Raw genomic sequence first — 218,211 nt, 5'->3', positions numbered from 1 at the left:
ATACCCACATCATAATTCCCAGAGCCTGTGAATGTTGCCTTATATCGGAAATGGGATATGTGATTAAGTTAAGGATCCTGAGATGTGGGCACTCATGGATTGTCTGAGTGGGCCTGATGACACCACAGAATTCCTTATAAAAAGGAGGCAAAAGGGGGTGCCTGGGTGGCTCAGAGGGTTAAAGCCTCTGCCTTCGGCTCAGGTCTTGATCCCAGGGTCCTGGGTTAGAGCCCCACATCAGGCTCTCTGCTCAGCTGAGTCTGCTTCCCCCACTCTCTCTCTGCCTACTTGTGATCTCTGTCTGTCAAATAAATAAATCAAATCTTTAAAAAAAAAAAAGCTGTCTGTTCTAATAGAAATTATGGTAATAGAGTTGATTATATTAAGAGACACTTTCAGCCAATAGTGAATTTGGTAAGAAATTTCCTCGTGCTCTTCCTCTCAGCGGCCTGGGGTGACCTCTGAAAATCATTTGCTATCCGCTTGACCCGGAAAACCCTACGAAATCATGCAAGTCAAGAGGTTCAAATCTCCGTGTTCACTTTAAGAACACACATGAAACTGCTCAGGCCATCAAGGGTATGCATATCCGAAAAGTCACCAAGTATCTGAAAGACGTCACTTTGCAGAAGCAGTGTGTGCCATTCCGTCACTACAGTGGTGGAGTTGGTAGGTGTGCCCAGGCCAAACAGTGGGGCGGGACACGAGGTCGGTGGCCCAAGAAGAGTGCTGAATTTTTACTGCACATGCTTACAAATGCAGAGAGTAATGTTGAACTTAAGGGTTTAGATGTCGATTCCCTGGTCATTGAGCACATTCAGGTGAACAAAGCCCCCAAGATGTGGCGTAGGACTTACAGGGCTCATGGTCGCATTAACCCATACATGAGCTCTCCCTGCCACACTGAGATGATCCTTACTGAAAAAGAGCAGATTGTTCCTAAACCAGAAGAGGAGGTTGCACAGAAGAAAAAGATATCCCAGAGGAAACTGAAGAAACAAAAACTTACGGCCCAAGAGTAAATTTGCACAGAATAAATGCAAATAAAAATTTTAAAAAATAATAAAATTTCTTCATGAGGAGCCTGAGTGGCACAGTCGGCTAAGCATCTGACTCTTGGTTTCAGCTGTGGTCATCATCTCAGGGTTGTGAGATCAAACCCCATGCTGGGTGTGAAGGCCACCTTAAAAAAAAATAAAAGTAAAAGTAAAATAGCCAGAGATGAATTTATGTTGAAATTTTGACTTTTTGGGAGCAGCTGGGTGGCTCAGTTGGTTAAACATCTGTCTTCAGCTCAGGTTGTGATCCCAGGGTCCTGGGATTGGTATTGAGCCCCGTGTCTGGGCTCCTTGCTCAATGGGAAGCCTGCTTCTCCCTTTCCCTCTGTCTACTGCTCACACTGCTTGTGCGCTCTCCCTCTCTGTCAAATGAATATATAAAATCATAAAAAAAAGAAAAAGAAATTAGAACATTTTGAAATACAAGTCAATAATAATTATTTTAATCATTATATATTTATATATGCTCGATGCGTATATAGAGAGATATATAGATTTATAGATGTAAATTTTTAATTCCAGGAGAGTTAACATGCAGTGTTAATATTAGTTTCAAATGTATGATATAGTGATTGGACAATTCTATACATTATTCACTGCTAGTTATGATAAGGATTTTACACATATTTCTAACATTGAATCAGTTTGTATACTAATCAGATCAATAGCTTCTTACCACATAACAAAATCTATGTTATTTTGCTCTGCTAACTATACTACATCTGGTGCAATGGTTAAAAATTGGGGCTCCTATGGGCGCCTGGGTGGCTCAGTGGGTTAAAGCCTCTACCTTCAGCTCAGGTCGTGATCTCAGTGTCCTGGGATGGAGCCCCACATCGGGCTCTCTGCTCCGCGGGGAACCTGCTTCCTCCTCTTTTTCTGTCTGCCTCTCTGCCTACTTGTGATCTCCGTCTATCAAATAAATAAAATAAAATCTTTTTTAAAAAATTGGGGCTCTTACTGGGTTAATTTTTCAGTGGTCCACCGCTGTCTGTTATTATCCATTCTATTATCCATTATTGAGGGCCCAGACTAATGAATTCAGTGGGAATACAATGGAGACCACTCCCATGCATTTCGTAATTATTTGTAGATGCCCCTGATTTCTGCTATTTCTCCTACGATGTAATATTGTTTTCCATTTACTATCTTGGCCGAGTGTGAATTTGTGGGGAGAAGGGTTCATTTAGCCTTTGCGACCCACATTTGACTCTTGAACGGTGCATGGGTTAGGGACACTGACCCCTGTGCCTTTGAAAACCCATGTATAACTTTTGACTCTCCAAAAACTCAACCAGTAATAGAACTGCAAGAGATCATTTTTATTGCAATACGCCATTTCCTGGAGAGAGGAACTGCTCTCTGGGAGATGATTAGCATCTGATGTTTTATTTTTTTTTTAAGATTTTATTTATTTATTTGACAGAGAGAAAGATCACAGGTAGGCAGAGAGGCAGGCAGAGAGAGAGGAAGAAGCAGGCTCCCTGCTGAGCAGAGCCCAACGTGGGGCTCCATCCCAGGACCCTGGAATCATGACCCGAGCCGAAGGCAGAGGCTTTAACCCACTGAGCCACCCAGGCGCCCCAGCATCTGATGTTTTAAATGGGTACTCACACTTGAGTTCACCTCAGTAGCAACAGGAAGTGGTTATGAAATCATGACGGTAAAATATGTACTGCAGCTAATTTTGTGCAGTTAGGATTTAAGACCACATCTTTACATGTGTTTACATTTCTCTTGATTGCAAATAGCACCGTGTATAGTCTGCAAGTGTGTGTGTAAGTTTTGATAAATTTTAACTTTTTAAAATAAGATTTGTGGGGGCACCTAACTGGCTCACTCAGTGGAGCATATGACTCTTAATCTCCGGGTTGTGAGTTCAAGCCCCATATTGGGTGTAGAGATTACTTCTTTAAAAATCTTAAAAAAATAAAATAAAATAGACCCATGATTTTTCATGGTAGTAAATGATAAAACAGATTGTATCTACATATATGATATACCTTTTACTTAATATTTTCAATATTTCTAGGCTATATGGTTCATCTGTGACTCAAAAGTTTTCAAATTGTTTCAAATCTACCCCAAAATGTTTCCAATATGTTTATTGAAATTATCTTCAAATAAGGCTAAAGACATCCTACTGAAGAGTGAATGGGTCCATCAGGAAATTAAAGAATAATTTTAAAAATTCATGGAAACAAATGAAAATGAAAACTCAACTGTTCAGAGCACTTGGGATTCAACAAAGGCAGACCTAAGAGGGAAGTATATAGCAATACAAGCCTTTCTCAAGAAATAGGAAAAGTCTGGGGCGCCTGGATGGCTCAGTGGGTTAAAGCCTCTGCCTTCAGCTCAGGTCATGATCCCAGGGTCCTGGGATCAAGCCCCGCATCGGGCTCTCTGTGCAGCAGGGAGCCTGCTTCCTCCTCTTTCTCTGCCTGCTTCTCTGTGATCTCCGTCTGTCAAATAAATAAATAAAATTTAAAAAAAAAAAAAGAAATAGGAAAGGTCTCAAATATACAACCTAACCCTACACCTAAAGGAGCTGGAGAGAGAAAAGCAAATAAAGCCTAAACTCAGCAGGGGAAGAGAAAAAATAAAGATTAGAGCAGAAGTCAATGAAATAGAAACTGAAACAACAGTAGAACAGAACAACGAAACTAGGAACTGGTTTGCTAAAAGAATTAATAAGATTGCTAACCTTACCCCAGCCAGACTTATCAAAAAGAAAATAGAAAGGACCCAATTTAATAAAATTATCAGTGAAAGAGGAGAGATCACAACCAATACCAAAGAAATACAATTATAAGAACATATTATGAGCAACTATATGCCAACAAATCAGGCAATCTGGAAGAAATGGATGCATTCCTAGAAAAGTATAAACTACCAAAACTGAAACAGGAAGAAATGGAAAACCTGAACAGACCCATAACCAGTAAGGAAATTGAAGCAGTCATCAAACACTCCCAACAAACCAGAGTCCAGGACTGGATGGCTTCCCAGGGAAATTCTACCAAACATTTACAGAAGAATTAATATTTATTCTTCTGAAGCTTTTTCAGAAAGTAGAAATGGAAGGGAAACTTCTAAGCTCTTTCTATGGTTTTGATCCCAAAACCAGACAAACATCTCACCAGAAAGGAGAACTACAGACCAATATCCCCAATGAATACAGATGCAAAAATCCTCACCAAAATGCTAACCAGTAGGATCCAACAGTACATTAACAGGATTATTCACCACAACCAAGTGAGATTTATTCCTGGGCTGGAAGGTGGTTCAACATCTGCAAATCAATCAAGGTAGTATACTACATTAATGAAAGGGATAAGAACCATATGATCCTCTCAATAGTTGCAGAAAAAGCATTTGATAAAGTATAGCGTCCTTTTTTGATTAAAACTCTCCACAGTGTAGGGATAGAAGGCACGTACCTCAATATCATAAAAGCCATCTATGAAAAAACCATAGCAAATATCATTCTCACTGGAAAAAAGACTGAGAGCTTTCCCCCTAAGGTCAGGAACACAGCAGGGATGCCCACTCTCACCACTGCTGTTCAACATAGTACTAGAAGTCCTAGCCCTAGCAATCAGACAACAAAAAGAAAAAAAAAGGGCATCCGAATTGGCAAAGAAGATGTCAAACTCCCACTCTTCACAGATGACATGATACTCTATGTGGAAAACCCAAAAGACTCCACCCTCAAATTGGTAGAACTCATACAGGAGTTCAGGAACGTGGCAGGATATAAAAATCAATGTACAGAAATCAGTTGCATTTCTATACACTAACAATGAAACAGAAGAAAGGGAAATTAAGGACTTGATCCCATTTACGATTGCACCAAAACCCATAAGATACTTAGTAATAAACCCAACCAAAGAGGCAAAGGATCTGTACTCAGAAAACTATGGTACACTCATGAAATAAATTGAGGAAGACCCAAAGAAATGAAAAAACGTTCCATGCTCATGGATTGGAAGAACAAATATTGTAAAAATGTCTATGCTACCTAGAACAGTCTACACATTTAATGCAATCCCTATCAAAATACCATCAACTTCTTTCAAAGAAATGGAACAAGTAATCCTAAAATTTGTATGGAACCAGAAAAGATGCCAAAAAGCCAAAAGGATGTTGGAAAAGAAAACCAAAGCTGGTGGCATCACAATGCCAGACTTCAAACTCTATTACAAAGCTGTAATCATCAATACAGTATGGTGCTGGTACAAAAACAGACACATAGATCCATAGAATAGAATAGACAGACCCTCAACTCTGTGGTCAGCTAATTGTCGACAAAGCAGGAAAGAATATCCAATGGAAAAATGACAGTCTCTTCAATTGGTGTTGGGAAAATTGGACAGCCACAAGCAGAAGAATGAAACTGGACCATTTTCTTACACCATGCACAAAGATAAATGGATGAAAGACCTAAATGTGAGACAAGAATCCATCAAAATTGTAGAGGAGAACACAGGGAGAAACCGCTTTGACCTCGGCCAGAGCATCTACTTGTTAGACACATCTCCAAAGGCAAGGGAAACAAAGGCCAAAATAAACTATTGGGACTTCATCAAGAAAAAAAGCTTTGGCACAGCAAAGGAAACAGTCGACAAGACCAAAAGAAAAACAACCGAATCGGAGTAGATATTTGCAAATGTCTTATCAGATAAAGGGCTAATACCCAAAATCTATAAAGAACTTATCAAACTCAACACCCAAAGAACAAATAATCCAATCAAAAAATGGGCAGAAGACATGAGCAGACATTTCTCCAAAGAAGACATCCAAATAGCCAACAGACACATGATAAAATGCTCAACATCCCTCAACATCAGGGAAATACAAATCAAAACCACAATGAGATACCACCTTACACCAGCCTGATGGCTAAAATTAGTAAGTCAGGCAATGGCAGATGTTGGCAAGGATGCGGATAAAGGGGAACACCCTTACACTATTGGTGGGAATGCAAGCTGGTGCTGCCACTCTGGAAAACAGTATGGAGGTTCCTCAAAAAGTTGAAAAGTGCTACCTTATGACCCATCAACACACTACTGGGTATTTATCCTAAACATACAAATGTAGTGGTCCAAAGAGGTACCTGTACCCCAATGTTTATAGCAGCAGTGTCCACAATAGCCAGACTGTGGAAAGAGCCCAATGTCCATTGACAGATGAATGAATAAAGAAGATGTGGTATATATACACAATGGAATACTACTCAGCCACCAAAAAAAATGAAATCTTGCCATTTGCAGCAACATGGATGGTACTAGAGAATATTACGCTAAGCAAAATAAGTCCATCAGAGAAAGACAATTATCATATGCTTTCACTCATGTGGAATTTAAGCAACAAAACAGAGGTTAATGAGGGGAACAGAGAAAAAAATAAAACAAGATGAAATCAGAGAGGGAGACAAACCATAAAATTTATGCCTAATCATAGAGGCAAAAAAAAAAAAGAAGAAAAGAAAATGTTCCAGTTCTGTGGGAGGATAGGGTAACTGGGTGATGACACTAAGGAGGGCATGTGAAGTAATGAGCCCTGTGTATTATATAAGACTGATGAATCACCGACTTCTACCTCTGAAACTAATAATACATTTTTGTTAATTAATTGAATTTAAATTTTAAAAAATATATATATTGCAATTTAAAAAAAAAGAAAAGAAAAAAATCTTCATATAAGTGGACCCACACAGTTCAAACCCAAACAACGTAGGTTTGAAGGGTCAATTGTAATAGTATTACTCCATTGGTCAAGGAACCTATGTTGGATTTAGCCACACACTAAGCTTATCCATCCTAATTTTACATTCTGGAGCATGGAAAGTGGCTACCATATGGGACTACCATATGGGTAGAGCCAGTGACTATAAGATGTACTAGGAGAGAGAACTGGACCAGGTCTCCATTTATTGCCAGACCTCCATATGCATTATGGTGGAGTGTCCTCAGGCTTGTCAGTGTCAAGTCAAATCATGTATCCAACTGTCCTCAGAAGATTTCAGGATTCCCCTTCCCTGTTGCATGGCTTCTTTGAGTAAATGGCCGTAGGTTACCATGGGGAAACACTCAGGGAATCACTACTACATACACCTGACATGACTCTGTCCACATGGAGCTCCAACTGCATCTTCAATCAATAGGCTCTCCGTCTAACTTACTTAAAATTAACAGTGCTCAGAACTAACTTGGCTCGGAAACCTGTCAAGAGCTTAGGATTTGCATGAAGGTGGCTTTTCTTGATCTCTCTTTTTTTTTAAGATTTTATTTATTTTTTTTAAAGGTTTAATTTATTTATTTGATAAAGATCACAAGTAGGCAGAGAGGCAGGCAGAGAGAGAGGAGGAAGCAGGCTCCCCGCTGAGCAGAGAGCCTGATGCAGGACTCTATCCCAGGACCCTGAGATCATGACCTGAGTGGCATGACCTGAAGGCAGTGGCTTAACCCACTGAGCCACCCAGGCGCCCAAGACTTCACTCCTTTTTATTGCTAAATAATATTCTATTGCATGGATATACCATTTTTATTTATTCATTCATCAGTTAATGGGCATTTTGGTTGTGCCCCTTTTCAGATAATGCCACTGTGAATATTTGTGTACAAGCTTTTGTGTGGACCTGGGTTTTCATTTATAGAAAATTGATATTTAACTTTTTGAAGAACTGACAGATTGTTTTCCAAAGTGGCAGCAACATTTTACATTCCCAGTGGCAATGTAGATTTTTCATTTTCTCCATATACTTTCCAGCACTTTTTTCCCAACTATTAGGGTATAATTGACATATAATAGCATGCGATGTAAAGTATACTACGCGATGATTTAATATACATATACATTACAGAATGTTTACCCCAATAAGGTTAGTTAACTCATCCTTTACCTCACAATTGATAATTACCATTTTTTTGTTATTGTTGTTGATGTTATGGCAGGAACGTTATAGTTCTCCTCACAGCAACTTCCAAGTAGACAATACAGTATTTAACTATAGTCACTTACTCCTGTTATAACGGACAGTACCCTTTGACCAACATCTCCCCATGTCCCTCACCCCTCAGGCCCTGGCAGCCGCCATTCTACTCTCTGTTTCTATGAGTTCAGTGTTTTTAAATTCTGCATATATGTGAGAGCATGCAGTATTTCTCTTTTCTTATCTGGTTCATTTCACTTAGCATAATGCCCTCCAAGCCCATCCATGTCATCACAAACAGCAGGCTGTCCTTCATTTTCATGGCTGAATAATATTTCAGTGTGTCCACATGCGTGCACACACACGGAGTGTGTGTGTGTGTGTGTGTGTGTGTGTGTGTGCCATTTTGCTTATTCGTTCATCCACAGATGGACATTTAAGTTGTCTCCACACTGTGGCTATTGTAAATAATGCTGCAGTGAACATGGGAGTTCAGAGATCTCTTTGAGGTCCTGATTTCATTTTCTTTGGATATATTCCCAGATGTGGAATTGCTAAAGAACAATGCACTTTGTTTTTCTTTGTCTTGTTTTGTTGTTTAGTTTTGAAAAACCATCATACTCTTTTCCATAGTGTTTAAATTCCCACCAGTGGTGCCCCAGGGTTCTCTTTCTCCACATCCAAACCAAGATTTATTGCCTCTTGTCTTTTTCATAACAGCCATTCCAACAGGTGTGAGATGATACCCCACTGTGGTTTTTACCAGCATTTCCCTGATGATTGGTAATGTTGAGCACCTTTTGATATATTTGTTGGCCATTTGTGTATCTTCTCTGTGGGAAAAAAAAAAAAAAGGCTATTCAAGTCCTCACACATTGTAGTTTATTTATTTATTTTAGTAATCTCTACACTCAGCATGGGACTTGAACTCATAACTCTGAGATCAAGAGTCACACGCTCTTCTGATGGAGCCATCCAGGCGCCTCCCTCTGCACATTTTTAATTTGGATTGTTTGGGAGGTGTTTTTGCTAGCAAGTTATACGAGTTGCTTATATATATTGGATATTAACCCACTATTAGAGTTTGCAAGTATTTTCTCCCATTCCAAAGGTTATGTTTCCATTTTCCTAATTGTTTCTTTTGCTCTACAGAAACATTTTACTTTGATGTTGAATGATGCTTGTCCTTTTAGTGTCATATCCAAAAAATCATTGCCAAGATAAATCTCAAGGAGATTTTTCCCTATATTTTCTCCTGGGAGTTCTACAGTTTCAGGTCTTATGTTTAGGTCATCAATTCATTTTCAGCTAATTTTTGTGAGCAGTGTAGTAAGACAGAGGTCCAGTTTCGTTCTTTTACAAGTGAATATTCAATTTTTGCAACACCATTTATTAACGAGATTATCCTTCCCTCATTGAGTATGCTTGGTTTTCTTGTCAAATATTAGTTGGCTATATATGCATGGGTTTATTTCTGGGTTCTTGATTCTGTTCCATTGGTCGCTGTGTCTGTTTTTAATGCCAGTTCTATACCCTCTGATTACTATAAGCTTTATAATGCGGCTTGAAATCAGGAAGTGTGAGGCCGCAAGCTTTGTTCTTCTCAAGATTGCTTTGGCTGTTTGGGGTCTTTTGTGGTTCCGTACAAATCAAAGCTTTGCTTTTTCTATTTCTATGAAAAATGCTGTTAGAATTTTGATAGAGATTGCATTGAATCTATAGACGGATTTGGGTAGTATGGGCATTTTAACAAAATTAACTTTCCCAATCCATGAACATGGAGTATATTTCCAATTATTCATCTCTTCAGTTTCATTTATCAAGACTTATTATAGTATTTTGTATAAAGATCCTTCAGGGGCACCTGGGTGGCTCAGTCGTTAAGCGTCTGCCTTCAGCTCGGGTCATGATCCCAGGGTCCTGGGATCGAGCCCCACATCGGGCTCCCTGCTTGGAGGGAAGCTTGCTTCTCCCTCTCCCTCTCCCACTCCCCCAGCTTGTGTTCCCTCTCTCACTGCATCTCCCTGTCAAATAAATAAAATCTTTAAAAATAATAATAAGTTAAAAAATAAAGAACCTTCAGTCCCTTGGTTAAATTTATTTACAAGTATCTTATTGTTTCTTATGCTATTATAAGTGGAATTGTTTATTTCTTTTTCATCCAGTTCATTGTTGGTATATAGAAACACAGCTCATTTTTGTATGTTGATTTTGTATTCTGCAACTTTACTGAACTCGTTGATCAGTTCTAACATGTTTTGGGTAGGGTCTCTAGGCTTTTCTATACACTAGATCTTGTCATCAGCAAATAGAAACAGTTTGACTTCTACCTTTCCACTTGGATACATTTTATTTCTCTTTCTTGCCTAATTGCTCTGGCTCCCACTACTATTTCCACTACTATGCTGAATAGGAGTGGTGATAAGATCATTTTTTCTTGTTTCCAATCTTAGAGGGAAAGCATTCAACCCTATCACTGTTGAGTATGATGTTAGCCAAGGGTTTATCATACATCGCTTTTATTATGTTGAGATGTGTACCTTCTGTACCCAACTTTTTGAGAGTTTTTGTCATGAAAGGGCACTGAATTTTGTCAAACGCTTTTTCTGTATCAATTAGGTGATCATATGATGTTTGTCTTTCATTCTATTAATATAATTTCATCACACTTATTGCTTTGTATATATTGCAGCAACCTTGCATCCCAGGGATAAATTCCACTTTGTCATGGTGTCCAATGCTTTTAATTTGCTGTTGAATTTAGTTTGCTAGTATTTTGTTGAGAATTTTTGCATTTATATGCATTAGGGTTATTGGTCTATAGTTTCTTTTCTTGTAATATCCTTGTCTGGTTTTGCTATCAAAGTAATGCTAACCTTGTAAAATTATTTTGGAGGTATTTCCTCCTTTTCTATATTTTGGAAGAGTTTGAGAAGGACTGGCATTAATTTTTTTCATTTTTGGTAAAATTCACCTGCAAAGCCATCTGGTCTTAGACTTTAATATTGGGGGATTTTTTGGTCACTAATTCAATTTCCTTACTTACCATTGATCTGCTGTTCAGATTTTCTATTCATGATTCAGATTTGGTAGCTCATATGTTTCTAGGAATTTATCCATTTCTCCTAGGTTGTCCAATTTGTTGTTATATAATTGTTCATAATAGTGTCCTATGCTCCTTTGTATTTTGGGTATCCATTGTAATATGTCCTTTCTTGTTTGTAATTTTGTGGAGTCCTCTCTTTTTTTCTTGGAAGCCTAGCTAAAGTTTTGTTCTTTTGATTTATCTTTTCAAAAAAAGCAGCTCTTAGTTTCACTGCCCTTTTCTCTTGTGTTTCTGATCTCTATTTCATTTCCTTCTGCTCTGGAAGAGGCAGGATGGGAGCTAAAGGTGACTCTAGGGTCAGACTCTTCCCTCTCTGCCAAATAGCTTCTCAAGGAAGAGCACTGAGTTAGGTGGCTTTAGCACCTAACTTAGCACTGAGCTAGGTGCCTTTAGCACATCTTTGCTTACAGCATGTGATTGTCTCCTTGGAAACCAAGAGCTATGACCCTGCATTCAGGGCTATGCAGATGGTCCAGCCAGAGTGACCAAAGTCCTTGTCTAAATGTCTGAAGTGGGGGTGGGAAGTGGGGAGGTGCACAGAGCCCAAGGAATAGGGGCACTTTTCAAAGTTGGATGAATTTCTCCAGATTCCTCAATGGCTCCATTTATAAATGTCCTCAGTGCCCGGGTCAGTGTGGGTATCAGGGGAGGAGGCTAAGTTTGGTGCCGGGGGGGTTGGGGAGAGAGGGTTTTTGCCTAGTTGTTTCTAAGCCTCTGATAAGACGCTAAAGCACCCAGACAAACTTCTCTTTCACAATAAGTTTCTGAGGATTGGTGCCAGGAAAGAAGCCCCTGAGGGTAAAGAGAACTCGCATCCCACTCCTTTATTCCGCCAAACAGTGCGCTCTTTGAGACCAGCCTCCTCCCCCAGCCATATGGTGATGGCCTGTGCCCTGACCTGGAGCAGCAGCGTGCAGGGATCGCCCAAGGGTGAGGGGTAGAAAGAAGTGTGGAGGCCTGGCGTCTCTGTATCCACTAGGACCGGCAAAATCTTTCCTCCCTCCTTCCTTCCTTTTCCACAGCTGGATGTCTCTATCTGGTTTTGAGTGAGAAACAACTACGGGCAAGGGCTGAGGAGGGGCCAGCAGATGGAAAGCGGCAGAACAAGAAGGAAGACACCTGCTCAGAGAACGGAATGCAGCAGCACTGCCCCTGGGATCCTGCCCGACCGGGAGCGCTCAGCCAGTCCTACACCCATCATCACATGAACATCTGGAAGAAACAAAAATATAAACTAATAATTTCTTAAGATTAAAAATCTGTGATATTATCAAATATTCAACAAATGCATTTCTCTCCAGTATGGCAAGAATTCAACTTAGCAGCAAGTTTACTCAAAAGAACTGGTGATACAGAGGCAGCACCCTGGTCTTTTTTTTCCATGCTGAATCCCATCTGGCTCATTACCAGCATTTCTAGAAAATTCTCCTTCCTGAACTTTGTACCATATAAAGCTTTGCAAGCTCTTGCCCCATTCAAACATGCAATGCTAGGAGGCTCACAGGAAGAAAGGCCTGGAGACCAGAGGCCATGAATAGCTGTTGATCCCAAAGACCAAGATTTTCCTCCTTGACCTTCTGCTGCCCCACAGTGGGACTCACACTTGACCCATACGTCAAAGTGTTCTCCACTTCGGCAGGTCCTTAACCTGTGACTTCCATTATACAAGATTTTCCAGATCTAGTGAAGTCTTCCCCAGGTCTTAGGTCCTGCCCCACTCCCAACAATCAGACCTTCTTTCTCCATGATTATAAAGGCAGGAAGCCCTGGGGTCCTAGAACCAAGTGGTGGGGATGGAGGACAAGAAGAAAGCCAAGTTCATTCGACTAGGTTCATAAGACCATGATGTCTTTAGATATCATGGACTAATCCAAGGAGAGACGATGGCAGCAGACTGAGTACTATGCTATTTCCACAAGCTCAAGGAGCAATCCCTAGTAGGCATGAAAACAGGAGTTAGGAAAGAAATATCAGAACCCCAATGATCAACAAAAAACACAGGTAAAAATATGCAGAGACTCTGCACCCCACCCCACCCCACAATGCATCTCCGCCTTCCCTGTCATATTCCCTTCCTCACTTCCAGACTCTCAGCTCTCACATGGGAAGTGGTGTCAGAATCAGCACTCATCCAGGTAGATCTGACCAAACCCCCGACCCATCTGAGGCTGACCCCACTTTAGAAAGCATCAGACTCACCCCTGCGCAGGGTTGGTGGGTAGAAAATGAGCGACTTTGGGGTCATTCTGACCCCATTCTGGGGTCATTCATGTGGTGGCTCTGCTAGTCACTAGATACTTCACAGTGGCTTAATCAAGCGACTTAATCATCTGGACTACTTTGCATTAACAATTCCTCTTAACAGTTATTGTGAGAATTCCAATTTTTAAAAACTGGCCTGTGTAAGGTCCATGTGAACAAGGGATGGCATTTCTCTCGGCCCATCCTGTTTCCCCCATTGCCAAGGAAATTGCTCAGCATTTACAGTCTTCTCATTAAACACGGTCCAGAGTTCACAGTCCATTCAGAGTTTTCCCTGAATGAATTCCTTTCCGTCGACTGTTACAGCCACATGGAACCCGAAGGATCCTCCAGGCTATTTTACATAAGAGGAAGTGGACTCAGAATGCATCATGTCTGTGGGTCATACAAACTGTAAGATGCCAAGCAAGACAAGGGGCCAGTTCCTCAGACCCCATAAGTTGTTGATACCAAGGCACAAAATTAAGAGCAAAGAGTGGGATTCAAGAACAAAACATCCCCATAGCTGCAAAGAATCTCCAGGAGGATGAATCAGGGAAAGAGCCTGGACTATGTCTCCTACGCAGGCATGATTAAGGCACAGAGGACTGGAAAGGACTTTGCCTGGGACAGAAAAGTTGAGTTCAGAAGTCATTAGTGACAGAGGTGACAGATAAAGAGAGAAAGAGGAAAACACTAGGTGATTATAATAGATGGCATTTATCAAGGAAGGACTATGTCCCGGGTACCTGTGATCATATTTAATTCACACCCCGAAACACCTCTGTGACAAAGCTATTACTATAATTAGCAATGAGGAAGCTGAAACACAGAGGAATTACCTAATTTGCTGAAGGTCGCAAATTTAGTAGGTGGTGGTGAGCTGGGATCAAACGCAGACAGGCTGTCCATGAAACCAGGATCACTAAGCAAAACTTCCACCGTGTTAAACGTTACTGTTTTGAATAATCAGAAAGAGTGAAGAGGCAGCCTTGTTAGGGATCATATTGATCCCAGAGAGTGTCTGTTCAGAGAGGATAAAATAACGGAGTGTTATTGAAAATGGGTGGGGTTGATGAGGAGGTCTGGAAATTGGGAATGGGGGAGAATAGTAAAAGAATAAAGGAGCTCACATAATCACTCTACCACCCCACAACTGGACAGTTGAACTCTTCAGTCGAATGCAAAGACAAATTGCAAGTAATATAAAGATTAAGAATAGGTTTTTATTTGGTTTTGGAACACCTACGAATATTGTTGTGTCGGGTTCCGTCAATATTCACAAGATATCCAAGGAAATAAATTCTGTTCAACTGACAGAGGAGCGTCCGCAGGTCTGATGTCTCTCTCCCAGCCACGCGTAAGCGCCCTCTTGTGGCAAATGGGATATCACCTCTAAGGCTCAAGAAACACCCATCTGAGTGGCAATGTCTGGCTTGGACCAGAAGTAAGGACACTAGGTGTGCAGGTCGGCCACAGCTCCAGGGGGCCAGCAGTGAGGGCTTGATCACCCTGTTCGCCCTGCGGTGGTAGACCAGCTTTCCCAAAGTTGCACCAGCATATCAGCGCTGCTCACTTCCTTCCCTGCTCAACCCCCCTCTACCAAGACTGGAGCACACAGGCGGGTTGGTCACCTCGGCACACAGAAGCCCCCCTGCCAGCAGGGATCCAAATGCAGACGGGAGGGACATGGGACCATCCCCTCTGGCAAGGGCTTGTCAGAGTTTGGGATTTAACCCTACTGGAGCCCATATATTAACCTGTTACTGTTTCATGGATGCTGGCAGAAGACAGGAGAACTCTGGGACATAGACAAAGGACTGTGGGTCATGGCAAGGCAAGCAGTATGAGCATCATGTTGACCAGGGTTGCCCTGCACCCCTAAATCCCAGACAGTAACTCTAAAGGAATGCAAGCGGATGCTCCACAGGCAGTAGGCTTGGGGTACAGTCAAGGAACACTGACCTTGAGGAATGCATGCTTTTCCAGTGAGTTATCATGAATCCCATCTTTCTCCAAAAGTCATCTCTTAAGGTCGCTCACTGCAAACACTGCCCTGAGATATGGCCCAGATAAAGATCACACAAGGCTTGGCGTTGTAAGAACATGCAGGAAACTCAAGGCCCATGGCAGATTGCCCTGCCCCAATGCACCCTTGACCGTGCCACCCCCACCTCTGTGCTGGGTTAACCAGTTGTCGGTGCGAGCTCTGCCGCTCACAAAATGATTGCTCCTACTGGTGAGGCAGGGTCACATCCAAAAGGCGCTCCCACAGTTCTCTTTGGTGACTCTCTGCATGTGTTGAGACAAGATTAATATGATTGGTGAGGAGGTTGCTGTTGAATAGAACATAGAAAGGTGGGGCGCCTGAGCCTGGGTGACTCAGTGGGTTAAGCCTCAGCCTTTGGCTCAGGTCATTATCCCAGGGTCTTGGGATCGAGTCCTGCATCAGGCTCTCTGCTCAGCAGGGAGCCTGCTTCCTCCATTCTCTCTGCCTCTCTGTGATCTCCATCTGTCAAATAAATAAATAAAATCTTAAAAAAAAATTAGAGCCCTGAGATCAAGAGTCACGTGCTCCACTGACTGAGCCACCCAGGCACCCACTGAACATTTATTTTATTATTTTTTAAAAGATTTTATTTGTTTATTTATTTATTTAAGAGAGAGAGAGAGTTAGGAAGAGGGAGAGAGAATCTGAAGCAGACTCCACACTGAGCGCAGAGCCTGACTTGGGACTAAATCTCACAACCCTGAGATCATGACCCTCCACGAGTTGGATGTTCAACTGACTAAAGCATCCAGGCACCCCCGGAAATTTATTTTAAACAAAAAACTAACTCAACCGTCAACTGCTTTTATAGCTTTATAGGCTAAAATCACTAATAAAAAAATGTTAAGAAACACAACAGAGATGGAAATGAGGCCAGACTAGCTGGCGGCGGAGCAGGGGCTACATTCAGGGTCTTGCTCCTTCTGCAGAATTTGAACTGAGAGCTCTAGAGTAAAAAATTTAAAAAGCAGGGTAGTGTTCTGGAGATACACCTACCCCAATGAATGGATTCATCAAATTCAACAAAGAAATCCTAGCCTGCATGGCCTTGGACCCTGTAGACCTGGACGCCAATCAGAAGTGGGAATCTGAGAACATCCCAGTCAAGTGGCTAAGGCCTGCCTGGAGGAGGAAAGCCCTGATATGCTCGGAGGGATCACCTGCTCCCGGGACTAAGTGTTCAGTGCTCCCTGTGTTCTACTCACCAGCAATGAGCAAGAGGAGGGTCAAGAAACCTTGACAAGAGGGGACATAGCATGTCAAAGACCCAGTGGAAGAGAAAGAGGGCTTCAAAGTATGGAATGATGTTCCTCAGAATCCTACTTAACCCACTAAAAATAATTCCTTTTTTTTTTTTTAAGATTTTATTTATTTATTTGACAGAGAGAGAGAGAGAGATCACAAGTAGGCAGAGGGTGGGGCAGGGGGGAAGCAGGCTCCCTGACGAGCAGAGACCCCTATGTGGGGCTCGATCCCAAGACCCTGAGCCAAAGGCAGAGGCTTAATCCACTGAGCCACCCAGGCGCCCCTAACCCACTAAAACTAATTCTTAAAAGCTCTGCATTCAGGACAAGAATGAGAACAGGGAAGGACATTGCCGGCTCACTCCTGACCCTCAAGGAAGGTACCTAAGTTCAGATTCTGTCCTTATCTTGAGCTCCCCAGGGAGAAACTTGCCTGGTTAAGCCCCATGGAACTTTTGCTTCTCTCTCTCATTCGTAGTTTTTCTCATGCCTAATTGGGTGCACAACATGTGAAAATACTGTCTTTGATACTTGGTCATGGAAGAGAAACCAAATAACTCAGAAGGAAACAATTCAGCCAGTGGTATTTCAAAACAACTTCTGGCCCCTTGAACAAATTTGAAAAAACCACATGACAGGAGAAAAATTTCAGATCAATAACGAAACCCAAAGTCCACAGGAACAGGCCAAGCTAAGGCAGACTGGAATGCGAGTTCCCACCCACCCCCCCACAGCAGGAGAGATGGGTTGGGGTAGGCAGGGTGTGGGAACCTCTAGAGACCCCAGTCCTGGCCAGCTCTGGGGGAAGGGGAGAGGGACCCAGAGCCACTCAGACACCCAGAGAAGTTTCCTGGAGGGATTCAGATTTCAGAGAAGGAAGTGAAGGCTAAGACAGCTGCCAAAAAGAGAGAAAAGATTGTTCTTCACCAGTGGGGCGTGAGTGGCGGAGGGGAGGGCCTGACAAGGGACATGAGTGATGGTGGGGATGGGCGGTGGGCATCACCAGCCACACCAGGAAGGATGAGGGGCCTAGAGGAGCAAATGCGGATCCTTCCACGAGCACCTCCTGCCCGCCCAACAGAGAACCAGCAACAGATTCTCCTGCAGGCAGGACCAAGTTCAAGTGGGCTCTGAGAACACCCCACCCCAAGAGGACCTCATTGCCACAAACTGTCTTCTTCTTGGCAATTCCTCAGCCACTTTGGAATTGCATATCGCTCTATATTGGCGGACCACTCTGCAAACAGCCCGTCAGCCCCAAGTGTACGTGGGAAGACCTGTGTTTCCATGTAATTGACTCCCTTCATATCCTCCGTATTTTATTTTATGCATTTAAAATTATCTTGGGGGTCGCCTGGATGGCTTGGTCAGTTAAGCATCTGACTCTTGATTTCCGCTCAGGTCTTAATCCCAGGGTCTTGAGTTCAAGCCCTGCGCTGGGCTCCATGCTGGGTGTAATGGAGACTACTTTAAAAAAGAGAAAACTATCTTGAAAGAAAATAAAGTTTTGAATTAAAAAAAAAATTTAATTATCTTGAGGTTAACTGGCAAGGGAGGAGATGACAGAAAAGGCCAAGAACCACTGAGTAGAGGGTGGGGTACGCAGAGCCCACAGGATGTTAGGGGCAAGACGCAGGAGTGGGATGTGGCTCATTCATTGGATGGTATTGGATATTCGTTGGATTGGGGCCCTCCAGAACCTGATTCCAACCTCCCTTTTGAATTTGTCACCCCACCTGTCCAACCCCTCAATCTTCATGAGCCCAGTTTGCACCAAATTGGCCTTAGTGACCCTCACATAGGTCTGGCACCATCTCTTTTTGCCTTTGCTCATGTATCCGTTGGTCTATTTTTGTAAGTGTTATTTGATTGTCTTTCTCTCTGTCAAGCAATGGGCCAAGCACTAGAGACAGAAAAACGAACACGACAGACACCATCCCTGTCCTTACACAATTTGTCCTTTATCTGCCAACAGAATTTGGCATTTCTGAGGCACCTCGCTGACTCAGTCGATGGAGCATGCAACTCGGGATTCTGGGGCTGTGAGTTCGAGCCCTGGACTGGGTGTAGAGGCTACTTTAAAATAAGATTTTTTAAGTAGTCTCCATGCCTAGCGTGGAGCCCAACCTGGACCTTGAACTCAAAACCCTGAGATCAAGACCTGAGCTGAGACCGAGAATTGGACATTTAATTGAACACAACTGACTGAGCCACCCAGGTGCCCCTAAAAATGAAATTTAAATAATATTTAAAATATTTAAATAAATAATTTAAATAAAAATTTAAAAATATAAGTGTATGTGTGTGTGTGTGTGTATATATATATATATATATATATATATATATATCCTGTTCCATGCCCTGTTCAACCACAACATCTCCCATGCTGCCTTTTTCCTGACTTCCAGATTTGAGTTCCTTCTCTAATAATGTCTTATTGGCATGATCATAGGAGAGTGGCAGGAAAGTCCTGACCCCTCTTGGTTATTAGATTTATTAGGTTTTCGGGGTGCCTCAGTGGCTCAGTCAGTTAAGCGTCTGCCTTCAGCTCAGGTCATGATCCCAGGGTCTGGGGATCGAGTCCCCCATCTGATTCCCTGCTCAGCGGGGGGCCCGCTTCTCCCTCTCTCTCTCTGCCTGCTGCTCTGCCTACTTGTGCACTCTCTCTTTCTCTCTCTCTCTGATAAATAAATAAATAAATCTTTTTTAAAAGATTTATTAGGTTTTTGTAATTAGGTTATGCAACCTGATTTTCTGTTGTTCAGTTCTAATCATTAATCAGTGTTGGGTTTTCGTGTTTCATCGTTGCAATTGCAAAAGACAAAAGATTCTTTCCACACTGTCATAGAAAACTGCCTGATTTTCAGGCTGTGCTTGAAGTCAGTAATTCTTGCTTCTGAATCTACATTCTTTTTCTTCAGGCTCTCCAACGCTTCTGGACTCTACCCTCCCAGGCTTTGGTCCCTGATTTCCTTAAGCCTTTCACACTGTCCTATGGTAGCAGCTGCTTAGGACCTAAAATCTTGCCTTCATTGAGCACTTCCCTCTGGCCGACCACCAGAGATAACTCAGGTGTTTAGCCCTCCGCAGAGTAAAACCACAGCCTGCAAGAAAGTTCCCGAAACATCTGGATCGTGTCTTCATTCAGCCACAGTCCGGCCCCATGGTCAAGTCCAGTTACCCTTCCTCCATCTCCCTGTCCCAGTTTCATTATCAGTCAGGATCCTCAGTTGCTGAAACGGAATCTATTTCTGACTTGTAGCAGAAAATAAACAGATTTATCGGTTAGCCCTCAGAATCAACGGAGAGACGGGAAAACCCCGGCTCAGAGTTAGGCCGGAGAAGCACAGGGGAAAATCACGCCACAGAGCAAGTCCTGTGAACACACACCGCTGCCAGCTGTATGGACAAATGACACCCCCTCACCGGACGTGGGAACCCCTACAGCTTGTAGCCCCGCGGCTTCCAGGACCCGGCAGTGACAGCCGCTGCTGAGCTCCCCAGAAAGGGGAGCTTTGCCTTCTTCTTTGCTTCACTGATACCAGCCTCAGCATCCGGGGCACCAGCGTCTGCTGGACCGAGCCCAAAGGGGAATCAGGCTTCTTCTGCCTCCATGATGGAAAGCCCTGGATTCCCCAAGCATAGAAAGGGGTTGGGGGGGGGCGGGCAGGGGTGCCTGGCTGGCTCTGTCGGTTGAGGATCCCACTCTTGCTTTCGTGATCTCAGGGTTGTACGATCAAGCCCCATGTCCGGCTCTTGGTGCTCAGCTAGGAGTCTGCTAGGGGTTCTCTTCCTCTTCCTCTCCCTGCGCCCCTCCCCCGCACGTGCAAATATACACACTCTCTCTCTCAAATAAATAAATAAATCTTTTTTTTTTTTTGTAAAGAAAACAGAAGGAAAAGGAAGGAAGAGAGGGAGCCAGAGATGTGGATGTGCTCTGTGCAGAACGCCAGTGTGCAGGGTGGGACCCCCTCTCTGGCCATGTGCAGAGCTTTTCCAGAGGGCGTCTGACAACACCCCAGTCCCCCCACTGAAAGGAACACACACCCCAGGCATCTGCCACTTAACAGCCCCCCTCCCCTCCTCCCTCACCCACTTGCATTCTGTCACCCGGGGGACGCACAAAGTCCCAGCCTGCAGCCAGCTGTTGTGGCTCTCAGTCTACACCCTGTCCATGAACTGGCTGAGGGCCACCTCTGCCCCGGGTGGCTTGTGCACCCTTCTCCGTCACTGTCAGAGGAGGAGCCTGTCCTGCAGGCTCATTGGCTGTGAAGTCACCTTTCCCAGGCTGGGCTCACAGCCCAACCATTCCCATAACTACACCTGGCTTTATTTCCAAGTAGTCTGCTCGGAGCTCTACCACCACGGCAGTCCAGAACCTTCCGGTCAGGCAGCATGGACACAATAGTGTCCGTCCTGCTGTCCCTGCTACTTCTTCTGGGGCCTGCAGTCCCTCAGGAAACCCAAGCTGGTGAGTAAGGAAGCCAGGGTGGCTCTGAGGGACAGATGGGCTGGAGAAGGACCTCTAGTGCAGCGGAGATTCCCAAGGATACTGTGGGAAGAGGTGTCCCAGGCTGTCACCTAACTCAGCTCCCAAACTTCAAAAAGGATTGAGGGAGCCTCTGGAGTCATGCTAAATGAGGCTTTAGAGAATCAGAAGCTAAAACCCTTAGCTTACAAAGGAGCAAAACCAAGACCAGAGAGGTGAAGTGACCTGGCCAGGGTCACACAGCCAGGACAGTGCAGGAGCCACACGAGTAGAACATCCTGTTCCTTCCTTTCTTCCAGTGGCTGGATGAGTCTGTCTGGCTCACAGAGAAAAAGGGAACAACCCTAAGCAGCAGATGTGAAGGCAGGTTAACTGCAGGGTTGTAGAAGGAAGTCTGTCCCCTCCCCCTTGCCATCAGACCACAGTGCTGCCCATTAGCCCTGAAGGCAAGTTAGGGGGAAAGAAGCCAGCTGGAATCTGGGAAGCACCAGAGTCCACACTAGAATAGGAAAACAGGCTGTTTCATGACCACCAATTTCAGGATGAAGAAATGAAAAGTAAACTGTGCATGTTTGAAATTTGTGACACTTAAAAACTATGAGAATATATGTTTTATTTTAAAATGCTAATCAGTGGGGCGCCTGGGTAGCTCAGTGGGTTAAAGCCTCTGCCTTTGGCTCAGGTCACCATCCCAGGTCCTGTAATTGAATCCCGTATCAGGCTCTCTGCTCAGCAGGGAGCCTGCTTCCCCCACTCTCTCTCTGCCTGCCTCTCTGCCTACTTGTGATCTCTCTGTGAGTCTAATAAATAAATAAAATCTTTTTTAAAAATTTAAAATAAAATAAAATGTTAATCGCATCCTACACCAAAATCTGTATTAGTCAGGGTTCTCCAGAGAAACAGAACAAAGACATATAGATATATATAGAGAGAAAGAGATTGATTTTAAGGAACTGGCTAGCACAATTGAAATCTGCAGGCTGGAGATGTGGAGAAGAGTCAGTGTTGTTGCCTTGAGTCCAAAGGCAATCTGAAGGCAGAAAGGCAGAATTCTTCTTTGGGGAACTGGGCTTCTTTCTTGTGGCCTTCAACTGATTAGATGAGGTCCACCCACTGCTAAGGGTAATTTGCTTTACACAAGGTCTAAAGTTAATCACATTTAGAAACTAGTCACCAAGAATAATTTCAGCACTTGATCTAGGAATCTGCCATATGACCTCCAATGTTATTAAAATCAATATGAATTGTATCACAAATTAATTATTGGAAATGCTCCCTGCTCTCCAAGTCCCTGCCAAAATGCAAGGTGCAACCCTGGGAATTCTGAGATCCAGATCCTGCTCTTACCTGTGCCAATCCATTCTAAGTCATCTCCTGAGTTTTCTGGTAAATTCTTCCTATGCATTCGAATTCTATGTCTTAGACTAGGTTATGCTTCAGTAACAAAGTTTTTAGTGGCTTACCCTAACAAATGTTTAATTCTTGCTCGTGTAAAGTGAAAACAGACAAGGCAACCTTCCTGTCTTCCCTGAGGTGACTCAGGAATCTGGCCTATTTGCATGTTGGGACTCCTGTTTTCATCCTGAAGTCTCCACAGTCATCACATTAAAAAAAGAAAGAGGTACCTGGGTGGTTCAGTTAAGCATCTGCCTTCAGTTCAGATCATAATCTCAGGGTCCTGGGATCGAGCCCCATGCCAGGCTCTCTGCTCAGTGGGTAGTCTGCTTCTCCTTCTCCACCTGCCTGCCTCTCTGCCTACTTGTGCGCTATATAAATAAAATCCTTAAAAATAAATAAATGAATAAGCAAATGAGTTCATAGGGCCTCAGACCAGAAAAAAGACATCATTCCCTCTCACATCCCCAGAACTCAATAGCATGATCCCAACATACGTACAAGGAGGCTGAGAAATATGATCTTGTGTGTCAAGAAGAAACAGTGCAGTGAAAACACAGATGGTGTCTAAAGTACCATTCCCAGGATAGACATAGGACCCTTTTCACTTGAATGAGCTTCCAGAGGGGCCCAGAGGCCACGGCCCCCTCCCTGGCCTTCCGCTGCCCCACGTTGGGCCTCCCCTGCATGGACCCCACACCTCCAAGTGCTCTCCTCTTTTTCAGGGCCTTACTCTCTGAGCTTCTTCTACACCGGGCTCTCCAGGCCCAGGGACGGCTTCCCCAGCTTCCAGGCCACAGCCTACCTCAATGACCAGGATTTCTTTCACTATGACAGTGAAGACAGGAAGGCCATCCCTCAGTACCCCTGGAGCCAGATGGAAGGACTAGAGGACTGGGAGAAGGAGAGTGAACTCCAGAAGGCCAGGGAGAAGATCTTCATGGCGACCCTGACGGACATCATGGACTACTACAAGGACAAAGAAGGTCAGTGAACAGTAGACTGTGGGGGGAGGGGGGCGGGGGTGTCTTAGCTCAACGGGCAGCCCTGCAGGGGTAAGTGGAAAGGGGTCAGCAGGATGGAAATAACAGAGATGAGAGTAGAAATTCGCAGGCACTCTGCATCCCCCCCACCCCACAGCGCACCTGCACCCCCCCACCCCACAGCGCACCTGCATCCCCCCCACCCCCACAGCGCACCTGCACCCCCCCACCCCACAGCGCACCTGCATCCCCCCCACCCCACAGCGCACCTGCATCCCCCCCACCCCCACAGCGCACCTGCACCCCCCCCCCCCAGCACAGCGCACCTGCATCCCCCCCACCCCCACAGCACACCTGCGTCCCCCCCACCCCACAGCGCACCTGCACCCCCCACCCCCACAGCGCACCTGCATCCCCCCCACCCCACAGCGCACCTGCACCCCCCCCACCCCCACAGCGCACCTGCATTCCCCCCACCCCCACAGCGCACCTGCGTCCCCCCCACCCCACAGCGCACCTGCATCCCCCCACCCCCACAGCGCACCCTGCATCCCCCCCACCCCACAGCGCACCTGCATCCCCCCACCCCCACAGCGCACCTGCTCTCCTCCTGCCTCATCTTATCCCCATCCTCACTCCCAGGCCTCGGGTCTCCCAGGAAGTGACGTCAGAGTCAGCGCCCATCCAGGCACCCGTCACCTCCCCACCCCACACTCCGACCTGCCTGAGGCTGATCCTACTGTGGAAGGCATCAGGCTCCCCTGCCGAGGGATGTCAGGGAGGGAGGGAGCTAACCCCAGAGTCAATCAGATCTGGTTCGCATCGTGTCGCGGCCAGTCATTAGCTGTTTGACAGTGAGCATGTTCTTAATAACCTGGTCTGAACCCACGAACCAGAACCTCCAAGAGATTCCATAAAACTTACCTCTGCCAATTGCATGAAGGCTAGAACCTCGTCGGTCTTGGTCTCCCTGATCGTCCCATCACCTGGGACGGCCACGAATAACCTGCTCCGGTGAAATATATTGAATGATTGAGAGAAAATGCCTCACACAAACCGTGGCCCATACTGGGAGCTCAGCAGGGACTGACTTCAAAGCCACACACTGATAGAGTTACATGAAGTCCTGAAGACCTTCCTGACTGTAAGGAACAGACTCGGGAGGCCTCATGGACTTATGGTAGGAGGAAGATGGGGAGCCGGGACACCCCCATCCCCACCTACTGTGTGCCGGGCACGGGTGCTGACGCCGGCTGGTAGCGCTCCCAGCAACCCTCTGAACCCGTACATGGCCGCTGCTGTTGGCAAGCGGAGAAGACCAAAGCAGGGGGAGGTTAAATGCTCACGTTCAAGCCAGGTCGGCGCTCAGAGAGATCTGCAGTTTGAGCCCAGGGAGCTGGAGATCAGAGCCTGAGCCCACAGCGCTAATCGGTATCAGGTCCCCACCGGTCGTGTCCCCCCTCCCAGAGGAGGCCAGGTTCCAAGACTTGTGGCTCCCTGGGCAGAGAGGGGGCTCGGAGATTCCTGATGAGGATAGCAAACCCCAGGAAAGAGTTTACCCAATTGGTGACATCCGCTCCACTTAGAACAGAGGAAAAAAAGGAGAGATTAGGGAATCTGTGTTAAACTCCAAATAATTTGTTTAACTTGGAGATGGCACTTCAGTGTGGTTCTGTGGGGTTCCTAAGAACCCCCAGGGTATTCGCAGTTCACTAACCGCGGGAACAGGGGAGCTGGGAACAGGGTATGTGGTCTGGTCTCCCTGACCCTCCCCGCCAGGAAGGATGCATTTTAGCCCAGAGGGGCCTGAAACACCAAACCAAAGCACCTTTCCGTCTTCTGCTCTATGACTGGCTCATAACTCATTCGCCAAAACATAGGGACCACGTGCTTAGATCTCCAAAACCTTGCTTCCTGTTGTTTCTGCAAACTGAGTAGCACTGAAAGTTATTAAAACACAGTGCAGTGTGTGCCAAGCTGACTAACTTCCCCGGGGGTGGCCGGGGAGGGTGCAGGGTCTCACACCTTTCAGGGAATGTTTGGCTGTGAGCTGCGGAATGACAAAAACAGCGGAGCATTCTGGAGGTACGCCTATGACGGAAGGAACTTCATCGAGTTCAACAAAGAAATCCCCGCCTGGGTCCCCCAGGACCCCGCCGCTCTGATCACCAAGCAGAAGTGGGAGGCGGAAGAAGTGTACGTGCTGCGGGCCAAGGCTTACCTGGAAGAGGAGTGCCCCGCGATGCTGAGGAGGTTCCTGCAACACGGCAAGACCTACCTGGACCGACAAGGTACCCCGCTTCCTCTGTCCTGCTCCCCCGAGCTGAGCTGAGAAAGACCAAGGTGATCTCAGGCTGGGAGTGGGGTTGGGGGGTTTGGGGGGGTCATCTCTGCCCAATCCCACGGTGGTGTCTCTAGGACGATGCCTCCAGGCAGAGCCGAGCATGAAGGCAGGTGTGGGAAATGCCTGCCTGTCACAGCCTGGTTGTCGCAAGCCTTGGGTTTGGGAAGCAGTGAGAACGAGGGCCCTGCAGAGCAGGAAGGGGTCTGATGGATAGAGCCACGGGAGGAGGCAGCCCCAAAACTCACCCAGAAGTCTGGGAACGGGACGGGGAGCCCAAGGCCAGCGGCGGTCATTCCACGATCCAACGGGAGGCTCCTGGGAACCCTCGGCCTTCCCTGATCTTCGCCAAGTTTCCCTGGGGAGACAGACACAGAGCTTGGAGTTCTGCTCATCACTGACGCCCAGAAAGGGGAGGGAGCAGGGAGCCATCGAGAGCAGGCTCTCGCTATCCACGCTCTGTCCCTCCACAGATCCCCCCTCCGTGTCCATCACCAGCCACGGGACCCCAGGAGAAACTCAGACACTCAAGTGCCGGGCTGATGGCTTCTACCCACGAGAAATTGAGCTGCACTGGATTCATGGGGGCGATACACAGGAGACTGAGTCGGGGGGAGACGTGCTTCCCAGCGGAAACAGCACTTACCAGTCCTGGGTGGTGATGTCAGCTTCCCGGCAGGACGGAGCCCTGGACTCCTACTCCTGCCGCGTGAAGCACAGCAGCCTGGCCCAGCCCCTCACTGTGCTGTGGCCTGGAGCGAGGGCTGATGGCTCCGAGGGCTCCCAGGGACAGGAGCCACCCCACCTCCTGGCAGGAGAGACGAGCTAGGGGTCCGAGCTAGGGGTCCGGTGGTGAGTTCAGACACTCAGAGGAGGGAAGACTCAATACCAGCCCCTGAGCTGACTCTGGGCTGAACTGACTTGCAAAGCCCCATGATCTGATCTGTCTGATCTAATCGAATCAAATCAACAGTAATCCCCTTGCCTAGCACCCAGTGTAGAAAAGCATTTTTAAAAGGACATGATATAAAAATGGGAGTAGATATGACCCTTCATCCTGTTTTCCTAAGCCTTCATTCATCTGAAATTCTTGCTATCAACTCAAAGCATCCTGCCCTGGGGGACGGGGGGTGGTCCCTCTGTGCGTGGCGTAGACCCTCGGACCTTGTTCAAGAGCCCACTGGGGACATCTCCTCTGTTGTGAAGTTATAGACCCTCTTTAACACAAACCCATGTCTCTTCTGTGCCTCAGTGGTCCAGACACACCTCCTCCCTGAGACGGAGCCCTCCTCCATTCCAGGGGCTTGACCTTCCGCACACCTTTGGGTCTTGGAAACTCCCCAGACCATAGCTAATTGGTTTCCTTTCAAATTCACTTGAATGTGTTTTTGTTTTGTTTTGTTTTTTAACCCAGTTACCCACCACCCTCCACGGGTTTAAAACCCCAAAAGACACAGCAGGGCTCCCACACCTGACCTTTCTATGGAGCCCATTTGTGGGCTTTCCCTCCCCAGCCTGGCCTCCAAGCTGAGCTCCTTAAGGAAATCACCCCGAGCATCCAGAACTCTGAGCCAACCCTTACTCTTTCTTGAGAGCCTGAATGTGAAGGTTCGACTTGTTATTTTTGATACTTTGACCCGGTAGAGAAATCAAAGCCAAGGAAATACCTCCTCAGTCTGTGCGAAATCCACATTCCTCTCCTCTGGAACCGGATGAGAAGAAACAAAAAACAAAAAACAAAACTCCTGTTTGAACAGTAGAGGCTGCAGAGGGAAACAATCCACATGGTCAAGAAGGGAAAATATAGCCATGAACAGATAAAGAAAACCACATGACGGGAGAAGAATTTCAGATTGATAAAGAAACCCAAAGTCCACAGGAGCGGGCCAAGCTAAGGCAGACTGGAATGCGAGATCCCACCCCCTCCCACAGCAGGAGAGATGGGTTGGGGTGGGCAGGGGGAGGGAACCTCTGGAGACCCCAGTCCTGGCCAGCTCTGGGGGAAGGGGAGAGGGACCCAGAGCCACTCAGACACCCAGAGAAGTTTCCTGGAGGGATTCAGATTTCAGAGAAGGAAGTGAAGGCCAAGACAGCTGCCAAGAAGAGAGAAAAGATTGTTCCTGATCAGTGGGGCGTGAGTGGCGGAGGGGAGGGCCACAGGGGCCTGACAAGGGACATGAGTGATGGTGGGGATGGGCTGTGGGCATCACTGGGCACACCAGGGAGGATGAAGGGCCTAGAGGAGCAAATGCAGATCCTTCCACGAGAACCACCAGTGAGGGCATCTGGGTGGCTCAGTGGGTTAAGCCTCTGCCTTCGGCTCAGGTCATGATCTCAGGGTCTTGAGATCAAGCCCTACTGGGGCTCTCTGCTCAGCGGGGAGCCTGCTTCCCCCTCCCCCTCTGCCTTCCTCTCTGCCTACTTGTGATCTCTCTCGGTCTGTCAAATAAATAAATAAAATCTTAAAAATAAAAAGAGAGAGAGAGAGAGAGAACCAGCAACAGATTCTCCTGCAGGCAGGACCAAGTTCAAGTGCTCTTTGAGGATGTCCCACCCCAGGAGGACCTCATTGCCACAAACTCTCTCCTTGGCCATTCCTCAGTCACTTAGTACTACCTTGTTTCTCTCGAAGATTCCTCTGGAGACAATTCACCAGCTAGACATTAAGGATGGAGGGCTTGGGTTTACGCGGGAGATGTCACCAGGGTACAGAACTTAACTGTAATCGCTGTTAAGGTCCTCTCCCAATTTGGCTGAACGCTGCCTTTCAACCCGGCTTGTCATAGAACTTGACAAACAGATACATTTAGAGTTCTCCATTTCCTTTGCTCATGTATTGGTGCATTCACTCAAGAATTCTATGTTGAGTATTTATTTTCTGCTTTGGTACTCTAATAAAGACCAAGCAGAACAAGTGGGTGCCTCCCCTCCCTGCATGGAGTTTACCCCACTTCTGCTTATTAAAACAATACCCTCCGTCAAGGCTCAACCCACATCTTACCTCCTCCTGGGACCACCACCATGATCACTAGTTCCAACATAGACTCGTCCATGCTGTGATGTCTCTCAGAAATCTCAGGGAAGATTTCCAGAAAGACAGTGAGTAAAGCCAATGACCACACCATCTCAGCATCCCAGACCATTCTCCTTTTTGTTCCTTTTCCAAGCGAAAGGAAAAGAATCAAAGATGGGTGTATCTGGGGAAAGAGCATTTGGGGCAGAGGGCACAGCAAATGTCCAGTCCCTAGGGCAGGAACAATCATGGTGTTTGAAAGGCAGAATAAGGACCAGTGGGTGGGACCATCATGAACACGAGGAGAGTCAGAAGATGTTGAAAAGGCTGGTAATGGTCAGATCCTGTAAGGAAGGCATGGTTAGCCTTGGGAAGGAGTTTCTACTGCCAATGGCCTCACCTGGTAGGTTCTAACCAAGATGGCAATAGGATTTACTTTAGTTTTTTGGTTTTTTGTTTTGTTTTCTTTTTTTAAGATCTTATTTATTTGAGAGCGAGAGAGAGGAGGAGCAGGGAGAGGGCCAGAGGGACAGGGAGAAGTATCCTCCCCGCTGAGCAGGGACTCAATTCTTGGATGCTGAGATCATGACCTGAGCCACCCAAGCGCCCCTGCTTTAGGGTGTTAAAACATCGCTTTGGCTGCTGTGTGAGGAAGAGACAATGGTGACACAGGATGGAAACAGGGAGACCAGAAACAAATCCGGGGGAAGGACTAGCACTGGAATAGACTGGGATGGGCGCAGCTGTGCCGGTAGCAAGCAGCCAGAGTTCAGGATACATTCTGGACATCAAGCCTGAAGGATTCGCAGATGGACCCAACGAGCCCTGAGTTTGCCGAGGGGTTAGCCATGAGCTGCGCGGAGAAGACCGGAGCGGTGACTCAAATTCGAGTCCCAGGTCTTGGATCTGAGTCATTTCCGGAGGTCCCCTGCTGGCAGGCTGTGTCTCACGCAGCCTCCAGCCTGAGCCCCCCCCCCCGGGATGGCTCTCACGCCACCTGATCCCTACTGCCCCTGGAAGCTTCCTGCTTCTCACCTGAGGACACATTTTCAAGATGACCCACCCGGAATAGAATACTCCCAGTCCCCGCCCGGGTTCCCAGTGTAACTCCCGCCCAGAGCCAGCCTCCAAACCAGTCCGTGCTAGTCCTTTCTGCTGCGTCCTTCCTCGCTCTTACAGCTGAGATCTCTGTCTTCTCTCCTACCGGCCCTAGCTGCAAGCTAAGGTCCCAGTTTCGCCCCCACGTTGGCATCCTCCCCCTACCGGACCCCACCCTCCCTGCACACTCTCAGACGAGCAGCTCCTTCCAGACGCTTCTCCTCCCCGGCCCTCCAGACGCGGCTTCGGCGTGGTCCACGCGCCCCCTCGTGGTGGAAAGACAGAGGTGCAGGCTGGTCGCGCTCCCCTGGGCGGGGTCTCCCCCACGCCTGAGCGCGAGGAAACGTACAAGCACGCCTGGAACCCAGGAAGCCAAGGTGGCTGGGTTTATATTCCTGACAACAGCAGAGCTCCGAGAAGCAGAAATGCTTTCAACATGGTTGGTGAATTACTGCTTTCGATCATTCCTAAACTAAGAGCCAGCAGAGAGAGGAAAAGATCTACTGAACGCTTCCGTGAAGCCCCCTTCGCCCTGCTCCTGCCGGTAGCTGCCCCAGAGTTTGTTTCCTTCTGCAGACCTGATCCGTTGCTCTCAGGCCTGCTCTGGTTCAAGGGCTTGCGTTTGGCTTTGAACTTCAAACCCCAGTGCCAACTTCAGGGAGTTACCTTACTTAATGAAACATTAGCACATTCCCATTAATGTCAAGAATAAAACAGAATCCCTATTTCCACAACTATTCAGGATTTTTCTGGAACTTCTAAGTTAATTCCTTAACACAAAAGGAAATGAGTACAAATATTAACCACCATGAAATGAACTGACGCTTATTAGCAGACGCTCTGCCTTCCTACCCACAACACTCAAGAAAATCAATGTCAGGGGCGCCTGGGTGGTTCAGTGGGTTAAGCCTCTGCCTTCGGCTCAGGTCATGATCTCAGGGTCCTAGGATCAAGCCCCACATCAGGCTCTATGCTCAGCAGGGAGCCTGCTTCATCCTCTCTCTCTGCCTGCCTCTCTGCCTACATGTAATCTGTCAAATAAATAAACAAAATCTTTTTAAAAAGGTAAAAAAAATAAAGAAAATCAATGGCCAATTCCCTGAAGTAAGTCAAAGACTTCAGAAATGTGGGTGACAAGCAAATACACAAGATCAATAGATTGCATATATACCAACAACACATCGTTGGGAAATATTAAAGAAAAAAGGAAACCCAACCACAATCTCTTGAAAAGGAGTACAAATAAAGTGCCCAGGAATGACTAGATGTTTTCCTCCAGGTTGATGGGTCAGTGGAGCATGGCAGCTCTTGATGTCAGGGTTTTGAGTTCGAGCCACGCAATGGGTGTGGAGCCTACTTTAATTAAATAAATAGGGTTTTTTTTTTAAGATTTTATTTATTTGTTTGGCAGACAGAGATGAGAAGCAGGCAGAGGGGGGTGGGGAAGCAGGCTTCCTGCTGAGCAGAGAGCCATACGCGGGGCTTGATCCCAGGATCCTGGAATCATGACCTGAGCCGAAGGCAGAGGCTTTAACCCACTGAGCCACCCAGGTGCCCCTAAATAGGGTTTTTTTTTTAAAGAAGAAGAAAGAAGCCCAAAGCAAAAGCAAAATGTTTCCCAGGTAGTAATGTTGCTTAGGGACCATCCAGGTAGACAATTTCCTTAAACTAAAGCTGCCTGGCTGGAAAATTAAATATTAATAGCTGTACGTTAATAGTTGAAAGGAAATGTGGGAGCCTGAGGGTGACCCCAAAATAGTTTCCGTATACATGGTGTTCTCACTTCTCTATGGACCATTGACTGCCTTGCCTTATCTCAGTCATGCTGTCCCACAGGTGCCTCCTAGGCTCACAACACCTGCCGAGGAAGCAGTCCGCTTCCCTGGACCCTTGAGCACCCAGGCCTCACTTGGGCGAGTCAGTGTCAGTGTCAGATTTCCTTCTCAGGCTAAGCGGCAGAACTGTCCCCTATCAAGATTCAAAAAGATACTTTCTATCTAGGCGGTAGGCTCCGCTGCAGTTGCACCGTATTGCCACGAGAGGGCACTATGTGCCATGCTAACGGATTGGGAGAGGTTCTCCCAGGAGCTTTAAGGACGCGTAGGGCTCATGAGAAGCCTGGTTGGCGCGGCTCCTCAACTATGTTTCCAGATCCCTTTTATAATTAGGAGGTCATCTCACTTCGTTTTCACAGCTGCCCCCCAAACATTTCCACCTGAATATCCTGAAGCCCCCTCAGAATCGCGAATTCAAATACCAGCGTGATCTTCCCCCTCCAACCCTTCCCTAGAGGAAACCAGAACAATTTCCCCTCTTCCCCTACCCCCTCCCTCCTCCGTCTCCCCGCTTCTCCTCTTCCCTCTTCTCCCGCTCCTCCCTTTCCCCCTCCTCTTGATTTCTCCATCTCCATTGAGGGCATCCTTACCCTCCTAACCATCCAAACTAAGACCTTTCGTTCCTGTCCCCTCCCTTTCGTCCCAGACAGCCTAGATGTCACCAAAACCAAAATACGCTCTCACTCCCGTCCTTTTCTCCACCCAGATTGCTCCTGTCTGACTGTGCCTCCCTGGGGTAGTGTGCAGTTCTCCCCACTCTCTGGCCTTTCCCATCATCCTTGCTGCCCTGACAAAACAGGTGAGATCATGTCATTTCCTTCTTTAAAGGTCAAGAAAGGTGGAAAAACCCAAGTGTCCATAGAAGAGTGACTAGGTAAACAAAATGGGGTCTAGCTGTACAGTGGAGTATTACTCAACCTTTAACAAGTAGGAAATTTCAGAGGCACCTGGGTGGCTCAGTCAGTTAAGTGGCTGCCTTGTGCGGAAGTCGTGATCTCAGGGTCCTGGGATGGAGCCCCACATCGGGCTCCCTGCTCAGAGGGGCATCTGATTTACCCTTTCCCTCTGCCTCCGCTGCTGTTTGTGCTCTCTCGAATTCTCTCTCTCATATAAATAAATAAAATCTTTTTTTTAGATTTTATTCATTTATTTATTTGACAGAGAAACAGAGATCACAAGTAGGCAGAGAGGCAGAGAGAGAGGAGGAAGCAGGCTCCCTGCTGAGCAGAAAGCCCAATGCGGGGCTCGATCCCAGAACCCTGAGATCATGACCTGAGCTGAAGGCAGAGGCTTAACCCACTGAGCCACCCAGGTGCCCCAAATAAATAAAATCTTAAAAAAAAAAAGGGTAGGAAATTCTAACACATGCTACAACACGGATGAACCTTGAGGACATCATGCTAAGGGACAGCAGGATTGTCCCTTGGATTCTTCCAGAATGAACTGTTGGACCCAGATAGTTTTATCAATAGGCCAGGCTTTTGAGACAGCTGTCCCAGCACATGGCCAAGGATATGACAGAGGGATCTACTTCTAACATATGCTGGTTTGAGCTAAACCTTTACGTCACAGTTCCCTGGTCTCTAATGTCCACTTTTTTTTTTTTTAAACTTTACTCTCACATCATTTTTCAAGTATACAATGTAATATTTTTTTTAAGATTTTATTTATTTATTTGATAGAGAGAGTTCACAGTAGACAGATAGGCAGGCAGAGAGAGAGAGGGGGAAGCAGGCTCCCTGCTGAGCAGAGATCCCGATGCGGGACTCGATCCCAGGATCCTGAGATCATGACCTGAGCCAAAGGCAGCGGCTTAACCCACTGAGCCACCTAAGCGCCCCTAATGTCCACTTTTTTAAAGATTTTATTTATTTATTTATTTGACAGACAGAGATCACAAGTAGGCAGAGAGGCAGTCAGAGAGAGGGGGTAGCAGACTCCCCGCTGAGCAGAGAGCTGGATGCGGGGCTCCATCCCAGGACTCTGTGATCATGATCCAAGCTGAAGGCAGAGGCTTTAACCCACTGAGCCACCCAGGCGCCCCTCTAATGTCCATTTTTAATGAAGGGAAATTTCTGGGTTGAGTTTACTTTTCTGAGTAGATCTTTCTCCTGAAAGCAAGGGAAGTTCTCCATCTTCATTCTCTACTTGGGAATAGCTTTGCCTAAAAAGTAAAAGGCTGGCATTCAGGTTTCGAAACAAGGCTTTTTGGCTTTGGTTACTGCAAATTTGTGGAAGTTGCTTCGTGCCGCTAAGGGGACACACCAGTGGGGAGTTAGTCAGCTCCGGCGCCGCTGCTGGATCTTACAGATCCTATGTGAGCACTCTAGGCAAATTATTTGTGCTCTTGGGTTTGTTTTTGTTTTTTAAAGACTTTATTTATTTATTTATTTATTTATTTGAGAGAGCACAAGCAGGGTTTTGATCAGCTCAAGTCATGATCTCAGGATCCTAGGAATCAAGCCCTTCTGCGCGGGGGGGTTTGGGGGGGGTTGCTTGCGATTCTCTCTGTCTCTCTCTCTCTCTGCCCCTCTCCTGCTTGCATGCATTCAAGCTCTCTCTCTCAAATAAATAAATCTTTAAAATAAAATAAAATGTCAGCCATCAACAAGCTTGCGGTTCTGCTGCTGCTGTCGCCAGTCTGATTAGCCCATCAGGACCCAAAGAATTAAAATAGTGCTTCCTGATGTAAATATAATGCAAGCACGTATGAAACATTAAATTTTCTGGTAGCCACATTTTGACAAGCGGGAAGACACAGGTGGAATGAACCTTAATGCTATATTTTATTTAACGTGGTATGTCCTAAATATCACTTCCACATACACATTTTAAAATTATTTTAAAGCTATTCAGTGATACACTTTGCACTTAAAATTAAAATATTTAAATTATTCATTTTAAGTGTTATTGATGTATCTTAGGTTTACCTCCCTTTTTTACATATGAAGTCTTTGAAATCCAGTGTGTGTTTTACGTCAGAGGACACCTTGATTGCAATTAGACTCATGTCACGCATTCAGTAGTCACATGTGGGGACCAATGCCTATGCTGTTGGTAAAAGTCGGATTAGAATCTTAAGCCAAAGAAGATATTAACGAAGAACATTGCCAAATCCAAACCCCCACTGATCAAACAGAATGCAATGACTTTTCACAAAGCTGCATTTCTAGTCCTACTGTGGCAAGAGCTGAGGAAAGAGGGAAGGAATTCTCACATATTTGGGTGACCGTTTTCCTCTGCTGTGAATTGTTTAAAGCCAAATGAAGTCTTTTTTTTTTTTTTTGACAGATAGAGATCACAAGTAGGCAGAGAGGCAGGCAGAGAGAGAGGAGGAAGCAGGCTCCCCGCTGAGCAGACAGTCCCACTCAGGGCTCGATCCCAGGGCTCGATCCCAGGGCTCCATCCCAGGACCCTGGGATCATGACCTGAGCTGAATGCAGAGGCTTTAACCAACTGAGCCACCCAGGCGCCCCAGTCCTTTTTTTTTTTTTTTTAAGGTTTATTTATTTGGGGGGTGGCGGAGAGAGAGAAAGCACACGTGCATGAGCCTGAGTGGGAGAGGCAGATGGAGAAGGAGAGAGAATCCCAAGACCGCTCCACACTGAGTACAGAGCCCAACAAGGGGCTCCATCCCAGCACCCTGAGACAGCTGAAACCAACAATCCTACGCTTAGCCATCTGAGCCACCCAGGTGCTTCCCATTGCTCCAATGAAGTCTTGAACCTTCTTTAAATGTATTTTTCCCCAGGGTAGCTTTGCTAATGTTTCTTTAGGCTTGAGTTACAACTGGAAGCATCCCCCCATATGCTAGGATTTCTGACCAATGTAAAATTTTCAGATGTGTAAGAGGTCCTGATAACTGCCTGTGTGCCTTTAGCCACATTTACTATTTTCAGGCGGGTCCTGAAAATAGTAAATGTATTTTACTATGTAAAATGGCTAATTGGGTTTTCCTCCAATGTAATTTTTTTTTTCTAAGTGATCTCTACACCCAACATGGGGCTTGAACTCACAACTCTGAGATCAAGAGTTGCTTGCTCTACTGACTGAGCCAGTCAGACATTGTTTAATTTTTTCTTTTAAGAGAATACATAGATCCCCCTACCTCCATTGAGGTATAATTGACATATAACATCATGTAAGTTCAGGATGTACAGTGTGATAGTTTGATACACTTATATATCGCAAAATGATGACCACCATAGGATCAGTGTCAGACTTTCCTTCCTTTTTCGGGCCAAGTAATACTCCATTGTATGCATAGGCCACATTTTGTTTATATCCATTGGTCAGTAGACACTGGGTTGCTTCTGCTTTGCGGCTGCTGTAAATCATGTTGCTATGAACACGGGTATACAGTATCTCTTCATGCCCTTGGTTTAAATTCTCTGGGGCATACACCCAGCAGCGGAATTGCCGGATCCCATGTTTTGGATCTTTTGAGGAGCTGTCCACTGTTTTCCACAGCGGCTGTGCAGTTCTTTACCTCCCCACCAGCCGTGCACAAGGGTTCCAATTTCTCCATTTGCTATTTGGAGTTTTTTGGGTTTTGGTTTTTGGCTAGTAGCCATCCTCATGGGTAGGAGATGGACTTCTCTGAATTCTTGCACACTCCATTTGGTCGATCTTGGTGTTTTGTTTTGTTTTGTTTTATTTATTTATTTGACAGACAGAGATCACAAGTAGGCAGAGAAGCAGTCAGAGAGGAGGAAGCAGGCTCCCTGCAGAGCAGAGGGCCCGATGCGGGGCTCGATCCCAGGACCCTGGGATCATGACCTGAGCCGAAGGCAGAGGCTTTAACCCACTGAGCCACCCAGGCGCCCCTGTTTTGTTTTGTTTTTAATCTTTTTTAAATTTTTGTGGGGTTTTTTTTTTCCATTTGGTCGGTTTTTGAAACTGTTCGATATTTCCTGCTATTTGAACACGTCGGTTTTACATTTCCAGGGCGTTCATTTCGGATGAGAGGCAGCCCCAGGCAGGGGCAAGGGCCCCAGGCCGCGGTGGCACAAGTCCTGGGTTCTGACTCAGCTGTCGCCGGGAGACCCTGCGCAGCGGAGAAGTTTCTCCAGGGCTCGTTTGCTCCTCCTCTGCGGGAAGCCGGCAAGATCAGTAACTACATCGCGCTCCAGCCCCGCAGCGGAAACGCAGGCCCGGATACAGGTGAAGTGGACACTCTCCCCCACAGGTGAGTTCCTGGATTCGAGCTCCATTTTTTTCCTTTCGACTCATTTTGCTGCCCCAGGCTGGGGTACACGCCCCCACCCCGGGAGTACTGTCCGGGGTCTGGCGTGGTCCGGTCCCGGACGCCCAGCGAGCCTGGGGAACCACCGAGAGACGAGACCTCCCGGGTCCTAGAGAGGGCGCCGCTACAGGCCGACGGGGCCGCACTTCCGGCCTTTGTGTGTTTGCGGGTGACGGCGGCCCGGGGGGGTCAGTTCTCTGAGCTTCGGCCGCCGGGGTCCCTGATGTCGCGTGGCTCGGCGCTCCTCCCCTCCCCCCGCCCCCGGGCCGAGGCAGACGCGCGGCGCGGGGCTCGGCGTCACCTGGGGGACCCCTGAGGAGGCCCGACTGTCCTCCGCGGGGGCCGCGTCTCTACCTGTCCCCGCGTACCAGCCTCGCCATTCAGTTGTGCCCTCGGCCGGCGAGGAACCTTCCAAGACTAGGGGTGCGGTGGGGGCGGGGCCCGCGGTTTGACCCCTCGTTCCGCCCCAGAATGCGGGCCAAACCCGCTCTCTGCCTGATCCGTGTTGCTGCGCAGGGCGGGTCGTTTTTGAAAAGAAACGGTTGTTGAACTGCGGGACGGGCTCTGGATCCCTCGACTCTGCGTTTTCATGGTTCCAGGCACACTTAGCACCCCGCGCTCTGGGCGAGGACGGGGAGGAGGAGTGAGGACTCACTAGGCTCTCGTCTGTCCCAGCCGGGGGGACCCTAGCAAGGGAACGGACGGGTATATACGGACGGGTGTGTTCCGGGTATCTACGGACACGGTGTGAGATGCACCCGAGAGCGGGCGCGGAGCTCTCCGGGCATCCGGGCGGGGCGACTCGGTGAGGCGGCTGCTAGCGCGAAGGGGGGCTGGGGGCGCCGCTGTGGAACCGCCTACCGGCCTGGAACATTCCAGGTGGGGCTGGAGCAAAAGCCCAAAGGTGGAAAGGTGGGGGGTGGGGGCGGGGCGGGCTGCCGGGAGAGGGGTGAATATTTCAACACCATCCGGATCAATGTTAATTCTGTGCTGGGTTGTGGAGATTGCAGAATGTGTACGACCACAAGGCCCCACCCCGGAGATTGTTAAAACGCGTCTGCTGGAAATAGCCGAGACTCTTAAAAAATAAATAAATAAAAGTAAATAAAAACACCTGGTTTTGTTTTCTAGCGGTAGTGTGGATTCCGCTTAACAGGCTGTGTGACCTCGGGCAATTTTCTTAATCTTTCGGATCCTCAGGTCCTTGTTTCTAAAGGGGGATAATAATAGTATTTAATAGGGACCAGTGAATGCGGTAATAACTATAAGCACCTGCCTGAAATGTGTGGCAGGTACTCAAGGTTCTCCTAGGATAGGATGAAATAGGATAGCATAGGATCGTCCTATATCTTTCCGCACTTGAGTTGAAGTGATGGCCCTCCTTATTTTTTTCTTGTATAGCTCAGACATCTGGCACTTTTCTTGGTGTCTTTCTTTTTTTATTATTATTACTAATGTATAATGTATTATTTGTTTCAAGGGTACAGGTCTGTGTCTTGGTGCCTTTGTTTCTGTTCTGCTTTTTCAAGACTTGTTTCTTTGACTAGACTTTCTCCTTTCATTTCTTTTTCGGGTTTGAACTCAAGTGTATTCTTCTTCTTCTTTGGGCTTATATACAGACCTTTCTGCTGAATTGTGATCTATGCGTTCCTAAGAACTTGATATTCTGCAAATCTTCATCCCCCCCTCCAAATCACTCAAAATAGGTCCAAGGCTAATAGAGTTGGGGAGACTCCTCAAAACTATATATTTTGGGGGGTGCCTTAGGTTACACAGTTATCTGACTCTTTGCTTTGGCTCAGGTGGTGATCTCAGGGTCCTGAGATTGAGTCCCATGTTGGACTCTACGCTCAGCAAGGCATCTGCTTGAGATTCTCCCTCTCCTTCTGCCCCCTCCCACTCACATTCTCTCTATCTATCTATATATAGATAAGTTTTTGTTTTTGTTTTTTGTAACCAGAACTTAAGGGAAAACAGTAACAAGCCTAATTTAGAGTGTTGGCACAGAGGCACCTGCTGGCTCAGTCAGTAGAGTATGGGACTCTCGATCTCAGGGTGGTGAGTTCAAGCCCCATGTTGGGTGTGGAGCCTACTTCAAAATAAAATGTTGGCACACTTTAAAAAGTCATAAGTAAAGGGATACTGTAAGGTACAGGAATATATGTTTTAAAGATTTTTATTTATGTATTTGATAGAGATCACAAGTAGGGAGAGAAGCAGGCAGAGAGAGGGGGAAGCAGGCCCCTGGCTGAGCAGAGAGCCCAACACGCGGCTTGACCCCAGGACTCTGGGATCACAACCTGAGCCGAAGGCAGAGGCTTAACCCACTGAGCCACCCAGGTGCCCCAGGAATATATATTTTAGAAATAAAGGGAGAGGTACCTAGATTGCTCATTTGCTTAACTGTCCAAGTCCTGGTTTGGGCTAAGTCATGATCTCATGAGTTGTGGGATCAACCCACACATCCAGCTCCTCACTGTGGGGCCGGGGCAGGGGAATCCACTTGAAAGTTTCTCTCACTCTGACCTTCCCTGGGGCTTGAGCTCGCTCCCTCTCTCAAAATAAATCTTTTTTTTTTCCCAAGATTTTATTTACTTGACAGAGACACAGTGAGAGAGGGAACACAAGCAGGGGGAGTGGAAGAGGGAGAAGCAGGCTTCCTGCCAAGCAGGGAGCCCAACGCGGTCCGATCCCAGGACCCTGGGATCATGACCTCAGCCAAAGGAAGACGCTTAATGACTGAGCCATCCAGGCACCCTCAAAATCTTTTTAAAAAATTATAAATAGGGGGCACCTGGGTGGCTCCATGGGTTAAGCCTCTGCCTTCAGCTCAGGTCATGATCTCAGGGTCTTGGGATCGAGCCCGACATCAGGCTCAGCAGGGAACCTGCTTCTTCCTTTTTCTCTCTCTGCCTGCCTCTCTGCCTCTCTCTCTCTCTCTCTCTGTCAGATAAATAAACAAAATCTTTTCTTAAAAAATGATAAATAAAGGACGGGCCTGGCTGGCTCCGTCGGTAGAGCATGTGACTGTTGATCTGAGGGTCAAGTGTTCAAACCCCATATGGGGTGTAAAGATTACTTTTAAAAAATACATAAGTAAATAAAAGAGTAAACCCCCTACAAATGGCCAACAGGCACATGAAAAGATGCTCAACAGCCCTAATCATTAGGAAATGCAAATCAAAACCACAATGAGGCATCACACCACACCTGTTAGAATGGCTGTCCACAAGAAGATAAGACCTAACAAGCTGGTGAGGATGTGGAGAAGAGAAGCCTCATGCACTGTTGGTGGAGCATAAATCGGTGCAGCCACTATGAAGAATAGAGAAGTATGGCAGTTTCTCAAAAAATTTAAAATAGCTACCTATTTTTTTAATTTTTAATTTAAATACAATTAGCCAATATATAGAACATCATTAGTTTCAGATGTAGAGTTCAATAATTCATAAGTTGCATATAACACCCACTGCTCATGGTCTCTTTAATGCCCATCACCCAGTTACCCCATTCCCGCCAACAACCTCATGTCTAGCAACCCTGTTTCTTTCCTGTAGTTAAGAGTCTCTCACGGTTTGTCTCCCTCTGGTTTCCTCCCATTCCGTTTTTCCCTCCCTTCCCCATGATGCTCTGCACTGTTTCTTATATTCCTCATATGAGTGAAACCATATGATAATTGTCTTCCTCTGATTGACTTATTTCTTTTTTTAAAAGATTATTTATTTATTTCTTTGACAGAGATCACAAGTAGGCAGAGAGGCAGGCAGAGAGAGAGAGAGAGAGAGAAGCAGACTCTCCACCAAGAAGAGAGCCCAATGCAGGGCTTGATCCCAGGACCCTGAGATCACGACCTGAGCTGAAGGCAGAGGCTTTAACCCACTGAGCCACTCAGGCGCCCCTGACTTATTTCTTTTAAAGATTTTTATTTATTTATTTGACAGAGAGATAAAGAGCACAAGTAGGCAGAAGAGCAAACAGAGAGAGAGGGGGAGGCAGGGTCCCCACTGAGCAGAGAGCCTGATGTGGGGCTGGATCCCAGGACCCTGGGATCATGACCTGAGCTGAAGGCAATCACCTAACCCACTGAGCCACCCAGTCACTCCTGAATGATTTATTTTGCCCAGGTTCATACCCTCCAGTTCCATCCATCTTGATGTAAATGATGAGTGTCCATCCTTCTGATGTCTGAATAATATTCCCTTGTGTGTGTGTGTGTGTGTGTACATACATATATGTATGTGTGTTGTACATACACACACACACACCACAACTTCCTTCTCCATTCATTCATCAGTGGACATCTCGGATCTTTCTGTAGTTTGGCTATTGTGGACATTGCTGAACAGCTACCTATTTTTACTATATGATCTAGCAATTCCATTTCTGGGTGTTTATCTAAAGGAAATGAAATCACTGTCTCCAAAAGCTATCTATACCCATGTGTTGTTCATCATGGCATTATTTACAATAACCAACACATGGAAGCAAACTAGTGTCCTTCTGTAGATAAATGGATGAAGAAAATGTCAGATACAGACACACACACACACACACACACACACGTATATATGATGGAGTATTATTCAGCCATAGAAAAGAAGGAAATCGGGGCGCCTGGGTGGCTCAGTGGGTTAAAGCCTCTGCTTTCGGCTCAGGTCATGATCCTAGGGTCCTGGGATGGAGCCCCGCAGCGCAGCGGGCTCTCTGCTCAGCAGGGTGCCTGCTTCCTCCTCTCTCTCTGTCTGCCTCTCTGCCTACTTGTGATCTCTGTCTGTCATATAAATAAATAAGTCTTAAAAAAAAAAAAAAGAAAAGAAAAGAAGGAAATCCTGTTTGCAACAATACAACTGGACATTGAGCCATTATGTTAAGTGAAACAAGTCACACGCAGAAAGACATATTTATGATCTTACTTACATGTAAAATCTAAAAAAAAGAACAGAAACAAATCTAGAAACAAATCTAGAAACAGAAAAGATTGGTGATCGCCAGAGGCTTAGAGATTGAGGAAAATGAGTAAAGGTGGTCAAAAGGTACAAACTTCCAATTATGAGGCAATTTCTGGCAGTGTAATGTTCAGTATGGTGCCTCTAGTTAGCAATACTGTATTGTATATTTGAAAGTTGCTGAGAGAGTCAATCTTAAAAGTTCTTATCACAAGAAAAAAATTTTTGTAACTATATATGGTGGTGAATGTTAACTTATTGCAGTGACTATTTTGCAATATATACATTTATCAAATCATTACATCCTACACCTTAAACTAATACAATGTGTCCGTTATATACCAGTAGAACTGGGAAGATCGTTTAAAAGAAAAGGAGCTGGGGGGCCTGGGTGGTTCAGTCGGTTAAGCATCCGACTCTTGATTTCGGCTCAGGTCGTGATCTCAGTAGCAGGGTAGAGCCTCGAGCTGGGCTTCATGTGCTCAGTGAGGAGTTGGCTTGGGATTCTTTCTCTCTCTCCCTCTGCCCCTTCCCCAACTAAAATAAATAAATAAAATCTTAAAAAAAAAAAAAGGCAGGTGTGGAGTGCCTGCTTGGCTTAGTCAGTGGCAACTCTCAATCTTGGGGTGATGAGATCAAGCATCACGTTGGGCACGGAGCCTACCTAAAATTAACAAGAAAAAGGGGGTATAATTGAAAAGGAGCAGATAGCTGAGAGGTGAGCTTGAGGCCTTTGAGTTAGGGAGACACGAGCACATACATGGAGATCGGAGCCAACCGTGCAATAAGTCTTTCCAAAATAAAGCAGGTAGCTACCTGAGCTGCCAGGAGGGAAGAAGGGTGTGTGCTGTCCTCAAGTGGCCCACCGCTTGCCGAATTCAGCTTTCCTCCTGTGCTTTGCTTCCGGGTGCTGTTGCCTAGCAGCACAAGACGTTAACATGCTGAGAAAACTTGCCCAGAATCAACAGGACTTGCCCTTTCGCTCACACCTTTCTCCCCCTTTACCAAGCGTCTGTGTGTTAATCACACCCCCCAGGAACATATTCTAGCGAAGCAGACTATCCCGCTTTCTTCTGCTCCTTTCGTAACCTCTCAAACTACTTTTTTTCTTAAATGCTCTTTTTTTTTTTCTTAAATGCTCAGGAGGGGGTATGATGGATAATCAATTTTGCTTCTAGAGCGGAGATGCGCAGTGATCAGAAACTGGGAAAACGCGTGGGAGACAAGGGTGGGCGGATGAGATTGAAGTATACACTGTACGAGTTACCAGCGCCTCAATGACAGGTTCAGAGGACAGCAGCCCGACCCACCTGCCTCCTCCTCTCTCACCCTCCCCCTGCCGAGCCCCACCCCCACCTCCCCATCCCCTACCCCTGAAGGCTTTGGCCCAAAAGCAGGAGCTAAGCAGGATACAGCTAATCTGGCACCTCTTTGTCACCACCTCAGGGAAACACCCCCACACCCCCGACAGCTACCCCTCCCCCCACCCCTGTCCTCAGCGCCACCCTTTCCTGCCCGTCACTGCTCACCATCAGGCAGCCACGCGCACAGGCACACAAGTCCCTTCCTTATGTCCCTGCCACAGGGACATTTTCCATCACCCGCCTTTACCTTAGGAAAGGTGCTGCCCTCTACCATCTCACGCTCTTTCCCTGTTTGTGAATTTCAATATAACACTAATCATGCACCACTTGACCAAGGATTTATCCAGAGATACAAAGGCATTGGGAAGAGAGAAGGCCACAAACACCCACGTGAAATGACAGGGCGGGGGGGTGCGGCTACGAACACCTCAATCATTTATTTTATTTTTTTTTAAGATTTTATTTATTTATTTGACAGGCAGAGATCACAAGTAGACAGAGAGGCAGGCAGAGAGAGAGAGAGGGAAGCAGGCTCCCTGCTGAGCAGAGATCCCGATGCGGGACTCGATCCCAGGACCCTGAGATCATGACCTGAGCTGAAGGCAGCGGCTTAACCCACTGAGCCACCCAGGTGCCCTCAATCATTTATTTTAAATAACCATTTATATGTTAGTATTTTACTCTTGTGATACTTTGTTGTGGATGTAATTTTTTTCTGCACGCAACCCACATTTATTGGCTTCTTGCTAATGTTTTGAGAAATAACACTTTTAATCACTCTGCATGGAAATCTGGCTAAAATTTATGACGCTTTCCTGTGGGGATGTGATTTAACTCATTTTTCCTGCCTCAGTCAACATGACACACAACCTTTACACAGTGACGTCCTCGGGGACATTGTGGGTTCTTTGCCCAACGTGAAGTGATCCTACCTACATAACTTTCTTAGATTCTCTGTACATTTCTTTTCAAAGAAAATGCAAGCTGAAACCTCATATACTCAGAAAATGTGCTCAATTAAACATGAATCCTGCTTTCATGTCACTTACTACAATAGTCTCTCATGTTTTTTTAAAAGTTATTTCTAGTGACTCAAGAAGTCTGAATTTGTTTAAAATTCAACCCTTGGCACAACCCTTTCCATACGCCCACCATTTTAAAAACATGGTTCGACACAAATATTTACCTTGTAATGTTCAAAGAGGAACCCCGAGCCTCTCTAAAAATAAAACAAATAAACTCTGTCCTTTGCTTGGAACTTAGTGCTTATTCCTCAAACCTTATTGCAAACTTCCCTGGTATTTCTGACCCTATTTATGTAGTCAGTGTATTTACAAGACTGAAGTGACACATGCACACTTGTTTTCCAATTTCCTTTTGGGCAGTGGTTATAAAAACATTATTCGGTGAATCCACTCTGTCCCCTGTCATGGCTTATCCCACTGGTCCCACCTGGAACATTTAAACGCCCTCTTTGTGGGAGCAGGTCTGTAATCGCAGTCTGATCTCCACCACAGGTTTCTGCTGCTGTAAAGGGACTGGAGGTAAAAAAAAAAAAACCACTGGCAGATGACTGCTCTTTGAAGGAAGTTCCTTTCCCAAGGGCTCTGTCTGTGTTATAACATTGCCCAGTCATACTATGCCCCAAAGGAGCAGTCCTATACTACTAGCCTATTGCGGAGCCTGGGTTTGTCTGTTTTTAATTAGGACATAATACTTGAGGGATCAGGGGCACCTGGGTGGCTCAGTGGGTTAAAGCCTCTGCCTTCGGCTCAGGTCATGATTCTAGGATCCTGGGATTGAGCCCCACATCGGGCTCTCTGCTCGGCTGGGAGCCTGCTTCCCCCTCTCTCTCTCTGCCTGCCTCTCTGCCTACTTGTGATCTCTCTCCCTCTGTCAAATGAATAAATAAAATCTTTAAAAACAATACTTGAGGGATCAGTGAGATAGGACAGAGGAAACCCCTGTGGACACTGTGTAGCAGTAACACACATTAACAAACACAAAGTGTTAAGCACCTGCTGAGAACGAGGAAAGCTACTCCATACTTTGTATCCATGACACGATCACTTTTAAAACCCAGAACAACCCTGGGAGGTTGGCATCATCATGCCCAGAACCTTAATGAGGAAACAGAGGGGCAGACAGCTCGGCCAGTGAGTCAAGCCAGCTCAGGTTCAAGGCTCAGGCTCTTTTTGCTAAAAGCCTTCTCCAGATAGAGGCTCTTCTTTTCCTCTCTACCCAGAATGAAGACAAGAGCTGTCTTTCAGATGCTTAACCACCAGCGGAGGGCACGGCAGGAATTCATCAGGGCTCCGGAGGCTGGCTGAGAGGCACGGCATGTCTGCGTGCATTTTAGAACAAGCTCCAGCCTGTCCGGAAAGCCCCTGAGCTGTGTGCATTTGGGGAAGTTTTGCTACGTAATGTAGAAGAGGAAAATTAAGGTGTTGGAGATAAAGGGTAGTATGACCTCACATTCGGAAACAGCCAGAGATGACAGAATATTCCTTCCAAGAAGCTCTGTCTTCTTCCTCTTCCAAATGATAGATGACGTGGAAAACCTGAAGGACTTAATTGCTTTTTGAAAATTGCCGAATGATGCCGCCTCTTAAAATGAGTTTAACTAAACTGACCTGTCGTCGGGACTAAGACTGGCTCAGTGAGACCAGCTATCTACCTGCTCAACTTGTAACATGTGGGACTTCCAGGGCAGTAGGGGTGCAGGGGGAGATGCCCAAAATGTGCCACTTGGGCATAAAGATTATTTCAAGTTAAGGGGCACCTGGGTGGTTCAGTCAGTTAAGCGTCTGCTTCGGCTTGGGTCATGATCCCAGGGTCTTGGGATTGAGCCCCACATCAGGCTCCCTGCTCAGCAAGAGCCTGCTTTTCCCTCTCCCTCTGCCTACCACTCCCCCTGCTTGTGCTCCCGCTCTCTCTCTGTCAAATAAATAAATAAAATCTTTTTTTTTAAGGTTTTATTTATTTATTTGACACAGAGAGAGAGATCACAAGTAGGCAGAGAGGCAGGCAGAGAGAGAGGGGAAGCAGGCTCCCTACTGAGCAGAGAGCCCTATGCGGGGCTCGATCCCAGGACCCTGAGATCATGACCTGAGCTGAAGGCAGACGTTTAACCTACTGAGCCACCCAGGTGGCCCAAATAAAATCTTTTTTTTTTTTTTTAATTGCCAAACAACAGCGACAAAACAAAAAAATGGGGGAGGGAGGCTTAAAAAAATGGGGAGGAAAAAAGTCATTTTCCATAGGGGTACAATGTCTTTTTTAGTTTTGTTTTTAAGATTTTTTTTATTTTTTTATGTATTTGACAGAGAGAGAGGCAATACAAGGCAGGGAGAGTGGGAGAGGGAGAAGCAGGCTTGCTGCTGAGCAGAGAGCCTGACACAGGGCTCAATCCCAGGACCCTGGGATCATGACCTGAGTGAGCCAAAGGCAGACACTTAACAGCTGAGCCACCCAGGCACCCCTCTTTTTTAGGTTTTGAGAACAATTTGATCTATATCCTGAGCACAGCTATGTATTTTACTCTTTAGAAAAATCCTGGCATTCTTTTGGAGTGCCCGGCTGGCTTGGTGGGTAGAGCATGTGACTTTTGATCTCAGGGTTGTAAGTTCGAGCCCCATGTTAGGTGTAGAGATTACTCGAAAATAAAGTCTTTTCAGGGCACCTGGGTGGCTCAGTCAGTTGAGTGTCCAACTCTTGATGTTGGCTCAGGTCGTGATCTCAGAGTCACGAGATCAAGTCCTATGTTGGGCTCATGCTGGCCTTGGAGTCTGCTTAAGATTCTCTCTCTTCCTCTCCCCTTGCCCCCTCCCTGCCTCAAATAAATAAATAAATCTTTTTTTTTAAATGAAATATTTAAAGAAAAAAAAAGGAATGAAGAGGGGGTGGCAGGGAGGAGAAGGAGGAAGGAGAAGGGGAAAAAGAAAAATCCTAGGGGCGCCTGGGTGGCTCAGTGGGTTAAGCCGCTGCCTTCGGCTCAGGTCATGATCTCAGGGTCCTGGGATCGAGTCCCGCATCGGGCTCTCTGCTCGGCAGAGAGCCTGCTTCCTCCCCTCTCTCTCTGCCTGCCTCTCTGCCTATTTGTGATCTCTCTCTGTCAAGTAAATAAATAAAAAAAAAGAAAAATCCTAGAGCTCTTTCTTCCTGCTCCAAAATGCCCAGGCTGCTATCCCAGCTCCGTCACACCTGTCACCTGAGGACATCTGTCTCCCATCAGCAGCACTCAGGGAGCCCTAGACCCAATGTCAGCCCCAGCTCCACCCCATGTCGGGTCTCCTGCTGCTGGAGCCCATCTCTCTCCCAAGTACACTTTCTTTGGGTGTCCCATATCCTTCCATAAGCCTCCCGAGACAGAGTGCCCACCGAGTAAAGAAACATTTTGAGATCTTGCATATCTTCTGCTCTCATCACCCTTTTTCCGGTGTGGGTATAAAATTCGAGATTGGACACTATTTTTCCTTGGGATTTTGTCTTCTAACTTTCAGTGTTGCCGTTAAGAAATCCGGGAGCATTCTGATTCTTAGTTCTCCAAAGGAGACTGCTTTTTTTTGTTTTTTTTTAAAGATTTTATTTATTTATTTGACAGAGAGAAATCACAAGCAGACGGAGAGGCAGGCAGAGAGGGAGATAGAGGGAAGCAGGCTCCCCGCTGAGCAGAGAGCCCGATGCGGGACTCGATTCCAGGACCCCGAGATCATGACCTGAGCCGAAGGCAGCGGCTTAATCCACTGAGCCACCCAGGCACCCCCTCCACCAAATTCACTTTCACCGAGCATGCAGCAGGCTGTGCGTGTTTGGGATTTCTTTGACATTTTCCTAAATTCTTCTATTGCGGATTCCGCGCCCGCGCCCCCGCCCTCGCCGACTTGGCCTCCTCCATTCTCTTTCCGAAATTTCGGAAACTCAGCTGTGGGAGCTCCTGGGTTGACTTCTTCAATTTTCATATGTTTTTCACTCAGACTTCCAAACTCTTGGCCTTTTCATTTTTCTTTTTTTTTTTTTAAGATTTTATTTATTTATTTGACAGACAGAGATCACAAGTAGGCAGAGAGGCAGCAGAGAGAGAGAGGAGGAAGCAGGCTCCCTGCTGAGCAGAGAACCCGATGCGGGACTCGATCCCAGGACCCTGAGATCATGACCTGAGCTGAAGGCAGAGGCTTTAACCCACTGAGCCACCCAGGAGCCCCAAGTCCTTTTCATTCTAATTGCTGGCATATTTCCTTCACCTCTCCTAAGCGTTCATCTTTGCCTAATATTATTTCCCAAGATACTCCTTCTGTTTTCTGAATGTTCCTTTTATAGAGCATCCTGCAATTTCTTCTCCTATCTCTGCAGACAGAAGTGCAGAGGTTTGGTTAAATGTTCCCTTCTGCTCCCGCGTCTGTCACAGTTTCTTGGTCTTTCTCTTCTGTGGCCTGCTGATACAGAAACAGGCTAAAGATGGCCCCTGGGTTGTTTACCTCGAGGCAGGCTCAAAGCCCACCAGCGCTAAACTCAAATTCTTACACATCCTACTGGTTTGAACACAGACACCCAAACGTATTTGTAGTCATGGAGAGCCTGCCTGCTTTGCAAAATTGCACCCAACATCCATTAGCTCTAGATAAGACCAACCCCAGGGCAATAAAAGCCCCCAAGCCAATCCTGCTTTTAGGATTTCCTGACCCAGAAGACCCCCCCACTGTGCTGGTGGGTGACCTCTCCTAGACAGGAAAGTCCTCTGTCCTAGTCCTCTCTCTCCTGAGTGCTCTTTTGCCCTACTCCCCACTCCCCACCCCCACCCCCACCCCGTGCTGCCGCTGAGTCTGCAAGGTCCCTTTCATGCAATCCTGTGCACGGTCCACCCAGTAAAACACGTTGGAAGGCACTGTCACGTGGTGTCCTGTCTTCTGGATCAGCCCCAATCGGGGGCTCTCACCGCACCCAGCCTTAAAATAAGGGCTTTCCTCAAACGTCTTGGCTGTCCATTCACACATGTTGGCGTGGGACTCGGGGAAGCTCCCTTGCAAAGCTCTGCGTGTGGGCAGGCTTTGTCCCCTTGAGCTTCCCTTAGATGATCTGGTGGGACCTTGACTCCCAACTGTCAGTGTCTTCATCCTGTCTCTTGGTCTGTCTGGGGGGGCGGGAGGGGAGCGGGTACCATCCAGTCTCCCTCCCCAGGAGCCCAAGGCTGGCTGGATGCCTTCACTCTAGATTGGGGGATGGGGGCTTGACCTTTGAAGGGTGGGACCAGGGAAAGCAGGACCAATGGAGGGATGGTGGGTCTGAGAGGCCACGCCCATCAGGCTACCCACCAGACCCTGCTGGCCCTGGGGACACCAGGCCCAGAAGAGGGGTGGGTGCTACATCAAACACTAGGGAGTCAATGAATATCTACCTCCAGGACGGTGGCACCCTCCCCCTAAGCGCATGCCTCTTCCTAGAACAGGAGACGGCAAACTTTTTTTTTTTGGAAAGGGCCAGATGGTGAATATTTTAGGCTTTTCAGTCCACATGGTTGATGTCACAACTACCCAACTCAGCCACCGCAGGGCGGAAGCAACCGCAGCCGCTCTGTGAATGACCGATCGTGGCTGCATTCCAGAATCACTTTATTTATGGACACTGAAATTTGAATTTAATCTAATTTTCACATGTCGCAAGAGTGCCTGACGACACAGGGCTCGTTCCCAGGACCCCCGAATCATGACCTGTGCCGATGGCAGACCCTTCCTCGACTGAGCCCCCAGGTGCCCCTTTTTTCAACAATTAAAACATGGAATTCTTAGCTCTCTGACTACAGAAACAAGTGGTGAGCTGATTTTGGCCCAGGGGCAGAAGTTTAAGGACCCCTCCCCCTTCCTAGAATATCATCATTAAGAGACTATTGTCAAAATCCTCTGACCCTAGGGGCGCCAGGGGGGTTCAGTCAGTTAGGCATCTGACTCTTGGTTTTGGCTCGGGTCATCATCCCCTGGTCGTGAGATCGAGACCCCATCGGACTCCGTATTAGGCACGAGTATGCTTGATAATTCTCTCTCCCTCTCACTCATTTTCTCTCTCTCTCTCTCAAATACATGAATCAGTCTTTTTTTTAAAAAGATTTTACTTATTTACTTATTTATATGACAGACAGAGATCACACGTAGACAGAGAGGCAGGCAAAGCTGGGGGAGGAAGCAGACTCCCCGCTGAGCAGAGAGCTGGATGCAGGGCTCGATCTCAGGACCCTGAGATCATAACCGGAGGGGAAGGCCGAGGCTTTAACCCACTGAGCCACCCATGGGCCCTCAAATACATAAATAAGTTTTTAAAAAAATCCTCTTTCCCTGTCTTACTCTTCCCCTTAGCAAAGCCTCCCAGTGCTCATTTTTGTCTGTAGGTATAAGGGTTACAGGTTTCCTCCCTCCCCCACGCATGGAAATTTAGACATTTATGAAATGCCTCGGAGTGGAAGCCGTGGTAACAGGAACTCCAAGACCCGCTGCCAAGTTCTCCCCGGGGTGGAACAAGTTGTTGATTGTTCTCTTTCCCTGGATTTTAACCAAGGTGATAAATGAGGATCCGGGGGAGGAGAGCTCTGGGAAAGGTGGAGGCTCGGAGCGAGAGCCCTGACTCCCAGGCCACGGGCTCATCTGAGTCAGAGCCTCTGTTTCCAGCAATAAAGCCTGTTCTAGGTAAGCCAGTACCTGTCTAGTCTCGACTTCCACATCAAGGAAAGATGTCCTACCTTTCTGAGTCGCAGGGGCAGGATGGAGTTCGGCACAGAGAAGAGGTCCTTCTGCCACTTGGTGTGTTTTTCTGTGCAAGTCCCTTCTGCTTGCCGAGTCTCACTTGCTTTATCTGGAAAGTGGGAGTAACCACTCCGACCTTGCTGGGTCGCAGTGTGCATTAATAGACTAACATACCTGAAGTCCCTGTCCCATGGAGGGAGCTCAACGAATGGCAGAGAGTATGATTCTAATTTATCCAGACAAGGAATCTCAGAGAGGTTAAGGCACCATCCAAAGGGCACACAGCTCATTGCAGGGTGGAGGCAGGAATATAATCTGTTTTCTCAACCTCCCAAGTAATATTCTTTCTTCTATCCTGAGCTGTAGGGTTTAGTCCCACCCAGGGACCCCAGGCTTAGTCCTTTTTTTGAAAAAAGTGCCGGAACTGCAGGATATCAGCCTTCATTCCCTGGTTTCTGCTGCAGGGGACAGACCCTTTCCTCTGGTGGTTAGACACAGCAACGCTGATGCCCCCACATCATACAGTATGGGGAGTTGCTGGGTACCGTCCCTCGGCCACCTCCGCTTGCCACCCTCCAGCACGTCTCTCTCCCCTCACCCCCTCCCGGATGTAGGCTCCCTTCCTCTGGGCTGGGCCACTCTGCTGGACAGTTACAAAGATTCTTTGTAATGTGTTTGCGTGGGGAGGAGGGAGAGCAGGGCCTGGCCGTCCTCAAACCACTTGGGCTGCCAGCCCTGTTTACACAGAGAAGGAGCCAAAACAGATGACCCTGTTGCTTGGGGGCCCAGATTGAAGACAGAGCCCCCGTGCAGAGCCCCTGGCTGAGGCTCCTTGTTTCTGGGCTACACCACACAGAAGCAGCATGGGGGCTCCTCTTACCCAGGGAGGCCTGTTTACTCTGCTGGGTGACAGATGTTTGCACAGGGAGGGAGGTGGTGTTGGCCATCTGGCTCTTCTCTAGCAGAGCCTTTTGGCAGGGGGAGCATTTGCAGGTCAGGCACCGGCTGTGTTCTAGGGCCTCTAGGGAGGCAACCCCCTGACAACAGGCTTTCTGAAGAGATGGGTGTCTCTTCTTTGAGCCTGAACGTGGACAATTTGGGGGAAAAATGTAAAAAACAGTACTGGGTTTGGTTTTTTTGTTTTTTGGGTTTTTTTTTTTCCTTTTAATTGAGACGTACACCAGACAAATTGTTCAGGATCTTTCCCTCAGTTGCATTTTGCAAGTTTGGGAGAAAGGCAGTTTTCAGCACGTAAAGAATGGTGATGTTTGCCACCTGTAAGGTGACTTGTGGTTTAAAAAGCATGGTCACGGGTGCCTGGCTGAGCTCAGTCAGTAGAGTCGTAATCACGAGTTTGAGCCCCACGTTGGGTGTAGAGATTACTTTAAAAAATGAATTTAAAAAACAATTTATAAAGCAATGTCATATCCACCATGATCCTCAAGACAGCAGAGTGGGTAGCTGTGGGCAAAATCACCCTGATTCTACAGAGAAGGAATGCACACTTTGAGAGGTCAAGTTGCTTGCGCAAAACCACACACCGAGCAAGAGGTGGAGGCCAAGTGACTACAGTTTGCATGCTCTTTTTTCATGGAGCGCACCCCCCTACCTCCCCACTTGGCTATAAATTGAGATGTACAGAAATCTTGTTCCAACCTGTAACCACGTCATGGCAGGTGACTCCTGGGAGAGAGCATTGCATTTTGGGGACACGGTGGAAGTCTTAGCAATGAGCCTCAAGGGCACTGTGCAAGGACCATGGGTCTGTCCCGGGGTGTCCTGATGGGGCGTTCCGTGGGTGCCAGATGGATGGAGAGCCTCGGGACCAACCGCGTGAAACTGTGTGTAACATACACACCGTACTCGTCCACCAGCAGAGTCATGGAGGCGAGCATGCGAAGTACAGTATCCCTGAAATTTGCCTCCACGTCCCCCCCCAACCCCCGCACCCCCCGTCTCCTCTTGGGCTGTGGCTCCCTCTGTTCAAACCCCAGTGTGTCTCCCTGAAGCCACTAGCTGGGCTCCACCTACCATCCTGGCTACTTCTTCCCGGCCCTTTCCTCCCTTTGACAAGCCCAGACACCAAACTAGGGTTAGGTTAGCCCAGCCTCCTCCCTTTCTCTCTTCATCTCTGTCCCTTACGTCCAGCTCAAGCCCAATTGCTGTGCCGTGTGTGACTGATTGATACTCCTCAGCTCTGTCCCCGCCACCCTCAGCCCAGCCCCTGCACCTGACTCAGCCACCGGCCCCGCCCCCTGGGCTCCCCTTTCCCACTGTCCCACCCTGGCCCTCCTCTCTTCTTGCCAGTTTATCCTTCAGTGACCACTTTTCTAGAACGACTAGTGCGTCCCTGAGTTTTGCAGCTTGTAGAGCACATCTGCATGCGTACCCGCGGACATCCACTCGCACGGAGGAGTCCTGTTCGGAAGTTAGCTCCTCCTCCCCACCGGATCTCCGCTCATCTCTGCCCAAGCCACCGAACCTGTGGGTTTTCTTTTTGTCTTTGCGTTCAGTGCCTCTCCCTCGGCCTGCCGTCCTCCCGCCAACCAACCTGCCTGTCATTACTTTCCCGATAAAATGCTATTTATAAGCGTTCAAGTATTCTTCCTAATGCAAATTCCTAATGCTTCGCTTCCTCCAAAAATTCCAACCCGCCCTCTCCTGGGTGCTTCCTTATTCTTTGCTGACATTCAGTGCCTGTCGTAGATTGTTAAAATTGGGCTGTGACTGCCTGGAACCGGAAGCTTTAGGGATTACCTGGCTGGGAATGGCAGGTCCCCGAAGTCTGTTCCTCCAGTGGGCTTCCTCACCCTGCAAGGTCCCTGCAAGGGTGAGGATCCCCTCCCTTGACAGACTGCTCTGAAGTTTAGAGGAAGCTCTGGGCTCTGGGGTTGGTTCAGCGGCTCTCCAGGCTCTGGCCTGACTCCGAGATGCATCTCTATGCGTGTATCTTTCTCCTCTGCCATTTGCCCTATACCAAAGGCAATTTGGGGGAGACCCTGTAAAGATTTTTTATTTCTTTTTTTCTTTTTCGAGAAAGAGAGCAGAGAGAGATACAGGAGTGGGGGTGGGCAGAAGGAGAGGGAGAAGCAGACTCCCCACATTGCTTGGAGGCCAATGCGGGGCTTGATCCCAGAACCCTGGGATCATGACCTGAGCCAAAGGCAGATGCTTAACCCACTGAGCCACCCAGAGGCCCCCTGGGAGGAGGCACTGTTATAAATGACTCTCAGTCTCCCTGTGATTGATGCTCCGATGATGATCGGAGAAGCCTTAGTATTATGAGGACATAATTTCAGAGAGGGTCGTGCAAAATTTGCATACGCCTTGGGGAAATGAAAGGCCAGATCTGGGAACACGGCCCAGTGGTATCAGTGTCTTCTTTACTTTGGCTCTTAAAGGGTGAGGAAGGCCACCCTGTTGCGGCTGGCTGCTGGCCAGAGCCACTGGAGTTGTAGTGAGCTCTCTTACAACCCTGCCCCCTCTGTGTGCGGTAGACAGGGGCTGCCTGTCGCTGACATACAGGCAGGAAGGGCTGGCGGTTGGGCCTACACGTGCAGCCTAAGCCCATGGGTCATTCAACAGTCCAGAGCCCTCAACCCATCTTGCGTTCTGTGTGAGTCCAAAAATATAATCATGATAACAGAGGCGCTGCTAGCCACCTGGTTCACAGTGTCGCACGGACTCTGCCTGTGGTTTGACGTGGATCAGTTCATCTAGAGCCTCACTGCATCCTGATGCTGGTATAATCCCAGTTCTGCAGAAAAACTGAGGCTCCAAGAGGTCACATAACTAGCCTGAGAGAACACAGTACAGATAAGATTAGAACCAGCGCCATCTGAACCCTACTGTGACCTTCTAGAGTGACCTTCTGCTGGGACCCACTGGTCAGCTGGGTTCCCTTACATCCTTCCCTGATATGAATGGGCCTTTCAAGACGGGGAGCTCCCCTGCAGGAGAATCACCAGTGGTCCCAACTGAGCAAAACCGAGCTGGCCTGGACTTCCTCCTCCCTCTGGGTCACCTTGTTGCAGTCCAACCACTGTTCTAAGCATAAGGATCAGAATCCCTACATTTAAAATGTAAACACAGACTTGTACCCCCTGGGGCTAATAATACATTATATGTTAATAAAAAATTAATTAATTAATTAATTAAAAAAATTTTACACTAACTCCAAAACATATCTGCTCTCCCATGTTCATTGCAGCATTATTTATAATAACCAAGACATGGAAATAACCCAATTTATTGATGTATACATATCATGTGCATTTATGTGTATATATTACATTTATGTATGTATATGTATATGTATTATTTATGTATACATAAATGTAACATATATAGTGTACATATATGTATATATGTATATATGTATATGTTTATATGTATATAAATATATGTATGTATATATGTATATGTTTATATATGTATATAAATATATACACAGATAGATAAATATGCTCCTACAATGGAATACTATTCAGCCATAAAAAATGAAATCTTTCCATTTGGTACAACAAGGGTGAACCTCAAGGACATTATGCTCAGTGAAATAAGTCTGACAGAGAAAGACAAATGACATATGTATGAGCCCACTTATGTGTGGAATCGAGGGTTAAAAAAGGTTCATAAATACAGAGAACAGATTGGTGGTTGCCAGAGGGGGCTAAGGTAGGGGATTAAGCAAAATGGGTAAAAGAGGTCAAAGGTACAAACTTCAAGTTATAAAATAAATAAGGGGCACCTGGATGGTTCAGTTGGTTGAGTGACTGACCAACTCTTGATGTTAGCTCAGGTCATGATCTCAGAGTCATGGGAATGAGCCCATGTCAGGATCTACACTAAGCGTAGATCTTTCTCTGCCCCTCCCCCCCAATTGTACATGCACACACTCTCTCTCTCAAATAGATAAATTAATAAAAAAATAAATAAGTTATGAGGACATGATGTGCAGCATGGCAACTAATGTTAATTGCATGTATTACATATGTGAAATTTGCCAAGAGAGTAGATCCTAAAAGATCTCATCAAAAGAAAAACATGTAACTATGGTGGGGTGCCTGGGTGGCTCAGTGGGTTAAAGCCTCTGCCTTCAGCTCAGGTCATGATCCCAGAGTCCTAGGATCAAGCCCCACATCTGGCTCTCTGCTCAACAGGGAGCCTGTTCCCTTCTCTCTCTCTGCCTGCCTCTCTGCCTACTTGTGATCTCTGTCTGTCAAATGAATAAATAAAATCTTAAAATAAAAAAAAAAAAAGGATACAGAGACACAGCAGGAAGGCCACGTGAAGGTACATGGACGGGACAGAGAAGACAGCCATCTACAAACCAAGGAAAGAGGCCTCAGAACGAACCAGGCCTGCTGATACCCTCTCTCCCGGGCTCCTACTTCAATCTAAGCCAACCTCGCTCTTGCAGAACCTAGAGGACAAGCTTCCAAGGCTCCTTCCCTGTGTTGTTAATCTCCTTCTCCCTGCACTCTGGCTTGTCCAGGTGCCTGGAAGGCAAAGCCCTGTGCCCAGGTGTCCTAGTCTTTGCAGAGGAAGCCATGCCTCTTGCTTCATGTTTGGACTGTGTGCTGCTGTCCATGGCCAAGACTTGCTCAACTGCTATTGAACTACACTCTTGGATCATTCGGAGTTCACAGCCCATGAGGAGCCCTGGGCCTTGCTCACCACTATTGCTGTCAAAAGCTCCATCTTCCACATCCAGTCCTTTCCTACTTATTTTTTCCAGATGTTCCATCATGGATGGTGGCTACAGAATGTGTTGTAGACTTTTCCATCTGCATGCAGAACATTTAGCCCTATTACATTTTAACTCACCCATTCCTTGTTTGGAGCATGGGTGTTGGGACAAGGGTTGCTTTTCCTCCTTCAACGTCCAAGTTAACGCTGTTGGCTTAGGGTCATGTACAAATCCAACTTTCTGTTCCCAACATTCCCATATATAACGTTGATAAAACAGGAAACAGTTTGCATAAAGTACCTATAAAAGGATCCTGTTGAACAGGAAATGGGAGAGAACCCAGTAACAGCTGGCTCTGGAGAGTACATTCAAAGTTGCTGGGAGTTTGTTAATATGATTTGGGTCTGTTAATTTAACCAACTAAAAATTCCGTCCAACTCTGCCCTTCCCTGGCTTCCATCCAATCGGCAAGCACTCATGGAGGGCTTGTCCCACCAGAATAAGATCCATAAACACATTATCTTCTCTATAAAGTAGTATCTCTAGGTATTTGTCCTTTGTTTTTTGTTTTGTTTTGTTTTTCGTTTAAGTCAGTGAATTAATATATAATGTATTACTGGTTTCAGAGGTAGAGGTCAGTGATTCATCAGTCTTATAAAACACCCAGTGATCATGGCCTCACGTGCTCTCCTTAATGTCCATCACCCACTTACCCCGTCCCTCCACCCTTCTCCCCTCCAGCAACTCTCAGTTTGTTTCCCGTGTTTAAGAGTCTATTATGGAGGGACACATGCACCCGAATGTTTATAGCAGCAATGTCCACAATAGCCAAACTATGGAAAGAACCTAGATGTCCATCAACAGATGAATGGATCAAGAAGATGTGGTATATATACACAATGGAATACTATGCAGCCATCAAAAGAAATGAAATCTTGCCATTTGCAACAACATGGATGGAACTAGAGCGTATCATGCTTAGCGAAATAAGTCAAGCAGAGAAAGACAACTATCATATGATCTCCCTGATATGAGGAAGTGGTGATGCAACATGGAGGCTTAAGTGGGTAGAAGAATAAATGAAACAAGATGGGATTGGGAGGGAGACAAACCATAAGTGACTCTTAATCTCACAACAAACTGAGGGTTGCCGGGGGGAGGGGGTTTGGGAGAAGGGGGTGGGATTATGGACATTGGGGAGGGTATGTGATTTGGTGAGTGCTGTGAAGTGTGTAAACCTGGTGATTCACAGACCTGTACCCCTGGGGATAAAAATATATGTTTATAAAAAATAAAAAATTAAAAAAAAAAAAAAAGAGTCTATTATGGTTGGTCTCCTGGTATTTGTCCTTTGTACTCTGCTTGAGCTTTTTCATTCTAGTGTTCTAAGATCATGATCAAGCCTCTTTTAATCCAGCCACGCCATCTGTAATTTTTCAGACTCGCAAGTCTTAAATATATATCCTCCTAGACTTCCACTTCTGGCCATATGGCAGCCAAGATGAGCAGAGAAACCCTCCCCATATAGCGCACTGAGAAATGATGGGTTTCATGCAAAAACCATCTTCTACTTACTCATGAATGAGCTGATGGGAAAGTAAGGGAATTCCTTGGAGACCAGAAATGACAAGAAAGCCGTCATCCAGCGGGATAAGCACATCCTCAGAGAGACTTTTCCCTGGACTGTCTGCTCTTCTCTGGCACCCAGAATATGGGTTTTAATAGGCCACATGTAAGGGGGAATGGGAGACAAAGCCAGGGATTGAGTCTTCTGCCTAAAGCTAGGAATCTCAAAGGACAACACCACAAAAGGTGAATAAAAGTAAAACCCACACCAGAGAAGACCATGGGAATATGTTGCTATTTTGGGTCTTGGAAAATTCCTAAGCACAAGGCCACCCTGACAAAGGTTTGGTACCTGAAATCACACTGAGTGACCAAAAGGATCTCCAAGTACATTTTTTAAAAGATTTTATTTTTAAGGGCATCTAAAATCTGTTAAGCATCTGACTTCAGCTCTGGTCATGATCTCAGGGTTCTGGGATCAAGCCCCATGTCGGGCTTCACGCTCATCGGGAAATCAAGTCATACCACTCCCTCTCCCTCTGCCTCTCTCCAGCTTGTACTCTCTCTCAAATAAATAAAATACATTTTTAAAAGATTTTATTTATTCATTTTGACAGAGAGAGGAAAGAGAAGCAGGAGGAGTGGGAGAGGGAGAAGCAGACTGCCTGCCGAGCAGGGAGCCCAATGTGGGGCTTGATCCCAGGACCCTGAGATCATGACCTGAGCCGAAGGCAGAGACTTTAACCCACTGAACCACTCAGGCACCCCCCAATAAAATATTTTTTAAAAGAGTTTATTTTTAAGTAATCTACACACCCAGCATGGGACCCGAACTCACAACCCTGAGATCAAGAGCTTCGTGCTCCACCAGTGAGCCAGCCCTCTAGCTACATTTAGCTAATAGTGACCCCAATGTATTCATGTTTCTGGGTACAAGAGTGAATCAAACAGATTCTCACTCTAGACCCAGCACCCACCTGGCTCCCACAGGGAGAACCCTGAGTAGCTCACAACAGGAAATCACTAGATACTTGAGAAAACACCCCAAGAGCCCTAGTGCCTGATGTCAGCAGCGCACTTGGAGATGTGTCCCCTTCAGAATTAACCCCACCAGTTTTCCCAAGCAAGAGCCCACAGTTTCTGGAGTGCCCTTCCGAAACTTTTACTTGTTCTGGGCAACCTGCCAGGCCTAAAGTACATTGTTTCTTTGTAATAGTAAATCATTACATTTAATGGTACTTCGAGTTCTTTTGAAACTCTTATGCGGATGTCACCTGATCTCACTACCAGGGCTATTCTCCAGTAGGTGTAGAACCTTGGGGTCACCAGCACGATTTCATGTAGACCCTCTGACTACGTGTGGGACCAACAATCTTATTTCTTGGATTCTGTCCTTAGGAAATAATCCGAGATGTCTTTAATGATCATGGGCACAGATGTTTTGCTTTTCCTGTAATGCCACCACCACAGTGTCTTCTTTGGTTCTTGTCTCTTTCCCCCCATCCTGATGTCATTGCTGTGATTTCCTCTTCTGATCTAGATTATGATATAAATAACAATAATCGTGGTAAGTAACATTGAGTGTTCACCATGTGCCAAGTGCTTTGCTGTGAACTTTATACACATTCAGTCATTTAACTCACACAGAGACATTGTGAGATTGGCGTCACCATGATCAGCTACCAGTTATTATCAATAATTATCAAATATTGTAATTATTAGTAATTAACTATCATCATTTTACAGATTAAAAAACTGAAAGCTTAGAAAGAGGTTATTAAAAAGCCCCAAACATGGGGCAGCTGCGTGGCTCAATCAGTTATGTGTCTGCCTTCAGCTCCGGTCCTGATCCCAGGGTTCTAGGATCCAAGCCGGCATTAGGCACCTCGGTTGGCAGGAAGCCTGCCTGTCTCTCTCCCTCTGCTTTCCCCCCTGCTTGTTCTCTCTCTCATGTCAAATAAATAAATAAAATCTTTAAAAAATAATAATATAAATAAAAAAGATATGACATATATCTGAAAGCGGAGGGAAAAGGGGTAAGTGGTGATAGGTAGATATTTAAAATCTTTAAATAAAGATTTTATTTATTTATTTGACAGATCGCAAGTAGGCAGAGAGGCAGGGGGGGGGGTAGCGGGAAGCAGGCTTCCTGCTGAGCAGAGAGCCTGATGTGGGGCTCCATCCTAGGACCCTGAGACCACGACCCACCCGACAGGAGCTGAAGGCAGAGGCTTTAACCCACTGAGCCACCCAGGCGCCCCCTGTAATTGCTTTTCAGTTTTCAAGTTTTGGGGGGTTTCCCCCCCCCAAGTGATCCCTCCCAAGGGATAGGAGTCATGGATCCACTGCTAAGTTCAGTCCTTCTCCTGAACTTGACTTGGAACACAGAGCAAATCTGCAGCCGTTAAAGCCCAGCGAGCCTTGCAGCACAGAAAGTGGAGCAAGGTTGAATTTCTCAGGTAAAAGTGAAAGCCAGGGTTGTTGTAGGTTGTGAAAGCACCCGGAGGGCGAAAGTTTTCAGAGTAAGCTCCTTTCAAACTGCTGTAGTAGCATATGATGCCACATGGACAAAACACGTGCTATATATATAGATATAATCAATCAATCTATCTATCTATCTATCATCTATCTATCTATATCTACGTTGATTGTGGAAATACATCCTATGTCCACAGGCCAAAATATTTGAAAACACCACGCACTCCATTGGACGACGTCTCGGAGCCAGAGAGAAGCTGGCAGCGCAGGTTTGTGAAACCAGACACCCCGGCTTCATTTTGCTCGCCTTCTGTTGACACACCCTTGCTTCAGCGGCTCTGCCACAGGCATGCAATTACCAAGAATTATTATTGCTTGATAATAGCTATAATTACTGGATGGAAAGCACAGGAGAAATCGAATTATCATATGGACTGCTGTGGGAGCCGGGCAGCCTGGTTGTCTGTGGGACTTCGGAACCCCGCCTCGCGTCGGTCCCCCGCGTTAACTCCCGGCGCACAAGCCGGGCGGGGGGAGCCTCGCGGCTGGGAGCTTGAGCCGAGCACCGAGGCCCGGAGCCGGGTCCAGCGATTCGGCAACCGAGATGCAAAATCCTCCCGCGCTCCTAGAGAGAACCCGGAAGTGCAGCGCAGTCCCGGAAGGCGAGGTGCTGACACACTTCCGGCCTTTGTGACTCATTGTGTCTGTGTCGAGGCGTCGGGAGGGCCTAGGTCCGTGTGCAGCGCCCTTCGGCCGGCCTGAGCCCCAGAGTCAGCTCCCCTTTCTCGCCCAGCGCCCCCAGGCCGCTCCCGGGGCTCACGGTGAGACTTGGGGCCGGCCTCTGGGGAGGGCGGGCGGCGCCGCAGGGTGTGTGCGTGAGGGTGGGCTCTGCAGCTGCGGCCCCGGGGTCCCCTCCAGGAGGCGTGGACGGAATGTGGAGAGAGCCCAAGCCCCTGTCCGTCCCCAGACCCGGCGGTTGGAAGCGCCGTCCCCCGGGAGACGTCCCAATGCGCCCCAACCCGCTCCCCGGGCCCAGGCTTGGAGGGGGCGAGGGTCTAGGGGCCGGGGGTGCACGGAGACCTGGGGAGAAGCGGTCTGCGGACCCCTTCCGGGCCCCTCGCCCGCAGTGTCATCATTGTCACTTGACGTTTCTGAGAACCGGGTTCGCGATCGAGCCGACCCCTGTCTGATATTACTGCCATCCCTTCGTCGCTTTGCTTTGATTCCAGTGAAAGGCTTTGGGGACTTTGTTGTTGTTGTTGTTTCTTTTTTCGGGGTCCTTCAGGACCTCAAGGTGAAAAATGCGGAAGGCTGAGCAATGGACACGTTCCGAGGTGCCGCTTACGTGTTTCCAAATCACCTGCTTCTCACCCCACCCCCACCCCCCAAGCGGTTATTAAAAGAGTATTTGAAGCTTAGAGTGGATAAAGATGTGATTTGGATTTTATACATCCCACGCGCTTTCTGTCCTGCGGAATATTTTGAAGACCTTTAAAAATGATCTGTCCGGAAGATTAGGTGGATTTTTCTTTTCCCCGGTTCTGGATTACTCACTGCTTATCTTGGAGCGGGTGAAGAGTGAAGGGAGTTTGTGGAAATTGCACCAGGCCACTAGGAGACTGATGGCCTGAGTGACCTTGGATAGTACTCTTCTCCAGCTCTCAGTTTTGTCATCTTTGAATAAAATGAACTTGGTTTTCTCAAAGGCCCTTCCAACTTTGAAAGTATTTGGTCCGTGTAACTGAAAAATTCAGCCACAGTTCAGCCTGACACAGCGCCCCTCCCCTCCCTTTCCTGCAGTGCCTCTGGCACACAATAAGATACTTTCATTATAGAGAGTGGCTGTTACATGGCCTGGGACCAAAGAAAGCATTTATTGTACAGGCCAGTGCAGGGCGGATTGGAGGTGGTCAGTAAATACTTGTTGAATGGAATTGTGGAGCATTCATTGTAACCAGATCAACGAAGTACTGTTGGTATATATGCTGGCCAAATGTGGAGAAATGGCTTACATTACATAGGGAACCAGAATGATAATTTGCCCCAGAATAGATCTCCGAGTTTGTGTTGTCTCTGAATTATCATGCAAGATGCCTGTTAGTTATTTCAGGCCGTTTTCACCAGTGTTAATGTATAAACAAGGAAACTAGCTACTTAATATACATAGTCTTTTACTGATTCTCTGCTTGATCTAAACATTTAATTTTTTTCTGACTTTATATTGCATCTAAATACAATTAGGTGAGTGGTTATGTTAAATTTTACCTTGTCATTCTGAGGTACTCGGTATTCTTTGGGTAGGTGGCTGTCTTTTAAAGGGAGCCTTTTCATATTTAAAAAAAATATTGGGGGACGCCTAGGTGGCTCAGTCAGTTGTGTCTGCCTTTGGCCCTTCAGCTCAGGTCATGATCCCAGGGTCCTGGCATCGAGACCCGGGTTGGGCTCCCTCCCTACTCTGTGGGGAGCCTGCTTCTCCCTCTGCTGCTCCCCCTGCTTGTGTTCTCTTGCATTCTCTCTCTCTCAAATACATAAAATCTTAGATTTTTTTTTTTTTTTTAAAAGCTCTGTTCAGAAATCGGGATGGGGTGGGATGCAGTTTGTTTAAACTTTCAAGACTGTGCCCTAGAAAAGACTGGCTTGTTTAGAAGACAGCCTTTGAAATAAACTGAGCTTGTAACTCCAAGCCCTTTTTGTAAGAAAATTGTTGATATTCATCCTCGGTGAAAACCAGTTGCTGGGGGTAATCTTATCTAAATCGGATAGGGTGTCAGAATGTTTTTCAGCTCGGAGGGATCCCAGAGGTAGTTTTCTGCTCCCCCCCCCCCCATGTGACAGATAAGGATACTAAGTGCCAGAGAGGTTAAATAACTCACTTGGGGTGTGTAACTTATTTTGGGAGACTAGAATGTAGGTATTCCAACCTTCGCTGCTTTCAGTATTATAGGACTTCTCCTGTTGCTTAGTCTTTTAAGCGGGCTGAGAATTGTAAAGCACAGTTATCTCTCTTACTATTTACTGAAAAAATTAAAGCACCTCTCTCTTGCCTACCAAATGCTGGACCCTGTTTTAAGTGCTTTATATCAGAGCGCATGGAAGCCTCTGCCTTCAGCTCAGATCATGATCTCAGAGTCCATTTGACATGATTCCTACTCGCATCTCCTGCTGTGTCTCCTTAGCCACACTGCTCTCTGGTAAAAACAGCGGGTGACAGATGAGGCCCATTCTGGGTCATCATCCTTCCTCAGCCCCCCTCTTGAAAAGAATGTGTGTGTACCCAGTAGCTCTTGCTTACCGCACGTGTTGGGACAGAATGAGCTCGGTATGGTGGTTAGAGCTTGAACTGAGGGGTCCCACAGACGGAATTTCAAATCCTGGCTCTACCCTTTAATTGCTGTATGACCTTGGGTGTGTTCTTTAACTTCAGTAAACTTGAGTTTTGGCAGTGTAAAGGGAGGTGATAATAGTAGCTGCTCTCTGCTGAGACTGTTCCGTGCAAAACTTTATATCTGGTCCACGGAGAGCACTCAGTGAACACCCGCCCTTACTGTTAGGCCTCTGAGCGAATGTTCTTGAATTGAACAACGATGGGGGGGGGGGAGTGGCATTTCAGCTAAGCTCTGAAGAATGAGGAGGATTTCAAAAGGCAGAGGAGACTGGGAGAGGAAATGCCAGACGCTGCTGCACCGGGAGACATGGATGGCGATCAGAATCCAAGGCCTCATTAGAAGATGCTCGTTTTGTGGTTAGAAAAGGCTCACACGGGAGAGGGGAAGAAGTCGATGATGGACCGTGAACTGTGAGGGGAAGCTAGGACCAGGTACTGGGGGGTTGATGCCTGGAAGGCATCGGGTTTTGGTAAAAATAATCTGAGAGTAAGGTAGGGCATGTAGTAGTGGGAAGGGGGACCTGATGGATCTCGATCATTCTCCCCGGTGCTTGGGAGACCAAGCAAGGAATTCAGTTCTCCTTGAATCCATGTAAGGAGAGGAATCGAGGCAGGTGAGATCCTGGGTTTTAGTGACTAAGGTATTAGTAGAATATCTGATCACTAATTGCCACTAACGGGAAATAAGTGGCAGGGGGAGAGGTGCTATTTTGAGTACTTCTTGTTTTTGGAATTAAACTGCCAGGTCCTCTAACGGGTAAGTACAAAGACGACTTTTCCGTCTTCGAGGGGCATAGAATTTAGTTGGGAAGTGATAGAAACTGCAGCCCAGATAATATGAGGAGAATATACGTGACATAAATAAGAAGAAAGATCGAGGGTGTTCAGAAGAGGAACGTATCTTATTTAATTTGGAATATCAAGAGAGATTCTGTATTTTGAAGAGTAAGTACAAATTGGACCAACAAAGTTGTTATGGTGGGAAATTGTGCACAGCAGAGGCTTGAAGAGGGAACATCACACCTTGTGCGAAGGGAACATAAATGGCCAGATGGGCTGAAATGTGTGTGTCTGTGTCTGTGTGTGTCTGTGTGTGCGCGCATGTGCATGCAGAGTGGGGGAGTCACTACTAACAAAAGTAGTGGGAGATCAGACTGGAAAAGTAGACTAAGGTGTATTCTTTGAACATGAACTTGGTAGATTCACTGACTCTAATTGAGGGGAAGGAGGGAATGACCAGAAGCATTCTTTGACAATACTGCACCAACCTCGGTTAACAAATCGTGTTGGACTGGGGAGAAATTGCAGCTGGGAAACCAGGGGACCCTGTCACCAGTCTAGACAGGAGATGGGGAGCCTGAATTAGGGTGGTAGAAAGTAATCATGGGAGGCGTAGCAGGAAAAGGTAGTCTTTCTTTTGACTTTGCAGAATGAAATTAGAGAAACTAAGGCTCATAGGAATTATTTAGCCTCTAGTTGAGAAGAAGCTAGGAGTGATCTCTCGGCCTGCCCACTCACTGCCTCTTCCGGTGGAGGAAGCGTTCCCAGGGAGGTCTTGGCCATTCTGATGCCCCAGCTCCAGGGTGCCTCTTGCTAGAAGCTGCCTTGTTGACACATGAGTTACTTCGCTAGCTCCTCTAGCGCTGGTGTTGAAACCTCCTTAGAACGGTTGGCACGTTCTGCTTTGTACTATAATTATTTATGTAAAAATGGGAGTCATCTCTGTGTTCCCCGCAGTCTAGGAGGACACTCTGCCTACTGTAGATCTGGAGATGTTTAGGAATTTGAATGATTGTAGCTGGAAGGACTTTACAAAAGCCGCTCTGAAGTTGAGAAACATCTGTTTTACTGCAGCAAGGACAGTGGGTGCAGAACTGGTCTGAAGGAAATCAGCGGGCAGGGCTGGAGGATGGTTTGCCCTGGGCTTCACCAGCTTAAAAATCATGGGGAAAAAAAGGACTGAATCCTCACATTCTCTCAGTTTATATAGAAAGCCTTTTTGGAGGTAGTGTTTTCTTTTTTTTTTAAATCATCCTCATAGTCTGCTACTTTAATAAGGACTTTAATTTTTTTTCTTTTTATTATTTATTTATTTATTTAAAAGATTTTATTAGAGATCACAAGTAGATGGAGAGGCAGGCAGAGAGAGAGAGAGAGGAGATGGAAGCAGGCTCCCTGTTGAGCAGAGAGCCCGACGCGGGACTCGATCCCAGGACCCTGAGATCATGACCTGAGCCGAAGGCAGCGGCCTAACCCACTGAGCCACCCACGCGCCTGAGGACTTTAATTTTTTTTTAAGGGCAAAAAAGTTAAGATAGAAAAACTAATCTGTGTGGTAAATCTCAGATTAAAGTCATAGTTTTTGCCACTGAAACAGTCCTCACTTTGGTGTCACGTATGCTAGAGCTAGAATGATACGGAGAAGATGAACGTGGCCTCCGCACAGGGATGCTCTGCAAATTCATGAAGTGTACTGCTAAAGACAAAACGAAACAAAAAACAGTCCTCTCCCAACCTGTTTTTGGACACACACTCCTATCTGTAAAAATTACTTTAAAAATTGTATACATGCACTCTTATCCCAGCATTTTGTATAATAAAACCAAAAAAATACATTAAATTGTGCTATTGAAAAATAATTTTTGTGCTTTAAATGCACGAGATTCCTTTTCCATCAAAATTATTTATAATCTTTTTCATGAGAGCCATGTAATTAAAACTTCCTTGCTAGTTTAAAATTCCTGACTTGAGGGGCGCCTGGGTGGCTCCCTTGGTTAAGTGTCTGCCTTTGGCTCAGGTCATGATCTCAGGGTCCTGGGATGGAGCCCTGTGTCTGGCTCCCTGCTCAGCAGGGAGTCTGCTTCTCCCTCTGCCCCTCCTCACCACTTCTGTCGTCTCTCTCGAATAAATAAAATCTCAAAAATATAAACAAATAAAATTTCTGGCTTTGGATGGTACAGCAGTTGGATGCTCTGTTTCTAAATCTTGAATTTGGTGCTGTTGAATTGAAAAAGAAAACCTCACAAAGATTTGTCAATTCAGGTGGAAGAAAACACATTGTCAGCTCCGCTTAGTAACTCATGACTGGTCCTGTCCACCGTGCTAAATTTTGGTTGTTGAAATTCAGCTAGTGCATCTCCATTTCCCATACCTTTAAATCACCTGTTCTTAAAAACTCATCAAAAGGTGGGATGCCTGGCTGGCTCAGTCAGTAGGGCATGATCAATGGTTCAAGCCCCACATTGGGCATAGAGCCTACTTTAAAAAAAAAAAAAAAAATCAAAAGGTGTTTCATGTTTTAAAAACCAGATTTTTAAGATTCATAAAATTCTTCATTTGGAGGATTTTAAACAGTAGAAATTATTTACTTGTTTTTCAAATGTATAGATGATGAAGTTTTTCTGGGATACTGAGTATCATTTTTGGCAGTAAAAATTACATAACAGTGGAACTGTTTCCCAGCATAGGACTGTTACCATAATAGTCTTTTTTTTAATTTATTTATTTATTTATTTATTTATTTGACAGAGAGAACACAAGCAGGCAGAGTAGTAGGTAGAGAGAGAGAGGAAGAAGCAGGGTTCCCACTGAGCAAGGAGCCGGATGTGGGACTCGATTCCAGGACCCTTGGGATCATGACCTGACCCAAAGGCAGTTGCTTAACCAACTGAGCCACTCAAGTGCCCCATAATAGTCTTTTGTAACATTTTTTCCAGCTACTTTGTTACTTATTGGTTGACATCTTGTTTGATTTTAGATTGACATTGGTTTTTACTTCCTAATCTGGGTGAGTAAGACCTTTCTGTAGATAGAAGCTTCATCTGTACAATTTGTTTCTTCACAGGTATCTGCACCATTAGCATCTCCTCAAATTGTAGTTTCTCTGCCAAAGTCTTTAGGCTGCTTGTCTTTTTTCTTTTCTTTTGAGCTGTAATCGACATATAACGATATGGGAGTTGCAGGTATACGAAGTAATGATTTGATATTTGGGCAGAATGATCATAGTTAATCTAGTTAACATCTAGAAAAAAATATCAGATTTTTTTTTTTTGCTTTTTTTTAACATAAAGATTTTCCTTATTTATTTGAGAGAGAGAGCACAAGCAGAGGGTCAGCAGAGGGAGAGGGAAAAGCAGACTCCCTGCAGAGCAGGCAGCTCGATGTGGGACTCAATCCTGGAACTCTACGATCATGACCTGAGCCAAAGGCAAACACTAAACCAGCTGAGCCACCCAGGCACCCAGAATGTTTTTTCTTGTGATGAGAATTTTTAAGATCACTTGGCAACTTTCAGATAACACGACACAGTATTACTAACTCTGGTCACCACTGTGTGTATTATATCCTGTGGCTCATTTATTTGAGACCCGGAAGTCTCTCATTTGACCCCCTTCGCCCAGCCCCCGTTCTTCTCTCTTATGAAAGCAGGATTCATTCAATGTAGATAAAATAATCTGTTATTCCACATAACCGGTCTCAGATAAACTGGGAAATGCCACAGTACCTAAGAGTGAGCATGCGAAACAAGAGCACTTTGGCAGCTCTCTATGGGGGAGGGAGGCTCCCACTTTTTCCTTGGGATGCACTCAGTGACATGGGACCGGTCAGCATTGAACCAAGGGAGGGTGTTGGTGGCAGTCACAACACGCCATCTGTAAAATGGCACTAGTGGTTGTGCCTCCTTGCTGGGGCTGCTGGGGGAGGAAAGAAGATGATGCGAGGACTGCTTGAAGCCTGATGCCTGGCGCCCGCTAAGGCTCTTCTCTCACCGGGCTGAGTGCTTAAGTGTCTGGTGTCCTAACCTGCCATCCCCCAGAAGGTTAGGTGTTCAGACTCACGCAGAGTCCCGAGGCTCGAATTGGCCTAGTGGAGGTTTTTCTCTGCAAACCATTTTTTTTTTTTTTTAAGAATTTCTTTACCCGAGGGACACCTGAGTGGCTCAGTTGGTTAAGCAGCTGCCTTCGGCTCAGGTCATGATCCCAGGGTCCTGGGATCAAGTCCCACATCAGGCTCCTTGCTCTGCCTCTGCCTGCCTCTCTGTCTGCCTGTGCTCACTCTCTCTCTCTCCCTCTGTCTCTGACAAATAAATAAAATCTTTAAAAAAAACAAACAAAAAAAAGAATTTCTTTACCCGAGGGGCACCTGGGTGGCTCATTGGGGTAAGCCTCTGCCTTCAGCTTGGGTCATGATCTCAGGGTCCTGGGATCGAGCCCCACATTGGGCTCTCTGCTTAGCAGGACCCTGCTTCCCCCTGTCTCTCTGCCTGCTGCTCTGCCTACTTGCGATCTCTCTGTGTATCAAATAAATAAATACAATCTTTTAAAATCATTTTCTTTACCTGAGAGAAATGGAGACAGCACAGGCAGGGGGAGGGGTAGAGGGAGAGGGCCTAGCAGACTCCCTGCTGAGCTGGGAGCCCAACACGGGGCTCGATCCCAAGACCCTGAGACCATGACCTAAGCCTAATCAGGCGCTTAACTGACTGAGCCTCCCGGGCACCCCTTTTAAGATTTTATTTTTAAGTAATCCCTACACCCAGTGTGGAGCTCAAACTCAGCACCCCAAGATCAAGAGAGTCACTTGCTCTCCCGACCGAGGCAGCCAGGAGCCCCTCTGCAAACCTTAATATATAAAGTGACCGTGAAAACAGTGCACCTCTGGAGGCTTTTTCTTTTGCCTTTCAGAGGTGTTTTCAGTGCCTCGATGTCCAGCTCTGTGTGAAGTGCTAATAACACAGGTCACTTCTCATAAAAGTACTAATAATTTTGTTTCCTGTGTCAGGAACGGCACCGAAACATACCAGCGAACATCTCCTAGGCCAGGAAGGAGAGCACAGACCCTGTTTGGATCAAGTCCACCCCCTGAGCCTGAATGATGACTGCAGAGTCCAGGGAAGCCACAGGTCTGTCCCCCCAGGCTGCCCAAGAGAAGGATGGGATCGTGATAGTGAAGGTAGAAGAAGAAGATGAAGAAGACCACATGTGGGGGCAGGATTCTGGCCTGCAGGAGACGCCGCCTCCCGACCCGGAGATTTTCCGCCAGCGGTTCAGGCACTTCTGTTACCAGAACACTTTTGGGCCTCGGGAGGCTCTGAGTCGACTGAAGGAACTTTGTCATCAGTGGCTCCGGCCAGAGATCAACACCAAGGAGCAGATCCTGGAGCTGCTGGTGCTGGAGCAGTTCCTTTCCATCCTGCCCAAGGAGCTCCAAGTCTGGCTGCAGGAATACCGTCCCGATAGTGGGGAGGAGGCCGTGACCCTCCTGGAAGATTTGGAGCTTGATTTATCAGGACAGCAGGTAAGACGAGGTGAAACCGATTCTCTGTAAGTAGCGCCTGGGCTTTAAGCTTGGGGCAAAGAGCAGGTTACAGTGGAAAGCTGGCACTCGTCATCCTTGTGGTGGTGACTTTCTGCTCTGCTTGGATGCTGAAAGGTGTGCCGGCCTCCTGCTCCTGCGTCCAGGGGTCCGCTTACCAGCTTTTGGTTTGTTTAAATTCCTGTTTTAAAAGTGATTTACCCACAAGCCCACCCTGTTTATCCTCAGGTGCCAGGTCAAGTTCATGGACCTGAGATGCTCGCAAGGGGGATGGTGCCTCTGGATCCAGTGCAGGAGTCCTCGAGCTTTGACCTTCATCATGAGGCCACCCAGTCCCATTTCAAGCATTCAGCTCGGAAACCTCGCCTCTTACAGTCACGCGGTAAGAAGCAAGGTTTCATGTGGGGAAAAAAACCAGCTGGGTGGGGGTGCCCTTACTGTGTTGCTGAGGGCCTGTAGTTAAAAAAAAAAAAAATGATGGGTTTTTTTTTAAATCATTATACATTATAGTCAGTATTACTAAATATGGGGAGAATCTAATTTACAGACCAACCTCAGAAGATAATGTTACTGAGAAGGTAAATGAAATGTATGTCATGAACTTTGGTGGACATTACATTATTCTTGGAGTTGTTAGCATTTTGAATGTCCAGCAGTTTTGTTGTTTTTTTTTTTAACACAAAATTGCTGGGAAGAGGTAATATATTTCCAGCCTGGGTTTTAAAACACTGGCTAATATCATAAGTTACCTTGAAAAGGATCATTTTTAATTTAATTTTATTTTATTTTTAATTTTATTTATTTGTTAGTCAGAGATCTCAAGTAGGCAGAGAGGCAGGCAGAGAGAGAGAGATGAGGAAACAGGCTCCCTCCCAAGCAGAGAGATTGATGGAGGACTTGGTCCCAGGACCCCGGGATCATGACCTGAGCTGAAAGCAGAGGCTTAACCCACTGAGCCACCCAGGCGCCCTGAAAAGGATCGTTTTTTAAAATACATTTTATTAATGTATAAAAATGTAGTATAGCCTCTTTTTCTCTCTTTCAGAAATTTTAAACAGAAAAGGATGGAAAAAACATTTTGTTTTTGTTTGAGGAACATGAGAAAAATCATTTCAGGTCATACGTAAAAATCAGTTTAAATTTTTTTTTCCTTTCAGGGAAATACTAACAATATCCTTAACTAATTTAGAAATCAAAGTAGGTGTGTAGACTATCAGTAAAAATAAGAACATTAAAAATCCCATTGTTCAAGAAGCGTGGATAGAGGCACATTTCTCAACCAGGGTTCATTTGTGATGACATTTAAGGCTGGAATACTAGAACTTCAGAAAATATTCTCCTCTTGTGCATTCTGGAGAAATCTGTAAATCACTGCGTTGTGATGATTGATCCACCACTGTCCATCCAGTCACGCTCGTGTCCTGTACAGGGTTTGGGAGGTTTTTCCATGCTCTGCACGGAGGGAATCAGAAAATTGAAGAGGATATTGGTAGCTTTCAGTGCCAGATTAGAGCTTCCTGTCCCCAGCGTAGCAGTTTTAGAAACCTGGGCACGGACCGTTGATGCTTAGTAAATAGTTTTGCAGGGAATTCAGCCATACGACTTTACCCCCAAATCCCTCTCAGGGCTGTTCTTCCAGAGTCTTTTTCCTAATTCTCAGAAGGTAAAAATGCTAACTACTTGGTCTTTCTGCACATTTTGCTTTAGCTTGCTTTATAACTGTATGGCTTGAAATAGTTACAAGGTTTAGTAATCAGTTTCAAATTCATTTCTCTTACGTCTTTGCAGCTCAGTAACATCATCTGTTTATCCAGTAACATTTCCAAATCTAATACAGCTGGGCAAGGGAAGATTTTAATTTTTGCAGTTTAAAAATCTGTATAGTTGTTCTTACACATGGCCTAGTGGATCGTGTGTGACCATCAGCAGTGATCGTCTGCTAGACATCTTGTCTTAGGTCAGTGCCGACCCACATTTCTGCGAACTAGCAAATGTCTCATCGACATTTGAACCTTATAGAACGTTTAGTCAGAAAACTGTGGCTAAGTGAGGAAGAAAAGTAGGAGGACCAAAAATGGCCAGAAAGGACCCACTCTTTGTGCCCTGTGTTTCAAGATATTACCACTAAAGATTGTTAACGCTCGTGTTATATTTTCCACAACTCAAGGAGATTGTGATGCTCTGGTGCTGTTCCTTGGACTGGAGAAAATTAAATGGTGAGCCAGACTTGAATCATGGACCGGAAGTTACCCACTTCCATAGATAAGGAAGACTAGGAAGCCGGGTTGTAATTCTGGCTCTGCTACTCTTAGCTGTGTGACATTAGGCAAGTCATTGACTTTCTAGGTGTTTGGTTTCCCCCTCTTTAAATGAAAGGGATTGGACCAGGTGATTTTAAGGACCCTTTTATGACTCCTTGTGACGTGGAATAGCAGAGGTCATACTTTCTCTTCGTTAGCTTCTCTGCAGTTACCTACTCTGTAGTTGAACACTGAACATCACACGTGCTGGGACAGGAAAGAGAGGCCCCGGGCCCTTCTTGGAGGGGAGGCCCAGAGCAGAGCTGGTTTTACTCACAGCTCCTTTCTCCTCCCTCAGCTCTCCCTGCCACCCATGTTCCTGCCCCTCATCACGAGGGGAGTCCCAGAGACCAGGCGATGGCATCTGCACTATTCACAGCAGATTCCCAGGTGAGCGGTGGGCCCCTCTGCCTTCCTGAGACCCTCGTGTCTGCCTCTCTTCCTGGAGCTCTTTTAGCTCCCTCCACCCCGGACACCATCTTGATGCCCCTTCCCACAGAGTGGCCCCAGTCCCGCCCTCCCCATCCACCAGAACCTGGCATGATCACCTTTTCTTTCCCAGCATCCTGTAGGTTTGCAGTCAGCTCTGTCCCTAACTCCCAAGTTTGGGTGACGGGATTGTCCCTGAGCTTTGGGAGAACTGAGTGTGGGGATCTCGTATTATTTCAGGCAATGGTGAAGATCGAGGACATGGCCGTGTCCCTCATCCTGGAGGAATGGGGATGTCAGAACCTGGCCCGGAGGAATCTCAATAGGGACAACAGGCAGGAGAATTATGGGAACGTGTTTTCCCAGGGTAAGACTGATGCAGGATTATTGTCTAAGATTGTTTTGCATCTTCTTTTTTTCGTTAGTTGTGGGATTTCTGATGTGTTCACTTCAGAGTTGACAAGGATTGAGAGGCTACTGAGCCCCTTTTCTTCAGGCTAGATAGAGCGGGAGCACATTTGTGTTCGCTTAACCCTCAGAGCCTGAAACCGTGAGTCCCTGATTCCAAGTGGATTTTTTTACTTTTAGGTAGTTTTTGCTGTTCGAAATCAGAAATACTCTTTTAAGTTCTGAGTTCTCACCTCTTCAGCCATTCTTCTCCAGTCGCCATCAGTTGTAGCGTAGGCGCCTCTGTCAAGGGGATGGATTCTGTATTTCCTATTCTAGAGGTCCGAGTGAGACCTAATCATCATCAGTCTAATCCTAACCTAGGACCACATTCTTGGACTTAACAGTCATCCTTCCGTGGGCTTTCTGTCTTCTTCCATCCCATGAGCACTGCTCCCAGGCAGCTTTGTGTTAACTCATGACTTGTCCCTTACAATTAGGATTCCCCATTTCCAAACCTAATGGTGATCTTCTGCGGAGAAGTCTGCTCCTGGACGTGTAGTAAGAACAAAAACAAGCTCTCAGAGGCATCAACCATATAAGACAAGGTGACACAACTGACACACATTCCCATTTGTCCCCTTCCCTCTATCCCCGGAAGATCGTACTGCAAAGCAGCTCTCAAATGAGTTGTGTCATGGGATAGCCACAGTGAGACTTCCGCCCGGGAGGACAGAGGGAGGGTGAGTGAAGGGAGCTGAAGAAAGAAAGTTACTAAAGAAGCCTCAGGTTTTATTTTGAACCATAGACCTAATCGAGTGGTGGTTTCTTGGTACTTGCTCTTTGAACCAGATTCTGAAAATTAAGCCCAAGAACTGATCTGTGTTTCTGAGCTGGGTATTACCTACCCCATGATAACTTCAAAAAGCAAACACTAGTTGCAGACGGTCTGGGAATTATCCCAGTAACCAAGGACTTTGGCTTGGAATTCAAAAGAAGTGGACAGATTTCCTTCTCTTATGACTGGTTCGGTATTTCTAGTGATTTCATCACTAAAGTCAGGGCGTAGGTACTACTCAGCTTTCCGTGGTTGCATTCAGGGGCCTCTGTGGGGTAGTGCAGGCCCGCCTAGAAAGGGCTCTTAAAGCCTGCTAAACAAAGAATAGAATTGTAGTAACTTGGGTTTTTTCCTAGATAAATGTGAACGGCTATAAAATAGTGCATGTGCATTGGACAGTTTTCATTCTCAATTTAAAAATAACAGATTGAATCTAACTGCAATAAAGATGTACTTCAGTGTTTTAATGTGCTGGTTTAATGACGGGATCAGCTTTGCACTTGTAAAATTTGGGTTTTTTACATCATCTCCTTCGTGGGCCATATCCAGAATTGCTTCCAGTTTCTTTTCTGTTCTCGGGTGTTCTCCCTGGTCTGTCAGTGAAGGTTTTAGTTACGTTTACTAATGCCCCAGTCAGCTGCTTCCTCACCCTCATCTGTGACAATGGAGCGCTGGCAGCTCTGTGCTACTCTCGCTGGAAGAGAGAAATTCCTGTGTCTGAAGACCGCTGTAACTTGCCAAGGCCAGAGCTCCTGTGCTGTCCACTCACTGTGGACTTGTTAAAAATCTCACAGAACCAGAGTATTCACTTTTCCTTTATTAACTATGTATATGTCTTCCTTTGTGGGCTAGTACCACTTACCGTTTCTACGAGGGACCTCTCTATTCCCTTTGTTCAAACTCATACTTAATATTAGAAACAGAACATGATGTTTTGTTTTGTTTTGTTTTGTTTTTTAAGATTTTATTTATTTGACAGAGATCACAAATAGGCAGAGAGGCAGATAGAGAGAGAGGGAAGCAGGCTCCCCGCTGAGCAGAGAGCCCGATGCAGGGCTCGATCCCAGGACCCTGGGACCATGACCTGAGCCGAAAGCAGAGGCTTTAACCCACTGAGCCACCCAGGTGCCCCACATGATGTTTTTTTTTTTTAATGTATATTCCTTATATTAATTACTGGATGATCAAATCCTACAACTGTGAATTGTGACCCCTTATGTTACTTTGTTCCTCTCCCTTCCTTCCCTAACTTGTTCTGCTCCCTCTGGTCTCCCCCCGCCCCCCTCCCATGTGTGCCTTCCCACCCTCTCCCAGTGCTCCCTCTGCTGTCCTCCCATTCAGCCCGCCCTCTCCTTCCCTAACTCTGCTCCCTTTTGTCCCGATTCATTCCCCTGTTTTTCTCCGATTTCATCTCCGATTAATACTGCAAGGTCATTTTGCAGGCAAGTAGAAGCTTCCGGGAAAACAGTGTCAGTTGATTAACCCACATATTCAAAAGAAAATGGTGCCATTTGTATTTTCTATTGTGTCAGGTTGTGAAAACAGGAGTGAGAATGAGGAGTCAACCTCAAAGGCTGAAGTTGCAGAAGACTCAGCGCCACGTGGGGAGACAACAGGAAGATTCCAGAAAGATTTTGGAGAGAAACGTGAACAGCAGGGCAGAACAGTAGAAAGGCAACAGAGAAACCCTGAGGAAAAAACTGGAAGAGAAAAAAAAGATTCAGGCCCAGCTACGGTCAAGGAAAAAAAACCCACCGCGGGCGAGAGAGGTCCAAGGGAGAAGGGTAAAGGTTTGGGAAGAAGTTTCAGCCTGAGTTCAAACTTTAACACCCCTGAAGAAGCTCCAACAGGAGCGAAGTCCCACAGATGTGATGAATGTGGTAAATGCTTCACGAGGAGTTCAAGCCTTATTCGCCATAAAATAATCCATACCGGGGAAAAGCCCTATGAATGTAGTGAGTGTGGGAAAGCCTTCAGCCTCAACTCCAACCTGGTCCTGCATCAGAGAATCCACACCGGAGAGAAACCTCATGAATGTAACGAGTGCGGCAAAGCCTTCAGTCACAGTTCGAATCTCATTCTCCATCAGCGGATCCACTCTGGGGAGAAGCCCTATGAATGTAACGAGTGTGGGAAGGCCTTCAGCCAGAGCTCAGACCTGACTAAGCATCAGAGGATCCACACGGGGGAGAAACCCTATGAATGTAGTGAGTGCGGGAAAGCTTTCAACCGAAACTCGTACCTTATTTTGCATCGGAGAATTCACACCCGAGAAAAGCCCTATAAGTGCACTAAGTGCGGCAAGGCCTTCACGCGGAGCTCGACCCTCACTCTGCATCACAGGATCCACACCAGAGAGCGGGCCTCCGAGTACAGCCCTGCCTCCCTTGATGCATTCGGCGCCTTCCTGAAAAGCTGTGTGTAGAGTGAGAGTTCCAGAATTCGTCAACAAGCCATTTCCCCCTTTTGTTTCCAAAAACTGCTTCAGAGATGTGTGCCCACGGAGGGGAAAAAAAAGAAGGCCTCAACAGATTAAAAGGAAAAAACTCACACTTCAGGATCCTTGTAGTTCCATCAGCAGTGTTCCGCCTTTGCATCGTCTGGTGGGCGTGTAATCCTCCCACACGATCCCTGCAGGGAAAAGCTAGTCCTATGGAGAATCCACACACTCTTTCCACACAAGATAAAAGCACACATACAGTCAGACGTCCAGCTTTTCAGTAATGAGGATACCTTTAAGGCGCTCTCGGACTCAGCAACCACAACATAGAATCGAAAGATTAAGATTGGCTCCAGGAAAGCCATACTGGGGTTTTTTAAGCTGCTTTCCGCAAACAAGCCCTACTTGGCCAACATCTTGGTATACCTTATTTCTCAAAAAAAAAAAAAAAGAGGAATCGCTAAAATAAACTGCATTGGGACGTGCTGCTCAACCTAGTTATATATACACGTTAAGTTATATATATGATCACTGGTAGCCTGCCAAAGCTATAGAAATCTAGGACTGTGCTGATCGGTGTCAAACCAAAGATTTCTAGCTCTTCCTGAAAGAGGGTATGTGCACCAGTCTACAGTTCCAAAGGACCGCAACAAATGTAGATGGTTCTATCCTCATCGCTGAGATAAATCCTCCTGAAACGGCAACAATGATTCGAAACCCTTCTCCCCCTGCTTGAAATCCCGAAAGCACTGTCGCACTCCAAAATGCATTTCTCCACAAGTTAGCGCTTGATTGATCATAGACTGTCTTATACTTCTCTGTTGTCTCGTGTATGCGGGTTTTCATCACGCCCCCTCCCCAGAGAGATGCTTCGATTGTCAGGGGATCCGTCTGTATCCTGACAGCACTGGACACGGTGCTGAACACGTAAGAGGCACTCGTTCCACCTGACTTCCAGCAGGACTTCTACGCTTCCGGTGAAGTCCTTTGTCAATCGTGAGTACCTGAAGTAGGGTAGCCTGGCCCAGCTTGTGAAGCCGACCTTCGGAGTGCAAGCATGCTCTAAGGTCTGACTCTCCTTTTGTCCTGACTAGAAGAAAGCCGCTGGCTAGCTGCCTGCATAGACTCTTCTACACACAGATCTGTGAATAAATACCATGGAATGTCAGAAACGACTCTCTTGTCATCATCTTCAGAAAAATAGCAACTGTTCCTAAGGCCGTGTCCTGATACCTTTCTGGGGCAAAAATATCTTAGCCAGAATTCTCTTCAGTCAGCTGATGGACAACGTGATCATTTAGGCACTTTCTGAATCCTTTGTAACTAAATAATACAGTGCAAAAGATGTGATTTTTTTTTTTATTGCTTTTCAGAACAAGGAAAGGTGTGGAGTGCGTTTTTCCACCCCCATACTTTCCAGAAGCTTTGCAAAGGTATTTGATGCCGTTAGCTGGCAATTACTGTGTTCATTGCTCCGAGTTCACCGACAAGCGACAAGCTGAGATGTGGTTGGTCGTCTCACACCTGGACTGCACAGGGTCTTCTCTGTTTCTCATCCCTGAAGGCAGAAGGTGGGGGGAAAGCAGGAAGAAGCAACACGCCCCCTAGAAACTAATGACAGACGGTTTTCGGGTACACACCCGGGGGAGCCAGGAATCATGGGCGACGTAGGCAGCCCTCAGGGCCTTGGGTGGAGAGGTCTCTGCTCTTGAGAGTGTGTAGATGGTGGTGGACAGCCCCGCAGGAACTTAGAAGCAGACCAAGAGCAGACCCGAAGACTCTGCCCCTAACCGGAGAGCACCAGGTAGAGTTTGAGTTTATCCCTCAAGAAACAACGAAAACTCACCCTCCACCAGCTGTTCGCCGACCGACCACTCGAGCCCAGCGGCCGGCTGGGCTTTAGGGGGAGCCAGCGAGTGGGGGCAGCTGGGGCCTCAGCTCCAGACCAGACTTCCATTCTGCGCAGCAGCGAGTCTCTGGCCTCTCTCTGTGACTGGGACCATCCACGACCTTCCTGGAGCTCCGGAGCCGGTCCGCCAGCGTTGCCTGCGGAGGCGTCCAGGAGGTCCGGCGGCGGCGGAGGAAAAGCTCTGAAGGTGTGCTGCGGCCAGTGAGCCGCCGCGGAGGGTTCGCTCGCCACCGCCGACACTCGCCCCCGGGAAGCCCTGAGAGCTCTGAGGCGCCTCGGCCCCGGGGACCGCGCACAGCGCCGACTGTTCTGGAGAGGCAGCGAGCCCCGCCTGTGGATGCTTCCACGTGGGCCTCTCCGGAGCCGCAGCCGCGCGCTGGCCTCACGCAGCCCTCGGCTGTGTTTTAGAAAGTCCAGCGCCACCTGCGCCTCGCGTTTCTGTCCCGCGCGCCAGCCACGAGGTGGTCCCCAGGGTTGCCCGGGGTCTGTGGCCGGCGCCCTCCCTTCAAGCAGCCACCCGAAAACGCGCTCTTTGAAGAAGCCAGGCTCCGGCTGCTCGTGAAAACCCGTTCACGTCGCGTCCATTCCTCGGCTGCCCAGTGCGAAGCGTAACTGGGTCATGGTCAGACGGGCTCGCCTCGGCTCCTCAGCGCCGGGATGTTCAGAAGCGCGTGACCGGCTGCAGTGTGTTCACAGCTGAAGAACTCCGTAGTTAACCATTAGCATGCTCGTTGACCTAATGGAAGTTTTTGAAGGTTCTTCAGAATATGCCTTATGAAAGAAGCCTTGCCAGGACAAGAAGTGCAGTTCTTCAGATTGCGGGGAATTTGTTTCTTCTGCTCCGGCCTGGCAGGCAAAGCGACAGCCTGAGACTACAGACCTCTGAGGCATCCTGATTAGTAAGAACCTTAGTATTCAATCAAAGGCATAAAAGTGAGACTGTGCAAAATTTGTACAGAGAGTTCGCCGTGTTTGACGTGTGTGACAGTTGACATCTCACATACATCAGAGAATTCATTCCAGAAAGGAACCTCATGAATGCGATTCATGTGGCAAAGCCTTCCATGCGGTCTCAGCCCTTAGCATCAGAAAGCTTACGCTGTAAATAAACTTTATTAATATTGTATGTGAGGGAAACTTTCACGTATACCACTTGTTGCTTCGGACAGAAAATGAATTCCGTCAGTCTGTTCCAATCATGTGATGACTTTCAGAAACACTGCAGAGGAAGCTCGATCTTAACCCCAGAGGATCCACAGAAGAAGAAAAAGAAGAAGAAAAAAAAGTGGGGAAATGCTAAAAAGAAGGCAAAAATTGTTCATGCTGAGTACTTCTGTATATTTTGTATGACCACAATGTCTGTGTCTGTGTTTTGTATCTCTGGCCCCGGTTGTTACTCTGTATATTCCCTGTAGACAGATAATGTATTTTATTTTAATCTATTTGACAGAACACATCACTCCAAAAGAGCAAAGTTTTGGAGTGAGTAGTGAAGGGGGTGGTGGTGGGCATAGACAGAAAGTCCATTTACAGACCTGAAGTGGGGGAATATGAGAGAAAACCTTCATAGTTTGGTGCTTACCAAATCTGGAGAGGAAATTAGGAAGTTTCCTTAGGAGAGACAGGTTAATAGGGCCCTCAAGTGGAACAGTTCCTAGAAACATACAGCTTCTTGGGTGTTTTCTCTTCAAAGCCAGAAAGCAGACCCCTTAGCTGCCAGCTCACCATTCCAGGCAAAGAAAATGGGTTCTCTGAGCTTCCGGGGGGGAGAGGGGCTTCTCCATGAATTGAGAATGGAGAGTGCCCTGGAAAGGCCAGTGGGACCACTTAACCTGACCAGTCAGTGGAAACCATAGTCCTGCTTCCCCTACTAACTCATCTTCATGCTTAGGAAATTTGGGATAGCAAAGCAGCAAGATGGGCCCTTTCCTGGAAAATGGGCATGGATACATCCACTTCCTGGCATGGCAGGAAGTTATTCTGACAAGGCTGGAGAAGCATTTTTATATTCCCTTTGGCTGCGCTCCTGTGTACCTTCCCTGCCCCCAACTTTCTTCCCTGGGTTGTTCCTTCCCCACGACTGTTGAAAGGCTTTTGAAGATTTGTAGCTGTGAAGGAATTTTTTCCTCCTTTTTATCCTAGAGTTGATCGCCTTTTCTTCCAGGGTCTGGTCACCCTGAAGTCCTCATCAGAAGCTAGCTAGCCAGGTTCATCCTACCATACTCATGAAACATTCGTTACGCGAATTGGAGTAACAGTATTAAAACGTAGTCAGACAGTGACAGCAATACTTACCAGGGGGGCCATGGTTTTGTGTGTCCCACTCTGAGCAACTTCTCAGAAATATTTATGAGGGGGCTGGGTTCCCCATCTGGGAAACCAAATGAAGGTCTGCAGATTGCAAAGTGAAATGTAGAATCAGAGAAGAGGAAATTAAGTGGTATAAATAGATCTTTTTATAGAAGTTAGAGTAGATTTTTATTTCAACTACTACTGGAGAATTCAATAAACATTATTTGAAAAGCTTTCCTAACATAGGTTTAGGTTTTGTTTTTAGAATGGACACACTACTGTACATTTAAAAGCAGTTACTTATTTTGCTACTCAAATTAATTTTTTATTCTATCTGAAGATGAAATTATCTGTTTTACTTTTCAAAGCTTTGTAAAACAAACTTGAAGTTCTAGGGAGGCTAAGCCATCTCCAATTCTGCAGGTCACACAAAAGTTGGAGAAACACTTCGAACGTCTCATCCGACAGAATGTCTTAACGTGAGAACATAGTTTTCATATTGTCTGGTCCTGTTTTCACAGCGGATACCACAAACCTCATGTTTTTCTCTTTATCCTGAAACAGTGAAAGGTAAGGAGAGTCATTAGGTTGACTTCTAAGCAATGTTATTTCAACAGCTTTAAAAGAAATGTCTTTAAGATTTCTCCCCTCCATTAAAGAATCATGCCTCATCTAAGAGTTACACAGTGGTCAGCAGAGCTAATTGGTCCTAAAGTGAAACTTTCTCCCTTCCACAAGCACTCATTAAACAGTGAGGCTGAGTGTTTTAAGGTACTGGGGGGGGGGGAAAATGAGACCTGTGAGTGAAAGGTGGCATTAAAACTCGGATTTCATTCCGGTTTCAGATTTGGGTTTTAAGTTCCTTGGGTCCAGGGAAGGGATTAGACAGTTGCAGGCGCCCCCACTCAGGTGGGTCTGTGCTCGCTTGCCTTCCCCCTCACCTTAACCTCAACAGTTTAGGTAAGGTTTCTTTCTGCCCTAGCAAGGACAAAGCATGTTAGGCTTAGAGCTGCTTCTGCTAGTAGCCGGGGTTCTTCCGTGAGATCAAATAGATGGGGGGAGGGGGGACAGTGGACGGTGATTGTGCAGGAAAATCTTGGTCTAAAAATAATATGAGTTTAAGGGGGGGGGTACGTTGCAAGGAAAATCAGCGATTATTTTAAAATGAACATATGTATTTTTATTAACTTGTAGTTAAATATAGATTATTACAACCAGGTCGACATGATAAGCCTAAATCTATATAGAGAGCTAACTCAGGCATTGTCTTGTTTATCTGTAGACTGGGTAAGACAAACCTTTCCTGTGTTGTCAGTCCCTAGTTTCTTAGTTTAGAATAAATTAGACCAAAAGAAGAAACTCGTCTTTGTATACCTGCGAATTAAGTTATTACTGTTGAAACCTGGCCTTTCATTTCACTAGTTGTAGAAGAGTCCAGATGCTTGGTAGATGTTCAGTAGGTGATTTTTAAATTGAATCTGTTCATTTAAAATCCTCATTAACCTTTCTAGGAAGGCTGCTTTGAGTAATTAATGGAATCTTAGAGGAAAAGTGGTTTGTTTTTTAAAAAGCTAGGGGACTCCTCTATTGGAAATAATTTGAAAACTTGATGGAGGACTAAAGTTTCCATCACGAGAAATGGGAGCAAATTACCATTTACATGCCTTTATAGTCAATGGTCCATTTTAGGAGGCTGGTGGTGTCTGACAAATGTTAGAGCAGATGGGGAAGGAAATTGTGGGGAATTGTAATAAATATCTCTTTATGTCGTTTCTCTTCTGGGTCATGGTAAAACAATAAATTATCACCTCTAGGTGGCAATGTTGGTGGCTTTTGTTTTTTCTCACTCTTGGTTGCATAAATGCTCACATTTTGGATGAGGCAAAAAAAAAAAAAAACACACATAATTTCAAAGGTAAAAACTGGAACTGTGACCCACAGGCCCTCCTCGCGCAATGAACATGTTCTCCTTCCTGTGAGCTTTCAAGTTCTAGGTAGCTTCTTGGAAGGGGGCAGCCAGATCAAAAAACCGTGGAGTAAAGTAGCTTTCAGTGATTCCCCCCCAAATACAATCTTCTCAGAAGATGGAACCGTTAAAGTAAAACCTTTGACCGATTTATGAAACTCAGAAAAAAACAGAACACCCTAGTAGTCAGCCTGTGATCTGATAGTTCAAACTTGGACACTGACCTCTCACCCAATAACCTGGTTTTGTTATTGCATAATATAGTGAAACAAACTCCGATTGTTTTTGTTACTTTGTCTCATTTAAATAAATGATTTATTCGCCCTATTTAGAGACCAGAATCAAGGCACAAAGTGTTCTGTCTGCTTTGGTTTCAGGGTCCTGAAGGAATACTAACTCTTCCCTGCTTGCTTTCCAGGGCATTAGTGGAATAAACAATTATTTTTAACTTGAAGTAAGTAAAAGATGGCACGTTGGGGGAGGTTATTTTTCTGCGTTGATCTTCACAGTTCAGGGGAAGTTCACCTTTTCCTGGGCCACTGGCCTGGCCTGGGCCCCCCAGAAAGCAGAAACTAAAGTGAGGGCTTGTGTGCCTTAGGAAGTGATTCCAGAGAACCAAATTGAGGGACAGGGCAGGCAGAAATGGGGAAAAATCTAACACGTTCTTGAACTTGGTCACTGCTGTGGAGGATGGGGTCGGTGGCAGATTCTGGCCCTGAGCTGATAAAATCAGCCTTGGGGTCCCAGCTTCCCCGCATGCCAGGGCAGGGCAGAGCGGCTGGACTCCTCCAGGAACCGGTTTAAAAAAAAAAAAAAAATCAGCCTTGGGCACAGAGAGGACAGTGCCTTAACTGCAGCCCTCAGGACACACAAAAGTCAAGGACTAGGGTTCCTTCCAGGAGCTTCAACTTTCCACTCTGTGCAGACCCACAGTCTCTGTGCAGTCAAACCTGGTGGCTGCCACCCCTGCCTCTATGCCTGGACCTTCCTCACAGCTGCCCGAGGGAAACGCAGATGTGGGTTCCCGGCGCGTGTGTCTCCCGATCGCCAAAGCCCCATGCCGATCATGGTCACTCTCCGCAGATGCCCCTCTGTGTTCCTTCCCAAGGGCCCGAGGTCCCTGGGAAACGCTTCACCCGCTGGTCCTTCCTGCTCCCTGGAGCCCCTGGCCTTGCTCTCTGGTGCCTCCATGCCCCTCCTCACCCTGAAACACCTGTAACCTTAAGGAGCAAGACAGTCTTTTGATGACCAAATTCCTTTCCCGAATGGACCATGACCACATCTCTCCACTGCCTAGCTCCCTTTTTTTTTTTTTTAAGACTTCATTTATTTATTTGACAGAGATCACAAGTAGGCAGAGAGGCAGGCAGAGAGAGGGGGAAGCAGGCTCCCTGCTGAGCAGAGAGCCTGACTCAGGACTCGATCCCAGAACCCTGAGATCATGACCTGAGCTGAAGGCAGAAGCTTAACCCACTGAGCCACCCAGGCGCCCCTGCCTAGCTCCCTCTTAAAGCTCCGGGAATTCAGCTCTTCCCCAACCACTTAAACCACGTCACAATAGATCACGGGTGTTCTTGACAGCATTTTCTCTCATCTCCATTCTCCCTTTTCTAGAACGTTTGGCCATTTCCTTGAAACTCTTGTCAGTGGCTTTGTCCTTCAGCCCCTCTCTCTCCTTCACTCACAAATGATAACCATGAATTTTCTCTAACCCACACAGTTTTGCAAAGATGGTTGCCTCGTTTTACAAGTGCAGAAACGAGCCCAGGACATGAAGCAGCTTACCAGATAAATGGCAGAGCTGGATTTTATTGTATTTTCTGTAAGTTTACTTACTTACTTTTAAGCAATCTCTACACCCAACGCGGGGCTTGAATTGACAACCTAAGGTCAAGAGTCGCAGGCTCCACTGAGGCGGGCAGGCGCGCCCAGAGCCAGATCTTCGAGCGTGTGACTCTAGCAACAACCGGATTCTTTCCACTGCTTCATTGTCCCCTGTTCTCCTTTATGAGCTCAGTTCTCCCTCCTTCATAAGTCACTTGCGTGATCCCACAGCTACGTTTATGGAGCAGCCTAGCACAGTGGTTAACTGTTCACAGGCATCAAGTGGACGATCGAATCCTTTACCCACCACGTACTCACTGTATCTTAGTTACCTCACTGCAAAATGGGCGCAGAGTTACTATAAGCATTAAATGAGCCATTATGTAAAGCATGGACAACCGTGCCTGACCTAAGTGTGCCAAAAATATTACCTGTTCGTACTTCCTCTGGGGCCTCTCAATCTTCTCGATGTTTATTTGCCCCTCACTAAAGTCTCATTTTTTAAAAATGAAACATGCTGGCATGTCCTCCATCCCATGAGTCCCTGAAACACATGTAACCTTGAAATCAGGTCTTTGTGAAGTTGGGGACCCTAGCTCTGGGCCCATTTCAGTCCCAAATGTTAGGTACAAAATTTCACATGGCCTCTGGGCTTCTCTCAAGTCCCCCCACCCTACCCCCTCAGCTGATGTGTGTCCCTTTGCAATCCCAGATCCTCCAAGGAGCCGGATTTCCCCCAGAATAATGGAAATTGCTGCCCAGGCTTAAGCAGCCTTACTTGTCCTAAGCCACCCGAGTCCCTCTGCTAGTAGTCACCGCAGCCCCCAAGTCTAAAGCATGGCCTCCACTCCAGATTCTTGAGTCTCCCCTACCTGCATTATCTTAATATTGTGTGCCCGAAACTTGCTTCTGGATTCCACATTTTAAAAGAGAAACGATCCAAGTGCAGGATAAGGAAAGCAAACCACCTCGTCTGTCCAACAAAGGATTTCCCTAGTGAGGAGAAAACTCACTGGGAACTTGGTCTCTGCCCTCAAATATCTGAAGAGGGATGCGAGAGGGACTCGGTTTGCTCTGCATGAGTCCAAGACATAGGAACAAAAGTCCTTTTCAACAAACATTATTGTCAGGCCATGCACAAGGAATAAGAAAAGGAAAGAGGTACGTCAACGAGCAGGGCAGATAATGGAGGCAGCTCTCGTGGCTCCCAGGACTCGGACAAATTAGAAAAAGGGACCCCTTGCTCAGGACACTTACTTGACTGCCTTGTGTTGGCAAATTGTGATAACCATAAAGTTCACTGATCACTCCCTGATAAGGTGAATGGTGGCCCCGGGATGGTGCAGGGAGTTGCACAAGTGGGAGCAGCCTTTGTGGAAACCACAGGCAGAAGAAAGAACCTGGTGCAGAACCAGCCAGAGCTGCATCAATCCAGGCTTTGGGCTGGGGGACATCAGGGGACCCGCACAGGAAGGGATTTTGCATGAAGGAGGGCTGGGCCAGATGTCCTTCGTGATCTCCTATTCTAAGAGAATGCAAATTTTTCCGGGTTCTTCCAAAAATGAGGGGAACAGCTTGCAACCTACTCTTGTAAAAGTCTTGGCAGGAAGCTTTACCCTCTCTTATTTTTTTTTTTTAATCTTTTTATTTTTAAGTTTTTTTTTTTTTTTTTTGGAGAGAGCCAGCACAGGGACAAGTGGAGAGAGGGGCGGAGGGAGTGGGAGAGAGACTGTCAAGCAGACGCCCCTCTGAGCACGACCAGGTCTAGGGGCTCAGAGGTGGGACTCCATCTCATGACCCTGAGATCAGGATGTGAGCGGAAGTCGAGTTAGAGAGGCTTGGGGCACCTGGGTGGCTCAGTTGTTAAGAGTCTGCCTTCAGATGGGGTCATGATCCCAAGGTCCTGGGATTGAACCCCACATTCGGGCTCCCTGCTCACCAGAAGCCTGCTTCTCCTCCTCCCACTCCCCCTGCCTGTGTCCCCTCTTTCGTTCTTTCTGTCAAATAAATAAATAAAATCTTTAAAAAGAGAGAGAGAGAGAGGCTTAACCAACCAAGCCACCCAGGCATCCCTAACCTCTCTTAATAAGGAAAAGGCAGGGGCTCTCACCAGAGAGGGCAGAACTAAAAACAAGGGTCTGTGACAGGTGGAGCCACATCTCTATCCCTGGGGAAGGGGGGAAGAGGGTAACATTAAACTAGAGAGAAGATCAGAAACAATATAAGAATGTTGAAGATTACAAATCTCTTACTGTCGGGGTAGTCAGTTACACAGCTGGTTCACTTTCATGTGATCCAAATGCTTTAAAGTTGTCAGAGAATGTGCAGCACCTGGCTGGCTCAGTTGGTAGAGCTTACAACTCTTGACCTCAAGGTTGTGACTTTGAACCCCACACTGCTGGTAGGGATTTCTTAAAGTTGTCAGAGGAGGTAGTGTTTTGTCTGTCTTCCAGGTAATCAAGTTGCAGATCTAAATTTCCCAAGGCTCACTAGCCACAGGGCTCTAGCTGTAAGCTACGGGTTGTCTAACTACATCACTCTGCTTGTATTCTCTTTTCCTTTAATTTTCTTTTTTTTTCTTTCTTAATATTAAAATTTTTTTAAGTAATCTCTGCACCCAACATGGAGCTCAAACTCACAACCCTGAGATCGAGCATTGCATGCTCTTCCAACCGAGACAGCCATGCATCCCTCCTTTCATTTCTTTAGCTGAATGAATGTCTTTGCAGCTCCCCAACATGTGGTACATGCGGACTCCTTTTGGGAAATAAAAAAGCAAGTTTTCACAGCTGTCCTTGGTGAGAAGTTTGCCCGGCCCTGTTCTAGAAGAGGTCGAGGTACGATTACCCTCTACTGACCAAGCATAGTGACAGCAGCAAAAATAAGCAGGGCCAGAATGTGCAAGCAAGATCTAGAAAGCCACCATATGAGGGAGAAACATGACCACCACGCTGCTGGAAGGGGAAGGAGGAAGCTAGAGCCTACAGTAACCACTGGTAGATTTTTTTTCCTTTCCAGACTTCAGCCACAAGAGATGCTTTTCTCTTTCTTTTTTCTTTTTTTTTTTAAGATTTTATTTATTTGCTTGACAGAGAGAGAGAGAGAGTAGGCAGAGAGGCAGGCAGAGAGAGAGGGGGAAGCAGGCTCCCTACTGAGCAGAGAGGTTGATGTGGGGCTCGATCCCAGAACCCTGAGACCATGATCTGAGCTGAAGGCAGAGGCTTAGCCCACTGAGCCACCCACATGCCCCTCTTTTTCTCTTTCAAGACAAAAGACAGTTTGGTAGCGTAGAGAAAGATGGGAATGTGGAGGTCATTTAGAAACTGTGGACCCCCCAAGGGCCTTAGATCAGTTCGAATATTTTACAGTCCAAGATGAGTGTATGTGCCACCAAAGCAAGCGTGTATGGTCCAAGATTCAGAAGCAACCTTCAGATAAGATCATGGAACGGTGTAGGAGATCGCTGGGACATCATAGTGTTCAAATATTTTGAAGGACTGACAAGAAGAATGACTGCATTTTGTGAGAGAACAGGACCGATCAAGACCAGGTTCAAAACTGCTCTGGAGAGGAAATGCAGTTAAGACACCACAGTGAGCCACTAGGTGAGGTAGCTAACGACTCATTTGCTTTCTTATGGTTGTACCATATGGTCATCGTTATATATATATATTTTTTAAAGATTTTATTTATTTATTTGACAGAGAGAAATCACAAGTAGATGGAGAGGCAGGCAGAGAGAGAGAGAGGGAAGCAGGCTCCCTGCCAAGCAGAGAGCCCGATGCGGGACTCAATCCCAGGACCCTGAGATCATGACCTGAGCCGAAGGCAGCGGCTTAACCCACTGAGCCACCCAGGTGCCCTGGTCATCGTTATATTAATGGAAGAAAAGAATAGCTCATCCTGAGTTAACTTGCTATGATATAGGATGATTTGGATAGCATATTGATCTTTCTGATGCTATTTTTTTAAAGATTTTATTTATTTATTTGACAGAAATTACAAGTACACTGAGAGGCAGTCAGAGAGAGAGAAGGAAGCAGGCTCCCTGCTGAGCAGAGAGTCTGACGCGGGACTCGATCCCGCGACTCGATCCCAAGACCCTGAGATCATGACCCGAGCCAGCGGCTTAACCCACTGAGCCACCCAGGCGCCCCACCTGATGCTATTTTTAAAAATCTATTGAGATATAGTAAGGACATGGGATTGAATCAGAGAATCTTGACTTACTCTCAGGTCCACTACTCACTAGCTCACTCATGTGCCTTGGATCTGACCTCCCCAGGCACTGGTTTCTTCACCTGAAAACCAGAGCTTAACCAGATCATCCTTAAGGTCTATTTTGGCATTAATATTTTCCAACTCTGGGCCTCTTTTCTTTTTTTTTTTTTAAGATTTTCTAAAATTAACTTTTTTGAGAGAGAGAGAGTGAGCGAGCGCACAAGCAGGGGGAGGGGCAGAGGGAAAAGGAGAGAATCTCAAGCTGACCCCCAGCTGAATGCAGAGCCCAATACGGGGCTCGATCTCATGACCCTGAGATCATGACCTGGGTCAAAATCAAGAGCCGGACACTCAACAGTCTAAGCCACCCAGGCACCCCTCCTTTGCTTTAGAAAGAGCAACAAGGCTAGAAATGGAAAGATTTCTTTCAAGCCTCAACATCACAGCTCACTAGTTTCATGGCTAGGCAGAGACCTTTTTGACTAAGAGGCTGGATAGAGCACTATCAAGGCATCAACACACATGCAACTCACTCAAGTGATTCTGTTCCCTTCAACCATCTCTTCCTCCAGTCTAATTCTGAGACAGCAGAGTGCCTAAAAGCATAGGCTTTGGAGAAAGAGCCAGGTTTGAATCTTGCTTTCCCACAGATCACTTTGTATGACCCTGGTCAAGGTACTTACTTTTCTGTGCTGGTGCTTATAGTTTCCTGGCATGTATTTTACAGGGGAAGTATTCTCAGGACTGTAATATTTCATAGGATTGATATCATGAGGATACATGTGTATAGATTGTTTCCAAAGTTGGTCACTACATTATCTCCCATCCCCCATCCCCTTTCGCAATGTGACCAAGAAATAGAGTCTGTCTTTTCTTCCCCTTGAATCTGGCCCAGTGGCCCAACAATCTAACATGGTGGAAATGATGTTGTGTGATTTCCAAGGCTGAGCCCTAACCATCGGCAAGTTCTACCCTGACCTCCTCAGGAAACCAGTCACATCATGAGGAAGCCCAGGGAGCCATGGGGAGATACTCACACAGGAACGCTGAACCCCCAGGCCGACATCCCCGGCTGAGCTTCCAATCTGTGGGTCACCATCAACTGCCAGCCCTCCCAGCTGCTTAGCTGACACCCCAGGAAGCAGGAGAACCCAGCCAATCCACAGATTTGTCAGCTTGTATGAGAAATGATGATTGTTGTGTTAAGTCACTAAGTTTTGAGTTTTTTAATGTAGCAACAAGGAAGCGAAACCAAGTCTTAGCAGTACCTTGCCCATAATAAGTGTTCTAAGGACATATATGGAGGGAACACGACCAGCGAAGGAGTGCTGTGAAAGGACTGAAAGTCAAGGAGAAACCAATAGGAGTATGGGGCAAGCTGTAGGAAGATGTTAAAGGTCATCTAGCGCAAAAATGCCCTCTGCAGTATTCCTGTCCTCCTATCCTCCGGGCTCTCCCACCTCTCCAAGACAGCGCCAGATGATACAGGAGGTGGCCACTTTGAGTAACTCCATTAGGAGCTTCTTCCTTATACTGAACTTTTCTAGCATTTCCATTCACTGGTCTTAGTTCTGAATTCCGGGGTCCTATAAAACACATTTCTTTTGGAAATGACAACTCTTTACATATTTGGAAACTATGACTACTTTGTTCCCCATTTTCCCCTCCTCTTCTCCTACCTAAAGAAAGGAAAAATTCTCCAGATTCTCTCCAGTGAAATGGTATGGTGTTCAGACCTCACACCCTCCAATTTGCCCATTTCTGGGCCACCATTAGTTTTTGGGTGCCTCTTAACAGGTGGCAGCCAGAATCCACCCATCTTAGATGTCTGACCATGCATGGGGCAATGAATGAATGAAACAAGACTGACCATGTGATGACGGTTGAAACTGGCCAGTTGGTACATGCAGGCTAGCTGTCATCCTCTCTACGTCTTTGAAAAAAAAAAGGGGGAGGGCGCCGGGGTGGCTCAGTGGGTTAAAGCCTCTGCCTTTGGCTCAGGTCATGATCTCAGGGTCCCGGGATCCAGCCCCGCACTGGGCTCTCTGCTCCGGCGGGGAGCCTACTTCCTCCTCTATCTCTGCCTACTTGTGATCTGTCTGATAAATAAAATCTTAAAAAAAAAAAAAAGAAAAGAAAAGAAAAAGAAAAAAAAAGTAACGACCCCCCCCAAAAAGAGGGGGAAATAATACCATGTTTCTATAAAGTTAGGGTGCATTTAGGAAGGGAATTTCACGTGTAGGCATGTATGCTGTCCTTCCGCATGTGCGCCTTTTGAGTGGATCAGGTCAAAATCAAACTCAGTGGGGGCTGGAGGGGGTGTGCAGAAATAAACATGGAATCTAGTCTGGACCCTGCGACCGAGCGGAAGCAGCGGGAGAAAGCGGTAGGCAGAGACTTCTTTCACAAGCCCCCCAGCATCAGGAGCACCTTAGAAGGCAGCAGCCTCTGAGATTTCTGCCCAGAATTCTGTTCGATTGATGCCACCGGGACTCAAGTCTGACAGTGATCACTCAGTCTCTGGCTTCGTGAGCCAAACGTGGGGCTCCGTGTCCATAAACGTGGATCAAGTGACGGGCCCGGGTCAAGGGTGAACCCGGCTCTTAAGTCCAGGAGGGAACGCTCTCCCTGGACGGGGACGTCGGGGATCGCGTGGGAGAACTGCCAAAGCCTTGACCTGGTTGGCATTTCCTTGGTTAAAAGGGGGTAGGTGGGTGGAACTAGGTCCTTGTTTCCGTGTGGAGCGACTCCTCCTGTCCCTAAGGCGCCTCGACCCCCGACGAACCCGAGACACCGAGACGAAAAGAGGACTTTCCCACTTCCTAGAGGGACCGCTATGGCCCCGTTAGACCCCCCCCGCGGGGGCGGGGCTATGACGCACTTCCGGCTGCGCCGGCCTCGGGGTGCGTCGAGGTGTCCGAGCGCTTCGAGCGGTTTCAAATCCGGTGAGTCTGTCGGTTCCTGGTTCGCGTGGCGGGCGAGAGAGGGAGCCTTGGCCGAAAGGGTTCGGGGAGGGAGGAGTAGGTTGAGCAGCTGTGGCCTCTGGAGAACCCCCGCGGACCGGTCCCGGGAGGTCTTCAGGGAGGAGCCGCGTGCTCCTGCCCAGCCCCAGGTAGTGGAGGCGCCAGCTCCCGGGAAAGCCTTTTTCTCCCCGCCCCGGGGGTTTCACAAAGAAACTGCCTCATTCTCGTTCCAGAGCTGTTTTTCTGTGCTCTGCCTGTCAGTCGGACCCGAGTTGCCTTCTCTTTTTTTTCCCCTGGTTCTCCGTAGGAAATCCGAGCTCAGGACTAATCGATGAGAACATGCCTGAGGGGCTTGGGGACCTGCTGTGGGAAACCGAGCCTCATTAGAAGTCCCGGGTCGTGACTCCTCCAAGACGGGGAATAGTACCGTTGGGCTTTGTTCAGATTAGAAAGCACACACACAACAGGCATCTGCTCGAATTTGGAAATGCATGTTTACTTTACCGTTTATAAATAGTTGGGCGAGACCAAGGTGATCTGGTGGGTGAGGTTCTTGGAAACCTATGTTATGTAAGGAGCAGTTGAAAGAACTGTGAAGAAGGGAGTTGAGAGCCAAAAAGCAGTTATTTTCAGGGGTTGGAAGGCTGCTGTGAAGAAAGTAGGTGCTGCCACAGTAGAATTCTGTGCCTCAGTTACCAAATGTGCCTGCCTACGGGTTTTCAGGTACACAAGGTATGTGTTAAAGGCATTCTAGAATTAGTTGGTAAGTACCACTCAGTTGTTAGAATCTGTGATAATTTGTTTTATTTATGCCTCATCTTGTTTCATAATGGATTTGGGACACTATTTTATTAGAGTATACATTTTGGGAAATTGTCATAAACCGAGGGGAAGAAACCCACAAGACCGTGGAAACGGAAACGATTCTCTTCTGGTTATGGTAGCACGAGTTCCTTTTGCTAAACGTTCTCGGTAGCCTAAAGAAAGTAGTTCACTGTGGGACACCTGGTTAAGCATCTGCCTTCGGCTTGGGTCATGATCCTGGGGTCTTGGGATCCAGCCCCACATTGGACTTCCTGCTCACTGGGAGCCTGCTTCTCCCTCTCCTACCCGCTTGTGCTCTCTCACAATTTCTATCACTCTCCATCTCTCTCTCTCAAATAAATGAATGAAATCTTTAAAAAAAAAAAAAAAGTTCACTGTGGTTGAAGACAGTGTGATTTAGTAATGAAGCTTTTTTTTTTTAAGATTTTATTTATTTATTTGACAGAGAGAGAAAGATCACAAGTAGGCAGAGAGGCAGGCAGAGAGAGAGGAGGAAGTAGGCTCCCTGCTGAGCAGAAAGCCTGATGCGGGGCTCGATCCCACGACCCTGAGATCATGACCTGAGCCGAAGGCAGAGGCTTAACCCACTGAGCCACCCAGACGCCCCAGTAATGAAGCTTCTTGTTTTCTATCCACATGCTTTTGATTTTATAAACACTTTGTTAAGAAGACTTCAGAAGCCTGGGAGCCTGGCTGACTGTTAGTAGAACATGTGACTCTTGATCTCAAGGTCGTGAGTTCAAGCCCCACACTGGGCTTGGAGCTTACAGTCAATCAATCAATAAATCTCAAAAAAAAAAAAAAAAAAAAAGGAAAAATTCAGAAGCCAAGGCCTGGAGGGCATCCCTGAGTGAACCTTCAGGCACACCCAACATGACCAAATGTGAAATAACTGGCTTGCTGCGGGGAGGGGGGAGGGAATCAAGACTGAGCATTATTGTATTTTTTAAAAAAAATCATTGCCAGTCTGATAGATAGATGGAAGCATTTTGTTGAAGCTTTAATTTTCATGTCTTTTATTATAACTAAGGTTAAATAATCTTTTTGTGTATTTATTATTAAGCTGAGATTTGAAAAACAAATAGAAATCTGCCCTGAAAATTGAGCACTGATGAGACGGTGTGAGGAGGCAGAGGCCGGGCTGTGACTTTAGTGGGCCAAACAGAGAAATTAATAAAATGGTTGTAAACAGCTGGCTGTTCTATGCAGATTTGTATGCTAAACCTCTGCTGGTACTAGACTTAACAAGTGTGAAACTTCGATTTTTCCGAGGAGGGAACTTAGTTGCTAAAGGCAGGCTGCTGCATAATGGGGCACTTTAGCATGAATGGTATTTTGAGTTAAAAGCAATTGAAACCCAGCAGATTCAGGGAAGGCTCTTCACCTTTCTCCTCAAGAGCCCAGCTATACCAGAAAGAGAGCTATTAAAAGAGATTGTTCTTTATATAAAAAACCTGTATAATAGGGCACCCTTTGTTTTCCAAACATCTCTCACCTTCCTGCTGATGATTTTCCTCATCTTAGTATCCTCAGACCCCCTTCTTAGCTCAGGTTGTTATTTAAGCCTCCATGTTGCCTGACTGCCTTCGGAGTTTCATGTCTATGTGGGTCCCTGTACATACAAAGCTGAATTTGATTTTCTCCTGTTGAATTTTTTTTTTTTTAAGGTAAGCGCTATGCCGAATGTGGGGCTCAAACAACCCCAAGATCAAGAGTCACATGCTTTTCTGACTGAGCCAGCCAGGTGTCCCCACCTCCCCAATCTTTTTTTCTTAATTTTTAATAAAAAATAAATCAGTAAACCTCTGCTGGTAGCCTTTGAGCTTTGGAGTTGGAGTTGCCAAACTGGAAAATGACTTGTGTGATTTCAAAGGAGGATAAGATTGTCATAACGTTGTCAACTAGTTAAAAGTGTTTGATAAAAGTAAAAGTAAACATTGTGTAATGTTAGAAACTTGATTTTCAAGGGTGTCTGGGTGGCTCAGTGGGTTAAGCCTTTGTCTTCGGCTCAGGTCGTGATCTCAGGGTCCTGGGATTGAGCCCCGCATCAGGCTCTCTGCTGGGTGGGGGGCCTGGTTCCCCCCTATCTCTGCCTGCCTCTCTGCCTACTTGTGATCTCTGTCAAATAAATAAATAAAGTCATTTAAAAAATCACAAGTAGGCAGAGGGGGTGGAAGCAGGCTCCCTTCTGAGCAGAGAGCCCAAGGTGGGGCTCTATCCCAGGACCCTGAGATCATGACCTGAGCCAAAGGCAGAGGCTCAACCCACTGAGACACCCAGGCACCCTAAGCAGGCACCTTTTTAAAAAAATAATTGTAAAAGAAAAACGCTTCATAACTTTTTAAAAACTATCTTATGAACTCTAACAATGGTCTGCTTCAACATCATAAGTATTGAAGTTAACAGCTAACATATTTTTCTTTACTATCACTCCGTAATAGAATAGCATTTATGAAAGCTGCTTTACCCCCACTTCCCCATATTTTAAAAATTCAAGTATTTTATTCTATTGTTTTTTAAGATTTTATTTTATTTTTAAAGATTGACTTACTTATTTGAGAGAGGGAGCGCACGCGCACACACAGGGAGAGGTGTGGAGTGAGAAGGAAGGATCTCAAGCAGACGCACCGCTGAGTGCAGAACCCGATGTGGGGCTCAATGACACAACCCTGAGATCGTGACCTGAGCCAAGATCAAGAATTGGCCGCTTAACTGACCGAGTCACCCAGGTGCCCCCAAAGATTTCTTTTTAAGTGATACCTGTACCCAGTGTAGGGCTCAAACTCACAACCCTGAAATCAAGAGTCACATGCACTGCTGACTAAGCCAGTCAGGCACCCTATAAATGTTTTATCTTAGAATAGTAGATATTTCTAGGAAAGCTCAAAGATCGTACAGAACTCGCATTCATCTCTTCTCCAGTTACTCTTAACTGCTTACGTCACTGTCTACATTTGTCACAACCAGGGAACCAACGCTGGTACATTACATGAACTAAGCTGCACAATTTCTTGGAATTTCACTAGTTTTTCCCTAATATCCTTTTTCCATTCCAGGATCCCATCTAGGGCACCACATTATATTTGTCTTCAAGTCCGCTTAGTGCCCCCTGATCAGTGACAGTTTCTCAGGCTTTCCTTGTTTTTGATGACCTTGATAGTTTGGAGACGTACAGGTCAGATAACCTATAGCATGGCCCTCAGGGCGGGTGTGGAGGAGGAAGGCCATAGAGGTAATGTGCCTTTGTGGCTGTTCTCATCAACAAAGCCACAGGTGATGTTGACCTTGGTGAGCCGGTTCCCCTTCCCGGTGAGTGCTTGCCTTCAGCCCCTTCCATATTCTCCTTGTGGAAGCAAGTTCCTAAGTGCAGTCCACCTTCTTGACAAAGGAGTATCCACGTAAATAAGTTCTGGATATGGTATTTGTCTCTTTTCCTGTTTTCATTCCCACCCCCCGCCCCTTACGGAGCGTGGACAGAAAATGACTTCCGCTTCCAGATTATAACCCAGTACTGTATTTTGTTGCTCAGATTGTTTCAGCTGGGATCATGGAACTTTTTGTCACCACAGGACACTCCAGGCTCATTTTATATGCTCCCCAGCCTAGAATCAACCATTTCTTCATTTTCTAGTAGTTTTTTATTGGAGAATGATACTTAGAAACCAAGACCAGGGCTCTGGGGGTGCTGATTGTGGGATGTCATTGCTTCTAAACCTTCACAGCAGACAGAGCTAGGAAATAAATGTCTGTATACTAACTCCTGTGCACACCCTTACCCAATCCTGTATCCACCTGTATCGGTAGTAAACTAAGCAGGACTTTATGCTGCTTCTGTATTTTTTTAGCTTAAATTTGTACTGGAAATTTTTTCTTAAGATTTTATTATTTGAGAGAGAGGGAGCATGAGTTGGGGACAGGGGGAGACTCCCTGCTGAGCAAGGGGCCCGATGTGGGGCTCAGTCCCAGGACCCTGGGATCGAGACCTGAGCTGAAGGCAGAGGCTTAACCAATTGAGCCGTCCAGGTGCCCTGTCCTTATATTTTTTTAAAGCCCAATTTTATAGTTTTTACCCCGTGAGTAGCCCCAAAGATCCAGATATGGCATTCATTCTTTCCACAGATAACTCAGTACCTGCAAATACTGGGCATATTGTAGGTATTTGGAAATAGTAGAAAAAGAAAACAGTTGAAAGTCCCCGCCCTCAGGAGTTGATATTCAAGAGGGAAACATGGTTTCTGTTTTTCGTTTTTGTTTTTCTAAAGGGTAGGAGCACCAGGCTCGCTCAGCCGGAAGAACACAGGACTCCCAATCTTGGGGTTGTGGGTTTGAGCTCCGTGTTAGGTCTAGGGGTAAGTGATATGGAGGGAAAGTGTCGATTAGGAGAATAAGGAGTTCTGGGGTGAGGGAGGGTTGTGTGTGTTTCAAAAGAGGGTGACCAGGGCTGGCTCAGCGAGAACATAGGAGTACAGACCAGCCATTTGTAATCTGGAGGAAGCATTAGGCAGAGGAACAACAAATGCCTTGAGGTGCCTCACACGTTCGGGTAACAGTGTGGTTGCGGTGGAATGAACGAGAGAGAGGTAGATGAAATTAGAGACAACAGTGCTGAGACCTTTGACGCCTTGTCGGCCTCTGTGATGACCTTGCTTTTTCCTCTTGAGACACCGCCTTGGAAGGCGTGAGCAGAGGAATGCTGTGATCTGACTTGAGTTTTAACAGATCCCTCTGGCTGCTCGTTGGCAATACACTGAGGGCCCGGGAAGAGCTTCAGAGGCTCTTACAGGGCACGGGCCACAGCTGATGGAATGGGATGGCAGTGCTGGAGGCAGTGAGAATTGGTTGAGCCTTGGGTCTTTTGGATATAGAGCTCACAGGATTTGCTTACAAATTACATGTAGAATGTGAAGGAGGAGTCTGTGGAATTAACCAGGTTTTTTGGTCCACAAAAACAGAATGGTAGAGTTGCCATTAACTGAGATGAACAGTTTTGGGGGTGATGGTGGGGACTGCAGTTTGGGACACGTTAAACTTGAGGTACCATTGCACATGCTGGTGGCGACAGCAAGTAGTGGTTGGTCTTAAGAGTCTAGAGTTCAGAGGAGAGGTCCAGGCTGGAGATGCCCTGGCCGTGGGGATGGCAGTTTCTAGCCTTGTGACCGGATGAAATCTCCAAGCAGGATGAATGCAGTGAGGACAGAGACACCTGGCCCTTCGCTCATTTGTGGTCTTGCAAAGACATGAATTTAAATTGTGGGCAGCATCTATGGGAAACTTTCTTAAGATTTTTTTGTTTTCGAGTAATCTCTGTACCCAGTGTGGGGCTCAGACTTACAACTCCGAGATCAAGAGTCACACACTCGACCAACTGAGCTGGACAAGCGCCCCAACTTTTTCTTTATTTGTCTCTGTGTACATGTTTTTCAGAGGTCGTTATGTGATCTGTGGGTTTGGATATGCCCCTCTGGGAACAGAGGCCCAGGAATGATAGGTCACTCCCTCTTTTTTTTTTTTTTAAAGATTTTATTTATTTATTTGACAGAGAGAAATCACAAGTAGATGGAGAGGCAGGCAGAGAGAGAGAGAAGGAAGCAGGCTCCCTGCTGAGCAGAGAGCCCGATGCGGGCCTAGATCCCAGGACCCTGAGATCATGACCCGAGCCAAAGGCAGCGGCTTAACCCACTGAGCCACCCAGGCGCCCAGGTCACTCCCTCTTTAATGCCACCTGTGTTCTGGAACTCCTCGTGTCTTGCTGAGTTTCCCAGGCGTGATCCCAGAAGCTGAGCAGCCCAAATGGATTCCAGGGTCTGTTGGAACAGTGTCCTGTTGTAGGTTTGCCCTGCTCTGGGTGGAGTGTGAAATTTTGTAACCGGTTACGAAAAAGCATTTCAGCACTTCTGAGCATTTCAGATGAATGCTTCTGGCACTGCTACCTCTGTTATTTTGAGGTTATTTTAGCCTTGAGTGCTAGTGCCTTTATTTTAGGAAACGAGCTGGTGTGCTCCTATCCCGGCTGTTGTCAAGTTATCCTGAACTTGGGCACCCCAGCAGTGTGTTGGGTGTGTGGGGCAGCAGGAGGGAGTGGGTGGTGCTGATTCTGGTTCACCCTATCAGGATCTCGGTTGACATATCATAGGATGCTTCAGAATGGGTTATGGTGGAGGGGAGTCCCAAGTACTGGCATCCCTAGAATTCTGAACTAATTATAATTAGCAGCCAATAATTACTGCATTTCTCCTAAGAGGTTACATACTGAGGTTCTAGTGCTAGGACCCCATTTCTTTTTTAATTACCAGAATTGGCAATTCGTATAAAATATATGTTTTTCATGTGTGTTTTCTAAAGGTTTGAAACTAAATAACTTAATACAAAACTCAATACAAAAGCTATAATGTACATTTGTGGTGGGGGTTTAATGTGGTGTGGCATTGCTTTTTTGTATTCTAGGGGTCGTTTTATTTTTGGAGGGCATGAAGTTTGGGCTTTGGTAGGAAAACCTGTTTTGTTTGTCTTTAATGATACTCTGATTTTCTGATAAGGAAGTAATAATACCCATTATAGAAAATTTGGGAAATAAAAAAAGAATCTGAAAAACTGAGGTCAGGGACTCCTGGGTGCCTCAGTCAGTTAAGCATCTGCCTTCCCCTCAGGTCATAATCCCAGGATTCGAGGGATCGAGCCCCACATCAGGCTCCTTGCTCAGTGGGGAGTCTGCTGCTTCCTCTCCTTCTGCCCTCACCCCCTTCCCGCACATTCTCTCTCTTAAAATCTTAAAATCTTAAAAATAAGTACATATAAAAAATAAAACCTGAAGTCAGCTATAACCCAGCAATATCACTATTCGCATATTACCCTTTATCCTTTGCTGTGATTATGGGGCCATATGTGAGACTTGATATCCGAGCGATACAAGCCAGATCTGTAGAAAACGATGTGCATATGAGCCATGAGCATACTCAGGTTTTTATTTGCATTTTTATTTTTTTCATACTCAAGTTTTTAAATTCTTTAGATTTAGATTATCTGTGATTCCTGTTTCCTCATCTTATTTCCTCATCTGTGAGCCATTTATGCCTCCTTGTTATTAGGGGCACTACTCTTGTTAACAACTTGGTTTGCATAACAAAAACCCACATAGGTTTTGGTTTTTTTTTTAAGATTTTATTTATTTATTTGACAGAGATCACAAGGAGGCAGAGAGGCAGGCAGAGAGAAAGAGGAAAGCAGGTTCCCCGCTGAGCAGAGAGCCCAATGTGGGACTCAATCCCAGGACCCTGAGACCATGACCTGAGCTGAAGGCAGAGGCTTAACCCACTGAGCCACCCAGGCTCCCAAACCCACATAGGTTTTTATCTGTTTGGTTCTTTGTTGAGACTTCGGCTGGAGTTTTCCTGCTGTCGGTTATCCATACCCAGAATGGGACATCTATGAGACATGACGAGTGCTGCTTATGGTTTGGAAACATGCTCAGGAAAGCCAATCACAGCATGGAGGGCTAATTTATGCACGTTTCTTTCAGAGTATGTGTAATGAATACTGATATTTATAGTCTGATTCTGATATCTCTTTACTCATGTATTTTCCGTCTCCCACACAAACTTGCAAGCTCCGTGGGGGTGGGAGCGCGTCTAGTTTTCCCATCACCGCACCCCCAGCACCAAGCCCACGGCAGGCCTTCGAGTGGATGTTGAATGAATGGACTTCACTTGTTTGCCAAATGAGGAAAATTGAAATAATTGTATTTACTGCACATATTTTTGATGTTCCAATGTATCAACTGACTGACATATTTAAAATATTTAAAATTTTTTAAATATTATTTATTTATTTATTTATTTATTTGACAGACAGAGATCACAAGTAGGCAGAGAGGCAGGCGGAGAGAGAGGAGGAAGCAGGCTCCCTGCTGAGCAGAGAGCCCGATGCGGGGCTCGATCCCAGGACCCTGAGATCATGATCTAAGCCGAAGGCAGATGCTTTAACCCACTGAGCCACCCAGGGGCCCCTAAAATATTTAATATTAAAAAAAAATACTTTTAAGCATTTTGTATTTGTATAATTTACTGAGTTTAATTTTTTTTTCCAGTTTCTTCTCAGCAATATATATCTCATTAAAATGAATACCTCTGTAAGAGTATAGGTTACTGTTAGTTTAATCTCTGTCATTCCAATTGTCCTTCTGTGAAACCTAAAGGTAAAGGACATTTAAAAACTTGCATGTGCCCTACTTAAAAGTGGGTCAGGTGAGGCTCAAAATTACATCATTGGGGCACCTGGGTGGCTCAGTCAGTCACTTAAGCACCGGACTCTTGGTTTCAGCTCAGTTTATGATCTCAGGGTCGTGGGGTCAGCCTTTGTAGGGCTCCAAGCTTAGTGCAGAGTCTGCTTGTCTCCCCCTGCCTCCTACATGCTCGCAGTCTCTCTCTCAAATAAATAAATGGGATCTTTGAAACAAACAGATTTTTAAAAATTACATCATTAGTTATAATCAATTATTATTTTTTAAAAGGTTTTATTTATTTATTTGACAGAGATCACAAGTAGGCAGACAGGCAGGCAGAGAGAGAGGGGGAAGCAGGCTCCCTGCTGAGCAGAGAGCCTGATGTGGGCTTGATCCCAGGACCCTGGGATCATGACCTGAGCTGAAGGCAGAGGGTTTAACCCACTGAGCCACCCAGGCGCCCTTATTCAATTATTTTAAAATACTCTAGTTAATTCCAGCCTTCTAGCACAATTCCTGGTTATGCTGACTCGCCCCATCATTTGACTAGCTTTTTTTTTGTTTTTTTGGTTTTTTTTTTTTTGGTAAAGTAGGGGGTTTGATGTGGGGCTTGAACTCACAACCCTGAGATCAAGAGTCTCATGCTCTACTGACTGAGCCAGCCATGAACCCTTGGCTAGCAAATTAACTTTTTAGTATTGAAGCTCAAAGTTTTGGATTTAGAAAGGCTGCATTTGGCCTCTCGATGTTCTTTTGAAATCTCAGGAATTATAAGATTTTTTTTTTTTTAAGATTTTATTTATTTATTTGACAGACACAGCGAGAGTGGGAACACAAGCAGGGGGAGTGGGAGAGGAGGAAGCAGGCTTCCTACTGAGCAGGGAGCTTGATGTGGGGCTTGATCCCAGGAGCCTGAGATCATGACCTGAGCAGAAGGCAGAGCTTAACCCACTGAGCCACCCAGGTGCCCCGGGGTTGTAAGATTCTGAAAGTTTTTGGAGCAAAGTTAATTTAAAATCATTTTAAAATTATAACATTGTGCACTTTTTATTAGAGTAGAGACAAAGTAAGATTAAGTAGGATATCCCGAGCTGCCTCCTGAATGAGTTTGAACCGTAATTTTTTTTTTTTTTAAGATTTCATTTATTTATTTGACAGAGAGAGACGCAGAGGGGGGAACACAAGCAGGGGGAGTGGGAGAGGGAGAAGGAGGCTTCCCGCTGAGCAGGGAGCCTGATGCAGGGCTTGATTCCAGGGCCCCGGAATCATGACCCGAGCTGAAGGCAGCTGCTTAAGAGCTGAGCCACCTGGGCGCCCTTGAAAAATAATTTTTGTGATAGTTTTATAGTGGCCATAATTTCCACAATTTTGTCTGCTAAAGGTGTGGCTGTCAAGACCTAAAAAGCATCTTTTTTTTTTCTTTTTTCTGTAATTTATGGTAAATATTTTTTCAGGTTTAACGTGTAGCCCTGAAGAACCAGAAACCCGAAGGAACCGATACTGCTGCTCCACAGAGTCCCACCTGTAGTGAGGCTGTTTCTGGAATCGGTGCGATGACCAAGGTTTTGGGCACAGCTGCAGTTCGGGGCCCTCGGCCTCCACGGGAGAGGGGGCCTCTGGTGGTTAAAGATGAGGACGAAGAGGAAAGGCAGAGCCTTCCTAGTCTGGAGGTGTTCCGCCAGCGCTTCCGGCAGTTTGGCTACCATGATACACCTGGTCCCCGGGAGGCCCTGAGCCAGCTCCGGGTGCTGTGCTGCGAGTGGCTGAGGCCCGAGATCCACACCAAGGAGCAGATCCTGGAGCTGCTGGTGCTGGAGCAGTTCCTGACCATCCTGCCCCAGGAGCTCCAGGCCTGGGTGCAGGAGCACTGCCCGGAGAGCGCCGAAGAGGCCGTCACTCTCCTAGAGGATCTGGAGCAGGAACTGGACGAGCCAGCACAGCAGGTAGACTGGGGAGACCTCACATGCTGTGAGGCTGGGAATGGAGCACGCTGGGCAGGATTGGGCTTATGTGTCCAGTGGGAGGAGCTGAGTAGAAGTTTCTGCTGACTTAGATCACGTTGCCTCCTGTTTCCCTTCTCCTGTCCGCTCTTGATCCTTAGCTGTGGACGTGTTTGCTTTCTTTTTCCAAGCGGTTGTGCTTTAGCTCTCCTGGGGCTTGCTTTCCTTCTGCAGTGGACCCTTGAACAACACAGGGGTTAGGGTTGTTAACCTCCCCCCACCTTCCAGCACACGTTCGTTTGAAAATCCCAATTTAACTTTTTTGATTCCCCCAAAGCTTAACTTCTAAATGGCCTCCTGTTGACTGGAAGCTTTACCGATAACATACATAGCCAATTAACACTTATTTTGTACGTTATGTGTGTTATATGCCTTGTTCTTATAATAAAGTAAGCTAGAGAAAGGAAAATATTTAAGAAAACCGTAAGAAGAGTAAGTACATTTACTGTACTGTTTGTATCCAAAAAAAAAAAATACACGTATAAGTGGGCCTGTGTAGTTCAGCCTCGTGTTCAGGGATCACCTGTAGTTCTGAGATGAGCTGTGCACAAACCCCACCGTTCCTGGTTGTCTCGAGGTCTCACCTCCTCCAAAGGAACAGCAACAGGTGTGGGAGAAGAGGTCCTCAGGAACAGCAACGCTTCCAAGCAGCGCACAGCCCCAGTCTGCGGAGACCAGTCACAAAAGCGAGGGTTGGGAGCCCTTGTACATCCAGGAGACTGGGGAAGAGGAGGATCTCACTCCAGAGCTGAGAAAGAGTCAAGGTAGGGACTGTCTGCCATGCTGTGTGCTTGGTGCCCCCACGCCTTTGTGGTGGAAGAAACAGAATAATTCTAATTACTGGTTGTGAGGCACTGCCCCTAGACTGATTTGCCTGGTCTGGGTGCCTAGGCAGGACGAGTGCCTCCCCTTCCTCCCAAGTGCGTCTCACGCAGAGAGTCAGTGTGGGGACAGGACGTACTCTTAAAAGGGTTGGTCAGAGTGAGTTTAAAAGCAGGACTGTTTGGGGCACCTGGATGGCTCAGTCAGTTGAAGCGTCTGCCTTCCCATCGGGTCATGATTCCAGGGTCCTTGGATTAGGTCCCACATCAGGCTCCTTGCTCCGTGGGGAGTCTGCTTCTCCCTCTGTCTGCCGCTCCCCTTGCTTGTGCTCTCTCTGTGCCAAAGAAAAGCTGTAAAAAAAAGTTGGGGGGCACTGTTCACAGAGGTGTAACAGGTTGAAGGAACAGTGATAGGTGATGCTTGTTCATTTGTCAATGACTGAACGAAGGAGCTGTTAAAATCAGCATGGGATTGTGCAGAAATGGTCCCAGGTAAATTCTTTTCAGCTTCTGCCTCATAAGGTTATTTAAAATATTTTGCTTATTTATTGAGCTACTTATTTCCCACACGTAGTACACGGCAGCTTGAAGGAAAGTCTGTGCATGTAGCCAGGCGACTGCTCATCACCCAGAGTGAAAGGGACACGGATCTGTCGCTGCCGGTGGTCAGGACAAAGAGATGGTAGAGTGGAGAGGGAGCTCCAGGGACCAGGGAAGGGGCTAAGAGGAAAGAACTGTGTTGACAGAGACTTCTGTACTCCTGGGGGAGCCAGCAGGTCTCAGGGCGCCCCTGGTTCAGTGTGGATTTCTCTTACTCCCCTTTTTCGTGTGTGCGCTTGAAAGTGTGGCGGCCTCGTGTAGTGCTCTGAAAAAGATGGTTGGCTTCAGTCTGGTTTTAGCAGTATTAACTTGAGAACCGAAAGAGGCATGAGACACAGCCGCTGTCGGGTACATGCTGGGAATCAGACGCTTCTGGGAGGTGAGCACTTTGATGTAAAGACGATCTGGGACTAGCCTGGTCCTCTTTTGTTGCTTTTATAGTCCACTTCCGTGAGCACGTGGATCTCATGAGTTTGCCACTGGACTCATCTCCCTTAATTACCCTGTTAATTTTCCTTAATCAACTTGGACCGTTCGGCACTGTTTCATACCTGTTGTTTGTGCCTGACCATCACCCCGCTCCTTTGCTCCTGTCCCAGGAGGCTTGGTGTGGCCCTCCTGCCCTCTTTATGTGAAGCTCTTCTCCCGGCAGAGAAAGCTGTGTGCTCGTCATACTGTCGTAGCTGCTGCTGGGCTGGGGGCTGGTGTGGAAGCCTCGGACTGCAAGCTTGGTCTGGTGGTGACTTGTGTCCGTGTCGTGTTGTGATGTGCCACCGAGCAGTACTTGCTCCCAACGTCAGCTGACGTTTCTGTTTCTCCTTCAGGTTCCTTCTCAGAAAATAAAACAACTGACCTGCCCTTACTCTGCTTCTTGTTTCAGATCGTAACTCGAACACCCAGAATGAGGACTCCATAGATGAGCAGAAAAGTTCTGAAGAGTCTCAGGAACTCAAAAGGGAGGTTACTCCCATGGTCGTTGCCAGTAAATGTGAGGCCAGGTTAGAAAGGCAGTGGGCAAACCTTGAAAAAGAAAGAGGAACAAAAACTCCTCTTCTAGACAAAGGTTCCAAGAAAGGCAGAGAATTGATTCCCACTAAACCTGCCCCAGGAGAGAGGCGTTACATCTGTGCCGAGTGCGGAAAAGCCTTTAGTAATAGCTCAAATCTTACCAAGCACCGGAGAACGCACACTGGGGAGAAGCCCTATGTGTGCACCAAATGTGGGAAAGCTTTCAGCCACAGCTCAAACCTGACCCTCCATTACAGAACACACTTGGTGGACCGGCCCTATGACTGTAAGTGTGGGAAAGCCTTTGGTCAGAGCTCAGACCTCCTTAAACATCAGCGAATGCACACGGAAGAGGCGCCCTATCAGTGTAAAGATTGCGGAAAAGCTTTCAGTGGGAAAGGCAGCCTCATCCGACACTATCGGATCCACACTGGGGAGAAACCTTACCAGTGTAACGAGTGTGGAAAGAGCTTTAGCCAGCACGCAGGTCTCAGTTCTCACCAGAGGCTCCACACCGGAGAGAAGCCGTACAAATGTAAGGAGTGTGGGAAAGCCTTCAACCACAGCTCAAATTTTAATAAACACCATAGAATCCATACCGGGGAGAAGCCCTACTGGTGTAATCACTGTGGAAAAACCTTCTGTAGTAAGTCCAATCTTTCCAAACATCAGCGAGTCCACACCGGAGAGGGAGAAGGGCTTTAAGTGTCAAGTAATGCTCTCTCGGTGGCGTTTGTTTTTATTAAACTTTAGCCCTTGGATGCTAGGGAGAAGCCCAGTAATTGCGATATAAACTCTAGTCGTAGATTTTGTTTCACTCGACATCAAGAGGTGCCGGAGGAGAGGGTGTTCAGTGGTGGCACCATGGGAAGGTGGCGCTGGTGGGCCGCTGAGCGCGGTCCCCTCACAACACTTTGGGTCCCATCAGCCAGGCCGGCACTGCTTCTTGTATAGTTAAAACTGAGTATATCCCATATAATTAAGGAAGAAGCACTGAAACTGTTTAACCGTTTTAACATATATTAAAGAAATAGGATTTGTAAAGAATCGAACCACATGGAACGCAATTTAATCTGATTCGGAATAAACTTATAACATCTTGTAAACTTGCCTCCGGACTGTTTCATGGTGTGTTGGTTACTGAATACTGTTCTCAAGAGAGGAAACTATTCCTACTGGTTTTAGCTTCGGGGAGATTTGGATTTGGGGTAATTAGAACTTTTCATGCTCCTGAAAGTATGGATCAGGAAATTGGGGTAGAGCAGCTGCATCTTGGTCTACGTTGTGCTTTATTTTATTTATTTATTTATTTATTTATTTATTTTTCTGTATGCCAAACACATTGTTTTCATCAGGGAGGACATTTGTCAGCCTTGTGTGCGTTTTGATTGTATATGCCTCGGCCACAGTCTGAAAATCCGACTCTGAAGTTTCCTTCTATAAACCTCACACCTCATTAAGATCCAGCATGATTCCTTTAAGTCCATCCTGTCTGTCCCCTGCCTGGAGTCAGGTGAGATCTTTGCTTGGTCTCCAAGAAGAGCCTAATCTCCTATAGCAAGGAGGGGAGGGAGATGTGTTTGTTGGGCTGGAGGCTTCTGGAGAATTGGGGGCTTGAGGTACTCGAGCACACCTCCCCAGATGTCCCATGCATCAGCATCCGAGTCTATCTCCCAGTTGGGGCCCAGAGTTTGGGGATAAATGACTTGACAAGACTTGGCATTTAGCTGTCTCTGCAGTTCTGCCACCCTCGCAGTCGGCCGTGAGCTGGTGTTCAGGCCCGTCTGCTCTTGCTACAGAAGATGGGGATCTCTCTTAATCCCTCCTGTGGGCGACTAGGGCTTTCACAACATGCCCTGAAATGATAATTGGCCGAACTAAGCCTGTAATTTTCTTTCTTCAAAGCTTGAGAGAGAAACTGGAGTCCTCATAATTGCCGCTATGCCAATAATGTTTCAAGTTCTAGGACTACTACAGAAGCTAATGCTTCCTTTTCTACCTGAATCTCATCCCCTGCCGTAACTGGTGGGAACCTTCCTGACAGGCTCCTCTTCCTAACCTTCTGACCAGTGAGTGACCTGTTCCCGGGATCCCATCCTGAGGGCGCCCGTTTCTAGGGCCACTTCCAGCACCGACTGTTAACAGGTTGGATTTCCCCTGAAACAGCCCGTGGCAAGGGCTTAAGGGCAGATAGTTTATTGAGGGAGATGATTCCAGGAAGCCAGGTATGAAGGAGCAGGAAAGGAGGGAAGGATGAAACCCAAGAGCGGGTGCACTGTTGAGCTGGTGGCTTCTGTAGGCACCTAGTACTCGAATCTGGGGACCTTTACAGAACAACACAACAAACGGGAGCAACTGGTATACCCGAGTTCTGCTCCCATCTCAGTGCCCAGCTGTGGTTAGGATGCAGTGCCTTCTTACCTCCGGCAGAGTGGCTGAGAACCCCTGGTAGACAGGGAAGAAACTGTCCCCCGGGGCTTTGAGGCTGTTGGTCTGAAGATGCTGTGAGTCACGCCCCCCCATATCACCCAAATATGCATCTTCACACACATGCAGGCAAATGCACAAGACTTACATTTGGAGTCTACATAATACTGGGGGCATACTTACACAAAAAATGATTCAGTGTTTATCTGAAATTCAGATTTTTCGCTGGGCATCGTGAATCTTACAGTCCCGCCCCTGGCATCTGAAGGCAGCAGTGCTTCCAACGGTTTGTCTCCCCAAATGTGGTAAAATCTGATGAACTGAGGGGACTCACTTACACCTGTAAAATGTATATTTGTGGATGAGATGGCAGCTTTGTGCATCCCAGGAAATACACCGTGACTATAAAATCTAGAATAGCCCCTCAGTACTAGCCTGGAAATCAGAGCAGTGGCCCTTTCCTTGCAGACCGCCTCCAGAATTCTCTCTGGTGGAGACTGCCTGCTGCTAGGAGACAGAAGTGTCCGATCTAGCTTGAGATGGGAAATAACACATAGCTGTTTGCACATTTCTGTGTAATGGCTTAATTTCACCCCGTCCAGTCTGTCTACCACGACTTACATATAGTCCAAGTATATGATTCAAAAATACGATTCTAGATGAATAAACCAATTTTCACTCTTACTACTACATTTATAGTAATATCAGAGCTAATATATGTTCACATTTCACTTTTTTCAACCTTTTAAATTGTAAAATACACAACAAAATGTACCATGGTATACACCTTAAAAATATATAACTTATTAAAGACATGTAAGCTTTAAATTCATCCCAAGCTAATAGAAAAGATCTCATTTTAGGGGGTACCTGGGTGGTTCAGTTGGTTGGGTGTCTGCCTTCGGGACAAGTCATGATCCCAGGGCCCTGGGATCGACCCCCCCATTGGGGTCCCTGCTCAGCATGGAGTCTGCTTCTCCCTCTACCTCTGCTCCTCACCCCCCTCCCACCCAGCTCATACTCTCTCACTCTCTCAAATAAATGAAATCTTTAAAAAAAAGAAAACATCTCGGGGCACCTGGATGGCTCAGTGGGTTAAGCCTCTGCCTTCGGCTCAGGTCATGATCTCAGGGTCCTGGGATCAAGACCCACATTGGGCTCTCTGCTCAGCGGAGGGCCTGCTTCCCCCTCTCTCTCTACCTGCCTCTCTGAGTACTTGTGATCTCTCTGTCAAATGAAATCTTTAAAAAAAAAATCTCCTTTTAATTTTTTTTAAAGATTTTATTTATTTATTGAAGAGAAGGAGAGCTGGGGTAGCGGGGAGAACAGAGGGAGAAAGACAAGCAGGCTCTACCCTCGGCACAGAACTCAACGCAGGGCTCAGTCCCACGACTCTGAGAGCAAATCAGGAGTTTGGATGCTCGACCCGCTGAGCCACCCAGGCGCCCCTGGAAATAAAATTTTTATAAAGGGGGCAGCATTAAAGACAGTGATGGGGAAAAAAAGGCTAAAAATTTTACACTTTATTCAGTAATTGTATCATTTCTATGAATACTGTATTGTTATTTTGAGAACTATTTACTTGAAATGCCAGAAAAAATAAACCATTATATTTATTTAGTTTGAAATGAAGGGGGCATCTGGCTGGCTCAGTCAGTAGAGCATGTGACTCGATCTCAGGGTCTTGATTCTGAGCCCCATGTTGGGGGTAGAGATTACTTTAAAAAAGTTTTTTGGGGGGAACACCTGACTCGATTAAGTGTTTGATTTCAGCTCGGGTCCTGGAGTCCCAGGATCAAGCCCCATGTCGGGCTCCCTGTAAAGCAGGGTATCTGCTTACCCTCTCTCCCTGCTCCTTCTCTCACTCTCTCTCTCTCAAATAAATAAATAAAATCTTTTAAAAGTTTTTAAGCTTTTTTTTTTTAAATGAAGGTTTACCCATAGAAAATAAAGGAGTATAGTTCTACAAAAGAATTCAAAAATGGACTGGCATCAATGTAACTCATTCCTTTACAATAAGATACCTTTTTTTATTTCTGTCCAAGAGCAGTTGCCCAGAAATAATGTGAACCCCAATATGTTTGTATTTCCCCCTCCCACCCCAACTATGTGGCACCAGTGTTCCTCAGAGAAATAGCTAATTTTATATTTAGAAAAAAGTGAACCTGAGGATTTTGTGCCAAAAGGCTTTCAGATTCAATGAGGTTCTATTGGAATGACACTGGGACCAATCTGAAACGAGCTCACACTGGGACACCTGGGTGGCTCAGTCAGCTAAACATTTGACTTTGGTTCTGGTCATGACCCCAGGTCCTGGGATCGAGTCCTGCCTTGGGCTCCTCGCTCAACCAGGAATCCCCTTCTCCCTCTGCCTGCCGCTCCCCCTGCTTGTGCTCTCTGTCTGAGCTGTCAGTTGACTGTCATATATGTAGTCTAAGAAGCCAGATCTGGGGTGGGAAACCGGACTATCTTCATCAGGAGGGAAGATGGCTGTGAAGGGCACCCTCTCCAAGGGAGCAATTTTAAAGGTATATAGATAGAAAATATAAGGCTCTGGCAATTGATTCTCTCAAAACGAGCTGTCTACACAGACACTCTGAGAATATTTGTGTTCTCCATCCCCCATCCCTACCTGGAATTTTGGTCATATCCTTGTCTGAAAACAGCTGTATTTTGACACAAGACCCCAGTGAGGACACCAGTGCCCTTCCTTCTATTGACTTTTTGTAGGCTTACTTTTTTATTCTTATTTTTTCCTTTTTTTTTTTAGATAAATGCTTTACAGAAGTTCAAACACTCCCTTTCCCACCTTGGGGGATTGCCTCATGCCTCCCCTAGGTGACTTATGACACTCCGAAGAATAAGGCCATTCAGAGCATGGCCTTCGAGAACTTGCTGGGAATTACCCAGCTGGCTGGGCTCTGGGGCAAACAGCAACCATGAGCTACAAATTGACTTCTCAGCCCCAGAGTGAGAGAGTTAGTTGATAGCACGAACGTGCTGGGTCGTCAGAGCTGTTCCTTTCGGATTGTCATTAGGGGACCTTTTGCAGAACAAACCATCCCGCTTTGAGGAGACCATTTCCGCCCTGTTCTTGCCTCTCCACTGCCTCCTTCCTCGTCTCTGTTCTTCTTGTCCTGGAGGTAGAAGTGGAAGAAAAAGGAATTGAGGAGAGTTTAAAAACAAATAAAATATCAGGGTGGGGAGAGACAGAGGGAGAGAGAGAGAGTGAGTGTGTGTGTGTGTGTGTGTGTGTTGTGTTTTGGTGGAGAGGGGTTGGGTATGGAGTTTACTGAGTGGCTTGGCTATCCCAAGCATTTGCTCAAATTCTCACTGTGGTCTGCAGGGACTGCACACGGGTCCCGCCCTCACCCATCTCAGGCCACCCCTCAAGTGGTATTAGAGATTGTGCATTGCTCTGTCCTGCCCCCAGGCCTTTGTCCTGGCTGTTACCTCTGCCTGGCGGTCCCTTTCCCCCCCGCGGCCCTGCAGTACCTCTGGAAAGTCTCCTTTCCTAGCAGTTTCCCTATTTTGCCGGAATTGGTCACTTAAATTACTGTGCTTAGACTGCCGTCCCGGGAGAGTGAGAGCTGCTGCATTCGCACAGGGGACTGTCGGCGCCATCAAGACGGGATACAGTGCAAGCGGAATAAATGGGAGGCAGAGCCGGAAGGGGCACCAGGAGCGCCCTCGTTACTCAGAGTATCACAAGATTTCATTCCGTACGTGCCCTGGAAGGATTTGATTCCGACACTTATGGGACTACTCCTGGGAGGGCATAAAAGTGAGCAAACCTGGGTGGCTCAGTGGGTTAAAGCCTCTGCCTTTGGCTCAGGTCATGACCCGCAGCACCGCAGCATCGGGCTCTGCTTGGCAGGAATCCTGCTTCCCCCTCTGTCTGCCTGCGTCTCTGCCTATCTGTGATCTCTGCCAAATAAAATAAATTTCTTTAAAAATCTTAAAAAAAAAAAAAAGTGAGCAAACCACAAACCACGAAGCCTTTCCCTCTCGCCCCCAAGCATTTCACACATTTGGCTGGGGGGGGGGGGCTCTTGCCAATTTCCCCGAGTTTGTTTTCTCTCATCGCTTGTATAGGATTTGCCCTCACGGGAACTCTCTGATGGGCTGGAACATTCTCTTCGGATTTTAAAGGGGGTATTTTTTACATGAAACAAACACAAAACTCGGTTTATTTGGACATTTCAAATAAAGGTGAATTTTTTTCTAGTGATGAAAACTTCGAAGTCTTCCTGCTGGCTGCGGGTGGGCTCGGTACCCCGACCGCTCTGGCAAGGTGCGTTTTCCTCTGCCCTCGCCGACACGCGGGATACCCACGCCGCCCCCGCCGCCTCGGGTCTGCGGCGCCCGAACTTGCGCCCTGAGGCCGAGGGGCGCGGCGCTTCGCCCCGCCCGGCCATCAGGGGGCGCGCGGCTGCGGGCGGGAGCTCCAGGGCGGGCGTTGGCGTCAGCGCGGGAGCCGCGCGGCCTAGGCCGGGAGTTAGCGAATCACCGAGAGGCGAACTCCTCCAGAGTTCCTAGAGAGAACAAGTGGGCGTGGGGGCTGCGGGGATGGGATGGGTAGTGAAAAGGTCCGACCCGGAAGCGAAATAGAGAGAACTTCCGTTCTTTGTTCTGTCCCGGTGTGTGGGTCTGTGACAGGGTCCAACGGGGCCTGGTCCGTGTCCGGCCCCCCAAATCTCCCGTCCCTGCCCCCAGGGTGAGTCCGGCGGCCCCCGGGGCTCGCGGTGAGACGGAGGCTGTGCCCGCCAGGGAAAGGGGTGGTGTCCGCGCCGCTGCGGCCCGCGGGGTCCCCAGGCCAGCCCGGAGCAGGATGCCGGGAGGCGCCGCTCCCTCCCCCGCAGCCGCTCCCCGACTCCGCTTCCCCGGGGACCTCCCTCTGCCAAACGGGGCCCTGCTAGGAGGGGAGGAAAGGGGCTCGAGTTCTGGACTTGTGACTGCTCAGCTCGAGCCCATAAAAGTTCCAGTGTGGCTGCAAACGGGCCGCTGTCTTTAGAACAGCTGATGACAGCTCCCCTAACTTGGTAATTCTCCCAGACGCTTTTATTTGGTGTTAACACAGTGATTCGCGCCAGTGGCAGGAGAAGTCTGTACTTCGCCGGCTCTGAGATCTGAGTAGGAGTTCACGAAGTGTTCGCAGTTAGAACTAGGTCTGGGATGCGGGGCGGGAGCGGGGGAGTTTGCGGTGCAAACTTAGATCCCGGGAATAATCCCGCTGGCGCTCAATCGAGTTCCTTACGGGGAATGATAAAAGTCGCGTCTGGCTCCCGCTTTCAATTGTGTTAGATCCCTGACGTGGGATTGAACGCAGATGGATGTTTCCGCTCCGAATGGCATTCATCAGCTCCAGGCGAGGCTAGGCAGGGTGATGAACCCGAAATATATGGAATAATGAGAGGAGCTAAAGGTTCTTATCCACAAGAAGAGACGAGTATGGACAGTGAGCATCATGTGGTTTGCAGGCGTTTGAGGAACGGTTGTATGGGAGGAGAAAATTCTACTCTTGAAGCTTCATACGGTAGGGTGCAGGGCCTCTGTAAGGTGGAGGGGATAGATTATCACTTTACCAACCCAAAACCTTTCTGGTGGTGAAGCTTTACATCAACAGACCAGACTCTGTCCTGAAGTCGAGAGTTTCTTGCAAGTTAGGGGTCAAAACATTGAGAACTTGAGAAGGCATTTCTTTCACTTGGGTGAGAGGTTAACCTGGAGAACCTTCAGTGGCCTTTGAGCTCTCCAGGGTTGCAACACAGATAACCAGTTGTGTCTTAATTGTGTTGATTAATGGATGTTCTCTTCTTTTCCTTGTATTTGAGTAGAAATGAAGTTTACATGAATATTTTTAATTCTTTCCCCCCCTTAATCGTACAGCACTGCCATCAACTTAAATTAGAATTCCCAGCAACTTGCACAGAGGCTTCCAAATCCCCGATAATTGCTACTCTGGTCTTCTAGGACCTAACTCCAAAGAAGGAAGGAAAGATTCCAGCAGGTAAAGTTTTTCATGACTTGTTCTTACTGCCAGGTCATCTTTGTGAGTCCCTAGGAGCAGCTTTAGGGAGAGGCGTTGGCAGAGCAGGGCAGGGTAGGGCCCTGCCTGGACCTGAAGCTGTGGGGGCACAATGGAGATTTTTCTATGAGAAACATTGTGTGCTGATGCAGACACTGGGGACTTGTTCTTAACAATATGCCTTTGAGTTCCAGCTTTGGGTAACCCAGCTGTGAGGAGGGAGGCTTGCTTTTTCCCTCTGGAGTCAGAGCCTCTGAGTTTCCTTTCTAAAGAGAGTTTAGATTGAGAGCTGATTTGTTGGACGTGTCTGCTTATAAACAGTCCTGGAAATCGTAAAGTTGGTTGATAGGGACAAAAGATGGCTGGCTCTGAGACAGAGTGGAAGGGACCCCGGGAGGAGGGCGCTCGTGGCACCTTGATTGCCCCTGGGCCTGGCTCACGGCTCATTCAGTGCCTTTCTCTGTATAAAGGCATCGGTTGGCATTCTGTACCCCCTTGTTGCCCAAACACTAGAGGTCTGTGAACTCTTGACTCTCAGGGCCCCTCCCCTTTTTATGCTTTTATGTGAATGCAACTGTCTGTAATGATAAAGCAGATATGGTTCACGTACCTTTCAGTAGTGCTTTGCGATGTAGTGACACTCAACAGTGGTTTGTTACGTGAGCAAATAAAGAGGGAGGTAGACAAAATCCAGGGCTTTCTTTTCTTTTCTCTTGCCCAAGTGTAAGAAAGTTCTGGTGGCTGCTTTGTCTGTTCTTGGCCTGTTGATTCTTGTCACAGCATTCGAGTATGGAGTAGAATGTTCTACCTGAGATCCAAACCTTTGTCTAGATACTCACACGTTCTGTTTTATTCAGTAGAGCCACAGAGAACAGACCTCTCTTGATTGTCATAGCATCTGGGGAATGGGGACATCAGCAGGGATAAAAATGGAGTCATAAGTAATTTTTTTTTTAAGATTTTATTGATTTGACAGAGAAAGAAATCACAAGTAGGTAGGAGGCAGGCAGAGAGAGAGGGGGGAAGCAGGCTCCCCGCTGAGCAAAGAGCCCAATGTGGGGCTTGATCCCAGAACCTTGGGATCATGACCTGAGCCGAAGGCAGAGGCTTTAACCACTGAGCCACCCAGGCGCCCCAATAAGTAATCTTATGTGCTTTTGTTTTTTTTTAAAGTGTTGGTTCCTGTGTCAGGGACTTCTATTCCTACCCAAGGACATGTATTAGAGAAAAGGGAGATAGAAAGAAGGCCCGCTGCTCCCTGCGGTGACACTGCACTGAGGCCCACAGAGGGGCCCCATCCCCCAGCAACATCCTGCCTTCGGCTGAGACTGGAAGCAGACAGCTGTCTCAGAAAGGGCAGGAAGCATTTCTCTAATATAATTAATAGATTGGAGCTATTTGCCCTAGTTCTGGGTGTCAACTCTTATATCCCCAGGGTTATTTATTTATTTAAAGATTTTATTGATTTATTTGACAGAGATCACAAGTAGGCAGAGAGGCAGGCAGAGAAGGGTGGCGGGGGGGAGGGCTGGGGAGGTGTGAAGCAGGCGCCTGCTGAGCAGGGAGCCTGGTGCAGGGCTGGATCCCAGGACCCTGATATCATGACCTGAGCCTAAGGCAGAGGCCCTGTCCACTGAGCCACCAAGGCGCCCTCCCCAGGGTTTTTTAAATGAGAGACGGAGAACTCATGAAGTTTCACTGATCTCTTTTTTTATTTGGGTGCTGTTTTGTGACCCCTTTTCTTCAAAGTGTTGTACACCCTCAGTGTAATACAACAGCTAATAACCTAATAAAGTAAATTTTTTTTTTTCTGTTGGCTCTACTGTTTATGAGGTTAGTTTAAAAAAATCTGTAAACAGAAGCACCTGGGTGTCTCAGTCGGTTAAGCCTCTGACTCTTGATCTTAGGTCTGATCTCAGGATCCTGAGTTGAAGCCCCACATTTACTTAAAAATAAAAAAAAATTTTTTAAGATATTATTTATTTATTTGACACAGAGAGATCACAAGTAGGCAGAGAGGGAGAAGCAGGCTCCCCGACGAGCAGAGAACCTGATGCGGGGCTTAATCCCAGCACCCTGAGATCATGACTTGGGCCGAAGGCAGAGGCCTTAATCCACTGAACCACCCAGGTGCCTCTACCACAAACATTCTTAACAGTTTATACAGTACAGGGCACCTGGGTGACTCAGTGATTGGGCGACTGCCTTTGGCTCAGGTCATGATCCTGGAGTCCTGAGATCGAGTCCCACGTCGGGCTTCCTTGCTCAGGAGGGAGTCTCCTTCTCCCACTGACCACTCCTCTCACTCTCTCTCTCTCTCTCTCCCTCTCAAATAAATAAATAAGTAAATAAAATCTTAAAGAATAAAAAGTTTATACAGTACATACACATTTTGCAACATCTGTGTGTACATACTTTTACACTTGATCCTTTTATTTTTTCCTCCAAATTTCAGTTGCTGGTTAGTATTTCATTCTGTTAGTGTCCTTGTCGCCAGGGTTCCATGTTTTCTTGTTGTTACAAATATCACTGGGTGTGTTGTGGGAGCCAAAGGTGGAATATTGTTCAGGAACAGGAGCCCTTTCCGTGGTGCTCATGGAATCTCACCAAAGGGAGCAAGGGCAGTCCTCACCAGGATCTGGAAGGCTGTCCTGGTTGCTGCGATTCCTCTTGATAATCTTGGGTACTAACTGAAATGCTAGCTCCGGGGAAGTGGGTTTGTTGTTGTTGTTGTTGTTTTTTAATTTTATTTTTTTATCATTGCACCTTGGACTCTACTTCTGCAGTGCTTCCTGCTGAGTCTGCAGACAGTAGACCGGAGGCCCAGAACTTCTAGCCCTACTCATGGAAACTCAGGCCGATTGTGTGTCTCAGGAACCGCAGGCCCTGCTTGAGAGTGGTAAGAAACAGATTCATTTATTCTTGCATTCAGCCATTCAGCAGTCACGCTGCCCGTCTTGCTCACGGGGATCCGTGCTAACCCCTGGAATCCAGGTGCGGCTAAGACACAGTTCTTCCCAGCTTACAGCCTAGTGGGAAAGCTGACTGAGGCCAACAACGGATGTTGGTGGACTTGACAGCCGAGGCATTTGTGAAGGGCCGTTGGGACCTCGTGCAGGATTAAGAAAACCGTGACGCAGTCACAGAATTCCAGGCGCGTGGCAGCAACTGACCTGTAGTCCTACTTTGTGTTCTCTAGGAGCAGACTCTTACGGGAGGCTCTTGGGAAATCACTTTGTAGGTCACAGGCTTGAGGATGAAATGAGCATTCGTATTCTGCTGTCGTGGCCTATGCCATTGACTTTGGAGCCAATTGCCATCGAAGGGGTATACTAATCAGGAGAAAGCATTTAAGGATCTCTTTGTCCCGTTGATTATACACAGTCTTGTGTCTCTAGGGGTTTAGAGTCTCTCAGGGACAAATACGTTAATTTAAGAATTATAGAAGAAAAGATGTGATCAAGCCCAGAAACAGGAAACATTTGTAGTGTTTAGGGGCTCCTGGGTGGCTCAGTGGGTTAAAGCCTCTGCCTTTGGCTCAGGTCATGATCCCAGGGTTCTGGGTTCGAGCCCCGCATCGGGCTCTCTGCTCGGCGGGGAGCCTGCTTCCTCCTCTCTCTCTGCCTGCCTCCCCTGACTGTTTGTGATCTCTGTCAAATAAATAAATAAAATCTTTAAAAAAAAAGGAAACATTTGTAGTGTTTAGATTTGACCTGGGGGTAAAGAGAAAGAATGGGCACTGTGGTGTTCAGTCGGGGTTGGGTGAGGCTGCTGGTTTCCTCTGGTCTAAGAGACCTTTGTGCACAAGTTCGAGTTCAGAGAGGCGGGGAGGGGTGGAAGGGACGGGAGCGGGATTGTCTGCGTTGCTGGCCAGGCTTGGGAGAAAGAACAAGAAGGTGCTTCTCACCAGCGGGTGGACTGGGCCGGTTTCTGGGAGGGCGCAGTGACCGGACAGAAAGGAAGGGCCCTGGAGCTTGAGAGCAGGATGCACAGAGCTTTGGACACCTCACCTCCCGAGGGAGTGAGTCCTAGGTTGTCCTAGGACCCTGTGACGTCTCTAGGTTGGGAGGCCACAGAGCAGATGGGTTCACTCGTGGACCCTTTTCTCGCCCTTTAGCTCTTCCTTCCTCGAAAGTTCCTGCATTTTCCAACAAGGACAGCCTGGGGGATGAGATGTTGGCAGCTGCGCTCCTGAAGGCCAAGTCCCAGGTGAGCTGTGGTTCCCTTTATCCTTCTTTTCCTTCCGTCTTCGTGGAAACATTTGTGCCGTGACATCCACTCTGTGCCCCAAACCGTGATTCCCTCCATTGGGAACATGGTCCTTTCTGCTGAATAACGGACCCCTCTTCCTCCGCCGTAACCTGCTTTCCCCGCCCTCTTAGATACTCCTGATTCCTCCCCATCCCCAATCATTTTTGGTGCTGCTGGTCCTGTCCCTTACCCTGAAATTGCATGCGAGACCGTGTTGTTACAGGAGTTGGTGACGTTTGAGGACGTAGCTGTGTACTTTATCCGGAAGGAGTGGAAACGTTTGGAGCCTGCTCAGAGGGACCTCTATAGGGATGTGATGCTGGAGAATTACGGGAATGTGTTCTCGCTGGGTAAGGAGTTAACGCTTTCTCAGTCAAACTCCCTTGGCATTTCTTTGTTTCCTTGTGGGCTAGGGACACTTGAGTCACAAAATGATCAGCCGAGGATTGACGTAGTCTCAGGAGATTCTGACGACAATACCAATAGTAACTCCTGCTTGTAGAGTAATTGGCAGTTTATAAAGAGCTTTCCTCTACGTTGTCTCATGGAAACCTCCCAATAACGCAGTAACGGAGGTCGCTAGTGTTCTGCTTGTGAGGAAAGAGAAGTCAGAGGTCCTCAGTGCTGCACGGGTGGTGCTAGCAAGTAGCAGGCCTCGAGCCCTGGTCTTCCAGCTCCAAATCTGCTGCTTTTTTGCCTTGTAATTTCTTCATGTATAATAATTCAGAGCCTTTTCCATCCTCCTCTGCTCAGAGCGCCCTTTGAAAACCCTAAAGCAGTGAAAATAAGGAAGTCAGACAAGAAGACGGTTTATGATCCTCACATCTTAGCCCAGCCTTTGAGGACTCGGGCCCAGAGGCGGACTGAGCTCCGTCTTTTGCCTGTTTCCGTGGATTTGGAGTGTGTGGCTTGCTGGATGTTGTTCTTTTCAAGTGGGGCTGTGGCAGTCTCTGTGGCCTCCCCTTTGTCGCTTCTTCCTGCTCCGCGACTATTTCCCATCACCCTTCTGCGCTCGCTTGCTTATGTTTCTTCTCCCCTGTCTTCTGGAAGCCACCCTCTCCGCACTTGCATTTCCAGCATCTGACCTCCGTGAGGAGTTTGCCACTTCGTTAAACAAGCATGTCCGTTCTCTTCTGTTTCTGGTTCCCGCCCCTGCCGGGTCTGTCTTCCTCTTCTCCCATCTCCAGCCTTCCCCATGCTTCCAGCTCTTTCCACTTTGATTTTGCTACTTGCCTTTCTCCTTCCTGATTTCCTCGACGCTGATCTCTCTGTGTGCTCCAGCTGGCCCCAGCCCGGGCAGGTCTGCACGCAGATGAGAGGCATGTGCTTTTAGCCCTGTCAACACCCTTGTCGTCATTATCCTGCCCGCTGGTCTCGATCCTTTCTTCCGCAAGGACCAAGTGATGTTTGTATTTTGTATTGTGCCAGATGGTGAGACCAGAACTGAGCACGATCAAGAAATTTCTGAAGATACAGGATCACATGGGGTGCTGTTGGGAAGATTCCAAAAGGGTATTTCTCAGGGTCTTAAATTCAAAGACGCCTATGACCAAGAAGTCGGTCTTAAGAGGCAACTGGGGAGCTCCTCTGGAGAAAGACTGACCAGGAAGATACAAGATTTCGGTCAAGTGACGGATGAGGAAAAGCTAACCCCTGTGGGAGAGAGAAGTGAGAAATACAATGATTTTGGGAACAGCCTCGCTGTGAGTTCTAACCTTATTTCGCATCAGAGACTTCCTGTGGGAGACAGACCCCACAAGTGCGATGAATGTAGCAAGAGCTTTAATCGAACTTCAGACCTCATTCAGCATCAGAGAATCCACACTGGGGAAAAGCCCTATGAATGTAGTGAGTGCGGGAAGGCCTTCAGCCAGAGCTCGCACCTCATTCAGCATCAGAGAATCCACACCGGAGAGAAGCCGTATGAATGTAGCGATTGTGGGAAGACCTTCAGCTGCAGCTCTGCGCTCATCCTCCATCGAAGGATCCACACCGGGGAGAAGCCCTACGAATGTAGCGAATGCGGGAAGACCTTTAGCTGGAGCTCTACCCTTACTCATCACCAGAGAATCCACACTGGAGAGAAACCATACGCCTGTAACGAGTGCGGGAAGGCCTTCAGTCGGAGCTCTACCCTCATCCATCACCAGAGAATCCACACTGGAGAGAAGCCCTATGAATGTCACGAGTGCGGGAAGGCCTTCAGCCAGAGCTCGCACCTCTATCAGCACCAGAGAATCCACACTGGAGAGAAGCCCTATGAATGTATGGAATGCGGAGGAAAGTTTACCTACAGTTCAGGCCTTATTCAGCATCAAAGAATCCACACGGGGGAGAATCCCTATGAATGTAGTGAGTGTGGGAAAGCCTTTCGGTACAGCTCAGCTCTGGTCCGCCATCAGAGAATTCACACTGGAGAGAAGCCTTTGAATGTAATGGGAATGAGCAAAAGTTCTCTCAGAGTCGCTGGCGAGCTCAGCATCAGAGAGTCTACCTGAGAGAGAGCCGCGCACCTGTTTTCCTCACTTCCTCTGAGTCTAACAAGCTCCTGCCTTACTACATAAGGATGAACATCTTAGAACGTGTCCCTTCCGGCTCAGACCTTTCGCTTTAGAGAACGGGGCAGATGGGGGGAAGATCATCCCGGCACACCCTCGTGACGAGCTACCTGGTCACTTTCCCCCAGGAGTGACACCCGGAAGCGAGCGGCAGGTTGAGTGCTAGGAAGGCCAGGGAAGCTCTGGGACCGGTCACCTTCCATTTTGGAAGGGAGTTTGCACTAGCCCGTTTCTCTCACACCACAGGAGCCTTTCCTTCCGAGGTGGGGAGTGGAAGCACAGTAGGAAGAAAATTCCAAGGACTCCTCTGGTTGGAGTCCATGTAGTCGGCACCGAAGGCACTGGAAAGAATGTTCCGGGTCCTGCTGTCTGCTAACAAGGGGACACAGAGGCTGTCTTTCAAAGCCACTGTCCCTAATCCAGCTTTAGGTTCTGGTAAGGAACCTTTGCTATTTGTTGTTACTTTTTTTGTTCCATGATTTTGTCAATTAATGGAAATTTGGTGCTGAGGGATTTGTTATTTTATTGGGGGGCTGTTCCATGAGGTTTTCTGGGATAACTGTATTTTGGGGGGCTCTTGGAGCAGCAGGCCCGTTTCCAAGAGCAGCGAGGCGGTTTTGTTGGGAGAGCTCCTGTCCTCCGCTGTGACGGGTCTGATTGGGAAATCCATCTGATGAAGAAAGTCTCACAGGGGAAGGATCGAAAGCATTCAGCGTTGGCCTGCTTCTGTCCTCTCTCGCTGTTCCTCTCCCCGCTCCTGTGCTGAAAAGTGATTTAATCCAAACCCCCAGTTGCTAAGACTAGAACGCTTTCAAGGAGCTCACTCAGCCAGCTTGCCCTGCCCTCCGTCACCTATGACCTGTGACATCGGGCCCCAGCAGCCGGACCTCCCGTGACCCCATCTCTTGACTTCGGCAGCAAAGGAAGCGCAACGCCCAGAGAAGGGGAGTCTCTGGCCTGACCTGGCCACCAGGCTCCTTGCTGGGTTAGGCTGGAGCTTCCGAGGGTGCCCAGCTGAAGGGATGATCTTTCGTTCTGTTTTCCCAATCCTGCTCATCCTGTAGCATAAACGAAGTGCACTATTAAACAGAATAGTTTTCTAGAAGGAGAGATTGAGTGTGTTTCTATGCAGGAGCCAAATTTATTTGAATTAAAATAGGAAATCGTGAGTATAACTGGAATCTTTAAAATTTACTCGTAAGTTTTTTTTTTTTTTTTAAACTGTTTTTCTTTCACACACATACGACCTCTGGCTGTCAAGACTCCTGTCCTATTTTAGGTACCGCCACAGACTCAGTCACGCACACATTTGCTCCCAGCTCGTACCCACATGTTGGATTTTGTGTGTGGCTTGTCATTCTGTGTGGTACGATACTTAGGACCAGCAACCCAAACTAGAAAGGAGTTACTGGGTGGGCGGGGGGGGGGCCTTACCAGCGTGTACTTGGGTTTTGGGTCGCAGGGGGCATATGTAGATTTCTTGTTCCAGCTGTGGGCGAGAGGAAGTCATTCATGGAGAAGGCGGAGAGGAAGGTGTTACGGAGAAGTTGGGGAACTGTCTGGAACTGCCGTCTGAAGACCTTGGAGCATATGTTGTGATCGACCTCCCAATATGTTTTTGATTTCTTAAAGCTGTAATGAAACCCCCCACTCTTTTGGCTCTTCTTTGAGATTCGGCCGTGGACTATCCCTGTTTACAATCACTAGGCTGCTTGTCAGTCATGCAGGTTTCTGAACCCCCAAATCAGACCTGTCAGCTAATTTCTGAGGTTAGAGCCTAAAAACGTCCACTGAAAAGGAAGAACCAGTAATGGAACAGAAAATATTTCTGGAAGGAGAGGAGCAGGGTCTTGTAAAATATTGTATGTTTTAGAGAAGAGGCTCCGGGCAGGATCGTTTTTTGGAGTTGGGGGAGGCACTGAGCATGGCCACTGCCGTGGAGATTGAGACTGTGGAGGTCTAGGGAAGACCCCCGCACAGGTCAAACTGCTAGGCCATGAACAGTTAGCGTAGACAAGAACCAGCCACTTCTCTGCCCGCACGCTGGTCCCTCGTGCTTCTTCAGAGCATCTCCATGAGACCTGGGAATGATCTCAACCGCTGTATGAAAGTAGTATTTATTTTTTACATCTCTTTGAAGCTGCCAGAGCATTTTATTCATCTGGTTTTCCTGATTATTCCTGTCTCCCATTATGATTCTTCCTCTCAGTCCCTGAGTATTTTTTTTTTCTTTTTTTTTTAGTCCCCGAGTATTTCTTTTTTTTTTTTTTTTAAGATTTTATTTATTTATTTGACAGAAATCACAAGTAGATGGAGAGGCAGGCAGAGAGAGAGGGAAGCAGGCTCCCTGCAGAGCAGAGAGCCCCATGCGGGGCTCGATCCCAGGACCCTGAGATCATGACCTGAGCCGAAGGCAGTGGCTTAACCCACCGAGCCACCCAGGCGCCCCAGTCCCCGAGTATTTCTTAATGCTGGGTTATGATACCCGTTTGTCTCTTCCTTTACTGTTACCCGTAGAACCACTTACTCCTGTGGTCTCAACTCTTATCTGTACAAATAAGTTTTGAATCTGTTCCTGTGCTCCTAACCTGTCCCAGGTTCCAGCCTTGGGTCTCCGGCAGACGGCTGGGCATTCGTACTTGGACCTCTGAAAGTTTCAAGTTCAGGTGTTTTCACAAACCAGATACATCTTTACCATAAACTGCCCCCTCTCAGAATTGCTGTAAACTCCGGGTCAGACGGCCCGAGTTTTCTTTGGTTACTGTCGTCCTGCAGCTGACCGGCGTCAAGTCCTGGGCAGGCGCGGTGGGCCGTGAGTGGAGAGAGATTATTGTCGCAGGGAGGGTTTCATCAGAGTTGAGGTCCTGGGGGAGGTGGGATTTCCAAGTGGTGGTAGCAATAGTAGCCGACACATGGCATGTCCCCTGCCTGGCCCTCTTCCAAGTGGTTTTCTGATGTTAAATCCTGTAATCCTCACAACCCTGTGTGGGGTACCCCATCTTACAGACGAAGAAACCATTGAATTTGCCAGATGAGACATGACCGTGAGCTCAGAGACTGGAAGACCCTGCGTTGCTCTAGTTGGCGGGAGGCTGCACCCCCGGCCCGGACGGCTCCCGTGTGAGGTGGGGAGGCGTGTGTGGAGAGAACCTCACCCAGGCGACCTCCTTGCCTTGTCCCTTACGATTCTACAACCTCTGGTGGTCTAGCTTCCATCGCCGCTAAGCCTAGAGTACAGGCCCTTCTTTCTTCTCCCCTGGGTTATATAAATAGTTTCCTCATGGATTGTTCTGTTTATTTTCTCTCCGTCTTCCTAGAGCTCTGCACCTGTCTTGTCACTCCTTCAGTGGCTTGTCCCTTCAAAGAAGAAAATTCGAGCTCCTGAGTCCTATAGTGAGGGCCCACCCCTCCTCACCCACCTAACAAACCCCTTTGCACCCCTGTGCACCTTTGCAAACCTCAAGAGCTTCACCTTCTCTGTGGAGCCTTTCCAGGGATTGTGCCTGTCCCTCCCCACACCCTCCACCCCTCAAGTTCATTGCCCACGAGCCACCTCTGTGTCTTGTGTGTACTCCTGTGCTTACTCGTTGTTGGGTCATGTATCTGACTCCCTCCCTGTGTTGGTGAACTCGACATTTTCACACGTTTCTACCACAAATAAGCATTGCTTTCTTAATCAGAAAACAGTAAATATTGGGGTGCCTGGGTGCCTCAGTGGGTTAACCCTCTGCCTTTGTCTCAGGTCATGATCCCAGAATCCTGGGGTTGAGCCCCACATCGGGCTCTCTGCTCAGTGGGGAGCCTGCTTCCCCCTTTCTCTCTGCCTCCTTGTGATCTCTGTCAAAACAATAAAAATAAAATCTTTTTAAAAAAAATTAAAAAGAAAATAGTAAATATTAAGAAAGTGAAAATAGGGGCACCTAGGTGGCTCAGTTGCTTGAGCGACTGATTCTTGATTTTGGCTCAGTTCATGATCTCAGGGGCGTGAGATCGAGCCCCTTGAAGGGCTCAGTGCTCAGTGGGATGTCTGCTGGAGATCCTCTCTTGCTGTCCCTTGGCCCCTGCCGTCTCTAAAATAAATAAATCTTTGGGCGCCTGGGTGGCTCAGTGGATTAAGCTGCTGCCTTCGGCTCAGGTCGTGATCTCAGGGTCCTGGGATCGAGTCCTGCATCGGGCTCTCTGCTCAGCAGGGAGCCTGCTTCCTCCTCTCTCTCTCTCTCTCTCTGCTTGCCTCTCTGCCTACGTGGGATCTCTGTCAAATAAATAAGTAAAATCTTTAAAAAACAAAAAAAATAAATAAAATAAAGTAAATAAATCTTAAAAAAAAAAGTAGCAAGAGACAACATCCACTGAACACTTAGTATGTGTCAGGCATTGTTCTAAGTACTTTATGTCACTTAATTCAATCATCACAATTCTGTGACAGTAACTCCTTTTCTTGTCCCCGTCTCTATTCCCTTTCCTCAGGAAAGGAGGAAGGAAGGAGGGACAGCGAGGAGCCCCCCAGGCGCACAGTACGTGGTGCCGTGAGGCCCAAAGGCGTTTGGAGCCCCCAGCCCGGGCTTCATCTTCTCCCTCTCCCCAGCAATGTGAGGAGGAAGGTGCTGGCCGCCTTCCAGGATGAGCGGGGGCACTGCGATCTAGGAAGGAATCTGTGTTCTGGAAATCAGATCATCAGATGTGAGGGGCTCTTCTACAAAATCCTGGATCCTTAATACACTTGAAATCCTGATAGAAAATCTGGCTGCATTAAAAAAAAAAAAAAAAAGGAAAATTTGGCTGCCTTTAATACACAAGGGTACCTGATGGCATGAATCTTTTCATGTCAAGCCCCATCTGACCCTCATAAGCAGCCTCTCCTGAGCAGCAGCACGAGGGGCGCCCCGGGGACTCTGGGCTTAAGCCACCAGCTTTTGATTTCGGCTCAGCCCATCATCTCAGCATCGTGCACTGGGCGCTACCCTTGGCATGGAGTCTGCGTGAGATTATCTCCCTCTGCTCCTCTCCCTGCTCAGGCTCGCTCTCTCAAATAAATAAAATCTGAAAAAAGAAAAAAGAAAAGCAGCCTGTGTAGACATTCAGGGGCCAGGGTTCACCTCAGTGTGGATCCCCGCTGCTCTACCGAGGCTCACCCCTTGGCAAAGGCTCTGTGTGCCTTACGCTCCCTTAATTGCTTGATGGCTTGGGTTTATTTGTGTGTGTGTTTATTTACTTATATTTTTTTATTATTTTTTAAAAAAGACTTTATTTATTTATTCGACAGAGATCACAAGCAGGCAGAGAGGCAGGCAGAGAGAGAGAGAAGAGGAAGCAGGCTCCCCGCTGAGCAGACAGCCCGTTACGGGGCTCAATCCCAGGACCCTGGAATCATGACCTGAGCCGAAGGCAGAGGCTTTTAACCCCCTGAGCCACCCAGGCGCCCCTATTTTTATTATTTTTTAAAAGATTTATTTACTTGACGTCAAGCACAAGCAGGGGGAGCAGCAGGCAGAGGGAGAAACGGGGATCCACCCCAGGACCCCCAATCCTGACCCGAGCTGAAGGCAGACGCTTAACCCGCTGAGCCGCCCAGACGCCCCGTGTTTGTGTTTTTAAATACCCACTGTATTATCATCCATTCACTGCACAGTTTACCCATTGGAAGTGTACAGTTCAGTGGTTTTTAGTATTCAGAGCTCTCCAGGATCACCAGAATCAATTTGAGAACATTTTCATCACCCCAAAGAGACTCCATACCCTTTGGCTGTCACTCCCCCCTCCCCACCAAAATCCCTCAGCCCCTGGCAACTACCCATCCACTGTCCATCTCTCTGGATTTGTCTATTCTAGACATTTCCCGTGAATGGGATCGCCATGGCACAATAGGAGGCCTGTTGTGTCTGGCTTCTTTGGCTTCTCATGACAATGTCAAGCTTCATTCATGTGCGTTGCCATGTGAATCTACACTCCATCCTTGTTAACGGCTGAACAACCCTCCATTGTATCCATTTGCCAGCCTGTTCATTCTCTCCTCCGCTGGGGGCCATTTGGGGCTGTTGCCACGTTTGGGCCATTAAGAATGATGTGCGATGAACGTCGTGTACCGGTTTTTGTCCGGTTGTGTGTTTTTATTTCTCTTGGGTATAGACTCAGGATAGGAATTTCTGGGTCAAATGCTTTATTTAACCTTTTGAGAGAATGCCAGACACTCTTCCCAAGTGGTTGTCCCACGTTACATGCCCACCAGCAGTTAGTTATGGGCTCCTGATTTTTCTGTATCCTCCACGGCCCTTGCCACTATCCTTATTATATAGTGGTTCTACTTGGGCGCGAAGTGCTCTCATTCTGGTTTGATTTGCATTTCTCTGACGGCTAGCATCTTTCCCCTTGCTTGTAGTATCTTTTTTCCCCGTGGATTTCATTTATATGAAAGAGAGCCCCACGTGTGTGCGGGCAAGCGGCGGATGGCGAGGAAGAAGCAGACTCCCTTCTGAGTGGGGAGCCCGACGCAGGGCTAGATCCCAGAACCCTGCAATCCTGAACTGAGCCAAGGGCAGCTGCTTAACCAACCTAGCCACCCAGATGACCCCCGTTTGTGTTCTTTTTTGGGAGAAATGTCTATTCAGACCCTTTGCCTATCTTTTAATTGGTTGGGTTTTTATTATTGAGTTGTAGGATACGGTTTAGGTGTAAGCCTTATCAGATATGCCTGATTTACAAAAATTTTCTGCCATTCTATAGGTTCTCCTTTGACTTTTTAAAAAAAGATTGTATTTATTTATTTGACTGAGAGAGATCACAAGTCGGTAGGGTTGGGGGGAAGCAGGCTCTCTGCTAAGCAGAGAGCTTGATGCGGGGCTGGATCCCAGGACCCTGAGCTGAAGGCAGAGGCTTAACTCACTGAGCCACCCAGGCGCCCGTCCTTTGACTTTCTTAATGGTGTCCTTTGAAGCCAGAAATTTTTAATTTTGGTGGTGTCCAGTTTTGTCCATTTATCTTTTGGTTCCTTATGCTTTGGGTGTCAGTAGTTAGGGTTCTCCAGAAAAGCAGAAATGATAGGATATAGAGTGATACAGAAGAGGGGGGACTTGTGGGAATTAGCTCCTGCGCCATGATATCCCACTTACAAGCTCTAGAACCAGGAAGGCTCATGGTATAATTCAGTCTGAGTCCAGAGGGCCGGTGTAACTCCCAGAGTCTGAAGGTCTGAGAAGCCAGGACAACCCCGGTGCCAGAGGGCAGAGGAGGGTTGAGATGGAGGGAGGAGAGAGGCACCTGTTCTCTGCTGCTTTGTTCTGTTGAGGCCCTCAGCCCTGAAGCTGATGCCTGTTCACACTGGCAAGGGCAGGTCTTCTTGACTCAGTCTGTTTGAATGCGAGTCCCTCGGCAGCCACCCTCACAGATGCACCCAGGAACAACTTACCAGCTCTCTGGGCATCCCTTAGCCATGTAAAATTATCCCTCCCCGTGTACCAAGAAACCGTCGCTGGTGGGAATAGAAAATGGTGCAGCAGTCCCGGAAAAGTTGGGCCGTTCTGCAGGGGTTCCGTGAATCTGTACACGTGCTAAAATTTGTAGAACTGGAAAACGGAAGAAAAACTCACTGCATGATCATTAAAAAAAATTTTTTTTTCTTTAAAGATTATACTTATTCAGGAGAGACAGGGAGAGAGAGAGGCAGAGGCTGAGAGAAGTAGGCCCCCCACTGAGCAGGGAGCCCTGCAGGGGACTCATCCCAGGACCCTGGGATCATGATCTGAGCCAAAGGCAGATGCTTAACCCACTGAGGCAGCCGAATGCCCTCATTTTAAAACATTTTAAAATTTAAAGTAACTGCCTCATGGATTGTTGAGTAGGCAAAATAATGTATGTCCAGTGCGGAACACAGTGCACTTGACGGGCTCCTGATGTTCAAGGGCAGGTTGATTTGGTGAGACAGGAAGCACGCTGTATGGGAAAGGCGGGGCTGACAGCTAGGGAAGAGGGCTTGAGAAGCCCTGGTTGGGGGACAGCACTGATCAGAGGGGTGCGGAGCTGGTGACGGGGTCCCGCGAAGCCCACACGTCCTGCCAGATGGAGAGGGCCCCGCCCCAGGCTGGCACGGAAGCGGGAGACAGTCAGACCGACTGCACGGGTGGGGAGCACGGGGATCACGGGGATCGCTGCGACAGCCCCTCCCCAGCCGGACCAGCCTCCAGACCCAGGGGGCGGGAGGTGGGGGTGGGGTGTGTGGGGGTGTGGCCCTCCCCAGCGACCCCCGTCCAAGCAGTGCGGGACTTGCTCCTCTGGCCCCCTCTGACCCCGGGAGGCTGCAGACTGTGGTGCCGCGCGGCACATGGGCCGGATTCCTGGATCCGAGCACACCCGCACACTGCCCAGGTGGGGTCAGGCCTTTGCGGGCAGGGCCTGCAATGCTCAGGTTCCCTACACACCCCCACCCCCACCCGAGGGGGACTTCGATGCATAACCAAGTTTGGGGACCCGGACTTCACTCCCCTTGCCGGCCAGCTGGCAGTGCGCACGGTGGATTCCGGGGGAAGTGGGAAAGCCACAGCGCGCTCGCTCGCTTCCCGGCCTGTTCATCCATCCAGTCCTTTCCCTGCCGCTTGCTCGGTAGAACACGCACCCCATTGGGGACGTTTCCCGACCCCCTGAATCCCTGCGGCCAGCGACTGAAAGCTCCCTGTCTAAACCCGTCACCTTCGGGCCAGGCAGGCTAGCGCTGACATGCTGGCCCTGGGCCAGGTCGCGGTTGGGGTCACGGCTGCAGGGAGCTGAGGCTGAGGCCCAGCTCCCGGGAGGACAGCGCGACTTGCCCGGCCTCTACCCACGGAAGTCCACGGAAGTTAACTCACCAAAGCGGGACGAGTGGCTCTGCTGGCCAGAGTGTGTCCCTGTACAGGAGACAAGCTTGCAGGATGGAGACAGGGGAGTCTTTCATGGTGGAGAAACCGGGGGTGCGCTCATCTCCGGCTGGAGAGGACCCGGTGTGTAGGGGAAGGAGGGCAGGTGGCCGAGGAGAGGGTGCCCCCGGGAGGATGGCGGGAGACCCTGGTGAGGGTCAGACCGGGAAGGGCCTTTCATGGCAAGCTGAGTTCTGTCTCACCTTCTGCCGGGTCTCAGCAAGTTGGAGGTTTACAAGCAAGTTGATCCTGTGAAAAACTCAAGAGTGCTTGTCTGTAGCTGAGCAAGATCCACTGGGCCTGACAGCAAAGCCCCCCGGGTCCGCGGTGGTGCAGGTGCGGCGTGGGATGTGAGAGCCATTGCACCCCGGGAGGGACAAGCAGGGAGAACCATGGGCTGGGGGGGGCGTGGGGGCCGGGCAGTGGCAGAGGCCAGCCCGCGCTCCCGTGCTCAGGGAAAACGGGGAAGGGCCATGCCAGGGAAGGGAGACGAAGGCCGGTCACGGTCAGTGGCCAGAGGCAGGTTCGGTCAGGTTGTCAGGAGGTGGAGGCCTGAGCAGAGAGCAGGCTGCCAGGAACGGGGGCGGGGAAGTTCAGAAAGAGGCCGAGGGTTAAGGCAGAGGTTCAAGCATTGCCTGAAAGGCTGCACATGCATTATTCAGTTAATATTTGTTAAGCAGCTTCCTGGGCCCTGGGGGAGGCCTGCGGGTACAGCCGCGAGCCCAGCAGTCCCTGGAGCCCCTGTTCAAATGGGGCCAGAGATAACCGGTCAGCAAAGAACGGGGTGAAGCAGGAGCAAGTCAGGTCCAAGAGGTAAGGGGATATGATGCTTTCGTGGGTCAGCTTGTCGGGATGACTGTTCAACCAAACACTAAGGGGCGTGTCCCTGTGATCAGAGCTCTAAGCGCCATCGTCCTTGGTAACCTGGGTTGGACTGAGTCAAGCCCCTGGAAGCCTCAGAGCAGATCTCCTTTCCCACAGGGAATTCCGCCTGTGGGCAGCGGCTTGAGCATGAGCGGGTGTGCGGCCTCCCTTCCTGACGGCCTGCCCTATGGGTCTCGCACTCCCCTGGCCAGGCCCCAGCAATCCGCCAAGCCGCTCCGCTGCAGGAAAGCTCTCAGTCTGGTCTGCGTCTCTCCTCGGACTGACGTGGGGGGACTGACCACCCCCCGCGGTTCAATCTGTTCCCCAAGTGAGCCTGAGCCACAAGAGGGCTCCAGCCAAGTGCCCACGGTCTGTGGTCTGACTCCCGCGGGCAAGGGCTCCCTCTGACACCAAGGACTCATGTTGGACAGCAGCAGAGAAAAATCAGGATCAGGAATGAAATTGATGTGTCCTAAACATGGGCCGTTCCTTTGTTAGTATGACTAGCACAAATGAACTCGAAATGTGATCGCGTCCTGGTGGAACTGAGACACCTTTTTTTCTTTTTAAGATTTTATTTATTTATTTGACAGAGAGAGATCACAAGTCGGCAGAGAGGCAGGCAGAGAGAGAGAGAGGAAGAAGCAGACTCTCACTGAGCAGAGAGCCCGATGCGGGACTCGATCCCAGGACCCTGAAATCATGACCTGCGCTGAAAGCAGAGGCTTAACCCACTGAGCCACCCAGGCGCACCCCCATTTTTTTAATTAGGCTCCACACCCAACATGGGGCTCAAACTCATGACCCTGAGATCAAGCGACACATGCTCTACTGCCTGAGCCAGCCAGCCAGGCACCCTGGAACTGAGACGAACTTTTGTCCAGTCAGATCCTGGACCTCGTGGCATTACCTATCCAGCCACTTCCCACTCGTCTTGACTCCAGAGACTGTTCTCGGTGCCCGACCTTACCACAAACCGAAGCAGACGCTGTGATGGGCAGCTTAACCGCTGCTGAGGATCGTTGTTCAGAGACGGGCCGAGTCTGCCCGGAGCCAGCATGACGGGTTTGAGAGTGAGATATTCCTAGCTGCGTCCCTTGACTTGCTGTGAGTGGACCCTTTGGCAGACAACTCGCCTTCTCGAAGCCCCAGCTGTCACTTCTGTGAATAGGAGTTACTTGAGGAAGAGTTCTGTGAGGCTTCGAAGCTGGCATTGGGCCAAGTGTTTGCCTAGAGGCTGCACGGGATGTGAGCCCAGGACAGGTTACTGACCGTTCAATGGGAGTCCCCCCACGAGCAGTTCATGGCTTAGAGGGACACCGGGCTGGTCCTGTGGTGTCTTTCTAGACACAACAGACATCCCTCAAGTCATTTAAAAAAAAAAAAAAGTCTATTTCACCTTTTTTTTTTTGACAGAGAAAAAGATCACAAGTAGGCAGAGAGGCAGGCAGAGAGAGAGAGGGAAGCAGGCTCCCTGCTGAGTGGAGAGCCCGATGCGGGGCTCGATCCCATGGCTCTGGGATCATGACCCGAGCCGAAGGCAGAGGCTTAACCCATTGAGCCACCCACGGCGCCCCCTCAAGTCATTTTAAAAGAGCATTTATAGACTTTCAAATTTATCTCAGCTGTTATAAGAGGAATTCCCAGTTTTGATATACTTTTGAGCCACCATAAGGCATCTTCTGTCTTTAACATATTCTTAAATTTTCTCCAAAGATAGACTCCACAGTTGCCGAATATGATTATAATATCGGTTAGCCTTTTTTTGTTTAAAAAAAAAAAGTTGGGGGGATTCGGGGCGCCTGGGTGGCTCAGATGTTTAGGAGTCTGCCTTTGGCTCAGGTCACGATCCCGGGATCCTGGGATAAAGGCTGGCATCAGGCTCCCTGCTCAGCGGGGAACCTGCTTCTCCCTCTCTCTGCTCCTCTCCCTGCTCATTCTCCGTCTCTCATAAATAAAATCTTTTTTTTTTTAAATGGGAATTATTGTATACACCAAGCACAATACACTTTGGGGGGTTAATTTTATTTTAATTTTTTAAAGATTTATATACTTATTTGAAGGAGAGAGAGAGAGCACCCACACAGGCAGGGGGAGTGGCAGGCAGAGGGAGAAGCAGGCTCCCTACCCATCAGGGAGCCCGATGTGGGGCTCGATCCCAGGACCCTGAGATCATGACCTGAGCTGAAATCAAGAGTCAGATGCTTGGGGCGCCTGGGTGGCTCCGTGGGTTAAGCCTCTGCCTTTGGCTCGGGTCGTGATCCCAGGGTTCTGGAATCGAGCCCTGCATCGGGCTCTCTGCTCAGCAGGGAGCCTGCTCTCCTCTCTCTCTCTCTGCCTGCCTCTCTGCCTACTTGTGATCTCTGTCTGTCAAATAAAATAAATAAAATCTTAAAAAAAAAAAAAAGAGTCAGATGCTTAATCAACTGAGCCACCCAGGTGCTCGGCTAAGGGCCCTCTTGACACAGAAGTTTCTCTCGCACTGACCACGTGCCTGGGGCCTCTCTCTCGTGTGGTACTGATGATCATAGGACCCAAGCTCTGACTGAAGGTGGTCTCACGTGCGACATTTATAGGGTTTCTCTGTAGCCTGGCCCCTCTGGTGTCTGCTCAGAGCCCTGTCAGCACGCAGTGCTCTGTCATACCCGGCGCAGCCGCGAGGTCTTTCTCCAGCGGGGACACACTGATGGGTGAGAAGACTTGACTTTTGACAAAAGCATTTCTTGCTGTTTGCTTCTCTCCAGCGTGAGCACCGTGATGTTTGCACCATGAAGGTTTGCTTACACAGACGTGGCCTCTCTCTGATGCGAATGATTCAGTGTGTGATGATGGCCGCTGCGTTTATGAGGTTTCTCTGCAGCGAGGATTCTCTGTCCTGTGAGAAGACCTGATCGCCAAGTTTTCCCACAGCGAACGCGCGTGTGAGGTCTCTCCCCAGTGTGCGCCCTCCAGTGTGTGATCAGACTTGGTTCCTGAAAGGTTTCCCTCTAGTGTGGAGCCTCTGGCGTTGAGAAACCTGTGAGCAATTCCTGAAGGCTTTTCCACGCTCCCATTTATATGGTTTCCCCAAGAGAACAAATTCTCTGACGTCAGTGAGGTGCGTTCTGCCTCGAGAATTTTCCACAGTCAATGTGCAGAAGTGAGTTCTCCCCATGACGGATTTTTCCAGAGCTGAGTAAGGGCTTCCCTCCTGCGTGTTTCCCCAGATGCTAGAATGTGTGGCTTCTGACATAGGCTTTCCCACAATCACTACATAGTAAGGTTTCTTTAGTCTGGGGATTTTCTGATGCTTACCAATGGCTGAGAAACCCAATTTACATTTCTTTTTTTTAAAAAATATTTTATTTATTTATTTGACAGAGATCCTAAGTAGGCAGAGAGGCAGGCAGAGAGTGAGAGGAGGAAACAGGCTCCCTGCTGAGCAGAGAGCCTGATGCAGGGCTCGATCCCAGGACCCCGAGATCATGACCTGAGCCGAAGGCAGAGGCTTAACCCACTGAGCCACCCAGGCGCCCAGGCGCCCTGCCGATTTACATTTCTTATAGGATCTTTCTTCTTTCTTCTTCCTTTTTTTTTTTTTTTATTATTTAAAAAAATTTTTTTAAATTTTATTTATTTATTTGACAGAGAGAGATCACAAGTAGACAGAGAGGCAGGCAGAGAGAAAGGAGAAGCAGGCCCCCTGCCGAGCAGAGAGCCCGATGTGGGGCTCGATCCCAGGACCCTGAGACCATGACCCGAGCTGAAGGCAGAGGCTTAACCTACTGAGCCACCCAGGCACCCCAATTATTTAAAAAATTTTAAAAGACTTTTTTCCATGCCCAGCACGGGGCTTGAACTCACCACCCTGAGATTGAGACCTGAGCTGAAATCAAGAGTCGGACACTTAATCAACTGAACCACCCAGGCGCTCCCCAAGTTGTTTTTTTTTTTTTCAAGTGGGCTCCATGCCCATCGTGGGGCTTGAACTCACAAGCTCGTGATCAGGAGTTGTATGCTCTACAACTGGACGTCCTATAAGATCCTTCTTATGAGACATTGACATTTCTGTCGGCTTTCCTCTGCTTGCAGGCTTTTTCTCCAGTGGGGGGTGGTTTTCTGGGGAAGACTGTAGCTCTGCTTGAACACTTGGGGGAAGGGGATACTTTCCTCTCTTTCTTGTGGAATTTTGCTGCTGTTTCTAAACAGCTTGCAAATTTAGAATACTCATCAAGTCTTCCTTTTATATCCGCTCCCCCTGGAGTACTCCGCTTATTCCTGGTTGTCAGTGTTTGGTCTAAGAGAACAGAAAATAGAAAAGGCAAATGTCATCAGTCTCTGTGGTAAAGAAAAGAGACATCCCACAAAAAGTCTAGAATGAGTTACATGCCTCTGAGATAAAGGGGCAGGCAGCCCGGACCCTCGAGGCCGACAGAGCCACAGCGAGAATTCTGACTCCCCCCTGAATTGCTTGGAGACCACTGGGTCACGGCACTAGGCACTCCCCGGGACAATGAACCCCTAATCCCGGGCAGGGAGCCCTCTGCATGGTGACACCCCAGAGCTGCCGTTGCCACGGGGAAGTGCCTGGTAAAGGGGTGACCCCAAGGAACTAGCACAGCGCTTCTGACCCAAAGGTAAGGATTAAGAGACCCCTCTTCTTCCACGGCTCAGCTCGCAGAGACCATGCTTGCACAGTCTCAGGGCACTTGGTTTAAAGGGGAAAGAGAACTGTGGAATCAGGCATCCATTTCCAATAACAACTAAAACCGAGCTGGAGTATCGCCGTCATTCATTCGGGGTCCAGATGGTCCCCAGTGCTAGTGCTCTCATCCGTAGAGCTATAGCGGAAGGATGTCCAGACGTCCTGTCTGTCCCTCTCCATCGCTTCGGCCTGCTCTGTCCCCACGTGCCCGGGACTCCCCAGTAGTCAGATGCTTCTCTTGGGCTCTGCCCTGGGATGTTAGACAGGAGGGGCCGGGCAATCAGAGGAAACTGGTCCCCCCCAATGGTGGGGGTTCCTGAGCGGGAGGCTGGAGTGGAGGAAGGCCGCCCTTGCTCCTGGGCTGGCCTGGGGACAAGCACGGGCCAGCTGCCCGCTCTACAGTGTGTCTCTCAGTGAACCAAATGGGTTCAAGTTCTTTTTCATTCCTTCCATCTCCGTCTGGACTGCCCTGAAGCCGTGGAGATGGGGCAGCTGCCGGGTCAATCGTCCTGTAGGGTTGGGGCTGCAGCCTGAGGAAAGGCAGCTGGGAAGCATGGTCAGATCTCTCCCGGAGGAAATGCCAAGTGCATGAGCTCTATTATTCCCAAAGCCATGCTGGGAGTGTGGTTGTGGCAGCTGGTAACCGGCTTCAGCAGCTACTTCGGGAGCCCAGGTGCCCCTCGCAGTCCTCGTCAGGCCTCGGAGGGAAGGCAGCCCTCCTAAACTAAGCTTGGGGAGAGAGCCTGTCACAGAGAGCCAGGAGGTACCCCCACCCCCACCCCAGGGCAGAGGCAGTACGAATTGTGGCTGTTGACCCCGGAGCTTGAGGCCAAAGTCAAAAAACCAGCCTGAGCGTTCAGTTTCCCCTTGGGGGCCTCCATCAGGCCCTGCCCTCGATGTCTGGTCTGGAGGAGTAGTCTGGTCTCCCGCTGGTTGTTGTTGTAACCCCTGACAAACAGGTTAAATTCCTTGGTCCTTGTTCCTGTAGGGGAAGACATGCCTGAATCCAGCCGCAGGGTTTGGACAGGGTTTGCGGTGGAGAAGCCAAGCCCCAGTGATCTTGCGTGCGGCCAGTGTCTCTGCTGCTTCTGCACCTAAAGATGTAAGTGGGAACCGGAGGGGGATATGCCCGCAATTTTCCAGCCCCTTAAGAGTTAGAGGGGATTTTCCCATTTAGGGCCTGCTGTGTGCAGCTGGGGACAGTGGGACCCGCAGATGGCTACGCAGAGGAGGAGGAAGGGAAAGCACAGCTTGCCTACCAGGCGCCGTCAGTGTCGGTGCAACAGCGCCACCTGCAGGACACAGCTAGGGGCACACCTGCTCCTGAAGGACTCCAGACCCAGGGGGCTTGGTAATTCTCCAACACAATACTCCCATTTTGGGGTGAATCAAGTCAAAGTTGATGGATGGCAAGATCGGCAGAGCCTAGCAGACCTCACTGGTGAGACAGGAATGGTCTATTTAAGGGCACAGTCCTTGTGCTCCCGGAGGGGTCTTACATGAAGTGGCACTACGGCTTTGTAAGGAACTTGAACCCGAGACGTGGATCAGTAGGGACTGGAGGTCTCAGAGTCTCCCCTGAATGCCTGGGCTTGGTTCCCTGATGGCTCCTGATGAACCCTGATGGGGTGAGCCCTGATGGGCTCTACTGGGGAGCTGCTGCTGCCCAGCTTCAGGGCCAGCTGCCCCAAACTGAAAGCCAATGTCACAGCTCTGCTCAGTGGGCAGAACTCAACGCTGTTCTCATCATACATCTGGCCAGCACTCCCCACGAGGAGGCTGGTGACATTTCGCTGACTTGGGCTGTCAGCCAATGGCTGGCTGCTCGCTTGGCCCCTTGAAGCTGACAGAGAAGATGAAAATCATGTGCTTTGGGAGCAGTGAACACACCTTAGCTCTGACAGTCGAGTCACTCGTGTGCTTGCCCATGGTGGGGACCTGGTCTCTGGTAAGACTGGCACCTTTAAGATGCTGATCAAGCCTGTACTGGCCAGAAGCTCCTGCCCACACCTAAACCAATTCCATTGAACCTTCGACACCTCCTCGGGTCTTTCTTGGTGCTGATGTCCCTGTTCTAGTCTGATCCCCTGACTTAGGCCACATCATTATGGCCCTTGAAACTAAACCGTGTCATGTTTTAGGTTTTGCAGACCATCTACAGTCTGACATTGGGGTGCATGAAGCTTTATCTCACAAAAGCTACCCAACAACGGGTCAGTAGTCAAGGTGTTGCGTGGACATCCTACACTCCCCACCATCCTCAGCATCTGAGTCCCAAGGGCTGGGACGGCCTCCTCCAGATCATCCTGACCTCCCTTACCTCCTCCTGGCCCACAGACCTTAGTAAGACATCCTGGTTGCTAAACGTGGCTGTTCCCTGAAAGTGTTCATCTCCTCCTGCTCAGCCATCTCTTGGGTAACAATCAGGATGAAAGGAAGGCTTTCTAGACTTGTTTTGAAAATTAAAGATTCTGTCCTGACTATTTCTTGGTTTGACACTTCTCTCCCTCCCCCTGCCCCCCACTGCATGGCTACCCCGGGGCCAGCCTGGTGGTAGCCAAAAGGGAGCCTAGGGAATTCCAATCCTCTGGGTACAGCCCAGCCAAAAGGGAGCTTAGCGAATTCCAACTTAATTCTGCTTCAGCCACCAGGATTCTCTTCATGGACTGACATAATGCTAGATCATGAAGACAATGCTCTCCAGCTCCCCCACAGTGTGCTGTGGTGGGCTGAACAGTGGCCCCCCAAACAGCCAGGTCCCAATCCTTGGAACCTGTGAATGTTACTTTACAGGGAAAAGAGATTTTGCAGATCTCATTAAAATATGGATCTTCAGATGGGGAGATTATTGTGGATTTATAATTAAGATCTTCAGATTGGGAGACTGTCAGGGATTTATGATTAGGTTAAGGATCTTCAGATGCGGAGATTATCCTGGGTTATCCCAGTGGGCACTACGTGGAATGCAGGGGGTCTTTATAGGAAGGAAGCAGGGAGGCAGTTTTATTACCGAAGGTGATGTGACAAAGGGAACAGAGGGACAAAGAGAGTTTCGAAGACGCTGCTAAAAGACTGGACTTGAAGATAGAAAGTGATAAAGCAGCACACATCTCCGGGTACCTGCTGCCTGTGGGCGCTGGGGTGGGCTCTGCGGGGTCGGGACACAGGTGTCCACCTGCTTTCTGAGGGCTTACACTTTGGGTGTGGCACGGACACACAGTAAAAGAGCCAGCGGGACAAACTGTAGGGGCAGCAGGGGGGTAAACGCAGCCCTCAGCCTGCTCGAGTGTAGGAGTGGGGGGAGGTCTGGAGAGGGCGAGGTTTGCCACAAGCCAGTTTTGCGAGGCTGCTGGAGACGGAGGGTAGAGAGGTCGGGAAGGCTTAGAGTGCTGGGGATGTCCCTAGTCCTGTGGGGAATACGGTATTTGGAGGAAAACCACTTCAAAATAACCATCCGCTGAGAACTACTTGGGTTCCTGTGTGTCAGGTGTGGCGTTGGTCACAGAGGCCCTCACGTGGGAGCGAGCGAGAGCCCGTGCGGCTGCAGCAGGAGGACCACGGGGCAGAGCAGAGGACAGGCCGGCTGGCAGGCGGGCCCGGATACTGCAGGGCCTTGCACGCGGCTTGGATTTCATCCTGAGGGCAAACACATGATTTTTCATTCCTCCTGCAACAGCCTTAGGAACTAGGCCGTTTTATTCCAATTTTACTGACGAGGACGATAAGGTTGGGAGGGATCAGAGTTAAGCTGTTTGTTCCAGGGCTTCCGCAGCTGCAGGTGACACCCAGGACCGGGTCTTCCGGGGCCCGGCGGCCTCGGGGCAGCACGCCCCGTCCGCCGAGGCCCCGCGCCCACTGAGCATGCGCCGCCGACCTACGGAAGCCGGCAGGGAGGGGGCGGGGCCGAGGCTGGCGGGCGCGGGGAAAATGGCGGCGGCGGCGAACGGGACTGGAGGGAGCAGCGGGATGGAGGTGGATGCAGCAGGTAACGGGCCTCGCGGGGGCCTCCTCTGGTGACGCCCCTCGGGGAGCGACAAGGCCCCCCTGGACTCCCGGGAGGAGTCAGCAGGCAGGACGGCAACACCTCCCCCTGGACTAATTTGCGGGAGGGATGTCTGGCTCCGGCTCCGCGGTCTTCCGCTCGCAGCCCCGGGGCAGAATGTGCCGCGCCGAATCCGACTCGCCCTCCTTTTCCTCCACCCTCAGTAGTCCCCAGCGTGATGGCCTCCGGCGTGACGGGCAGCGTCTCCGTCGCTCTCCATCCCCTCGTCATTCTCAACATTTCAGACCATTGGATTCGCATGCGCTCCCAGGAGGGGCGGCCTATGCAGGGTGAGTGTTCGGCGTAGTTCTCCCACCTCCTCTCGGTCACCTCCCCCAAATAGGGGTCTTTGCCCATTCCGTCCCTGAGACCGGTTCCCCGTCCCCCAGGTCACCGTGGCTCCACGGTGGTTCACACGGACCTCGACCCTTGGGCTTGTAGTGATGAGGGCCAAGATTCCTCACCCTCAGGTCTCACGTGTCGTTCTCTCCCCGCAGTGATCGGGGCTCTGATCGGGAAACAGGAGGGCCGAAATATCGAGGTGATGAACTCCTTTGAGCTGCTCTCCCACACTGTGGAGGAGAAGATTATCATTGACAAGGAATATTACTACACCAAGGAGGAGCAGTGTGAGAGGGGAAGAGGCTTGGAGGGGGAGGGAGGAGTGGGAGTAAGAAACAAAGGCAGAGTCGGGGAGATGCCCGGGTGTTGGGAAGAAACAGAATGGGACAAGAAGGGGCGGGGGAGTGAGAGTTGTGGGAAGGATGTCAGAAAGAGACCGCATTTAGGCATTCCCCCCAAATGACAGTAAAGGACAAGAGAAGATAGAAGGGATTAATTATTGTGAGTTGAGCCAGGAGTTGAGTGCGGAGGGGAGAAGTCGAAAAATATACCAGGCGCTTCCAGTTACGGGAGGGTGGTTTAAAGAAAGAACCCTGTGCTCTGGTTCTTTCTCCGCAGTCAAACAGGTGTTCAAGGAACTGGAGTTTCTGGGCTGGTATACCACCGGTGGGCCGCCTGACCCTTCCGACATCCACGTCCACAAGCAGGTACACGTGCTCACACGTGCGTGCTGGGGGAGAGTGACGGGAGGGAGGAAGATGGGCCTTGACTCTCGTGCCCACCATCCCCTCTTCCAGGTGTGCGAGATCATCGAGAGCCCACTCTTTCTTAAGTTGAACCCTATGACCAAGCACACAGATGTGAGTAATGCTGACCCTGTGCCTGTTTGGTAGCCCCACCCCCACCCCCAGCCTGTCCTTCCTTTCCCGTCTCCGACCGGCTGAATCTTCACCTGAGGGGTATTCTCCCACTCAGCAGCTGTGACTTTGGGTTAGTCATTAAACCTCTAAACTGCTTTTTGCCTCACGTGGGAGATGGGGATGATCCTTACTTCAGTGGGTCTTTGGGAAGATTGGATGGAAAAGTCTACGGTGGAAGAGCCAAGCCCAGCGTTTGGCCTGTAGTAGCTCAGGGGCACTTGATGTCACGCCGTCTCCGCTGTTTCTTTACAGCTTCCCGTCAGCGTTTTTGAGTCTGTCATCGATATAATCAATGGAGAGGTAATGGCCTGCCCTTCAACCCTCTGATCCTGCCCCGGGCCTTTCCTGCTTCTGACTCTGCCTTTGTGCCCTGTAGGCCACCATGCTGTTTGCTGAACTGACCTACACTCTGGCCACGGAGGAAGCTGAACGCATTGGTGTGGACCATGTAGCCCGGATGACAGCCACTGGCAGCGGCGAGAACTCCACGGGTAAGGAAGGGGCTTTCTCGGCCGTGGGGCTGCAAAGTCTGGCCACGTTCATTTTACACGTTGGCCTGTTCCTGTCTCCCTGCAGTGGCCGAGCACCTGATCGCGCAACACAGCGCCATTAAGATGCTGCACAGCCGGGTCAAGCTTATCTTGGAGTATGTCAAGGCCTCCGAAGCGGGTAGGACAGTGTCTCCCTGGCACTCCTCTCCCTCCTGGGAGATCACTCCGTCTCCCTCCTGGGGAGGTGACAGCATCTACATTAACGCAGTCCTTTTGCGCCTTTAGGAGAGGTCCCCTTCAACCATGAGATCCTGCGGGAGGCCTATGCTCTGTGTCATTGCCTACCAGTGCTCAGCACAGACAAGTTCAAGACAGACTTTTACGATGTGAGTATAAAACCCAGGCTGGGGAGGTGGGGCTTTTGTACATCATGTCTATATGCAGGACATGGGACAGTCCGCTGTCCCCCGGACAACTGGTCTTTTCCTTCCAGCAATGCAATGACGTGGGGCTCATGGCCTACCTCGGCACCATCACCAAAACCTGCAACACCATGAACCAGTTTGTGAACAAGTTCAACGTCCTCTACGATCGACAAGGCATCGGCAGGCGGATGCGGGGGCTCTTCTTCTGAGAGGGTATTTGAAGGGACGACACACAGGTCGGACAATGGTCCCACAGGGGAGGGGTGTCACACTACCATAGAAAAACCTCCTGTCGATAATAAAAGGGGAGCAGCCCCTCAGCACCCCTTCCCGTGGCTCTGTCCTCTCTGTTGGGCACCACACAGCCTTCTCAACTCGGATCTTAAGGAAGGGCCTTGGTTCCAGCCTTGCTCAGGCAGGACAGCCTGCAGTGGTGGGGAGCTTGCTGCCACTTGAGGTGACCCCAGGTCTGGTCAGGTGAAGGAGTCTACATTTGAGCCAAAGGCTGCCCGCTTCCGCCTAAGCGAGCCATTTCTTAAGATCTCCCTAGGACAGCAGTGCAGAGACCAACTCTATACACTTGACTAGTGACTGATTCTCCAAGCTGAGTGAATTGGTCTTTTTTGGACAACCCGGAAGCTTTATGGGCCCGGTCTACTGCCAAGAGGAAGTTTTCTCTTCGCGCTAATGTTCAGTGCTTATGACAGTGCCACATCTGACCCCTGGCACCTCACCGCTAGCAGGTGGGGGGGCTCCAGTCACCACACTAGAGAGCCAGGTGTGAATGCGGGGACTGGTACCTGTGATCACCTGTCCGTGGTGTCCCACCTCCCTGTGCCACCCTGCAGCTCCCTGTCCTCACCCCTGAACAAAGCTTTAGAGGGAGAGTTGGCAACAGAAGGTCTGAGCATTGAGGCATTTCAGGAAGCAGACAAGGGGAGGAGTTGCCTGAAGCCTTGTAGTTCACCTCCGCAAGGTGAACCTCCAGAGCCGGGAGGCACAGTAGGACCGGGAAAGGGACTGGAGACCAATCTTTCATGTCATCTCCGCACAGCGGACTTACAGGCTGGGGACGCAGCAAGCAGTAACCGTGCCTGGCAGGTAGAGCGGGCGCATTACTCAGTCAGTTTATGGAGTGAACCGGGTAAGAAGCACGAAGGGAACAAGGTAAGAATCTAGAAAATTCTTAAAACCTTGTCTGAATAGAATAAAGCAACCTACAAACACTTTATTAGCAAAAAGAATAAAACGAGTGCAGTTCAGGAGAAACGAGGGGGTCCTCTTTTCCCCTCAAAGGCACCACGGGCTCTTTTGGGGGGCGGGGGTCACCACACGGAACGCAGAGTCTCACCAGCAGGATGGACTCAGACAAAAGTGATCCGTGTCCGGGCGGTATTAACCTGCCAGACGTTTAACTCCTCGTACTCATCGAGCGCCGCTTGGAACTGGGCAGGGGTGAAGCCCCGGGAGATGCAGCGCTGCTCCGCCTCTGCAAAGCGCACGCTCCGGCCGTCGGAGACCAGCTCCCGCACAGTGGCAAATATCACATCCGCGGGCCTCTGGGTCCTGTAGGGAACAGCAGGGCGGTGTAAGGTCAGAGGACCATCGGCCATGTTAGCGCCGAGGCCAGCACCACACACGTGAGGATGCGGGAGCCGTAAGGCTAAGTCGCCGGGGCAGGTGAGGCACGGGGCCTGGTGTGGCTCACCTCGCCGCCTGCCCCTTGTCGCCCAGCAGGGAGTCCTTGGACATCTCCATGAGCCTGATGGCTTCGTTCACATCTTCCTTCTCCACTGTGTCCACCATCCGCAGCCGCGCCTGCGGGGAAGGGAGGGAGAGATGGGCACGGGAGGAGGGGAGGGAACCACCTCAGGGGACCCCCCCACCCCGCTCCAGCTTCAAAAAGGGCAGCCCGGAAGACGAGAGGAGAGCCCCCCGCCCAGCAGCCGCAGTGCGGGGCCGGCACTGTCAGACCGAGACAAGTGCAATGCGCGGGCAGCGTCCAGCAATTGCCCAAGTCTCCGCCTTGCAACGCTGGCCAGTCCCGGGCTTCCGCTGTCCTGTGAGGGAGACCAGACCCTCCGGAGCACCCCTGGGCTCCCCACCACGACAGACAGAGCAGGGGGAGCTCGGCCAGGAAGGCGGCTGGCAGAGAGGTCGCGTCCCCGGGGCTCGGGAAGTGCTAGCTCAGCAGTAGGTCAGGTAATCACACTACCTGCACGAACAGCACTTTGGAGCCCCCGGGACCAAGGTCCAAGGTGTGCGGACAGAACTGCAGGTTTCTAGCAAGGACGGAGGACACGGGGGAGCGCAGGCGACCCCCCCCCCCCCCACCGCCGTGAGGCTGGAGCAGCGGGGCAGGCCTCTCCCTCCAGGGACGCCGTGCGTGCCCTGCCGGAGCAGCAAGTACCCACAGTGCGGTAGCCCGCAGGACCGCTATCTGCACTGTCAGCACTTTAGCACCGGCAGGGCCTGAGCGGGAGGGAGGCGGCCGCAGGCACAGCGGGGCCGGGGTGCTGGGGGGGGGGGAGGTGGTGAGGGGGGTGGGGGCTGGCCGGGGAATGTTGGAACGGCCCCCCCGCTGGCGGAGCGGGCCCGGGCGCTCACCAGAGCCGTGGACAGCCGCAGGACGGCCAGCAGCGTCCGGGCGGAAGTGTAGGTGGCGTCCTTGCTGGCCCAGGCCTCCCGCCTCATCTCCACGTAGGCGGCCGTGATGTAGTCGGCCAGAGACTCCGGCACCGTGGGCTGCTTCTCCCGGCACATGGCGATGTAACGTCTGCGGAACAGGTTGGTGGGAAAGCAAGAGTTCCCCACTGAAGGCAACACCTGCTCCCCCAAGTAGGAAAAATTCGCTTGAGCACCGCTGGAGTTCTCCCACTGGCACCTTCCAAATGACTTCAAAGTTTTCAGAAAAAGGATTTTACAGGAAAAATCCACCAGTCATAAAAGATGGTCAAGTCCCCTCTCCTGAACCTAGGACAGGGGCCCCACTGTGCTTTGTTGACTGCAACAGAACAAGACAACAGGGACAAGACCAGGAGAACTGGGGGCGCCTGGGGCCCCTCGGAGCAAACCCATCAACTCCACGGAACAGGGTCCAGCCACTCCTGAAATCTGGACCTGCCTCCACCCGAGACGGGCAGCTGGCGAGAAAGGCTCTGATGCTAGGTCTTGTGAGGCCACCAGCGGGGTGGGGGTGGGCACAGACTCCCTGCTCTCAGCCCCAGAGGGGAGCGGGGCCGTGGTGAGAAACACCCGATTCCAGGAGACGCACACACGGCCCAAGCTGCTGCCATGTGGGGGGGACAGGCCAGGCACGCTGGCCTTGCCCCCGCTGTCCTACCTCATCAGCTTCATGTCCAAGGGTTCAAACTGGGCTGGGGGCTGGCGGCTGTGCTGGTGCACGTAGGTGATGTGCTGGGCCAACCTGGGCAGAGCGGAGGCAAGCAGACCCGTTCTCCTTGGGGCCACATACCCTGTGCCCCGTGCCTCTACCCACGGCTCAACCCACCAACTCTTCACAGTGTGGAATCCTCACTGGGGTTTTAGTCCCGACTCCCTATCTCCCGTAAGCAGGAACTGGAAGGGTTTCCAACACCTCCTCCCTCCCCACGGAGCACTAGGGCGGTGTGTCCTGGAGCGCTGAGCTCCACTTACCGTAAGTCATTGTCCCGGTCAGGCCGGTCCTGGATCAGCCACAGGAGGTCGAATCGGGAAAGCAGGGCAGCAGGAAGCTGTATGTTTTGCTCCAGGCTGCGGCGAGGGTTGTAGCGCCCGTAGGCAGGGTTGGCGGCAGCCAGGATGGAACAGCGGGCGTTGAGCGTGGTGAGAATGCCGGCCTTGGCGATGGAGATGGTCTGCTGCTCCATGACCTCGTGGATGGCCGTGCGGTCGGCCTCCGCCATCTTGTCAAACTCGTCGATGCAGCACACGCCCTGGTCGGCCAGCACCAGGGCCCCGCCCTCCAAGGTCAGCTCTCCGGTCACCGAGTCTCTGAGCACAGCTGCTGTGAGCCCCACTCCCGAGGAGCCCCGGCCCGTGGTGTACTGGCCTGAACGACACCATCAGGAAGAGGGAAGAGGCAGACACGTTGAAGAGGAAAAGAACAAGGGCAGAAGCAAGGACAGGACGGAGGTGGGGCCCGCCGGGTCCGGGGCTTCCCCAGGCCTCTGAAATCGAGTGTTGGCTCCGGAACCACGTGCCCTCCCCGACCCCCCGAGGAACAGAGAAGCATAGGGCCCCGAGGTCTGGTACATTCACCCCTCCCAGGGTTGTTACTCACTGCGGGGCGCCAGGCGATCGATGTAAGACAGGAGCTGAGACTTGGCCACACCGGGATCCCCCATCAGGCAGATGTTGATGTTGCCTGGAAGAAGGGTTGAACTCCAGCTGACCCCTTCTCTCCACGCGCGCTGCCCGACAACACGCACTCCTGAGGTGCTCCCCGACAGCCAGCGCTACTTCTCAAACCCCCACCCCGCCCCGTGCCCACGAAGCCCGCATGCTCTCTTATTCTGTGACACAGAGGTCCCAGATTTGACTTGTCACAGAACGCTGGACCCTTGACATTCTGGCTCCCTCCCACCTGCCCTGTCCCCTCCTTCCCTCCCCCAGGCTTACCCCTGATCTTCATGCCCCGAGGAGACTGGTCGACCCCTCCCACCAGCAGAAGCAGCAGAGCCTTTTTCACGTCTTCATGCCCGTAGATCTCTGGGGCGATGGAGGCCGCCAGCTTCTCATAGAAATCCTCCTCTGCGGGGAAGTTTAGAGTAGTTGCTGGGGGGATGGGGGGGGGGATCAGAAAGAAAACCCCGTTCCCAGGCCCGCCCAGGCCCCGCACCTGCAATGTGCCTCAGCTCCTCCGCGCTCAGCTCTCCTGCCACAGCCTCGTCGTCGTCGCTCTTGTTCATCTTCACGACCCGATGGGCCTCCAGGTAGGTTTCAGAGAGGAGACCCTTGGGTGGGAAAACGCCAGGACACGGATGAAGGCCCTTTCACTGGCATTTGTGCTACGTTGCCCCTGACAGTTCTCTTGGAGGGGGGTGGGGGCGAGAACGGAGGCAGAGAGAGCGCATCTTTCCTCCTTCAAGCCCCTTTCCTACCTGTACGACCTGTCGGAACCCAGTGCGCAGGATCGGCAAGAAGATACCAGTGACACTGACGTGGTCCCCGGGCTGGGCGAGCCTCGTGTTCTCGCCTTCTACCAGCACCGTGATGCTCCGAGGGATGTTTCCCACAGGCACTTGGTCACTCTATAGGGGAGAAAGCCCGCGGGCAAGGAGGAAGGTACATGAAGCCGACGAGGCCCTCATCTTCTGGGCCTACGCATCCCACCCCGCTTCTCAGCCTGAGGAGCCAAAAGAAGGGACCCCGAGATCATCTTCGCCAAATCTCCCTCCTGCTCTAGGTCACCCCTCTGCCTCAGCCTCTTTTTCTTCCTTCCGCTCTGCGAGTGGCTGCGGAACCTGAGTGGACACCTCAACTCTCTTTCCCCAGGCCCTGTACCCCAAACTCACATGTTCCTGCATCTTCATCTCCTGGAATTTGATGAATTTGGAGCCGCGTGTTTGCAGATACAGCCGCCCTCCTGAGCGGTTGGTCTGGCACTCTTGGCTCGGGCACATGATCAGAGGCATGAAAGTAGGGGACTGGATCTGGGATGTGAGGAAGGAAAAGCAGAAGGAAACGAAGTCAGTCACCTGAGTGAACACTTCCTCCCCACAGCACCCACCACAAATGGTGAAGGAGGTCTTGACCCGTCCTGAGCGAAATGATGATACGAACAAAAAACACAAAATAGATGAAACGACCACTACAGACCAGAAAAAGACCAGCAAGTGAACACAGTCACGTTTTACAAGAATAAAATAAACGACAAATAAATATCATCACACAAACCAGTTCTGGGCAAAATCACCAACAATTAAATGTGTTTCTATTCCTTGCTCTGTACGTACCGGCTGGTAGGTCTCCGCCCCACACTGGTCACAAGTGTAAGTGGCCACCACCATTCTGGGTTTGACTTCAGAGACACGAGTGACAATTCCACGCACAGTGACCAATTTCCCCACAGAGTCAGCCCGCACTTCCCGGATCACACGAGGCTTGTTACTGCTTGGGCCTTGAAAGTACAGCTCGCTACGTGTAGAAAATGGTCACATTAACGTCCTGGAGAACAAATTCCCATAGCCCCCCCCACGGAGACCACTCACAATCTGCGCATGAGCTCAGGGGGGTACTGGTTTTGCGGGCTTCGGGCTGCCCCAGGGTCACGGCTACGCTGCTCCATCATCAGCCGGTGCTCGATGTAAACATCCAGAACATCTTTGTTTACCACCTAAAGAAAGATGAGAAAAAGGAGGAGCTGAATGAGGTAAGCAAAGACCATGAAGGGCACGAGGCAGAACTGACTGCTCTCTTTCTGCCAGCAAGAAAATCACCAGTATCCGAGAAGCTTCCCAAAAGCAACTTGTCCCTCGCCCTGCGGTATTCTGCAACCACTCACCTCCCTCTCCTTGTACTGAGGAAGCAGCTCCTGCACAGCGTCGGCGAAGAGCCTTACATAGCGCCTGGTGTTCTCACAGATGGAGTCCACCAACTCGGGGTCGTCCTCAGCTACATCGTCTAGGTCTACGTACATTGCCACTTGCTCCCGATGAGCCAGTCGAACCTGCGGCAAGAAGAGACAGCAACGGAGCCACGCTTTACCAGACCTGGCAGTGTCCACCCACCATAGCGGAGAAAGACCAAGCAATACTCCCTTCTCAGCCCCCCAAAGACATCCTAACTCGTAAAGTACACTCTAATCTTTAAACATGTACAACCACACCCACTTACTAAGTACTAAATAGAACACCCCAGCGATCATTTACAACACATACTTAAGAAAATCAACCCGAACACCTTTTACAACTCCTTAAGCAAACACCCATTCCCTCCACTTTATCTTAAACTTACCAACTGGTTCCCGTATTTGAACTGTTTCTTGCCAAATTCATCATCCTGATAAAACTCCTGTAGGAATTTCTTAACCTTTTCTGGAAAAAAAATGTAAAACCACCAGAATCAGTCTTTCAGATACTTTGCCAAAAAACCCCTTGATGCAAACCTAAAAAACTCGCTTCGCTTACAAAATGTATGAAGTAATCAGTTTACATGAACATCGAAGAAAGCCTTTGTAATTCTCCCCAAGTAGAACAGAACTCCTTCTCACAAGTCCGTTCCTACCTACGGAAGAAGGGGCCCCGGGCAGTTAGAGCATTACCCAAAAACCTACGCCCGCCCCCAGGGAATTCCAGGCTCTTAGTTAAAATTCTCAGTACCCCTTTCCCAAAGGGCTCCCGCACTCCGCCACACACTCCGAGCTCAAGGTTCTCAGCTTTTCTTCCACGCCCAAGAGTCCGCCTTTTCTTTCGGGCTCCTCAACCTCTCCACTAGGCCCGTGCTCCACCCCACCCCCTCTCCCGCCACTGCTTCCGCTCTTAGTAAACAAAGAAGCACATGGGCCCAGATGCAGCCGCCTCACAGCCCGGGATTCCTCCGCCCAGGGCGGGAGCCCGTCCGGCGATTGGCCCGCTCGTCCAAGGCCGCGCCGTGCCGCCGCACCTCCTCCTCCCCGGGGCTTCCGCGAAGCCCCCCAGTTCCAGGCACGCCCCCGCCCCGAGCAGCTCTCTCCAGGGCCGCCGCGCGGAAGGACACTGTTTACACACGACACTCCCTCCAGCGACGTCGCGCAACTTCCGCCCGCCTTCACTTCCGCTTGGAGGTTGGCCTAAACTGGCCAATCCCGACGCGCAGCGGCCCGGGCCCGCCCGCCCCCGGGACTCCGGCGCGTCTCCGAGGGACGCGGGCGCTCCGAATGCTTAAGGGCGCGGAGTTAAGCGAACCCGGGGTGGCCGTCCCTGCGGACGCGGGGCCCTTGGACAGGGTCTCCTGAGCTCTTGGGTTTTCCTGGGCGCGACGCTCTCCTCTGGAGCCCCCAGCCCGGCTATCAGACCCCCCACACCCCGCGAACCCCCCACTCCTTCCCCAAACAAGATGACCGACTCTTCTCCGACCTCGGTGGCCCGCGCGCCTCTCAGGCACCGTCTGCCTCGGCCCCGCCGCCTCCCGATCCTGCCTCTGGCCTCGCGCACCGACCCCAGACCCCCAGGACGCCGGTTCACACCAACAGGTGTTGGCCGGAAGGCTTCCTGCGCAGGACGCTCCTCCCAAGTTTGCACACCCTCACCTTTCTCGAGCACGTAGTCCTTAACTGCCATTGCCCGTGCGGCAGCAGTTGGCGAGTTCAAGGTTCTCACTCCTGGGACGGCAGAAAGCGTCCGCGCGGCGGGCTACTCAGGACCAACCGAAATTGGCGCGAAACGTCGCGCCCCACGTGACCGGCGCCGCTGCGAGCAGGCCTATCAGAGAGGAGGCTCTTCGCCCCTCCCAGGCCCCAGCCTCGGCCAATTACCGGGCGAGCGTGGACTGAGTGATGGGGCAGCATCGCGGGCACCGGGAGGAAAAGGCGGGACGGGGCGGGGCGGGCGCCGGGTTTTCCGCGGTCCGAGCTGGCAAGGGCAGAGGAGAGATCGCTCTTAAAGGGCCAGCCTCCTCGCGTCCTTTTGTTCCGGGGCCGCAGGGCGGGGCAGGCCAGACTTTCGCTGTCTCCTTGCCTACTCTCCGGAACCGCCATGATCTCCCAGTTCTTCATTCTGTCTTCCAAAGGGGACCCGCTCATCTACAAGGATTGTATCCTTGACCTGCGGGGCGGGAGGAGGGGCCTGGGTGGGAGTAGCGCCCCAGAGCCAGCCTGTGTCGCTGACTCCTTAGCTGCCCTTCCTTCCGGTCAGTCCGCGGGGACACTGGCGGTCGGGATGTGGCCGAGCTCTTCTACCGGAAGCTGACGGGACTGTCCGGAGATGAGTCCCCGGTTGTCATGGTAACCAGTGGCGGGGCGTGGGGTAGGCTCCCGTCGGGCTGGGAGTGGGGGGCGCCTCCTTCCGCCCGGCGCTGTTTCCCTGAGAGCTTGTGCTTGGTGGGGGGGTACACGCTACCAAATAATCCGAGCGACAGTTTCTCGAGCGCTAACGCTATACCGGGCACAGCTCCGCCACTCCGGAGTAGGTGCTGGGGACTCCCTCCGCCGACACATTAAGCAGCTGGGTCCCGGGCGGGGGTGGGGGTGTCCCTGGCTCACCCCAAGGCCCACCGCTAGGAAGTCTCGCGGGCCCTTCGCACAATTCTGTCCCTAACGCTCTCTTCCCCGCCTCTGCCTCAGCACCACGATGACCGTCATTTCATTCACATCAGACACAGCGGCCTCTATTTGGTGGCCACGACTTCAGAAAACATTTCTCCCTTCAGCCTCCTAGAGCTGCTCTCCCGGTGAGGAGGGCAGGACCGGGCACCGGGGCGCGGGGATGCGCGCGCGCAGGAGGATATGCACGCTCCGACCGCCCTGTTTTCTCAGGTTGGCCACTCTCCTGGGCGATTACTGTGGCTCCTTGAATGAGGGGACCATCTCCCGCAACGTGGCTCTTGTCTACGAACTCCTGGATGAAGTGCTGGTGAGGGCCAGGGGGTCTCCTCCACGGCACTCCACACCCTGCTGATGTGTGCTGGGATGGGGAGGCTGAGTACATTCATTTTCACCCCTTTCCTGCGCTGATCACCCACTGGCTGTCCTTCCTCTGCCGGCAGGACTATGGCTACGTACAGACCACGTCCATGGAGATGCTGCGAAACTTCATCCAGACAGAGGCTGTGGTCAGCAAGCCCTTCAGCCTTTTTGACCTCAGCAGTGTTGGCTTGGTTAGTCAAGGGGAGGAGGAGGAGGAGGGTTGGTGGGTGGCGTCGAACCTGAAGATTGTTGCTTTGGGTGCTTTCCAGTTCGGGGCCGAGACGCAGCAGAGCAAAGTGGCCCCCAGCAGTGCAGCCAGCCGCCCCGTCCTGGCCAGCCGCTCTGACCAGGTGAGGACAGGTGTGATGGGTTCAGACCCTCTGATTTTTTTCCGGGGACGCCAGAGATGGAGATCCTTGCGTTGCTAGATGTGGATTATCTCTTCCCTAACCCCCGTGTCCCCACCCCGGGGTTCTAGCCTCCACTGCCCTGTCCTGTTTGTCCACTTGAGGACACAGGCTGTTCAGCCTCCAAGCGTCCAAATCTCTCTTCCTCAGAGCCAAAAGAACGAAGTGTTTTTGGATGTGGTCGAGAGGTTGTCCGTGCTCATAGCCTCTAACGTAAGTTTGGGCCCCCAGCCCTGAAGCTGAGGACAGACGGCATTTGGAAAATGTCTGGGGCATTGCGGGGTGTCACCTCTGGGCATTGAGCTCTCTGCTATTCTTAGGGCTCGTTGCTGAAGGTAGACGTGCAGGGAGAGATCCGGCTCAAGAGCTTTCTTCCCAGTGGCTCTGGTGAGAAGTGTGTAGGCTTGGCCCAGGGTGGGTTCTGGGACAGGCTCCTTGGTGCCTTGTACGGTGGTATCTGGCAGCCTTTTCTGACATTCTTTTCTCTGACAGAAATGCGCATCGGTCTGACGGAGGAATTTTGTGTGGGGAAGTCAGAACTGAGAGGTGAGAAGAAAGTAGGTCTCTCGCTCCTGCATCACCAGCCGGAAGTGGCGTGGGACAGAGACACGTTCTCGCCCAGCTCGCCCCGGCTGCTCTTCTCTCCCACACGTGGGTTCCAAGAGACTCTCTCTCCTTCCAGGCTACGGACCGGGGATCCGGGTGGATGAGGTCTCGTTTCACAGCTCAGTGCTTCTGGAAGAGTTTGAGTCTCATCGAATTCTGCGCCTACAGCCCCCTCAGGGCGAGGTGAGGATTGGGCTGGCCTAGCGTGTTCCATCCACTATGGGGAAGGGAGGCAGTTCAGGGGTGAGGAGACCAAACTGATCTCCGTTCTTGTCTGGTCCCAGCTGACTGTGATGCGGTACCAACTCTCAGACGACCTCCCCTCCCCGCTCCCCTTCCGGCTCTTTCCCTCTGTGCAATGGGACCGAGGCTCAGGCAGGTGAGACCATTTCCCTGTTCTAGAACTTCTCTGAAGTCTAAGCTAATACCAAGATGCTCCCGAAACTCATTACGGAGGAGTGGTGGTAACAGGATAGAAGTCAGAAAAAGACACCCTCCCCACAACGTGGATTCAGCCCTTAGTGGATCCGTTGCTTGGGGCACGACCCAGCAGCAGCCACGCATGGAGGCCGCGGGGTTGTGAGGGGCAGGGGGGTGAATGGGAGGATGTGAGCTGCCAGTAACCCCACCGTGCCCTTCCACCCAGGCTCCAGGTTTACCTGAAGTTACGATGCGACCTGCCCCCAAAAAGGTACAGGCGGGGCTTAGCCTAGCTCCTTCTGCAGGGGGGGAGGACACAGGGCCCACATACCTACTGCTCCTGCCTTCAGGTGCATCCGCCAGCTTCAGAATCCTGTTCCGTTAGAGGCAGGAGGGCTGGGGAAGGGGACGGGGGAGCACTGGTGCTGATCCCTAGTTGTGATGTGAATGAAACACGGGGCTGACTCTGTTCCTTTTTCCTTTGCAGCCAAGCTCTCAATGTCAGGCTGCACCTTCCCCTGCCACGAGGGGTGATCAGGTTAGTGGGCGAGCCACGGGGGCTCGGGCAGTTGCACCCACTTCCCTGGACGAGAGGGTGGCCCCGGGAAGGGTGGAACTGGCCTGCCCCGGGAAGGCAGGGACTGAGCCCAGCGTTTCTCCGAATTCCAGCCTGTCTCAGGAGCTGAGCGGCCCCGAGCAGAAGGCAGAGCTGGGGGAGGGCGCCCTTCGCTGGGACCTGCCTCGGGTTCAGGGCGGCTCCCAGCTGTCAGGCCTTTTCCAGGTACAAGCTGCGGACTCTCAGATCCTCCCCTCCGCCTGCACGTTCAGCCCCAACCCGTCCCTCCTCCTGCGGTGGGCCTCCCCGCTCTCCATCCTCTCTGGGCCTCAGTACCTCTCCCCGGCCTCTGTCCCTTCCAGATGGATGTTCCAGGCCTCCCCGGGCCTCCCGGTCAAGGACCCTCCACCTCGGCCCCTCTGGGTCTGGGCCCTGCCAGCCTCTCGTTTGAACTTCCCCGGCACACGTGCTCCGGCCTCCAGGTTCGCTTCCTCAGGCTGGCGTTCAGACCGTGCGGCAACACCAACCCCCACAAGTGGGTGCGACACCTGAGCCACAGCGATGCCTACGTCATCCGGATCTGAGGCTCCCCAGACCGGGCCCCAGGCAGCAAAGGTGGTCGTCTGGGCAGCTGGAGAGGATGACCCTATCTTGTCCACCTTCTGGCCCGTGGCTGTGGACCTGGCTGGGGCGTCCTGAGAGGCCCGGAGAGGAGGCCGGGTTGGCAGGCTCCACCTTCCCGTGGTACCTGACACAGGAAGGGCCGAGGTGGATCAGAACTTACAAATCAGACTTTTATTCTGAGGAACTGGCTGTACAATATCTTAAAAAAAAAAAAAAAAAAAAAAAAAGGAACACGGAGGAAGCAAACTATTACTTCCTTCGACCCCGCACGCGCGCATGAGAGAGAGACACAGAGTTGAGACAAAAGAAAGTTGGCAGATGTGCAACAGCGTTAAGGCGCAGGCTGAGGGGAGCCAGACCCAGGGGGCTGGGAGCCATTAGCTTTCGGAGTCCCTGGAGCCGGAGGGGGGCTATCCCCAGCTTCCTGTTTCCCCCCACACAGGGCACTGCCCCCCAGCGGGGAGGGGGCTGAGGACGCGGGAGGAGCCGGAGAAGGGTGGGAGGCGGGGCCTCCTTTGCCCTCCCCCGTAGGGGGGAGAGAGACCACGATGTACTTCTGGACGCTGCCGGGCCCAGACGGAGCCGTGCTGGGGGGTGCGGTGGTGGCAGTGGAGACCAGCTTGACGATGGGCTGCACGCTGGGGACTGTGGTGGTGACGGGAGAGGTAGTGGTGGAGCCTGAGCCAGGGGCTGAAGTGCTGAGGGACAGGACCTGGGGGAGGGAAGGAAAGGCGCTGCCTGGGGGAGCCTGGAGGCTGCTGCCAGCCCGAGCGCGCTGCTCAGGGACGAGCGGCCATGGCCTCGTGGGCCTCCTCAGAGTGCCCCTTCCTGCTCTCGTCTTTGGGCCCAGAGGGAACTGGGCTCTACTCTGGGGCCCCCAAGGTACTTGGAGGTAACCCTGGTCATGCTCTCCCCCTCTCCCCCCGGTCCCACATGGCCCCCGGTACCTGTTGGGTGGACGAGGCGCTGGAGGAGGACGACATGACAATAAACTTGGTCGGAGGAGGGGACGGCTGAGGCGGGGCGGCAGCTCGCGCGGACACCAGCGTCTGCACCGGCAGTGCGATGGAGCCTGGGACCTTCAGCAAGCCAGGGGTGCGAGGGCCGGGCTGAGGGGCCTGTGAGAGGGTCAGCGTGGGCCGGGGCTGCAGGAAGGAGAAGCGGGAAAAAAAGTCAACGTCTAAGAAAAGCAGGGTCCCCTGTTGCTGCTCCTCGGCGGGTCTCCCTGGGGTTGGGGAATCATCCACAAAGGGGGCCTGGACTCTCCCCAACACTGCTCTCTCAGAGGCCCTGTGTTTTCCAAAAGCAAGCTCAAGTCTGTGTGAGTGCCGCCCTCCACGTGTTTCTTCACCAACCCCCGCCCCCTCACCGCCGCCATCACAGACCTGAGTGATGGTCAGAGTGGTCCTATTGACCTGCTGAGCCTGGAGGGCGGCCTGGGCCCGGGCCTTGACAACATGGGAGCAGAGGAGGGGTCCGAGGGACCCAAATTCTGCCCGATAAGCATCCTGATTGTCAGGTGGCAGGCGCAGCTTTGCCAGCACAGGGGCACAGTGTTTCTGCAGAGAAAGCAAAAAGCCAGTAGGTGGAGGCCGGGCCCGCGGGGAAGGGGAACAGGGAAGGGGTGAGGAGGAGACGCCTGATATCTCAATATGCTCCTGGCGCAGGCCAGACTGCTGGGGTCACCGTGTGTGTAAGGGCCACTGGCTTTTCTGCAGAAGAAAACAAGCACCCACTGGTGTGACTGGGCGGCTTGCTGAATTCACTGGTGATGTCTAAGGGGTGGTTGGTCCATAGGGTGAGGCCTTGCACGGAACGGAGCGCAGTGACGCAGAAGCCTTGGGCAGTCCCGACGGGGACGTCCTGGGCTGAGAGTTATGATCTCTTTTCTTACTTAACCTCTCGGTGCCTTGGTCTCCATCTGCACAGCAGAACTGGGCTCTGAATGTATGAGGCAAGTACAGGACGAGGGAATAAAAGCCAACCCTGGCTGAAGATAGTGTTGTGTGTGTGGGGGGGGATAGAAGTGCGGAGAAGTGCAGGGATGGGGGCTCTGGTCACCAGGAGGAGGCTCTGCACGTGGTCCGCTCCGATGCGGTCAATGTTGCTCAGCACAGGGCCGTCCAGGACGCTGCGGATCCGCTCCCCCTCCTGCTGCAGCCGTGGCAGAATCAGAGTCTTAATCACCTGTTGGAAAGGTGAAGTCAGGATCCCGGGGTCACCATGGGGTCTCCCGGGTGGGGCTCTTGCCCACTAGGACCCAAGATAGCTCCTTTCCTCCACGCTCCCCCTACTCCCGGGGCCTCACATCGTGTCCCAGCTCTGCCAGGCCGGCGATGGAGCCGTAACGCGTGGTCCACGGAGTCTTCTCGTCCACCCAGCTCTGTTGGGGAAGGAATTAAAAACCTGGGTCAAGGGGCCTGCAAGGCGGCGCCTGGGCGGCTCCGTGGGTTAAAGCCTCTGCCTTCCGCTCAGGGCATGGTCCCAGCGTCCTGGGATCGAGCCCTGCAGTGGGCTCTGCTCAGCAGGGAGCTTGCTTTCCTTCCTCTCTCTCTGCCAGCCTCTCTGCCTACTTGTGATCTCTGTGTCAAATAAATAAAATCTTTAAAAAAAAGTGGGGGGCCTGAGAGACTATTAAGGACCGAGTCTCATGAACATGCTTTTATTGTGAATCATTAAGGCATTACAGAGAAGGCCCGAGTTCGAGGCCCTGCCCCTCTGCCCTGTGTTTTCAGTGTCCTTTCCTCGCTCCACACTGACTGGCCTCTGGCTTGGCTGAAGACCTTTGTCCTGGTCACCACCCTGGGTTGGAGGGATGAAACTGATTACATTCCTCATTCTTTAAGATTTATTTACTAATTTGAGGGGGAGGTAGTGGGCAGAGGCAGACGGAGAGAGACTCTCAGGCAGACTCCCTGCTGAGCACGGGCCACCACAGCTCAATTCCACGACCGAGATCACGACCTGAGCTGAAATCAAGAGCCCAGCGCCCAGCCCGCTGAGCTGCCCAGGCACCCCCACACTCCTGTTTCTTGCTCACCTTGGTGAAGGTCTTGGTGATCCGGGACTGGATGTTGTTAGTGGTTGTGCTGAAATGCTTGCAGATCTGGGCCACGAGGCGGGCAGCAAAGTCCCGAAGGGCCCAGTGATTGTCCACATCTGGCCGTAGGCACAGCTGTCTGCTCACAATGCATGTCATCACAGCCGGAATCAACTCGTGCACCTAAGGAAGAAGGCGAGAGCTGGCGGATTCAGACAAGCGGATTCTCGCTGGCGGCCCTGGTGGGGCAAGGGGGGCGGGCAGGGCGGCTCACGTATTTCTCGAGGTACAGCGTGGGGTTGTCCATCAGCGCCTTCACCATGCGCATCAGGTAGATGAGCAGGGCCAGATTGTTCTGCACCACGTTCACACGGACCTGTGGGGAGACGTGACGGGACAGCGAGGCCCTCGGGTGAGCTCCCCCAGCGCCGCCTCACCACCCGGAACCTGCTCCTCCGTCCTAGCCATCTGCCTGCGCTCACCCCCTCCGAGATGAAGGTGCTGAATCGTGGCAGCATCTGATAGAGCCCCGGGTCCGTCGCAATGCTCTGCAGAGCCTCCTGTGGGGGGAGGGCGTGAGTGGGGGAGGGCGGGCAGGGATCCGTGGGGCTTCGGGGAGGAAGGGACCCGGGGGGCGGGGGCAGTGGGGCCTCACCGCTCTCTTGGCCTCACAGGAGCCCACGCAGGCCTCGGTGATCTCCTTGTAGTACAGCTGCTGCTCCACAGACAGCTCGTGGATACTGCGCGGCTTCAGCCGCAAAGGGGCGCCCTCCAGCAGGGGTGGCGCCTTCTTCTCTTTCCCTGGGTGAATCGGGAAGACAGGTTTGAAAACAAAAGCTCCAGGAGAGGCCTTGGACAAGACAAACCTGTGCTCCCCACCCAGTGAGACCCGGGCCTGGCTCCTTTCAGGGCTCCCTCGCCACAGGTCTCGCCCCCTGCCCAGCCCTCAGCCGCCTCACAGCTCACCATCTGGCTCTGGCACAGGAGCCGGGGAGGCCTGGCCTAGCAGTACTGACCTTTGCCGTCGGCTGGAGCAGCCCCTTGACCTTTGCCTTTCAAGGGCCCATCTTCCTCCTGGCCTGGCTTTGCTGACTTCAGGGGTTCCGTGGCCTCAGCCTTCTGCTGTTCTTTGGGAGCTGGTGGCAAAGCAGTCACAGCAGGGGTGACGAGAGTGGCAGGGGTTGGAAAGGAAGGAGAGGGGAGGGGAGGTGGAGGGCTGGGCTCTGGACAAGGTTACCTGGGGGCGGATTTTCTGGGATGGCCGGCTGGCAGCCTTCGATGCTCAGCCAATGAGCTGCAAGGAAAGAAGGTGTCAGATTGAACTGCGGGCTGGACGTGGACACTAAGGAGCCCCCCTGTGCTGCTCCCACTCCCTGCAAGTCACAAGCCATCTCACGCAGCGGGCTTCCCCACTCGCCACCCCGACCCCCTTCCCCTCCTCCCCACCACCTTGCTCTCCCTGCCCCTGACCTTTGAGGCAGACGTCCAGGGGCACCCGGGGCAGAGGGGTATTGATGATGTCGCTCAGATCAACCTCCTTCTCCTCGTAGAAGTAAAGCTCCCGGCCCCCGCCAGAGGCGAAACGGAAAGGAATGAACTCCTGAGCGTGGAAGCCGTAGAGTGGCTAGAGGAGGAGAGAGACACCGGGGTAAGAAGGGAGCCCGAGGAGGCACGGCTGAAGGCAAACGCAGCACCGGAGAGGACGGGTCTCACCACCCTGCCGCCGCCCCCGGCCCCCGCGCCCGCCTCAACCCTATGTGTCCCAGTCACCTCGACATTCTTTAGCTTCAGCGCGTAGTCAATGTCACTGGTGGTGAGTTTCTGCCGCTTCCCCATGTGCATGAACTTCAAGGCATCCTGGGGGGTGGAAGGCAGACAGACATCAGCCTGACAGCTTGAAGAAGGGTCCTGGGCAGCGCGACCTTGACACGATGCATGGCTGGGTGGACGGGTCAGGTTACCTGGGCAATCTCCTTGATGCGGTAACTGACCTCATCGGTCAGCAGCTGGCAGGTCTCCTCCTGAATCTGGGCGATCCCCATGGACTCGGCCACCACCTTCATCGACTCGGAGGGCAGCACCGTGTTGCTGAGTTTCAGCTTCTTCTCTTCGGCCATTCTGGAGCCCTGCCTTCCCTCCCCCAAAGAGTGACACCCCAGGGTGGAGAGATGGAGACCCTGGCAGGTGGATGCGGCGGGCAGAAGAGATTTAAAAAAAAAAAAAAAAAAAAGTCAGCGCCAAGGGTAACAGAAGCAGGTAGCAATCCGCAGCGGCACACAGTGTACTGAGCTCCGATCCTGTGCCCGGTGCTGGGCAAGGTGAACAGACGTGGCCTCGGTGGAAATCCTGGCCCTCGATTCCCTAGCTGGGTTATTTGGGCAAATTACCGACATTCTCCCAGCTCTGGCTTTCTTCCCCATATTTGGGATGCGGAACGGGCCTGGTTTCCTGAGGCGGTTTGGTGTACGCCTGCGCCTCTCCTGCCCCTTCTTGCACCATTATTCGTGCTTGACGCACACGCAGTAACAGATACAACGCTCCCACTCTGAGCCCATACACCCGTACAACTGAGCGTGACGAGAACACACACAACCACCCCGACCAGTTCTTACTTTAAACTCATGGCCGTGAACTTCGAACGAACCCCTCATGCTGCCGGACAACCGCTCTTCATCTGCTACACCTCTGTGCCCTCAGTCTCCCTCTGTCCCATGTGACACCTCCTCTCCTCCTTCTTCAGGCCATCAGAAGAGACCTCCACAGATTCCCACGACATCTACCGACCTAACAGCACCGGCACCCACATCCTCTGCCTCCTCACCTGCTACCTTAAATATTTATTTATTTATTTTTTATTTTTATTTTATTTTTTTTTAAAAGATTTTATTTACTTATTTGACAGAGAGAGATCACAAGTAGATGGTGAGGCAGGCAGAGAGAGAGATAGAGGGAAGCAGGCTCCCTGCTGAGCAGAGAGCCCGATGCGGGACTCCATCCCAGGACCCTGAGATCATGACCTGAGCAGAAGGCAGCGGCTTAACCCACTGAGCCACCCAGGCGCCCCCTACCTTAAATATTTAAATAGGCTCTACACCCAGCACAGAGCCCATTATGGGGCTTGAACTCACGACCCTGAGATCAAGACCTGGGCTGAGATCAAGAGCTGGACACTTGGGGTACCTGGGTGGCTCAGTCGCTAAGCGTCTGCCTTCAGCTCAGGTCATGATCCCAGGGTCCTGGGATCAAGCCTCACGTCTGGGATCCCTGCTTAGTAGGGAGTCTGCTTCTCCCTCTGCTTATGCACCCTCTCAAATAAATAAATAACCTTAAAAAAAAAAAAAAAAAAGGTTGGATGCTTAACCACCCAGGCATCCCCAACCTAAGAGAAGCTGCTTGGGCCTCTCACCAACTCCCAACACTGCTTCCTCCCGGCATCTCCACCAAGGTTTCAACCTACCCAATCAGTCATTCCGGCCAGCCTACAAAATGTGGTTACTTCTCCCATCTTAAGAAAACAAAACGGTGGTCTATCCCTGCAAAGGAATGGTTTTCAGCCTTAAAAAGGAAGGAGATTCGGACCTGTGCCATACCACGGATGAACCCTTAGGACACGATGGTGAGTATAATCAAGCAGCCACAAAAGGAGAGATGATGTACGATTCCACTTACGTGAGGTTCTTAGAGGAGTCAAATTCACAGACTCCGCAAGTGGAAACGGGTTACCGCGGGTAGGGCAGGGAAAAATGGGCAGTCAGTGTTTGATGGCAACTGAGTTCCAGCTTTACAACATGAAGAATTCTGGAAGGACGGATGGTGTGACAGTTGTATAATGAGGTGAACATACTTAATCCCACTACGCTGTATACTTGAATTGGTTTAGAATGATGAGCTTTTGTGTATTCCACAATTACAAATATAAAACAATTTTATTTTTTTCATTCCACTTTCTCTCCAATATATACCCCCGGTTTCCAGCTCCTCCTTGCAACCAAACTCCCTGAGTTATCTTAACTTTCTAATTCCTCTCCTCTCTTCTCCTGCACCTACTCCAAGCAGGCTTTGGACACCACCAGGTCCCTGAAACCACTCATCAAGGTCACTGATGACTCCACATTGTTCAATCCAAGGTCCACTCTCCCTCCTCATCATACTGACCTGCCAACAGCACACACTCTAGCTGACTACTCCCTCCTGAAAATTCCTTACTCTGCTGCCTTCTGGCTTTCTTTCTACCCCAACTGGCCACCTCCTCTTGGTTTCCTTGACCAGTTTTTCCTCTTCTCATCTGCCTAATGCTGGATCATTGTAGGCTCGATCTTTGGTTTTCTTCTGTAGCTGCACGTGCTCCTTTGGTGATGTCAACTACCCTCAATTTTTAGTATTGATAATAGGCCGACAGCGGCCAAGTTTATATCCTCAGCCAAGAATGTTCTTTCCTAACGTCGGACTTGTGTATCAATCTCTCGACTTAAAATCTCTTCTACAACTAAGCTCCTACAATTTCTACAACTAAATCTCCCTCCCCATCTGCTTTGTTTTTCTTCATCTTCATGAAAATGCCGTCTATCCAGGAACTACATAAGCCCTCACATCAAATCGGCCTGGTGACCCAACCTGATTCTCCCCTCCCATTGCATGGCCAAGTTGCCATCATCTCTCGCCTGGCTACCTTCCACAGTCTCCTGAAAAGGTCTTTCTGCTTCCATCCTTGCTCCCCACATCTATTCCCAACACAGCAGCCAGAGCGATTCTGACAAAAGAGAAGTCACACGAGGTCATTTCTCTGCTCAAAAAGCAGCCAGAGCGATTCTGACAAAAGAGAAGTCACACTAGGTCATTTCTCTGCTCAAAATGGCTCCCCATTTGCCACAGAGTAAAATCCAAAATTCTAATTACAGTCTATAAGGCCCTTCATAATTTGCCCTCTCTCCCTACATCTCTGGTCTGCTTTCCTTCCTTCTTCCATCTTGTTCCAGCCCCAATGTCCTCCTACTATTCAAACCTCCCAGGTAAGCTCTTGCTTTATGACCTTTGCTCTTTTCCTTCTGTCTCGAATGCTCATCCCCAGATGCCAGCTTGGCTGCCTATTCCCATCACCCTATTTAGCACCGCACTCCAATCCCACTCTGGTTTTCCCCTTCAAGGTATTTAACATCGACTAACAGATAATGTATCATTTCTAATTATTTATCACCACCACACCTTCCCTTTCCACCCCCCTCCCCCCAACTGTGTGGACAAAAATCTGTTATGCTCACCGATGTATACAAGATCCCACACCGGTACCTGAGCATCTGTACTCAGTAAATCATTTGTTGAATAAATCAGTGAATTATAAGCCTTAGAGATGTAGGTGTTCGATAAATACACGGTACGATTCTCAAGATGAACAAGATACAGGTCCCAGCTTGGAACCTGATTTGTGGCCAAAAGGAAGGTGGCTCGCTTGAAGTTGGCACTAGGAAGACTACTGTCAAAAGTGTTTAGGACTGACTGCGGGGTGTTGATGGGGGCGTGCTGGAGGGGTGAGCGCGGGGGCGAAAGAGAATTTGGTCTCCTCCTCCACTGTGCCTTATGTTTAGGGAACACATTTATTCCACGCATACTCTGTGCCTGGCGCCGGGTATATAAGACACTGTCGTATCCCAGAGGTCACTGGCGAACTCTTACTAAGTCTTCAATACCCTCCGTACCCTCTGCCAGTAACAGCTCACAAAACACGCTACGACCTCAGGAGCCCCTCGGGTCAGTGGAGCCGGCAGGAAAGCTTCACAGAAGAGGGCTAACTTGAACTGGATGTGGGTAGTGGCTTCCCCAGCAGGGAAGCGAGTCGAAGCTCCCCGAGCAATGGGGTACAGCGTGGAAGAAGGTGCTGAGAGCCCACCTCATCCCCCCAACATCCTCCAGTGCAAACACACACGCACACAGAGAGTCCGCACGCGAGCGGACACACAACCCACCGTCCTCCTCCAGGCTCCCACACAGACCCCTCAAAGGGCCTAGTCCCGGGTGGCACTCAGACCCGCCCCCGCCAGCCGAACGCCCCACGCAGAAAAAGACTCTCACCGCCGCCAAAGCGCCGCTCACCCGGCGCTCGGCGCCATGTTGGCCCCGCCCCCTTCCAGGAGCAGGTCCTGGCAGAGACGGAGAGGCAGTCACTGCCCCTTCCCCGAGCCCGAATGAGTCTCTTGGGCTCACGGCCTGAAGTGGAATTAAAAGCGGATTTTTCTATCTACGTGCAAGGAGCACACCCTCCTGCTAAAATTACTTCAGTTTATACTTTTACTACCCGGCGGCCAGGACCCTAGGAAGCGCCACAAAACCTAGGCGGGATAGCCAGGAGGGCAACGAGGCCCCACCCACTTCCGGCCCGGAACTGCGCGTGCGTCTCCCAGGCCTAGCTGGATGGAAATTCCCGCCGACCCCCTCGGAATTTAAAGGGCCCGCTGCCTTCCCGAAGTTGGTCTGAAGGCAAGGGCTTGTTGGTTGTGGACAGCACTTGGTCATGGGACCTGTACGGTTGGGGATGATGATTTTCATTTTGGCTGTGTATGGCGCTTGGGTTGCGACGCCGAAGGAGGAAGACGATGACACAGAACGCTTGCCCAGCAAATGTGAAGGTATCTAAAGGGAGTGGCCCCTATTCGCATCCCTCAGCCCATCTCCTTAGTCGGGACAGGACCAAATGGACCGTGATTGGCGGGCCACTCGATCTCCTTGAAGACCTGAGGGAGATTCTGGTGGAGCCTGGCTGAATTCGAAGGGGGTCAAGGGAGGGAATGCATAAAGCAACCCCACAGCTGTGGCACTACAATTCCCACAGGGCATCCAGAGGAAGTCCGCTTTTTCTTGCTTGCGTAGCCGCATGGATCTGTGGGAATTGTAGTTCAGAGACTATAGGCCCGGGATCACCCACTCTACTGAGCATCTAAAGTGTGTCCCCCCCCACCCCGCCATGACACTAAACCTAAGCCTGGGGAGCCTGCAGGAGCTGGGTGTGAGGCTCATACCTATGGACATCCTGTGCTCCACCCCTGCAGAGAAGCTCTCAAATTACAGGCCCCACGCTGTAGGGAGGGTTTGGTTGTATGCAAATAACGCCCTGAAGCTCATAAAGAGGCCAAAGAAATGGAGGAGGTTCCCCATACGTGTGAAGTTTTGCGAAGTGTGTGTACTTATGGATTTTACTGTGAGCAGCGTCTTATGTGGCTTCATGACAGTGGTGACTGGGTGGGGGGGGGGCACCAGGGCTGCACCACTGAGTTTCCTGATTCCCTGGTTTGTTGCCTTCCTGACTTTAATTTCTTCCCTGTATTCTTTTTCCCCTCAACCCACCCCACCCTGCATTTCCGGATGACCTGAGCCTACCTTGCCTCTCCTCCTTGCTGTAACACCTCTGCAGGCTTCCTGCTGCAATCAGAATACACCCGTTTCGGGCACACTATAGACGTCTCTTTGCTGTATGGCCCCCACCGCTCTTATATTTCTGTACCTCCGCTCCTGTCCTCAAAGTGCCCATGATTCAGCCACACTGAACTTCACAGCTGTCACGGAGCCGGCCTTATCCCCTTGCGCTCTGTGGCTCAGCACACTTTTTCCCTTGGCCTGAAATAACCCTCTCCCTTCTATATTTGACTCTTCAAGACCGAGTTTAGATGTCAATTCCTTTGGAAGCCTTCTTCCTTTTCTGTCACCTCCCACTATATTGTAAGCCCTTGGAGGGAAGGAGAGTACCTGTGTCTCCAAGGTCCTAGCATAGTGCCTGGAACATCTTAGGCACTTTTGTTACCTGCCCTGTGTTGAGCTTGCTTGGTACTTCTTTGTAGGCCACTCCCTTTCTTGAGACCCACCTCATACCAGGTCAGGTGCTAGTTGCTAGCAGACAGGGTGGCACCAGACGCAATGCTCATCCTTAAGGAAATCACAAGCTAGCAGCAAGTCAGTAAAAGGCCACTGAATGCATTTTGTGTTTCCTAAAGAGACCGAATCTCTTGTTAACCTCTAGTGTGGGGCCCATCACACCGCACTGTCATCATTTTTACCCAGCTACATCAGCAATGTCCCGTGGATAGGGACAGCGGGTCTTATTGCTCTCATGCATAGAGGAGCTCAAAAGATAACTGCAGAATAAAAGCAAACATTTATACAGTGCCCACTATATGCCAGGCATTATTCTAGGGGCTTTACCGAGCTTGATTTATTTAATCCTCACCATACGCCTACGAAGGAGGTTCTGCGCTATTGTTATCTCAATAACAGGTGTGAGGTTTTGCGGAGGGCACATAACCAAGGCACAGCAGAATTGCCACACAGCTATTAAGTGGCTGAGTCAGGATTCTAACCCAGCCAGTCTGGCTCGAGTCTGCTGCTTTTGCTCACCGACAGAATGAGTTGTGGGAATGTTTTTTATCTTTCACATCCTTGTGGACATCTAGTGTGTAAGTTGCTGAGCCTGGAGCTGCAGGAAAAGCTGAGTCGCACTGGCCGATCTCGGGAGGTGCTGGAGCTGGGGCAGGTGCTAGACACTGGCAAGAGAAAGAGGCACATCCCCTACAGTGTTTCGTGAGTTACTCTTGTTGATCCTCTACCTTCTAACCCCGAGGGATGCCTGGGAGCTCCTACAGCATCTAAGAAATCTTTGTTTCCTCTCTTCTCACAGAGAGACAAGGCTGGAAGAGGCCTTGGAGAATCTGTGTGACCGGATCCTGGACTACAGTGTTCATGCCGAGCGCAAGGGCTCACTGAGATATGCCAAGGTCAGACTCTTCCCTAGGGCAGCGTCCCACTTTTCAGAAACAACAGTGGGTATCCCCTGGGACCCATATCTCTCTGGCTCTGGAGAGCATCCCCTCCGCATTGTTAGACTCCCTCACGTCGCCCTCATGGAGTTCACCCCTCAGTCTATGGTAGTTGACACAATGCAGCTGTGGCAGAAGGGGAAGGAGGTGGGGCAGTGAGCTGGGCTGATCGCAGATTCCCGTCTCTCAGGGTCAGAGTCAGACCATGGCGACGCTGAAAGGTCTGGTGCAGAAGGGGGTGAAGGTGGATCTGGGGATCCCTCTGGAGCTGTGGGACGAGCCCAGCGTGGAAGTCACGTTCCTCAAGAAGCAGGTAGGACATGATACTGCACTGCCCAGGGCAACGAGAAGGGAACCTAGATCCTTGGGGAGTCCACCTGCTCCAGGCTGAGCAGGGAGAAGGGGACAGAATGAGAACTCTGTCATTGATTAAAGTGGGCCCAGAAACATATCAAGGAATAATAATAGAGGCTGGTAATATCTACTACCACATAGTGAGCACCTACTATGTGCCAGATTTGGACCCACATACTTTCCAGCTGCTGCCTCATTTTACCCTCACAACAACTTTATGTGGTAGGTACTGTTACCATGTCCCATTTTATAGGCAGGGAGCTAAGACACAGAGTGTTTAATAGCCTACTTGGCAGAAGAGGTGCTAGTAAACGTTTGGTTGAATGAATGAGGATCACCGCCTCAGGAATCCAAGTTTAGCTTCCTGCTCTTCATGGTGGGGTGGGCAGGCAGGAGTGAAGAGCAGGAGGGTTTCCAAAGCCCAGCAGAGTAGACTCCCTTCTGACCCTTGTACTTGATCAGTGTGAGACAATGCTGGAGGAGTTCGAAGATGTCGTGGGAGACTGGTACTTCCATCATCAGGAACAGCCTTTACAGCATTTTCTCTGTGAAGGTCATGTGCTCCCCCCTGCTGAAACTGGTAAGTGTGTGGGGCTGGCCCCTTTGCCGCCAAGCCACAACCTCCCCTACCCCCCAGACGAATATCTAAATTGCTTTTCTAACACCCAACCTAGCGTGTCTACAGGAAACTTGGACTGGAAAGGAAAAGATCACAGATGGGCAAGAGAAGACAGAAGGGGAGGAGGAACACGATCAGGAGGAGGAAGAAGAGGAAGAGGAGGAAGAGAGGATCAACACACCAGGGCACTCCAAGCATGACCCTGAGGATCTTTGACTCTTGCCTTTGAGCCCCCAGGAGGGGCAGGAGTCACGGAGAAGAACCCTCTGAAATCTGAGCTCTCTGTGCTCCACATAACGGCATGTGTGTATGTGTGAGTGATCCCACCCCGGAGCTTGTAGCTGTTCTCACCTGTCTGCTCTCAGGTAGGATCCTGGTGGTGCAGCCTAGCAAGGCTGTGGGGACAAAAGCAGGAGCAGGAGGCAGAAGGCCTGCTCCAACAGACGAGTCCTCTGCCTGCCATCTAGCCCCTTAACTGGCAGGTGTGTGTGTGTGGTGACAATGCTGAAGGCTTTCCCCTTTAAATCTCTCTACTACTTCCCACCCCACCCAGAGGTCAGTGAAGCCATTGGAGCTATGGGTCTAAGGCGAAAGGCACTTTGTCCTTCGGGTCCGTTTTTAGATCCCTACAAGAAGAAGCCAGCTTGGATATTCTCTACGACCTATACCCACAGCCTGCGTCAAGGCTACAACCCAAGAAACTGAACAAAAAAGGGGACACTATGAAGATGGGGCGATGTTAAGTTAGGTGGGGTAGATATTTGGTCTACTTCATACGAATTTCACCGAGGGCCCACCGTGTAATTTCACAGGCGCCAAATTTTCTACATCGCTAGTAAATTTTTTAAAATATCACCTGGGCCCCTAGTTTCAAACAACTTCCCTGCACACATCATACCTGGCCGATATAGCAGCGCCCAGAGAATGGGGCCGTTGGTCGCCCGCTGTTGGAAGCTAATGGTGGTTTGTAATTTGCAGTCCAGGGAGGCTGGCAGGGGTGCCCCGGCTGATAACCATTTAGGCGCGGGGCCGTGCCACGCTCTCGGCGCGCGCGGGGGAATGCACCGGAATTAAGCAACCGCGTCCGGCAGCGCGTCTCGGCCACCGTACTCTGGGTTTACGGGAGCTCGCAGAGGACAAAATTTCGCGCGCTTTTCCGGGGGCCGGTCTAACCTGGCAGGGAGGGAAGAATTAGGAGACGCGGTGAAACTAGGTCCAAGGCGGGAAGCGCCTCGGTTAGATTGAGGGAAATAAAGAGGATGTCCTTTGGGGGATGATGGGTGAGGACCTACCACAAGAGAAGCGCGGCGACGGCCGAAAACAGAGCGACTGGCGGGGTTCACGCTAAGGGCAGCTTGGGCGATGCCATCTACGGATAGGGGGTTAGGGCGATACCATCTTGAGGGAGTTAGGGGGTGGCAAGGAACAGCCTTGGAAAGGGCTACTTGGAGGAGGCGGGGCGCACGTGGGAACCCAAAGGGACCGGGCAGTCGCCCACATCCGCACTTCCCTTCCCCAGCCGTCCCGATCCTGCCATGAGCGCTGCGGTGCGGACCGAGCCGCTGCGCGGGGAGCCGCCTCTGCTGGTGCGCGGGGACCCCTACTCGGTGGTGGTCCTGCTTCAGGGCTACGCGGAGCCGGAGGGGGTCGACGAAGCGGTACGCGCCGACGGCTCCGTGACGCTTGTGCTGCCTCAGGCCTGGGGCTCAGCCACCGGCCACCAAGAGTCCCCGCCCCACAGCGGCGGGGCGAAGACCGCCCTGGAAGAGGCGGCCCGTGGCCCCATCCTCGTGGACACTGGGGGCCCCTGGGCTCGGGAGGCGCTCCTGGGGGCCCTGGCGGGGCAGGGCGTGGCCCCTGGAGACGTGACGCTGGTGGTGGGCACCCACGGACACTCGGATCACATCGGGAACCTGGGGCTTTTTCCTGGGGCGGCTCTGCTGGTCTCGCACGACTTCTGCCTCCCCGGAGGCCGCTACCTCCCCCACGGGCTAGGCGAGGAGCGGCCCCTGCAGCTGGGCCCCGGGCTCGAGGTGTGGGCCACGCCGGGCCATGGGGGCCAGCGGGACGTGAGCGTGGTGGTGGCGGGCACGGCCCTGGGCACCGTGGTGGTGGCAGGCGACGTGTTTGAACAGAGCGGAGACGAAGACTCATGGCAAGCTCTGAGCGAAGACCCGGTGGCCCAGGAGCGGAGCCGGAAGAGGGTCCTAGGTACTGCGGACGTAGTCGTGCCTGGTCACGGAGCCCCCTTTAGGGTGGTCAGAGAAGCCCCTCAGCCAAGGAACTGATGTCCAGAAGACCAGAGGTCAGTGTGATCGCTTCCAGCCCCCTTGCAAGAGGCCGGTTTTCCAGCGAGGACAGTCATCTCTATCACTGGTTCTGCAACCAAAACTAGGACCAAAGACTGGCTCAGCCGTGTGCCACCCCTTGGGGTCCCCCGTAAAGTAGGAGAATGTTCTTGGGAGGGTCGTCCAAAATAAAAATAGGCAACTGCATGGAAAATCATAAAGCCCTAAGGTAAATGCGAATCCTTAATGGAGATAATCCTGCAAATTTGGTAATTAGCAACCGCAACAGAGGGGCACTTGGGCCAATTGCTTATTTCTCACAAGATGCAGGCTTGCTGAGAGAAGGTGCAGGGCACAGAAGTAACACCTTAGTCACCTGCCTTTGATCCATCTGTTCATTGGAGGAATGGTTCAAGCACTGCCCTAGGTCGTGGGGATGCGACAGTGAGTAAGCTAGACAAACTCCCTGTTCCTTAATAGTAAACCAGATAATTATAGATTGTGTTTAGTGATATGAAAGAAAAGGAGAACAAGACTGTGGTAGAGTGCCTGGCTGGGAAGATGGCTTCTTTTATTGAAGGTGGTCAGGAAAAGCCTATGAGGAGACGATTTTTAATCAGGGAGCTGAATGGGAAGAAAGCCAGCCATATGAGGGTCTGGCAGATGTGCCTTCCAGGCACAGGAACAGCAGGTATAAAGGTCCTGAGGCAGGACGACTTGACTTGCTTGAGCAGGAAGAAGAGCATGGGGTTGGACGGCAGAGAGTGACAACAAATGATGTAGGGTTCGGCCGGGCCATCACGGACCACAGTTAGGGCTTTGGATTTATACTGAGATATAAATTTGGCTTTGGCTTTTGAGCAGGCTAATGAAGGTCTCATTTAAAGTAACTACTCTTAAAAAAAAAGTAACTACTCTTGTTCTGAGTAGAGAAGTGGTCAGAGTAGGACGAAAATAGAATAGGCTGGACTGGTTAAGAAACTACTGTGGCCTCTCAGGCCAGAGAAGTCAGTAACACCCGCTTTTATCCTAGAATTCCTATTATGACTCTGGTCCTCTTCACAACTGTGTCCCAGGCCCTCCATCCACACAGTCGCAGGACCCACAGAAGCACTCAGATGGGGCAGATGAAGAGGAGGAGCAAATCCACCTTGTGGCAGATGAACCACCCTGGGTGGGGGGTGCCACGGGGCAGGGCCTGATTGGGGGTTATTTCCCTGGTGTCCAGAAAGGCCAGGTGGAGGTCCCCAGATGCAGCACAGAGGGGCCGGTTCACCTAGAGGGGAAACCAGAAGCTGCCCTACACACAGACTTGGAGTCGGTGTTGGCCAATTTGATGACCACAGAGTGCAGGGTTCCCAGGCCAACAGTTCAGCCACAGCTTGTCCAGATCCCTGCCAGTCACCAGGTAAAGACAGATGGAGTGAAGGTGGCGATGTAGCGGACCCAGCCTCAGAACTACCATGCCGTGGGGGCCCTTGGGCAGCTCTTCTAGCTTCTGGGCCACGCAGTGCCAGGAGGCTACTGGTGTGTGGAAGAGAGTACGGGCTCCAGCTGTGGGCCCATCAGTGCAGCACTGTGGCCTTCAGGGACCCCGGCTGATATGTGGAGTGCAGCTCCAACACCTTCAGGGCTGTAGGAAGGATGGAAAAGGGGCAGATGGGGGTTATGTAGAACAATGCACTTTGAACGCATACAAGTAAAAACTCCAGTCCTGACTTTCTTTTTCCAGAACATGCACCTCTTCCCATGACTCAGGTCTGGTCATGTAGAGAGCAACACATCTCTATGGCCACACTGATTGTTTCCAGGATGGACAGGTCACCTAAGCTAGTTGAGGCGTGGCCATCTGAGGGGTTTTGCTGGAGTTAGTGGAAAAAAGTAGTTCTTCCCTGAAAGACCGACGTGGGAAAGTTATGGAACTGTTGAATCCCTATAGTTACATATATCATGATGTGTACACCTGAAACTAATACTCCACTGTTAGCTAACTGGAATTTAAATAAAAACGTAGGGGCGCCTGGGTGGCTCAGTGGGTTAAGCTTCTGCCTTCGGCTCAGGTCATGATTCGTGGGTCCTGGGATCAAGCCCCGCATTGGGCTCTCTGCTCAGCAGGGAGCCTCCTCCCCCCACCCCCCGCCTCTGCCTGCCTCTCTGCCTACTTGTGATCCCTCTCTCTGTCAAATAAATACATAAAATCTTTTTTTTTTAATTAAAAAAATAAAAACTTAAAAAACTGACATGAGAAAGTAGGTCATATGCCACCTTGTAGGAAGAGCCCATGGGCCCTGAGACCCAGTGGAGGCCGAGGATGAAGCTGAACAGTAGGGGGCAGAAGTGAGCAGTTCAGAGAAAAAGATCCGGAGAGAGACTAGCTAGAGCTCTGAAAGCCAGACCAACCCCAGCATTCTTCGGTCACCTGGGCTAATCCCCTCCTTTGCTGCCTGAGCTGCTTTCTGTTTCTGTCACAGCAAGAGGATACAAACACTTGTGGAAATGACCCATTAGAGAGGCCGAAGGAACTGTGGGAAGGCAGCCTTGGAGGGTGAGGCCCAGGGTGATGATCCTCTTAGACGTTTTTCCCAGCTTCCCTTTTGTGTAAACTCTTGGGAAAACTTGACCCCTATGGTTAGATGCTTCTACTCACAGATATTCAGGGGCTCCACCTTGCCTGCAGAATAACCCAAACTTCCTCTCTCAACCTAAAACCAACTCTGCTCTAGCTGGGCTGGGTCTGCCTGCCTGTGTCACCGCCTTCTGCCTTCTCCTGCAGGCCTCTGATCCCGCTCTCTGTCCGGCTTCCTTCCTCTCCTGTACCATCCCAACCATCCAGGTTCAACTCAGCTCATCCCCTACAGAAAAATGCCCTCTGAATTTTCCATCCGTACTTTAAACTCTTGTAACGCATTCCCTTTATTATTCACGTAGCAGTAGATATGCTGGTGTTGGTTCTTTTCTTGCCTAACGTCCTTTCCCGACTGTGTCCCTTGAGAGCAGAAACTGAGAAAAATGTTTCTCTGAATGCTCCAGAACTTGGTGTTTTCTCTGTAAACACCACGTGATAAACACTGCTCATTTCCTCACTTCTCTGGGCATCTGTTCCCTGTGGCCCAGCTCTGATTCCTTGCCCAAGACTTCAGTGTCTGACATGCCCAGCCTCTGGAGAAGCTCCAGTATCCTGTCTGCTCTGCAAACACAGGGGCACCACTCAAAGTCCTCCCCGATCCCGTCCTCCTACGGGAAGCTCCAGGTGTCTTGCCAGGGGGCTTTGGAGCAGGGATCCCAGGGTGGGATGAGAGTTATGGGTCAAAGCTGTAGGAGGGAGAAAAAATAATCGGGCTAAAAAACAAGAAGTTCCCCAAAGCAAGCAAGCAGCTTGTCTGAGCCTGACCCCACCAGCTCATCCCTGGGGCCTGTCCCATGGTGGGGGGAGGGGAGGGGAGAAGAAGGGCCGGGACCCGAGGAGCCATAGCCTCAGGAGGCTGGATGTGACCCACTGACGATGACGCCTCCAGTGACCTGGACCTGGAGCAGTTCCTGGAAGATGTTGGGACAGAGCCAGAGCAGCTGGAGGAGCCCTGGTGTGGAGATGCCGCCGGGGACTTCACCTTGGCCTTCTTCGAGGAAGAGCTGTGTGCACCTGGCTCCCTGCGGCTCTCTCGCCCCTTCCCTGCCGGCAGCAGGGGGCGCCCCTCAGAGGGTCCCTGAGAAGCTGCTGAGTGTGCGCTTGGTGACAGGCTACAGGTCAACTGGCCGAAGTCCTAGCTGTGCAGTTCCCGTGATAATAGAACAGGTTCCCGCTCTCCGCAGCTGGTCTCTAACCCCGAGCTTCCCTTCGGCTTCCCTCCCTCCCCTCGGCTCCCGGGACACGTCCCTGTGTCTGTGGGAGGCTGGCACAGTCTGAGGGATGTGGGAAGGCCGGGACACCTGAGTCCTGGGAGAAGGCCGTCGTCGGGGAGGGCAGGTCTGGGTTCAGACCAGGCTCAGCCACTTACTAGGTGCGTGGCCTGGAGAAAAGCACTGACCCCTGTGGTCCTGTTCCCGGTTCGGGTGAGCGCATCCAGCCCGGGCACAGCGTGTTGGAGGCGCCTAAAGGAGGTGGTGCACTTGGCAAGTGCGTGCTCGTTCTGATCGGAGGGGAAGGGGAATGGGCAGAGGAGGGGCAGCCCCTGGCTTCTGGGCTGGCTACCAGTGTCTGGGTTTATTGTGTCCCGCCCCGAGGCAGTCACCCAACTCCAGTACTGGGGGAGGGATCTCGGGTGTGACCTTTTATTATAATTCATTCTTGGAGAGAAGCAGAAGACAGAAATGGAAGGTGCCATCAGTTTTCTCCTTAGATGCCTTTGGGCAAATTCCACCAGCCCTGTGACTCTCTGGGCAAGGGCTGGGAAGGTGGAGAGGGGGTGGAGCAGATGGCTCTGTCTCTCTGTGGTCCTTGGGGGCCTTCCACACCCACTGGCTTCTGAGTCTTCCCGTCTGGCCGGGGTCATTATCAGAGGCTGTGACCCGCTGGGCAGCTCAGTCTAAGGCATCATCCTCCAGTCCCACTCGTCAGGCCTTTACGAGAGAATATAGGGTCTCCTCCTGCGGGGCCTCCTTGGGAGGGAGGCGGGGAGGTGCTGCCCATGATGAGGAGCTGGAGAGGGTGAGGGAGGCATAGAGGCTGGGGTTGTCGCCCTGGGCTTCATCCTGGCGAGAAGGAAGGAGAAGGGGGTGAGACCGTGGACGGGGAGGGGCAGCTGTTTCTCTCCTGCCTTGTGAGCCTCATTGTTGGGACCCTGGTCTGAGCTGCGGCCTGTTCCTCTCCACCCTCCGCCCCTGAACCCTGCCAGTCTCCCCACCAACCCCTTCCTTCCTCATCCTCCAGAGTCTCTCTGGGGCGTTTCCCAAGAATTGGCCCCTGCATCACAGACATGCCCTCCACCACCCAACACCATCTAGGAGGTCCCACCATCCTCGGAGACAACCCTCTGGACACAGGGGACTCCTACTCCAAGACCCTCTATCCCACCATACCCTTTTTTTTTTTAATCCCTGGGACTGAGAACTCTGCAATATTAAACGCCAGCATCATTTTTCTGCTACAACTTTCTTTCCTTCCTGCTTTCTCCTGTTATCATCCTGTTGGCTTTGCCTGCGTTTTGACCCCGTGAACTCTTGTCCCTTAATAATCCACTTTCTTTCCGGCTGTCCAAGCCCCCTGCTGACCCTCTCCTCTGCATTCCCCCTCTCACGAGCTCCTTGACCTGTCCTGTTCCCCTGTCCTTAGGCCACACTTAGCTGACACATCTCTAATTCCAGATGAGGCCTATGACAGCGGACGCTCTTTGCTTACCCAATTTCCATTTATTTCTTTCTACTCAGTTACAGAACCTTGGTTTTATTTGGGGTGGCAGCGTGCTCCCCTACTGACACATGTGGGGATTATGACTGCATCCTCGCCAATATGATTCAAGGGGAAGTTGTGGATACGATTTTCAGGAAGACTGAGTAAAGGACAAACTGTCGCAGCATGGTCTTTTTGTCCTTTCTTCCTTCCTCCTGTTTCCTGCCTGGATTCAGAAATGATGGCTGGACTCCAAGCAGCCATCTTGGATCACGAGGCAACCTTCAGGACAGAAGCCAGTAGCTAGGACAGTGAGCAGGAAGCTAGAAGCCTGAGTGCCCGAGGACAGCAGCCTCTGCCATCCGCCTTCTCATCCTTTTCTGTCAGGGGAAACAAGGAACTCTGTCTTAGGTAAGCCCTGGTACTTTTCTTCTGTGGTGCCAGCAGGGGAACATAACTTCTAACCAACATGTTCTAGAAGTTTCTACACATGCATGGGGGAGACATGATCATGCACAGTGATGCTTTTACAGAGCTCTGGCTTCTCCTCTGGGTGGATCCTGAAATACCATCTTCTGTTCCCTCAGTGACTGTCACAGCTCTTCCTCTCCGACCCTCAGCCTCACTGTAGAGACAGCCATTGTGACTTTTCCTCTGCAGAACGAAGAGCAATTTGTATATGTTGAGTTTGTCAACATTTTTCTTCATGGCTTTTAGGTTTTACGTCATACTTAGGGAGGCCATCTCCACTGCATGGACATGAGATGGTCTCACGTGCTCTCCTCGAGTACTGGGGTTATTTTCCCCCTCATTTAACTCTTTGGTTGATCTCGGTGGAAGTTATTTTGGTGTGAGTTATGAGATAATATTATTTTCCCCAGATGGCCGCTCACTCGTTCCAGCACCGTGTACTGAATGACTCTCATCCTTCCCCAGTGATTAGAAATGCTGCTGATTAACCTACTAAATTCTGAATATATTTTGATCTGTTTCATCCTGCCTCTTTTGGGGCTTTTCGCTTTTCGGATACTGGTTTATCTGTGTTTCCATAGGACTGGATCGAATCATTTCAATCATTACAGCTTAAAACTGCAGGCGCTAATGCTCATATGGTCCTTATTGTGTGCCGGGATCTAGTCGCGATGCGTTACATGTGATTGTCATGACAACCCCGGGGGGAGTGTAATTACTCTTCTCGTTTCACCGACGGGTGAGCTGGGGCAGAGAGTAATGGTACCATTGCACCGGTGTTTCCGCAGCCCGGACCTGACGGCAGCCGTCCGGACTCTGTGCTCCTCACTCTGTGCTTTAGTATCTCCCGCAGCTCACCTCCTCTCGCTGGAAGTTTTCTTCAGAGGAATTTCAGATCAATACTGGAGGCTGGTCGGTGTAAATGATGAACGCCTCTAGCCCTGTCCTCTTGAGCTATAGATGCGGACACCCACACTGCTCCGGGACATCTCTCCGCGGAGGCCACACAGGCACCTCTCCAACATACCCCCGAGTAAGGAACCATCGTCCTCCCCCTAACATGGTCTTGACCTCCATGTTCTCTAATTTGCTTGGTGGTTTCCCCAGGACTCATTCACCCGAGTTCTTCCCACTCCCTCACCTCTATACCAGCCCAATCCCCAAGTCTTACTGGTTTTCCTTCCTTTTTTCTTTCTTTCTCTTTTTTAAAAACTGTTTTCCTTCTTAAACTGTTCCAGGATCTGGCTCTTTCCCTCCACCCACTGCCACTGCATTAGACTGGCACCGCCTCTGGCCCCACCAGCACAGACTGATGGATCCGGAAGGAGAGCTAAGGTGGCCACTTCCCTGCTTCACGTTGCCTCTGGGATCACAGGCTCCTACGAGTCATTTACAAGGTTCTCTTCTCCTGCTGCCAGCCTCCTCCACAGCACTGAGCTACCTACAGTTTCTTCACTGACTTCCTGCTCCTGTATGGATAGTGACCGTTTCACCACCCTCACATTGTACAGGGTCACTTCCTATGGGAAGTCCGCCTTGATTCCCCTCCTTTCTCCAGACCTACACAGCTCTTTGCAAGTGAGGCAAAGAGCTCCCCTCCTTCTGGCTCTGAGCTCCTGGAAGGCAGGACTTATGCTTTATTTACATTTGTTATCTTCTGTTACCCTGCTCCAGGGTCTGGAGCACTGGTTCTCAAACTTGATCACGCACACAGAAGCACTTGACTTTAAAAATGCAGATTCCAGGGCACCTGGGTGGCTCAGTGGGTTAAGGTCTCTGCCCTCAGCTCGGATCCAGCCCTGCATCGCGCTCTCTGCTCAGCGGGGAGCCTGCTTCTCCCTCTCTCTCTGCCTGCTGCTCTGCCTACTTGTGATCTCTCTGTCAAATCAATAAATAAGATCTTAAAAAAATAAATAAATCTTATTAAAAAAATAAATAAGAATGCAAATTCCCAAGCCCAGACCTCATGCCCAGCAGGGGCATTTTTTAATGCAGAAGGACCCAGGGTTATTCTGATGCAAGTGGTTCTGAGAAATACTCAGTAGGGAAACTTGGGGGGGGGCATGGACCCGAATAACTCACCTTTGCTCCTCTTCCACCTGAGGTAGAGTATCAGTCCCAAAATTGCAGTTTTGAGCACAGTGTTGGCCACTGTCACTATGACCACAGGTTCCACACTCCTGGGTGAAGATGCTGAGCTCCTATTGCCTTCCAAGACACTGAAGCCAGTGATGGTTGGGCTAGTGGTGCTGGGGTCAGTGGTGGTGGGGGCAGCAGTGGTGGGGGCAGTGGTGGTCATCTTGAGAGCTGAGAAGACATGAGAATTTAGCAGATTCTCCCCTGGAGGACTGGTGATGAAACCATCACTTCTTGTTCCCTACTTTGGGGAACAGCGAGGACGGAGGACCACTCTCTGAAGCTCTCACACAGGGAGTGGGTAATAATCCACATCACCCAGCTTAGATTCTGACTCTACCTCTCATCAGTGGTGTGACCTCAGAACCTCATTTCATCGCCTACAAATAGGGACCCCTAAACTCTAGCCTCAGGCATCCCAGGCACAGCAGAGGCAATCCTCAGGGCTAGGGGATTCCCGGAGAGGCCAAGACCCCACGTCCTTGTCCCCTTGGAGGCCGATGCGCAGAAGCCACGCTGACTGGAGGTGGTGTGTGTGGTCTGGGAGAAAGTGCTTGTCCGCTACTGGGCTGTAGGATCTGTTAGGATTTCTGGATCCTTTGGGGTTTCCATCAGAGAGATTTCCCAGAGAAGAATCTCCTGATTTCTTGTCCCTCACGGGATGGGAGATACCAGCTGGGTTGCCTGAGAACTGGGAGGCATCAAAGGGGGCTGGGCGTTTAGGGTCTCATCAGTTCACCAGATCTCTAGTTTTAAGGATTCATCCCTTGCCACCAGTATGCCTGGGGTGGTGCCCCCAAACTCCCTCTGGTCCATCCTTTCTGGAAAGCAAATCTCCAGTCTGCTGGGTGGGAAGGGGTCATAGAGGTTTCCTTCCTTCTTAAATAGATTCTGGCCCAATCTTCCATTGTCTGAAGCTCTTGCACTCCCACTGTCAAGGGTTCTGGGGTGACCCTTGCTGAACCATCAGGGGATTTTGTAGTTAAAAAGATGCCTTTCTTCCGGGTCTCCCCACTGCTGGTTTAGAGCTAAGCTCCCCTGGTCTCCTAGGCCAGGGACATTAGTCCACGTGTTTCCAGCTTCCCAAATACTGTTTTTGACCACACGACTCGCATATTTTTTGTCCTTGTGGATTTTGTCTTAAACATTTCCTTTTGCTCTCATTTTCGTAGAGCTGGATAGGGAGGGGCGGGTAAACGTGCCTATAACCCAGCATCTGGCCAGAATTTATGCAATATTTTCTAGTGAAAATCATAGAAAATGAACATTCAAAAAATAATGTTGCATATTAGTAAAAAGAATAGAGGATTTAGAGGAAAGCGTCTTGTGAGATATTTACATGGTCTGTGGAAGAACACTGCAGAGGTTATTGAGGGATATAATTAGGGCCCATTCCCGTGGGAAGACTGACTTACACTGATTTCCGTTTCTGTCAATTGCCTTATAGGTTTAATGCAATTTTGGTTTTAAAAATACCTCTAAATGTATTCTTCAGAACTTGGTGAGCTTATTCTAATATTTATGTGAAACAACAGACCAAAACAATAGTAAGGTTTCTAGGGAAGTAACGTGGTTCTGATGGACATAGACTTACCAGCCACTGAACCGTGACAAGTTACAATCCCTAGAACAGTATTGGTAGCGAGAAGGGAAAAGACGGGGAAATGGCCGTTGACAGACCAGAAGTGGGTGCTATCCTACAAAAAGGCCAGGCCTATGAGTCAATGGAGAAGAGAAAAAAAGATTCCATAAAGCTAGCTGGGACGATTGATTTGTTTCTTGCTATGAAGATCAATGTAGGTCTTTACCTCACACCATATAGCAAAAGAAATCCTCACTAGATCAGTGAGTTTTCCTGCCAAAAGAAAGCATACAAAAATCAGAAGAAAATAAAATATTTTCAGCCCTAGTGTAATACAGGATTCTGGGCTAAGACATAAAAAGAGGAATTTACAGTGGAGAATACAGTGAGACGTGGATACAAAAAGAAAACATCTGTATGTAAAAAGCATGGTTAAGCCAACCACAGACTTCTCAGTTCTATTTGAAGCAAATTTCCCTTAGGGGGATGTTTTTGTGTGGTCATACTTCACTTAGGTTAAACTTCTATTTATTACTTCCCTAGATATAAAAAAATATGAGCATGAATATCCAATTAATTGTACTAATTGAAAAAAATAATTTATTGATGAAAAACTCATAACGAATGTGACTGAAACTGAGAAATGAGAAGAGTTAGGAGAATTAAGGAAGGAAGAGGAGGAGGGTCTGAGAAGAGCCAAAATCTTCCTGAAATGGCCACTTAAAGGAAGGTGCAGGAGGTGCCCAAAATATAAACCCAAGCCTGTCTGGCCTAATTCAGTTGGGAGCCATTTTCTGTTTGCTCTAAAAGCAGCGCAGTGGTCCTGTGGGGCAGTGGTTACCAGGGCTGGGGACACAGACAGTGTCCTTCCGGCCAGGAGCAGTGATGTATAGTTTGGAACTGCCAGCGCGAGTAGCTGTAAAAGCAAACCGTAGGTTTTTGGTTTTTAAGGAAGTCTACAGACAGCGCACCCCCCCAGTGCCTGCTCCTGGGAGAGATGCCCTCCCCACCCTGCTGTGGGGACAAACGCAGGTTCAAGTTCCCACGGGCTGCCGAGTTACATGGAGGATCTAGCAATGTAGCACATCCATTATTCACGAAAAATAGGTCAAGACAAAGATAGCCTCAGGTCAGCTGGTGAGGCTGAGCAGTTACTGCTCAAGTGGAGGCTCCGGGGTTAAGCTGTGTTCCAGTCCCACCTGCACTATGATGGTGGCTTTGGGCAGGTCCTTAGGCTGTTCGAGCCTCAGTGTCCCTATCTGCGGCAGGAAGACGATGGCAGTACCTGCTGTTACTATAGGGCCGTGGGGCAGGTTAATCCCAGCAACACATACGAAGCTGTTCACCCCACAGGGCACAGTGAGCAGGAGCAGCTGTACTTGTGCCTCTCAAAGGCCAGCACGGAGGGGCGAGATCGGAGGGGACACCGGGGACAGGACAGGCAGAGGCGGGGACTAGGGATGGGGGAGCAAGGAGGGTAAGGAGGACGGACGGGGAGGGGGGAGGGGAAGGAGAGGAGGGATGGGGAAGGAGAGGAGGGATGGGGCTGGGCGGGGAGCACTGCGGTCTGGGTTCCGAGGAGCAGAGCAGGAGGAAGTGGGGGGATCGGGAAAACAGGGCATGGGGCATCGCCAGGGGACCGGGCTCTCGGGTGGGTCATCTCTGGGCACCTGCTGGGTGCGCTGGGCTGGGCCCATGGCTCTGGGGAGACGCAAGACTGGGGCTGGCTGGGGCTGCGCACGTGGACGCATGACAAAGGGAAGGCGGCCCACATCCTGGATGGTTGGGGGCAGGGCAGGGAGGAGCTGGAGCCCCCGCTTAGGGCAGGAAGGGAGGGAAACTGGGCAGCCCAGAAGGTGCTGAGGCTGGGGGCGTGGGGCTGGGTCTGGAGGGAGCCGTGAGGGGGTGGCAGGGAGGGCAGCCCGGGCCTGGGGACATGGCGGAGAAAGAGTCAAGTCGGCAGAGGGCTGGGGAGGAGGTGGTGTGGGAGAGGAGTTTGAGTGAAGGGCGCCCAGGAAGAGGGGGGCCTGGGCCAGGCCTGGGGGATGCGGGCGCCATGGTCTTTAGGAGCCTCAGGGCGAGCGTGGTGGCTGCCGGGGCAGCTGGACTCACCGGGGGTGATGGTGAGTTCGGTTCCTTCGAGGGCCTGCCACAACCTCTTGCCGCATCTTAATGTTTCCACTTGGATCCGGCAAAAGTACAAATTCCCATCCTTCTCCTGCAGGTTCGATATCTGCAGGGAGCCCGACCTCTGACCCGGTGATAATTCAAGGGAGATCCGGTTCCTGTAGTCCTTATGGATGAAAGGCTGAGTACTGTTGTAGATGACCGGCCCATGGAAGTGTGTCCGTCTCAAGGCTACACTCACTCTGGGATCCGGGGCTAACTGCCAGTCGTGATAGAAGGAGAAAGGGATGCGGACGGAGCCACCCTCGGGGGCTGAGAGGCGGTCTGGTTGGTTGATTCCGTAGTTAGTTGTATCACACTCTGCTGATCTACCTGCAGGAGCGGGGAGAGGAGAGACTTGAAGCCACGGGGAGAGATGAAGACGATAAGCCCAGCCCTTCTGACACCCTCCCCGACGGGCAGTAGTGGGACAGATGGTAGGACTGGCTCCCTGGCCTGGGTGTTCCCCTCGCCCGGCATGGGGTAGGGAGGAGGGTGAAGGGTTGGGGCTGACCAGCACTATGGGACCAGCCCGTCGCTTGCTGGGGCTGGGAGGCCTGGCCAGCTCCCCCAGCAGACCCCCTGTCCAGCTGCCCAGCCACAGCCCTTGCTGGGGACTCGCTGGGCCTCGGGACACAGCCAGGGTGTTTTGGACACTCACCAGCCTGCAGACATGACGGCAGCAGCAGCAGAGACAGCAGCAGGAACAGACCCATTGTCTCACTCTCCTCCCCGGGGAGGAGACGACAGCAGCTCAGTCAAAGCCAGAGGGAGGCCCTAGGAGGTGCCTCCTTGGGGAGTCGGGAGACACCCAGAGAGCGAGGATCAGGCCCCTTCAGAAGAGCAAGGGAGGGTGAGAGCCTTCCCCAAACTCACCCGTCCCCAGAGTGACCAGCACTTCCTTTATCAATCTGGTTTCTTCTTTTCCTATATTGCAAAAGTGCTTCCTTGTGGTCAGAGCCCAGAGAGCCATGAGGCCCCAGCCTCTATCTTCCTGTAGAGGGCCATGGTTCTGACCTTGGCCATGTGTGGCCTCTCCTCTTCTGCCTCCACTCCTGGCCACTGCCAGCACCTCTACATCTCCTTAGGAGTCCGTCTTAACTGCTCCTGGCCGGGAAGGGGCGTGAGCAGATACAGCTCCAGGTCTGCCAGGGAGAGGACAGGCAGCGAGGAGTCTCTGAGAAGAGAGAAGGAGGATGGAACCACTGGTGTTGAGATGCCCTCGACCTCCAGCCCCAGCACCAGGAACACCCACTTGCTCTCGGTCCCTCTCCTTCCCGGCAGTGGTTCCCCTGCAGCCCCTCCCCTGCTGTCCTGTGCAGAACCCAGGCCTACCAGACCCCTTCCCTGCCCTGATCAGATCCTTTTGTGCAATCTCACACCCTCCCTGTGGTTAAGAGGCTGCGTGGGCCTTCTGGAGGCCATTCTTTGACCCCCCCAGGATGCTAGACTGTATCTGTAGGTGAGGAGACCAAGGCTCAGAGGAGAACCGCACCAGGTTGCATGAGTCTCAGGTAGGAGGCCCAGGACCGAAAAACTCTAGACTTGCTGAGTCCACAGAGCATTCTGCTCCTTCTGGATGCTTCTGTCTGGTTGTCCCACAAAACCTCTGGGCCTCAGCTCCTGAGTGCAGAGTTCTGGAGGGTGACTCTCTGGAGGCTATAGTTTTCTAATGCTCCTCAGGTGATTCCCTCCAGAGCTGGGAGAGTCCTGACTCATCCAAAGCCTTCCTTGGCTAGGAGGGATATAAGGTCCAGAGCAACAGAGTCACCCTGGTGTCAGCCTCTGGACCATCCCCAAAGGAGCGCACTGCCAGCTTGTGTCTGGTGGCGGGTGGGGGTCAGAGACTGGGGCTGGGACCTCTGGTGACTCCCTGGGCAGGTTCTAGGAGGCTCTGCTCCCGCCCTGCCCCCAATGAAGTTGGAGTTGGCTTACTGCGTAGATGGTGATGGTGGGAGAGCATGATTTCATCACAGGAGGTCGCCTCCTCTTCTGGCAGTGGAAGCAATGAGAGGGACCAGTCATCAGCCTTGAGTTGTGGCTCTACTCACGGAGTGGGGTTCTGGGAGCAGGAGGGCCTGGCATTGATTCCTAGATGGGCACAGCCTAAATACAGTTCTTCAGTCCAGAGGGTGGTCATGGGCGAGCGGTCAGAAGCCATGTATGAGGGGAGAGAGAGAGTGAGGGCCATGAGTGGTGGACCACTTTTTAAAAAAAAAAATAGATTTTATTTATTTATTCGAGAGAGAGAGATCACAAGTAGGCAGAGAGGCAGACAGAGGGGGAAGCTCTCTGCTGAGCAGAAAGCCTGATGCAGGGCTAGATCCCAGCACCCTGAGACCATGACCTGAGCCGAAGGCAGAGGCTTAACCCACTGAGACACCCAGGCGTCCTGGTGGACCCCTTTTTGAAAATATCGCCTTAGATCTTCTCCCAAGTTCCCCTAGGTTTCTGTCCTCTCCTCCTCACTGACCACATCTATCACTACCCAAGTCCCTTCTTCCTCCAGGGTACCTCACCCCGCTCAGCCTTTTTCCCCAAACCAGGAGTAAGGCAAACATGCCTGGTGTCACTACCTCCATGTATTATGATTGAGGTTCTAGGCCACGCAATAAAGCAAGGCAAAGAAAGAAAAGTGTCTGTGTTTTCTTAGATTTTGCATTTATGTATTTGGCATTCATTCAATCGGGGCAATTGATTAACTTATTGTTTTTAACCTTCTGCATTCTTGATGCTCTGACACTTGTGGCCTTGTTGGCTGGGGAGAGATGGTCCCTGCCAAGGCTAGCCTATTCTAAGAGCATAGGGCATTCCTAGGAGCCTGCCTTTCCTATGCAAACTAATCAATCCAGGGCCCATCCTCTAAACTACCTCCTTCATCTAACTCTTACCACCAAGCCTGTATTTCCCCTGCCCTGCGTTAATCCTGTTCCAGGTGCTAGAGAACTAGCCATAGTACTTGTGACCCACAACCCACCAGAATTAGTTAAAATAGCCAATCCTAAGCTGTTTTCGCTTCCTTGCTTGTTTTGCCAGGGGAAAACACGCTAAAGGCTACATATGGTCTGGGCCTTCCCCCTGGTCTGGCCTCTGCCTCTAGTGCTTCCCCAGGTGGCCCTCTCTGGCATGGCGTTTTCATTCTCGGCAGGAAACGTGACTTATAAAAACCTTTCAGTGTCACGACCCTCTCTGTGTCATTGCTCAGTCGCTTGTACAAATTAAAATCCTGTGAATATAAGAATCGAGTAAAAAAAAAAAAAAAAGCCATTGAACCAAAAGGCATCTGGATTGGAAAGAAAGAAAAGCTCTTCATTTACAGATAACTTGATTGTTTATGTAGAAGATCCAATGAAATGGACAAAAAAAGCTACTAGAGCTGTAAGTGATTTAAGCAAGTTCACAGAATACAAGAGCAATACATGAAAATCAATTGTTCACCTACAAAAAGTGGAAGTCAAATGAAAATGGTAACACAAGAGCTTCAAAATATGAAATAGTAGGAAATAAATAGAAAATGTACAAGATCTGAACATGATAATTAGAAAAGATTCCTGAGAGAAATTAGAGATTAATGAATGGGGATCTCATACATACATATGTACATACATACATATTCAATACCGTTCAGATGTCAATTCGTCCCTAATTAATATGTAGATAGACACAATATCGGGACACCTGGGTGGCTGAGTGGGTTAAAGCCTCTGCCTTTGGCTTGGGTTGTGATCCCACGGTCCTGGGATTGAGCCCCACGTCAGGTTCCCTGCTCAGCGGGGAGACTACTACCTTCTCTCTCTGCCTGCCTCTCTGCCTACTTGTGATCTCTCTCTGTCAAATAAATAAATAAAAATATTTTTTTAAAACAGACACAATCTCAACCAAATCTCAGTAGGCTATTTTGTAGAAATTGACAAGCTAATTCTAAACTTCCTACAGAAATTCAGGGTGCTACGAATGGCTAAAAACTGAAAATGAAGAACAAAGTTTATGGTACCTGTCTTTAAGACTTACTATAAAGCTACTGTCATCAAAATGTATTGGTGTCAAGACAGAGAAATTGTTTCAATGGAACAGAACAGAGTAAAGAAAGAGATCCACAATTCTGGGGTCAGTTTATTTCTAACAAAGACGCAAACGCGATTCATTGGAGAAATTACAGTCTTTCGAACAACTGGAAATTTATATTTAAAAAGTGAGCTTCAATTCATATTTTGCACTATCTATAAAAATGACCTCAAAATCAATCATCAGCCTAAATGTAAGTCCTAAAATTATTTACATCAAGTAAAAAAACCAGGAGAAAATCCTTGTGACTTTGGGTTAGGCACAGATTTCTTAGATTCAAGCACTAAAGAAAATATTGACACATTGGAGCCCCTCAAAATTAAATCTGTTCTTTAAATGATGCCATCAAGAAAATGAGAGATGCCACAGACTGGGAGACAATATTGACAAATCATGTAACTGACAAAGGCTTTGTACCCCAAATATTTAAAGAACCCTTAAAATTGGTGAAAAAAATAAATCCCAATTGTAAACATGAGCTAATGATTTGAAGAGATACTTTGTCAAAGAAGACATACAGCTCACGGCCACATGAAAACATGGGTAACAGCATTAGTCACTAGGGAAATGTGAAAGAAAACTACATTGAGATCACATCACATATCTGCTAAATGGCTCAAACTGAAAGACCAGCCGATACTAAGTGTTGGCAAGGAAGTGGAGCAACTGGGGCTGTGTTCCACTGCTGGTGGGAATGTACAGAGGTGCAAATATTCAGCCATTCCTTAAAAAGTTAGACATATACCTACTACACATCCACACACATGTACTTTCTATCACAATATAGAGCAGCTGCATGTGGGAACTTGTGAAAATGAAGTCTCAGGCCCACTGCAGACTGTTGAAGTTCGAGAACCACTGCCCTGGGGCAAGGACACGGACTTGGAGGACCTGTCTTGTCTGTTACCTTCCATTTTCAGTGCAAACCTGTGACATAAAGGAATTTTTTTCTTTTTAAGATTTTATTTATTTATTTGACAGAGAGAGATCATACGTAGGCAGAGAGGCAGGCAGAGAGAGAGGGGGAAGCAGGCTTCCCGCTGAACAGAGAGCTGGATGTGGGGCTGGATCCCAGGATCCTGAGATCATGACCTGAGCCGAAGGCAGAGGCTTAACCCACTGAGCCACCCAGGCACCCCGAGATAAAGTAATTTTATTCCCATCCATCCAAAGAAGAAACGAAGTTCAGAGGGGTCACCTCACTTGCTCCAGTTTCCTCTACTGGGCAAGCCTAGAGTCTGGACGATGCTCAGGACTGTGTGCCTTGTGAGTCTGGGTCTTTCCCAAAGGATGGTCCTTCTCCCAGCTCCTCCAACAGCTTAACTTCCCCAACCTCCTGTCTCCTCCCACAGCCCTTCCTACCAAAGCCATTCATCAGTGCTTACCTCAGAATGCAGCCTACCTTGCCAGCATCTTGATCTCGGACTTCCTGGACTCCAGAACCAAGAGAAATTCCTGATACTTAAGCCGCCGGGTCTGGGGCATCTCCTTATGGCAGCCCGAGCGGACGACTCCCCGTCCCAGGGTGAAGTCACTGAATTTGCGTCTGGAAGAAACGCACGACAGCAGGTGTTTCTACCTCATTCCCAGGGTACAGACACAAGAGCATGAATGACCTCAAGAGCATAGGTCATAGTAGTAAGTGGTAGAATAATTATGGAGGAATGAAGCTAGCAGGGAGGGATGAGCTTCCTTCTTTTTAAACATAATTTATTTGTGAGTTTGTATTTAACTCTTTCTTTTATTTTTTATTTTTAAAAATTTGACAGACATCACAAGTAGGCAGAGAGGCAGACAGAGAGGAGGAAGCAGGCTCCCCACTGAGCAGAGAGCCTGATGTGGAGCTGGATCCCAGGACTCCTGGGATCATGACCTGAGCCCAAAGCAGAGGCTTTAACTCAAGGAGCCACCCAGGCGCCCCTGTATTTAACTTTTTCTTGATCATAATTTTTGTTGAGATAATAGATAGCTAGCAAAAAAATTTTACCATTTGAACCATTTTTAAGTAGACCGCTCAGTGGCATTAAGCTCATTTACAGTGTTGTGCACACACTTAACTTTTAGGAATGCCTGTGTTCCATAAGGGCCGCACAACATTCCCCAGAATGTCCCAGTCAGCTCCAGGACCCTTCTCTCTGTGGGCTTCCGGTGGTCATCAGGGAATTTAGGAGAAAAAGCCACGAGATGATTCTGATTCTGTGATTTCACAGAATTCTAACTGAACATGAATTACGGTGGCCACGTGAGTCCTCTTCGTCTTTTTTCCCTGCCTTTATCTGTAAAAGGGTTTTAGGAATCCGAGCTGAGCATGGGCTGGCACGGGAACTGGCCGATGCATCTGAGCTGAGGTGGGGGCTGCAGTCCCCGTCAGCCCCTGAACTTCGTGTCGCTGTGGTCCCCGCCGGCCGTGTTTATGCGGTTTGGGTTTGCAACCGCAGACGGGCGTTCCCTCACTATTCTGGAGGCCGGAGGTCCACACTCAAGGTGTCAGGGGGGTCGTGGCCCCTCTGAAGGCTCTGGGGAGGGTCCTTCCCGCCTCTGCCAGCTTCTGGAGTTCACAGGGGTCTCCGGGGTCCTTTGCGGTTGGCCCCGGGCAGTCCCTGCCTCCCGCGTCTGCCTTTCAGCGGCCAGACAGGTGACCCCTTACTCCTAGGTCAGACTCAGAGTTTGTCAGGGCTGGGGGCGGTCGCCAGACGGTGAGCTCCTGTGAGGAAGTGGTTTACAAACATTTATACAACACAAGCGTGTGCTGCGGGTGAGACCCGGAGGACCCAGAGAGGGGGAGCTCGCATCTGAGAGCGGTGCATGGGGGCGGCGACCGCCGCCAGGACCCCAGGGGGAAGGGGCTTCTGACACCACTTTCAAGTATTATATTTTCATGTTGTAAAAATTATTTTTTCTCTCAGTAGAAGCACTAAATATGTTGTTATAATCAATATTTCCAAATAACTTATTTTTTTTATCGACACCAATGCCAAATTAGACAACATTCCTTTGTCTCTGTTCCCAATAGTCTTGGGAAAAGTCTATCACACCACGAACCCAGGAACACTCCTTTTAATTTTTTAAATTAAAATATAACTGACATATAGCACTGTATGACCTTCAGGTATACAACATAATGATTTGATATTTGTATTTTTTTTTTAATTTTATGTACCTATTTGACAGAGATCACAAGTAGGCAGAGAGGCAGGCAGAGAGAGAGAGAGAGGAGGAAGCAGGCTCCCCGCTGAGCAGAGAGCACCATGCGAGGCTTGATCCCAGGACATCGGGATCATGACCTCAGGGGAAGGCAGAGGCTTTAACCCACTGAGCCACCCAGATGCCCCTGACATTTGTATTATTTTGAAGTGATCATCACAATAAGTCTAGCTGACCCCCATCTCCAACATGGTTAAAAATGTTTTTCTTTCTGTTGGGACATTTAAGAGCTACTCTTAATTGTGTTCATATATCCAATACGGTATTATGAACCATGGTCACCATGATGTACCCTATATCCCCAGGACTTATTTATTTTATAGCTGGACGTTTGTACGTTTTGACCCCCTCCACCCATGGTGCCCCCTGCCTCACCTCTGGCAACCACTGCTTTGTTCTCCCTATGAGTCTTTTGGTTTTTTTTGTTTTTATTTTATTTTTATCCCCAGATTCCACATGTAAGTAAGATCATTTGTCTCTCTCTGGTGTATTTCATGAACCATAACGCCTTCAAAACCCAACCATATTGTTGCAAATGGCAGGATTTCTTTCTTTCTTTCTTCCTTTCTTTTGTTTTATTTAAGATTTTATTAATTTATTTGACAGAGAGAGACCCACTCAGGAAACACAAGCAGAGGGAGTAGGAGAGGGAGAAGCAGGCCTCCTACCAAGAAGGAGCGTGATGTGGGACTCCATCCCAGCACCCTGGGATCACGGTCTGAGCCGAAGGCTGACGCTTGACGACTGAGCCACCCAGGCGTCCCTATTTCTTTCTCACTTATGGCTGATTAATATTTCATTGTGCATATACGTTACCAGACTCGTTACCAGATTTGGGTCCTTGAACCCAGCTACAATAGAAACCAAGGCTGGACCCCAAATTTAAAGGTACAGGCAAGGCTTTCGTGGGGCAACAGCCGCTGCTGAAGGGAGACACATCACGACTAAGGTGTCACCTCTGGGCATGTTTTTAGGATTAAAATGAGAAGGAGAGTCAATGAAAATGTCAATGAGAAGTCAAATTTGGCGACCTTCTGTCTGGCATCATTTTGGGAAAAATGGCCTTGGCTTGAAAATAACCAGGCCTCCAATATCCTGACAGTCTTCTTTACCTGGTAGCCCTTCTGAATATCCCCTTTGTCCTCACCCATCACCGAGTCCACCCCAACTCTGCCTTTAAAAACTCTGCCTGTGGGCACCTGGGTGGCTCAATGGGTTAAGCCGCTGCCTTCGGCTCAGGTCATGATCTCAGGGTCCTGGTATCCAGTCCTGCATCGGGCTCTCTGCTCAGCAGGGAGCCTGCTTCCTCCTCTCTCTTCTCTCTCTCTCTCTGCCTGCCTCTCTGCCTACTTGTGATCTCTCTCTGTCAAATAAATAAATAAAAATATTTTTTAAATTGGACTCAATCTCAACCAAATCTCAGTAGGCTATTTTGTAGAAATTGACAAGCTAATTCTAAAATTCCTACAGAAACTCAAAGTGCTAAGAATAGCAAAAAACTGAAAATGAAGAACAAAGAATACACTACCTGACTTTAAGACTTACTATAAAGCTACTGTCATCAAAATGTATTGGTGTCAAGACAGAGAAATTGTTTCAATGGAACAGAACAGAGTAAAGAAAGAGATCCACAATTCTGGGGTCAGTTTATTTCTAACAAAGATGCAAATGCAATTCAGTGAAGAAATTACAGTCTTTTGAACAACTGGAAATTTATATTTAAAAAGTGAGCTTCAATTCATATTTTGCACTATCTATAAAAATGAACTCAAAATCAATCATCAGCCTAAATGTAAGTCCTAAAATTATTTACATCAAGTAAAAAAACCAGGAGAAAATCCTTGTGACTTTGGTTTAGGCACAGATCTCTTAGACTCAAGCATTAAATCAAATATTGACACATTGCGGCCCCTCAAAATGAAATCTGTTCTTCAAACGATGCCATCAAGAAGATGAGAGATGCTACAGACTGGGAGACAATGTTGACAAATCACGTAACTGACAAAGGCTTCGTACCCCAAATATTCCAAGAACCCTTAAAATTTGTGGAAAAAAAAATCCCAGTTGTAAACATGAGCTAATGATTTGAAGAGATACTTTGTCAAAGAAGACATACAGCTCACGAGCACGTGAAAACATGGGTAACCACAGCCCTGGGGCAAGGACACATACTTGGAGGACCTGTCTTGTCTGTTACCTTCCATTTTCAGTGCAAACCTGTGAGATAAAGGAATTTTTCTTTTTAAGATTTTATTTATTTATTCATTTGACAGAGAGAGATCACAAGTAGGCAGAGAGGCAGGCAGGGAGAGGGGGTAAGCAGACTCCCCGCTGAGCAGAGATCTGGATGCAGGGCTGGATCCCAGGATCTTGAGATCATGACCTGAGCTGAAGGCAGAGACTTAACGCACTGAGCCACCCAGGCGCCCGAAAATACGGAATTTTATTCGCATCCATCCAAAGAAGAAACGAAGTTCAGAGGGGTCACCTCACTTGCTCCAGTTTCCTCTACTGGGCAAGCCTAGAGTCTGGACGATGCTCAGGACTGTGTGCCTTGTGAGTCTGGGTCTTTCCCAAAGGATGGTCCTTCTCCCAGCTCCTCCAACAGCTTAACTTCCCCAACCTCCTGTCTCTTCCCACAGCCCTTCCTACCAAAGCCATTCATCAGTGCTTACCTCAGAATGCAGCCTACCTTGCCAGCATCTTGATCTTGGACTTCCTGGACTCCAGAACCAAGGGAAATTCCTGATACTTAAGCCGCCGGGTCTGTGGCATCTCCTTATGGCAGCCCGAGTGGACGACTCCCCGTCCCAGGGTGAAGTCACTGAATTTGAGTGACTTCAACAAAATAGCAGGTGTGTCTACCTCATTCCCAGGGTACAGACACAAGAGCAGGAATGACCTCAAGAGCATAGGTCATAGTAGTAAGTGGTAGAATAAGTATGGAGGAAAGAAGCTAGCAGGGAGGGATGAGCTTCCTTCTTTCTAAACATAATTTATTTGTGAGTTTGTATTTAACTCTTTTATTTTTTATTTTTAAAAATTTGACAGACATCACAAGTAGGCAGAGAGGCAGGCAGAGAGAGAGGGCGAAGCAGGCTCCCCACTGAGCAGACAGCCTGATGTGGAACTGGATCCCAGGACTCCTGGGATCATGACCTGAGCTGAAAGCAGAGGCTTTAACTCACGGAGCCACCCAGGCGCCCCTGTATTTAACTTTTTCTTGATCATAATTTTTGTGGTGATAATAGATAGCTAGCAAAAATATTTTACCATTTGAACCATTTTTAAGTAGACCGCTCAGTGGCATTAAGCTCATTTACAGTGTTGTGCACACACTTAACTTTTAGGAATGCCTGTGTTCCATAAGGGCCGCACAACATTCCCCAGAATGTCCCAGTCAGCTCCAGGACCCTTCTCTCTGTGGGCTTCCGGTGGTCATCAGGGAATTTGGGAGAAAAAGCCATGACATGATTCTGTTTCTGTGCATTTCACAGAATTCTAACTGAACATGAATTACGGTGGCCATGTGGGTCCTCTTCATCTTTTTTCCCTGCCTTTATCTGTAAAAGGGTTTTAGGAATCCGAGCTGAGCGTGGGCTGGGAAGGGAACTGGCCGATGCATCTGAGCTGAGGTGGGGGCTGCAGTCCCCGTCAGCCCCTGAACTTCGTGTCGCTGTGGTCCCCGCAGGCCGTGTTTATGCGGTTTGGGTTTGCAACCGCAGACGGGTGTTCCCTCACCATTCTGGAGGCCGGAGGTCCACACTCAAGGTGTCAGGGGGGTCGTGGCCCCTCTGAAGGCTCTGGGGAGGGTCCTTCCCGCCTCTGCCAGCTTCTGGAGCTCACAGGGTCTCCGGGGTCCTTGGGGGTTGGCCCCGGGCAGTCCCTGCCTCCCGCGTCTGCCTTTCAGTGGCGAGACGGGTGACCCCGAACTACCAGGTCAGACGCGGAGTGTGTCGGGGTTGGGGGCGGTCGCCAGACGGTGAGCTCCTGTGAGGAAGTGGTTTACAAACGTTTATACAACACAAGCCTGTGCTGCGGGTGAGGACGGGAGGACCCAGAGAGGGGGAGCTCGCATCTGAGAGGGGTGCATGGGGGCGGCGACCGCCGCCAGGACCCCAGGGGGAAGGGGCTTCTGACACCACTTTCAAGTATTATATATTCATGTTGTAAAAATTATTTTTTCTCTCAGTAGAAGCACTAAATATGTTGTTATAATCAATATTTCCAAATAACTTATTTTTTTTTATCGACAGCAATGCCAAATTAGACAATATTCCTTTGTCTCTGTTCCCAATAGGTCTTGGGAAAAGTCTATCACACCACGAACCCAGAAACACTCTTTTTAATTTTTTTTTAAAGATTTATTTATTTGATAGAGAGAGATCACAAGTAGGCAGAGAGGCAGGCAGAGATAGAGAGGAGGAAGCAAGCTCCCTGCTGAGCAGAGAGCCCGATGCGGGACTCGATCCCAGGACATCGGGATCATGACCTGAGGGGAAGGCAGAGGCTTTAACCCACTGAGCCACCCAGATGCCCCTGACATTTGTATTATTTTGAAGTGATCATCACAATAAGTCTAGCTGACCCCCATCTCCAACATGGCCAAAAATGTTTTTCTTTCTGTTGGGACTTTTAAGAGCTACTCTTAATTGTGTTCATATATCCAATACGGTATTATGAACCATGGTCACCATGATGTACCCTATATCCCCAGGACTTATTTATTTTATAGCTGGACGTTTGTACGTTTTGACCCCCTCCACCCATGGTGCCCCCTTCCTCACCTCTGGCAACCACTGCTTTGTTCTCCCTATGAGTCTTTTGGTTTTTTTTGTTTTTATTTTATTTTTATCCCCAGATTCCACATGTAAGTATGATCATTTGTCTCTCTCTGGTGTATTTCACGAACCATAATGCCTTCAAAACCCAACCATATTGTTGCAAATGGCAGGATTTCTTTCTTTCTTTCTTTCTTTTTTTCTTTCTTTTGTTTTATTTAAGATTTTATTAATTTATTTGACAGAGAGAGACCCACTCAGGAAACACAAGCAGAGGGAGTAGGAGAGGGAGAAGCAGGCCTCCTACCAAGAAGGAGCGTGATGTGGGACTCCATCCCAGCACCCTGGGATCACGGTCTGAGCCGAAGGCTGACGCTTGACGACTGAGCCACCCAGGCGTCCCGATTTCTTTCTCTCTTATGGCTGATTAATATTTCATTGTGTATATACGTTACCAGACTCGTTACCAGATTTGGGTCCTTGAACCCAGCTACAATAGAAACCAAGGCTGGACCCCAAATTTAAAGGTACAGGCAAGGCTTTCGTGGGGCAACAGCCGCTGCTGAAGGGAGACACATCACGACTAAGGTGTCACCTCTGGGCATGTTTTTAGGATTAAAATGAGAAGGAGAGTCAATGAAAAAGTCAATGAGAAGTCAAATTTGGCGACCATCTGTCTGGCATCATTTTGGGAAAAATGGCCTTGGCTTGAAAATAACCAGGCCTCCAATATCCTGACAGTCTTCTTTACCTGGTAGCCCTTCTGAATATCCCCTTTGTCCTCACCCATCACCGAGTCCACCCCAACTCTGCCTTTAAAAACTCTGCCTGTGGGCACCTGGGTGGCTCAGTGGGTTAAGCCGCTGCCTTCGGCTCAGGTCATGATCTCAGGGTCCTGGGATCGAGTCCTGCATTGGGCTCTCTGCTCATCAGGGAGCCTGCTTCCTCCTCTCTCTCTCTCTCTCACTCTCTGCCTGCCTCTCTGCCTACTTGTGATATCTCTCTGTCAAATAAATAATAAAATCTTTATTAAAAAGTATTTTAAAAAAAACGCAAGAAACTGTGACTGTAATCTGGTTCGGGGTCCAAGTCCCTACTCCGCTGTGTCGGGTATACTAGGGCCCAAACTTAAGCTTGTCAAATAAACCCTCCTGTGATGATATCGGTGTTGGCTCCTTGGTGGTCTCTTGGACGCGAAAACTCGGGCGTATCACTTGTAACCTATTCCCTGCATTATCCACGTAGCAGTAGATACGCTGGCGTTGGTCATGTTTTTGGGTAACGTCCTCTCCCCACTGTGTCCCTTGAGAGCAGAAACTGAGAAAAATGTTTCTCTGAATGCTCCAGAAGTTGGTGTTTTGTCTCTACCACCATGTGACAAACACTGCTCATTTCCTGACTTCTCTGGGCATCTGTTCCCTGTGGCCCAGCTCTGACTCCTTGCCCAGGACATCAGTGTCTGACTTGCCCAGCCTCTGGAGAAGGTCCAGTATCCTGTCTGCTCTGCAAACACAGGGGCACCACTCAAAGTCCTCCCCGATCCTGTCCTCCTACGGGAAGCTCCAGGTGTCTTGCCAGGGGGCTTTGGGGCAGGGATCCCAGGGTAGGATGAGAGTCGATGGGTCAAAGCTATAGGAGGGAGAAAAAAATAATCGGGCTAAAAACAAGAAGTTCCCCAAAGCAAGCAACCAGCTTGTCTGAGGACAAAGAAGCTAGAGTGATGCCCAAGCGCCCGACCCCATCAGCACATCCCGGGTGTGGGTCCCATGGTAGGGGTGGGGGAGGGGGGAAGAAGGGCCGGAACCCAAGGAACCCCGGCCTCAGGAGGCTGGAAGTGAACTCCCTGACGGTGACGCCTCCAGTGACCTGGACCTGGAGCAGTTCCTGGAAGATGTTGGGACAGAGCCAGAGCAGCTGGAGGAGCCGTGGTGTGGAGATGCCGCCGGGGACTTCACCTTGGCCTTCTTCGAGGAATAGCTGTGTGCACCTGGCTCCCTGCGGCTCTCTCGCCCCTTCCCTGCCGGCAGCAGGGGGCGCCCCTCAGAGGGTCCCTGAGAAGCTGCTGAGTGTGGGGTTTGGTCAGGGGCTACAGGCTACAGGTCAACTGGCCGAAGTCCTAGCTGTGCAGTTCCCGTCTTAATAAAGCAGGTTCCCGCTCTCCGCAGCTGGTCTCTAACCCCGAGCTTCCCTTCGGCTTCCCTCCCTCCCCTCCGCTCCCAGGGCACGTCCCTGTGTCTGTGGGAGGCTGGCACAGTCTGAGGGATCGGGGAAGGCCGGGACACCTGAGTCCTGGGAGAAGGCCGTCGTCGGGGAGGGCAGGTCTGGGTTCAGACCGCGGCTCAGCCACTTATAGGCGCGTGGCCTGGAGAAAAGCGCTAACCCCTGTGGTCCTGTTCACGGTTCGGGTGAGCGCATCCAGTCCTGGCACAGCATGTTGGAGGCGCCTAAACGAGGTGGTGCACTGGGCAAGTGCGTGCTCCTTCTGATCGGAGGGGAAGGGGATGGCCAGAGGAGGGGCAGCCCCTGGCTTCTGGGCTGGCTACCAGGGTCTGGGTTTATTGTGTCCCGCCCCGAGGCAGTCACCCAACTCCAGTACTAGGGGAGGGATCTCGGGTGTGACCTTTTATTATAATTCATTCGTGGTGAGAAGCAGAAGACAGAAATGGAAGGAGCCATCAGTTTTCTCCTTAGATGCCTTCGGGCAAATTCCACCAGCCCTGTGACTCTCTGGGCAAGGGCTGGGAAGGTGGAGAGGGGGTGGAGCAGATGGCTCTGTCTCTCTGTGGTCCTTGGGGGCCTTCCACACCCACTGGCTTCTGAGTCTGCCCGGCTGGCCGGGGTCATTATCAGAGGCTGTGACCCGCTGGGCAGCTCAGTCTAAGGCATCATCCTCCAGTCCCACTCGTCAGGCCTTTACGAGAGAATATAGGGTCTCCTCCTGCGGGGCCTCCTTGGGAGGGAGGCGGGGAGGTGCTGCCCGTGATGAGGAGCTGGAGTGGGTGAGGGAGGCATAGAGGCTGGGGTTGTCGTCCTGGGCTTCATCCTGGCGAGAAGGAAGAAGGGGGTGAGACCGTGGACGGGGAGGGGCAGCTGTTTCTCTCCTGCCTTGTGAGCCTCATGGCTGGGACCTGGGTCTGAGCTGCGGCCCGTTCCTCTCCCCCCTCCGCCCCTGAACCCCTCCAGTCTCCCCACCAGCCTCTTCCTTCCTCATCATCCAGAGTCTCTCTGGGGCGTTTCCCAAGAATTGGCCCCTGCATCACAGACATGCCCTCCACCACCCAACACCATCTAGGAGGTCCCACCATCCTCGGAGACAACCCTCTGGACACAGGGGACTCCTACTCCAAGACCCTCTGTCCCACCATACCCTTTTTTTTTTTAATCCCTGGGACTGAGAACTCTGCAATATTAAACGCCAGCATCATTTTTCTGCTACAACTTTCTTTCCTTCCAGCTTTCTCCTGTTATCATCCTGCTGGCTATGCCTGCGCTTTGACCCCGTGAACTCTTGTCCCTTAATAATCCACTTTCTTTCCGGCTGTCCAAGCTCCCTGCTGACCCTCTCCTCTGCATTCCCCCTCTCACGAGCACCTTGACCTCTCCTGTTCCCCTGTCCTTAGGCCACACTTAGCTGACGCATCTCTAATTCCGGATGAGGCCTATGACAGCGGACGCTCTTTGCTTACCCAATTTCCATTGATTTCTTTCTACTCAGTTACAGAACCTTGGTTTTATTTGGGGTGGCAGCGTGCTCCCCTACTGACACATGTGGGGATTATGACTGCATCCTCGCCAATATGATTCAAGGGGAAGTTGTGGATACGATTTTCAGGAAGACTGAGTAAAGGACAAACTGCCGCAGCATGGTCTTTTTGTCCTTTCTTCCTTCCTCCTGTTTCCTGCCTGGATTCAGAAATGATGGCTGGACTCCAAGCAGCCATCTTGGATCACGAGGCAACCTTCAGGACAGAAGCCAGTAGCTAGGACAGTGAGCAGGAAGCTAGAAGCCTGAGTGCCCGAGGACAGCAGCCTCTGCCATCCGCCTTCTCATCCTTTTCTGTCAGGGGAAACAAGGAACTCTGTCTTAGGTAAGCCCTGGTACTTTTCTTCTGTGGTGCCAGCAGGGGAACATAACTTCTAACCAACACGTTCTAGAAGTTTCTACACCTGCATGGGGGAGACATGATCATGCACAGTGATGCTTTTACAGAGCTCTGGCTTCTCATCTGGGTGGATCCTGAAATACCATCTTCTGTTCCCTCAGTGACTGTCACAGCTCTTCCTCTCCGACCCTCAGCCTCACTCTAGAGACAGCCATTGTGACTTTTCCTCTGCAGAACGAAGAGCAATTTGTATATGTTGAGTTTGTCAACATTTTTCTTCATGGCTTTTAGGTTTTACGTCATACTTAGGGAGGCCATCTCCACTGCATGGACATGAGATGGTCTCACGTGCTCTCCTCGAGTACTGGGGTTATTTTCCCCCTCATTTAACTCTTTGGTTGATCTCGGTGGAAGTTATTTTGGTGTGAGTTATGAGATAATATTATTTTCCCCAGATGGCCGCTCACTCGTTCCAGCACCGTGTACTGAATGACTCTCATCCTTCCCCATTGATTAGAAATGCTGCTGATTAACCTACTAAATTCTGAATATATTTTGATCTGTTTCATCCTGCCTATTTTGGGGCTTTTCTCTTCTCGGATACTGGTTTCAATCATTATAGCTTAAAATTGCAGGTGCTAATGCTCATATGGCCCTTATTCTGTGCCGGGATCTAGTCGCGATGCGTTACATGTGATTGTCATGACAACCCCAGGGGGAGTGTAATTACTCTTCTCGTTTCACCGACGGGTGAGCTGGGGCAGAGAGTAATGGTACCATTGCACCGGCGTTTCCGCAGCCAGGACCTGACTGCAGCCGTCCGGACTCTGTGCTCCTCACTCTGTGCTTTAGTATCTCCCGCAGCTCACCTCCTCTCGCTGGAAGTTTTCTTCAGAGGAATTTCAGATCAATACTGGAGGCTGGTGGGGTGTAAATGATGAATGCCTCTAGCCCTGTCCTCTTGAGCTATAGATGCGGACACCCACACTGCTCAGGGACATCTCTCCGAGGAGGCCACACAGGCACCTCTCCAACATACCCCAGACTAAGGAACCATCGTCCTCCCCCTAACATGGTCTTGACCTCCGTGTTCTCTAATTTGCTTGGTGGTTTCCCCAGGACTCTTTCACCCGAGTTCTTCCCACTCCCTCACCTCTACGCCAGCCCAGTCCCTCAGTCTTACTGGTTTTCCTTCCTTTTTTCTTTCTCTCTCTTTTTTAAAAACTGTTTTCCTTCTTAAACTGTTCCAGGATCTGGCTCTTTCCCTACACCCACTGCCACTCGTTAGACTGGCCCCGCCTCTGACCCCACCAGCACAGACTGATGGATCTTTAAGGCAGAGCTGAGGTGGCCACTTCCCTGCTTCACGTTGCCTCTGGGATCACAGGCTCTTGGGAGTCATCTAAAAGGTTCTCTTCTCCTGCTGCCAGCCTCCTCCACAGCACTGAGCTACCTACAGTTTCTTCACTGACTTCCTGCCCCTGTATGGATAGTGACCGTTTCACCACCCTCACATTGTACAGGGTCACTTCCTATGGGAAGTCCGCCTTGATTCCCCTCCTTTCTCCAGACCTACACAGCTCTTTGCAAGTGAGGCAAAGAGCTCTCCTGCCTCCAGCTCTGAGCTCTTGGAAAGCAGGACTTATGCTTTATTTACATTTGTTATCTCCAGTCACCCTACTCCAGGGCGAGGAGCACTGGTTCTCAAACTTGATCACGTGCACAAAAACACTTGACTTTAAAAATGCAGTTTCCAGGGCACCTGGGTGGCTCAGTGGTTCAAGGCCTCTGCCTTCAGCTGGGGTTATGATCCTGGGGTCCTGTGATGGAGCCTGGAATTGGGCTCTTGGCTGAGCGGGGAGCCTGCTTCCCCCTCTCTCTCTGCCTGCTGCTCTGCCTAGTGGTGATCTCTGTCAAATCAATAAATAAAATCTTTAAAAATAAATAAATAAATCCTATTAAAAACATAAAATTGAAAATACTAAAAATGCAAATTCCCAAGCCCAGACCTCGAGCCCAGCAGGGAGCTGCATTTCTCAAAGTAGAATGACCTGGGGTTATTCTGATGCAGGTGCTTCTGAGAAACACTCAGTAGGGAAGTTTGGTGGGACCATGGCCCTGAACTACTTACCTTTGCTCCTCTTCCATCTGAGGTAGAGTATCAGTCCCAAAATTGCAATTTTGAGCCCAATGTCAGCCAGTGTAACTATGACCATAGGTCCTACACCCATTGAAGGTGCTGAGCTCCAATTGCCTTCCAAGGCACCACTGCTGGGGGCAGTGATCATGGGGGCATCGGTCGTGGGGGCCGTGGTGGTCATCTCGAGAGCTGTAAAGACATGAGAATTTAGCAGATTCTCCCCTGGAGGACTGGAGGTTTCTGGGTGAAACCATCATATCTTGTTCCCTACTTTGGGGAACACTGGGGGTGGGGACCACTCTCTGAAGCTCTCACACAGGGAGCAGGTAATGAATCCACATCACCCGGCATAGATGCTGATTGTACCTCCCATCAGTGGTGTGACCTCAGAACCTCATTTCATCGCCAACAAATAGGGATCCCTAAACTCTAGCCTCAGGCACAGCAGAGGTAATCCTCAGGGCTGGGAGATTCCCAGAGAGGCCAAGACCCCATGTCCCTGTCCCCTTGGAGGCCAATGTACAGAAGCCACGCTGACTAGAGCCTGGGAGAAAGTACTTATCTGCTACTGGGCTGGGAGAAAGTGCTTGTCAGCTACTGGGCTGTAGGATCTGTTAGGATTTCTGGATCCTTTGGGGTTTCCATAAGAGAGATTTCCCAGAGAAGAATCTCCTGATTTCTTGCCCCTCATGGGATGGGGGACACCAGCTGGGTTGCCTGAGAACTGGGAGGCATCTAAGGGGGCTGGGTGTTTAGGGTCTCATCAGTTCACCAGATCTCCAGTTTTAAGGACTGATCCCTTGCCCCCAGTATGCCTGGGGTAGTGCCCCCAAAGTCCCTCTGGTCCATCCTTTCTGGAAAGCAAATCTCCAGTCTGCTGGGTGGGTAGGGGACCCAGAGGTTTCCCTGCTTCTTAAATAGATTCTGGCCCAATCCTCCAGCTTTCTGACGCTCTTGCACTCCCACTGTCAGGCGTTCCGGGGCCGCCCTTGCTGAACCGTCAGGGGATTTTGTAGTTAAAAAAGTGTCTTTCTGGGACGCCTGGGTGGCTCAGTTGGTTAAGCAGCTGCCTTCGGCTCAGGTCATGATCCCAGCGTCCTGGGATCGAGTCCCACATCGGGCTCCTTGCTCCGCAGGGAGCCTGCTTCTCCCTCTGCCTCTGCCTGCCATTCTGTCTGCCTGTGCTCACTCTCTCCCCCTCTCTCTCTGATAAATAAATAAAATCTTTAAAAAAAAAAAAAGTGCCTTTCTTCCGGGTCTCCCCACTGCTGGTTTAGGGCTAAGCTCCCCTGGTCTCCTAGGCCAGGTAATTAGGCTATGTGTTTCTAGCTTCCCAAATACTGATTTTGACCACATGACTCGCATATTTTTTTTGTCCTTGGGCATTTTGTCTTAAAATTCCCTTTGCTAGAAAAGATCAAACTTTTTAAAAATCCTCTTTGCTAAAAGAGGTCACTCTTTGCAGATGACATGATACAATATGTGGAAAACCCAAAAGACTCCACTCCAAATCTGCTCGAATTTGTACAGGAATTTAGTAAAGTGTCAGGATATAAAATCAATGCACAGAAAGAAAGTCAGTGCATTTCTTTACACGAACAAGACAGAAGAAAGAGAGAAACTAAGGAGTCAATCCCATTTACAACTGCACCCCAAACCACAAGATACCTAGGAATAAACCTAACCAAAGAGGCAAAGAATCTGTACTCAGAGAACTATAAGTACTCATGAAAGAAACCGAGGAAGACACAAAGAAATGGAAAAATGTTCCATGCTCATGGGTTGGAAGAACAAACACTGTGAAAATGTCTATGCTACCTAGCACAATCCACACATTCAATGCAATCCCTATCAAAATCCCTTCCAGTTTTTTCAAAGAAATGGAACAAAGAATCCTAAAATTTATAGGGAATCAGAAAAGACCTCGAATAGCCAAAGGAATATTGAAAAAGAAAGCCAAAGTTGGTGACATCACAATCCCAGACTTCAAGCTCTATTCCAAAGCTGTCATCATCAAGACAGTATGGTACTGGCACAAAAACAGACACGTAGACCAATGGAACAGAATAGAGAGCCCAGAAATGGACGCTCAACTAATCTTTGACAAAGCAGGAAAGAATGAGCCTCCTCAACAAATGGTGTTGGGAAAATTGGACAGCCAGATGCAGAAAAATGAAATTGGACCATTTCCTTACACCACACATGAAAATAGACTCAAAATGGACGAAGGACCTCTATGTGAGAAAGAAATCCATCAAAACACTTGAGGAGAACACAGGCAGCAACCTCCTCAACCTCAGGGGCAGCAACTTCTAATCCTAGGAACATTGCCAGAGGCAAGGGAAGCAAGGGCACAAATGAACTATTGGCACTTCATCCAGATCAAAAGCTTTTGCACAGCAAAGGAAACAGTTAACAAAACCAAAAGACAACTGACAGAATGGGAGAAGACATTTGCAAATGACCTATCCGATAAAGGGCTAGTATCCAAAATCTATAAAGAGCTTAGCAAACTCAACACCCAAAGAACAAATAATGCAATCAAGAAATGGACAGACGACTTGAACAGACATTTCTGCAAAGAAGACATCCAGATGACCAACAGACCCTTGAAAAAGTGCTCCACATCCCTCGGCATCAGGGAAATACAAATCAAAACCACAATGAGATACCGCCTCACACCAGTCAGAATGGCTAAAATTAACAAGTCAGGAAATGACAGATGCTGGCGAGCATGCGGAGAAAGGGGAACCCTCCTACACTGTTGGTGGGAATGCAAGCTGGTGCAGCCACTCTGGAAAACAGCACGGAGTTTCCTCCAAAAGTTGAAAATAGAGCTACCCTACGACCCAGCAGTTGCACTACTGCGTATTCACCCTAAAGATACAAGCGTAGTGATCCAAAGGGGTATGTGCGCCCGAATGTTTATAGCAGCAATGTCCATGATAGCCAAACTACGGAAAGAACCTAGATGTCCATCAACAGATGAATGGATAAAGAAAAGGTGGTATATATGTACAATGGAATACTATACAGCCATCAAAAGAAATGAAATCTTGCCATTGCGACATCGTGGATGGACCTAGAGGTATCATGCTTAGCGAAATAAGTCAATCGGAGAAAGACAATTATCATGTGATCTCCCTGATATGAAGATGTGGAGATGCAACGTGGGGAGCTTGGGGGGTTGGAAAAGAATAAATGAAAAAAGATGGGCTAGGGAGGGAGACAAACCATAAGAGACTCTTCTCAAAACAAACTGAGGGGGGCTGGGGGAAGGGGGGTAGAGAGAGGGTGGTGGGGTTATGGACATTCGGGAGGGTATCTGCTATGGTGAGTGCTTTGAAGTATGTAAACCTGGCCATTCACAGACCTGTACCCTTGGGGCTAATAATACATTATATGTCTATTAAAAAATAAAAATTAAAAAAAAATTCCCTTTGCTGTCATTTTAGTAGAGTTTGTAGGAAGGAAAGGTAAACATGCATATCACCCAGCATTTGGCCTGAATTTATGTAATGTTTTCTAGTGAAAAATATAGAAAATGAACATTCAAAAAATAATGTTGCATATTAGTTAAAAAAAAAATAGAGGATTTAGAGGAAAGCGTCTTGTGAGATGTTTACATGGTCCGTGGAAGAACACTGTGGGGGTTCCCGAGGGATATAAAATAGCGGCCATTCTGGTCGGAGGATTGGACTCACACTGATTTCCGCTTCTGTCAATTGCCTTGTAGGTTTAATGCAAGTCTGGTTTTAAAAATACCTCTAAGTGTTTTCTTCAGAACTTGGTGAGCTTATTCTAATATTCATGTGACACAATAGACCAAAACAATAGTGAGGTTTTTAGGGAAGTAACGTGGTTCTGATGGACATAGACTTACCAGCCACTGAACTGTGACAAGTTACAATCCCTAGAACCGTGTTGGTAGCGACAAGAGAAAAGACAGGGAAATGGGGTTGACAGATCAGAAGTGGGTGCTCTCCTACAAAAAGGCCAGGCCTATGAGTCAACGGAGAAGAGAAAAAAAGATTCTATAAATCTAGCTGGGACGATTGATTTGTTTCTCGCTATGAAGATCAATGTAGTTCTTGAGCTCACACCATATAGCAAAAGAAATCCTCACTAGATCAGTGAGTTTTCCTGCCAAAAGAAAGCATACAAAAATCAGAAGAATATAAAGTATTTTCAGCTTCTAGTGGAATACCGGATTTTGGCCTAAGACATAAAAAGGAATTTACAGAGGAGAATACAGTGAGATTTGGATACAAAAAGAAAACATCTGTATGTAAAAAGCATGGTTAAGCCAAGCACAGACTTCTCAGTTCTATTTGCTGCCAATTTCCCTTAGGGGGATGTTTTTGTGTGGTGATAGTTCACTTAGGTAAAGACTTCTCTTTTTATTACTTCCATGTATTTTAAAAAATTATGAGCATGAATATCCAATTAATTGTACTAACTGAAAAAATTAATTTATTGATGAAAAACTCATAGCGAATGTGACTGAAACTGAGAAATGAGAAGAGTTAGGAGAATTAAGGAAGGAAGAGGAGGAGGGTCTGAGAAGAGCCCAAATCTCCCCAAAATGGCCACTTAAGGGAAGATGCAGGAAGTGCCCGAAATATAAACCCAAGGCTGTCTGGCCTAATTCAGTCGTGAGCCATTTTCTGTTTGCTCTAAAACCAGCGCAGTGGTCCTGTGGGGCAGTGGTTACCAGGGCTGGGGACACAGACAGTGTCCTTCCCGCCAGGAGCAGTGATGTATAGTTTGGAACTGATGAGGGAACACGAGGCTGGCTGAAGACAAAGGAAAAGCTGGCGCCTTGTACCCCCCCCTCCATCGGCTCCCCCTCAGTCCTATGTGTAGCATCCCTCAGGCAGCCCTGACTGCCATGAACAATAAGCAAATAGTCAACTTGCAGAGCTCACAATCCTGCTAGACAGGAGTCTCCCTTGGCTTACAAATGTCCTAAATCTCACTAACAAAGACGATAGCTAGCAGGACTGTAACATCCCACCAAAAAGTCTCCCAACTGTCTTAATGTTAATGGCTGGTCTAAAGACAACATTGATCAAGCTGCAAGGGCAAGGCCTCCGGTAGGCCTCTGACATCCTGGCACCTTGTAGGCCCTCTTTAGCATGAAAAAACTCCGTTGAAACCCCCCTTCCTCTCCCCTTCCCCCAACCACAGGGTACAGAACCTGCCACCCCTCACAACCCGGGGCAGCAGCTCTTCCTGCCCACGGGTCCTGTCCCCGTGCTTTAATAAACCACCATTTTGCACCAAAGATGTCTCAAGAATTCTTTCTTGGTCATCGGCTCCGGACCTCAGCCCACCGAACCTCACCTAGGTTCTAGAACTTCATCAGAACTGCTAGCGCGAGTAGCTGTAAAAAGCAAACCTACGGTTTTTCATTTTTAAGGAAGTCTACAGACAGCGCACCCCCCAGTGCCTGCTCCTGCGGGAGATGCCCTCCCCCCTGCTGTGGGGACAAACCCAGGTTCAAGTTCCCAAGGGCTGCTGAGTTACATGGAGGATCTAGTAATGTAGAGGATCCCATTATTCATGAACAATAGGTCAAGGCAATGATAGCCTCAGGTCAGCTGGTGAGGCTGAGCAGTTACTGCTCAAGTGGAGGCTCCGGGGTTAAGCTGGGTTCAAGTCCCACCTGCACTAAGATGGTGGCTTTGGGAGGGTCCTTAGGCTGTTTGAGCCTCAGTGTCCCTATCTGCGGCAGGAAGACGACAGCAGTACCTGCTGTTACTGTAGGGCCATGGGGCAGGTTAACTACGGTGACACATACCAAGCTGTTCACCCCACAGGGCACACTGAGCGGGAGCGGCTGTACTTGTGCGTCTCAAAGGCCAGCACGGAGGGGCGCGATCGGAGGGACAGCGGGGACAGGACAGGCAGAGGCGGGGACCAGGGATGGGGGAGCAAGGAGGGTAAGGAGGACGGAGGCAGGGGAAGGGGGAGATGGGGAAGGAGAGGAGGGATGGGGCTGGGCGGGGAGCACTGCGGTCTGGGTTCTGAGGAGCAGAGCAGGAGGAAGTGGGGGATCGGGAAAACAGGGCATGGGGCGTCGCCAGGGGCCCGGGCTCTCGGGTGGGTCATCTCTGGGCACCTGCTGGGTGCGCTGGGCTGGGCCCATGGCTCTGGGGAGACGCAAGACTGGGGCTGGCTGGGGCTGCGCACGTGGACGCATGACAAAGGGAAGGTGGCCCACATCCTGGATGGATGGGGGCAGGGCAGGGAGGAGCTGGAGCCCCCGCTTAGGGCAGGAAGGGAGGGAAACTGGGCAGCCCAGAAGGTGCTGAGGCTGGGGGCGTGGGGCTGGGTCTGGGGGGAGCCGTGAGGGGGTGGCAGGGAGGGCAGCCCGGGCCTGGGGACATGGCGGAGAAAGAGTCAAGTCGGCAGAGGGCTGGGGAGGAGGTGGTGTGGGAGAGGAGTTTGAGTGAAGGGCGCCCAGGAAGAGGGGGGCCTGGGCCAGGCCTGGGGGATGCGGGCGCCATGGCCTTTAGGAGCCTCAGGGCGAGCGTGGTGGCTGCCGGGGCAGCTGGACTCACCGGGGGTGATGGTGACTTTGGTCCCGTTGAGGGCCTGCCACACCTTCGTGCCGCACCTTAATGTTTCCACTTGGATCCGGCAAAAGTACAAATTCCCATCCTTCTCCTGCAGGTTCCATATCTGCAGGGAGCCAGACCTCTGACCCGGTGATAATTCAAGGGAGATCCGGTTCTCGTAGTCCTCATGGATGAAAGGCTGAGTACTGTTGTAGATGACCGGCCCATGGAAGTGTGTCCGTCTCAAGGCTACACTCACTCTGGGATCCGGGGCTAACTCCAAGTCGTGATAGAAGGAGAAAGGGATGCGGACGGAGCCACCCTCGGGGGCTGAGAGGCGGTCTGGTTGGTTGATTCCGTAGTTAGTTGAATCACACTCTGCTGATCTACCTGCAGGAGCGGGGAGAGGAGAGACTTGAAGCCACGGGGAGGGATGAAGACGATAAGCCCAGCCCTTCTGACAGCCTCCCCGACGGGCAGTAGTGGGACAGATGGTAGGACTGGCTCCCTGGCCTGGGTGTTCCCCTCGCCCGGCATGGGGTAGGGAGGAGGGTGAAGGGTTGGGGCTGACCAGCACTATGGGACCAGCCCGTCGCTTGCTGGGGCTGGGAGGCCTGGCCAGCTCCCCCAGCAGACCCCCTGTCCAGCTGCCCAGCCACAGCCCTTGCTGGGGACTCGCTGGGCCTCGGGACAGAACCGGGATGTCCCGGACACTCACCAGCCTGCAGACGTGGCGGCAGCAGCAGCAGAGACAGCAGCAGGAACAGACCCATTGTCTCACTCTCCTCCCTGGGGAGGAGAGGACAGCAGCTCAGTCAAAGCCAGAGGGAGGCCCTAGGAGGTGCCTCCTTGGGGAGTCGGGAGACACCCAGAGAGCGAGGATCAGGCCCCTTCAGAAGAGTAAGGGAGGGTGCGAGCCTTCCCCAAACTCACCCGTCCCCAGAGTGACCAGCACTTTCTTTATCAATCTGGTTTCTTCTTTTCTTATATTGCAAAAGCGCTTCCTTGTGGTCAGAGCACAGAGAGCCATGAGGCCCCAGCCTCTATCTTCCTGCAGAGGGCCATGGTTCTGCCCTTGGCCATGTGTGGCCTCTCCTCTTCTGCTTCCACTCCTGGCCACTGCCAGCACCTCTACATCTCCTTAGGAGTCCGTCTTAACTGCTCCTGGCGGGGAAGGGGCGTGAGCAGATTCAGCTCCAGGTCTTCCAGGGAGAGGACAGGCAGCGAGGAGTCTCTGAGAAGAGAGAAGGAGGAGGGAACCACTGGTGTTGAGATGTCCTCGACCTCCAGCCCCAGCACTAGGAACACCCAGCTTGCTCTTGGTCCCTGTCTTTCCCGGCAGTGGTTCCCCTTCAGCCCCTCCCCTGCTGTCCTGTGCTGGACCCAGGCCTACAAGACCCCTTCCCTGCCCTGATCAGATCATTTTGGGCAATCTCACACCCTCCCTGTGGTTAAGAAGCAAGGGTGGGCTTTCTGAAGGCCATTCTTTGACCCCCCAGGATGCAAGACCATATCTGTAGGTCCTTCTGTTCTCTACTCTAGGTGAGGAGACCAAGGCTCAGAGGAGACCCACCCCAGGTTGCATGAGTCTCAGGTAGGAGGTCCAGGACCGAAACTCTAGACTTGCTGAGTCCACTGAGCATTCTGCTCCTTCTGGATGCTTCTGTCTGGTTGTCCCACAAAACCTCTGGGCCTCAGCTCCTGAGTGCAGAGTTCTGGAGGGTGACTCTCTGGAGGCTATAGTTTTCTAATGCTCCTCAGGTGATTCCCTCCAGAGCTGGGAGAGTCCTGACTCATCCAAAGCCTTCCTTGGCTAGGAGGGATATAAGGTCTAGAGCAACAGAGTCATCCTGGTGACAGCCTCTGGACCATCTCCAAAGGAGCGCACTGCCAGCTTGTGACTGTTGGCAGGTGGGGTTCAGAGACTGGGGCTGGGACCTCTGGTGACTCCCTGGGCAGGTTCTAGGAGTCTCTGCTCCCTCCCTGCCCCCAATGAAGTTGGAGTTGGCTTACTGCGTAGATGGTGATGGTGGGAGAGCATGATTTCATGACAGGAGGTCGCCTCCTCTTCTGGCAGTGGAAGCAATGAGAGGGACCAGTCATCAGCCTTGAGTTGTGGCTCTACTCACGGAGTGGGGTTCTGGGAGCAGGAGGTCCTGGAATTGATTCCTAGATGGGCACAGCCTAAATACAGTTCTTCAGTCCAGAGGGTGGTCATGGGCGAGGGGTCAGAAGCCATGTGATGAGGGGAGAGAGAGAGTGAAGGCCATGAGTGGTGGACCACTTTAAAAAAAAAAAAAATAGATTTTATTTATTTATTCGAGAGAGAGAGATCACAAGTAGGCAGACAGGCAGACAGAGGGGGAAGCTCTCTGCTGAGCAGAAAGCCTGATGCAGGGCTCGATCCCAGCACCCTGAGACCAGGACCTGAGCCGAAGGCAGAGGCTTAACCCACTGAGACACCCAGGCGTCCTGGTGGACCCCTTTTTGAAAATATCGCCTTAGATCTTCTCTGTTCTCTCCTCCTCACTGACCACATCTATCACTACCCAAGTCCCTTCTTCCTCCAGGGTACCTCACCCCGCTCAGCCTTTTCCCCCAAACCAGGAGTAAGGCAAACATGCCTGGTGTCACTACCTCCATGTATTATGATTGAGGTTCTAGCCCACGCAATAAAGCAAGGCAAAGAAAGAAAAGTGTCTGTGTTTTCTTAGATTTTGCATTTATGTATTTGGCATTCATTCAATCTTGGCAATTGATTAACTAATTGTTTTTAACTTTCTGCATTCTTGATGCTCTGACACTTGTGGCCTTGTTGGCTGGGGAGAGATGGTCCCTGCCAAGGCTAGCCTATTCTAAGAGCATAGGGCATTCCTAGGAGCCTGCCTTTCCTATGCAAACTAATCAATCCAGGGCCCATCCTCTAAACTACCTCCTTCATCTAACTCTTACCACCAAGCCTGTATTTCCCCTGCCCTGCGTTAATCCTGTTCCAGGTGCTAGAGAACTAGCCATAGTACTTGTGACCCACAACCCACCAGAATTAGTTAAAATAGCCAATCCTAAGCTGTATTCGCTTCCTTGCTTGTTTTGCCAGAGGAAAACACGCTAAAGGCTACATATGGTCTGGGCCATCCCCCTGGTCTGGCCTCTGCCTCTAGTGCTTCCCCAGGTGGCCCTCTCTGGCATGGCGTTTTCATTCTCGGCAGGAAATGTGAGTTATAAAAACCTTTCAGTGTCACGACCCTCTCTGTGTCATTGCTCAGTCGCTTGTACAAATTAAAATCCTGTGAATAGGGGTGCCTGGGTGGCTCAGTGGGTTAAGCCGCTGCCTTCGGCTCAGGTCATGATCTCAGGGTCCTGGGATCGAGTCCCGCATCGGGCTCTCTGCTCAGCAGGGAGCCTGCTTCCCTCTCTCTCTCTCTCTCTCTCTGCCTGCCTCTCCATCTACTTGTGATTTCTCTCTGTCAAATAAATAAATAAAATCTTTAAAAAAAAAAAAAAAAAAAAAAAAAAATCCTGTGAATATAAGAATCGAGTAAAAAAAAAAAAAAAAAAGGAATTGAACCAAAAGGCATCTGGATTGGAAAGAAAGAAAAGCTCTTCATTTACAGATAACTTGATTGTTTATGTAGAAGATCCAATGAAATGGACAAAAAAAGCTACTAGAGCTGTAAGTGATTTAAGCAAGTTCACAGAATACAAGAGCAATACATGAAAATCAATTGTTCACCTACAAAAAGTGGAAGTCAAATGAAAATGGTAACACAAGAGCTTCAAAATATGTAATAGTAGGAAATAAATAGAAAATGTACAAGATCTGAACATGATAATTAGAAAAGATTCCTGAGAGAAATTAGAGATTAATGAATGGGGATCTCATACATACATATGTACATACATACATATTCAATACCGTTCAGATGTCAATTCGTCCCTAATTAATATGTAGATAGACACAATATCGGGACACCTGGGTGGCTGAGGGGGTTAAAGCCTCTGCCTTTGGCTTGGGTTGTGATCCCACGGTCCTGGGATTGAGCCCCACGTCAGGTTCCCTGCTCAGCGGGGAGACTACTACCTTCTCTCTCTGTCTGCCTCTCTGCCTACTTGTGATCTCTCTCTGTCAAATAAATAAATAAAAATATTTTTTTAAAACAGACACAATCTCAACCAAATCTCAGTAGGCTATTTTGTAGAAATTGACAAGCTAATTCTAAACTTCCTACAGAAATTCAGGGTGCTACGAATGGCTAAAAACTGAAAATGAAGAACAAAGTTTATGCTACCTGACTTTAAGACTTACTATAAAGCTACTGTCATCAAAATGTATTGGTGTCAAGACAGAGAAATAGTTTCAATGGAACAGAACAGAGTAAAGAAAGAGATCCACAATTCTGGGGTCAGTTTATTTCTAACAAAGACGCAAACGCGATTCAGTGGAGAAATTACAGTCTTTCGAACAACTGGAAATTTATATTTAAAAAGTGAGCTTCAATTCATATTTTGCACTATCTATAAAAATGACCTCAAAATCAATCATCAGCCTAAATGTAAGTCCTAAAATTATTTACATCAAGTAAAAAAACCAGGAGAAAAACCTTGTGACTTTGGGTTAGGCACAGATTTCTTAGATTCAAGCACTAAAGAAAATATTGACACATTGGAGCCCCTCAAAATTAAATCTGTTCTTCAAATGATGCCATCAAGAAAATGAGAGATGCTACAGACTGGGAGACAATATTGACAAATCATGTAACTGACAAAGGCTTTGTACCCGAAATATTTAAAGAACCCTTAAAATTGGTGAAAAAAAAATCCTAATTGTAAACATGAGCTAATGATTTGAAGAGATACTTTGTCAAAGAAGACATACAGCTCACGGCCACATGAAAACATGGGTAACAGCATTAGTCACTAGGGAAATGTGAAAGAAAACTACATTGAGATCACATCACATATCTGCTAAATGGCTCAAACTGAAAGACCAGCCGATACTAAGTGTTGGCAAGGAAGTGGAGCAACTGGGGCTGTGTTCCACTGCTGGTGGGAATGTACAGAGGTGCAAATATTCAGCCATTCCTTAAAAAGTTAGACATATACCTACTACACATCCACACACATGTACTTTCTATCACAATATAGAGCAGCTGCATGTGGGAACTTGTGAAAATGAAGTCTCAGGCCCACTGCAGACTGTTGAAGTTCGAGTACCACTGCCCTGGGGCAAGGACACGGACTTGGAGGACCTGTCTTGTCTGTTACCTTCCATTTTCAGTGCAAACCTGTGACATAAAGGAATTTTTTTCTTTTTAAGATATTATTTATTTATTTGACAGAGAGAGATCATACGTAGGCAGAGAGGCAGGCAGAGAGAGAGGGGGAAGCAGGCTTCCCGCTGAACAGAGAGCTGGATGTGGGGATGGATCCCAGGATCCTGAGATCATGACCTGAGCCGAAGGCAGAGGCTTAACCCACTGAGCCACCCAGGCACCCCGAGATAAAGGAATTTTATTCCCATCCATCCAAAGAAGAAACGAAGTTCAGAGGGGTCACCTCACTTGCTCCAGTTTCCTCTACTGGGCAAGCCTAGAGTCTGGACGATGCTCAGGACTGTGTGCCTTGTGAGTCTGGGTCTTTCCCAAAGGATGGTCCTTCTGCCAGCTCCGCCAACAGCTTAACTTCCCCAACCTCCTGTCTCTTCCCACAGCCCTTCCTACCAAAGCCATTCATCAGTGCTTACCTCAGAATGCAGCCTACCTTGCCAGCATCTTGATCTCGGACTTCCTGGACTCCAGAACCAAGAGAAATTCCTGATACTTAAGCCGCCGGGTCTGTGGCATCTCCTTATGGCAGCCCGAGCGGACGACTCCCCGTCCCAGGGTGAAGTCACTGAATTTGCGTCTGGAAGAAACGCACGACAGCAGGTGTTTCTACCTCATTCCCAGGGTACAGACACAAGAGCATGAATGACCTCAAGAGCATAGGTCATAGTAGTAAGTGGTAGAATAAGTATGGAGGAATGAAGCTAGCAGGGAGGGATGAGCTTCCTTCTTTTTAAACATAATTTATTTGTGAGTTTGTATTTAACTCTTTCTTTTATTTTTTATTTTTAAAAATTTGACAGACATCACAAGTAGGCAGAGAGGCAGACAGAGAGGAGGAAGCAGGCTCCCCACTGAGCAGAGAGCCTGATGTGGAGCTGGATCCCAGGACTCCTGGGATCATGACCTGAGCCCAAAGCAGAGGCTTTAACCCACGGAGCCACCCAGGCGCCCCTGTATTTAACTTTTTCTTGATCATAATTTTTGTGGTGATAATAGATAGCTAGCAAAAAAATTTTACCATTTGAACCATTTTTAAGTAGACCGCTCAGTGGCATTAAGCTCATTTACAGTGTTGTGCACACACTTAACTTTTAGGAATGCCTGTGTTCCATAAGGGCCGCACAACATTCCCCAGAATGTCCCAGTCAGCTCCAGGACCCTTCTCTCTGTGGGCTTCCGGTGGTCATCAGGGAATTTGGGAGAAAAAGCCACGAGATGATTCTGATTCTGTGATTTCACAGAATTCTAACTGAACATAAATTACGGTGGCCACGTGAGTCCTCTTCGTCTTTTTTCCCTGCCTTTATCTGTAAAAGGGTTTTAGGAATCCGAGCTGAGCATGGGCTGGCAAGGGAACTGGCCGATGCATCTGAGCTGAGGTGGGGGCTGCAGTCCCTGTCAGCCCTGAACTTCGTGTCGCTGTGGTCCCCGCCGGCCGTGTTTATGCGGTTTGGGTTTGCAACAGCAGATGGGTGTTCCCTCACCATTCTGGAGGCCGGAGGTCCACACTCAAGGTGTCAGGGGGGTCGTGGCCCCTCTGAAGGCTCTGGGGAGGGTCCTTCCCGCCTCTGCCAGCTTCTGGAGTTCACAGGGGTCTCCGGGGTCCTTGGCGGTTGGCCCCGGGCAGTCCCTGCCTCCCGCGTCTGCCTTTCAGCGGCCAGACGGGTGACCCCGAACTACCAGGTCAGACGCGGAGTGTGGTAGGGCTGGGGGCGGTCGCCAGACGGTGAGCTCCTGTGAGGAAGTGGTTTACAAAACGTTTACACAACACAAGCGTGTGCTGCGGGTGAGGACGGGAGGACCCAGAGAGGGGGAGCTCGCATCTGAGAGGGGTGCATGGGGGCGGCGACTGCCGCCAGGACCCCAGGGGGAAGGGGCTTCTGACATCACTTTCAAGTATTATATATTCATGTTGTAAAAATTATTTTTTCTCTCAGTAGAAGCACTAAATATGTTGTTATAATCAATATTTCCAAATAACTTATTTTTTTTATCGACAGCAATGCCAAATTAGACAACATTCCTTTGTCTCTGTTCCCAATAGGTCTTGGAAAATGTCTATCACACCACGAACCCAGGAACACTCCTTTTAATTTTTTAAATTAAAATATAACTGACATATAGCACTGTATGAGCTTCAGGTATACAACAGAATGATTTGCTATTTGTATTTTTTTTTTTTTTAAGATTTTATGTACCTATTTGACAGAGATCACAAGTAGGCAGAGAGGCAGGCAGAGAGAGAGAGAGGAGGAAGCAGGCTCCCCGCTGAGCAGAGAGCACCATGCGGGGCTTGATCCCAGGACATCGGGATCATGACCTCATGGGAAGGCAGAGGCTTTAACCCACTGAGCCACCCAGATGCCCCTGACATTTGTATTATTTTGAAGTGATCATCACAATAAGTCTAGCTGACCCCCATCTCCAACATGGTTAAAAATGTTTTTCTTTCTGTTGGGACATTTAAGAGCTACTCTTAATTGTGTTCATATATCCAATACGGTATTATGAACCATGGTCACCATGATGTACCCTATATCCCCAGGACTTATTTATTTTATAGCTGGACGTTTGTACGTTTTGACCCCCTCCACCCATGGTGCCCCCTGCCTCACCTCTGGCAACCACTGCTTTGTTCTCCCTATGAGTCTTTTGGTTTTTTTTGTTTTTATTTTATTTTTATCCCCAGATTCCACATGTAAGTAAGATCATTTGTCTCTCTCTGGTGTATTTCACGAACCATAACGCCTTCAAAACCCAACCATATTGTTGCAAATGGCAGGATTTCTTTCTTTCTTTCTTCCTTTCTTTTGTTTTATTTAAGATTTTATTAATTTATTTGACAGAGAGAGACCCACTCAGGAAACACAAGCAGAGGGAGTAGGAGAGGGAGAAGAGAGGCAGGCTACCAAGAAGGAGCGTGATGTGGGACTCCATCCCAGCACCCTGGGATCACGGTCTGAGCCGAAGGCTGACGCTTGACGACTGAGCCACCCAGGCGTCCCGATTTCTTTGTCACTTATGGCTGATTAATATTTCATTGTGTATATACGTTACCAGACTCGTTACCAGATTTGGGTCCTTGAACCCAGCTACAATAGAAACCAAGGCTGGACCCCAAATTTAAAGGTACAGGCAAGGCTTTCGTGGGGCAACAGCCGCTGCTGAAGGGAGACACATCACGACTAAGGTGTCACCTCTGGGCATGTTTTTAGTATTAAAATGAGAAGGAGAGTCAATGAAAATGTCAATGAGAAGTCAAATTTGGCGACCATCTGTCTGGCATCATTTTGGGAAAAATGGCCTTGGCTTGAAAATAACCAGGCCTCCAATATCCTGACAGTCTTCTTTACCTGGTAGCCCTTCTGAATATCCCCTTTGTCCTCACCCATCACCGAGTCCACCCCAACTCTGCCTTTAAAAACTCTGCCTGTGGGCACCTGGGTGGCTCAATGGGTTAAGCCGCTGCCTTCGGCTCAGGTCATGATCTCAGGGTCCTGGGATCGAGTCCTGCATTGGGCTCTCTGCTCAGCAGGGAGCCTGCTTCCTCCTCTCTCTTCTCTCTCTCTCTCTGCCTGCCTCTCTGCCTACTTGTGATCTCTCTCTGTCAAATAACTAAATAAAAATATTTTTTAAAAATGGACTCAATCTCAACCAAATCTCAGTAGGCTATTTTGTAGAAATTGACAAGCTAATTCTAAAATTCCTACAGAAACTCAAAGTGCTAAGAATAGCAAAAAACTGAAAATGAAGAACAAAGAATACACTACCTGACTTTAAGACTTACTATAAAGCTACTGTCATCAAAATGTATTGGTGTCAAGACAGAGAAATTGTTTCAATGGTACAGAACAGAGTAAAGAAAGAGATCCACAATTCTGGGGTCAGTTTATTTCTAACAAAGATGCAAATGCAATTCAGTGAAGAAATTACAGTCTTTTGAACAACTGGAAATTTATATTTAAAAAGTGAGCTTCAATTCATATTTTGCACTATCTATAAAAATGAACTCAAAATCAATCATCAGCCTAAATGTAAGTCCTAAAATTATTTACATCCAGTAAAAAAACCAGGAGAAAATCCTTGTGACTTTGGGTTAGGCACTGATCTCTTAGACTCAAGCATTAAATCAAATATTGACACATTGGAGCCCCTCAAAATGAAATCTGTTCTTCAAACGATGCCATCAAGAAGATGAGAGATGCTACAGACTGGGAGACAATGTTGACAAATCACGTAACTGACAAAGGCTTCGTACCCCAAATATTCCAAGAACCCTTAAAATTTGTGGAAAAAAAAATCCCAGCTGTAAACATGAGCTAATGATTTGAAGAGATACTTTGTCAAAGAAGACATACAGCTCACAAGCACGTGAATACATGGGTAACCACAGCCCTGGGGCAAGGACACATACTTGGAGGACCTGTCTTGTCTGTTACCTTCCATTTTCAGTGCAAACCTGTGAGATAAAGGATTTTTTTTCTTTTTAAGATTTTATTTATTTATTTATTTGACAGAGAGAGATCACAAGTAGGCAGAGAGGCAGGCAGGGAGAGGGGGTAAGCAGACTCCCCGCTGAGCAGAGATCTGGATGCAGGGCTGGATCCCAGGATCTTGAGATCATGACCTGAGCTGAAGGCAGAGACTTAACGCACTGAGCCACCCAGGCGCCCGAAAATACGGAATTTTATTCGCATCCATCCAAAGAAGAAACGAAGTTCAGAGGGGTCACCTCACTTGCTCCAGTTTCCTCTACTGGGCAAGCCTAGAGTCTGGATGACGCTCAGGACTGTGTGCCTTGTGAGTCTGGGTCTTTCCCAAAGGATGGTCCTTCTGCCAGCTCCTCCAACAGCTTAACTTCCCCAACCTCCTGTCTCTTCCCACAGCCCTTCCTACCAAAGCCATTCATCAGTGCTTACCTCAGAATGCAGCCTACCTTGCCAGCATCTTGATCTTGGACTTCCTGGACTCCAGAACCAAGAGAAATTCCTGATACTTAAGCCGCCGGGTCTGTGGCATCTCCTTATGGCAGCCCGAGCGGACGACTCCCCGTCCCAGGGTGAAGTCACTGAATTTGAGTGACTTCAACAAAATAGCAGGTGTGTCTACCTCATTCCCAGGGTACAGCCACAAGAGCAGGAATGACCTCAAGAGCATAGGTCATAGTAGTAACTGGTAGAATAAGTATGGATGAAAGAAGCTAGCAGGGAGGGATGAGCTTCCTTCTTTCTAAAGATAATTTATTTGTGAGTTTGTATTTAACTCTTTTATTTTTTATTTTTAAAAATTTGACAGACATCACAAGTAGGCAGAGAGGCAGGCAGAGAGAGAGGGCGAAGCAGGCTCCCCACTGAGCAGACAGCCTGATGTGGAACTGGATCCCAGGACTCCTGGGATCATGACCTGAGCCCAAAGCAGAGGCTTTAACTCAAGGAGCCACCCAGGCGCCCCTGTATTTAACTTTTTCTTGATCATAATTTTTGTGGTGATAATAGATAGCTAGCAAAAAAATTTTACCATTTGAACCATTTTTAAGTAGACCGCTCAGTGGCATTAAGCTCATTTACAGTGTTGTGCACACACTTAACTTTTAGGAATGCCTGTGTTCCATAAAGGCCGCACAACATTCCCCAGAATGTCCCAGTCAGCTCCAGGACCCTTCTCTCTGTGGGCTTCCGGGTGGTCATCAGGGAATTTGGGAGAAAAAGCCATGACATGATTCTGTTTCTGTGCATTTCACAGAATTCTAACTGAACATGAATTACGGTGGCCATGTGGGTCCTCTTCATCTTTTTTCCCTGCCTTTATCTGTAAAAGGGTTTTAGGAATCCGAGCTGAGCGTGGGCTGGGAAGGGAACTGGCCGATGCATCTGAGCTGAGGTGGGGGCTGCAGTCCCCGTCAGCCCTGAACTTCGTGTCGCTGTGGTCCCCGCCGGCCGTGTTTATGCGGTTTGGGTTTGCAACAGCAGACGGGCGTTCCCTCACCATTCTGGAGGCCGGAGGTCCACACTCAAGGTGTCAGGGGGGTCGTGGCCCCTCTGAAGGCTCTGGGGAGGGTCCTTCCCGCCTCTGCCAGCTTCTGGAGCTCACAGGGTCTCCGGGGTCCTTGGGGGTTGGCCCCGGGCAGTCCCTGCCTCCCGCGTCTGCCTTTCAGCGGCCAGACGGGTGACCCCGAACTACCAGGTCAGACGTGGAGTGTGTCGGGGCTGGAGGCGGTTGCCAGACGGTGAGCTCCTGTGAGGAAGTGGTTTACAAACGTTTACACAACACAAGCGTGTGCTGCGGGTGAGGACGGGAGGACCCAGAGAGGGGGAGCTCGCATCTGAGACCGCCGCCAGGACCCCAGGGGGAGGGGCTTCTGACACCACTTTCAAGTATTATATATTCATGTTGTAAAAATTATTTTTTCTCTCAGTAGAAGCACTAAATATGTTGTTATAATCAATATTTCCAAATAACTTATTTTTTTTTTATCGACAGCAATGCCAAATTAGACAACATTCCTTTGTCTCTGTTCCCAATAGGTCTTGGGAAAAGTCTATCACACCACGAACCCAGGAACACTCCTTTTAATTTTTTTTTTAAAGATTTATTTATTTGACAGAGAGAGATTACAAGTAGGCAGAGAAGCAGGCATAGAGAGAGAGGAGGAAGCAAGCTCCCTGCTGAGCAGAGAGCCCGATGCGGGACTCGATCCCAGGACCCTGAGATCATGACCCGAGCCGAAGGCAGCGGCGTAACCCACTGAGCCACACAGGCGCCCTCTCTTTAATTTTTTAAATTAAAATATAATTGACATATAGCACTGTATGAGCTTCAGGTATACAACAGAATGATTTGATATTTGTATTTCTTTTTTAAGATTTTATGTACCTATTTGACAGAGATTACAAGTAGGCAGAGAGGGGTGGGCAGAGAGAGAGAGAGAGGAGGAAGCAGGCTCCCCGCTGAGCAGAGAGCACCATTCGGGGCTCGATCCCAGGACGTCGGGATCATGTCCTGAGGGGAAGGCAGAGGCTTTAACCCACTGAGCCACCCAGATGCCCCTGACATTTGTATTATTTTGAAGTGATCATCACAATAAGTCTAGCTGACCCCCATCTCCAACATGGCTAAAAATGTTTTTCTTTCTGTTAACAGGGACTTTTAAGAGCTACTCTTAATTGTGTTCATATATCCAATACGGTATTATGAACCGTAGTCGCCATGATGTACCCTATATCCCCAGGACTTATTTATTTTATAGCTGGACGTTTGTACGTTTTGACCCCCTCCACCCATGGTGCCCCCTGCCTCACCTCTGGCAACCACTGCTTTGTTCTCCCTATGAGTCTTTTGGGTTTTTTGTTTTTATTTTATTTTTTTCCCCAGATTCCACATGTAAGTAAGATCATTTGTCTCTCTCTGGTGTATTTCACGAACCATAACGCCCTCAAAACCCAACCATATTGTTGCAAATGGCAGGATTTCTTACTTTCTTTCTTTTGTTTTATTTAAGATTTTATTAATTTATTTGACAGAGAGAGACCCACTCAGGAAACACAAGCAGAGGGAGTAGGAGAGGGAGA

General features: G+C 49.3%; 12 protein-coding genes and 4 long non-coding RNA genes across 36 annotated transcripts; 9 read left to right on the top strand and 7 right to left on the bottom strand.

The window, feature by feature from the left end:
- The first annotated feature begins 452 nt into the window (after window positions 1-452).
- On the top strand, window positions 453-1,054 carry LOC101680797 (60S ribosomal protein L17-like). The gene has a single exon (XM_045075080.1). The coding sequence runs from the start codon at window positions 582-584 to the stop codon at window positions 1,020-1,022; it is 441 nt and encodes a 146-aa protein (XP_044931015.1). The 5' UTR covers window positions 453-581; the 3' UTR covers window positions 1,023-1,054.
- A 7,254-nt stretch (window positions 1,055-8,308) lies between these two features.
- On the bottom strand, window positions 8,309-14,314 carry LOC123390701. The gene is made up of 3 exons (XR_006605261.1): window positions 14,182-14,314; window positions 12,218-12,310; window positions 8,309-8,825 (listed from the first exon to the last, which is right to left on the bottom strand). It is a non-coding gene; the product is annotated as an uncharacterized LOC123390701 (long non-coding RNA).
- A 6,614-nt stretch (window positions 14,315-20,928) lies between these two features.
- Window positions 20,929-26,896, top strand: AZGP1 (alpha-2-glycoprotein 1, zinc-binding). Its single transcript, XM_004781837.3, has 4 exons — window positions 20,929-21,104; window positions 23,243-23,503; window positions 25,516-25,791; window positions 26,315-26,896. The coding sequence occupies exons 1-4, from the start codon at window positions 21,029-21,031 to the stop codon at window positions 26,668-26,670; spliced, it is 969 nt and encodes a 322-aa protein (XP_004781894.1). The 5' UTR covers window positions 20,929-21,028; the 3' UTR covers window positions 26,671-26,896.
- On the bottom strand, window positions 22,864-28,216 carry LOC123386926. Of its 4 annotated transcripts, XR_001177634.2 has the most exons (5): window positions 27,509-28,214; window positions 26,090-26,199; window positions 24,847-25,828; window positions 24,425-24,506; window positions 24,046-24,344 (listed from the first exon to the last, which is right to left on the bottom strand). It is a non-coding gene; the product is annotated as an uncharacterized LOC123386926 (long non-coding RNA). The 4 variants fall into 4 exon arrangements; XR_006605260.1 differs by lacking the exon at window positions 24,046-24,344 and adding an exon at window positions 22,864-22,904 and having other exon boundaries at window positions 24,425-25,828; window positions 27,509-28,216; XR_001177633.2 differs by having other exon boundaries at window positions 24,425-25,828; window positions 27,509-28,216.
- Window positions 28,217-36,735: 8,519 nt separating this feature from the next.
- On the top strand, window positions 36,736-106,655 carry ZKSCAN1 (zinc finger with KRAB and SCAN domains 1). 8 transcript variants are annotated; one of them, XM_004781834.3, is made up of 7 exons: window positions 36,736-36,975; window positions 61,006-61,077; window positions 69,975-70,490; window positions 70,737-70,890; window positions 73,107-73,198; window positions 73,478-73,604; window positions 75,995-82,924. In XM_004781834.3, the coding sequence occupies exons 3-7, from the start codon at window positions 70,065-70,067 to the stop codon at window positions 76,885-76,887; spliced, it is 1,692 nt and encodes a 563-aa protein (XP_004781891.2). In that variant the 5' UTR covers window positions 36,736-36,975; window positions 61,006-61,077; window positions 69,975-70,064; the 3' UTR covers window positions 76,888-82,924. The 8 variants fall into 8 exon arrangements, with proteins under 8 accessions (XP_004781891.2, XP_012906100.1, XP_012906101.1 ...); XM_004781836.3 differs by lacking the exons at window positions 36,736-36,975; window positions 61,006-61,077 and adding exons at window positions 61,482-61,629; window positions 105,647-106,655 and having other exon boundaries at window positions 75,995-76,813; XM_013050646.2 differs by lacking the exon at window positions 61,006-61,077.
- LOC106004599 lies at window positions 41,819-52,430 on the bottom strand. Its single transcript, XR_001177632.2, has 3 exons — window positions 51,069-52,430; window positions 42,795-42,895; window positions 41,819-42,642 (listed from the first exon to the last, which is right to left on the bottom strand). It is a non-coding gene; the product is annotated as an uncharacterized LOC106004599 (long non-coding RNA).
- A 5,899-nt stretch (window positions 106,656-112,554) lies between the features above and the next one.
- Window positions 112,555-122,463, top strand: ZNF3 (zinc finger protein 3). Its single transcript, XM_013050650.2, has 6 exons — window positions 112,555-112,693; window positions 113,866-113,986; window positions 116,791-116,903; window positions 118,122-118,213; window positions 118,479-118,605; window positions 122,303-122,463. The coding sequence occupies exons 3-6, from the start codon at window positions 116,849-116,851 to the stop codon at window positions 122,410-122,412; spliced, it is 384 nt and encodes a 127-aa protein (XP_012906104.1). The 5' UTR covers window positions 112,555-112,693; window positions 113,866-113,986; window positions 116,791-116,848; the 3' UTR covers window positions 122,413-122,463.
- Window positions 122,464-130,350: 7,887 nt separating this feature from the next.
- Window positions 130,351-137,863, top strand: LOC123390699. Of its 2 annotated transcripts, none has more exons than XR_006605256.1 (4): window positions 130,351-130,508; window positions 133,304-133,698; window positions 136,232-136,345; window positions 137,385-137,863. It is a non-coding gene; the product is annotated as an uncharacterized LOC123390699 (long non-coding RNA). The 2 variants fall into 2 exon arrangements; XR_006605257.1 differs by having other exon boundaries at window positions 133,304-133,656; window positions 137,385-137,862.
- A 1,225-nt stretch (window positions 137,864-139,088) lies between these two features.
- COPS6 (COP9 signalosome subunit 6) lies at window positions 139,089-141,791 on the top strand. The gene is made up of 10 exons (XM_004781833.3): window positions 139,089-139,228; window positions 139,450-139,575; window positions 139,783-139,914; window positions 140,246-140,334; window positions 140,425-140,487; window positions 140,800-140,847; window positions 140,924-141,038; window positions 141,124-141,216; window positions 141,324-141,424; window positions 141,532-141,791. The coding sequence occupies exons 1-10, from the start codon at window positions 139,105-139,107 to the stop codon at window positions 141,670-141,672; spliced, it is 1,032 nt and encodes a 343-aa protein (XP_004781890.1). The 5' UTR covers window positions 139,089-139,104; the 3' UTR covers window positions 141,673-141,791.
- Window positions 141,792-142,660: 869 nt separating this feature from the next.
- MCM7 (minichromosome maintenance complex component 7) lies at window positions 142,661-149,850 on the bottom strand. 3 transcript variants are annotated; one of them, XM_004781810.3, is made up of 16 exons: window positions 148,786-149,168; window positions 148,594-148,690; window positions 148,421-148,500; window positions 147,969-148,133; window positions 147,676-147,800; window positions 147,421-147,601; window positions 146,980-147,117; window positions 146,566-146,715; window positions 146,304-146,418; window positions 146,084-146,215; window positions 145,746-145,829; window positions 145,121-145,514; window positions 144,807-144,890; window positions 144,071-144,239; window positions 143,172-143,281; window positions 142,661-143,029 (listed from the first exon to the last, which is right to left on the bottom strand). In XM_004781810.3, exons 4-16 carry the CDS (start codon window positions 148,101-148,103, stop codon window positions 142,828-142,830), a joined length of 2,019 nt encoding a protein of 672 aa, XP_004781867.1. In that variant the 5' UTR covers window positions 148,104-148,133; window positions 148,421-148,500; window positions 148,594-148,690; window positions 148,786-149,168; the 3' UTR covers window positions 142,661-142,827. The 3 variants fall into 3 exon arrangements, with proteins under 3 accessions (XP_004781867.1, XP_004781866.1, XP_004781868.1); XM_004781809.3 differs by lacking the exons at window positions 148,594-148,690; window positions 148,786-149,168 and adding an exon at window positions 149,694-149,850; XM_004781811.3 differs by lacking the exon at window positions 148,594-148,690.
- A 74-nt stretch (window positions 149,851-149,924) lies between these two features.
- Window positions 149,925-153,683, top strand: AP4M1 (adaptor related protein complex 4 subunit mu 1). Of its 2 annotated transcripts, none has more exons than XM_045075058.1 (15): window positions 149,925-150,196; window positions 150,278-150,386; window positions 150,726-150,832; window positions 150,918-151,014; window positions 151,148-151,258; window positions 151,337-151,417; window positions 151,625-151,687; window positions 151,795-151,861; window positions 151,967-152,020; window positions 152,157-152,263; window positions 152,365-152,459; window positions 152,727-152,771; window positions 152,988-153,038; window positions 153,170-153,281; window positions 153,419-153,683. In XM_045075058.1, exons 1-15 carry the CDS (start codon window positions 149,940-149,942, stop codon window positions 153,638-153,640), a joined length of 1,578 nt encoding a protein of 525 aa, XP_044930993.1. In that variant the 5' UTR covers window positions 149,925-149,939; the 3' UTR covers window positions 153,641-153,683. The 2 variants fall into 2 exon arrangements, with proteins under 2 accessions (XP_044930993.1, XP_004781874.1); XM_004781817.3 differs by having other exon boundaries at window positions 150,010-150,196; window positions 150,298-150,386.
- Window positions 153,684-153,825: 142 nt separating this feature from the next.
- Window positions 153,826-167,525, bottom strand: TAF6 (TATA-box binding protein associated factor 6). 5 transcript variants are annotated; one of them, XM_045075057.1, is made up of 15 exons: window positions 167,390-167,525; window positions 158,682-158,897; window positions 158,491-158,577; window positions 158,191-158,344; window positions 157,958-158,014; window positions 157,737-157,856; window positions 157,376-157,521; window positions 157,203-157,280; window positions 156,995-157,096; window positions 156,721-156,903; window positions 155,989-156,063; window positions 155,742-155,867; window positions 155,066-155,239; window positions 154,628-154,825; window positions 153,826-154,392 (listed from the first exon to the last, which is right to left on the bottom strand). In XM_045075057.1, the coding sequence occupies exons 2-15, from the start codon at window positions 158,835-158,837 to the stop codon at window positions 154,012-154,014; spliced, it is 2,037 nt and encodes a 678-aa protein (XP_044930992.1). In that variant the 5' UTR covers window positions 158,838-158,897; window positions 167,390-167,525; the 3' UTR covers window positions 153,826-154,011. The 5 variants fall into 5 exon arrangements, with proteins under 5 accessions (XP_044930992.1, XP_004781876.1, XP_004781878.1 ...); XM_004781819.3 differs by lacking the exon at window positions 167,390-167,525 and adding an exon at window positions 162,787-162,995; XM_004781821.3 differs by lacking the exon at window positions 167,390-167,525 and adding an exon at window positions 162,808-162,831.
- CNPY4 (canopy FGF signaling regulator 4) lies at window positions 163,097-167,346 on the top strand. The gene is made up of 6 exons (XM_004781822.3): window positions 163,097-163,340; window positions 165,156-165,282; window positions 165,380-165,476; window positions 165,709-165,831; window positions 166,335-166,452; window positions 166,547-167,346. Exons 1-6 carry the CDS (start codon window positions 163,226-163,228, stop codon window positions 166,705-166,707), a joined length of 741 nt encoding a protein of 246 aa, XP_004781879.1. The 5' UTR covers window positions 163,097-163,225; the 3' UTR covers window positions 166,708-167,346.
- Window positions 167,526-167,619: 94 nt separating the features above from the next.
- On the top strand, window positions 167,620-174,476 carry MBLAC1 (metallo-beta-lactamase domain containing 1). The gene is made up of 2 exons (XM_004781829.3): window positions 167,620-168,796; window positions 174,342-174,476. The coding sequence occupies exon 1, from the start codon at window positions 168,027-168,029 to the stop codon at window positions 168,777-168,779; it is 753 nt and encodes a 250-aa protein (XP_004781886.1). The 5' UTR covers window positions 167,620-168,026; the 3' UTR covers window positions 168,780-168,796; window positions 174,342-174,476.
- Window positions 173,022-181,362, bottom strand: LOC123390698 (paired immunoglobulin-like type 2 receptor alpha). Of its 3 annotated transcripts, none has more exons than XM_045075061.1 (4): window positions 181,122-181,362; window positions 180,407-180,793; window positions 176,659-176,883; window positions 173,022-173,468 (listed from the first exon to the last, which is right to left on the bottom strand). In XM_045075061.1, exons 1-4 carry the CDS (start codon window positions 181,174-181,176, stop codon window positions 173,464-173,466), a joined length of 672 nt encoding a protein of 223 aa, XP_044930996.1. In that variant the 5' UTR covers window positions 181,177-181,362; the 3' UTR covers window positions 173,022-173,463. The 3 variants fall into 3 exon arrangements, with proteins under 3 accessions (XP_044930996.1, XP_044930995.1, XP_044930997.1); XM_045075060.1 differs by lacking the exon at window positions 173,022-173,468 and adding an exon at window positions 174,103-174,485; XM_045075062.1 differs by lacking the exons at window positions 173,022-173,468; window positions 176,659-176,883 and adding an exon at window positions 178,868-179,210.
- A 14,203-nt stretch (window positions 181,363-195,565) lies between these two features.
- Window positions 195,566-206,343, bottom strand: LOC123390697 (paired immunoglobulin-like type 2 receptor beta). The gene is made up of 5 exons (XM_045075055.1): window positions 206,250-206,343; window positions 206,035-206,105; window positions 205,320-205,706; window positions 198,745-198,942; window positions 195,566-196,567 (listed from the first exon to the last, which is right to left on the bottom strand). Exons 2-5 carry the CDS (start codon window positions 206,087-206,089, stop codon window positions 196,491-196,493), a joined length of 717 nt encoding a protein of 238 aa, XP_044930990.1. The 5' UTR covers window positions 206,090-206,105; window positions 206,250-206,343; the 3' UTR covers window positions 195,566-196,490.
- Between the last annotated feature and the right edge of the window lie 11,868 nt (window positions 206,344-218,211).

Source organism: Mustela putorius, unplaced genomic scaffold, assembly GCF_011764305.1.
Source record: "Mustela putorius furo isolate JIRA1106 unplaced genomic scaffold, ASM1176430v1.1 tig00000139_pilon_pilon_pilon, whole genome shotgun sequence".
Classification (NCBI taxonomy): domain Eukaryota; kingdom Metazoa; phylum Chordata; class Mammalia; order Carnivora; family Mustelidae; genus Mustela; species Mustela putorius.
The sequence above is the reverse complement of the archived record's forward strand: the minus strand, read 5'-3'. Positions and strand labels throughout refer to the sequence as shown.

Excerpts from the sequence above, each read along its gene's own strand:
- AP4M1 (XM_045075058.1), top strand. The coding sequence starts at position 149,940 with ATGGGGCAGCATCGCGGGCACCGGGAGGAAAAGGCGGGACGGGGCGGG. Across the intron at positions 151,015-151,147 it reads AACTCCTGGATGAAGTGCTG|GACTATGGCTACGTACAGAC; the intron begins GTGAGGGCCAGG and ends CTCTGCCGGCAG. Across the intron at positions 152,021-152,156 it reads GGGGAAGTCAGAACTGAGAG|GCTACGGACCGGGGATCCGG; the intron begins GTGAGAAGAAAG and ends CTCTCCTTCCAG.
- LOC123390697 (XM_045075055.1), bottom strand. The coding sequence starts at position 206,089 with ATGGGTCTGTTCCTGCTGCTGTCTCTGCTGCTGCTGCCGCCACGTCTG. Across the intron at positions 205,707-206,034 it reads GCCGCCACGTCTGCAGGCTG|GTAGATCAGCAGAGTGTGAT; the intron begins GTGAGTGTCCGG and ends CCGCTCCTGCAG. Across the intron at positions 196,568-198,744 it reads CAGATGGAAGAGGAGCAAAG|AAAAGGATGAGAAGGCGGAT; the intron begins GTAAGTAGTTCA and ends TTCCCCTGACAG.
- MBLAC1 (XM_004781829.3), top strand. The coding sequence starts at position 168,027 with ATGAGCGCTGCGGTGCGGACCGAGCCGCTGCGCGGGGAGCCGCCTCTG.
- MCM7 (XM_004781809.3), bottom strand. The coding sequence starts at position 149,724 with ATGGCAGTTAAGGACTACGTGCTCGAGAAAG. Across the intron at positions 147,602-147,675 it reads CCTGAGCTCATGCGCAGATT|CGAGCTGTACTTTCAAGGCC; the intron begins GTGAGTGGTCTC and ends TTCTACACGTAG. Across the intron at positions 145,830-146,083 it reads TCGGGGCATGAAGATCAGGG|GCAACATCAACATCTGCCTG; the intron begins GTAAGCCTGGGG and ends CCCTTCTTCCAG.
- LOC123390698 (XM_045075060.1), bottom strand. The coding sequence starts at position 181,176 with ATGGGTCTGTTCCTGCTGCTGTCTCTGCTGCTGCTGCCGTCATGTCTG. Across the intron at positions 176,884-180,406 it reads CGAACTCACCATCACCCCCG|CTCTCAAGATGACCACCACT; the intron begins GTGAGTCCAGCT and ends ATGTCTTCTCAG. Across the intron at positions 174,486-176,658 it reads CAGGTGGAAGAGGAGCAAAG|AAAAGGATGAGAAGGCGGAT; the intron begins GTGAGTTATTCG and ends TTCCCCTGACAG.
- TAF6 (XM_004781818.3), bottom strand. The coding sequence starts at position 160,225 with ATGGGAGAAGTAACCACATTTTGTAGGCTGGCCGGAATGACTGATTGG. Across the intron at positions 157,097-157,202 it reads GCACCTTCATCTCGGAGGGG|GTCCGTGTGAACGTGGTGCA; the intron begins GTGAGCGCAGGC and ends GTCTCCCCACAG. Across the intron at positions 155,868-155,988 it reads TGGCAGAGCTGGGACACGAT|GTGATTAAGACTCTGATTCT; the intron begins GTGAGGCCCCGG and ends CCTTTCCAACAG.
- AZGP1 (XM_004781837.3), top strand. The coding sequence starts at position 21,029 with ATGGACACAATAGTGTCCGTCCTGCTGTCCCTGCTACTTCTTCTGGGG. Across the intron at positions 23,504-25,515 it reads CTACTACAAGGACAAAGAAG|GGTCTCACACCTTTCAGGGA; the intron begins GTCAGTGAACAG and ends GGGAGGGTGCAG. Across the intron at positions 25,792-26,314 it reads GACCTACCTGGACCGACAAG|ATCCCCCCTCCGTGTCCATC; the intron begins GTACCCCGCTTC and ends GTCCCTCCACAG.
- ZNF3 (XM_013050650.2), top strand. The coding sequence starts at position 116,849 with ATGGAAACTCAGGCCGATTGTGTGTCTCAGGAACCGCAGGCCCTGCTT. Across the intron at positions 116,904-118,121 it reads GCAGGCCCTGCTTGAGAGTG|CTCTTCCTTCCTCGAAAGTT; the intron begins GTAAGAAACAGA and ends CTCGCCCTTTAG. Across the intron at positions 118,606-122,302 it reads CGGGAATGTGTTCTCGCTGG|CTGTGGGCGAGAGGAAGTCA; the intron begins GTAAGGAGTTAA and ends TTCTTGTTCCAG.
- CNPY4 (XM_004781822.3), top strand. The coding sequence starts at position 163,226 with ATGGGACCTGTACGGTTGGGGATGATGATTTTCATTTTGGCTGTGTAT. Across the intron at positions 165,477-165,708 it reads GCTCACTGAGATATGCCAAG|GGTCAGAGTCAGACCATGGC; the intron begins GTCAGACTCTTC and ends CCCGTCTCTCAG. Across the intron at positions 165,832-166,334 it reads TCACGTTCCTCAAGAAGCAG|TGTGAGACAATGCTGGAGGA; the intron begins GTAGGACATGAT and ends GTACTTGATCAG.
- ZKSCAN1 (XM_004781836.3), top strand. The coding sequence starts at position 70,065 with ATGATGACTGCAGAGTCCAGGGAAGCCACAGGTCTGTCCCCCCAGGCT. Across the intron at positions 70,891-73,106 it reads TCGCCTCTTACAGTCACGCG|CTCTCCCTGCCACCCATGTT; the intron begins GTAAGAAGCAAG and ends CTCCTCCCTCAG. Across the intron at positions 76,814-105,646 it reads TCTGCATCACAGGATCCACA|CAGGAGAGAGGCGTTACATC; the intron begins CCAGAGAGCGGG and ends CTAAACCTGCCC.
- COPS6 (XM_004781833.3), top strand. The coding sequence starts at position 139,105 with ATGCGCCGCCGACCTACGGAAGCCGGCAGGGAGGGGGCGGGGCCGAGG. Across the intron at positions 140,335-140,424 it reads ACATCCACGTCCACAAGCAG|GTGTGCGAGATCATCGAGAG; the intron begins GTACACGTGCTC and ends CCCCTCTTCCAG. Across the intron at positions 140,488-140,799 it reads CTATGACCAAGCACACAGAT|CTTCCCGTCAGCGTTTTTGA; the intron begins GTGAGTAATGCT and ends GTTTCTTTACAG.
- LOC101680797 (XM_045075080.1), top strand. The coding sequence starts at position 582 with ATGCATATCCGAAAAGTCACCAAGTATCTGAAAGACGTCACTTTGCAG.